This window comes from Phodopus roborovskii, unplaced genomic scaffold (genome assembly GCF_943737965.1).
Source record: "Phodopus roborovskii unplaced genomic scaffold, PHOROB, whole genome shotgun sequence".
Classification (NCBI taxonomy): Eukaryota; Metazoa; Chordata; class Mammalia; order Rodentia; family Cricetidae; genus Phodopus; species Phodopus roborovskii.
The window spans coordinates 4,198,442-4,486,799 of NW_026126409.1; the positions used below are offsets into that span (position 1 = coordinate 4,198,442).

General features: G+C 41.1%; 3 protein-coding genes across 3 annotated transcripts; all 3 read left to right on the forward strand.

Moving 5' to 3' along the window:
* Positions 1–25,607: 25,607 nt before the first annotated feature.
* On the forward strand, positions 25,608–136,195 carry Klhl2 (kelch like family member 2). Its single transcript, XM_051181951.1, has 15 exons — positions 25,608–25,757; positions 41,999–42,124; positions 53,518–53,624; positions 64,679–64,800; positions 92,893–93,055; positions 113,187–113,296; positions 116,579–116,695; positions 118,283–118,432; positions 123,146–123,263; positions 124,522–124,719; positions 125,426–125,527; positions 127,607–127,735; positions 128,310–128,450; positions 133,018–133,161; positions 135,045–136,195. The coding sequence occupies exons 1-15, from the start codon at positions 25,732–25,734 to the stop codon at positions 135,071–135,073; spliced, it is 1,782 nt and encodes a 593-aa protein (XP_051037908.1). The 5' UTR covers positions 25,608–25,731; the 3' UTR covers positions 135,074–136,195.
* A 7,303-nt stretch (positions 136,196–143,498) lies between these two features.
* On the forward strand, positions 143,499–156,370 carry Msmo1 (methylsterol monooxygenase 1). Its single transcript, XM_051181952.1, has 6 exons — positions 143,499–143,604; positions 145,605–145,889; positions 150,573–150,721; positions 151,554–151,680; positions 154,009–154,163; positions 155,325–156,370. The coding sequence occupies exons 2-6, from the start codon at positions 145,635–145,637 to the stop codon at positions 155,518–155,520; spliced, it is 882 nt and encodes a 293-aa protein (XP_051037909.1). The 5' UTR covers positions 143,499–143,604; positions 145,605–145,634; the 3' UTR covers positions 155,521–156,370.
* A 22,520-nt stretch (positions 156,371–178,890) lies between these two features.
* Positions 178,891–277,942, forward strand: Cpe (carboxypeptidase E). Its single transcript, XM_051181953.1, has 9 exons — positions 178,891–179,364; positions 254,518–254,714; positions 256,636–256,803; positions 264,092–264,209; positions 266,100–266,282; positions 267,787–267,926; positions 272,428–272,527; positions 275,162–275,280; positions 277,276–277,942. Exons 1-9 carry the CDS (start codon positions 179,058–179,060, stop codon positions 277,372–277,374), a joined length of 1,431 nt encoding a protein of 476 aa, XP_051037910.1. The 5' UTR covers positions 178,891–179,057; the 3' UTR covers positions 277,375–277,942.
* Positions 277,943–288,358: the final 10,416 nt, after the last annotated feature.

Below are 288,358 nucleotides of genomic sequence, written 5' to 3' on the forward strand. Positions count from 1 at the left end.
CTATCTTAGAAACAATCTTTTTATATATCAGTCCCAGTTTCCTCTCCTTCCCGTCCTCCTATCCTATCCTACATCCACTCCCCAGGGAGGGTGAAGCCTCTCATGAGAGATCATCAAAGTCTGTCATGTCATTTGGGACAGGACTAAGGCTCTCCCATGTGTATCTAGGCTAAGAGAATATTCCTCCTTGGAGAATTTTCTCTTGAAGTGCACTAATGATAAATACTGATCAACTGTCAGAGGCTCCATAGACTGCCCATGCCTCCTAGATGATACCCATGTTCAGGGGGCTTGGTTTGGTTCTATGTTAGTTCCCCAGGTGTCTGACTGGGATTCATGAGCTCGCACTTGCTCAGGTCAATTGTTTCTATGGGTTTCCCCAGCATGGTCTTGACCCCTTTGCTCATCACTTCTCTCTTCTTTTTAGACAATACGGTTGATTTGGGTCCTTTATTATCTGGGTTAGACTTTAAGGGTTGATTCCCACTTGCTACCTTCCAAAATGTTTTGTTAAAAGTCATCAATCATTCAACAATCTGAAGACTCTAATTCTGAATAATTACACTGAATTGCCTGAAGGACTCAAATGAATTAAAGTCTGGCTTATAAAATTCCTTTTGAGATCTGTTTAAGTTTGTACTTTAACACACTCCTGGAATAATACACAAATTCTCACAAATTTTCAAGGAGTACTAACAAATAGATAAAAATCATTTTAATTAGCTCATTATTCACATATGAATAGACATTGTTAGCGAATGACAAGTTTCCTTAACAAGGGCTTCCACAGCAAAGCTAGTAGCTGCTTGGTGTATTTTTTATTTCCACAAACAATTTATGTAGCAAATGTTTTCTTCAGTGGTTACAGTCATACCAGGATAGAATCATCCAGCTTCCTAGGTATCGTGTTTATTTAGAGATAGATCACTGTAGTCCAAAGCATTTCATCACTCAAGAATGGTAATTGTGTTCTATATTTAAACCTTGTGGAGAATAAAAGCCCAGACGGCTGTTCCTCATGGTTTCCTTTTAGCTGTTTCTATGACATTTATTTTAACACCAAACAAGATTCTGAAAAATGTGGGTTTTTTGTTGATTTACTGATGAATATTTATCTGTATCTTTCTTTGTCTTCATGAGCAGCATGCTGGGAGCTGGTGTAGACAATGGAAGAATCCAAAACCTCACTTGAAAATGATGATGAGAACAATGGCTCACTAAGGTGAGGGGTGTATGAACAGGCTACCCAGCCTAGTCCAGGCTGGACTGCTACTCAGAAAGTGTAGGACTATGAAGTCACTCAACCATCAGGTGTCTTGTTATCTCTCTCTCTCTCTCTCTCTCTCTCTCTCTCTCTCTCTCTCTCTCTCTCTCTCTCTCTCTCTCTTTCTGGTCTCATGCAGTCCAGAGTAGCCTCATACTTTCTAGATAGTCAAGGATGACTCTGAACTTCTGACTCTCCTGCCAGTTACTGGGATTACAAGTAGGTACCACATGATCACTTTTATGTGGTGCCAGAGTTCCCTGAACCCAGTACTTAACACATGTTAGACAAGCACTCTACCAGCTGAGCCACATCCCCAGCACTATAGACTGGTTCATTCTATGAAGGAGAATCATATCAATGGCTGGTAAAAGTGCTTCCAAAAATGTGCTATTTTCATTAACTTACAGACAATAAATGGAGAGAAACAGAGAAAGACAAAAAGGAGTTACTTAACGACAAAATGTGCGGGGAAGAGCTTGGCCAGACTCCAGGTGAATACTAGCCAAAGTTCAACAGAATTCTGCACTGTATGTAGAGGAGGGCTGAGTCACAGAAGGAGGCAAACTTTCCAGATAGATCCTCAAATCTACCTTTTGTAGTGCAAGACACTGGGTCTCAGAGAGCTGAAGCTATAGACCATGCCTTGAAAGAAAGAGGTCCCTACTTTCTCCTCCATTACCTCTGCCGTGAACATCTTCTTCATCCTTTAAAGCTCTCTGTTCAAAAGTCAGTTCTGTTGACCCTTCCCTGCCTTTCTTACCTAAAAGTGATCTTTCTCATTTAGGACTTTCTACAGTATCCACACAACACTTTCTATTTGCATTTTGTTAATATTTTTATCTTGAGATGTTGACTTGATACGTAACCCATGTTGGCCTGGAATTCTTTATGTATCCCAGGCTAGAATGGGACTCTAATCCTCCTGCCTCAGCTTCCCAAGTGCTAGGATTAGAGACACACATCATTTCAGCTGGTTGTTGATGTAAATGCTTAATAAATAACTCTTACAATCTCTTTTTAATGGATCTATTTCTTAACCCTGTCCAAACTTAAAAGAGAAACTGTTTGGCTTTGGTTTTTCTGGTTTGTTATCTCTTTTTAAGATCCAGGTGACCTGCTTGAGCTATAGAGAAACACTTTCTGGTGGGCACTGGTGATAAGTTTCCTGTAGACTAGAAAGGGTGATCTACAGAGTTTATTGTTGCTGGAGGGCAAACAAAATAAGGAAGGTATTCTGACTTCGTTATTCTTTCCTTCCTTTCAATACATGCCATACACAATCTCCATTTGTTCCTTTCTCCTTGTTCTCATGAGCCCAGGCAACAGAACATATAAAGTTTCCCCACAGAGCACCCATTAACTCTATGCTGTGACTCAAGTCACTCAACCAAGCAATCATCAATTATCTAGTGGCTGGGGTCATGGTGACCAGCTTTTCTCTTTTTCCCTTTAAATAACGGTCAACCAGTTATACACCTAATCCAACACTGATTAGTTTTATGTGGCTAGTTGTCAGAGGACCAAACAGTTCAGTCAGATGTGAAGTAGCTAACTGACCAACTCCAAGTCAGGAGGGTTTAAAATGTCTGCAGTTGTTATTAGGGTTCAAAGAGACCATTATACAACCATATTTAAAACTGTGAAGATGGTTTGCACCTAATAAAAAATTCATAGCTCAAAGACAGATGTCTTCTCATGTCCACAAACTCTTGGGAATCTACACACCCTGAGGAAAGTATGACAGATAATACCCCAATAAATAAAATACTGTTAATCTGTCATTTCAATTCCTGGGAAATAAGTGAGAGACTAAATGATGATGATGATGATGATGATAAAAGACCACCACCCATCAAATATAGTGATGAGACACTGAATGATAAATGAATGAATGAATAGATTAAATCAACTGATTTAATTCAAAGTAGCAGGAATGTGTGTTAGAGAGCCAAGCGTAGGGGACTTCTGGGGATGGGGTCTGCTCTCCCCTCTCCAAAACACTTTGTTCCACTCAGATAATGCTTGCTGCAGTCAACACTGAGGCGTCCTGTATTGAACTGATACCTGTGTATTTGTTTTGTCTCAGTGGAGTGTCTCTGCGCCACCAGTCACTTCTATGCTTTGTGCTTCACAAATTGGCTTCAGCAAAGCAGATGCCCTCTGACCCCTGTGCTGTCTTCTCTTCACCGGAACTTTTTCCCCTTTCTGTTGTTGAGTGAAGAAATGACGCACTCTCAGTAAATCACATATGTCCCTATTGCCTCTCAAGAGGATAAACCAGGGCTGGTGGGATGGCTCAGAGGGTAAAGGCACTTTCCATTAAGCCGAATGAGCTCAGTTCAATCACAAGGGCCCACACAGTGGCAGGAGAAGCTCTCAGAAATTGTCTCCCAACTCTCATGTGCACACCATAGTATATGCACCCCCCAAAATCCCAAAACACCCACATACATATCCCTCTCTTAGAACTAAATAAATTTAAGAACACAAAATAAGACAATAAATCAAAATGCATCCAGGATCTTTTCAGTTCTAAACTATTATGGGTAAGGATTTGGTCATCAGGAAATAGGGAGAAGAGGGTCCTTCTATTATGGAGAATCTGTCCTTACTCCTGCATCACCCTTCTGTTTCACACAGACAGACAGACATTTAGTCTAGAGAACCAATTAAATGTTTTGAACTAAAGTTTTCTTATCTGGGCATTGTGAGTAGTACCCTGGGAGGTGGTCCTGATAACCCTGAGCAAGTCATGGAAACAATTCAGTAAGCAGCACCCCTCCAGGTTCCTGCCTTGAGTTCCTGCCCCAATGTCTCTCCACGGTGAACTATAACCTGCAGTTGAAATAAACCATTTCCTCCCCCAAGTTGCTTTTGCTCATGGTCTTTATTACAGTACTAGAAAGTAAGTTAGTACACTAATACTTTAGAGGTGAAAGCAGGAGGTTTGTGAGGTGCAGGCTACACAGTAAGGCCTCCCATTCTATCAAGAAACTCCAGTAAAACAGTCTTATTTTAAAGTGTGTGTGTGTGTGTGTGTGTGTGTGTTGCATACATGTGGATATGTGCATCTGTGCATGCAGAGGTCAGTGCATAACATCAGACATCTTCCCCTATCTCCCTTGGCCTGATGGCCTGGTGACAGGGTCTGTCATTAACATTTAAGCTAGGCTGGCTGGCCAGCCTATCTGTCTCCACCCCAGTATTGACACTAGATATTAGAATTGCGTATGTATGTATATCTGACTCACTTGCATGCTTGGTGCCTGCAAACACCTTGACTAAACATTGCATTCTCTGGAAATGGAATTACAGAGGGTTGCTGGGAATCAAACCTGGGTCCTTCAGAAGAATGCTCTTAACCGTTGAGCCATCTCCGTAGCCTAATTGTGCTAGGCATTTGAACTCAGGCTCTCCTGCTCATGAAGCAGTGCCCTTACCCACTGAGTCATACTCCCAGCCCGATTTGCAAAAGTGAACATGTTTTTACTGTAAAAAGGGCTAGCAGAAAACTGTCTGGGGTGAAAATGATGGGGTCCTACCCACCACCATCCTAGGAAGCAGTGGGTAGAGGATTAGCAGACTGGGTCACAGTCCCACTCAGTTACTAGAGGTCCCGGCTAATAGGCATCTTGGCCTGAGAGATTTCTGACACATCTCCTCAGCTGCAATGTTTGAAAACAGAAAAATCTTACATTCAAAACAATTCTGTGTGTGTGGCTGCCAATCATTCAATTCACAGTTTCACTGTTAATGCTGGTCAGGTACTAAAAAGGAAATTTTAAAAATGATTATGCCCAGCCCATCCTGTGTGTGGTATAGACTGTTAACGGTACACCTTGTATTATTCTGCATACATCCTGGATTCCTGGGGAGAGGGTGTATGATGTGGGCGTATTTCGTGTGCTTGATATCTATAAATACACTCAGAGCCTTCTCAAAGCTGCTCACTGCTATCTCGGCACCTTCACTATTCCTGGTTTCCTCATACACCCTCACAGGAAAGGAAAAGTGAATTTCAAGTCTGCTGTTATGACCACATCCCAGAAAATTGCTCTAAAACCAGGTATTGATTTTCAGGTGCACCTTCACCCCAAAAAGGCAATATGAAAGTCCAGTCCTTCAGCAGCCTCGTGCAGCCCAGCAGCTTCTGCTCTGTTCTGTTGACCTCCTTCATGGCTCACTTTGGAGACACCACTTCTATTTACGGCACCATCTGCCTTCTGTAGTTTGATTCAGAGTTTTCTCCCAGCCCATGACTCTGATTCTATTTTTTGTTTGAAGCCTCTCTCTCTCTCTCTCTCTCTTTTCCAGGAACCCCAGCCCACAAATTCTCCACCTACTGCTGCCTAAGGCTTACCCCATCATTATAGCCTGCAGTCACCTAGAGGGTGGGGCTTGCTGGGGTTCAAAGTCCATTGAGACCTTCCCTTTTCACCCTCTGGTCACACCTTCTGTGGCTTTCCTCTCCATAACAAAGCCAGTCAGAATACAGTGAGTGTGTGGCACACATCTTGGCTTTGCCCTGCCCTAGTTATGGGTTATTTGATGCCTTACTATGCTCAACCAAAAAGGGAGAATCCCTGACCCCACCTCAACTGGATCTTCCTTTGTATCCCATGCTGGCTGCAAATTCTTAGACTCAAACAATCTTGCTACACCCGCCTCCCTAGTAGTTGAGACTATAGATACACACTACCCAATGTCTGCTACACTAGTAGTTGAGACGAGATATACACTACCCAACCTAGCTACCTTACCCAATGGGGATATAGATATTCACTACCAAACCTAGTAAAAATGGGGATATTAATAGTACCTGCATCACAGGGTGTGATGATTAATATTGATGGTTAAACTTGACAGGGCCTAGCCTCACTTAGGAGACAAACATCTGTAAGGAAGTTTCTCGACCTTCTTAAACACGAGCAGCACTGTTCTACAAGTTATGGTCCTGGAGAGAGTGAAAAGCAGAAGGAGAGCTGAATGCCAGGACTCATATGCATCTTCCTCTGCTTCCTGACTATGGGTACAATGTGACCAGCTGTGGCTGTGGTGCCCCCACTATGATAGACTGTAGCCTCAAACTCAGGACCAACTTAAACAAACATCCCTTAAGATGCCACCCTCAGGTATTTTGTCAGAGCAGTCAGACACATATCTAATACTGGGTTGCTTTATTAAAGATTGCAGTGGATTGATAGCAAACTTAGTGGACCATGCTTTTGCAAACCCAAGATCTTGTAAGAGCCTCTTCAATGTTGCTTTAGCTTTGGCCATGTGGCTGGATTTGGCCAACAGCACACAGAGATATTTGAAACTCACACATACTGTGCTTTGTAGTCACATGGTTGCTGCTTTGCAGAACCTGGCCATCACCTGAAGAGGGCGGGTTTAGCCTGCTGGATTCAGAGACCCCTGTCCAGTTGGCCCTCTCTCATCAGTTAACCACTAAGTCAATCAATAGGACATCCAGGGTCAGCCAGCCCCAGATGGCTTGCCAAGTGGCTGCAGACACATGAGTGATTCCAGCCACCACCATATGGAGCAGAGGTAAACCTTCCCAGTTTAAATGGCCAACGCAGCCATGGTTAAATCATTATATTGGGACTGGTCTGTTTTGTAGCAAGAACTGAATGATGCAAAAACAATACATTTGTATTCAGGAAAGTGTCCAGATTGTGGCAAGTCAGTGGCTACTTATTGCCACCTAGCAGTGGTTTGAGCCAACCAATTTCTCATTCTGGAAACTCCTGACTATCTCAGTGTTCTTGGGCCCTTATGCTTTTGCAGATGGCTAAAGCTTCCATGTGCACATCCCCCCCACTTCCTACCTGACAGGGAATATTCAGATTATTTCCTAATTGGTATGACAATGGACACAGAGTACCCCATGTAATCCACCCAAATGTCAGGCCTGTCTTCAAGACCTAGATTAAGCCTCAGTATCTTATATCATCCCGTGTATTGCAACACCTCATCAGATCTCTCTGCTCTTGCTGGCATGTCACTCACCCCAGACCGTATTTTGTTCTTAACACAGCATTTCTCTTAAATAGAATTAGTGTAAGTCTGAGGTTGAAACTGCATATAGCTCAGTTGGTAGAGTGCTTGCCTAGTCTATAGGATGTCATGAACTCTATCAAAAGCATGGCACAAACCAGGGGAAGTGGAGGCAGGAGGATTAGAATTTCAAGGTCATCTTTAGGTACACAGCAAGTTCAAGGCCAGCATGGGATACATGGGACTCTATCTGGAACTAATAAATAAACAAAACAAGAAGCATACAGAAGGCAGCGTCTCTGAGGCTAGTCTAAGCTGCAGATACAGATTCTGCCCAAAGTGAGATCATATTACCTGGAGACTCAGTAAGTCGTAAGTTTTTACAAAGGCCCAAAATTCTTACAAAGACTGGAATATGCTCTTTGTCCTCACCCTTCTGCTCAAATCTCACTTTTCTTGAACAGCTAAACTGGTTCTTCTACATAATCTTCCAACTCTCTAGCTCCTTCTCACTGCCCTGCACTCCCATGCCTTCCTTCGTCTTTTCACTTCAGGGTTAGATGAGGAGTCATCAGAGATGCAGAACCAGGAGATACACACATGGAGAGACAACCATGACATACACAGAGGGACAAATATGTTGTGTGCAGGGTTGGCAGGGTGGGCGTATAACACCCACACACATGCACACAGATGTGTCAATACACATACACAGACACAGATGTACATATACACACATACACAGAGACAGATGTGCACACACAGACACAGAGACAGATGTGTACACACACAGACAGATGTATATACACACAGAGAGAGACAGATGTACCCACACACATACACAGAGACAAATGTATAAACACATTCAGAGATAGATGCACAAAAATACACACACACACACATACACACACACACACACACACACACACACACACACAGACCGATGTATAATACATAGAAACAGACACATATACAGAGACAGATGTACAGACACATACACAGAGACAGATGTATACACACATATGCACAGGGACAGATAGACACACTTATGCCCACTTTACTGTGTTGTTCAGAGTGGCCTTGGAGTCTAGGGTTCAGTGATCTTTCTATTTCACTCTCCTGAATAGCTAGGTTGCAAATGTATGCCACCCTGCCCAGGTACATTCATGTTTGATCAAGTAAGGAATATATCCTAGTCAATTCATAAGCAGAATTGACCAGCATTTTTTCTAAGATGATACTGTATTTCCACAGGTCTAGGGGATATTTGTTTTGTTTGCTGGTATATTGCACAGTAAGTACTTTGTAGTACTTGGAGGATAGCTCAGTTAATAGAGTGCTTGCTTAGCATGTGTATTAGTTACTTTTCTATTGTGGCAAAACACAAGGCAACTTACAGAAGGAAGGGTTTGAGGAATGATGTGATGGTTTAGTGGTTAAGAGTACAGGCTGGTCTTTCAGACAACCTGGGTTCCATTTCCAGCACCCACAGGGTGGCTCACAACCACCTGTAATTCCAGTTTCAGGAGATCTGATGCCCTCTTCTGGCATCTGTGTGTGCCAGGCACACATGTGGTACACATCCAGTCATGTAGACAAAACACTCATACACATAAAAAAAAAAAAAAAGTAAATCTTTAGAAGGAAGAGTTTATTTGAGGCTGATGGTCCCAGGGGGATATGTCAATCACCAGCCATCATGGTGAGGTTATATGGCAGTTGGCAAGCATGGCTTCTGCAACAGCAGCTGAGAGCTCACCTCTCAGACTACAGACCAGACACAGAGTGCTAACACGAATGGCACAAGTTTCCAAACACTCAGACCCATCACCAGTGGGACACTTCTTCCAGCAAGGCCACACCCCTTAAACCCCAGAAAGACATCTACCAACTGGGGGCCAAGTGTTAAAAGTCCAGAGACTATGGGGGCGGCTCATTCAAACCACCACGGCACACAGGAAGTCAAGGATTCTATCCCCATCAACCGAATATTCTGGAGCATGTTAGCACTCAGTAAGTGGAGGCAGAAAAGTCAGGAATTCAAGATCATTTTAGGCTACATAGTAAGTTCAAAGTCAGCTTGGGCTCCATTAGACCCTGTCTCAAAACAGCGACATCCCACTGAGTAGACTTCTGTTGCATTACACAGGAGACTTACAACCTTGGGAAGTCTCTTCTGAAGACACACCTCCTTACAAGAGACATCCACTTCCTGAGTTAGTTGTCACTCATCCAGTCTTCATGAATTCTCTTCAGTTTCAGCAGCTCCAGTCTAACCTCATTGCTGCAGGGTAGCAGAGCACCCAAGGAGCTGAACCTCTCTTCTTGTTCTATGCACACAAGCCACCTATTTTATATCAAAACCACATGTCTGCATGGAAAGAACTCTTGAAGAAGTTTGACACATGCTGCTTGATATCTCTTCCCCAAGCAACCCCCTCTCAATCAAGCAGCACACATCCATTAATGAGTAAAGTACTGAGAGCAGGGCCACATGGCTCACTTCAGTCCCGGCAGTTAGGAGGCCGAGGCAGGCAGGTTTCTGTAAGTTCAAGGCCAGCTTGGTCTACATAGTGAGTTCTAGGTCACCCAGGGCTTTAAAGTGAAACCATGTTTCAAAAGACAAAAACAAAATACATTTTAAGTACCCAAAGTAAAGAGATATAGAAGTCAAGGTCACTGCCTTTAAGCATAGTGAAGATTTATAACATACTGCCCTGGGAAATGATATCTATATTAGTCAGGGTTCTCCAGAGTAGCAGAACTTATAGAATGAATCTCATATATATCCCATACAGGCTATGGTTCAACTAATCAAAGGTAGGCTGTGAATAGATAGTGCAATAATCCAGAAATTGCTCAGCCTACAATGCTGAACATCTCAGCTGTTTTTCAGGAGATGCTGGAATCCCAAAGAAGTAGGCCCTAATGCCAGCGAAGGAATGGACTAGCTAGCAAGGTGAGAGCAAGCAGACAAAGAGCAGAAGCTCCTTTCTCCATGTTCTTATAGGCTCCCAGGAGAAGGTGTGGCCCAGATTAAAGGTATGTTTTCCCACCTCAAAATCTAGTGTTCTCTTACTTAAAGGTCTGGATTAAAAATGGATTCTTCCACTTCAAACTGAACCAAAAAAAAAAAAAAATCTTCTCTCACAGGTGTGCCCTCCATTTCCTGATGTAGTTCATCCCAGATGTAGTTGACAACCAAGAGTAGCCATCATATTGCCCACATTTGTGATTAGTTCACTGTTTCATTTTGATTCATACAGTGTTGGTTTATGTGGGACTTAATATTTAAATCAGTAGTAAACATGAAAATCAGGATTTCAGGGGTCCCTTACAATATCAGAAGATCTAGCAGTATGGTCTAGTTTAGTGTGGGGCAGGCAGCTTAGACCCAAGGGGTAGCTCCTCCCTCTATCCATGGATGGACTCCCTACAGCAGTCCTAGTTACCATTCCAACTATCACTATGTTATGTTTCCCCAACTTTAGGATCAGATCACACTGGCCAGACCTAATTATCTACATCACCTGTATGGCCTCCTACAGGTATCTGGTTGCTGGGTTATTGTTCTAATGTGGGATATGCATATATAATATACATTGTAACATAATACATCATATTAGACACTATACATATTTTAAGATTAATTTATTTTCTCTGTGTGTGTTTTTTTCTAACACATCTCTCTATGCACCACTTGTATGTGCATTGCCTGAGGAAGACCAGAGAAGGTGTTAGATTCCCTGGAAGTGGATTTTCAAATAGTTGTGAGGTGCCATGTGGGTGCTGGGAACTAAACCCAGGTTCTCTGCAAAAGCAGTGAGTGTTCTTAAGCACTGAGCCATCTCTCCAGCTCCTAATGTGATATAAGTACATATATTGACAATGTACCATTAAAACATTTTCAATTCTGCAAACTAAACCCTGCTTCTATAACACAGTACAATGTTTCCAATAAGCCTGAGAGGTAGGTAGTTCAAGTATTATGAGGTACACATTTCACACAAGTTAATGAAAAATTGGAGTGTGTGGGGCGGTTTTACTGTTCCTTACGGTGGAGGAGGGGGAGAAGGTTCTAGATTGCCATTCTCCTGACTAGTAGTTCTATGTGTAAAGAGAATTGCAGGAGGATTCCCCAATGTAGCCATTCTCCCTGTTGTAAGACTCAGATGGGTGAAGGTCAGATATTAGGGAATGAGGTTGTTTTTTCCTCCCTTGGGACTCCTCCCGGTCTCAGGAGGTTTGTTCTTCTTTGTCTACCTTTCACTAATAAATCTGTGTTTGCTCTGCTTTGCTCCTTTCATTTTAGAAAGGAGGAAAAGACATTAGAGAAGGACAAAAATAACTCAAAGTTACAGTTGGAGTTTTGGGCATTAGTGAAGACTGGGTTATGGCATTATATATTTATATAATACTTAATATACAATAAATATATGCATACACATATCTATATATACAACATTTACTATACAATGTATGTATCCGTACACATACATTTCCGTTTTTTACTGAGTTTGAAGTGGCTGCAGCAGGCTCCCAGGATTTTCCTATTTCTGCCTCTGCTGCACCAGAAGTCCACACTGCTATGCCCAGCATGGCTACTATGGATGCAACTCAGACCCTCCTGCTTGTGAGGCAAGCACTTTACCAGGTGAGCCGTTGCACTAGCCCAGCTTTCTGCTTTGTTTTTGCTGTTGCTGCTCTTGTTGAGCATGTCTCCCTAGGTAGCCATGGCTAACTTTCTTATTCCTCAGCCTCCTGAGTGGTGGGAGTCCAGGCATGTGCCACCATGCCATAGGTAAAATTTTAATAGAATTTTAATTCATTTTAATTAAGTCATTTTAATGAGTCAGGGTCCTGTTCAATATTTTATATTAGGGTAGGATAGGATCATACCAATAAATACTTATAACTAAGGAATAGAAACAAAAAAATCACATTTTCTATATAATTAAAAGGCATCAGATTCTGTCAACTTACCATCTACATATACAGATGCATTTAAATTTTGGAAGCTGGGTCTGTAAAGATGGCCCAGTAGCTAAGAACACTGGCTGCTCTTCCAAAGGACCTGGGTTCAATTCCCAACACCCACATTGCAGCTCACACCCGCCTGTAACTCCATGGAGTTCCAGGAGATCTGACACACTCACACAGACATACATGCAGACAAAATACCAATGCACACAAAATAAGAATAAATCAGCAACATTAAAAAAAACTTTGAAGGCTGACTCAAGTGTATCTAAAATAATTCTCTACACTGAATTTCTAGAAGTAAAACTGATGTGTCACAAGGTCCATCTATTAAAAAAAAATGTCTGGTGTGCATGTGATGGTCACTTCATCAGTGCCTTTCCTTTTAAAATCTCCTGTTATTGGGGGGAGGTGGTGGGAAACTCAGTAGTAAGGCTCTTGCTGATCTTACTTGGTACCATTAGAACAGTATCTACAAAAACAAATATCTTGGGCTGGAGAAACAACTCAGTGGCTGAAAGCACTGATTGCTGTTTCAGAGGACCTGGATTAGATTTCCAGCACCCACCTAGTGGCTCACACATATCTTCCAATGACACTTTCTTTGGGCTACATGTATACCTGTGGTGTACACATATACATGCAGATAAAGACATTTTTGAATGAAAAAACTCAAAATATCTATTAAAAAGATAAGTCTCATTCCTAATTTGTCTACTGCAGCTACATCAGCTTACTTAAAATACCTCATGAATAAGTAATTCCCATATTTAAAACGCCTTGGCTGTTTCTAAATAGATCAGTATAAAGCCCTCCAGCTTTGAAGGACTCCTGAGAAAGTATATGGCCTTAGTTGTCCAATCTCATTACTTCCAACTTAAGGTAGGACAGACCCCTCTATTTCTGCCAGCTCCAATGTTTGTGTTTTCTCTTTCCTTCTCTCAATGAACATGATGCTTTTCTTTTGCATGAATCTGAGTCATCTATGTCACATATGTACATGTCTATTACAGATCAAAATATATCTCTTCCAGAAAGTGTTGCTGAAATAATCCCACACCCAAATATCTTTTTTTTTGCACATGAATCATATTCCTCTGTAATTTTAGATATATACCTAAAATTTCCTTGTAGTGGTATTAATGGAGTTCTTAATTGGTCTAAATAATAAAAACCCAGAGTTAGAAATAGAGGGAAATGCTAAGAGTTCAGGAAGAAGGAGCAAGCCAAAGCCAGCTTTATTTCATTGGCTTCCCAGCAGAAAACAGAATGAGTTCCTGTTTCTTCTCATTTATATCATGTCTCCACCCAGTCATCTCACTTCCTGTCTGTCTACACAGACCTCCAGACCTCTTTGGTTAGCTAGTGGCCTCTGATCTTCAGACAGGCTTTATTTGTACAAGCAAGATATCACCACAGGGTGGGTAAATGCTTCCTGGTAGATGTTTTTCTTTTTTTTAAATCTTCCTCCACAGCAAACAAGAGTGTTAAGTACTAAATCTTGAAAAGGACTGTGAAATTATGCAATGAATGACTAAAGAAAGTCCAGAATCCAGAATATTCTCTATATGTATTTCTTTTTTCTTTTTTTGAGACAGGGTCACATTTAGCCCAGCTGGGTTCAAACTTGGCTATGTAGCTAAAAGCATGATGTTGAACTCCTTCTCTTCCTGTCTCCATCCCTCAAATGCTCAGATTACAGGTTTGCATTACTGTGCTTGACTTTCTGATGCCTTTTTAGAATTTTTTAAAAGTTTATTATTGTGTGTGTCTGTGCACATGTGAGCATGCATCCATGCCACTAGGCATGTGTCTATGCAATGTGAGCATGCATCCATGCCACTAGGCATGTGTCTGTACATGTGTGAGCATGTACACATGCCACTAGCATGTGCAGGTCAGAAGATAGTTCATGGGAATCAGTTCTTTCCTTCCTCCTTGACCCTGGGGACAAACTCAAGTCGCCTGACTTAGTGTCAGCTGCATTTAATCACTGAACTACATTGCCTGCCCTCTGGATATCATTTCAAAAGGTCATCTTCCCACGTAAAATTAGGTGAATGAACTAGATAAGTCTGCAAAATGGTTTCAGAAAGTTTTCTCACAACATGATTTTAAATAGTTATGGTGAAACAAGTAATTTTTAAAAAGCACAATCCAAAATAATTCCATTTATTAAAAAAAATGTTTGCGGGTCAACAAGATGGGTCAGCAGGTAAAGGAGCTTGTGGCCAAGTCTGACATCTGGCATTCTGTCCTCACAAACCACAGCATATAAGGAGAGAATCAACTTCCATGAGTTGTCTTCTGGGTTTACATGTATATCTTGGCACATGTATGTGTAGACATACAAACAAATAAATGTGAAAGAAAAAACATGGCATGCAATTTAGAATAAAAGGAAAAAAAATCTCTCAAAGACAATTTAAGCACAACAATGACAAAAATAGTCAGTGGTGGTCACGAGACATGGATATTGCAAGTTAGTTTCATTGTATGAAGATATTTTTATTCATGGCTTATAATAAAAACAACCAATGAATTTTAAAATTATGCTAGACAATGAACATTAAAAAGCTTAGTTCATTTAAAAATACATAAATTATTTTCATTCCACCTCCCCACAAAGTGTGGTACTTCACTGTTCTAAAAATACTACATATTCAAATAAACTGTAATTATGAATACATATAGCTCCTCACAGTTAGAAGTGCAAAAATGGATTGTGCTAAATAAAGTGCATGTTGCTGTAATATTTAAGCATGCTTTAAAGTAAATCATTATGATAAGTAGGCATGTAATTACTACGGCTTTGGGAGGCTTAACCAGGAACTAAAACACAAAAAGAATGAAATTTCAGCATCTTTTGACCAATGAGCAGGTACCCATCACAGCTCAGGTCTCCTCCCCACTCATTTGAATGGAATGAGAAGCTCAGAAAAAGCACAGCCTAGAAGGAAAAGGAGAGAGAGAGAGAGAGAGAGAAAGAGAGAGAGAGAGAGAGAGAGAGAGAGAGAGAGAGAGAGAGAGAGACAGAGAGAGAGAGAGTCTAGAAGAATAAAAGATTTCTGGCAATGCAAACCCCAATAAACCATCATAGCTTTTACTGAGGAAACAGTGGCTTTCAGTGTCAGGTTAATAATAAATCAAGGGATTGAAGAAATGGCTCAGCAGTCAGGAGCCATTGCTGCTCTCCCAGAGGCCCTGAGTTTGGATCCTAGTGCCACACCTGATGGCTCACAGCCTCCTGTAACTCCAGTTCCAGGGGATTTGATGCCTCTGACCTCCAAGGGCACCTATACTCATGTGCACATACCCATACTCAGACATACACATAATTAAAAACAATAAAAATAAATCTATTCATTTATTGGGGGAAAAAGCAAACTGAAATTTTATTCCAAGGGAAAAGACATTACAATGAGCTGGGAGGGCCAAGGACAGCTTCATGGAAGTTATAGCAGAGTCTATCTAGAAAAGACACATTGGAAATACAAACTATACAGATGTCTACAAAGAAGGCCATTCTGAAGTGGAGGAACAGTGAGAAAACATGGGCAGTAGAATGATGTTATCCGTTAGAAATGACTGTCCAGAATTCTTTCCTTTTAGCTGAACCCCAGATTTCCTTAGGTCTCTACACCTTCCTTAAGAACCCCCATGCATCAGAGACATCTACTTCTCTCTCAGGTCTGAGCAACACCTGTACCTATGGTTCAAAGACAATAGTTTGATGTGGCAGTGGTCAGTTTGGAATTTGTATCTTGATTCTGGCCAATGAGATGTGGGGAGTTCTGTAGGAGAATTTCTTGGAAATTTTCCTTCTTTTTTTTTTTTCTTTTTATCATTTTAGTCTCTCATATATTTTATCCCCCAAATAATAAGAATCAATATTAAAAAATAATAAAAGTATTATTTCCCAGGTGGGCACAGGGTTATACATTTGTAATCCTAGCACTTGCGGAGCTGAGGCAGAAAGTTTTCCTTGACATTCAATGCCAGTGCGTGCTACAGAACAAGACCCTGTCCTCCAAAAAGTAAAAATAAATCAATAAAAAGAGTTCTGGGCCTGCTAAAATGGTTCAGTGGGGCAAGGTTTGATCCCTGGGACCTATGTGCTACCATTCTTGCCAAAGAAACATGAGAACCTGAGTTGGATCTCCAGAACCCACATAAAAACCATACATAGTAGCACACACGTGTATAATCCCAGCCTTTTATGCCAGTTGAGATAGAAGACAGAGACAGGAGATTCCCTGGATGCTTGTCAAGCACCTAGCTTGGCATATGCAGAAATGAACATCAAGAGATCTTATCTCAAACACGATGGAAGGCAGAGATTAGGATTGATACCTTCACATGTATACCATATGAGTGTACCCTCATTCACACATGTAAGAGCATACACATACCAATAAGGACAACTAAAAGATTTCTGATAGAATGTGCATGTTTGTGGGAGGGAATGGGATGCTGTCTATGGTACCCAGTTATCCAGGTAGGATGGAGCATTCTCAACTGGCAGCACCATATTCAACCTGATGCAGCAGTTTACCTTTTCATGGCCATCTTCTTTCCTAAGATTTGTGTTAGTTTAAATCCTGGATGTACTGGTAATTGGCAACTGAGCTCTCCCTGCCTGGGTTCCCTGCAGCTACAGCAAATTGGCAGTAAAGTTTCCCTAGCAGCTGCTAATGGCTGACAGTAGCGTACAGCATGATTCCATTTGCCAGAGATAAACAAATGCAAACCAAGATATATCTTTAGATCCCTCCTATGATGCAATGGCATAGAAAAACTCATGAAAAGATACAGGTAAGATTATTGATTCATGCCACATTTGGTGAAAGGTTAGGAGAGGGGCTTTGCATGCCATAGCCCGACTTTCTAATGGAAGAATATACCTCAACTTTTTAAAATGAGCAACTAAAGGGTGTCCCTTGGTCAGAGAAACATATAAAGCTACCTGGAGAAGCCAGGAACATAGTAGCAACAGAAAGTTGCACTGCCAGTTTCTTCAGGGCCTGATGACTTTAAGTGATTATTGCGTCTTTGTACCAGCACTCTTTATTCTGCCAGTTATTTCACTGGAACGTCTTGCTAGGATTGAAAACCCTTGGGTCTTGTCTTAGTCAGTGTTATATTGCTGTGAAGAGACACCATGATCATGGCAACTCTTATAAAGGAAAGCACTTAAGTGTGGTTTGCTTACAGTTTCAGAGATTTAGTCCATTTATTAGCATGGTGGGAAACATGGCAGCATGAAGCCAGACAGAGTGCTGGAGGAGCTGAGAATTCTACATCTGAATCCACAGCAACAGGGAGGAGAGAGAGCCCCTGGGTCTATCTCCCACAATGACACACTTCCTCCAACAAGGCCACACCCATTCCAACAGATAGTGCCACTCTCTAAACATTCAAATATATGATCCTATGGGGGGGCATTCTTATTCAAAACACCATAAACCTAACAAAACACACACTGGCACCATCATCCAGCTCATGGGATTTTCTTAGTTTTGTCAATCTGGTAATCAATTTTTCATGTTCAACATGTTAAGATTTTGAGCATTTTATCTTCCTTGTTCCATGTACCACATGATTGGTTGAGTCAGGTCTATGTCATCTTTTCTCATTTGGCTTTCCCTTTCCTGGAGATCATGTCCTTCAAGACTTCATTATATCATGAATTTGTGTAACTGTTTTTTTTTTTTAAAACAAATCTCACTCCCAATTTCTTCTATTTGTACAACTATACCAGGTTTCCAGTCTTATTCCAGTACCTGTACAAATACACTCCCAGATACTTAGATGCACACACACACACACACACACACACACACACACACACACACAGACAAAATCATTCAAGAATTATACTTGCTCTATAGAAAGTCTGAGATTCATCCAAGACACCTGAGATCTGACCTGAGCATGAACACTTCAGCCTTATGTCTCCAAGTTTCTTCCTAGGGGCCATGTGTTTAAAGTTCTTCTTTCTAGTCACTACACATATTTTCTTTTCCTATTTCATAGATAGTCAACATTTTCCAAAGATTATGTTATCTTGTTTTTTTTAAATCTGTCTTTTCATTTATGTTTATGTCTATGTAAGTGTGTGTATGCTGCTCATGTGTGTAGAGATCAGAGGACAATTCGCTTTCTACCTTGCTTGAAACAGGGTCTCCTGTTATTTGCACCTGCATCCACCAAGGTTAGCTGCTCTCTGGACTTCCAGTGGTTTTCCTGTCTCCACCTCCCACCTCCAAGTAGGCACACTTGGATTACAGATGCTCTGCTGTGTTCTGCCCTGCCTTACATGAGTCTAAGGATCTGAACTCAGATCTTCACATTTGCATAGCAACCACTTAACCAGCTGAGCACATCTCATAGTCTATTACCTATTTTTATTTAATATGTGGATGCATTGTTTGTTTCTGCTGTCATTATAATCTGTTAACGCAGAATCCTTGCCTTAACATTCATGTCACACCTAACCCCTTCTCCATTCTATTCATCATTCATAGTGTGACCATCCAAGAAGGCATCCTTAAATAGTGGGCTAATTGGCTGACTGAAGGACAAGAAAATCTCACCAAACTTTTATTATTTGTAGGAAGCATTGTCGCATTGTCTATGCACTTCCAAAAGTAAAAGGACAAACAAAAGTTAAAGTTACTATATGGATTCATTTAAAATGTACATTGCACGAATCTGAGTTGGAACATAAAAAAAAGGGGGTAGATGTTTTAGTTAGTGCCAGTTCATTTACTCAGTAACATCTGTTGAATACGTAATGTGTGCTGATAGACCCTAGGGATATGATAGTCATTACTTAGACTAAAATCTATGCCTTCATGTGCCTTGTATTCCAAAGGAAAGCTTAGACAGTAAATGAAATATTATACAATGTGTTATGCAAATAGTTTGTTGAATTTAATAAACTGGAATAGGCACGTAGGAAGTGTGGGAGGTATGTTGAGGGGGTGGTAGTTACAACTTAAAATAGAGTGTCCAGTATTTTCTCTTCTGGCATAGGAAGAAGTCAATATGTCTAAGCATAACAGAATTAAGATTGGCTTGAATAAATGTACATCAGAAAACATGGCTAGAAATATTGTTTTTTATGGTTTAATTTTAGTTAGTTTTTTTATTCAAGCCTTCAAAATGGCAGCTCAGGTTGGCTTTTATTCAGTGAAGCCTAGCTCTCTGCATTTTGGAGTCTGTTCTTCTCCAGCTGGATCCTTTCCAAGATCCTAACCAGACAAATGAAGAACTAGAGATGCTTCAGGGATTGAGTAACAACTTACCACCTGTATCTAGCATCCTTCTATAGACTTCATCAGTACCAGACTGAGAACTCAGGATTTCTTGGCAAATGGTCTTCACATGCAGAAAGAATTCCAAATGGGGCTGAACTCACATTTGGAGATTTTTGTGGAAACTCAACACACATCCTTTCCTGGGTGGTGGTGGCACATGCCTTTAGTCCCAGCACTTGGAAGGCAGAGGAAAGTGGATCTCTGTGAGTTCAAGGCCAGTTTGGTCTACAGAGTGAATTCCCAGACTACACAGAGAAGCCTTCTTTCTAAAAACAAGAGAAAATAAAAGAAAACAAGCAAATGACCCATCTTTTTACATTACCACACGAACAACTTGAACAAGCAATAGAAACTCCTGCAGGTTGACTCTCATAAGGTTTGTGGTTGAAAACGAGTATGTTTCACCCCTAAACACAACATGGCCACTTAGCAAGCATTCTTTTCATAGTATTGTGTAGCAAAACTACTGTTTTAATTGTATTTATTTATTATGTATACAGTTATCTGCATACATGCTTGTATACTAGAAGAGGGCGCTAGATCTCATTATAGATGGTTGTGAACCACCATGTTGTTGCTGGGAATTGAACTCAGGTCCTCTGGAAGAGCAGCCAGTGCTCTTAACCTCTGAGCCATCTCTCCAGCAAAACTACTGTTAATGAAACAACTTTTCAGTTTCACAATTTATTGTCTATAATGTGATTTAAGTAGCATAGAAATCATCAGAATGCATCCTAGTGCAAACAGAAGAGGAAATTGAGTCTTGTTTAGCTTCAATGATACCAATAAGGGGTTGGATATGTGGCTCAGTTGGTAGAGTGCTTGCCTAGAAAATTCAAAAATGCTGCATTGGACTAGCAGCACAAACTGGGTGTGGGGACACACACCTGTAATCCCAGCATCTGGGAGGCAGAAGTAGTAGCCTTGGAAATTCAACATCTTTCTTGGCTACATAATGAGGTTGAGGTCAATCTAGGCTACATAAGACCCTATTTTGGTGTGTGTTGATGTGTGTGTGCATTTATGAATATGAAGTTATATTCAACATAACTTAATATTAAGTTATATACTAGAGCATGACCCCATAATCACTCTGCTCACTGATACCAGATCAACACAATTTGTCACTGGAATAGGAGAAGAAAACACAGACGGTCTGTAATCAGTGAGGGCTACAGTAAGAGAAGGAAGAAAGAGAATGTGAAGAATGATGGCACATAAATGAACAGATTTCATAACCTGCTTAGGGTCTATATTCACACTCCCCTGTGAGGGGCAACCAGAGCTGTGGGTGATGTTCCTGTAAGTGCATGCATGTGCACATCTGAGACGAATGACAACAAGCTAATAGTACTTCCCAGAATTCATCAAGAATGCTGTCTCGCTTTCTCTTTCCTCCAGGACTGCTGACCATGTAGAAAGATGTTTAGTTCTAGATAATTCTATAATGAGGCATTACATCACCAGACCACACAAATAGATACTATATATACAAGTAAAAATAGATTAAGTCTATTTCTTTTCTTTAAAAGGCACAGAAAATGCTTACCTGATATACATTAGTGTGAAACCTATTTTGGGCTACTTCCTGGACCATTTCAAGCAGATTTTTCAATTAAACTTCACAGCAAACAATTTTCTTTCATTTCTCTGGGCACTTTAGATTCGGGCTAATGGGCAGGTGTGTCATGCTGGAGGTGCACTTGGTAACCTCAAAACATAAAAACAAAGAAGCAAGCATTTGTAGAGTAAACTGGAGTCACAGGCACAAAAGACATCTTGGATCAATTGTTTTTCTGTTAGTCTGAAGCAGAGAGTCCAACCAACCCACTTGACATGGTGATTTTTTTTTTTTTTTTTTTTTTTGTACTTTCCATCTTCCTAGTGGAAGGGATTTCCAATGGAGGATCTGTTGGATGTTTTATAGAGGTGTGGAGGTTTTTCCTCACAGTGGCATCCTCAGCCCTGACATTCTTGTCATAGCACAAATGTTTGTGCCCAACATGTCCTGCCATTAGCTCTAGTACAACATTCAATTTCAACTCTGTTTAAATAGTTCTCAGCACTGCTACTGCCAAGCCCTTGATCATCTGTGGGTTCCATCTTCTTTACAAGTGATCTATCTAGTCTGGCAATATTACATTAGTTTTAGATTCTAATGTTGTAGGGACTGTTCTATTTCACTAATGTAATAAATGGATGTATTTTTATGAGGTTTCATCCCTTTGTCAAGAGGGAAGGACTCATAAAGAAGTATCAGGGCTTTGGGAAGATGCTCAGATATTAAGAGTGCATACTATTATTACAGCAGGCTGGGTTTGGTTCTTGGCATCCATATTGTGGCTCACAAATACATGTATCTCTAGCTCCAGGTGACCAACCTACTCTTCTGGCCTCTTTGCGAAGCTGCATACATGTGTGAATACCTATACACAGACAACCTCCTGCAAAACACAGAAAGGATAAAAATAAAATTTTAAAAGGAAAAAGTAAGAGAAATCAAGGGCTGACATGGTGGCACATGCTGGAAAACTGTGTACCTGGGAAGCAGAGGCAGGAGGTCTAAGGATGAATATTAAGTTCAATGGCTGCCTGGACATACAGCAAAATCCTGTCTTCAATAAAATCAAGGGCAAGGAGTGTAAACCAGCAACGGAGAATGAAAGAATCCCTGGATAGTTCAATCCCTTGATCCCTAGCACCACAAAGAAACCAAATATTGCCGTTTAGGATTAATGATGTAACATTTGGTTTCCATGCTCATGGCCAGCCCTGGTCCATCTCTAGCATCACATTCTCCTCCCTCCCAGAGGAAGGTAAAATCCCAAGCAGAGAAAGGTTAAACAGCTGTGTGTCTTAAGCTGTGTCAGTTCTTGAGCCAATGCTAACAGGGAACCAGAAGTCTTTGGTGGCCTTGAGTAGCATTCCCAAGAAGATGGTGAATGGACAGTTCTCTCTGCCACCTTCCCTGTTGATGGATTTGTGTTCATCCCATTTAATGTTTTTATATACTTGTTCTTGTGAATGGGGACATAGGGTTAAGTGTTGTGGCTACATCTAACCCAAGACTAATTTTGAAGATACTTGGCCCACTTAAAAATGGAAATGGAACTAGCACTTGGGAGGTAGAGGCGGGCAGCTGGATCTCTGTGAGCTGGAGGCTTGGTCTATATAGTGAGTTCCAGGGCAGCCAGAACTTCACAGTGAGATGCTGTCTCAAAAAACAAAATAAACACACACACACACACACACACACACACACACACACACGGGGGGGGGGGAAGGAGTTGGCCTTATAAACTGCTATTGATCCCAGGCTTTATGACTGAAAGCCAGGGTTCTGACTGGTTTTTTTCCCCTTCCCCAGGAAAAAACAAAGGCTCAGTGTGAATTAACATCTTCAAACTGTTTCAAGATCTTTAAGTGAGACACATGATTAGCCCCTGCCTGATGCAGATACCAGCTCTTCTTCCAGTCTAGAGAAAAGGAGAGCTAGTTGGTACTGCCACTAGGATTCTAGGCTTTCAGACTGATGTTGAACCCTAAAACTGAACTTCATATGGAAAAAAAAAAAAGGCATCCCTTCTAGGTTTACTCCTGAAACCTACAAGTGAAGTGGTGATGAAAAACATGTTGGTTAGGTATTTAGAATGGATTAGACCCATTAAGTAGAAAATTGTGGTGGATAAAGCTGAACCAGGAGGAGAGATAAAGAGAGGGTTATCATTTGAAGTATACCCTTAGCAGATTGACACATCCTTTACATTATTTTTTTCTTATCAGTGCTGGGACTAGAAAGTAGAGCTTTGTATGTTTGAGGCACTATCACAGAGTTCCAGCCCCTATTTAATTTAACTCAATTTACCCCCTAAGTTGCTCAGGCAGGGTTTTGGAACTCGCAGGCTAACCCTGAACTAGTGAGCTCAGACACGCTTTACATCTGTCACTTCGTTCAGTTTTTACTTTATAAAGCAAGCTTTCTTAGACAAATCCATCACTAATATCAAAGAAAGACACCATCATGTAGGCCTGAGGTATGGCAACTCAGTACCGGCAGCAGGATGCGGATGTTAGCCCATGCCAAGCGGTATTTTCTGTTACTAAAATAGGCCATTAGTGAGCATCCTGGCTTGGCTTCCAGAGTGCTGGAATGACAGGCACACACCACCACTTGGAGCATCATCTCACTTATGTATTGCTTGGCAGTGCTAGGGATGAACTCTTGTGCCTCCCAGCCAAGCATTCTGTCCCGAGAAGCATCTTGGCCCCCATCTTATTTTACTAATGTTGGAGTGGCCCAGGGCTCATTTCTGGGTCTTTGTTTCTGTATCTACATTACAGAGCTGATTTCACTGGTCCCATGACTTTACTTGCCATCCATGTGGGACAACCTCCATCATTTACAACTATCATTTAAAGTGTTTATCAAAGATCTCAACTTACTCTATTTCAAAGTCTAAAATACAACCCCTCCCTGAAACTTGTTATTTCTCACTCTCTCCAGTCTAAGCAAATCAAAACCATCTCAGACATCACTTTCTCTTACACCTACCCCCATCAGCAATTCCTACTGTTTTATCATCTAGGATCTGAAGACTTCTTTCAATCACTTTGACTCCAGTCCAGGCCTTTTTTTTTTTTTGGTTTTTCGAGACAGGGTTTCTCTGTGTAGCTTTGGAGACTGTCCTGGAACTAGCTCTTGTAGACCAGGCTGGTATCGAACTCACAGAGATCTTCCTGCCTCTGTCTCCCAAGTGCTGGGATTAAAGGCTTATGGCACCGCATCAATGACTGGCTCAGGCCATTTTTCCTTTGCATTCAGGTTAGGCCAATCTTGTAGGCTCTTTTCTCTCTCTGAGTGTATCACTTGATACAACTAACCCGAAGCATTTGGCCAGTCATGGGGTCTCACTCAGCCTCAGCTACAGTAGAGAATCTCAGACCTTAGCAGGCACCAGCACCATCTGGAGGACTCCTTCAAGCAGAGAATCCTGGCTCTACCTGGAGGTTGCAGATACAGTAAGTTTGGTGTGGAACTGGAGAATTCCCATCTCTAAGTTCTCAGGTGCTCCTTCCTCTATCTAGCAGGCATTGGTGGAGAATCCCCACCCTAGCTTTTCCTCAATATTGACAGGCATCTTGCCGACAGGGATCTTCACTGGTTTTGCCTTAGCCCTGGGCATGCATCCTTTTCGTTACTCAAGGTTCATGTGGATTCATCTTTGTTTAACTGATACCTCAGGAAGGCCTTTTCCTGATCACCCATCATCTTACAGCACGCCCTAACCTCACTGCAATGTATTCTTCTTCACAGTGGGCATCCATCCTGTGCTCATTGTTTCTCTTACCACGTCCAAATGGTCAGCTTGCTAAACTCAGCGACCTGCGTTTGCTCAGTCACGTCCCCAAGCTCTGCCTCGCAGGTGCTCATCTCACTTGTCCAAGGACCGGATTAGGGACACCCAGGAAAAGAGCCCTGGCTTCAAGCCAACCTCTCTCTCTCCCTCTCTCTCTCGCCTCGGTTTCTTCCTTTGCAAAGGCAAGCCGATCTCTCTCTTTCGCTTGCCTCGGTTTCCCCCTTTGGAAAGGCAGTGCTTGGCCTGTCCGGGGTGGGGGGAAGACACACCGACGCAAAGAGGACGTGAACACGCCGGTGAATCAGAGCAAGCCGTGCACAGGCGAGCACCCTTCCGCACCAGCCCTCCCCGCCGCCCATCCTCCAGCCTTGGTCCCGGTCCCTCCGGGCGCCCGCCCGCCGCCTCCTCCTCCAGACGCCGCGGAGGAAGGGGCGGCGCCGAGGGAGGGGTCCCTCCGCCGCGGGAGGCCGCAGCGCCCGCCCGCCCGTCACGGCGTCGGCGCCGGCCGGGAGAACCCGGAAGTGGCCGAGCAGCGCGCTCGCCCGTCCCGCCGCCGCCGCCGCCGCCGCCGCCCCGCACACGGGGGAGCGCGGGAACCGTGCCAGGCACAGGAGCGCGCGGGGCCGACGGGCCATGGCCGCGGGGGCCGCCGCCGCAGGTGGTGGCGCGCGGTGAGCAGCGCTGCGCCCCCTCGGGGCGGATGGAACGCGGCTGGGCGGGCGGACAGTGCCGGCGTCCGCGGCTGGAATGGTGCTGGCGGCGGCGGTCGGTGCCTGCGTTCTGAAGCCCGCGAGGAGCCACAATGGAGACGCCGCCGCTGCCTCCCGCGTGAGTGAGCGGGCGCCCCGGGGCGCGCGGCGGAGGGCTGTGTGGCTGTGGAGGGCGCGCGGCGCTGCGGAGGACACGCTGCGATCGCGGGGGGCGGCGGGCGATGGGAGGCGCGGGGCGTGACGGGGCGCGGCGCCCGCAGTCCGGAGGGTGACCGCGGGACCGGACTCTGCCTGGCCAGGCTGGCATGGGTAGGGGCGTCCCGGTCTCGGGGCGAATGGAACGTTCAGGAAGGGGCTGTGCGTAGGGCATGGGGGGGGGGAATGCACGACTGCGATCGCCCCTGGGTACCCCCCTGTAATGCATGGGGTGCTGCTGCCCAGCTCGCCCACCCTTTCTAGTAGGGAGCGAAAGGATGCACAGGAAACTGGAAAGTACCAGACGCCTGGAGTCTAAAATGAATGCGATCTGAGGTTGCTTGCTTCTCAGAATTTCTAATAAAATTAATATCCAAGGAGCTTTTACATCGCTCCAAATGAGCTGCGGCCGTTTTAGGGCATGTGATCTCTTACCTGGCACTGCAGAAAATCTTTTATCCAGAAATCAGAGCATCTCTCGTTCCCTTGGTACCCTGGGCACGTTGTTAGTGTTACCGACCTGTTAGGCACAGGTGTCTTTTTTTTTTTTTTTTTTTCCCTTGGTGCCCGAGTACATGCAAGATCACCTGCAACAAAATTACTTTCTAGAAATAAGGGCTGAAAAAGGGTTTTTGTTTTTAAAACACCTTTATAAAAGTGGCCTGTAAATCTCCAGGAGTTTAAACATTCCGCCCCCCCCCCCTTCGTCAGTTTAACCTTTACGAAGGAGCAGAGAGTCCTTTGGATCTGACTTTTCAAACCGCAGACAAAGCTCACTGTAAAAAGACGAGTATGCACCTTTTTGTTCGATCAGATTCATGGAACCTTATCGGTTTTCAATGAGATTTGGCTAGCTTCACTCCATCACAGTTGTTCCTCGCGAGCCTCTTGTGGCTATTTGGCAGAATTCCAGCTAAAATAAGGCTATTTGGTTTTGGGCTGAACATTTTCTTTTTTTTTTTTTTCTTTTGTATTTTGAGTCCTTTTATAAGATCGACTAGGATTATAGAGCCACAGTTTCTGCAAGTATGTATGTGCCTTACAGGATTTTGAGCTTGAGTGGAACAGGTCACGGGGATCTGAAGAGTGGGTGACAGGAGTCTTGGCTTGCCTCTTCTGGGCTGGTAGGAGTGATAGAAAAAGCCAGGGATCAGATGCTTGCTGATGGTGGTGGCTTTCAGAGTGTGCGATGTGCTCCCCAGCAGGTTGGGAAAGCATCCTGAGCCCCCTGGGAAACATAGCTGTAGGAGCTTCAGCAGCTTGAGTGTAGTGTACCAGCCCATGAGGTTTTTTCAGACCAGGCTCAGTTGCTTTGGTGGTGGAATATACTCTCTGCATCTAGAAAACACACTGTGTGTGGTGTAGAATGTATAGGTAAGTTACTTATGGTGAACTTACCCTTTCCACTGTTCCCTTTATATCCATTAAGTGCTGTCCCTTTTTACTTTTGGAGCAGGGAGAACTGAAGGACAGAACAAGAGGACCTTAGGAAGAATGAAGGTTCAAAAAAAAAGTGTGTGGAGAAACAGGCCCTAGAGGGGGCCACACATAGAAAATGGTTTAAGTGGAAGAAATGAAATGGAAGTCCAGCTCCATTCTTTAGTACGAATCTTCATCTGTAGGTCTGGAACTAGGTAGAGGCTTGAGGTGGAGGAGAAAACCCGGAGTGCTGTGCTGGAGGAAAGAATCATAGAAGCATCTTTCATTTGATTAATATAAAAATAGATTTTATTTTCATTAGGTAGTTCCAGAGTCAACCCCTTTCTAGATGTTGCCTTGCTGCTTAGGTTTCGGTAGATTAGAAACAGATTTTGGCTTCCTACCCTCTGCCTTCTTTGCCTTTATTCCCATTCACTTCCTTTCCCTTTGGACCATGCTGTCTCACATAAAAGATTGCAGGTGAGGTCTTTGCAATTGGATTTGCTGGGTTTCCTGATAGAGCTAGGTGAAGATGGAGACACCTGGAAGTCACTGGGAGCACTCAGGTTTTTATAAGCACTGAGTGTTAGTCTGAGCTTCAAGGCAAAGAAGGGTATTTGACCTGGACTTAAAGGGCCTTGATAATATGGTTGGAAGCAGGGATTCAGAGTTCTTTTTGTGTGTCTGTTTAGTAATTCATTCAGTGTGTAAATTCTTGGATGCCATTGCCACGGTGCTAAGTCTACATTGTCCTATGTAGACTTATTCCCTTAGTCTATTGGGAGGGGTGGTAGGCACCTCTGCCTAGTTTCTTATTTCCTCATTTTGATCTCTTTTCTGCCTCTTCCACACTGCCTTCAACTTTTTCTCATACTTTGAGGAGTCTCATTGATTGCCACTGTACTTCATATTTCTTGTTGTCTTTTTGTGTACTTGAATATTCATGGCATTTAAGCTCTGTTTCATTAGAGGTCTAGGTGATTTAGTTCCGATCAAAAAATTAGTGCCTTAGGAAATTTGAGGTAGTAAATGGAGCTGTGCAAAAGGAATGAAAACTGAACAGCCTTGACCTCTGGGGTACTTTTCATGATTCAGCCTTTACAGTTATTTGCATAAAGGAGTTTCCTAATTATTAGGCTGATGGAAGACTGTGAGGTTTGGATTGTGTGAATCCCTTTGATATCCCTTCTTCCTAGCTCTGTCTCCCAAGCTGCCATACACTCCTTGGCCATGCAGTCTTGCTTTCTTTTCATTCAGCCGAGTAATGCTGCCTCAGGTGCAGCCTTATCAGTTTTCAGTGGGTGATTTTGCATCACTGGAAGTGCTTGTCATCAGAGGTGTTCCAATACACCAGACAACTGGTTAGCCATGCTCTAAGAGCTTTAGCCTGCCAAAGATGGGTTGCTTCAGAGCAGAGGTTTCAGGTGTTTGGATTTCATTGATCTGTTTAAAGAAAAAAGTGAAGTCCAGCATAGAGTTGCCAAGTTTTTTTTTTTTTTTTTTTTATGTTGCCAAATAGAAGTGTCTGTGGAGGAATAATTAGCAACTGTTATCACTTATCAATATCAATGGAGGAGTTGTTATAGGGGTCTCAAACAGAAGGAACATCTCAAAGGACTAGTACTTTAGTTGTATGAATTGAACTTTGTGAAAACTTCTTTTGTTGCCCTGTTTTGTCACAGAAACAAAGTAATTTGTTGAAGTCTGAGGTTTGTAGTGCATTGGGTATGCTGCGGGATAATAGCTCTTTCTAAGGTCTGGGCTTGGAACTGCCAGCCTTGCAGAGTATTGGCTCTCTGTATGCAAGTCTTTCATAAAGTGCACTGGAGTGCATTCTTGTTTCACTTAATTAGTCTCTCATTTCCTTAAACATTTTTGGTTACATTTTTATTTTGTGTGCTCTCTCTGTGTGTGCTCTTATATCCACATGCGATTGTATACATAGGGAAGTCATAGGACAACTTTCAGGAGTTGGTTCTCTCCCCACTATTTGGCCCCGGGATGGAATCCAGGCAAGGACTTTGACCTACTGAACTATTTCAGTGGCTCAGTTCAGGTTTATTTTAATTCACATTTATTGAAAGCCTACTGTGGTTAGGTTTTGGAGATTTCTCAGAAAACACAATCTTTTATCTCATGGTTGAAACTAATAGTAACCAAGCATATAATTGTTGGACATGACAGAAAACAGTTTTGGTGGGGGGATAGATAGAGAGATAGATAGATGCCATTATGATAGCCTCAGGGATGTCTTTGATGAGGTGACCCGAACAAAGGCCAAAGGGAGGACAGCATTGAAGGTGGAGGGAAAGAACAAGCAGGAAGGCATCCATCCTTGCACGCTTTTCCCACTGAGGTAACACCATCCCAGCTAGTGTCCTTGGCAAGCTGTACACTGCACCTTCCTACATCTTGGATTGTTGACATCTGCTCACATATTCTGACTAGTTCCTTTCACAGATTCTGTCTTAAGCAGCCTTTGCTTTTTATGACACCACTTGTTTTGCCCTCTTCCTTTAGTTTTTCAGTTGCTGAATTTGATTTACATAATTTCCTGCTTACTTAATCTTCTCAACAATCTTATCATGTACACCTATTATTATCCTTTTGGCCCAGGAAGTGCAAGTTAAATTGCTTTCCCTAGCTTATGAGTTCTAATCTCTGTGTTGATCACTTTTTTGGGGGGGGGGAGACAGGATGCTGCTATGTATCCTGGGTTGACCTGGAGCTCTGATCCTCCTGCCTCAGCTTCCTTAGTGTTGGGATTGCAGGACTGTGCCAGCAAGCCTTGCTTTACGGTTTCTGCAACGGCTCACAGACAGCACTTGCTCCTCTCACAAGTGTGTCTTGGCCAGTTCTTCTTAGTCTGCAGTTCATCTCATCTGTATTCCCATCTGTATCTTTTTGTTTATTGTTTTTGGAAGCAGGGTGTCTCACTCTGTAGCCCAGATTGGAATCAGTCTCCCAGTTAGCCCAGGTTGGCTGTGAACATGTAGGGATCCTTTTGTCTCTGCCTCCTGAGCACTGAGACATCTGTATCTTCTTTTTAAATGTTATTATTATTATATTACATCCTGACTGTAGTTTCTCCTCCTTCCTCTTCCCAGTACCTCTCTCCTCCCTCCATCCATTCATCCTCTGTTTCTGTTGAGAAAAGGGCAGGGCTCCTATGGATATCAACCAAACTTGGCATATCAAGTTACAGTAAGACTGGGTACCTCCTTTATATTAAGGCTGATCAAGGTGACCCAGTGTGAGGAGTAGGGTTACAAAGGCTTGTAAAAGAGTTGGAGGCAGCCCCTGTTCCCACTGTTAGAATCCCATCTCCCCATCTCTGTCAGCCCCTATGAGTCTTAGTTGATTCTGTGGTTTTTTTTTTTTTTTTTTTTTGGTGGCAGACATCTGTATCTTATATCAACACTTATATCTATGTTTAACAGTTCTGGAATCTCGGGTTTCTATTGGAGTTGCCCTCTCAACTCCAGTGTAAAACAGTGCTTCTAAGGGTGAGTTCCAGGCAGGAATGGACCAAGCCTCCTCTGGTCCCTAGCACTATACACTTACTTGCCTCTAGCTTCTTTCCTCATTGTCCTCCCTGTGTCTGTCTGCAGGAACTGGAGAGAGAGGCTTAGTGCTCATTGAGTTCATTACTGGAAAACTTGGTCATGTTTGCCTTAAAGTCACAGTGTCATCGCTCCTTATATTCTGTTTTCATCCTTCACCTTTTAGCCATGTGTCATTTTAAGTTTTAGCACTCCAGAGTCATGTAACATGGCTAATCAGAGCTACCTCCTCAGCCAGGAGGCCTTGGCCTGCCATCATTTTGACTTTCCGTCCAGGGTCATTATGTGCCTTAGGCTTTGCAGCATCATAGACCAGCTCTTCCTGTTGCTCCACACTCCTGACTGTGCTTGAAATGATTTTAGAGTTCCTGCAGAGCCCAGTTGAACCCCACTTCCTTTGCAGTTTTATTTATTTATTTATTTATTTTGACTTCAGCCCTTTCTGGATCATTGTTAGCTTCCTATGGAATTCACAGTCTTGCATATGTGTCCGGGCTTGTGCCATTTCTTGGCATTTAGCCTTGACATCCCTAATAGACAGGAAACTGGAGCAGGGTCTTGGGTCAGGCCCTCTTATCCTGTTTTATTACAGGCATGTAGACATTTAGACAGCAGTTATATGTTTGATCTATTAGCAGCTATGATTATTTGCACATTTGTAATGACTTCAAGTTGAGTGTTCCAATTAAAATTGAAGGCCAAAAAAAGTGAATAAAATCAAATGGCTATATTCAGTTTAGTCCCTGACTTCAACATTTTTCTTCTTTATGTTTTTATTCATAGGGGATTTTATGCTTAGACAGATCCATGAGACAGATAGATGAGGGATAATGATCTTCCATATTAATCCAGGGTCGCTTGTTCAGTGTTTGGCATAGTGGTGTGGACAGATCTGCCACTTGGTCCTCTTTCTGATTCCTGACTTTGAGAGTTCCTTTGCCACCCCCAAGGAGATGATAGAAAACTTAGCCCATCATCTCAATTGCCAGGTTAGATCTATGCTTTGAAGTGATGACCATACTAGAGAAGGTAGCAAAAGAGGAAAAAAAAAAAAAAAAAAAAAAAAGAGTGATGAAAGATGTGGAAAGGCTGGAAATGGCTCATCACCCTCTTCTCTGTTTTGTCATCCCACAAAAATTCTTCTCTAATTGTGCTTTGTTAATTGTTTATGAGATATTCTTTTAAAAGATTGATCTTGCATAAGACATGCTCCTACCCCATCCCTTTCCTGGTAATAGTCACGTCAGGGACAAAAAGTGCCTGATTGTGCTGTGTTTGTCATGTAGGTGGGAGGGGATGAGGAGAGCTGGGTTGAACTGAAGTGGAGCTTTTTACAGCACCATTGTTCTACTATCAGAGGGCAATTATGCTCCAACTTCCATCAACCTCTCAACCTCAGACATCATCCCATCCGCCTCCCCCTGCCAGCCTAACCCCACACTTATCAGAAGCCACACATCCAGGTCCCAGGCAGAGAAGAAAGGTCTTCTCTGCCACCCAGTAGGCTCAGGGCTCTGTTTTTTAACTATTGTTCCTTAGTAAAATTGAGCATGCCTGGCTTTTCTAGATGTTCCCTTTCCAGTTCTGGGAAATCAGAGCTATACCTTTAACAATACCAGCAGCAGCAGCAGCAGCAGCAGCAACAGCAACAACAGCAACAACAACAACAACAACAACAACAACAACCACACACACACACACACTCACACACACACACACACGTACACACGTATTCAAAGGTATGAATGAGTATGAGCTTGTGAAGCGTTATTTGATCTCACAAGCTGTGTCATATTCAATTTTAAGAACATATATACTGAAGATAACATCTTTCTTTTTGGGGGTCTGGGAATCTCACTTAGAGCCTAACACATCCTAAACAGTGTTCTACCACCCCTGAACTTCATCTCATCAACCTAGTCTAAGCTCTGTGTATTAAAGGGCAGACATTCTCAGTTTTTTTAAAGCCATATTTATTTGGTGAATACTACAAGTTACAGATTATAGTTTGTGCAGTTTAATGCATAAATTCCATAGATTTGAAGAAAAATTGCCTTTAGAACATTGCAAAGACTTCACAACCCTACCATCAAGTAAGTGTTGAATGGGGAAAACTTATTGCTTTCCCTGAATCTCAGTAATACAATGATTATTGGGAGGCCCCGGGGGGGGGGGGTGTACTCTGAGAGCATTTTGTTGGGAAGTTTTATTATAGAGTGGTGTGATAAGTATTTGTGAAGATAGTCATTAGATTCTAGCTTGTGTTTCGAATATCTGGTTTTGTTTTAAGTGGATCATGGCTAATAACTTAACCAAGCTTCTGAAAGTAAGTTTGGCAGGGAAGACAGAGAGAACACAGGAGAAATATTATAAAGTCTGGGGAAACTTGAGAGCAGTACAGCACGGATGGTGACTTTGAAAACAACAGCTGCTGACGTGAACTTGGCAGAAATTTGTGAGTAATGGTGGGTGACTCACTGCAAGCTGGGAGTCTTGCAGCCTTTGAGGTGAACAGGCAGGGGGACAGCAGACATGGTGGCCATCCAGGGCTGGCCAAGTATTTGCATCCTATATGTGATAGTGTCTTTGGTCCCCTGCGAAATTATACAGCCATAGCATACCCATGACTTGTGGTACCTTTCTCCCAGAAAACACTAAACTTATAAACAACCCAGATTTTCTAGGGCAGTGTTCTCAATCTGGGAAGATCGGTCTGGGGTGGGAGGCTAAGTGGGTGGTAGGGCGTATTGCATCACCTGTTGTTGTTTTTAAAAATCATGCAGAGCTGCTTTCACCCCTACCCCCCAGAGACACCACCATTCCCACATACTGATTTCTGAAAAGGGCTTGCCTGGCTCTTTATGTGAGGAGGGATGGCTTTGTGTAGTTTGAGATACCGATTGGGTGTTTCTTTGTGGGGTGTGTGTGTATGTGTATGTGCTTTCATGTGTGCATGTGTGTATGTGTGTGTGTGTATGTATGTGTGTGTGCCTGTGTTTGTGTGTGCTTGTGTGTGTGTCTGCATGTGTGTGGTGTGTGTGTTCATGTGCTTGTGTGTGTGCATGTGTGATGTGTGTGTGTGTGTGCGATCATGAGTGTGTGCCTTTGTGCATACATGTGTGTGTATGTCTGCATGTATATGTGTGTGTGCCTGTGTGTGTATGTCTTCATGTATGTGTGTGTATGTTTGTCTGCATGTATGTGGTGTGTATGTATGTCTGCATGTATGTGGTGTGTGTGTATGTCTGCATGTGTGTGGTGTGTATCTATTTCTGCATGTGTTTATATGTGTGTATGTCTGCATGTGTGTGGTGTGTGTATGTCTGCATGTGTATGGTATGTGTATATGTGCGTGGTGTGTGTAAATGTGTGGTGTGTGTAAAATGTGTGTGTGACTGTAGGTTACAGGCTGACTTGCATAGTTGGTTCTCTTTTTCCACCGTGTGGGTTCTGGGAATCAAAGAATTGAACGCAGGTCCTCAGAGTCAGGCGTGGTGGCCTTTATCTGCTGAGCCATCTTAATGGTTTTATTTTCTGAGACAGGGGTCTCTCTTGGGAAACTTGCTGGTTGAATTCTGCTAGGCTGGCTGGGCAGTAAGCTCTAGAAATTCTTTCCTTGCCTCCCTAGTGCTAGAATTACAGGTGTGTTTTCTATGCCTTGCTTTTCATGTGGGTGCTAAGGAATTAAATTTAGCTCTCCATGTGTGTGTGGCATGAACTTTACCCTTTGTTCCATTTCTCCAGACCTAGGTTTTTGTGTTAACCTTTGTGTATGTGAGTATAGTATATGTGTGTGTTCTGTGCACACATGCATATGAACATGTGTCAGAGGAGGCTGCTGGATGTCCTGCTTTGTCTTTGTTTGCTTTCTGATGCTGTCCTCTTCCTGATTCCTGTCTTTGAAAGTTCTTTTGCCACCCCCAAGAACATGATAGAAAATTTAGCTCATCATCTGAACTGCCAGGTTAGATTGGCTAAGAAAGATGGGGAGGAAGGGACTTATTCATCCTGTGGGCTACAGTTCATCCTTACAGGAAGTCAGTCCAGAAATTTGAAACAGAAATCATGGAGGCTGCTTGCTGAAAAGCTCTACCTCTCTCTGCTAATTTTCTAATTCTGCTCAGGCCTATCACCCCAGGGATGGTACCATCCATAGTGGACTGGACCCTTACATAATCAGCAAGCAAGACAATTCCCCACAGACACACCCACAAGCCAGTCTGATGGAAGCAATCCTTCAATTGAGGGTCCCGCTTCACAGGTGACTCTAGTTTATGTCAAGTTGACAAACACTTAACCATACATATCCAGTTACTGGAGAGCTATTCATTTTGAGGCAGCATCTCTCTGAGTTTGGAGCTGCGTTGGTCACCAACAAGCCCCAGTGATCCCACTGTCTGCTCCCCAAAGTGCTAGGATTAGAGGTGTATGAACAGCTGTGGCTGCCTTTTCATGTGGGTTCTGGGATCTACACTCTGCCCTCATGCTTGCAAAGGCTTTTAACCTCTGAGCATCACTCCAGTCCTTTTCTGATATTTCTACTTGCTGTCCTTGAAAACCTAAAACTACCACTCCAAATCAAACAATACAAAAGAGATTGATTATCAGACCTGTTTAAGTCATTGGCGTGCTTTTAACTCTTTACCTGGTTTTGAAATCTTGACTATCTGAGTATTCTCCAGATTAGAGTATTTTGCTGATGTCGGAGGATGTAGTGACTGATACAAGGTAGAATGACAAAGTCACCTCAGTTACAAAATCAGCCTGGGAGTCTGTAGTATCAGTCATTCAAGGAAGGCTTGAGGATTTCCTCCTATACAGCGTACCTGTACGCTGGAATTCAAAACCTCAGAAACGGCAACTCTTTTAGATTTTTTTTTTTTTTTTTTTTTTTGCAACAATAGGCAATTGAGTGACCGTTATCAAATAATAACAGCTGGGAGTGTAGACTTGGAAAGAAAGGTAAAGGGACTTTGAAAAAGTATCTTCTTTTGATATTTTCAAGAAGGCAGTTTTCTGGAGAAGGCTGCTCTTTGTTAGAAGGGAAGCAGGCAAGGGTACCTGGGCACATATGGTGTATTTCACCGCTGATGTTTTAACATGGTGTGCCATGTGTTGTTCCATTTGGCTAATAAATGGACACCATCTAACACAAAAGCCAACAGGAAATGAGGAATTAGGAGAAGGACATTAGTATTGGAAGTACCCAGTACCCAGTGCAGTAGGGCTGCTGGGTTTATAAGTGGCATACAGTACAAGGAACTCTTTAAGAAAAGAAAAGCCAGTGTTATCTTTTCCTTGTTCTTTTAAGTCTTTGAATGTAGTTTCTTCTTTACAGCTTCTGGAGTGCATCAAAACAAAATAAAACAGAAGCTGAAAATAGCTTTAAGGGAGTATCACTACCGAGTGCCTTGATTATGTGTGGCAGCCCAGCGTATCTTTCTTCTCTTTGCTTGGTCTTTTAACGTAGGGCCTTGCAGTATTACGTTAGTTGCTCAGGGTATCCTTGAACTTGTGACCCTCCTCAGCTTCCAGAATGCGGGGATTGCAGGTGTACACTACCATCCCCATCCTTAAATCCTCATTTTAAAAGGTTTATTTTTATTTTATGAGTGTTTTGCCTACATTTGTGTACCATGTGCATGCCTGCTCCTGCAGAGGCCAGTGGAGTAGAATTGCCTGGAACTGGAATAACAGGTCGTAGGGAGCCATAGTGTCCGTGCTGGGAACCAAGAGTAGCAGGTGTTCTTAATTGCTAAGTCATCTTTTGAGCCCCTCTTAATTACTAAAAAATTTCAAATCATTTTGCTATTTATTCACTTATGTTGGGGAAGGTATGTGCAAGCCACCTCCCTTATTTGGAGGTCAGAGGACGGTTAGTGGGAGTCAGTTCTCTTTCCACCATGTGGGTCCACTGTATTGAAGTCAGGTTGTTTAGCTTAGGGACCAGTGTCTTTCTTTACCCATGAAGACATCTCATGGGCTCCTGATTTCTTAGGTAGGGGTCAAGCTCTCAGTTCTTAAAATAACACTGTTCCTCTTAGGACGAGTCACATTTGCTTCCATTCTGAACACTGAAAACTCTCCTGTGATTATTTCACTAGTCACCAGTATATTTTCCCCTGCTAAACCCTGACTGAACTCTATCTGTATGTATGCTGTATATGTAGGAATTACATGGTATGTGTACTGTATTTGTAGGAATTTCATATTGCATGGGTAGACAGGGAGTTTGCCTGGGTTCCACAGTCTGTGGGAACCCTGTTGCTTCCTTATCTATGAGACTGGGAATGCCTGTCTTTTGTAGTCATGCATTTCCCCAGTCCTCATCCTTTCTGCCTTTTACCAGATATTTTCCTTTCTAAGATATTTTTTCTTTTTAAAATTTATGTGCATGTGTGTGGGGGTATGCACATGTGTGTGGGGGTGTGCACATGTGTGTATGGGTTGCTGGTCATATGTAGAGGCCGGACTGATGTTACATGCTTCCTTCTTTTGCTGTCCTCCTTAGCTTTTGAGGCTTGTGAGTGTCTTCTCACAGAACCAGGAGCTTGCTTTTTGGCTGGAAGACTGGTTATCCAGCTCCGGGAACCATCTGCCTGCACTCCCATTGCTGGGGTTACAGACATAGTCACCACTCTTGGCTTCTATGTGGGTGCTGGAAATCCCAACCTAGATCCTTCTGCTTGTGCAGCAGTCACTTCCCTCTCCACAGCCCTCTAACTTTAGATTAGTATTTCATCTGATGTGCTGATACTTTGCCTGCATATGTGTCTGTACACTATGCTTATGCTGGGTTCCCATAGAAGCCAGAAAAGGGTGGTGGATCCTCCAGAACTAGAGTTACAGAAAGAGTTATGAGCTGCCTTTGTGGGTGCTTGGAATTGAACTCAGGTCTTCTGGAAGAGTAGCCACTACTCTTTAACCACTGAACCATCTCTCCAGCCCCAGGACCCTTTCTTAAATCATTCTGTACTCTCTCTCCCAAAGGCCATAGTTAATGGAGTGTGCCTTCTCTTATCTCACCCCAGCAGTGGAATTTGCCTCTGGAGGTAGCGCCCTGTGCTCATTCGGCTGTGCAGCCTTTAACAAATTGACAGGGGAAGGCAGCATTTATGCCTGGCTTTGGTGGACAGCCTGTTAAGAAGTCATGTAGTGTACTCAGGGACCAGGGAAACTGAACAAATTATGCTGAATTTTCTAGGTTTCTTTAATGTTAAAAATCTGCTTCTTGGCTTCATATACTGTCAGTGAATCCAGCCTGCTTCTTGGCTTTGTTTATAGAACCAGTGATTCTCAGAATTCTGTCACCATCTAAATTAAAAAACAAACAAACGAACGAACGAAACAAATTACCATGAGTGCGTGTGTGTGTGTGTGTGTGTGTGTGTGTGTGTGTGTGTACTACACAACTTTTGGGAGTTGGTTCTCTCTTTCTACCATGTGGGTCCTGGGGATAAAATTTAGGTTGTCAGACTTGGCAGATGTCTCCATGTGTTAGCCATCTCACCAGTCCACCACTAGACTTTTGTTTTCCAACTCTAGGCGCTGATACTTTCCTGTTGATTTTGTGTCCCCACGTCTGTAATGTCCTGTCTGAAAATTTTCCTAGACCCTGAACTAATTCCACCTGTAGCCTTCCTCTTTCTAATAATGAAGATTTAGTCCTTCTCCCTTGCTCAGACTAAAGTATATTGGTGTAACTCTGGCTTGTTGACATACTCATTCATTCTGTAAACAAATTTTATTGCCTCTTCCTTGAACATACCAGAATCCAGCCACTTCTCTTATTGGGGCAACCTCCCCATAACCCTTTAAGAGGGTTACTGCTTTCCTAAATCTTTTTCCTCTTTTCATTCTTGACACCTCTGAACTGTTGCCCTAGTTTGCTTCCTTTGCTCTGATAAAGCACTCTGACTAAAAGCAGCCTGGGGGGGGGGGAAGGGGTTTATTTCAGCTGCATTTCCAGGTAACCATTTGTCATGGAGAAGCCAGAGTGAGGACTCAAGGCAGGAACATGAGGCAGAAACCACAGAGGAACAATACTACTAGCTTGCTGCTCTCTGGCTCATGCTGAGCTAACTTTCCTCTAGAGCCCTAGCTGCCTGCCTAGGGATGGTTCCACATCATCCATCCGTCAATTCAGTCTTTCACAGAGATGGCCACGGGCTAGTCTTGAGTGAGGCAGTTCTTCCTTGGAAGTTCCTTGGGTGACTCTAGGTTGTGTCTAGTTGACCATAAACCTAACCAGCACAACTGTCTTCATCTAGCAGTGAAAATGTAGGCTGAAGCCCTTGTTATACTTCTCAGCCCCTAGCTGTAGGGGTCAGAGGGCACATGCCTGCCCTCCTCTCATTCTCTGCTGGTGCCTTTCCTTCTGAACCTCCTCTCACCTCCCAGCCTTCGTTCAGATCTCAATTCCCAGTTATTTTCTTTGAGCACTCTTTTTTTAATACTGCAGATTCACCCCTTCTTGGCTGCTATGCTATGTTTCTTGCTTCCTCTTTTTTTCAGGTAAATTACCTTTTACCTGAGCACTTTGTGACATGCTACCTATCCTCTTTTCTGATTTGTCAGGCTTATTGTGTCCCCTCCCCACAGACTGCAAGTGCAGGACTCTGTAGTGAGACAGTCCTTCTGTGGCACTGACCATGCCCATTGGGGGGTGGAGCCATGGGCAGAAGTGACCTGTGGAAGGAGGTCGGAGGGGGCCAGAAAAGGCGCTCTCTTTCTGGCGTGACTCGGACAGGGGAGGATCGGGTTGAATTTCCTGGTTTTCATCTGTCTAGGTTGTAAGTTATTTCTCCCTGAATAAACATCTATTCGGCCTATTTGTTTATCCTGATCCTTATTACCGAGATAGGACTCTTTGCTTTATTCATTGATGTTTTACAAGTACACATAACAAAAAAAAAGTTGATTGCATGAATGAGTGCATAACACAGAGTTTTTACAAAGGAGCCTGCCCTTTAGGGGTAGGGCAGGAAGGGAAGAACACTGTCATGCCAATGGATGCTTCCTGCTATTCTTTGTGCAACACATACATGGTTTTCTGTAGATGGGAGTTTCTCGCCCAGTCTCGCAGCTCTTTAGTCCCAAATAAACACAGAGAGGCTTGTATTAATTACAAATTGTTTGGCCAATTGCTCAGGCTTCTTTTTTTTTAATTACTGATTTTTGTTTTATGTGCATTGGTATTTTGCCTGCATGAATGTCTGTGTGAGGGTGTCAGATCTTGGAATTAGACAGTTGTTAGCTGCCATGTGGGTGCTTAGAATTTAACCCTGGTCCTCTGGAAAATAAGTTAGTGCTCTTAATTGCTGAGCCATCTTACTGGACTCAGGCTTCTTATTAGCTAGCTCTCTCTTAATTATTAACCCATTTTTATAATCTGTGTATCTCCACGTGGTCTTGGCTTACCAGTGATGCCTGAGCCTCTTGCTTCCTTGGCAGCTACATGGCATCTCCCTGACTCTGCCTACTACCTTTCTTTATCCCTATTTGGATTTCCTGCCTGGCTAAATCCTGCCTGTCCATTAGCCGAAACAACTTTATTCATCAACCAATAAGAGAAATATATATTCACAGCATACAGTTTTCAGTAGGCTTACTGTGGTACTTTGATTTTTAAAAATGTATTTATTTTATCTTTGTGTGTATGAGTGTTCACTTGCATATGTGTATGTGAACCGTATGTATGCCTGGTGCCAGGAATGAGATTGGAAGAGGGTGTTAGATCCCCTGGAACTGAAGTTACAATGGTTGTGAACCACTCTGTGGGTACTGAGAAGTGAACCCAGGTCCTTTGCAAGAGCAACACGCACTCTTAAGCTTTGTGCTATCTCTCTAGCTCCAGTTTTTTGAAGTATAATTTAAATTCTATAAAATATATACAATTCAATTTTCATAGGAAATTTCCCAAGTTATGCATTTGTCACTTTAAAATTTTCCCTTTTGTCCATTTAATTTGCAGTTCTTAGTTCTCATCCCACATTCCAAATTTTGCCAGGTTTTATTTTTTTTTTTTTTTTTGCCTACACATCTTGAAGAAAGGACAATTAATATAACAACACTCATAATCTTGGCTTCTTAAATACTGTAAACATAGGGGCTGAGAGTTGGCTCAGCAGGTAAGTGCACTTGATGATCTTACAGAGGAGTTGGGTTTCTGATCCCCACATCTGGTGACTGACAACTGTGTGTAGCTCTAGCTACAGAAAAGCTAGTGCTTTCTTCTTGCTTCCATGGACAACCCCCACCTCCACCCCAGCACACAGATGCACATATGTATCCATAAAATAAAACAATACTTTTCTTAAAAGAGAATGATTGATTACACATTTAAACATGAACTTAAATATTTGGATGTAGGATGTGGTAGTGAGCGTGAGAGACAGCTCAGGTTGGCTGTGCTCAACTATTTACTCTGTCACTCATAGCCTTCTCCCCACCTCAGTCTCTTCATCTGTGAAATGGGCTAATAATGATAATTGGCATATAGAGTTGTTGTGGTGATTATAGTTAGTGAGATCATACCATTAGGCACACAAGGTGCCAGGTGTTGAGAACTCAGTAAACTTTAGTTAACATGATTAATCTTTCTAGTGTATGTCCAAAATACACGGGCTAAGGGTCTTTGCAGAGAGAGCAAATTTGAACCAGGTTTTGTGTCTGAAGTTTCCATGAAGTACAACCATATTCCTAAATTAGTTTGTAAACAAACAAACTGCACATACCATACACATACTAGTGTGTGTGTGTGTGTGTGTGCGCGAGAGAGAGAGAGAGAGAGAGAGAGAGAGAGAGAGACTATAAGTCACACTATAAGTTGGTTGTAAAAGCAAATTGATTTCCAACAGAGATTATTTTGCCTTGTTTTTGTTTGTGGTGATCTGTTAAGTTTTTTCCTCTGAATCTTCCTTGTTTCTATTTGACAGATCTTTGACACCAGGGAGATAATTACCCACTTTTTGTTGAAACCATAGTGACCGCTCTGAATTGTATATTACTCTCAGTTGAGGGCAGCTTTCTCTTTCTAACTGAGCAGGGGAGGGAGGAGGGAGGAGGGAGGGGGGCATTCAATTTGTCTCTTGTAGCTTGACAAGCCAGAACTAAATTATCCTTAATGAGATCTTTCTCTCTCTCTCTCTCTTTTTCTTTTTGTTCTCTTCTCTCTGTACAGATGCACGAAGCAGGGTCATCAGAAGCCTCTCGATTCAAAAGATGATAATACCGAAAAACACTGCCCGGTGACGGTGAACCCCTGGCACATGAAGAAAGCCTTTAAAGTCATGAATGAGCTGAGAAGGTAGCGGCACTCCAATGCATATGTAGCCACTAGTTTTTTTTTTTTCTTTCTTTTTCATCATCTATAGGGAATATACCCCCTCCCCCCATTGTTACAGGGACCATGCAAAGCTTTTCTGTAAGGTTTTTAAAGGAAGAAAGGAGATCAGATGTGCAGATGATGGAACCTCCTCTGTCCAATAGCATCTAGTTATATGTGGAAAATACTTAACTTTTTTTTCTCTCATTATTGTTTTTTTTTAATTTAATTTTTTTTTTAATTTTTAGTGTTTTTGAGATAAGGTCTTATATATTCCAGGGCGAGGGTGACCTTGAACCCCCCCCCCCATCCTCCATTTGCCACCCAAGTGCTGGATGACAGGCATGTGCCACCATCATGCCCTGCTTATAAAATATTTTTTAATATTTAAAACACTAATTGCATACTAAATGATAGAATATCAGATATTGTTTACTTATGTGTGTGTGTGTGTATGTTAAATGATAGAATACCAGATGTTGTGTGTGTGTGTGTGTGTGTTGTGCAAGGGTGTGGGTGGGAGGTTGGGGGGGGGTTGGCACACATGGGACAGTTAGAAGATAGCTTGTGGGAAACTTCTCTTCTACCATGTGGGTGACCTCAAGTTTTCAGCATTGCCGACAAGTGCCTTTATCCGCTGAACCTGGATGTAGGGAGTCTTTCTCTGTTCTACCAGACAGCTCCCAGATCACTTATTGTGAAAGCTTGGCCGATAGCTTAGGCTTGCTTCTGACTAGCTCTTATAACTTAAATCAGCCCATTTCTGCTATTTACTTTCTGCCTCATGGCTTTGTTACCTTTACTCTTTACTGTTTCCCACCTCTTCCATGTCTGACTGGAGACTACATCCTGCTTCTTCCCAGCATCCTCTGTGCCTAGAAATTCTGCCTAGCTTTTGGCCATTAAGCTTTTGACCATTAAGCTTTTGATTAAACCAATCAGAGTGACACATCTTCACTGTGTCCAAAGAGATTATTCCATAGCACCTGGACATGGGGCTTTAAGTGGACTTTTTTTTTTTTTAAAATCAAATCAATCTTGTTTCTTTTTAACTGTTTTTTTTTTTTTTTTTTTTTTTTTTTTTTGGTTTTTTGAGACAGGGTTTTTCTGTATTGTTTTGGATCCTGTACTGGCATTCTCTCTATAAACCAGGCTGGCCTCAAACTCACAGAGATCCTCCTGCTTCTGCCTCTCGACTGCTGGGATTAAAGGCATGCACCACCAACGCCTGGCTCTTTTTAATATGACTACTAGAAAATAGTCATTTGCATTACATTTCCATTAATTAATACTGGAGAAAGGCTTCTAATTCTAGCCATATAGAATGTGGAAGGATGCTTTTAGGCAGGGAATATGTAGCTTGTTTTGGTGGTGGTAGTTGTGGTTGTTTGATACAGCACCTGCTCGTTGCTAAGGTGATTCTCATAAGTGATAAGGGTCATTGCCATTCACTGGGCCATCTTGCTACACATCTGAAGTCCTAGCAAGCACTCAACAGTCTGAGGCTGGAGGATTTCATGTTTAAGCCAGTCTAACTTATATAGAGAGATCTGGTTAAAAAAAAAAAAAAATTAAATAAATAAAAAGCAAATGTTTGGTGATAAGGGTGTCATTAGAAGCTGATTAAATAGAGTTAAAAAAACTTGCTGCTCTAGGAGAAAACCCAGGGTGGGTTCCTAGCACTTACACTGTGGCTTTGAGTAATCCACAGCTTTAGTTTCATGGGATCCAGTGCTGTCTTTTGACCTCTTTGAGCATCAGACATGACGTAGTGCATACATGTATGCTCAGGAGAAACAATCACACATAAAATAAATAAACCTTAAACAACAACAACAACTAAAAAGACCAGCTTTTAGCAGGGCCAGTCTCCACCCCTTACCCTCACCTCCCACTCCTGAGGGAAACAGTAGTGGCTTCCTTCTCCATCTTGGTCTCTGGTTGACCTGAACATGATTCACTACACCACAGGAACGCAATACCTGCTGCTCCTTGCCCTGAGGCAATGACTGCATTCAGCGCAAACAGACTTTCTCAAAAGCCTTTGACTTGGAGTCTTTGCTTTATCCTAGGACTATTAAACTCTGGCCATCCCCGACCTGTTGTGGGTGTGGACAACTTGGCTGTGAAATAGTATCTCCTTCTTCATTGTGAGCTAATGTGACCAGACAGTAGTTGATGCTGATCTCCGAACAAAGGAGAGCTATGAGTAGTTGCAGTTGGCTGTTGGTCGGTAACTAGACTTGCTCTACTGATGTCATTAACCAATAGTGTTTTTAAGATGAATTGTATTGCTGGGGAGATGGCTTCGTGGGTAAAGTGCTTGGTGTGCAAGAATGAGGACCTACATTTGGAACCCCACATCAATAGCCTGGAGCATTAACACGACCTTTTATCCCAGTGCTTCAGAGGCAGAGACAAAAGGAATGAACTGCACAACTGGGAAATGGATAAACTGTGGATGAAGGAATGAAGGCTATTATTCTGAAGAGTTGTGTGTGAAAGGTTAAGAACAAGAGGGCAGACTTGGGTTTTGTGGGTGCATTAGAACTTTAAAAAAAAGTCATTCTTGAGCAGTGTGATACTGAAGGCCTTCATCTTTAAGCCCCATACTGGGGAGACAGAGGGAGGAGGATCTCTGTGAGCTAAAGGCCAGCTTGGTCTACATAGTATGAGTTCCAATGCTGCAAGGTGAGACTCAGTCCCTCATCACCAAAAGAAAAAGTTATCTTCATTTCTGTCTTTTGTGAAGAAGCTTTTTATTGTATAGCTGAATTACTTCCTATCCTTGCATCAGCTTCGTGTTGCCAGGAAAGGGTAGCCCAGGGTGGTTTCCTGACTTCTGGGAAGGGAGAACTTCCCTGTTCTCACTGCTCCCTGTGGCCTCCATTGGCCTCTACCCCCCGTGGCTCTAGCTTCACTGTGGGAGTGTGGGGGGGGGGTAGAGAAGGGAGGATGACAGATCTGTACTAGGGATAGCTTTTGTGAACTTTTGGCTAGTGAGGGCAAAGTCACTTTCACAAATCACTTGTGTAAGGTACGGATGAATGTGCACATATCTATTCTCACATAGAGGTAGGAGGACAGGAGCTCTGTGAGAGACATGTAACTGAAGACAGACCTTGAATGTGTGTGGTACCGGTCCATGGACTGGTTCTGGAAAAAGCCATCTGAATGCCAGTATCCCTTTTCTCTGCCTCCTGAACTGCCCAGATGTGAATGAGTCCCTGCCATCATGCCACAGGCAACATGATGAACTATACACTCAAAATGTTACCCAAGTAAATAATTTCCACCACTTAACCCCTCCCCCCCAAATCCCAGGATTCACACATAGGGCCAGAGACAAAAAAGATTTTGTGATTTAGCTAATTGCACAGCTGGGAAAGGGGTGGAGCTTCATTAATGTGAATTAAGGCTTTATGCTGGCACTGTGAAACAAGGGTGAAATGTCAGAGAAAGACAGAATCCTGGTAGGCCGGAAGAGTGGGGATCTGGACTGAATCAGGAATTTGGAATTTGGGAGGGACAAGTTGTCAGAGCTCGAGGAGACTGGTTCTGGTACAGCACTGATTCTCTGGTAGGAAATGTAGCCTTGAACTTCCCTTTTCCCAAGTGCAAGCCCAGGGATGTTAGTTTCAAACATGAGTGTGGTCAGAATCAAGCAGTGGATCCTTACTCATTGTTTGCTGTGCTGCATGTAGGTTAGGAAGAGACAAAGACATATCAGATGCTGCTGGTACCCTTTTTATTTTCAGGTAGGGTCTCACTTTGTAGCCTTGGCTGGTCTGGAACTTACTAAGGAGATCAGGCTGGCCTCTAACTCAACAGAGATGCCCTTGTGTCTCCCAAGTGTTTGGATCAAAGGCCTTTGTTGCCTGACCAGCTTTTTGTTTTTTCTTGAGACAGGTTTATGTATCCCTGATCTCCTCGAACTCACTGTGAAGCTAACGATGACTGAGCTCCTCCTCATCCTCCTGCCTGTGCCTTCCAAGTACTAGAGTTCCAGGCCTGCACCTCCATAACCAGTCTAGACCTTTTTTGAGAAATTTAGATTACCAGCTTTTTAGAGATTAAAGAACTGTAGCAAAAGGGCAGCATTTTATCTTTAACAGAAATTAAAGAAACAATTTGTTTCTAGGACATATGACTACCTGAGCTTACAAATTTGCAGTGGTTCTTACTGGGGTGTGGGTGGTGGGCTGGCGGTCTCTTAGCTTTATTTAGAAGGAATATAATTTTGGTCCTTTAAATCATATGTAGGGGCCAGATGTGTTCTGCGAGGATAAACTGATTCCCCTGTGTGTCTTACATAACCCCTGGATACTTAGTTACTCGCCAGTAGTAGTGGTTTTTATATTGTGTAATAAGAACAGAAAACTGGAATCTTTCTCTTAAAGGAATGATTGCCACTCCACTCCCCCCACTGTATCCCAGGATTGAGACAGCATGAACCCAGTTTCCTCCTAGGACCCTGCTATCTGTGTTGTACCTGCTAACAATCTAACTATAGCAATTCCTATGTGCTTGTTCATACTGTGTTTCTTAGAGGCCAAGTTAGGTGGGTTTAACAGTGAACTCAAGCAAGGCTGCTCTGGTTTTCATCACTTTCTGCCAGTATTTTTAATGAGATTTTTAGAAAAACGACATAGGCTATGACTGTTTCTGTTCTAGTATATACATATACATACATGCATATATACATATATACATACGATAGGATGGGTAGGATGTTCTGACTCTGACTCTGTGCACTTACAAATACAAGGTCTTTCTGGAGGGACAGCACAATCAGGAAGCCCTTCAGCTCTTTCAGATGTATTTATGTAATAAAGATTAAGAGGTAGCCTGGAGTATGGGCAGAATTAACCAGCAGTATTCTGTAGGGTCTCGTAAGCATTGGTGGTTGATTTCTTTTTAATGGGCTTTATTGAGCAGGGAGAGGATCATTAAACTCTTCTAGAATGTGAAGAATGGACACTTGAAAATGACTTCACTAAAACAACCTTCTTTATTTCCTCCTCCTCTCTGGGGTGCTGGAAACCCACAAGGCATGAATTGTCTACCACACCTCCTGAGTTTGCCCTTGGTAGTCTCAAAGCGAAAGCCAGAACTCTTACCTCCCTTCTTTCTGTTTAGATCAACCATTGCACCATCTCACCAGCCCACCAATTTATTTGTTTTATTTATATGTATGTATGTGTGCCTGTGTGAGTTTATGTGCACTACATGAATGTAGTTACCCGTGGAGGCCAGAAGAGGGCATTAGATCTCTGGAACTAAAGTTATAGGCAGCTGCGAATGCTTGATGTGGGCATTTGGGACAAAAGCCCATGTCTTCTAAAACAGTAGTAAATCACTAGGTGCTCTTAACAGCTGAGCCATCTCTCCAGCACCCCCCCCTCCCCACACCTCCCTTTAGAGACAGGGTTTTACTGTGGCCAGGCTGGTCTGGAAGTCTTGAGTTGTTGAAGTTGTGATCCTCCCGACTCAGTTTCCCAAGTTCTAGGTTTAAGGGGCTGCAGTGCCATCTGTATTTCACAATGTTTTAAAAAACAAACTTGTAAGGAGGTGTCCTGTGTGTGTGTTCTGCCGGCCCTACCCTGTAGCAGGTCTCACCCACATATTTCAAACTCCCCTCTCTCCTGGCTTTGCTGTTTTCCCTCAGAGAGGCAGCAGCCTCCTCTGCTTCTTGCCTTTCCCATGCTTTTCTTTTTTTCTTTTTTCTTTTTCTTTTTTTTTTTTTTTTTTTTTTTTTTTGCTTTTCTTTTTTTTTTTTTTTTGCTTTTCTTTTTTTCTAGTATTTCCTTTCACTTTACTCAGAAATAAATCATCTTCTACTTAAGAGTGGCCAAGTCTTCCTGAAGTCCTCGAAAGTGAAGATGTCCCTTCCCTACAGACACAGAGTTCTTGCTTTCCGCAGGGTATCTTTGTGGCTCTGCTAATTTTTCACTGTCTGAAGTCTAACCGAAAAGAAGGATAGATTCTCTATTCTGAGACCCATTACTAGTTTAAAGCAGTTTCTAAATTGTTGGCTGTGACCAGCTTTTCTCTAAGTTCCCTGGTAGACTGTTACCTCTTCCTGTGTGTTTGAAAGTCTCAGGAGGTGTAAATCTTCTGAGGGGTTGAGTGCTCCCAGAGCTTTTTAGCACACTGCTGAGTCTTGTCAAACCCAGGACCTATGTTTTTCTTAAGTTTAGCTGCAACAGGAAGAAAAGGGAAGATAATGGTGACATATGTTGTACATGCTCACCTGTTCTTTGAGGTCACTGACATTTTAGCCAGAGTGTGTCTGCCTTGTCTGGTAATGGACATTTTCAGTCTTGGATTTGGTTAAATCTGACTAATTAAAATCTTTGGGGACTCCAAACAGAGCACCTTTGTGGCTCTGCTAAATTTTCACTGCCTGGTCTATCTGAAAGGAACTATAGATTCTCTATTCTGGGACCCATTGCTAGTTTAAAGCACTTTCTAAATTGTTGCCTGTGACCAGCTGCTTCCAAGTTTCCTGGTGGACTGTTGCAGTGGTGGTAACTGGCTTTCCTCTAAGTTTCCTGGTGGAACTTGAGGCTGGGGAAGTAGTTCACTTGCTTAAGTGCCGAGGATGGGAGGCTGATCCCCATAGCCCATATAAAAAAAGCCAGCATAGTGGTGTGTGCCTGTGATCCCAGTGCTGAGGGGGGGGTGTAGACAGGTGTGTCTTTGGGGCTCACTGTCTAGCCGGCCTGATCTACTTAATGAGCTTCAGGCTAGGGAGAGGTTCTGTCTCCCAAAACAAATGTGGATGGCCCCAGAATGATACCTGAGGCTGCCCTCTGGCCAGTACACATACATACCAACACACAGATGGGGACACCAGCACACACACACACACACACACACACACACACACACACACACACACACACATCCTTGTGTACAGATGAACACAACTGCAACCACACATTCAGCCATACACCAAGAGCTCACCTCCCCACCTCACCCTAGTGCTTGACAGTGGATCACAGGGCCATAACCCTATCAGGACCCACCCTGGCCTGCTCTCTGCTTCCTTTCCTGACCTTGGTTTCTCCCTTGTGCCTCTTTCTTCTGACCTTGTGCTCTGTTTCTCTGATGCCTGGCACTGCTCTCGGGTGCTGAAGCAACCAGACTTTGGTGTGCATGGACTCTGAAAGCCTTCCTCACCAGCCTGGCATCGCCGGGTCATTCTGACTTGCCCCACATGGCAGGGAATGCCCCCAGAGACTTTCCTTGGCACCTGAGAGAGAAGGGACACACTCTTGTCCTTTTCCTGCTGCCCTCAATTCCAGTCACAAGTAATTTTTTTTCATATGACAGCTAATTATTTTTGATATCTCCCAGTTGGATGGCACAATAAGACATACTGCATTTTAAAAGCAGTGATATGTTTTCTGCTCTTAGGAACTCTTTCGTTTTATATTACAAAACCAAATGATGTCTTAATATATTCAGGCAGGTTTCATCCTTTTCAAAGTTTTTTTTTTTTCCTTTTTCCTAGGAAAGGCCACTTTTTATGATACTGTTTCATTTAGAACTGTGGTCCTTTAATGTAGTTCCTCATGGTGTCATTGGGACTTCCTAAGTGTAATTTTGCTCTTATGAACTGTAATGTAAATATCTGATACTCACCCCTGTGGGGTTGAGGCCCTCAGGTTGAGAATCACTGATGGTTGATTACATCCCTCCCCCAGTGTTGTTTTCATCTCACGTAAGATCGCTAATCTCTGTACTCTCTTTCTGGGTTTGACTTGTTTTCTGAAGGGTTTTCATAGTTGAGTCTGGCCTCTTCCTAGACACCACCACAGCTTTATTTCTGGTACAGTCTGGTACACGCAAGGTCTATCTGTACTGGACTTTCACTGACCTTGAAATCCTCCTGCCTCCACCTCTCAGGTACTGGTATTACAGGTGTGAGTCACCATGCAGGCACTCGTGGGTTCTTTTTTTTTTTTTAATCACGATCTATTTCCTTGTGTGCCTCCTCACTCACCCCTGAAGTCTTTGCTGTCATGACATTGTCTTTGTTGTGGTAAGCGGACAGCCTATGGCATCTAGTAGACACCCTTGGAATGGCTGAGGAACAGAGGAATGCAGTTTAGGGTAAACAACTTTATTTGGTCATTTTGAAGTCCTTTTCTATCTGCAGTCTATTTTCTTATTAGATTTCAGATACTAGGAACGTAAGTCTGGAAGTCTAAAAAGACATGGCATGAGCGCCAGACTTTCCATTCTCAGATCTCTACACATCCAAACCATTTGGCCTGTAAGAAAGCACCTTTAGGAAAGGTGAGGGGTGTTGGGCTGAAGAGCGGATGGCCCAGTATTAAGAGTATTTGCAGGTTTTACAGAAGAGCCTTTGGGGGCAGTTCACAGCTGCTCTAACTCCAGCTCCAGGGGAATCTTACTTCTTCTGGCCTCCGTGGGTTCCTGCACACCCTGGCATATATATACTCACACAGATATGTATACACACATACCGGAGGCATATATTCACACAGTCAGACAGAGAGACCACACACACACACGGCATACACTCAGACACTCAGACACATGTACACATGAGGTATATACCTACATGCACACACAAATAATGGAAATTGAAAAAAAAAAAAAAGAGAATGAGCCAATCAGCTATGATTATATATTTATTGCACACTCAACAATACTGGTCAAGCAGGTGGTCAGGTCTTCGTTTTAAAATGTAACTGCTCCACACAAAAGAACAAAAAAAAAAAAAAAAAAAAAAAAAAAAAAAAGATCTAAAAGCAAGTGTGTCCATTATTTCTAACGAGGCCCTCAGACTTCCCGCAACCTCACCCAGGGTGTGCCTGTATAATATTGTGTTAATGTTTTAGCCTTATTAGTTATCTGACATCAACTAATAAGCTAGTGAGGCCAAGCACATTATGCGGCAACCAGCAGGTGTTATGCTAGAAGGCTTGGATCAATGAGTGATTGTAATTGAAGCTGAGCATAATTAATTATGTGGGTTTTGAGGTATTCGAGTGTAATGCTACTTAAGATCCGTCTTTAAATGAGCACAGTAGGAGGGATTGCTGACACAAGGAAAACAAGATGCCCTTGGCCTGGCTTTGACTGGGGTTCACATTCCCTGCTCACTATAGAAGAGCCAGGTTGGCTCCATTATAATGAGACTCTGTCAGGCCCCCTAACCACCTCCCCCACTTCTGCTCATTCTTCTTGGGCCACAGTTCCCCACTGTCTTTTGCTGAGGGTAATCTTTCCACAACTCATACTGTTTTTATGTTAGGGTTGTCTTGCTCCTTTCTGATGGAGCTAGCTCTTGTTTGTTTACTTAGAGGCAGAGTCAGGATGTCTCCCAAGACGATGGTCTGGAACATGTCATCCTCCTGCCTCAGTTTCTGGAGTGTTGGGATTATAGGTGTAAGCTACTCTGCCCATTGTCTCCTGTTGTCTTTATGATGGTGTTTTTCCACTCTGTCTGGTAAAGCAAATCTCTTTGCTGGTTGCCTTAAGGGCAGAGATGTCCTTGAATTGATTTGCTGAGGGTATAAACTTTACTTGATGTCAGTTCCCCAGGGAATGGTGGTGGTGGTGGTGGTGGTGGTGGTGGGTGTGGGTGTGTGTGTGTTTGTGTGTGTGTGTGTTTGTGTTAGCCTATGTGTTCCTGGTACAGAGACTAGATCAAGCCCCTAGCTCTTACACATTTACGAAGTACTTTATTCCTAAGCTATACCCCTAGCTGGGGCTGTACACTTTTATCCTTGGTTTCCTCAGCAGTCCATTTGGGGGAATCTGAGTAATAACTACCTTGCTGACTGAAATGGGCAGTGCAGGAGAAGGTCTACCCTGTGCTTCTACTTTGTTCATGCTGGCTTACCTGTGAGCCCTAGCATTCAGAATGCAGAGTGCTTTTAATTCCCTGTGCTGGTGGTAGACTTTGTCATTGTCCTCCTGATCCAGAGGAATTCCAAATGAGTACCTTTAATGACTAATAGGAGACCTTCCGATGCCTCATGGTATCGTAAGCTCTTAAGTTTGGACCCTCCCACAAGCCACCCTTCAGTCTAAATGACAGCAGGCTTGTCAAGAATTAGGCGTGGAACACTCTCATATGTGGAGCCCGGTTGCTCCTTTTTCTCATAGTTCCTCCTAAACTAAAGAGTATAAATGACAGCAAACTTACCAAAAAGTTTTGGTGTGAGCCCCTGAGGAACTAGTTCATAAGCAAGTGAAACACTGCAAGAATTTGTTTAAGCTCCTAAGAACACTTGTGAGCTGAAGGAAGTTAACAGTAGGCTCCCCTTGAGCTGAAAGAAGTTAACAGTAGGCTCCCCTTGAGAGAAAGAGGCAGAGGCATTGAGAATGAGGTGTGAGAAGTGAGAGCTTTGTACTCCATGTAGACTCTCGTTCACTTGAGTATGGATAGGATGTGTGCCTATACCTCGCCTATTTTTGTCTTTCATAAGATGAATGCCAGCAAGGTGGGCTTTGGCTTGGAATACTTCCTCCTGGTTCTAGAAGGACTGTCAGTAACTTTTGTTTGTTTGTTTTGTTTCTTAGTCAGGCCTTTTCTGTGTGACAGTCCTGACTGTCCTGGAACTAGTTTTGTAGACCAGGTTGGCCTCAAACTCATAGAGTTCTGCCTGCCTCTTCCCCAGGTGCTGGGACTATAGGCATATGCCACCACCACCCATTTTAGTAACTTCTTTTAATTACCCAGTGAACATAGTGTCATGTAAGCACCTAAAACCCACTCACCACACATTCTCAAGGGAATCAAAGGGTCTCTTTTAGGAATATGAGTATGATAGCTGAAGAATGGTTTGTTTTAAGGTTACAAAAAGTTTTTCAGTTTTGCTACTGGTAGTATAATTTGGTAAAATGGTCCAGGTTAAGCTTTGCATGCCCAAATGACTATAAGCAGCCAGTGTAATTGAAAATAATTTTGTCTTTGGATGGGGACCCCGGGTCATGTGGAGTATCTGTTTTAGTTTGGCAGGAGGGGGTATTGGCTTAGGTCGCTAGTCCTCCTCTTCATGCTACATCATCACGTGCCTTTCTGCCAACACTGTTCTTACTGAGTTGTGTCTCCGTACAAGGTCTTCCTCCTTAACTCCCTGGAGGATGAGAAATTAGTCAGGTTTGGTCAGATTTCTGTGAGAAGTGCAGGCCCTGGCACACTGGGCCTTTATTTAGTATACTGTTTTCTGCGTCCTTATGTTTACAGATGCTGTTACAAAGGAAGGGACTTCTTTAATGTAAGAAGACTTCAAGAAACAAAACTTTTTTTACAGCAGTAGTTTTGCATGGAATAGTGAATGGTTTCATTATTGGAGGCATTTACATCATCTTTTTCTCCCTGGGAACAGTCAGAATTTGCTGTGTGATGTCACGATCGTGGCAGAAGACGTGGAGATTCCTGCACACAGAGTGGTGTTGGCGGCCTGCAGCCCTTATTTCCATGCCATGTTTACAGGTACGAGATCCTTTAGTTTCTGACATGTCATCAGACCTGTGGCTTGTCCATGTTATATGAAATAAGGCAGTGTTCAATTCATTGTGAGTTCACTGGTGTTTGCTTTGTATTGCTGCCAGTCAGTAAACATGTACATGCCGTGATTAGTCACGTGTGTTCGGCCTTGCCGCTACAAGTTTATATTTACATATATTCACTCAGTTTGGCTTCCTGCCCTTTACAGCAGCATTTGGGCCCTTACATTATTACTGGTTTATCTTTTGTGTATGCTAAAGGAAAGGCATTTCTACTACTTTATGTTTTTTACAAATGGTTTTCACATTTGCTTTATCCAGTATTTATAGTAAACTCAAGTGTTGTCTTAAGATCACGTATTTTGGAAATCTGAGAAAAAGACTGACGTATCCATAAGCTTGGGTTTCACTTTGGCATGTTTAAACATGTATAGAATGCTGTTAGCACTCTTGGAAAGGAACTTATGTGTGTTGAAGCCTCATTAAAAAACAAAACAAAAAGCAACATAGAGCTGGATTGGAGCTCAGTGCCTCAGCTCTTAGTCTAGTAGGCACAGAGCCTGGATTCGGTCCTTAGCACAGCTAGAGGTAGAGGAAGAGGAGGAGGGAGGGGAGGGAGAGAGGTGAGAGGTGAGGGGGAGCAGAGGGGAGGGAAAGAGAGGGGGGGGAGAAGAGGGCAGAAGAGGTAAAGGGAGGGGAAGGAACAGGAGGGGAGAAGAGGGAGGGAAGAGGAGGATATGGGAAGGGAAAAAAGGGGAGGGAAAGAGAGGGGAGGAAAGAGAAAGAGGATGGGAGGAGAGGGGAGAGAGGGAAAATATGGGTAGTTCTCTTACAAAGGACATCTACAATTGTGGATAGGTGCAAACACTGTGTAAACTGAATATTTTTGTACATACATATGTACATGTAAAGTTTAACTTATAAATTCAGTAAAGAGTAACAATGTTGATGAAGAGTAAATGGGATAATGAAAATGTGTTATAATAAAATAGCCAACATCACTATTTTTGTGCTTAAGAAGTTTTATTCAATAAAATAAGGGTCACATGGACCTAAGCCCCACAATACCTTGATAGTCCATTGATACTCCAGCTAGCTAAGAGCGACCTATAGGTAGCATATACTGTGTGGCTATGCTGAATAGAGAGATGATTCATGCCTTAGGTGTGACAAAACAGCATGCATCTAGTTTAAAACAGTATCTAGTTTAAAACTTAGGAACTTTATTTCTAGAACTTTCTGTTTAATATGCTTGGACTATGGTTGACCATGAGTAACTGGAACTACAAAAACTGTTAAGGGGAGACTAAGTGTAACATTGTACAAAGCAATGAACCATCTTGTCAGTGAGTTTAGTCTCAGTGTCTTGGTAAACTAAATACAAAGTACATGGTAGGTATGTCCAAAGATAAATGTATAAAGTGGTGCACACCTTTAATCCCATCAGGCAGAGGCAGGTGGATATCTGCACCTTTCAGGCCAGCCTGGTCTAGGATAGTCAGGGCTGTGTAAGACTCTGTCTGGGAAAAAAAAAAAAATGTTGTTCATAGCTTAGAGACTCTTGAGTATTTCATGTATCAAAACGACACGGATGGTATAATGGCTTCCTGCTGCAGTGGCTTTATCGTGCATCTGGGGAGATGAGAGGAGCCAGATTTTAGTGTAGAAACATGGTGCCTCCCGGTAATTCAAATGGTGAGGCAGCATTGAGACTTTCTTGTGGTTGCAGTGGGTTTACCCAGAAGAACATGGGCCAAGCAGAGGGAGTAGGCTCAGGGAAAAGTCTACTTGTCCCAGCAGTGGAGGAGAACAGAGTCTGGTTGCTTTGCTCTTTCTGAGCAGAGTTTAGTCATCAGGAATGGAGGAAGGGCAGCAGATGGCTTGTGAGCCAAGTCAGGGAAGTATTGGAGGGTGCTGTCTGTCAGCCAGGGCTGTGAAATGTCAGTACTAAGGAGGTAAGAGTGGGCACATTTCCATGTGCCGACTTTCACTTTGGTCTTTGGGCTTACATCATATTTATTATCCTGGATGCTGTTCTGGAGAGGGTCTTGGCTTATGCGAGCAAACATTCCTCTAGCAATGGTGCAGTAAAAAACCATGCCTTCTGTGTGGTCAGCCTTCAGGGGATACAACTTGGGGGGACCACTGAGTCCTTGGAGACTGTCTTGAATAATCGGGGCTTTACTTTTCCCATCTGGAAAATAGGGTGATAATATTGCTCACATTCCAGAGTTCTGTAAAGATTGGATAGGTCGTGTGTGAATTTCCTAGTGCTTCTCTTGGCCAGAATAAGATGCACACCTGTAATCCCAGCAGCTGGAAGGTAGAGGAGGCGGGAGAGACAGGCGTTCAAGGCCATTCACTGGCTGCTTAGTGAGTTTGAGTCAAGTCTGGGATACAGTAGATCGTGTTTTTGTTTTAAAAAAGAAAAACAAAACCTGTGTGTGTGTGTGTTTACACTAATTAAAGAGGTAGTCATGGATTTCAGGAGGAACAGAGGAGGACTTACAATATGGAGAGGGAGGGTGGAAATGATGCAAATATGCTATTCATGTATGAAATTCTCAAAAACAATTTTTTTTGAAAGTTAAAGTCAAACAAAAAGCCAAGAGAAACTGCACAGTTAATGCTGGCAGTAAGTATCACGGTCATAAGCGAAATTTTATTATAGTGTATAAGAATAGGCGATTGAACAAACCTTAATCTAGGCATCTACAATTTTTCTCTTTAAAAACTATTAGTGTCTATAAATTGTACAAAATAATGGGTCTCAATGTGACATTTCATACATGCACACAACACACCACAATCATCTTTACCCTCTAATGCCTTCTTATCTCCCTTCCCTCAGCTCCCCATGGCTTCTCTGTAATTATTTTCCCTCATAGCCTTTCTTTTCTCTTTTCCTTCCTTCTTTCCTCCTTCCTTTCTCCCTTCTTTCCTCCCTCCCTCCCTTCCTCCTTCCCTCTTTCCCTCTTTCCCTCCTTCCTTCCCTGCCTTCCTTTCTTCCTTTCAATATTATATGTCTAGCATAGCACAGTGTGGCTTTGAACTTATCATGTAGCTAAGGATTAACATTTCCTTCGATAATTTTTTATTCTCCATAGAGTAACAAAAATGTAGTTATTAACGTAGCCCTACCAGGAATGTACAGTACCATATGCCTATAGTCCTAACTACAAGGGAGCCTGTGCCTAGGAGTTTGAGACAGTATGGCCAACATAGCAAGGTTCTGTCTCCAGAGGAATTAATTATATTTACTTCGTTTTTATTTCTATGTATGTATGTGAACCTTTGTGAGTTTCCTTGTAGTTTCCAGTATTGAATAGAGAAAGAAGGTGATAAATAATTCCGTGGTGTAGTTGCAAGTTTTCCTCTTGTGAACTTTGGTACAGGTGGTTAACTATGACTTGAGAAAGAATGTGGCAAATTGGGTTCTTGTGTTTCTAGACTGTTAGAAATGTAGCAAACACATTTAGTTTCATTTTGTGATACAGTAGTTAAAATGCTCTTTAAAAGGGTTTATTTTTATTTTTAATTATTTGTGTGTGGGCACTTGAGTGCAGCTACCCTCAGAGATCAGAGGTCAGAGGCCAGGGTGCTGAAACCACCTAAAGCTAGAGCTACAGGCAATTGTGAATTTCCTGATGCTGCTGCTAGGACTTGAACTTCAGTCCTGGAACAATAGGAAATGTTCCTAATCATTGGGCCACCTCTCCAGCCCCATAGGTTAAAATTTTTAAGTTTTTTTTTTTTTTTTTTTCTTTCCTCTGAAACAGGGTTTCTTTGTATAGCCTTAGCTGTCCTGAAACTCACTCTGTGTGGACCAGGCTGCCCTTGAACTCGTAGAGATCTGCTTGTCTCTACCTTCTGAGTGTCCATTGGGAATATGTACTTTGTATAACCTCCTGTACCATACTAAATATAAATTAGTAAAAAATTTAAAAAGGTAGACAAAGATTATCAGTTGAGTGATTAAATAATGTAAATATTCAAAGTTACATGCATTGGCTCTATTTGTCTAAGATTCATACATTGATGAATTAGGAAATTGAGCATCTTCCATTTGCTAGATGTTGTCATAGGCTTTGAGAACCATGGAGATGAACAGAGTAAACGAGTTCCTGTTGGGAGAGGAGACTAGGTTAGGGAATGAATAAATTTGTTTAGGAAAGAGCTCGGCTGTTTGTGGCTGCTGGGAAGAAAATGAGATAGGATGCTGATGAGAGTCTAAGTTAGAATGCCTGTGACTTCGAGTGACAGAAAATGCCACTTGAGCTGGGCCCAATAGTAAGGAGATGCTGGGCACTGGGCACAGCTGACCCGTGGCCTGAGAACTTTATTAGTGACTTTATTAGTTTCCTGCTGTCTCTACCTGTTACCATTAAGGAATACCTCCAGGTTGGTCCTCCAGAATGCAGGATGGCTATAGGAGTGGACCCAGATTCTTAGAGAGATTGTTTCCTGTCCCTGCTTTTTTAGCAGCTAATAAATCTTTTCCACAAGTTATTCTATTGAGACTAAAGCTGTAAGTACATGCATTTGCCATATTTATTTGCCTTAGAGTCCTGAAGAACTAGGATGACATGTTGATCCTTGACCATAACAGTGACTGGCTGGGGTGTCCTCTGGAGTCACCTTTTCAGGCTGACACTGCCAGCAGCATCACTGGACCCAAACTGAGAGACCAGAAGTCAGTGATGGTTATTGTCAGTGGCAGGTGAACTTGAAGAGTGATGGAACTCTTCAATTAAATGTGATTTTTAAGCTTGCTCCTAATTTCTTTTCTGTCATTGATTTCTTAGGGTCTCAGTATAATCCATGTTTCAGTGTTATGTTTTTGTTTTCCAAGTACCCCTTAATTATAAATAAAATTGAAATCAGAATAATGGACTTATTGTTGTGTAGTAGATTATAGAATTTATCCTAAGCCTAGTCATTTTTTTCTTTTTAGACTTTCTTTTATTTTTAAAAATATATTCTTAATTGAAATAGAGTTCTATCACTTTTTTCCCCCCATTTTTCTCCCTCCAATACCTCCCAGGTACTCTGTTTCCAGTTCTTCCTATGTTTCAGGGCTGACATCTCTGCATTGTCCAGCCGATAAGGGGACTTACCCCTGGGGAGAGGCTAGTTTTCCTTCTTCACAGTCACTCATTGTCTTTTGTTCTTTTCTGGGACCCTACAGAAATTCTGCCTTCTGTATTATTCTGTCCATTGGTATTGACATTGTTTTGCCCTTGTTTATGTAGCCATTCCTAGGAGAGACATTTTCACAGCAGACTTCTGTGATGTTCAGTGAGCGATAGATGGAGAAGCTGTGATGTAGATGTGTCTTTTGGAGCCAGGCTCCTCATGATCCATTGATCTCATTGGGTCCAGTTGTGGTTTTCTGTGATGGTCTTCACTTGTTTTACAGAGAGGCTTCACTGATGAGGGATGGTAGGTGCACTTAACCATGAAAGGTGGTTCGACACATACAGGTTTTATTGTTGTTTTTAGTTATGTGTGCATTTGTGTCTATGTGGGTTTGTGCACGTGAGTTCAGTGCCCATGGAGGTCAGAATGGGGCATTGGATCCCCTGGACCTGAAGTTATAGACAGTTATAAGTTACCAGCATGGGTGCTGGTAGAACCAAGTGCTTTGTAGAACCAGTATGTATGTGCTCTAATCTATGGGCCGTCTCTCCAGCCCTCTGTTCACTTTTAATTTAGCTCATTCAGAACAGATAAGTGATGCTACCTATTAGTGCAGGGCTAGAGAGCTGCTGGAGGGCTCTTGGTGGCAACATTTTTAGTTTTTCAACTTGGATGACTTTATTAAAAAAAATCAAATAGATGATGTGTTATTTGCTGATGGACTTATGTAATATATACTTAATAAGTGTTTGTTGACTGAAGTCCTTCTCAGAACTTACAATCAAGATGAAGATAAACATTTTATACTAAATGTAAATATGCTTCATTTTTAGTTGGCATGCTTTTTTTTTCTCATTTAGTTATCAATTCATGCAACTAGTATTGTTTTTTTTTTTTTTTTTTTTTTTTTTTTTTTAATCAGGTATTGTAGAGTATTGGACTAACAGAGCCTTCTTCTGTGCCATTAGGAAACCCAAAAGAGCTAGGGAAAGAGTTGATGATGGCAGAATGGACATGCGTGTGGTACCCGACTGTATCTAGGGCGAGAGACCAACTCAGCTGTGGGCCACCAGCAGATAATGTGTCCTGGAGAGGTTCCACTGAAATCCTAAAGAATGTGTGGAGATTGGCCAGGGAAATAGGGGTGCATAGCCCAGGAATAGAGGTGTGGAGCCCAGTTTGGTCTGTGTGGAAAACTTCAAACAGTTCTGTACTATCATATTTTATGTCTGGAAATGAAGGAGAATATATGCAGTTGGGTAGTAAATTAGAGGCTGGCTATGGATGGGTTTGCATACTTGGCCAAGGAGCAATGGGCTGATTTTGAACACATGAGTCCTATGTGTCAAGTTAGCACTGGAAAAAGGAGAACCCTTGGACAGTTGTCCCCAGTATCTATGTTGAGTGATACATGACTGCTGTAGCTCCAGCTCTAGGGAATCCAAAATCCTCTACGACTCCTAGAATACCCATACTTATGTGCACACACCCACACATAGACCCACGTACATACAATTGAAAAAAATGGAGGTTGCTCCAGAGGTCTCCCAAAGATGGTAGGGCCCCTGTGGTCCAGTGATGAGAGGATACAGAGGTAGGAGGATGAATTGTAGGTCTAACTAAGGTTAGTTCATTCTGCGGGCTTTGGTGAAAGATGGATCAGTGGATAATGACAACAGTGAAAGGTGACTGTTATTTGGGTGTTTAGCACAAGAATCTATGTGGAGATTTTAATATAGTTCCTGAGTTAATTCTTACGGAACTTGGTCCATCAAGAGTGTGCAAAGTTATAAGTGATATAGGAAGAGCTGTATAGTAGTACCATTAGATAGCTCCCCTGGCCCTGAAGATTTGTTCTATGTGTAAGTGCTTGTCTGCATATATGTGTGTGTGTATAACATGCATGCCTGGGGCCCATGGAGGCCAGGAGAGGCTGCTGGATCATCTGGAGCTGGAGTTACAGATAGCTGTGAGCTACCATGTGGCAGCCAGGCACTGAGCCCAGGTCTCTGTAAGAGCAGGGCATGCACTTGCCTGTGAGTACATTACTATGGACTCATGTGTGCTGTGCCGTGGGTGTGGTCTCAGTTTTCCTTCTTCCATGGAGGTTCCAGCTCAGCTCACTGGCAAGCAGCTTACACATGGAGCCATCTTGCTGGCCTGTGATAGCTTATAAAACTCAGTACCAAACATAAATCTCAGAAAGCCACACTGTTTACACATGTGCCCTATAAATGTAGCAAAGGGCGGTAACTAAGATACCATGTAACACCTAGGATCCAGTCTGAATAGCTTTCCCTCTCCTTCCTGGTGCTTTGATTATTGGAATTTTTAATTTATTAATGCATTTGGTGGCAAGCTTTTCATTTTTGCTACTTCTTTATTGTGGATTAAGAATGAAAAATATAATAAAGATTAAGACATTTTAAAAGCAGTATATAATTGAGGTTGACTTTGTTGGAAGCAGAAGAATTTTCTGGGGAGATAATCTTTAAAAAAAAATGACACATAAGGAAAAGATGTGATTTAGCAAAGGGCCTCTGTAAAAACATAATAGTAAAAACTAGAGCTAATTTTTTTCAGTCATATACATAAATTAAGAGGTTTGGTTTTGTCTAAGGCTTTTATTAAGCTAACTCATGCTGAATTCTGGGAACTGGGTACATGGCTTCTGCTTACATTGCTACAAGCTCCATAGGGCTTTGCAAATTCAAGGGGCACTGTGGACGGAGCAAGGTATTTACTATTGAAGGCATTTATCTGAAATCTGATTTGGAGGGCAGTGGAGAGATTGCTTAGTTGGTAATGTGCTTGCTGACTGTAAGAGCCAGAAGTAGGGAGGACTGGAGGCACACAGTGTCTTCTGGGTACATCAGAAAGAATGCACTCATGAACTCATAGACACGGCAGTTGCTTGCACAAGATGAAGGCAGTGAACACTAACACGGTGGGAAGTGGATCATGTGCTCTTGCTGAGAAAGTGGGAAGCAGTGGACAGTCCATGAATTCCAAAGGAGGGAGAGTCAGTTTTCTTTATGGGCGCGCCCTTGTGTACACTCAGAAGTATATGGACAGCATAAATTGGAAAAAGAGAGGACAGGAAGTTGAGAGTAAGGAGGTCAGGGAGGATCTGGGAAGAATTAAGGGAAGAGTTGGAGATGGATGTCATCAGAATACACTGAGGCCTGGAGAGATGGCTCAGTGGCTGCTCTTCTAGAGGATCGTATTCAGCTCCCAGCACCTACATGACAGCTCATAACCAATAGGCTGTAACTATTTTGGGGCATCCAACACTCTCTTCTGGCCTCTGATATTATCAGCATGGTCTTCGTACAAAGATTTATTTACAGGTAAAACACCTGTATACATAAATAACCTAAATTAAATTTAAAAGGTACCATTGTATGAAATTCTCTAATCGTGTGTGTGTGTGTGTGTGTGTGTGTGTTTTAAAAAACAGACTTGGCAGTATATGCTTACAGTTCCAGTCCTGAAAAGGTAGAACAGGTAGCCAGCTAGCCAGCCAGCTCAGTCTAATTGGTGAACTGCAGGCCAGTGACAGGCCCTGTTTCAAAGGTCATTCCTAAGATACCCAGCAGGCTGTCCTCTCGTCTACACACACACACACACACACACACACACACACACACACACCCTCAGGCCAGTGACAGGCCCTGTTTCAAAGGTCATTCCTAAGATACCCAGCAGGCTGTCCTCTGGTCTACACACACACACACACACACACACACACACACACACACACACACCCCTCTAAGTAGGAATCAGTGTCTTAGCTTTTGGCACTTAAATGGCTTAAGATTATATAAACGCCAGAGATCCATGAGATAGGAAGAGGAGGGGTACATGAAGGAAGGCATTATATATGCAGTTGAATTGATTTTCCGTATTTCTCCATTCTTTTTAAAGGTAGGAGCACAGAAACAATCCCGTTCCCTCCCTTCTCTTCAAGTGCCCTCTTCGGTACTGCAGATGGATGTTTTCCCCTTGGGTTGTGATAGGGCACACTTTGTGATAGTTCAGCCCCGAGGACAGCTTCTGTCTGAGCTCTTGTCAGGCTATCTCCAGAGGAACATGCAGTGAGATGCCTATGGCTGTGATTATCCCACACCCCACACACATCCAGGGCTTCTGTTTGCAAAGGAATCTTGTAAAATTGCAGATTCCCATAGGCCTTCCTAATAGTTTACAGCACCAGCAGTACACTATGTCTGAAACAGAACCAAACTTTCAAGAGATCTTGAGTCCGCCTTTATTTTTATTAATGTGAGATGCAGCGTTCAAGTGAAGGTGATGGGTGGTGGCACAGCTGTCTAGAATTTAGCCCCAAACCCTAGTGAATCCTAGGACAGAATTCTTCTACTGAGGGTTGTTCCTTCTTGGGCTCACTTTTAGTTTATAACATTAGAATCTGTCTGTCTGTGTGTCTGTTTATGTGTGTGTGTGTGTGTGTGTGTGTGTGTGTGTGTGTGTGTGTGTGTATGAGAGAGAAAAAGAGAGAAAGGGAGAGAGAGGGAGAGAGGGAGAGATGGGAAGAGGGAGAGAGAGAGAGAGAAACTCTCAATACTGGAGATAGAGGCTAGAGTGTCACACTTGCCAGACAAGCCGAGCTATACCTCTAGCCCTTTTCTACTTTTTATTTTGACACAGGGTCTCACTACATTGTCTGGGCTGGCCTTGGACTTGTCACTCAGGCAGGCTGTGGACTTGTGATTTTGCCTCAGTCCTCTGAGTGGCTGATCACATGTCTGTGTCACCAGGCCTGGCTAGTTAATTGAGAGTTTCCTTCCTCACCATTTAACTGCTTGCCTCTCCTTATATCCTAGGTTGTTAGGTGTTGCCCCCTTGCTCACACAGAGGGCACCAGACTGTAGTAGCTTGTTCTGGTGTTGAAATGACTTGAGGATGAGGGGACTGCAGATGGCAAGTAGGAGCTGAATTTGGATGACCTCTGTAATAACCATTTGACTAACCTCAATAGTTTGTGTACTTTGCTTTTTTGTGCTCCTATATGAGGGTTGTGACTTCTTAAAAAAAGCCAGGGCCTTCATGCCTGGCCCATGCTTTGGGCCAGTGTCTCTGTGCAATTTGAAGAAAAGATGCTAAGTAATTCCTTTTCAGCGTGTGGTCTTTGCCATCAGCCAATGTTGATAGCATTGTTACTGTTACAGATGGGATTAAAAATCCATAAGGAGGGAGCTATCAAGATGGCTCAACATTTAAGGTTGTGTGTGGTTCTTCTAAAAGACCCAAGTTTACATCACAGTATCCAAATTGGATAACTCGAAATGGCTGCAAGTTCAACTCCAGGGGATCTGATGCTCTCTTCTGGCACCTGTACTCATGTGTACACACACACACACACACACACACACACACACACACGCACGCACGCACGCACGTGCGCCATAGAAAATTAAAAAAAATAAGATCCTAGCTGGGTGGTAGTGGCATGTGCCTTTAATCTCAGCACTCAGGACACAGAGGCAGCTGATCTCTGAGTTCCAGGAGGCCAGACTACACAGAGAAACCCTGTTCCAAGCCAAATCAAAACAACAGCAACAACAGCAACCCAAACAGAGGACTCCATCAAGGAACTTGCTCGGCAGCATGGGCAGCGTTCAGCGTTGGATGTGGTTCATGCAGCTGGGTACAGGGCTCCTTTGCTCTTCCAGGGTTATCTTCAGGCTCAGGGGCCAAGCTGCAGTAGGGTATGGTTTGCTCAGGACACCTTTTTGGGTTGTGACTGAGGCCTGCAACAGTGGCCGATCCTGTTGCCTGCCTCATTGAGTGAGTGGCAGGAAACTGAACCAGCCTGCCTCGATGTTGGTATTTCCACAGCAGCCTCCCATTGTAACTTCACTTCACTCCTTGGTGTTTTAGGTGAGATGAGCGAGAGCCGAGCAAAGAGAGTTCGAATAAAAGAGGTCGACGGCTGGACCCTGAGGATGTTAATTGATTATGTTTACACCGCAGAAATTCAGGTCACAGAAGAAAATGTACAGGTAAGAGCAGGCCCTGAACACCACTTAGCTCCTTATGTGGGCAGTTTTTCTAATCCAAAACCACATTCCCACACAGCACACATTTTGTGCCAACAGTAATAAGATGCATTGTTGAAATTTCATTTCTGAGGGACACTTGGGATGATTGCATCTTTTTAGTGGTGTTTCTGATTTCAGTACCTTTTATATCTTTGCAGATCTGAGACACATCTTTTCTCTCTCTGGGTAATGCTCCCTCTTTTGTGACAACACTGTCACATTCTTTATAACTCCTGCTTCATGCGGCCCACAGTTTTTCTTTATTCCTTTGAAGGATAAAGTCTACACAGGATGTTTTTGACTACCAACATTCATTAATTCTGTATTATTTGAGTATCCTCTTTAAGTAATTCTGGAATTTAGCCAAAATTTGATGAGGCATCTTATTTTCTGTGGAGAACAAATGTTTTTGTGTACATTAAATAAATGTTTAAATGTTTTAAGTGGCATAGGAGGATGTTACAGAAAGGGAAAGTTTCTTTTTAACACACCCTACGCTGGTTTGAATATGACTGGCCCCCACAGGCTCATATATGTGAAAGCCTAGTCTCCAGGGAGTGGAGCTGTTTGAAAGGATTAGAAGGAATAAGAGCTGAGACCTGATGGAGGAAGTGTGTCACTGGGAGCGAACTTTGAGGGTTCAGAAGCTCAAGCCAGGCCCAGTGGCTCTCTCTGGGCCTGAGGATCAGGATGTGGGTCTCAGCTGCTGATCCAGCGCCATGTCTGCCTTCATGTCCTCCCCATCATGCTGATAATGGACTAAGCCCCTGAAACGGTAAACGAGTCCTAGTTAAATGCTTTCTTTTATAAGTTGCTGTGGTCATGGTAACTCTTTACAGATGTAGAACAGTGACCAGGAGAGGGTCTTTTCTGTGAATAACCCCAGATAGCCATCTACCCTTCCCCTTCCTGAGAAGGCAAGCTGCTGTCCTCTGTATGTGACAGGGTCTGTTCAGCCATGCATTCAGTCAAGTATATTAGCACATGACAGGCGTGCACAGAATTTAAATCTTGAGTGTGTTTATCCTGTATTTGTTTGGCAACTTTGCCTTTTTTTTCCCCACTCAACAGAATGGCTTGTTCTTTTGTGTGCATGATAATGGTGGTGGGTATGTGTGATGCTCTCCTTTGTGGATCGCTTCAGTGAGTGGGCGTCTCAGTATTTGTGTGCAGGAGTTCCACAGGCCGGACTGCCGAGAGTGGGATGGGTTGAGCAAAGAATACACACATCTCTTAATTCTGGGTGGCTGGGTCCTATCAACATTTAAGTGTTTGTATTTATTTACTCCTTTCAGTAGGGATACTGTTTTAAGAACAACAAAGAGAACTTAGAACCACTTGTTTTTAAAGATTAGTTTTCATTTATATGTCTGTGTTTATGTGTGTGTGTGTGTGTATGGAAGGTGTGTGTTTGAGCTCTTGGGATCCCTCGAGCTGGACTTGCAGGCGCTTTTCAGCTACTCAGCATGAGTGCGTGTTGAGAACTAGACTTTGGTTTTCTGGAAGATTAAGCAAGTGCTCTTCACTGTGAGCCATCTCTCCAACCCCTAGAACTAAAACTCTTAAGGAGCAGTTTCTAATTTCTACTTGTACAAATAAGATACAGGTTTTGTATTTTGTGCCTCTGGCTAGCTGAAATGGTCTACTTTGTATTTGATTAGAGACTGAAGAACTGCTGTCGTGGCATGTCACATGCTGCCTGCTAACTGTAAAATGTTAGCAGGAGGAAGGTAAGCCTCCTGGAATTCCTTTTAATTATTCTCTTTCTAGACTCTGTACATGTTGCTTGGGCCTCTCACTTATGAGTAAAATGTTTGAAAATTCACCATCCATTTTGGAGTTGTTTCTAAGGGTGACTGGATCATGTGCTTAATGAACATTACTTTTTTATTTATCTGGGGGGGCATGCATGCTATGGTATACATGTAGAGATCAGAGGACAGCCTTAAGTGTCATTTCTTGCCTTCCACCTTGTTAGAGGCAGGGCCTCTTTGTTGTTCAACACTATGCCAGGTTAGCTAGATAGCAAGCTTCCAGGGATTCTCCTGTCTCTGTCTCCAATCCTGTTGTAGGAACTTAGATAGTACAGATGCATCCTACTGTGACTGGTTTTATGTGGGGATTTGAACTCAAGTCTTTATGCTTACATAACAAACACTTTACCCACTACTCCATCTTCAAAACCTTGAATGAACATTTGTTTTAGTGTGGAGGGATGTGTTGGCATTATGTCAGGAAATGAGAGTAGGTTGCAATATGTCATCTGCTTCTGGACTTTCCTGTACACTTGAACAGTTTCTGGGTTCTGGGGACATTGTTTTCAATAAGAGAGTACCTGGGCTTTATTTTGTTGTGCGTTTTATTTATTGATGTGCATGAGTGTCATTGTGCTCTGTACCTACCCAGCAAATGGACTCCAGGTTTCTCTGTCATATACTGGCCATGTGCATGGGATTTGCTCCAGATGTGCAGGCCTGAGCGTCTAAACAGTAAGTTCTGTCTTTCCTATAGTTTGTAGCAGTTTTTACGGTGGGAACATTGCCTGTTAGGAGTAAGAACACCTCTCAGGTTTCTTTTAATAACTGTCACACTCTAGTCTTAATATATTAGTCACAGCCTTTGAGAAAAACTCCTTGCCTTGATAATCTGCCTTGTGTGTATTGCTTAGCCCTTACAGAAGTACATTCTAGGCCTGAAAGACACTTAAGGAATTGCCCAACATCCTTAGCCATCAGGGAAATGCAAATCAAAACTCTGAGATACCATCTTACAACCTGTCAGATTGGCTAAGATCAAAAAACACTGATGGCTTATGCTGGTGGTAATGCAAACTTGTACAGTCATTTTGGAAGTCAGCATGGTAGTTTCTGAGAAAATTGGGAATCAATCTACCTCAAGACCCAGTCATACCACTTTTGAGCATATACCTAAAGGATGCACATTCATACCACAAGGTCATTTGTTCAGTTATGTTCATAGCAGCATTATTTGTAATAGCAAGAATATGGAGACAACCTAGATGGCCTTCAACCGAAAAATTGAAAAGAAAATGTGGCACATTTATACAATGGAGTACTACTTAACGCTAAAAAACAATGACATCCCGAAATTTTCAGGCAAATGGATGGAACTAGACAAAACATCCCAGACCCAAAAGACAAATAGTATGTCCTTACTCATAAGTGGATATTAGGCATAAAGCAAAGGACAACCAGCCTACAGCCCACAACCCCAGAGAAAGTAGGTAACAAGGGAGGTCCTAAGAGATACATACATGGATCCCCAGAAGGCGGAAGGGACAGGATCTCCTGAGTAAATTGGGGAGGGGGAGTAAAAGGGGATGAGGGAGAGGGAGGTGAACATGAGGGAATGTGATGCTCCAGTTGGGGGAAGGACAGAGATATCTTGATAGAGGGAGCCATTATGGGGTTAGTGAGAAAGCTGGCACTAGGGAAATTCCCAGGAACCCACAAGGTTGACCCCTGCTAAGACTCCCAGCAATAGTGGAGAGGATACATGAAGTGACCTTCATATGTAATCAGATTGATAGCTACCTTAATTGTCATCATAGAACCTTCATCTAGTAACTGATAGAAATGGATGCAGAGATCCATGGCTAAGCACTGAGCTACCAGAGAGGGAGGAGGGATTATATGAACAAAGGGGTCAAGACCATGATGGGAAACCCACAGAACCATCTGACACAAGCAGTGAGAGATCACTGACTCTGGGCTGACAGCTGGGGAACCTGTATAAGACTGAACCAGGCCCTCTAAATGTGGGTGACTGTTTACGGGGCCCTGGCAGTGGGATTGCTGTTTATCCCTTGTGCATGACCTGGCTTTTTGGAGCCCATTCCCTGTGGAGGGATACCTTGATCAGCCTAGATACAGAGTGGAGGGCCTTGATTCTACCTCAGTGTGATATGACAGACTTTGTTGACTCCGTATGGGAGGCCTCACCCTCTCTGAGGAGTGGATGGGGGGTGGGGCAGATGGAGGGCAGGGAGGGGGAGCTGGGATTGGTATGTAAAAAAAAAAAAGATTGTTTTAAAAAAATAAGAGAAAGAAGTACAATCTAAGAGTTGCATTGAGCCTCCTTGTTCTGTTCTGTAGCTTTCTTGTAGATGGGGAGGGTATCTCTTTAGCTTAGGGTACCCTGGTTTAATAAAATCCTTATTTTGTAGTCCACTGAAAATCCATGTTTTGAAAAGACATTTGGACCTTTCTGTAAGGAGTAAGACTTACTTGGTTTTGATTGTCTTTGTCGGTCTGTGCTGTGTTCCTGTCCAGTCCAGTCCATTTTAAGGAAAGGGGTAGTACAGTGTAGGTGTCTGGTGACCTCAGGAAGGTTATGCTGAATGAAGTGGTTACCTGGTGACCCCAGGCTGCCCTGAGTACTATGCTTATTCTAGTGGGGACAGTGTCCTCAGAACATTGTGGAATGCAAATATGTGCTGTTGTTGCTTGGTTTTCTCATTAGACCTAGAATCAAATCTTTTGCAAGATGAACTCATTTTTCTAGACTTCTGATTTGGAAGTGAAGCTGAGTGACACTGTGACAAGTGTCTCCAGGAGCATGTGTTTCCTTGAGACTGTCAGCTCTTGCTTTAGGGTACTTGGGGCCAGCTGTCTCCCAGTCAGCTGGTGACAGAACAAGACCTTTATCCTGTTTCTCAGGTCTTCTTATTTGAGTCCCCTTCCCCCTTCTTGCAGGCATTTAAAACACCTTGATAGCTATTTGAGGTAAAGGCTGTTAACGTTGAGTCAGAATGAGGGAATGAGTGATTTGAGGATTTCATTCCAAAGAAGGAAGAAGCTCTTCTGTATTATATAAGCAACAGGGCTATTTCAGGTTTCCTTGATTTTGATCCCCCCCACTTTGGTATTACTGTTGTGTTTTTTCTTTTTGTTTTAGGTATTTTTAAACTTTGAGTTTGGCTGTTTTGTTTCATATATTTCAAAGTTGAGGAATAATTTGCAAGTGGAATTTACAGTGACTTGGATTTTTAAAGGGGAGTAAAAGGAAACCCTGTATTTCATCACGACCTTGCTCTAGTTTGGCTTCTTTGTAGAACTATATTGTCTTTTGTGCCTTCCTTCTAACTGGCTGAAACCTGCTCCCACAGGTCTGAATTTGGCGACGGCTTCTTTAGCAGACTTTAATAAATGTTATAAATCTGGGGAATAAAGAAAACAAAGCTGCAGCCGGCTGTTAGGAGGGCTTTTAAAGGTCTGGCAGTCATGGACACCTCCGAGCTATTCCTAAGGGAAGGTGCCAAAGGATATGTGTGAACTTTTGCATACTTTCGGAAGAACCATGTATATTTTCCCCCCTTCTTGCTACTTTATGAAGCCTTAGCAATCTCAGCATTGTGGCACATGCCTGTGATACTTCTTGTGGCGCCTATGATAGTAGGACAGTGGTTGTCAACCTTCCTAATGCTGCAACCCTTTAATACAGTTCCTCATGCTGTGGTGACCCAACCATAAAATTATTTCATTGCTGCTTCCTAACTATAATTTTACTACTGTTATGACTCATAATGTAAATATCTGATATGCATGATGTATGATGTGTGGCCCACATGGTGAGACTTTCTGCATGAGGGAGGCTGAAGTGAGAGGGCCATGAGTTCAAGAATAGCCGAAGGATGAAGGGGAACTTGCAGGCAGTGATTCAGGAAGAGATGGGAATAAAAACCTGGTTCAGATTGTCTTCATCAGCATATTTTAAACATAGTACAATCTGGGGGAAAGTTTCCAGGCAACAACCATTCCCATTCCAGGTACCACTACGTAGAAACTCCTTTACAAAGTGCATGTGACCATGAGGGTGGGTTCTGTAGCTAACAGGCTAATTTAATGTGCTTTCTGATGAATATAGCATAGAGGCCAGCAGTTCATAAAATGCACGTGACATCTCCCCTGAAGATGGGTTTAAGTGGGAGCTAAAGATAAGGGTCTAGGGAGGGAGAGTCTGGGATAAGCATTCTGGGAGATTTGGGAGGTCTGCCTCCACAGATAACAAAAGGGTCAGCAGGTCCATTAACAGTATCCACTCCCCACCATCTGGGCAGGAAAACAGGTGTTTTAGCTCCTCCCTTGAGGAGAGGCCCCTGTGTGCTTAACAGTGCTGGTTTCCCTTCTGGCCTATGGGTGCAAAAACCTTTGTGATGCCAACAGAGGGAAACATAGTAAGACCTTCTCTCAGAAAATAAGTTGATACAAAAAATATAAAGATATGATTTTGTATATGAATGTTATTAAAGCAGAATTTTTAATCAGGTATGTCTCCATGTACTACACATTATATGTGTATGCTGGTTATCTCATTTGATGTTTCTGGTGTTATATAAGATACTTATCAATTTATTTTATGATTGAAAAAAACAGTTTCAGAAGGCTTAAATAATTTGTTCAACACCATTCAGCTTATAAAGAGATTTATTTTTTATTTGTATGTACACACATTCATGTGTGTGTGTCAGTGGTCAATATTGTTGTCTTTATTGCTCTTCATTTTGTGTGTGTGTGTGTGTGTGTGTTATATGCATGTGTGTCTTTATATGCTCACACAGGCAAGAGGCAAGCATTGACTATCTTCCTGTATCAATTACCTCCTTATTCTTTTGATGCATGGCCTGTCTCTGGACCTGGAATTTGCATTTTTATTTAGGCTGGGATCCAGCAATCCTCGTCTCCACCCCTCTTAGTGATGGAGTCATAGGAATATAGGGCCACACCTGCTTAATACATGGGTGTTGGGATTTGAACTCTAGTCCTCATGCTTGCATACCAAGACCTCTTAGCTGCTGACAGGGTTTCTCATTGAACCTGGTATCACTACTTTGACTAGTGGCCAGCTAGCCCCAGAGATCATTCTGCCTTGCTTCTCCTGTGCTGTAATTATACATGTATGGTGCCCTACCCCACACTGGCTGGCATGCTCTTTTTCCCCCTCCCCTCCCTTGCCCTCCCCTCCTCTCCCTCCTTCCTTCTCTCCTGCTTTGGACGTTGTAGATCAAACACAGATCCTCATGTTTGTACAGCAAATACTTTATCCTTTGAGTTACCTTCCCAGTCCTTATAAAGAGATTTTTATAAATTCAAAAATATTGATTGGGGATATATAGTTCCATTGTAGAGCACATGCCTAGAATGTGAAAGGCCCTGGGTTAGATCCCCGCACCACCAAAGAGAATAGAAAATATCAAGGTTTTTTAATAACAGAAAAGAAAATTTCCCATATCCCCAAGTTACTTAAGATAGGTGTTAGCATTTCTGGAGACTCTAAAACATTTCATTGCTTTCACCATTTTATTTCTTTGCTAAGTTTGTAGTTTTGTTCCATACATTTTGACTTTTCAGCTTTGGGGTATGTTTTGGCTTGCTAAAAGTAGGTGTTTTTCACTTGATGTAAGTGTGAGAAAACAAAGGTAATAATAAACAGTGCTGCTATAAACAAGTGCTCTCTCACATGCTGACTTTATGAACAATAATCTCTCAGCCCCATTTGCATTGGAGTTGCTATCATTTGAGGGGATCTGGTAGTTTTAAGTGGATGACTGTTAAGCAATTCATGAAAGTTCTATGCTGCTTCAGCAGTAATTGTTTGGGACAAGAATATCACATTTGTTTATAGATGGAACAAATTAAAAATGAGCGTTTTTTTGAAAGCTTTAAAATCGATTCTTGATAATAAGCTTAAATGGCAGTGGGGATGATTGTGGAGGTAGAGTAACGGTGCCAGGAGAAGAGGTGGTGTTGGGGATAATGATGGTAGAGGAGAAGATTGTGGTGATGGTGGTGGTGGAGGAGTGATGTTGATAATGGTGATGGTAGAGAAGGTGGTGTAGGTGATGATGGGGGAAGGTAATGTTGATAATGGTGTTATTGAGGAGGTGGTGTTGGTGATGATGGTGTTGGTGGAGAAGATTGTGGTATTGGTACTGATGGGGGAGGTGATGTTGATAATGGTGTATTGAGGAGGTGTTGGTGGTGATACTGCTCCTGTTGGTAATAGTAGACATGGAAGTGTTGAGGAGGTGAAAATGGAGGAAGTAAAGATGGAGGTGGTGGTAATGGTAGACATGATGGTATGGGGGGGGGGGTGCTTGTGGTGGTGTGATGATCTCTCTCAGGCACAGGGTGGTGTCTGATGCTTGAAGAGTGACTGTTATGTGGATATGGCTTTAATCTTATAGTGTCCATATTCTAGCTTATCTAAAAGAATTTGGTTAAAGGATAGGCGATTGGCATGACCAAAGTCACATATGATTGGGGTTTTGGAGTGTCTAAGGGCTAGTTAGCCAGCCCAAGATCTGGGATTTAACATGTGAGGTTCGGAGGTCCACATTGCGGCTTAGGGGATCACCCTCATTCATGTATAGGATAGCTGGGTTCTTCTTGGCAGACCAGACTGTAAACACTGGCTTGGGATTTAATTAACTTGACAATCTTGGATAGGAGTGGTTTTGGGATAAATAGTACTGAACTGGAAGATACAAGGTTTTAAGGATCTGAATGTGGACTGGGCAGGTTATCAGTTGGGGCAGGACTGGTAACTATCACTTATTTCTTCCTACACATGGCTTGTGCCTTTGCCTTTCTTTACCTCTGAGCCATTTGAGCTTGCACATTTCATTTTTTCCCACTGCCGATACTTATGTTGACAGATTCCAGTTTCCAATATTTGTTAAATATTATCGTGTGTTTGTTATATACCAGGCAGTGTTCTATCCATTGACAATCCAGTGTCAAACAGTGATGTTTGGTGTTTGCCTCAAAGGTGAATGTTTACTAAGGATGGTCTAAACAGTGGGGCAGATGGTTGTGTGTTGTTTCGGACAGAGAAGACTTGAGATGGGGGTACATTTTGGGGTAGTGAGGATTGGGGATTAGCAGTTCTTTTTCAGTAATGTTCACCGTGACTTTTGACTTGTATTTCTAAGTGATGTTGAGCAGGGTTTGGTTCTGTGGGGGGAAAGGATCACATACACAAACTTGGCATCAAGGTGCTAGGAAGTCACTGGACTAGGTGCCTTCACCTTGAGCATAGCATAGAAAATGGAAGGAAAAAGAGAATGAAAGATAACTAGTCTCGAGTATTCTGCATATTGGATGAGCAGCTAAGCAGCCTGTTTGGATGAGCAGCTGAACAGCCAGTTATGTAGAGGGAAGCTAGCTGGATGCTAGTTTTAGAGAAAGGAATATTGTGAGGAAAAATGCTGAGAGTTTGTGACAGGCCTAGAAAGTACTGAATTGACATTGGCTGCAGTAGCATCAGCAGGGAGGGTGCTGTACTCAGAAGTTGATCTTGCAGTCTCAGTTTATGCTGATTATCTGGTGTCTTGTCTGATTAGTGCTACTCTACACAGAATGTCTTAGAATGGATGGTAAATTGCAGGTCATACTAGTCGATAACGATCTGAACATTTGGATGCGATGGTAAGAATGAGAACTTGATTGGAGTGGACTGAGGAGGCTGCAGAGATCACAGGCTGCTCATCCAAAGTGTTTTGCTCTGAAATCCAAGAGAAACATGCTAGTTGAAGGGGGTGAGGAGGGTAATGGAAGGATTGTTTCTTCATGCTACTATCTTAAAGCAAGTTTCTACAACAGTCAGATTGACCCAAAGAGAAGCAGAGGTTGGTAAAAGTAGGAGAGAAAGCGAGAGAAGAGTATACTTGGTAAGGTTTTCCAAAATTGATACAGATTAAGATCTAAAACAAAGTAGATGGGCTGGGAACAAGAGAAGTTCCACTGTTGAATGCAGACATTTTTATAGGTTTGGATGGCAGGTAAAGTAGATGTCCTATCAGCCTGCCTATATTTACAGAGATGGGGGTGGTGGTAAGTTACCTGCCTAGATGAAGATGGGGGAAAGTGATGCTGAAGATTTAAGAGGAGACCAGCAATGCGAAGTCATCATCTCGGAGAGGACAAGCTAAATTTGCTCATTGAAGCACAGTAAGTAGCCTGTTGAGAGCGCTCTTAAGGTTTTAGTCAGAGTGATTAGCTAGAATGTGTGTTTCTTCAGTTCCATTCAGCTGTCTCAGTATGGAGATGATGCATATAGCTACTGCCATTAAATGCTGCAGAGGAAACAACCAACTCTGTGGCCTAATACCAAAATTGTTCATCTTTCAGGGTTTGTAGATTGACTGGCTTGCGTCACCTAAGCTGGGCTGAGTTACTGGTGTGTCCCACATTTCTGTCATTCTTCGAGGAGAACACATGGACAGATAATTGAGAGGAGTGGGGGAGCAGATGGAGAACTGTGGTCTAGGTTTTTAAAAGACCATTGGTAAATGAGCAGCAGTGACTGATGTCATTAGATAGTCCACTAAGGAGAGAGAGAGGATGTGAGCTTCAAGGAAGCTGGGCTTCGGGAGGAGGAAGTACCAGTGGGGATTGATATCTGTGTGTCATGAAGCGCTGCTGCTTCTCTGGGGTGGGGGGTGCCCAGTTAGTAGAATAATTTCAGTGAGTCATCATAAGAAATTAGAAAGTTCTATTCATGTCTAAAGTCTAGAGAGTAGAATAGGAAGTCGGTTCTAGAAAATTCCATGAAACTTTTGAGTTCTAGATTGTAATGCAAAAACATCTTACTGTGGAGTGCATTTACGTAGGACACGGGAGGGGAGTTTGATAAATAGTGGTATATGACTGAGTTTGTTATTAACTACATAAATACATTGTTATTTGGGTGTTTTTTGTTTCCTTTTTTAAAAAATCTCAGACTGCATTATTTATGTATTTATTTATTGCATGTATGCATACATATGTGCATGTCACAGTGTACAAGTGACCAGAGGACTATTTTTGAGAGTCAATTCCCTCTTTCCAGGGTGTGGAGCCCAGGTATTCAATCGCTAGGATTCATGGCAATGATTTATCTGACCTGTCTCTATGGTCTTCCATATTGCATTCTTCTTGGTACATTTCTAATATGGAAATGCCCAATATGTGACTGTATGACTGCAGTACTCAGCAGTAATCCAGAAAGTAGGTGAACACACATGCAGATGGACCTGCTTGAGATGGGAGCCATGTAGATGACTCCAGAGTGATCCTGGACCTTGAGTACTCATTCTGTTTCCTAGCTTTGTAGCTTTATAAGTTGTTTCATTAGGGTTGATTAAACTCTTGGGAAGTAGATTGGGCTAGTCAAAATTAAAAGAATAATACCTGAGCCTTAACAGTCTTATATTTTCAGTAGGTCACAGGTATTTCTATGGAATGTTATATGTGTATGGACTGTGTAATGTGCATGATTATAGAATCTAGTTAGTTATATGTAGGATTTGTAATCAGAACATCATGTAGGGAGCATGGACTCCCAGGGAAGAGAGATTTTGTAGAAATGAAGAGGTAGGGATGGTCCTATTGAACTCAGCCTGTTCTAGAATCCTTATTGCATACAGTATAGGTATTGACGACATACCATGAAACCTAGTGCCTCCCCCCTTTCATGGTCTGTACTTGAAAAGCCTTAACAATGAATCGCTCTTCACATAGCCTGTTTATTTAGTAAGCTGGTGGTTGTGCTTTCCTTCCCTGGCACTTGTGGATGTAGATAGCTAACTCTACTAGCTACAGTGTCACTAAGGTAGCAATTCTCAACCAGAGGTCCCTGGAATTTTGATTTCTTTTGAAATTGCTTGGGGATATTTAATAATGTGAACATCTACACTATGAAAAATACTTTCTATTGAAAGAGATTATAACCATACACTTGATTATGCGGCTGCAACCCCCCCCCCCCCGGTAATACCACTGTTCCGGGGATTGAACCCTTAACCTTACGAGCATATTAGGCAAGCACTGTACAGTTGAGCTGTGTCTCCCTCCAACACCTTGGTTATATTTTATGCTTACTGACAAGTGCCTTTCCAGGTCTGTTCCCCTATTAGTATCCTTTGGTCATCTTAATAGGCTGACCTTTCTTCCTTCACAGTGGTTCTGTGTTTAGAAGTTGCTCAAGTGCCACAGGAGTGGAAGTTCAGTAGGAGACTTAGCTTCTAGGTGAACAAGAGCATCTGAGCAGTCTTGTTAAGTGTCCTTACTGGCCTCTTAGGATACAATCACTTAAATGTATAATGCTGCATGTTTAAATGACAGCTGAATAATTCAGAAAATAATAATAAGCCCTTGGAGTGGTTCTCTGCTAGAAAACTCCATGGGCCAATGGACCCTGGCTAATTATCATATGATCATTTACAGCTCAAGTCCTGAATTACCATTAACTTCAAGAATAGATTTGAGTAGGGCATTAACCTTTCTGTCTTCTCAGCCATTAAGTGAAGCCAATATTGCCTTGCCACATCATGGAAATGCTGTAAAATGCACCAGTTAAAGCTTGCAAAAATATTAAAAAGGCTTCATGAATGCTGAACAGAAATGGCCAGCAATAAAAAGATAAGGCTGAGGATGATGAAGAACTTATTAAGATAGCCTGGCATCCCTGGGTAGAAAATGGCCATCTGACACCTTGCATGCTGCTGAATCTGGGCATTTATTGTTGTAGTTTGCTACATATAGTGTAGCAAAGTATGAACCTCGTATTGTGAGTTTTTTTGAGTTTGAATTAGTGTTGAGATAAAACTCAGGTAGAGTGGATGTTGTGGCATGATTCCTAACATGCCATTGGTTTGACACTCAGTGGCTGGAGAAAACAGATCATTTCTTCCCACACAACATGTGGAGGGCTATCGCCTTCTACTTATGCTCTGTTTTACTGTGTGACAGAAAGTTAATTCCTTTGTTAGATGATGTACCTAAAAAGCGTAAGTTTAAACTTGTTAAAAATCATACACAAGAATCCGTTGGATCAAAACCTCAGAAGTAATGGTTGCTTCTAGTCAACCATTATAGCTACTGACCAATGAGGTTGTGTCATTAGTGTGTGTTATCTGTTGTTCTAATATTTAGTTATCTTTTAACATATTTTATCGGCAGACATGTAGTTTAGTATTATCCAAAGACAGAAAATTTTCAGTTATCTACAATTGAGTGGGTTTTGTGGAAGTCTGATTTTAGTCGAATATTTGAGCAACTAGAACATGCTTTTTCTAGTCATTCCACTTAAGTTGTGTTTTATTTCATGTAAGCTAGGAGAACTGAGCATATAAAAACCTTATTTTGTTTGGTGTGGGACGGCTGTTACAGTGAGTAAGCTGGAGAAATTTGGAGCCTTACTCTGATAATGTCTTTTAGAACTTGATGGGTACCAACCTTGAAGGACTCTGGGACATAGCTGGGTGTTTCAGAAGGTTCAGTAATTAATTCACGTGTGGCTTTGTGTCATTAAAGTATGTAATCTTTCAAGATGTTCACATGGCTGATTCATCCGGAGGCTGATGTTTTCAATAGCTTTATGCAGCACATAAAAGGCATTTATCTAGATGGACAAAAAGTGACTTGACTCTGATTATAACATTGCAAATTATAGCACTGCTGTAATCATCTTCAACAATAGTGAAAAAAAAAAAAAAAGAGGTAAAAAGTGCAGCAGCCTGGCACTTTTATGGTCTTTGGTATTTGCTTCCTATTGTCTAGTTATGGAGGTTGTGTATGGTACATCTGAACCCACCTGGCTGCCAGTACCCGGAGTGTGTCTCTCCAAACAGGCTTGGCGGTTATAAGAGGGCCTGAAATTCAATTATCCATGGATCTGGCGTGTTAAGTTTTGAGATCAAACAAATATTTGTAAAGCCTAGCATTATTGCTATTTACATTTTAAAATTAGTCTACCTTTTGAACTTTGATTTCTTAGTTTCATTGGTAGGTTAAGAAATTCCTATGCTTTTGAAAATGTTTGATTCTGAAATTTCTATTGTGAAAAACCAAATACATCACTAATATATATATTCATAATAATATAATAATATAACATTCATGATGTTAATGGTCTTTGGTGTGCGTGCGTACGTGCATGCATGTGTGTTGCATTACTGTGTATGCAGAGGCCCAGGTGTTTTGCTTTATTGTGGTCCACCTTATTTTTTGAAGCAGGGTTCCTTATTGAACCTGGTGTTCAACAATTGGCTAGACTGGCTGGGTAGTGAACCTCTGAGGCCTTCCTGTCTCCACTTCCCAATGTTTGGATTATAGGTGCATACCCTGCTTTTTATTTTGGGTGCTGTGGATCTGAGCTTAGGTCTTCACATTTGTATAGCAGGCACTTTACCCAGTGAACCATCTTTCTAACTCCAATTACTATTTTAAAAGAAGTCTCCGAATGCTACTGTAGAAATTTTGCTACATAACTACATTTGATGTTTTTGTTTTGATTTATTTAAAGTTTTAGATCTTACTAGACAGGGCCATTATTTTCCATTAAAAAAAAAATCAGATGCATGGCTTATGAATGCTGCCTAGACTTCTGGTTAATCTCCAGAGTGTTTTCTGTATTGTATTTTGATGGTGATGAAGGGCCTATTGTATGTACCTCCATTGCTAAGCTACATCCTCAGCCCTTAGTGTAAGTTTTAAGGGCTCATTTTCATTTCCTTAGTGAAGTCTTATTTAGATCCTAACTGTGTGGTTTGCACAATTTTAATAAGTACAGCTACTTATGACCCATGGTGCAACAAGACATTGAACACTTAGAAACTTGGACATCTTTCCCGCAAATATTTCACCTCTCCCCAGGCCACCAATGTGATTTCTATGAGAATGGTTTTGGTTGTTTTGCACTTTGTCTAAACAGCATCCAGGATGTGATTTAGAGGCCTGCTATCCATCCCACACTGTAGTGTTTATGAGCTTCAGCTAGGTGGTTTTTCGGCCATTTGTTTCTTCCTTCTTGCTGAGTAATCCTTTATGTGTATTGACTATGTGATATAGTGTGTTGATAAGCACTCACTTTAACAGTTTGGGTGTTATGAAAAGGTCTAAAGAGCTTTGATGGGCAATGCTGAGCTTAACAGATATGCTGTAATTAACCTCTTGTTTGGGTCAGCCAAGCTTTCAGTAAGATGGGTGGACTTAATTTCCGATAAAGTAAAATCTAATTTGATTGTTTTGCTTAGGTGCTTTGCTGTGTGTCTTTCTTTCTATTTTTCTAGCAATAATTTAATATTTTCATCTATCTTTTTTATGTCTCACATTAGCTTTGAGACATAAAGTTGGGAGGTGATGTATGAATATTTAATGCAGACAGGGTTCAAAGGAGAGATGTTGTTTCTTATCAAAAACAATATGTAACTGACAGGTAGCTATTTCCCCCCCTCTCTCTCTCTCTCTCTCTCTCTCTCTCTCTCTCTCTCTCTCTCTCTCTCTCTCTCTCTCTCTCTGTGTGTGTGTGTGTACTTGAACACGAATGTGGAGGCCAGCAGACTTACCCTGAGGAACACCATCTGTTTACTGAGTGAAGCAAGCAAGTTCTCTCATTGGCCTAGAGTTCATCAGTTAGGATGATGGCTAGTGATTCCCAGGGATGCCTTTCCATCACCTCCTCAGCACCAGGATAATAAGAGCATGCACTGTGCTTAGCATTTTTGTTTGTTTTGCTTTTTGAGATAGGGTCTCCTTATGTAAGCCCGTCTATCCCAGAACTCACTATGTATTTGAGGCTGACTTCCAAATCACAGAGATCCACTTGCCTCTGCTTCCTGAGTTTGGAGATTAAAGACATGCACCACCATGCTGGGTTCTGACATTTTTATGTGGATTGTTGGGATTGAGCTTAGTCTTCATGTTTATAAGGCACTTTACCAACTGATTTATCTCACCATCCCTTCAAATAGTTCTTCAAGGGTTAAATTTTTATTGTTTTTATATACCTGTGTTTTCATTTAGTGCTGCTTCTAAAAAAATAACAATAAAGATTAGCCTACTTTAAAATTTTGAAGACTCCTATTGGAAAATACCACGTGTTACTTAAAAAGAAGATGAAGCTAAGGCATGCTGGTACATGTTTGCACCCATTGGCATTGGCAGGCAGAGCTCTGTGAGTATGAGGCCATACACCTGAGTTCCGGGCTATCCAGTGCTACATAGTGGAGCTCTTCTGTTAAAAGAAAAAGAAAAAAGAGGATGAGGAGGAAGGAAGGAATGGAAAGAGGAAGGAAGGAAGGATAGGAGGGAGGAAGAAAGAGAGGAAGGGAGGAAGGATGCAGGTATAGAGGAAAGGTCAAGGAGAAGGGGAAGGGAGGAAGGATTGGAAGGGAAGAGGGCAAATGTAATGAAGTAATCAGGGCTCTGAGGAACACCCTGAATTACTTCTCCCAGTCTAGGGAGTGATTACCACAAAATGAGGCAATGGAGATAAATTATTTTGATAATTGTATTTGCCACTGAATTTGTCATCACAGTTGTTAAGATGCCTGTGTCCACCTTTGAGAGACAATAGGTACCCTTAGTTCATCTCAAGACAGGTCTTACCACTGCCCTTTGACTAACTTCAACATCCCTTTTGATACTTTAATGTTTTAGTAATTTAAAGGCAAATTCTGAGGTCTACTGAGGGTGCTTACTGCCTTCTACTTTCTATTTTAGACATTGGAATTGGCTCTTCAACTTGCTGGTCTCAATTTACTGGTCTCATCTTGTTAGATCTTATTTATATAGCCCAGGCTAACTTTGAACTCTATATGTAGTTTAGGATAGCCTTTAACTTCTCATGCCCCTGCTTCATCTCCTAAGTGATTGTGTACCACCAAGCCCAGTTATATGCAGTACTGGGTATCAAACTCAGAGCCTCCTGCTTGCTAGGTGAGCCCTTCACCAACATTATGTTCTTGGAAGGTGGATATGAACTTAGTGGTAGTCTGTTCTTTAGTTATTGAAAATTCTAGAGATGTGGAAAGGAAGAATTTTGAAGAATCTAATGGAGATGCAGAAGGCAAATTTGATTGTGGTGGTACACAGCTATATTCCCAGTATGCTGGAGGAGAGTCCAGAGAACCTGGAGTTTGAGGCCAGCTTGGGCCAGCCTGTCTCAGAAACAAAAACACTACAAATAAAGACATCTAACTTGAAAGGTTCTTTCTAATATTGTTTTTATTTTGTTTTCAGGCAGGGTCTTGCACTATTATTCAGGCTGGCCTCAGATTTGCGTTCCTCCTGCTTCATAAGCTCCTGAATGCTAGATTTCTTGGTGTGCTTACATTTATTTCTTGTTTGTTGGGATACCCTAAGGAGAAAGTACTAATGTGGATGAGACAAGAGTACATTGTGTTTGAGAAGGGATAAAATACTTACCTGTTTTAAAGGAAAGGACTACCTATGATCCATATCTCAGCCTCTTGGTCAAACATGAACCCAGGTTAGTTTTTACAACACCCCGGACAGACATTGTTTTACAATTGGGAAATTTGTGGCACAGGAGTACTCAGTGGTTTTCCAGGATCATATATTAGATTCAAGGTCTGAGTTCTCTGAGTGCAGCCTGTGGCACGGTGTCCATTCTAGATTCTTCTCAGTCAATTCTAGATTCTTCTTAGTCAATTCATGCTCTTGAGACTTTCTAAGAATTTAGTGGCAGACTGGTATTAACATCTACAGCCCCTCACTTGCAACCTCAGTCTGCCCATGGCTTTGGGCTTTGGAATCCAAAGGTCTGGTGGAAGGCAGGATTATTAGGGTGAAGGCAGCTGCACATGTCCCCGATAAATAAATGGAAGCCATCCCCATTAGAATCTGAGCTGTTTGTTTTCTATATTCTATATTCTAGGGATATGTAATTTTATATCCCTATACTTACTAGTTAGCACAGAGGTGGGTGTTCAATACAGATTCATTAAATGACTAATATGTCATTTTCAAGTGAATAAATGCCCGCTGGTCCTTTAGCATGAATGGAAGTTGAGCCCCAAGGCATTCTGGCCAGATGAGACAGGAGAATGAAGCATGAAGGAAGGCCTGCCTCAGCCTAGGCTGGGCCTGGTAGCTGTCCTCTTGGAGGGGAAGGATTCTTGTTGGGCTGGAGCTGGGTCTGGGGAATAGTATGTCAGGATGCTAAGGCCACATTAGCAGTGGCATTAAGTCAGCTGGCTTTATTGGTTCAGAAACTCTCCTGTTAGAGACAAGATTGGGCTCCGATGCAGGGTGTAAGGGCAGGAGCCAAGCTGTCATTAGAAGACACCAATGAATTCCTGTCTTTACTCGTGTCTTCTATATGACAGGAGAAACAAAATATGTGCAAATGTCCAGTTGTTTTTGCCTTCTGTATGTAGCCTGCTGGTCATTAGTCTTTCCTAATGTAGCTGTATGTGGCTGTGTGTCCACTTAATTTTATAGTATGTTATACCTTTACTATAAGCTATTATAATAATAAATATTGGTAAACTTTATTATAAGTTATAACAAATATTTTTGAAGTTTTATTTTGCCGCATTTATTTTATGCATTTTGTGGTGCCAGAAACTGAGCGCAGGATCTGGTCTGTGGTAGACAAATACTGTATGTACTATTGAACTACATCCACAGCCCAGAGAAATGGTTGTTATTTTAAAGACCATATTATCTTGATGCATGATGTGTTAGCACATGCCTATAATACTGGTGCTGGGAGGTTAAGGCAGGTATGAGTTCAAGGCTTGCCTGGGTTACCTAGCAACTCATCAGTCTTCATTGGTACTGGCTATAAAACATTTTATCATGTTGCTTTACAATAATTGCGTCAAGCATTGCCACATTGTTGCATGTTTCTTCCTGGGCATATGAATAATAAGCACTATAGTAAAATATATGGATGTAATCTGTTTTGTGGGTCCCACCCCCAATTTTCTTAGAGTATATTCCCAAACATAAATACCTATAGGGTCAAAGCTTCCCTCCCCCCCCATCCCCTCTCTCTGTGTGTCCTTGCATGTGTGTGTGCTTTAAATAAAATATGGCTTATTTGCTTTCTAAGAGAGGCTATGGCCTAAGCTTACTGTTCTTCATTTGAATGTGTGTGTGTGTGTGTGTGTGTGTGTGTAGTTATGTTCCTTTCTCATTGTTTTAATTTATATGCTTTTGATAACTAATGGAACACTAGATGCTTTTCTCACCTTGTACATGTACTGTTTTCTTCTGTGAATGACCTCTGATCACATCTGATTTTCTTCTGAGGAAGTGTCTTGCTCTGTTTCACCTGCTGGCACTTAGGATAGCCCATGCTGGCCTAGAACTGGAAATATAGCCCAGACTAATCTGAAGCTTTTTAGTAATTTTGCCCTCCTGCCTCTGCCTCTCAGGTGCTGAGATTATAGGTAGGCACCTGGTTACATCATTTAAGAATATTTAAGATGTATTCATTAACATATTTTTAAAATTAAAATAGATCATTTCCATGCAATATACTCTAATCACAGTTTCCCTTCCCTCAAGTCTTCCCAGCTTCTCTCCTCCTCCCCACTACCCAAATCCACACCTTACTTCTCTCATTAGAAAATAGTCATATAAAAAATAATAAAATAAAGTAAAATAAAAACAAACCAGAATAGGAAAAACAAACCGACAAAAAGACTCAAAGAAAAAGCACAAGAAACATATATATTCTCTCATACAGAAAGCTCATAAAAACTCACAAGTGGAAACCATAATATGTAAGCAAAAGACCTGTGAGGTTTTTTTTTTTGTTTGTTTGTTTTGTTTTTTTAGGCCCAGACAAAGCATTATGAGACAAATAACCCCTCCAGAAATACCACTGAGTTTGTGTTAGCCATCTCCTGCTAGGCATGAGGCATGCACTTAAGTGTGGTTTGTATACCCAGTGATATCTGTTATAGAAAACTGATCTTTTCTTCTGTGAGTAATTGTTAATACCTTATGGTTTAGAGGGATAGAGGCTTGTTACTGACAATAATTATGGGCATTGATGGGTTTCATTTTAAGAACATTTGATGTGAGACAGAATATTATCTTGCAAATGAAGAGAACAGATCTTAGTGTTTCTTTGTCATGGGATTGAATCTTCCATTCAGTTCCAGAAAACAAAACAACAGTGTTAGCCATCATGGGCTAGCCCTGTGTTAAGTGGTTGATTGATTTTATTTGTTCAACAATGCTGTACACAAGGTAGGTGTTGTCTGCTTTGTATGTCTGGGCCACTGTCAGAGACACTTTGAGTTGCAAAGGATGTAAATAGGAGCTATATAAAAATAGACTGAAAACTGTGTTGCCCCCAGTTTTTCTTTCTATCCCTTGTTTGTATCCCTGGAAACACCACCATTACAGGAACATTTGGGGAGTCAGTGTCTCTTAAAACTTTAAATGCCTCTGGGGCAAAACTTATTCTGAAGTGTTTTAATATTAACTGCAACGTGACCTAATTGAACAAAGAGCTTTAGACCCTGCTATTGGTAGATATCTCAGGGTATGGAGCTTGGGCAGAGCAAGTCAAGGCAGGTGTGTTTAGAAGGTGGTAAGGTATGGTTGGAAGGTGAGAACAGAGGGCTGCTTCCTGGTTAAGGCTTGCAGTTCTGAGAGGTAGAACTATGACTAAGAAGATGTCAGGATGCCGGAGATAAATGTTTCCTGTTTCCAAACTATGTGGTGTAGCCCTGCATCCCTGAAAGAGGAAGTACAACCTTCCTGTTTCTTTCATGTACCTACTGAGGTCTCAGCAGCCAGGTGCTAGTGCTGATCAGTGGAGATTCAGCTCATAACCATCTTGTGTCTGTAAATGACAATGAATGGGGAAAACAGCCCCCTGGAGCATGACTTGCTTAGGGTCTTGGAGGCCGGTGTAGATTTTACAAGAGTCATGCATGGTGGTGAAAACCACTGATTTTATTTCATAGTGAGATTTTTGTATGTGCCCGTGTGTGTGTGTGTGTGTGTGTGTGTGTGTGTGTGTGTACACATTCATCTATGAGCATGTGTATGGGAGACAAAGATCAACATGTTGGATGTCTTTTTTCTCAAACTCTGCATCTTATTCATTCATCTATTCACCCATTCATTTATTCATTCAATCACTTAGTTACCTGAGACAGATTCTGTCACGGAATCTTGAGCTTTGCCAATTCAGCTAAACTAGCCAACAAGTGTTCTAGGAGCCTCATGTCTCTGCCTGCCCAGGGCTGGGGTTATAGGAGCATGCTGATTTTCTTGGGGATTAAACTGAGGTCCTTATGCTTACATAGAGAGTTTTTGCCCATTAAGTTATTTCGCTAACCCCCCAGAATGAGACTCTTCAAGTCCAACAACATTCAGCTTCTTCATGTGTGGAGATAATGTCATCCGTTGGACATCTTTTTCTTTGTTTGCTTTCAGGTCCTTGTTTCTGTGATACACATAAAAGACTTTGAGAGTTAATAAAGTCCACCCTTTAGCAGTGAGTTTGTGAGTTTGCAGTGACTGAGTTGTCAATTTCACTTCATGTTTTCTTAGACGTTGGAACATCTTATGTATGTAGTATTCAGAACCTTCATTGTCTCTTCTTAATAAACAGACTGCTAATGGCCAAGGATCTAAAAGACATACTATATAAATTATTTCCCCCATGGTGGAGTAAATACCCAAGCTGAAAATATGCTACAGATGCTAATAGCCAACCAGAAGAAATGTGCTTGTCTGAGCAAAGTAATGCATGTGTAATTTGGCTTGTCAGTGTGAGGTGGGATAAAAGCATCTTACTTTAAAATGTGCAGCTGGTACAAGTGTCCCAGGGACGCTAATGGTTTGGTTCAAGCTTCCTTGTCTAGCATTCTACTTGTCTTTGCTAATCAGTTGTGCCCCTACCCGCCTTCTATTCATTATGGGATGCTTCTCCTGAGTATAGTCTCTACAGCCTTTAATTTGTCTTTATGAAATTACCATTTCTAAGTGAAAAAAATTTATTTTCTCAAATGATAGCCTTTTAGATAACATTGAGTTAAGTTTATTTAATTAGCTGCACGCTCTTCTACTCGATCTTTCCCTAAACTTTTGAGATGGTACTATCTACAAGAAGAGTACTATGGAGCCCATTCTTACTCTTCTACAGAACACTGCCCTCCCATAGAAGACACCGTGGAGATCAGAGGTCAGGCCGAAGTCAGGCAGCCTGGTGAGGGGTGGCCAAAGTCTCACAGGGAGTGTATTTCATCAGCAGTGAGTACACTCACTGCTTGTTGGCCAGAGTTCTCAAAGTAGAGAAAGGTGTTCTTTCACTTGTGTCTTCCTTTTTAAAGACGTGATATGTGGCCATTCAAATGGTACCCAGTTATTAGAACAGTAAAAGCTTCTCTATTGCCACTAACTAGAGATAATCTCCAAAGTATTTCCTTCTAGACACACACACACACACACACACACACACACACACACACACACGCACGCACGCACGCACGCACGCACGTGGAGAAAGCAGATAGCGCCTAGGGCGATGTCTCAGTGGCTAAATATTTGCAGTTTCTCTAAAGGACCCGAGTTCAATTCCCCAGTACTGGAATAATTCTGCTCACAATCACCTGTAACCTTAGCTGGGATCTAACACCCCCTTCTGGTCTGCATGAGCACCTGCACTTATATGTGTACACCCACACGTGGCATGCCCATACACACAAATAATAAAGTTCCTGGGTATATTGGCTCACACAAAGCAGTGAGCCAATATGAGTTCAGTTTCTATGAGTTCAAGTCCAACCTGACCTAAATACTGAGCTCCAGGCAGCCAGAACTACAGAGTAAAACTGTCTCAAAAGAAAATATCTTTTTAGAAAAAGATACCATATTGTATATTCTGCTTGGAAATCAGGTGTGTTGTTGTTGTTGTTTTTGGTTTTTTGGGTTTTTTTTTTTTTTTGGAGATATGTCACATAGGAGTGTGACAGAGGATTCGGGGCAGGGTGTTCTGTGACATCTTCATGAAGTCAGCTCAGGAGCTGGTCACTATGGTAGTGGCTTGAGTAAGAGGTCAGTCAGAGAATTTTGAGGTAGAACCAAAGAAATATGCAGATATATTCCTAAAAAATCTAGTTCTTGGATCCTTTAGTAATGTTTGTATTTTGTTTATTTTAGATAGTGTATCCCTATGTAGCTCTGGCTGGCCTGTAATTTGGAGATCTGCTTGCTTCTGTCTCCTGAGTGCTAGGATTAAAGACATTTGCTACTGTGCTTGGCCCTGACAATTACAAGATATATTTATGACTAGTAGCATGTCTGAAAGTTACTTCTTAGTTGTCAAGGCAGCACATGCTTGTAATCTACCACAGAGGACACTGCAGCAGAAGGGTGGCAAATTTGAGGCTCATATGGACAGTGTAGTGAGAGCGTTTTCTGTCTTGTAACCAATAGTACAGTTTACCTGACTCAGAACAAAATAAGCCCTGGTGTAATGAGAGCCATCTATCCTTCTGTTGACATGCAAAAATCACAGCAAATATCGAAAGATTATATAGTAAATTCGATCTTACAAATCTGTATGTTCAAAATTACAACCTTTGCCATCTTCAGGATTCTGCCTTTGTGACAGAGTTCTATATTTTGATTCCTAATATGTTTGTAATTCATTTCTCTCTATTAGCTTAAATTTTGTTTAAATGCACTTATGTAAGAGTGTTTATATAATCAAAATAAAGAGAAGGTAGCCTTTAAAGTGCACTCCTGTTTTATATTTTTAGTGTAATACTTTATTAGTTCTTTGAGAATGTCATACAACATATCTTGACCATATTCACTCTATTGCCCCTAACTAATCCCAAATCCATCCCTATGTCCTATGTGCTCCAAACTTTGTGTCCTTCTCTTTCAGTTTGATGATATATTGAGCCACATTGTACAGAACATAAAAGATATTTTAATTTGTGTGTGTGCATATGCATGCGTATGGGTGTCCACGGAGGCCAGAAGACGGTGTTGGGTCCCCTGAAACCATTGTGAGCCACCTATCATGGCCGCCCATCTCCAGTGCTGGGAATTAAACTTCAGTCCTCTCAAAGAGCAGGCATTCTTAGCCACTGAGCCATTTCTCCAGTCCCTGGTTTACATTGTGAACCATGAACACGGAATGTCTATGTGCTGTCTGAAGTAGTTACCCCCATTTTGGTTAATATCACTCACATAACAGGCTTGGATTGTTGTCACTCACATAACAGGCTTGGATTGTTGCTGTATCAGATTTATGGCCTTAGGTGAGTTACAGTCTCCAAGGCTGTTTTAACTTCCATATAGTAACACCAACAATGAGGCATTACTGGCATCAACTGCTTAGCTCTCTGCTTTCCTTGGTACTCCATAAATGGAAGCTACTAGGAGAGTGATTTTATTGAAGTGATTGTGTTTACTACTGGGATGAAAGGATAATATGGGATATTTAGGAATTATGCAAATACTTCCATTTTTTACCTAGAGATGGAACTGGAGGTGTTGGAATGGTAGGCTAGAGAGTTGGTCAACTGTATCATATTCCCAGCTTTCCATGGCATGGCCATATGACTTAGACATTCTCTTCAACTTCACTTGAGTTTGGGTTCTTCATTAGAAAAAGTGGATCCTAAGATATACAATTACAGGCTGTGGGTCATTTTTATTTTGTTTTGTTTTAACCAGCTGTTTAACTGAATCAGATCTAGGTAGTTGTTGTGGTCCTGGCTACTTCCCTGTTGGTGTCATGAGTGACTGGTGCTCACCAGATGTCACATTAATGAACTGGGACAGCGATTACTTGTTTGTTTTGAGGCTATGTGTAATTAATTACATAACTATGAGTTCTTTCAGTTTGGTCCTAGTAAAATTACATCACAAAAGTAAGGCAGTTTTGAAAAATTTACTAGCAAGATAAAAATAGTAACGAGTGTTTTATACAGTTGACTCATGTGTTTAACGTATGTTTACCAAGCCTGAAAGCAACAAACTCATTGCTCATCCCCTAAAAAATAATCCAGGTAGTTCGTCCTCAGAACTTCTACCCCTGCTCTCAAGCACTATAATTTTAGTGAATTTCTTTCATCTGATAAGCCAGTTCTGTAATTCTTAGTGATTAAATTAAAACCAGCAAAGCGGAGTAAATAAAAATGTAAGGGACTGAAGAGAAGGCTTGGCAGTTAAGAAGGGCTTGTTGTGTGTTCATGAGGTTGGGAATGTAACAAGCCAGATAATCTAGTGACCGACTGTACCCTTGCCCCAAGGAGGGTGGCAGAGACAGAATTGCAGGCTTGATGGCATCATGACTAACCAAGAAAACGACCCCCAGATTTAGGAAAAGACCCTAACTCAAAAGTAATAGACTGAGAAAGATAGAGGAGGGCACAAGTGCACACACACACACATACTTACACACTCACACACACTACACACCACACACTCCAAATGCACCACACAACACACATACACTCAATGCACACACCACACAGGCATACATACCACACACAAACCACACATACCACACACACACATATACACTCACACACATATAACACACACACTACACCACACATACACACACACTTATACACACACTTATACACACACCACACAGACACACAACACACATACAAACTACATACACCACACATACATTCACACACACTCACACACGTACCACACACAATACACATTCACACACACAACACATATACACACAACACACACACAACACACACTCACACAGAATACACACACCACACACACTTATACACACGCAGACAACACACACACCACATACTCACACAACACACACAACACATATACACACAACACACACAACACATACAACACACAACACACAACATACAGGCAACACACACACCATAGACACATACACACACACCACACACTAGAACACACACATACTAGAACACACACACACACACACCTTTAAAAAGGTTTTAAAACCTGCACTTTTTTGGATAGTTATACACACGTGTGGATGGCTATAATGTGTGCTGTTTGCTGAAGTTATTTCACTTGAGAATATTGTAGACAATCTTATTTGTATAGTTTTTCCCCTTTTAATGACTCATGATCTTCCATTGAATGGATGGTGACAATTATTTAAGCAGTCTGCTTGTGTGATTCAGACCCCCACCTCCAACTTCCACTTTTGCCCACAATAACACTGAGGTAGGGAGACTGCACATGTTAGTGAGTCAGTAGCTTCAGTTGCTGAGTCAGAGGCGATATGCTGTGGCAGTTTGGGTTGCAATAAACAAAATGTTCTTCATGTAAGTTCACTCCATCTGTACCCCACCAGCAGTGTATAAGCAAGCCTATTTCTTCTCAGCCAGTGTTTCCTCTTGCCTGCTGTGTTATCACCACGGTGGAATCTACTAGAAAACATTGCTCCATCCTCGGGAAATGCCGATTAGATGGGTGATCATTACCGTTTATTTGTATAAATTCCAAAGAGTGAATATTACACCGAAGACCACTTTCTAGACTATGTATGTTTGCCAAATTAAATGGCTGTGTTGTTAAGTATCTTGGGTTGTATTTTACGCTGCTTCAGAGCACACTTATGCCAGCACAGAAAATCCTTCCAGTGTAAATGTGACCAACAAATTAAAGCCTTCCTTGGATAGTCATTTCCATAATGTAGGAGGCCACACTCTGCACATCATGCAAAAGGTTTGGCTCTTACCCCCTTAGTTATGTGTTGGTTTTCTTCTGTTGTCTCTAGGTGTTCTTGCTATGTTTTCAGAGAAAAACTGATGGTAGTTAATAGATGGGTTAAATCACAGTTAAGCCTCTTAGTCTTCAGTCCTGGTAGCTGCTACTTGCTTATGCACACAAATACACACACACAGCCTCCACATTTCACAGTGAAAGCCTTGATGCTTCATGTAGGAAAATAAGGGTAGATTGTGATTCCCCCACAAAAGAAACATGTTCTTCCACAAATTTAAGTCTTATTACCTAGACATGGGAAAATCATAAGAGATAACCATAAGCACCTTTTTTTTTGTTTTTGGGCTGCAATGTAGTGCATATTAAAGTAATATTTATTTATTTATTGTTGGTATGCATTCTACCATTGAGCTACATCCCATCATTTCCAAAATAACCCTGAAGGAACTTGGGTTATTTTTCATGCTAATGTAGTCTCTTTTAAAACGGATTGTTATTCCAACAGTTGATTTGAGGGGGCAGGGGAGGTAGATGGCCTTCATAAGAAAAGCAGGAATTTCACGACTTCTTAAATGAGTTTTTTCTCCTTAATTTGACTTTCAAATGTGGTCTTTAACATGGCAATGTCCTAATTCATTTTCAGAGAAAAATGCCTTCCATTATTGACCCATTTGAAAGGAGTTGAAGTGATGGTGGTAGTGTTTATGGTGAAGATTATAGCTAAGTTCCCCCAGGATAATCTGTGACTAATATCAAATTGCTTGGAGTTACTTAAACATGAATGCACACTGAAAAACTATTAGGTGATTATCTTTTATGCATTACTTCTTAGCATTTATATTGCATTCTAGAGAAATTGCCTCCTGTAGCTTGAGACTTATGTTGAATTTAAAATTGTTTGATGCATGTCCACCCCTACCTGTCACCCAGGGAAAGCATAGAACTTAGAGCCTTCTATGATAGTGTAGTCTTCTTGTGTAATGCATCTGTCTGGGCCACACCTGCACCAATCCGGAAAGTCAGTGACTGCTTGCATTAAGGGAACAAAATCATTTTTTTGTTGCACCATAGCGCCCCCTAGCATCCTAATAATTTGTGCTTTAAAATTGTAAAGGAGGACTGGAGAGATGGTTCAGCACATAAAGATGCCTGCCCAGCAAGCCCTGTGGCTTAAATTCAATCCCTGGAAACCTGGAAGGAGAGAATTGAGTCTACCAAAGTTAATCCTTCTCCCTCCACACAGAGACTGTAGTACACAGGACCCTAACACAATCACACATGCACACACTAACAACTGAAATTCAAAAGGTTCAAATGAATGTTTTATGTTTACCCAATAAACCATTAATAGAATCCTGTGTGGCATTTCCTGTGTGATGGAGACCTGAGAAAGATCCTGTGGAAATTATGGAGAGTGTGGAGAATCACCATCATTCTCACCATAGCTGTTGCATTTGCTTGTGTGGAATATGTGCATATAGTCTGTGGCTGGACCTACCTTATGTGGAAATGGCGAGGGGAGGGTGGCTGCTCACTGGTGCCTAAGTGTTTCGCTTGTGTGTTGCAGGTCCTCCTCCCAGCGGCTGGCCTGCTACAGTTACAGGATGTGAAGAAGACATGCTGTGAATTTTTAGAGTCCCAGCTTCACCCCGTCAACTGCTTAGGAATCCGGGCTTTTGCTGATATGCATGCCTGCACAGACCTCCTGAACAAGGCCAACACTTACGCAGGCAAGTGTGAAACAAGACTTAGCAGGGTTTGAGACTGGTGGGAAGCAAACCTCTGTGATCTTGGCTTGTGGATCTGGGCTTTACAAAATTGTGTTTAAAATTTTGGAATGATAGAACTGCAACATTGAAACATAGTCTTAAAATTATGAATTTAAAACAACTTCAGGGCTGGCGGTATACATGGTGGAATGCTTGCCCACTAGGCATGGAGCTGTGGGTTTGATTGTCTGGCACCACAGAGACTGGGAGTGGTGGTTAAATACATATAATCCAGGACGTGGGAGGCCAGGGATAGAGCCATCCTTGTATACATAATGAGTTTGAGGCCAGCTTGGAATACCTGAGACCCTGTCTTAAAAACTAGGGAAAAAAAAAAAAAAAGACATTGGGGCTGAATGATAGGATGTCTTGTTTATGGAAATATTGAATCCCTGAGTATTCTTTCAAATGCACAGGCACATGAGAAAATGCATGCATGTGTGATTTGATTATTTTGTCTCAGTGATGTTTTTTTTTTACCTGTTCCGCTGTATCCATGGAAACAATTTTGTGCCCTAAAAAACCTTGAGAGCGGTGAAATCTTGAATGTATGTAGGACCCAATTATGGCCTATATGTAGATGCGGTGCTTGGCTGCCCATGGCTGATCTGCAGCCTGCTCAGGCTCACCACCTGCATCTAGATTATTATCAGGCCCCTTGGATGGAGCTGAGGGTCACAAAGGGAGCTTGTCCTCTTCCCTTGAGTTTATAAACATCAAGAATGCATGTTAAGATGGTTACCAGGAAGCTTCGTGGTTTTTAAAACCATCTTTCTGGAAACAGCCTGACAGAACTGTGATCGCCTGTCATCTCATCAAAAGCAGTCCTCCAGAAGCTCCCAGAGTTCCTTCTTGTTTTGTTGTTTGACTTGGGTCTTACATGTCCTCTAGGCTGGCCTCAAACCACAGACATCCTAGCTCAGCTTCCAGTCAGAGTGCTGGGTTTATGAGTCTATGGCATCGCTCCTGGCACACAGATGCCTTGTTTATTTCTTTTGTTTGTTGATGAGTGGTGTTTTGCCTACACATGCCTGCATACCTACCACGTGTGTGTAGTGCCCACGGAGGCCAGAAGAGGGCATCAGAGCCTCCTGGAACTGAAGTTACAAGTGGTTGTGAGGGGCAGTATAAGTGCTAGGAATTGAATCTGGGTCCTCCAGAAGAGCAGCCAGTGCTTGTAACTGCTGAGCCATCTCTCCAGCTACCCCACCCCCTTTTTCCAATATTAGGAATTGAACCCAGAACTTGGTGCTAGGGTAGCTTACTTCCAAAGCCACATCCCTTCCTTTATTTTTTGCTGAGACAGAGTTGCACTAAGTTGGATAAATGCACCTTGTACTCATGTATCCCTAACAGGCCTCAAACCTGGCCTGACATTCTTCTGCTTGGTTCGATCCTGACTCAGCTTCATCGGTACCTGAGGTTGCAGATGTGAAATTTTGCATATGTGCTTGGCCACCTTCTTCCTCTTTTTTTTTTTTTTTTTTTTTTTTTTTTTTTAAATTTAGCATAGCCCAAGACTGACCTTGAGCTACTCTGGTCTTCCCCGAGTGCTAGCATTTCAGACGAGACTCACCACACCCTGCTACCACTGCCATCTGGATTTCTTTGCACCTGCCAGCCTAAATTGTTTTGGGGGAAAATGCAATCTGAGTATCAGGAAGCTGATTGGGAGAGGAGTTTTCAGAACTGGTGCTTAAGTCAGTCCAGGACTGTCAGTCACAGACTGACAGACAGCCAGTAAAACCTTTTCCATAATGCACAGCTTCAAATTCACCCATGTGTTCCTCTTGTCTACAGTTCCGTTCTGCAGCCAAATAGAAAATATTCCTTATAAATGCAATTTCCATTAACTGCTAGATGTGGTGTATATGTTTTAAGCGGCGGAGGAGACTTGTGCATGCTGGGGTAGGAGTTTTGTTTTGTTTTGGGTTTGTTTTATGTGTATAAAGTGATCATTGTTTAACATGATTCCCCCAGAGTAGCTGCTTGTCAATACCGTGCTTGGTAAATGTTGGTTCTTAATGTGTGGGAGGGGCACCTGGGGAGAGAGTAAAGCAAGATGGATGCGGAAGATGAAGTAGAGACGGTCTCTGTGCTCAGCTGGGATGTGTGTGCTGCTTCTTCCAGTGAGAACCAACTCACCACTTAGCTGTGCGAGTCTCAGGAGACATATGGGTTTTACTTGCTGATCTTCTGTTACTTAAAATCCCAGATTCTAATGGCATACTACAGAGCCTGTAGAAAAATTGTATCAGTTGGAACATCTTCATCTTACTTTGTAGATTCTTTCATGATTGTCTAGGTTTGTTTGTTTTTGAGAAAAGAATGACAGTTTCTGTAAAATTACACAGAAACATGAATTCTTCCTTTTTAGCATGCTACATTTTAATTCAGAGTCTAGTCTTAAAGATTATATTGCTTTTCTATCATGCTTCTGGCTTTTATGTTTGCTTGAGTTGCTTAGGTTTGTAGGTTACATTTGAAAATCTCTTTTACCATGAAAAGTTCTAAGTATATACAGAAACAGGATAGTGCTTGTAGTCCAGTCTTAAGAGCTGTCAGCTCCTAGGTAATGTCCCAGCTGTAACCCTCTTTCCCTCTCTGTCCTCTCTTATTTTTCATATGCACACTCTGTAAAGGGCATACCCATAGAATGTCATGTTATTTTGAAGGAGTTGTCATAGTTCACACTCAACTACATAGTGAGTTCAGGGCCACTCTTAACTGCATGAGAGCCTGACTCAAAAGAAAGGTGAAGCTGCTGAGATCGCTCAGCAGATCAGGACACTCACCACTGTAAGATAAGATCTAAGGAGCTAAGGTAGGATATAAGCTACATGATAGAAGTAGTGAACTGATACCCACCTGTGTTCTGTGGCACCCCATACAATAAATAAATAAACAAATAGAACGTCTTTAAAAGAAGCCACAGTAAAAATCCACTCCCTGATATAATTAGTGTGGACTAATGATAATAGTAAAAATTTTTAAGTGAAGAATTTGCCATGGCCTCAGCTGCTGCATACTGGGATTGTGTCTTTTGGGGCAGTCTTTTCATGTTTTTAGGTGACAGGCATATTTTAAACATTTCCCAAATCAAGGAGACATTTGTTTTAGAGCTCTTTTTGGAAAACCAGAGAGACAAAAGAGCTGCAATTAGAGCTCATCAGTTTAGATTCATTTTAATAATTCTAGTGACAAGACACTTGGGAGATTGGATCGGAATTATTAGTTGAAATGTGAGCCTTTTTAGCCTGTCTTCCTGGTAGTTGAATTTCAGTGAGTTCAAGCAAATGCAAGGAGAGAAAAGTCTCTGAGTCCTAATCATATCCATATGTCACCTGACTCGCCACTCTGAAGATGAGAAACTGCTTGGTCCCAGTTGTAACTGAGCTTCAGGGGAAGCTGGAAGGATCGTTTTAGAGCTGGTGCATGCACTGACATAACGGGGTTTGGAGAACACTAAGCATTCCTAGTGTTGTCCTGACACACAGCCTCACACCCTGGGGCAGTACTGGCCCTTCCTCGGCATGGCAGCATCTCCTCCCCATGTTTCCTCTAGACCTGTCAAGTGCCTACCTTTTTTTTTTTTTTTTTTTTTTGAGATGTCTCTGTATGTTTGTATGTGCTTCCTTTATCCTAATGTGACATTGCTATACAGCTGCACACTAGAGGCAAAGATCCTTGAGGCCACTGTCTCCAAGTCCCTGGGAAGTTATTCAGGCTCTTGACCATGGCTCAGTCTTGTTACCAGCTTTGGTTCTACACTCTCTGGCCAGTGTCACATTGTCTCTGCAGCCCATCTTCCCTCCTGGTCTCTAGGCAGCCTTCTGTCTTTGCCACCTGGGTTATCTTTTCCCTCCATAGTTTGTGCTTCCTGTCATCTAATATCCCATGACACAATTGAGGCCTCTCTTCATAGTTCCCGCAGCTACCACCTTTCCTGCATGAATTGATTAGTCACCTCAGACTACAATTCCAGCACATTCCAGACCTTGTTGATATTCAGAACCTTTGTGCCAGCCATCATTCTCCCTTTTTATTGTTTGCTATTTGTTCATAAATCTGCAATCTCTGATCCCATTTCTCCTGTAAAACTCATGAATGTTCAGCTTACACCCACTGATGATTCATTTCAAAACCAGCCTCTGATCTGGATCTGGCACTTCCCGAGCTGCTGTGGGTGGTAGGTAAGCAATAGGTTTCATGTGTTTTGCCCAGCTCAGAAGCTAGCTTGTATTTGGATTACACCTTACTCTATAGAAGTGGCTCTGCATGTTGGCTTCCTGTTTTCTTCCTTCAAGACAAGGTCTCTGTAGAGGAGGCTGCCCTCAAACTTGCACCTGTCTTCTTACCTCAGCCTCCTGAGTGCTGGAATTACAGGTATGTACCACCATACCTGGCTAAAAGCAGTTGCACAAGATTTTATTCTGCCAAAAAATTGAATTTAATTAAATTTCTGTGTGTACCATCCTATAATTTAGGGAAGCAATCACTGCTTGTTGTAAACATCTGTCAAAATAAACTGATTTGGATGGTGCTCTCTTGAAAGAAACACTATGTTGAGTGAGTGATTTAAATAATGGTATTACCAGGCTTGGCTGATTATTTGTGGGTCTGCTCAGTGTTAGTTTATTAACAATGTCTTTAACAAAAGTCTTCTGGAGACTGTCAAAGCACTCAGTCTGCAACACCCCTTAACCGAGTTCAAGCCAACGTTGAATGCTGCGTCTCAGGAGAATTCATCACTTTCAGATTTCTTGCACCCATTGTGGCCCTCGCTTACATCTTACTAACCTACACACAAGCTCTGCTCTGTTTTGCTGGCATTTTTTCTAGAGGAGTTGGCTTAGCTGTTTTCAGCCTGCACCGAATCCCTCTGTGTTAATGGAACTTGTGGCAGTCAATGTGTGAAGGGCTTCTTCTCCTTTAGATTGAGAGTCAAATACTAAGTGTTACCACTTGTAGGAACTGTGGCAGCTGTGCACTTATGTTATTAATTAGGAATATGAAGACAAAGTAGGCATTTATTTTCCCTAGAATGTTCTGCCTACTGGGACAAGCTGTGTGTAGATCCAGGTGACGTCATCACTCACGCACTTGCTGTGTTTTGCCTGGCTTTCATTCACTCATTGATCAGCTTATTTCCTTTGCTGGAGAGACACAAGAGAAAAGCTCACTGCTTTAGTGAGGGCAAGCCCTTGCACATGCATTCACTCAGGAAGACTGCATATGTATGTTCTGTATTATATATTGTAGTTTATAAGTCCAATATGTATTATATAATGACATAGTTTATATGCTTGGAGAGTATGCACTGTTGGCTCCAAGAAGGAATACTTATTAAATGTACATAAGCTTTATTCAGTGGCCAATGGTAAACTACTCTAGGCAGAGTAACTACTGGTGTCACAATGAAGCTGTGTGGTATAAATGGTGATTTGGTAATATGTGAATGAAAGGAATTAATGTGAAGAGGTGATAGCTGATATAGGTAAAGATTAATAAAGGGTTTAAAGGGTTAAACACACACACACACACACACACACACACACACACACACAGAGCTTCAAAGAAACATAGCACTTTAAAAAACAATTTATTATTTCTTAAAATTGTGTATAGGTGCATATCTTCATGTGGTTATGTGCACATGAGTGCAGGTGTCTCAGGAGGCTGAGGTGTCAGATCCCCAGGATCTGCAGTTATTGATAGGTGTGAACCACCCGAAACAGCTGTTAGGAACCAAACTTGGGTCCCTAGAAGAGCAGCAAGTGTTCCTAACTCCCGAGCTTTCTCTCCAGCTCCAAAGTAAGTAGTAGCTGAGTAAAGCAAGATTGTTAAGTGTGAGTAGAGGAGACAGATCCAACTCTAATGATTTACTTTTTAGTCCGGTGGTGACTGCTGTGAGTGTTCACAGCAAAAGACTCATACATATCAAATAAATAATAATAATTTTAAAAGAAAGATTTTTCCCTTCAGAGATAGACACCTTCCTTGGGTTGGAATTTTCCTTCCAAAACTTTCTGTAGGGCTGAATTTGTAGATATGTATTGTGAAAATCTGGCTTTGTCATTAGATATCTTGTTTTCTCCATTTATAGTGGTTGAGAGTTTTGCTGGGTATAGTAACTTGGGCTGGCATCCGTGGACTCTTAGTACTACTTGTAGAACATCTATCCAGGGCCTTCTGGCCTTGAGGGTTTCCATGGAGAAGTCATGTGTAATTTTGATAGGTCTGCCTTTATATGTTACCTGTCCTTTTTCCTTTGCTGCTCTTAATATTCTTTCTTTATTCTGTATGCTAGGTATTTTGATTAATATATGTCGAGGGATCTTTTTTCTTTCTTCCAGTCTATTTGGTGTTTGGTATGTTTCTTATACTATCATGGGCATGTCCTTCTTCAGATTGGGAAAGTTTTCCTCGATGATTTTGTTGAATATGTTTTGGCACCTTTGAGCTGGGCTTCCTCACCTTCTTCTATGCCTATTATTCTTAGGTTTGGCCTTTTCATGGTGTCCCACATTTCCTGGATGTTTTGTGTTAAGGATTTGTTGTATTTACGATTTTCTTTGGTCGATGAATCTATTTCCTCTAGTTTATCTTCAGCACCTGAGGTCTGTCTTCCATCTCTTGAATTCTGATGGTTATACTTGCATCTGTAGTTCCCAATCGTTTGCCCAGTTTTTCTATTCCAGCATTCCTTTGGTTTTTGTTGACTTTATTTTCTCTATTTCAATTTTCAAGTCTTGAACTGTTTCCTTCACCTGCTTAATTGTTTTTTCTTTGCTTTCTGTACTTTACTTTCTTTAAGAAATTTGTTCATTTTTTCCAATTTTTTGTTTGTTTTTTTCTTCCATTTCTTTAAGGGATTTTCTCACATCTTCTTTGAGGCCCTCTATCATTTTTATGACGATAATGTTTACATCGTTCTCTTCTGCTTCATCTGCTATGTTGTGTTCCATTCTAGTTGGTGTAAATTCCCTAGAGTCTGGTGGTGTCTTGTCTTTCTGTTGTTAGGTGTTGTCTTGTATTGCCATCTTCCCATGGCTTTTTCCAGTAGGTGTTGGTGGGGTCTCTCCCTCCCTCTATGGTACTTCCCCAGTAGCTTAGGTGGGTCAGAGGTTCGATGTCTGTAGGTCTGTGTGGTCCAGGCTCTCTAGAAGGTCTCCTCACATGCAGGGGCCCGGCGATGGGGGTCAACAATCAGGCTCTAGCATAAAATTGGTGATGGGGTTCAAAGATCCCGAAGGCTGGGACTTAGGATGTTCCTTGTGCCTATAGGCAGATCTAGCCTGTGCCTGGCACTCTCCAGTTAAGACTTCTTTAGCACAGGCCCTGCCATGGGTGTCAAGGATCCAGCCCACAGGAAATCAGAGTGGTCCCTCAGAGATAGGCAGATCTCTGGGGGGGGCAGGAACTCCAGTAGAGGACAGGTGGTGGGGGTCGGAGACCAGGCAGGTAGAAATTACAGGTGGTCCCGTGTGGATAGGGAGGTCTCCTGTGTTCAGAGCTGCTCCAGGAGGTTCCCAGAAGGTGTCTGGATTGTTGGCTCCACTCTCTGTCCCGGTGCTCAACCAGAATGGTGGGACAGTGGGCAGGGTGGGGTACAGGGTAAGGGGAGGGCAGGCTCTTGGTGGGGGTGGGTGGGTGTGTATCAAAGCTCCAAGAGCACTCTTGATGGGGACAAGACACAGGGGCAGGGAGATCCGGGGCCAACCCTGGGAATTTCTGGGAAAGGGTATAGGGGGAGTCCACCCGAATTGGTCCCAGACTCACTTGTAGCCAAGGCCTGGCAATGGGGGACAAAGGCTGGGCTCAGAGTTGCTGCCAGATGTTCCCCCTCTTTGAATTCTTATTAGACATTTGTGTATTGTCTTTGGAGAAACATCTGTTAGCCATTATTCATTTATTAATGGTGTTTAGGTTATTTTCTTAGATTCATCACATATGTGATTTCCACATGCTTTTTCTTACTTCATGAAAGATTTTATTAGATACTTTTATATCTTTTTGTGTATATTGCCATAGACATGTATCTCCCTTCTTTATGATATGTGTAATATTGTATACCTAGCATGTTATATATACTGGCCTGCCTGTGCCTTGTTGTCTTCTATTTAGTTGTATTTCCTACAGCTGTTTTTATGTTGTGGTTTCCCTTTTAACATGTGCAGAGTATTCCATTGCATGACTACACTACATTTTAAATATCACTTACTGATGAAGTTTTGAATAATTAAAATAAGTGCTTGTAGTATGTTCAAGACTACAGATTTGAGCCCAGTACTGTCATCTCTTAGTCCCCTTCTCAATAGTGTGGCAGTAATTTGGAATATGTCATTCCCAAGTGTCCAAGTTTGCATGTGTGAGGAGATTTGAGAACGGCAGAACGTCTGTGGAGCTGTACCCATGTACCCTCCGACCCTCAGTCTCTCTCTCTCTCTCTCTCTCTCTCTCTCTCTCTCTCTCTCTCTCTCACACACACACACACACACACACACACACACTCTCTCTCTCTCTCTCTCTCTCATATTCATGGTAGAGGTATTTAAGACACTTTGGTCCCCGTAGTTTTGTGGATTGAGAATGGACAGAAAGTATTCCATCATATCTTTTTTATTTTATTATTAGTAGTTGTAATATGAGAGCATTTCATACCATGAGTTAAGCATCAGAGATAAATCATTTGGATCAACAGCATGTAAGCATATAAAATCACAGATGGTCAGTTATCTTCCTGTGTGTCCATGGCTTCTGTCCAGATATGTTTTCTCATTTGATTTTCCATATCTATATATTTGCATATGCATGCATTAAGAATTGCCATTATTAGTTACAAACGATTCATTGTAGGTGTGTGTGTGTGTGTGTGTGTGTGTGTGTGTGTGTGTGTGTGTGTGTGTTTTAGGGAAGTAGCTTGCCCTATGAATTTCACATAAATGTTAAGTATAGCCTCATCTCAATCAAAGCTTTGAAGGCCACGAAGTTCCCTTTAAGGATGTATTTTGGAACCTTTGCCTCTAAAATAGTAAGATTTGCTTTACTTGAAATTCTTTATTATTATTTGTATGTGTGATGCATGTTTGACCCTTGGGAATAATTTCTCCCCTTCACTTTTATGTGCATTCTGGAAGTTAGATGCAGGCTTTTGGATTCGTACAAAAAACACTTTTGCCCACTGAGCCATCCTGTTGGACCCTACAGTTTTAGTTTACTTATTTGTGTGTGCGTGCCTGAGTGTATGTGCCTTGTATATAGACGCATGTGTGCACACATGGAGGCAGATGGGGGCATCGAGTACCCTCCTTTATTGCTTTCTACCTGTGCGTTTGAAGCAGAATCTCTTTCCAAACCTTGAACTTATATTTTCTTGGCTAGGCTAGAAGCCAGCTGACCTCAGCAGTCCTCCTGTCTCCATAGCTACCCTCAGACCTGGGATTATAGGCATTCTCACTATGCCTGGCTTGTTACATGGGTGACGGGACCTCAAGACTGCTTCAATTTGAAGAGATTTTGTATGGATGTTTGCACACAAATAGTCTTTTCTTCTTAACCCCAAGATGTATCCAGCCTGTCTGCAGGCTTTATGCACACAAAGATAACTATGAATATATGAGTTGTTTTGTTTCGTTTTTTGGTGCATGTAGGCTTTGTTAGCAGTTTGTATTGTACTCCAGTGTGAACTTTGTGGATGACAACATCACATGACAATGTCAGAAGGTTGGACACACCTCCAAAGCGTGCTGGGGTCTAAACTTCAGTGGATAATGTGGCTGACCGATCCATGTAGCTGCCTGTGTGTGTACATGATGTGCAATGACACTTAACAATGGATCTTATCATTGTGGAATACTGGCATATGGAACTCTCACAGGAGTTCCATTTCAGCTCATAATTAATAATAATAATAATAATAAGTGGGGTTGTTTTGTTTCTGGTTTACAGCAGTGCTTAGCAGAGGTCACACCAAGAAACTGTTTTTCACCAAACCATTTTTTATTTATTGTGCAGGCTTGTAAAAGAAGAGAAGAGGTAGAGCTTGTGTCTGAAGAGCAAGTACCAAGGAGGCTGAGGCAGGAGGGTGCTGTGAGTTCAAGGACAACCTGGGCTACAGAGTGAGACAGTTTCAAAAACTAAAAATAGAAAAATAGAAGGAAGGAAAGACCACAAAAGGAAACAACAACAAATGGGAGAGAGGATAAGGAGACCCAGACATCAGGAGCACACAGTTGGCAAAGCAGAATGCCATTGTGGTCTGGCTAAAGGATCGTGGCCCTAGGATACGCATGAGCCGTGCTGTTTTGTGTGCTAGTCAGCTCATATAAACTGGTGGTAGGACAAAGAGTAGAACCATGTTGAAGTGATGACCATCAGTAAACACTGTGGTTGGATAGCACTGTTAAGATTACTTACAAGATTATTCAGCTGTAGCAAAGGTCTAGGGACCAGCGTGTTTATTCCCGTGTATGCCTTCCAGGGACTGAACCAGTCACTTGGTCCCACTTGCCTGACTGGGGTACTTGGTCTTGGGAAATGCATCGTCGGTAACAGTTAGTACAGTTGCCAGTTAATGAACAGCAAGACATGTCAGGAATCTGAAATAAGAAAAGCAGGCTTTAAACAAGCCATCAGTGCCCCTTGTATTTAGAGACACACATTTACTGCTTGCATTCTAAAGGAAGGTCGACATAGGGAATATCAATGATTCTACTGAGGAATGATGGTGGGAAGGATGTACCAGTTAGAAATAATTTTAAAGCATGTGTATGTCTACAATTGGATGCTTTAAACTTGATTTTTTTCTTTTCCCCTTCACTTTTCCTTTAGACTGAATTGTTTTTGAGACAGGGTCTTAAGCAGCCCAGGTTGCCCTCAAACTTGTTGTGGTAGCCAAGGATGACTTTGAACTCATAATCCCCCTGTCCCTATTTCTCAACTGCTGGGATACACTGCCACACCCAGTTACTAACTTTGTTAACACTTGGCTGGCTGTGATGTTTTGTCAGTGCATTTGTAATAGCTGGCTGTTTTCTGTGCCTTCTTGACCTCTTTATACACTAGTAAAGGGTTTGGGATGGAGTTTACTAATGCTCCAAGTTCTAATTTATGTAATTCTGATCATGAAGCAGAGACTAGGGTAATGTATATAGTGGTAGCACAGAAAGATCTTATTCCCTCCATTAGCCTTGTCACTGCTGGAGTACATTTGAGAAGAACAAGGAGTGTAGTGGTCTCTTGTTTTGATTCTGATTTTAAGTTTGCAGAAGAAACATAGCAAAAAATGTTATAGACCTTCTTGTAGAGCTGTACTACCACTATGACTGAAAGCATGGATTTTATGTTAGCTTGTCCTAGGTCTCGTAGCTGCTATTTTTCTATTTGAATTTCCAAATTGCTGCACATAAATATTTTTAAAGGTATATGTCAGTTTGCCATATTTTCTGCAGAGTGAATTTGTTCCTATGTTTCAGGACTTTTGGTATAAAGATTCTCATTATGCGGCCTGAGATATGATTCAGTCTCGAGGCATTTGCCCAGTGTGCAGGAAGCCCTGCACCTCCACCACTATAGAAAAGGGCTGTGGGGGTGTGTGTGCCTGTAATCTGAAGTAGAAGAGGTCGAGGCGAGTGGTTTAAAAGTTGAAGGTCATCTTTTGAATACATATCAGGTTCTAGACCAGCTTAGGTTATATGTGAACTTGTTTCAAAATTAAAATGAAAAAGGAAACTGTCATTAGGCTTTTAAAAAAAATTCTTTTTTATGTGTGTTTTGCCTACATACATGTATTTGTTCCATATCCATGCAGCAACCATGGAGGCCAGAAGCAGGAATGAGGTTCCTTTGAACTGGAGTAAAAAGCAGTGATGAGCCACCATGGGGTACTGGGACCCAAACCTCTGCCAGAGCAGCCAGTGATCTGAACCACCACGCTCTCTTCTCAGCCACCATTAGTTAGTGCTTTTTTGACACAGGATCTTGCTATGTTGCCTGGGTTATGTAGCACTCACTCTGTCCTTGAGTTCTTCATCCACCTGTTTCAGCCCCTTAAGTGCGGGCCACCATGCCATGTTGTCACACACACATAACACACACACACACACGCATGCACACACACACACTCATTCTTTCCCTTTTCCACATTTACTTACTTGTTTTGCATGGGGGTGGAAACATGCCACAGCAAGAGTGTGGGGGACAGAGTACACTTTGTGGTCAGTCAGTCTCTGCTACTATGTGGGACCTAAGGATGGGACTGAGCTCCTCAGACTGGATGGCAAATGCCTTTACCCACTGCGCCACTTCCCTGACCTGTAATTTACTCTTCATCAAATCCAACTATTCAGCATTGTTTCTGCTTTTCTTGATATTCAGGAAAGTGTTTATGCTGCTGTTGCTGGTGTGTGTGTGTGTGTGTGTGTTGTTTTCCCCATTCCTTTATGCAAGAGTCTTTGCAACTCAGACTGGCCTGGGACTCACAGAAATTCTCCTGCCTCAGTCTTTTACATGCTGGGATCAAAGGCACTAGCCGCGCTATACCTGGCTATGGAAAGGCTGGTGGCTGGTGAGATGGCTTAACAGGCAAGGGTTCTTGTCACCAAGCCTGGTGACATGAATTTCATTCCTTATACCCACAAGGTGAATGGAGAGAACAGAGTCAAGCAAGTTCAAGTAGTCTCTAGCTTGAATGCATGCACACACAGACATTTAGCATTTTATAGACTGAATAGATACTGGTTAGGAGTGTGTGTGTGTATACAAATATATATGCATGCAATAACAACTAATGAAAGCAGAAGCCACAAATTTGAAGGAGAGTGGGTAGGGGGTTTATGGAAACGTTTGGAAGGAGGAAGGGGAAGAAGAAAAATTTTTTTTTCCGAGACAGGAGTTTCTCTGTGTAACAGCTCTGGTGTCCTGGAACTAGCTCTGTATACCAGGCTGGCTTCAAACTTACAGAGATCCACCTGTTTCTGACTTCAAAGTACTGGGATTAAAGGAGTGTGCCACCAGTACCTGGCAGGAAGGGGAAAATTAATCTCGAAAAGTTGTCTATAGTTTAAGCTAGAGTTCATTCTTTGTGTTGTATATTCTGTAGGTCCCGTCAGGTATGTAATGACAGATATGTGATGACACATACCCACCATTCCAGAAAGGTTGCCCTGTCCTGGAATCCTCCTCCACCCACACCCTTCCTATGCAGGCGTGAGCACCACTGATCTTTAGCTTTGTAGTTTTGCCATTTCTAGGATATCTTCTTGTAGTTGTACAGTTTAATAGCTGTTCAGATTGTCTTCCTTTGCTTGGTAATGCAGACTTAGAGTCTGGTTTTTGTTTTTGTTTTTCAATGGTTCCTTAGCTCAGTAATATTCCTTTGAATGAGCCAGACCTGTTGATGCAGGCCTGTGAATGCAGCAACTTTGGAAGCTGAGGCAGGAGAATTGCAGTTTCCAGGCCAGCCTGTGTAGCTCAGTGAGACTTGTCTCAAAATAAAAAGTGGGGAGTAGAGTGCTTACCTGGCATGAACCAGGCCCCAAGTCTGTTACATAATGTGACTGTAGTTTGCGTATTCAAGATGTCCCTGGTTACTTCAGAGCTTTTGTGAAGTTGTGCATAAGTGTTTCCACATGAAATATGTAAAGGTGAAACTCCTGGTGAGTTTATTTGGAATATACAAAAACTAACAATCTGGGACATAGGGTATGGACCAGGGGGCCTGATATGACTGTGGAAGAAAGGAAAAGGTTGGAAGGGTGTGTGTGTGTGTGTGTGTGTGTGTGTGTGTATACATGTGAATGCATGTGCATGAATGTGTGTGTGTGTGTGTGTGTGTGTGTGTTCATATGTGTCCACATCCACTCTGTGTGTGGGGCCTCAGCTGTTAGTCTTCAGAAGCCCTGGAGATTTTCTTGTCTCCATTTTGCTACTGGTGGGAATCAATCCACACAACTACCATCTCTCTCTCTCTCTCTCTCTCTCTCTCTCTCTCTCTCTCTCTCTCTCTCTCACACACACACACACACACACACACACACACACACACACACACACAAATCTGGCTCCTGGGGATTGAACTCAGGTCTAAGCACTTTTCTCACAGTTCTGTCTCCAACTCCCATAAGTTGTTTTGGCAGGAAGGCAGCATCTTGCAATATCTATCCTATTCTGATTGGTAGGTTGCCATGTTTTCTAGGTAAAACTTAGGATCTTGGAGTTCAGTTCCTGTCTTGTAGTTTGAACTGGGCTTGAGTTTGGAGAAGACATAAGTACCTTGGGTGGTTTCACCCTGGGCCACTTTGACTTTATTTGGTTAAATATGATGTAAGTTACTATATGTTGTGGGATAGACCTTATAACTGCTGTAAATTTTTTTTGGGGGGGGGGTTAAAAATGTTCAATTAGTATAGAGTGTAGCCTTTTTCTGTCTTTTTCATACATCTTAGTTTGGCTGATTCCTTCTAATACTGGCTACCATCTCTCTTTCCCCATCCATGCTTTTATCCTTCTATCTCAAGTATACCCACCCATCCTTTCTACTTTCATCTCACATGTGTTTAATTCCTCTCTCTTTCTGCCATTTCCCCCATCTCCTGGGTCCTTTTCTAGTTTCTTGGTCTTTACTCCTGCACAAATATACATCTGTAAAAATTGAAGCATGAATCTGCATATAAGAGAGACCACATTTCATTTGTCTTTCCATCCTGGCTTATTGCACTTAATATTGTTATTTTCCTTCAACGTTCATAATTTCATTTTTTTTTTAATGGCTAAACACAAAGAAGTAGGGAAAGGGGATGTTAATTAACTGTTGGTGGGAGTATATACTGGTGCAGTCGATATGCAAATCAATGTCAAGGTTTCTCTAAAAGCTAAAAATAGACCTGACACGTGACCCATCTATACCACTCCTGGGCATATTCTCAAAGGACTCTTTATCTTACAGAGATACTGCTCATCTGTGTTCATAGCTGCTCTGTTCACAACAGCCAGGAAACAGAATCAGCCTGGATGTCCACCTGCAGATGAAAAGTAGTGAAAATGTTGTTCGTAGACACAGTGGACGCATACTCAGCTGCTGTAAATCATTGTGTGCAGGGTTTTTAAAGTTTTTAATATTATTGTATTACTATGGGGGTGTGCATACCATGGCCTTACATGGGGAGCTTAGAGGACAGTTTGGGGAGTCAGTTTTCTCCATTTACCCAGTTTTTTTTTTTTTTTTTTTTTTTTTGAGGCAGGCAAGGTGTCTTGTTTCTTCTCTAACTCCAGGCTAGCTGGCCCAGGAGCTTTTGGGTGACTCTCCCATCTCCACGTCCCATCTTGACTTGGGTGTCCTCCTGTCACAGATGTGGGATCTGGAGATCAAGGCCACATGTCAGACTTCTGTGGCCATGGCTTTTCACTGCTGTCCCTAAGTTAGCTTTTGTTTTTCACTTTTCCTTTCCCTTTTTTTGGAGGCTGGGCAAGGAGAGTTTCTGTCACCCTGTGTCTTTGCCAGTATTTGTTGTTGTCAGTGTTTGGGGTGTTTGGTTTTTTGGAGATGGGGGGTCTCACTTTGTAGCCCCTGGGTGTCCTGAGGCTGCTGTATGTGGTGATGGTACAAGATGATGGTGTTTTTTGACATGTCTGTTTTTCACCTTTCTATAGTCTTTGGTGAAGTATCTATTCAGATCTGTTGTCCATTTGAAAAGTAGGGCTATTTTCTTGTTGATTTTTGAGAGTTCTGTGTTTTACATAATGATCTTTTGTAAAATAGATGTTTTATAGAAATTTTTCTTAAAGGTTGTGACTTACCCATTTATTTTGTAACACTGTCCTTTGGGGCAAAAGTTTTAGTTTTGATGAAGTCCAACTTTCTAATTCTTCCTTTCATCATCTTGCTTACTGTGCTGCTTAAGTAAAGCCATCAGTGCTGGGATCTGCTAGGGTTTCTCCTGTGTTATTTTCTAGGACTTTTATATTTCGTGCTTTTAATACAGCTGTGTAGTCCATTGGGAGTTAATTTTTTGTGAAAAACACAAGGTCCTTATCTAGTTTGTTTTTCATGTGTGGATGGCCACTTGTCCTAGTTTCTTGTGAAAAGAACACCCTTGTCTATTTGCCAGAATCAGTTTGTGTGGGGCAATTTCTGGGCCATTTTTTTTTTCCATTTGCAAAAGAAGTCCAATCTTCATTTTCATATTTATTTCAGTGCAGTATTTTGCTTGCCTGACCCAGACATGGAGTTTGAAAAGAGCTGTGTCTTGGATTTTTGTAAATCCGATTGTTTTGTAATTATCCTGGGCGTTGCCTATTGTGTATGAAGTCATCTTTTGAGAAGACTTTTATAAATTCAATAGGTATTCAGGAGGTTTGTTGAAATGCACATTGTATTTTTAAATATTCTAAAGAGGAAGGCAATGATTTTTAGTGTATTTTCAAATGCATACTGAAATGAAATGTTACATGCAGTTTTCCCACCAACCTGGTCCCACAGCTGTGTCAGCCCCAAATAACACACAGAAACACTGTATTATATATGATGCTGTTGGCCTGTTACTAGCATTTCTTATTGGCTAGCTCTGTCTTAAATATTAACCCATTTCTATTAATCTAAGTGTTTCCACATGGCCTTTTCTTATTGGACCTCTTCTCTCAAATATCTACATATTGAATCTCTTACTACATCTCCCAGAATCCTCCTTGTCTCCTAGTCCCACCTATCTTGCTTTCCTATTTGCCAACAGTGCTTTATTCATTAACCGATGAGAGAAACGTATTTACACAATATCTCCTATCATCTCTTTTCTGTCTAAATAAAAAGAAGGGTTTTAACTTTAACATAATAACATATATAACAAAACAGTTATCAAATAAAAACTATAGTCCATTAACATTTAGCAAGATTTAAAGAAAATATTCCATCATCTATCCTATCTTTATGAGTCTAAAGTCTTTTATGTAACTTATCTTTAATCCTAACTAAGGAAAACTATAACTATAACTGTCTGTCTTCAACTCCATCAAAGGATAATATATAAACTCTAGAAGTGACAGAGACATCTCGCTACCTGGACAGTCACCCAAAATTCTTCTGTAATGTTTTATCTGGCAGACTCTTCAGCAAAGCAGGAAACTTTAAACTGTCTTTTTGTATTGGCAGTTTGTCAGTCACTTTTCTCTGTGTCCCGCAGACTGTCTGGCAGACTCTTTTATGAAACAGGAACTCAGTAGCACTATCCATCTTGTTTTAGCAGTCACTTTTTTGTGGGTCCTGAATGTCCAATTTATACAGCATAAAGCCAAACAGTCCAGACAAGAGCAGTATCTTGCCCAAATGGCTAGTCTTGCCATGTTGGAAGTAAACTCCATAACAAGTTTCTTCAATGTCCATCTTCCTTTCTGACGCAGGTGGTGCTGCCAGGAGCAGTTGTGCCTCACTGTTTAAAAACCACCCTAAACCATTTTAGATGCCATATTCTATAGTCTTTGAAAGGTTTGAAGAATGCCTATCCATTGGAAATACATCTTTATATCTAGAAAACCTAACTAACTAAAGTTTTGACTATTATAGGTAAAACCTAAATAACTTAAGTTTTGACTATTATAGGTGACTATCTATAATCTGTACTAAATTATACATTACATTTTTAAATGAGCTATATCAATACAATACATAAATAAGAAGAGAAATATACATATCACAAAATTGACCTTAAATCTGTATTAATAAGTGAAAATTCATTTCAAAACAAAGTATTTATTTCTATACCATAATCCCCTTTTTACCTTTAAAAAGAGATTGGTTGCGATCATTAACTATTTATAACCAACTCCATATAAATGAAAACAAACATTTATAAACAGTATTTGGGAATTTGGGCATTGTTCTTTCCAAACTGTTTCCTGCTGGTAAGGGGCACTGTCTTGGGGATCCTAAGAAGATGCAGAAATCCTGGCTGTAGTGGTCTGAAAGGCTGCCTTATCCCAGCTGTTTTGAATGTTGGATCACTTGGGACACTGCTTTAGGGGCTCTTGCTTGATCAAACCATATTAATCGGAGAAAGGGTCCTGGCCTCTTCTCTCTCAAGTCTCTACATCTTGAATCTCCCTACTACATCTCCCAGAATCCTCCTTGTCTCCTAGTCCTGCCAATCTTGCTTTCCTATTTGCCAACAGTGCTTTATTCATTAACCAAAAAGAGAAACATATTTACAGAATGACATCTCCTACCCACCAGTGAACCTCGTATTTCACTGTAGAAAATGTCTGTACCATTGGAGTATAGATAACTGTGAATGTCTAGTAGGAGATGGTGTGGATTTTCTAGCACACATTTTGGACTTCGAGTTCACGGTACTAACAGGCACTGTTACAGAGTTATCTGCATCCTCCACATATAGTTCTTGCTTTATAAGTCAAGAGTGTATTCACACTCACAGTCCTTATTATGTAAGATGTGTTAGCAGAAGTTCCGTCCCCCCCCCTCCCCCCCCGTCGCCGGCCCCATTGCCAGCCTGGTCACATTGCCGCATCAGCCCCAATTAACACAGAGAGACTCTGTATTTGATACAACGCTGTTGGCCAGTTACTTGTTGCTTATCGGCTAGCTCTGTCTTAAGTATTAACCCATTTCTGTTAATCTAAGTATTTCCACATGGTCTCATCTAACAGAGAGTGGGGCTGGCACCTGCTCTCTCCAGTCTCTACATGCTGACTCCTCCCTACCACTTCCTCAAATCATCCTTGTCTCCTAGTCCCGCCTGTCTTGCTTTCCTATTGGCCAACAGTGCTTTATTCGTAAACCAGTATGAGAAACATATTTACAGAATGACATCTCCATCATCTCCTCTTTTCTGTCTAAATAAAAAGAAGGGTTTTAACCTTAACATAGCAAAATATATCACACAACAGTTATCAAATAAGAATCACAGTTAACAATATTTAGTCCATTAACATTTAGTAAGATTTAAGAAAATATTCCATCATCTATTTTATCTTTGTGAGTCTAAAGTCCTATATGTAACTTATCTTTAAGCCTAACTAAGGAAAACTATAACCATTACTGTCTGTCTTCAACTCCTTTAAAGACCACAGAAGGATAGTATATAAACTCTAGAAATGACAGAGACAACTCACTGCCTGGTCAATCACCCGAAGTTCTTCTGCAATCTTCCATCTTCCGTTCAAAGGCCATAGTGTGTCTGGCAGACTCTTCAGCAAAGCAGGAAACTTTAAACTGTCTTCTTGTATTGGCAGTTTGTTAGTCACTTTTCTCTATGTCCTGCAGACTGTCTGGCAGAGTCTTCCATGAAGCAGGAACTCTGTAGCAATGTTTTGTACAGGATATGTTCTTTATAAGCTTTTAAATCATTAATTATTTTAATAGAGTTATATCACTATGTTGTTCCTCCATCACAAATAGGCATATTTAGAAAATCAAGGTGAGAGGTTGAGTATTTTAAGAATCAATAGTTTTACCACTTTTCTGGGAAGGACTTGAGGTATAAAATTAATCATTTTGTTCCCAAATAAATTATTTATATAGAAGTTAGGCTTATATTGGAAACCTTGTTTTTGTTTTATTTTAATACACTAATTGTTTTAATGCTGCCCATATATTCACATTGAGAAGCATTTAAACCTTTTTGTTTAATTGTCAAACAATCTGTTTTCTCCTTGTGTAATGTTCTAGAGCCCTGCAATGTGTTCAGGAAAGCCATTTTCTCCTTTTGTAGAGTTATAGAGCCCTCTAATGTGTTCAGGCAAGCAGTTTTCTCCTTTTGTAACTTTCTAGAGCCCTCTAATGTGGTGTGGACTCCATTCAAAGATGTGAATTTATACTCATATGCTTTTTGTGAGAACAAGGCTTTACAGACTTAAACATTGGGGGTGCCAGGCAATGTGAGACATAGCTGTTTAACATGTACCATGCTAAGTCCCAACACAGTTCTGCCCAGTGAGTGAGTGTCCACTAAGGCAGCCTTGCTACCTCTTCCTCTCACTCAGAAGAAATAAATGCTGTGGGGTTTCCTCCTCTGGGATTAGTTAAGATATGTGGCCTCTTTGCTTGTGTGATGCTGATGGTCTCTTTCCGTCCTTCCAACAGAGCAACATTTTGCAGATGTCGTACTTAGTGAAGAGTTTCTCAACCTTGGCATCGAGCAAGTGTGCAGCTTAATCTCAAGTGACAAACTTACCATTTCCTCAGAAGAGAAGGCAAGTGACACTCTTTCTTCCCCTTTGCCTCTCCTCCTTTCCCCCTTCCTCCTCTGTCTGCTACCATCTTTCTTCCCCTGCCCTCCCCTCCCCTTCCTTTCCCTTTTTTCTGCCCTGCTGGCTAGCTTCCTGTCTTTCCTTTTCTTGTGTGGGGGGTGTCAGGAAGTTTGTATAAAACAGAATACAACCTCAGGTGTTGTCCATCCATTTTTTCATTATTTATTTTTATTTTTGTTGAGATAGGGTCTCTCACAGTTCTCCAGTGGGTTGGGCTGGCCGGCCAGTGAGCCCCAGGGATTCCCTGGCTTGCTGAGATTACAAGGAAGTGCCACCATGTACAACTGTTTTCAGTTGGTTTCCAAGGACCCAAATCAGGTCCTGATGCTTGTGAAGATACAACTGAGATATTTCCCCAGCCCAGTATTTCCTTTTTTATTTCAGTTGTTTCATAAATTGTGGTCCTGCGGGAAGAGAAGCATCAGTGGCCTGCAAGAAGGGTACTTGACTGCCACAGCAAGATTGGAATCGAGTACCTTGGGTACCAATTGTATTCTTGGGACATTCATCCTATGTGGGGATGGAGATATACATTCTCTCTAGGACTTACAATGTGAAAAAAATATGCAGAGCTGTGGCATACACAGACTAGAGAAGGGTGACACTATTGCTAACATAATAGCTGAGGACGGAGTGCCTGCTGTACCCCAGTCACTGTGTCAGGGCCCTGGGTATGAGACTGACAGAGTGGACTTCTCTAGTCATAGACAAGTGGGAAAACCAGTGGAGCAACTTCATATGTGATTACGGGGCTTTGTGTGGACACTGGAGGGACGGTGCTGGTACTTCCTTCTGGTTCAGATGTAGGATGCAGGCCTTTAAAACCTAGCTGGAATACATTAGTGAAATGGAAATGGATTGGTGTGGGGAAAGCATGTCAGGGTGAGGGAACAGACAATATAGATGCAAAGGCTCTGAGGGAATGATTGCTCAAGGATCGCTGGGATTAGAACAAGCCTGTGAGAGGGGTAAGAAATGAAGTGGGAAGGGACCATCATGAATGCCCTCAGCTGTGTTAACAGTAAGATTTTTCTTGTGTTGATGAAGAGCTACTTGCAGGCTTTAATTAGGAGATGGGTGCCACGGTGAGCCCTGCATTAGAGAAAGATCATGAGGGCTGCTTTGGTTTTATACTGATACCTAATGTAGTGGCACACTCAGTACCCATTTCATCACGCTGCCAATTCAGTGGAGGATGTAGCAGGGCAGCCTGTTTCTGCTCTGTATCATGCAGGGCTTCAGCCAGAGTGGTCCAGATAACAGAGTGTCTGGCCTGATTCTCCTGGAGCAGAAGTCTGGGGCTTCCTTTCTTTTCCACATGCTATCTTGTGAGTCTTGAATGTCCAAAGTTACTCCTTCATAGGCATGTCAGGCTAGAGAGGTGGGCAGTAGTTACGGTGTCTGTCTGTCTGTCTGTCTCCAAATCCATATGTTTCCTCTCTTCCACTTTTGTCACTTGCTGGGGGGTTTTCATGCTGTGGTAATTGCTGAAGGGAGCCATTCGTTTTATGTGGCATATATGGCTGTCTCATAAGCTCTCAGAGATGAGACGAGGAGCAGCTTCGGATACTAGCTTTCATGCGATAGTGAGCAGAAGCCCTGCTGTGGCCTGAGGGCCAAGCAGGAGAGGGTTGAGGTCTGACCCAGGATAGTAGGAGCAGGAACATGGAGCTGACAAGACTGAACAGCAGTGGTAGAGCTAACAGAGTGTACACTCTCTTCACTTCTTCATCTTTGGCACCTGGCACACAGAAGTATTCAGTAAGTCCTTGTTGACAGGATAAATTAAAGAAAAATGATAATTGGCCTGTACGCTATTTTTAGTTTCATGCTGTATCAAAATAACCTGCTTATGTTTCCAGTAAGCCATTTGCATATTGCCATATATTTCCTACAACCTTTTCAAGATTGTCAGGAAATGTATCCATCAGTCTGGGAGGAAGTTCTGTAGAAGGCACTGCTCTTCATTAGCTTCTTAGTTTTCTCAGAGGAATATGTTGTATAGTGATGCTCTCCCTGTTGTTTGTAAAAGTATCTAAGATACTACATTTCAGTGCCTTCTGTTCTGGCAAAGGAGGCTTAACCCATGGCATAGACCCTGACCTGGAAGTGTATTGAGCAAAATTCGTTTGTAAATCTAAAGAGAATTTCAAGCAAGTGTTGTTTATAAGGGTGCATTTCTTTGTTACTTTCCTGTTGCTGCTATGACTACATGACGGCAGAAACAAGATAAAGGGAAAAATTGTTTGGGCTCCTGGTTTCAGAGTGTCCATGACCTTGATGGCATAGTGGAGTGGAGCAGCGGTCCCCTGACATGGGTGGGGCTGGGAAGCAGAGAAAGGGTGACACTAGCACCCTGCTGAATCTTCCTCTCCCACTTAGTCCTTCGGGGTCCCTGGTCTGTGCAAAGGCGCCTCTTGTGTTTAAGATGGGTGGTTCCCCTGCCCCTCCGGTTTTTTCTCTCTGGAAACACTTTCACAGACACATGGAGGAGTGATTCTACAAGTGACGACATTAAAGGTGAAGATGAGTCAGTACATGGTAGGGTGGTTTGAATGAGAATGGCCCCCATAGGTCCATAAATCTGCGTGATTGAGGTTTCAGAAGACATTCCCGCTTAGTCCTTTCCTTACTTCTCCTTGTGGATTAGGATGTAAGCTATCACTCAGTATTGCTCCAGAGCAGTGCCTGCTGCTGCCATGCTCCCTGCGTGACAGCTGTGGACTCTAACCTTCTGGATCCATGAACCCCTAATTAAATGTTTTCTTTTATAACTTGCCTTGGTCGTGGTGTTTTGTCCCAGCAGAAGAAAAGAAACGGAGACATTTTGTTTTCATTTTAGGCTGTCTCAGTGCTTCATCATCCTGGGTGCTTTATTCTAAAGGCGCCTAAGTCTGTAATTGGAGCTACAGAGAAGAAAGTTGTGTATTTTCATTTTCTTACGGCTCCCACTCAGGTTCAGTAAAATTTATGATGACCTTGGTGAAATGTCCGGTAAATACGAAATGAAAAGTGCATATTGGGTATACAAAGGTACTTAATGAAGCATTTACTAAACTGTATGTCAAAAGAAAGAGAAGCTAATGTCTGTGTGTGTTGCAAGACAAGATTTCAAAAATACTGATCCATAGATTTTTTTAGTGCTAGCAACACATAAGATGTGCTTTGTTATATTTAAATGCTTTGGCATGTAACTCATTGTTTTTCTTTCTCCATATTTTTAAGGTATTTGAAGCGGTAATAGCCTGGGTAAACCACGATAAAGATGTAAGGCAGGAATTCATGGCTCGGCTCATGGAACACGTCCGGCTACCCTTACTACCACGGGAGTACTTAGTACAGGTGAGTGCACATGTGGGCGCACCAGTCATCAGGCTGCACATATTATCTGCAGGCCTGGCAGCATGTGGAACTCCTTCGCACCGTGGGGAGGGCTTCAGACTACAATCTCTGCAGTGTAGGAAGGAGGACAGTTAAGGCGCCTGGCAGCTTGGCAGCTCCCTCTGAGCCCATCCCTGTTCCTAGAACTTAGATTCCACACTCTTCCTGATTCAGGGGAGTACCAGAGGAGGGTTCTGAGGCGGCATCTGTGACCCTCTGAGTACATGTAGATAAATATGTTCAAGTTCTACCCTGCACTAACATCTGATGGGGGAAGAACTTCTGTATATGTTTTTCTTATTGGTTGAATAAAACACTGTTTGGCCAATGAGGCAGGAAGATAGGCGGGTCTAGGAGACATGGAGAATTCTGGGAAAGGCAGGCAGAGTGAGCCCGCCACATAGAGTTGAGATGCTGCCGAAGGAGTAACAGCAAGCTGAATTATGGGTAAGCCACAGCCTCGTGACAATACATAGTCAATACATAGACAATAATAATTAAGACAAAGCCAAACAAAAAGAAGCCATAGCCACCGGCCAATAGTTTAACAATTAATATGGCATCTGTGTGTTCATTTGGGGCAAGACAGCTGAGGAACTGGGTGGGAAATCCAGCAATAAACATTTCCTTACATTTTTCCCTTTATAGACTCTGTCCAACAGGAATGAATGGACTTTTGAGATTGGAACCAATTGCTGTTTGATAATACTTTATAATTTCACAGGAACATGTCTGTAGCTTATTTCTAAGCTGAAGAAAAAGCAGGCTGTTTGAAGTAGACAGAAATGAATTATTTAAGTATTTTAAATTTGCTCTTTGTTGCCTACTAGACTTTCAGGAACATCTTAGCATTCCTTCCTGTAATTGAAACCATTTATAAAGAGACATTTTTGATCAGTGATCAGATTCAGCATCTTAAGATTTATTGAAACACCGTTATTTAACATGGTCTGCATGGTATATGGATACTGTGATATTTTAAACAGGGGGAAAAAAATTAACAGAAATCCCAATACTGAGGTGGAGTGTTGCCAGAGCAAAAACAAATAAATGAATAAAAACTGGCATAGGTATGATGTTTTTAAGGATGTTGGGCCTCTTTTCATTTGCCCTCCTGTATTGGAAGAGAGAATCATCATGAATTGATATCATTGCGTAGCCCAAATGAAGAACCAGCTATCTATATTTCCTAAAAGCCCAGATCACAGTCTTGCATCTTCATGTTCATTTATGTTGGGGCATCATGGAGGGTGAATTCCAAGGTGAAGTCCTCAAGTCCCTATGCCCCACCTTTCCACCAAGATTTCCTCTTTTTCTTCTCTTGTCAACTCTTCAGAGAATGGGTAGATGTGACTGTTACCCACAGAGTTCGTTTTCTCTAGTTAAGATTGAAGTTCATCACCTTCGTTGCAGTTTCTCTCAGTGTGCCAGATTCCTGAGCAGAATTTGGTGCTGTGTCTGCTTTAGTTCTTTTCCCTGTCTGTTTGTGGGGCTGTTTTCTCCTGCACTAGCTGGTCCCCTCACAGGGCTCATCTCTCTTCCCAACAGAGGGTTGAAGAGGAAGCATTGGTGAAGAATAGCAGTGCGTGTAAAGATTACCTCATTGAAGCCATGAAGTACCATTTGCTGCCAACAGAGCAGCGCATGTTAATGAAGAGTGTGCGGACCCGGCTGAGGACACCCATGAACCTTCCCAAAGTAGGACCTATTGTTCACAGTTGTGCTTGCTCCGTCCACAGGCCCACAGTGAGCTGTTAATGGTTTTGAGCATCTGAATATCTGTGCCTCGTTGTCTCAGCTTTTGTGCATGGGAAATGTGCCCAAGAATGCATCATAGAATTTATGATTTAGTCCCTCTTGACTACATGCTAAGGGTAGGGAGTATTTAATTCATTTAATCATTTTTAAAAACATTTTCCTTTATTTTATTTGTGTGTGTGTGTGTGTGTGTGTGTGTGTGTGTGTATGTGTGTATGTGATATATGTGCACACATGAAAACCCAAAGGAGACATCAGAATCCTTGGATCTAGGAGTTAAAGGCAATTGTGAGCCACTCCATATGGTTGCTGGGTGATCTAAACTAATGAGCCATCTTTTCAGCTCAATTTATTTAATCGTGTGTGAGTATGTGTATATGTGTGTGTAGGAACACATGCATGCAAGTACCCACAGAGCTCAGAGCAGGCATTAGATCCCCTGGAGCTGGAGTTACAAGTGGTTGTGAATTATTAACCATAGATGCTAGGAGTTGAACACACACATTCTCTGCAAGAGCAGCAAGCATTCTAACGTACTCTAAACCAGAGAGCCATCTCTGGAGCCCCATTATTTTGTCTATAAATCCTATGACATCACACTCCAAGAAGGGAAGACAATTGGTTTTGTCCCTTCTCAGTTCCTCCACTTTAAGTAGCAAGTGGGAAAAAAGAGGGGAGTTAGACTAAACAGCAAGATTTCTCTGTGAGCAAGGGAGTTTATAACGGATCCTGGTGTTTTCATAGATGTACATGATAGGATGAAATATGATCAATAGATCAGTCAGTTCCAGCTCCTAGTCCTTGTTGTATACAGTTTGACAGTTCCCTATACTTTTTAAAAGTATATTTTTAGATTTCTATTTTACTTTATATGTATGAATGTTTTACTTGTATATATGTCTGCATACCACATACATGCTTGGTTCCCACAGAGACCAGAACTTTGTATTTCCTGGAACTGGAATTAAAGATGGTTATGAACTGCCTTGTGAATGCTGGGAATGAAACCCAGGGTTTCTAGAAGAGCAGCAAGTGCTCTTATACACTGAGCCATCTCTCCAGTCTCTTCAGCCCCAAGTTACCATTTCATTGATGCTTGTTAGTTTCTCTACATAGTGTGTGTGTGTGTGTGTGTGTGTGTGTGTCCGTCCGTCCGTCCGTCCGTCCATCTGTCCATCCGTGTGCATGCAGGTGCACACGTGGATGTCAGGGGACAACTTGGGAGTCCATTCTTTCTTTCCCCCATATGGGTCCTGGAGGTTGAACTCCCATCATCATGCTTGGTGGCAAGCACGGCTCTATCTCAACACCCCCTCTCAACTTTAGTACTTCATAAATCTTTCATATATGTGAGGGGAAGAATAAAAGCCTTCTTAGTTCACACTCAATCCCCCTGGCATCTTCAACTGTACTGCAGAGAGGCCTTTAGAATAAAGATGAATTCTGCCTAATTTCCAGGCTAAATATGGCACTTTTGCAGAGCTAAGGAGCCGTTGGTAAAATCCTATCAATTGTTTTATTTTCTCTTTGTAAGACTTAAGTTCAGTTAAGTATTCTCCTGAGCCTCTTTGGTGTGACCTCCCTTTCCCACTGTTAGGTACTTCCAGATTTTCCATGTGTTAGCTGCTGTTTCTGGTGTGCATATGGATTCATGGAGCATCTCTGGTATTTCACTTCCTTGGGGTTTCCCCGCCTTCCTATGGGAGGGGCAGCAGACATGGTGACAGTTCAAGTAGCATCACAACTTTGAGTGTATACCTTCTGCATGCACTGTCCTTTCTCCAATGTTTGTTTCTGCACATAGCTTTTGGAAAAGGTGCCTGTGTGCTGTGTGGGAAGTTTTTCTGTGGGACCAAGTATTCGAAATTTTTTCTAAGTAAGTAAGTGGGAGTGAAGCAGGATTAATATATGCATGCATATCTTGTAGTAATGATATCTTTATTGTAGTCTTGAAGGGTCAAATAGAATAAAACACAGTAGCAATGCTGAGGAAATTACTCTAAAATCTGAGATAGTGCCACACTAATGTTTTGTCTTATGTTACTTTCTGGCTAGCACTCACTAATTGCACGTAGGACTTTTCAGTCCCGCATATTAGTTTTGCATTCTAAGTAAACTATAGGAGGATTGCATGAAGCGTCCTTATATTTGGATATCATAATGAGAAGCTCTGTGCTTTTTAGACTTATTTTTAATTTTTACTTCTGTGTCTATGCGTACAAATATCCATGTGCATGCTGGTCCACGTGAAATCCAGAAGAGGGCATTGGACTCCCTGGAGAGGGAGTCACAGGCAGTTGAGAGCCATCCAGCCTGGGCATGGGAACTGAACTCTACTAGAGCAATACACACGCGTAGTCACTGAGCCATCTCCAACCCCACTATAGATGTCTTAGTGCTGCATACTTTTTCAGTTAGCCCCTGTTCCCGCCCCGCCCCGCCCCCCCCCACACTTTTTGGTAAAGAGTATTGATGTATTTCTGGATGAAGAAAGTCTAAGTGACCTGTATTCAGGACAACCCCTGCTATTCACTTGTCTCCCCACCTCTTACCCTTCTCTGGTGTTACCTTTAATTACTCCCTACAGAAGCTCTTCCTGTCCTGTTGATGCTTGTGTGCTATATCAAACAGTGTGGCTCTCGGGGTTAAGTGTCTTTTATAAATAAGTAATGACCTATGATATAAGCGGCCCCTTTGCTGATCTCAACACCCACATTTCCCAGTTCACCGCTGTGCCTGCTGTCCTGAGCTCGCATGCATTCCTCCTGGTTTCTTTCTTCTGGTCCTTGGGTACAAGGACCTTCTATCCCACTCTGTTTTTCATGGAGAAGTAAGATGAAGATGTTGTCCCTGTTCACTGCAGTAATGCACTTTCTCTTCTGTTCTCCTTTCCATGTGGGAATAATGAATCCAGTTTGAGAACTGTGGAATCTACCAACCACTATGCTGACTGAGGATTTTAAACTATTCCGGGGGCTGGGGAGATGGCTCACTGGTTAAGAGTGCAAACTGTACTTTTGGAGGACCTGAGTTTGGTTCCAGCATTCTCATCCGCTGGCCTCTCTCTGTAGGCACTGTACTGGATGTGCACAAACCACACCCAAGCGCACACATATACACACATACACAAAGTAAAAATTGGAAACAAAATCTTTAAAATACCTTTACTTTATTCTGAGGTTTGACATTTGAATTGGGCTTTATTAGATTGCGGTTTGAAGACAGATCTATGTACAGGCTTGATTTGATGCGCCATGCAAGAATAGCTTTACAGTCTTGCCCCTACCCTTTTATTGTTTCTTTGGCCTCTTGGTAATAGGGCGCAATGATTTTCTCTAATGCTCCTTAGCTCCTTATTTATTTGAGTTCAGAACTAGAAGAATAAACTGAAATAATTGCACCATTGGTTCATGCTAAGCTTTAGCACCTTAAGAGTTTTTCTGCTTTACTCCGTAACTAATAACAGGCTACTTTTTTTTTTTTTTTTTAACTTGTGATTTACTGGGAATCTGGAATCATGCTTTCTGTGTACACATCTCTCTGTAGTTTTAGGTACAGGTAGGTGATGATGTAGTTTTAGGCACAGGTAGGTGATGATGCAGTCACTGTCACAACCCCCCTCCCCAATTTTGTGAGCTTCTTTATGTTGGTTTTGTTATTGTTGGTTTATTTTTAGTATTCTTCTCTTACCATGATCACATCTTTCTCCCAGAGCCCTGCCCATTCTCCCTAGCTTTCCATACTAACTGTGACATTGTCCTGACATGATAGCTTTTATTCCCCATTGCCAGAAAGGTGCCCGTGTGTGGTGAAAGACAAAAGTCTTGTCCATCTTCCAAAGTCTTTGCTCCAGCTCCCTAGGAAACTTTCACTGACTCATGGTCACTCTCCTTTTTGTGGTTCCCAATAGCAGCTAGTGTCTGTAGGTTTGGACTGTGTACAGTTGCACATTGGCATTGAATTCCATCCTGGGTGTTAGTTAGATCCTCAGTGTGATCTGTAAGCTCGTGGCATGTAGTGAGTGACCATGCCCTATGTGACCCCTATCATAGTTCTAGGCAGATAGTAGTGTGGTTAATCGGCTGTCCCATTGACCTGAGGAAACTCTGCAGCCCTCTCATGATGTTATGATGATGGTTTATTTATGGAGCGTTGAGAGGCCTCTTTCCTTAAGATCTCATCTACTCCAGCTACCCTCTTTCAAATAGTTTCTCCATCTGTGAATCCTCTACTGTCCTTTCACTCACTGCCTAGTAACACACTTTACTTCCGTTTCTTCTGGGCTGAAGTAGTCTTACCTCTGATCACTGCAGAACCAGAGTCTGGTTTACAGCAAGCCCCATGATAACCTGCAGCCTTGTCTGTGTTGGCTGCCTACTGTTTTTGCCTTAAATACTACGTTTGTTTGAGTGGCTAGAAGCCTCTTTAGGTTTCGGAAAGCCTAGTTTTAAACCAAATGCGCTAGATGATAGAATTGCAGTTCTAACACGTGCCCCTTGCTGATGGTGTGTGTGTTGGTTAGGCAGCCATTTTCCTCCAGCATGCTGTGCCCTTTTCATCCCATTGCTCTTCTTGTCAGTGTCTGTAGGATATTGTCAGTCTCTTGAGGAGGTGATAGCAGCGGTTCAAGCACTTACATTTCTTCCCTTTTAGTTGATGGTGGTAGTCGGGGGCCAAGCACCGAAGGCCATCCGAAGTGTGGAGTGCTATGACTTCAAAGAGGAGCGATGGCACCAAGTAGCAGAGCTGCCTTCCAGGAGGTGCAGAGCAGGTGAGCCCGGGGTGTGATGATCACCTCTGCTTCTGGGTCTGTGGGAGCACTGAGGTCTTATTGCAGTTGTTAGGGGAAAATGTTTATAAGACACCAAGCATGGTAGTCTGTGTCTTTAACCCCAGCTCTCCAGAGGTGGAAGCAGGAAGATTAGTAATGCAAGGTCATCCTTAACTACATAGCGAGTTCAAGGCCAGCCTGCACTACATGAGACTCTGTTTAAATTAAAAAAGAAGAAGGCCGTGTAAAAGCCTGGCTGAACCTCTTCTGTGGAAAGGATAACAGCTCTTTTATTTTTTTGGAGACAGGGTCTATGGGTCTGTAGCCCAGGCTGGCCTTGAACTTCCTGTTCTTCCTGCCTCAGCCTCCCAAGTGCTAGGATTGCAGATGTCTTCCATTGTGCCTGGTTGTTGTGCTGTCTTCTTCATCTTTAGGCATTGTTCTGGTTTTCCAGAACAAAAGGAAGATCTGGAGATTTGCTGACTGTTTTCCTAGTTACCGTAATGAAATATGGATAGAGAAAACTCTTCTTGGAAATGTCCAGCCAAGCTATATGCAATGGTTGTTTCCATCCTAGCGTTTGTTCTACAGATGGATTGAAGCAGATGTTATTTGGCCCAAACTACTCAAAGGAAGCACTTACAAATCTTGAGAATCTCTACTGGGCCTGAAATACAGACCCATTGTTCTTAGTATAGTGTCTTCCCATGACGGTTATTTCCCAGAAGCATGTTCTGTGAGATTGTTACATTCCAGCGTATTCAGTTCTCTCATTCTGTAAGAGTCAAGGACCAGGGCTGTAATCCACTAGTAGAGGTCCTGCTTAGAACATATGGGGACCAGGATATATATTCTCATTCTCTCTCTCTCTCCTTTCTTCCTTCCATCCCTCCTTCCCCCTATTGGCTACTCTTTAGTTTTAGTTTTATTTGTTTATGGGGTGCAAGACCAGGCAACCACTCTACTACCAGATCACCCATACTCCTAGCCCACAAGTTTTCAATGGGACATTGAAACTTTTTAATCTTATCCTCCATCAAACTGCAATAGTGGATTTCTAGTACACACCTCATGGTGCACTTTGATTTTATGTCTCTTACAAATGAAGAAGAAATTTTCAAGACTGACTCAGTATTTAAAGCTGTCAAGACTTTTGTGTTCTGACAAACACTGGTAGACTTTCTTAATCATAGCCTGCCTTCAAAACGGGTAACCATTGAATGGCATATTCATCCTGGATTGATGTCTTCCTTTACAGGGATGGTATATATGGCTGGGCTTGTCTTTGCTGTTGGTGGTTTTAATGGTTCCCTAAGAGTCCGCACTGTTGATTCCTATGACCCGGTGAAAGACCAGTGGACCAGTGTTGCAAACATGCGAGATCGAAGAAGCACGCTGGGGGCAGCTGTGCTAAATGGATTGTTATATGCAGTGGGGGGCTTTGATGGCAGCACAGGTAATTTCTTCTCTCCTGCATCACTGTTAGAATTAGCATAATAACCACATGTTAAAATTAGCATATAACTGAATGTTCCTAGCAGGCATTATACACTGAGAATTTCTTTAAAGGCTAGTATGGGGAAATTTGTGGACAAGAGAAACATAAGTTTGAAGATAGCCATGGTGAGAGCTTGTCTCAAAACCTTAAATTAAATTTTTTCTTTAAAAGGTATGATTGAAGGCTGGAGAGATGGCTAAGTAGCTAAGAGTGCTTGCTGCTCTCTTAGAGGACTAGAGTTTGGTTCCCAGCACCCAGTTAGAGCTGCTCACAGCCAACTGTAACTCCAGCTCTAATGATGTTTAGCACCCTCTTCTGGTCTAAATGGGCACTGCAGTCATGTGTGTGCACACGAGCTCCCCCCCCCCCCACAGGAACACATAACCATTTTAAAAAGATGTAACAGTACAGATAATATAAATTTTGTTTCTTATGCATTAATAACCGTCACTCTTTCACATTTCAAAGCATATGAATGGCAACAGCTTGAGTAGAAGCTTCCAGTAGTCATTCCTATCATATAATTAGTATGCTTTTCCATTTCTTCTTTTAATATTAGCCCAATGTAAAATACCTGACATTACTTCCCCTAGTGGTGTTTACACAAAAAAAGCAACTGTGTCTTTTTGGAAGCGGAAATGAAGGGTATTATGCTTTATCCCAGGTTTATCGTCTGTGGAAGCCTACAACATAAAGTCTAACGAATGGTTTCACGTGGCTCCGATGAACACGAGGAGGAGCAGTGTGGGTGTGGGTGTTGTTGGAGGTAGGTCTGGCAGTTCCCCCAGGTGAGCATTTGCAGATACTCTGGGCCATTGGGTTCTGGGGAGGGGTGCATCTGGAGACCTGAGCACTATTATAAGTGGACGAAGGAGAAGCAGTGGTTATATATTTTAATTGCTCTTTTAAAATTAGCCCATTTGTATAAATTAAACTATGTAAGCCCTTTCTGCCTTCCCCTCCCTCTTCTTCCTCCGCCCCTCCCTCCCTCCCTCCCTCCCTCCTTCCCTCTATCCTTCTCTCCCTCTTTGTGACGTATATAAGACTGCCAACTAATTTTTTTTTTTACCTTACTGGGACTTGAACCCAGACATTAGATAAGTACTTTCTTCCCTAATTAGCACCCAGCTCTTACACCTGTTCTTATTATAGTTGTTGTGGGGGCAGTTCAGGTCATTATACATCCAATAGGCTGTATCTAGACAAGGGCCATTTAATATTCAAGGGGCAGTTGCTGTGGTTTAGTTTATATCCTACTTACTTTCCAGTTGGGGGAAACCTCTGTGTGTTATTTCTCTGGTATGATTTCCCTCCCCCCAAATTCTAGCTTAGGCAAATTTATGTTTTTCCATTTCCTCTGATGGTAAGTAAAATTGTTTTTTAGGCAGAGTCTCACTATATATCTGTGGCTGCTCTAGAACTCACTATGTGGACCAGCCTGGGCTAACCTCATTAGAACAACCTGCCTCTACCTCCAACCGATAATATTAAAGGTGTGCGCCACCAGTCCCAGCTTTCTCTTTACTTTTAAAACTAGTTTTCATGGGGCTGGAGTGATATCTTAGCAGTTAGGACCATCTACTGCTCTTCCAGAGGACCTGAGTTAGATTCCCGGCACCCACATTAGGCACCTCACAACTGCCTGTAACTCCAGCTCCGGGGGCATCCAATGCCTCTGGCCTCTGTCGGCACCTGCATTCACATGCAAGTGTATGTGTGTGTAAGTAATAATAATAAATATTTTTTTAAAATGATTTTCTTAAAATACAATTGAAATATCATAGAAACTTCCATTTGACTTAAATAATTCCATCTATCACCACAAAATCCCCACTTTCCTTAGTAATCACTTGTCCCTTGTACTCAGTAATCACTACTTCCTGTCACTGTACATTTCTCCCTTCTAGATGTTTACATAAATGAAATCATATGACTGCTTTTCTCATTTAGCATGTTTTTAATGTCACTCATGATGTATATTAATACTTTATCCATGATGTGGTATTAGAACCTCATAGCTTTTTCTTTCCAGATATTTCATTGCATTCTGGCACTGACTTCCCTTTTTCTTTTTCTTCTTAAATATATATGGATCTTTTGCTTACATGTATACATGTATGTCTGTGAACCATGTGCACAGTGTCCATGGAGACCAGAAGAGGGTGTCAGATTCCCAGGAACTGAAGTTGGAGATGGTTGTGAGCTCCCATGTAGATGCTAGGACTTAAACATGGGTCCTTTAGAAGAGCAGCCATTGCTTTTTACTGTTGAGACATCTGTCTGGTCCCTCTGCTACTCACTCATGATTTAAGGCCCTGCCCCAACTTATTAAGATAACTGATATTTCTGTTTTCCAAGATCTTGTTCATGCACCAGCTAGTGTTATCTAAAGTCATGAGTGTACTACTCTCTGCTATCAGTCAGACTTTGGTGGTGCACGCCTTTAGTCCCAGCACTTGGGAGGCAGGGGCAGGTGAATCTCTGTGAGTTCGAGTCCAGCTAGGTCTACAGAGCTAGTTCTAGGACAGGCTCCAAAGCAATACAGAGAAACCTTATCTCAAAAAACCAAAAAAGAAAAAAGGAAAGAAGGAAGGGAGGGAGGAAGGGAGGGAGGAAGAAAATGCAAGAGAAATGTAAGAAAAAGTGCATTGTCTATTCCATGCACTCTTTGTAAATATGATTTGATCATTCTACATGTTACTTATTTAGCAAGATTGTGTTTTAAAAAGCAGGGATACTTCAAGCAGAAGCTCTGTTGCCACAGAGCAAGAAATGTTCACATTTTGTGATAAGGAAATAGATTGCTTGATTGCTTATTTGGGTTTCTCTGTGGTTCCATGTCTAGGTTTGCTCTATGCTGTGGGGGGTTATGATGGAGCCTCACGACAGTGTCTTAGCACAGTAGAATGCTATAATGCTACTGCAAACGAATGGACCTACATAGCAGAGATGAGCACCAGACGGAGTGGAGCAGGTAAGTAGAAACCCTAGTCAGCAACCGAGGGGAAATGACGGATGGGCATCAGAGTATGGGGTTTGGAAATGTATGGTGTTTTTCTTGGCTCTGCTAAGTGCTTTTAAGTGGCAGTGATAAGTACCATGTGCATTTTATAAAGAGTAAAAGCTTCCAAGCCTGAAAAGAGTCTCTGCTTTAGTTACATAATGTCGTTTTGTCATTCCTTTTAGGTGTTTGTTTTTAGCTTATTTGGGAAGTTGTTCAGAAAGCAGATCTCTTCAAGGCCATATCTTTCAAATTGTATGCTTTTACAGACTGAACGCCTGGAGAAAGTCCTTTGTGGGAGGATTTTTTTAAAGGTTGTTGAATCTGTTCCTTCTGTTTGACTTTCTTATTAGAATAGCAGCTCTTACGAAGGTCCTTGCCAGTCCGTTCCCTTCCATTTCCACAGTGTTGAGCTTTTCCATCAGTGTCTTTCCAGTGGGAGGTATGACTTCCCAGTTTCATCCAGAGGCATGTGTGTCTGCTGCCCCGTACTGCAGGTTTCTTTCCTCCTTTGCTTTACTGTGATTTGCTTGGTTGTGTTTTATAGGTGTTGGCGTCCTAAACAACTTATTATATGCTGTAGGAGGTCATGATGGTCCTTTAGTACGGAAAAGTGTTGAAGTATATGATCCCACCACCAATGCCTGGAGACAGGTTGCAGATATGAACATGTGCAGAAGAAATGCAGGTATCTGTTGAATCCAAGATCATGCCATCCATACTGCATTTTTTAGGGATGGTTTCCCAGTTTTCCCTGTGCATTTCCATTGCTAATCTCATTCCCTGATAGACTTGAAAGGTTTCCAGTGCAAATGCTTATTTAAGAAGCCCTTAAAGTGAATATTCACACACGGCTCAGTAGCAGTGTTACGGCCCTCGCATCACATGTGTAAGACCCAGCCTTTGATCCATAGCACCATCAAAGTAACTTTTTTAACAGTTTAAGAAACCAGATATGGTAGATCATGTCCTAACATTTGGGGTGCTGAAGAAGGAGGAGTGCTGTGAGTTTGAGAATATATAGAGGGCTCCATGTCAGCTTGGACTGGCTGCAGAGTAAGACCCTGTATCAAAATAGATAAACACATATAAGGCCTATTTGGTAGAATGCTTGCCTAGCATTTGTGATGCCCAGGGTTCAATCACTAGAGCCATGTAAATCAGGTGTAGTGGTGAGTGCTTTTAACCTAAATGTTCCATTGATGTTTGCAGAAGCAGGAGAGTTGAAAGTTCAAGGTCATCTTTAGATATTTTGTGTGTGTGTGTGTGTGTGTGTGTGTGTGTGTGTGTGTTGTCATGCTATATTCTAGATATATCTAGATATAGCATGTTGTCTTGATACTGTAGAGACCTTATATTTTATGCCAGCTTTTGGAGATCTTTGTAGACTGATGAGATTGCTGGTAGAACCCTCTTTACTTGATACTTGAGCTCATTTGTTTTTAATGTAAACACCTTTGAGTTCGTACCTTGTATCACGTACTAGTGAGCTCAGTTCTTAGTGGATATGTGCAATTGGGTAATATCAACAGGGTGTTAAAAACTACTTGAGCCAAGTGTAATTACGCACATTTGGGAGGTAAAGGGAAGGGGATCTTGGGTTCCAGCCAGTCTGGACTATATAACAAGACTTTTTTAAACAAAGTAAATTATTATTCATATCTGGAGGGGAAGTCTCAAGAGCTTGCTCTGATGTAATATAATTCAGGATTCATTGAGAAACCAGTAGCCACAACAAAAACTAGTTTTAAGAATACAGAGGTCTTTGGGGGTCAGAGTGCTGCAGTCTCCTGTTTCCCACAGACCTTTTGAGACATGGGTTAGCTGGAAGTGCGTTTCACATTGTGTGAAAATCACACTTACGTAACCCAAGATGTTATAAGCCAATTACCCCATGTGGCCTCCTGATGTAATAAAAAAACACAGGAGACATAAACTGTATGGGACTTGAGCAACAGTACACTGATTTACAGTACATGTTTCTTTGATAAGTAGAAGGATGTTCTTCAGAATAATTACATGACCTGTTATGTGTTGTTTGTAACCACCAATACAGTGTATTTACACAGTGGGCAAGGCTATAGGTGTGTTTATACCATCATTACCAGAAATACATGCTACAGTTTCAGGCTAGCCGCCCCAGGCAACAGCATCACTAGGTCGTAGGAATTCCCATCTCTGTTATACTCTTAGGGGATCAGCATTTTTATCCAGCCCATGACTGCCCTAAATTTATATGACACATAACTATACTTAAAGGATTCCTAGGAGGGAAATGCTAGTCTTCTCCTGCCCTCCCCATCACCTAAGTTCCTGGTGATTCTCAAGGTTACCGTGCACCACTAAATTCAGTTGCTAGATGTACTCCCTAAAAATGCTATTTGTTTTTGTTTGTTTGTTTTGGTTTCTTTGTGGCCAGAGGGGAACACCAAGTACAGGACAGTAAGGACTGTGAGTAGCAGAGCAGAATTTATAATTAACTATTCAGCCATGGACTTTACCCAGTCAGTTGTATTTGGTAAGATATTGAAAGTCTTTCAGCAAGAGATTATCTAAAAGGATTGCAGCACTCACAGGTCTGGGCCTTGGGTAGAGTGAGTACTTGATTTAGGGTATAAGGATATGGGATTAGGTAACCTTCATTTGGTGTTTCTGGCCATCTGAAACAAGCATCTGATGAGCTCTCTAGACCCTGTTTACTTAATCTAGTCTAAAGGCCTTATCCAGGCACCCCCTTTGGAAAGAAGGGCTCATCTGGCAAGGAGGGAGCAGGGCATGGGGAAAGGTGAGGGCGTCACAGAAGTTTGAGTTAGCAAGCAATTTACAAGTCATATTTTAAAAGTTTTCATAAGCATGGTAAACTATATCAAAGTGGAACAAAAAAAAAAAAAAAATCCAGGCATGATAGCACATCCCTATACTTTTAGAACTGGGGAGATGAAGGCAGAAAAGTCTTGCATTCCAGGCTTCTCTGCATGATGTAACTACTTCAGGGTAGCCTGGACAGCATATGGAGATATTGTTTAAACATCACCACCCCCAAAGACAGAATGGAGGAAAGGGAAAATTGTGATGTGGAGAATGGAGGGGGGCGGCTGGCTAGGGTTACAAGTCTTATAATGTTTAAGACATCTGTAATAGGTTCTCAGTAGGTGTTTGGTTGAGATAAAGTAAACCAAACAGATGGGAACTGCCAAGTACGTGAGGAAAGTTTGTCCTTTTGGTGAAGGGGTTTGTTTTCCAAAGCTCTACAGGACTGGGACATTAGTAAACTTACAATTCGGAAGGGATAGCGGTGCTGCTGGAGTGGGTGCAGTAACTGACCTCCTCTGCAATGGGGTGCTCTTTCAGTTGAGAGCCCGACATGAATTAGCTCAGGAAGCTTAGCCTTGAACTCATCAGGCCATCTGGGCCTGTTGGATTTCCTCACCATCCGTGTGTACACGTGTGAACCTCAAGGAGCTTGTATGCAGCGGCATCAGCTTCTAAGTATTTTGAATTGTTTGGAAACAGTTGAGTCTGAGGAAAAGAGAGAGAGAGAGGATTCACTCCCTTTCAGTGTAGCTTTGAATATGTATTTTTGAATACTTATTTTGGAAATTTCTCACTGCAGACCAGGTCAGGCCCAAACTTTTTATTCTCCTGCCACCGGAGTGCTGGGAGCTCGGATATGTGTATGATACCATGCCCAGCTTAGGTTCTTTACTTAAAAAATAATTCAGCTGTGTGTGGTTGTTTTGCCTGTGTGTATATCTATGTTTGCTAACGGTGGAGGCTAGAAGAGGGCATAGGATCCCATGGAATTGTTTCAGATGGTTGTTATCACAGTTGCCATGCAGGTGCTGGGAATTAAACTCCAGGTCCTCTGAAAGAGCAGCTAGTGCTGTCAACTGCTGAGCCATCTTTCTAGCCCTAGACATAATTAAGTTGAAATATAGTGTTTACCTCTGAATTCTTTTTTAAAAAAACTATAGTAAATAATTTTATGAATATGCAAACATATAGGTGCTTTTTGTTCCTCCTTTTAAATATCTACCAGTATGAAAGAACTAGATAAGCATGGTTTTATACACATGAAAATGTGTGCAGCCATTAAGATTATGTAGATTACTATTATTTTGGAGAAATATTCTAAGTATGGTGTTTGTCAGACTAATTGGGTTACATAAGCCAAGCATGATGGCTCACCCGGGCAGCCCCAGCACTCAGGATGACTCTGAGCTGCAGAGGGAATTTTAGGCCATCCTGGGCTACAGAATGAGACCTTATCTCAAAAAGAAAAGGAAAGAAAAGAAAAAGAAATTTGGGTGTGATGGCTCAGGTCTGTAATCTTACCACTTACAGGTAGAGACAGAATCAGGAGTTAAGATCATTTGATTACACAATGAGGTCAAGGCAAAGTGAGATGCTGTCATCTGCAGAAAAAGAAAGTACAATTAGTATTACCTGTTTGGGGTTAAGAAGAAAGAGAGCAAGAGAGAGTGTGTGTTGTTTATAGTAGAGATCAGTATTTTAAAAGTTGTTCTAGAAGCTTTGGAACTTTTTCCAAGCCAAAAATAATTATTCTAGTAACCAGATAAAGAATACTGTTTTCCCCGCCACCTCGTCTTAAAGACGGATTCAGTACGTGCCCAGGTTGCCCCTGAACTCACCATCTTCTTGCCTCAGCCTCCAGCCACCATTGTCTTATCTCTTTGGCAATGCCAGACATTAAACCCAGCACCTCATACATACTCTGAAGGTGTTCTGCTACTGAACTACAACCCGGCTGGCTCCCTTTAGAAAGAAAACAAAATAGCTTAACCATCCCATGTAAAACTTGAAATTACAATTTTTTTTTCCTTCTAGGCTACTGCTCTACCACTGAGCTCTACCACTAGCACTCATGTCAACCTTCTGTTAATATTTTCTTAGAATCTCCTAAAAGCTGACATTGAGAATCTTTTACCACTTTGACCTTTCTCCCTCCCTCCCTCCCTCCCTGCATATTGAAATATAAGTAAAGCTGTTGTGCTTAAGTGATTTAGTTATAGCTATATCAGCTGCTGCAGTAATGGTGTACACAGTAATAGTGCACACAGTAAATGGTGCACAGTAGGAGCTTTGCTCAAGTAGGTCTCACATGTCATCACCCCCCCCACACACACACCCTCATTTTATAGCCCATCACTTGTATTATCCAAGAAAGCATGTAGGGGTTGTTGTGCTCCCTTGAAGGTTGAAATAATTGTTTTCTCTCTGTATAACTTCTTAAGGTGTTTGTGCAGTTAACGGTCTGTTATATGTTGTTGGAGGAGATGATGGTTCCTGTAACTTGGCATCGGTAGAGTATTATAACCCCACAACAGATAAATGGACAGTTGTATCCTCTTGTATGAGCACGGGGAGAAGTTATGCAGGTACGGTGACTTCATTCTTTGTCTCTTGGCATGCAGGTGACATCCTCATATTGTAACTCATTTTCCTGTAAGAAAATCTTTTATATGCTTAAACAGTGTATTGACAGTGAGGCACAAGCATTCTCATAATGTAATACTTAAAATACTTCACCTACAGCTCAGAAATATTTAATGTATTTTAGTGACTAAAAGCCTTATATGATGGAGAGTGGTTCATTAAGCAGCAAAGCTTTAATTCCTTAACCAAGAAGTGTGACAAAGGGGCTAGCAAGAGTGTTGAGTGGGCAAAGGCTTTCGCCAAGCCTGGTGACATGAATTCAGTCCCTGGGTCCTACATAATGGAATGAGCAAAATGACTCCCAAAATTGTCTTTTTATCTTTATACATGTGCTGTGACACATATGCCTTCTTTACCTCATAAGAAGTAAAATAGTTAATTAAAAACAAGTACGACTATCTCAGCGCATTGCCCGTGAGGCATGGTAGAATGCCTTACGTTGGTTGAATTTTGTAATTTCTGGCCCATTATCTCAAATAAAAGAAATTATAATAACCTTTAATGTAACAATGTCTTTAAAACTACATATTACATATTTAGTAAGTCTGATGATGTTTTAAGTAACAGAGTGTAACACAGTTAATATAATACTGGAGAGGGTATTGATTTTCATTAAGTAATCATCACTGCTGTTTATCCATCTTCCAAATGACACTTCACAGGAAACTATATAGCAGGATCCCAGAATAAAATAATGCAATATTAGGGGAAAATTTTTTCAGCTACTTCATTGAGTCATGACTGACATAGAACAGCTACTGTGCATTTTAGTACATATTTAGTAAATATATTTAGTATAAATCTCACACATACCCACAAGATTGACTATCACCACGATCAAGATGATGGACATATCCACTCTCCAGCATGTTTTCTGACTCTTTAAAGTATTAGGTAACATTTGTTATTTTCTGACAGATTCTCCCCAATAATAACTTCAAAGTTAAAAAAAAAAAGGTTCTAGGCCCAGAAGTCTGATATATGTAGAATTTATTCAGACCTAACAGAGCTTTCACAGCCATATATGTTAAAATGGTAGTGCAGGGGGCTGGAGAGATGGCTCAGGTCAAGAATGTTAACTACTTTTACTGAGGACCCAGCTCCAGGACACTCTCTTCTAGACTGTTTGGGCACCCATACTCACGCGTGCATAAACCCATACTCATGCATGCATAACCCCATACTCAAGCACACACATATATAATTAAGTAATGGTAATAAGTACTTTTTGTTTTAAAGAAAAAGCTGTATTAAAAAGAAAGAAAAAAAAATGATGAAAGCTGGAGAGATGGTATAGACATTGAGAGCACTTGTTGCTTTTGCATGGGACCCAGGTTCAGTTCCCTGCACCTTTATGATGTGTTAACAACCACGTCTGATCCAGTAAGTACCAGGTCATCCATGCCCTTCTCTGACTTCTGAGTTCACTGTGCTATGCACAGACATACATGCAAGCAAAACATTCATACACATAAAATAAACAAATGTAATTTTAATTATTTTATTATATACATGTGGATGTTTGCCTACATGCTCACTGCATGCCTGCCTGGTGTCCACATAGAACCAGGAGAAGATGCCAGATCTTCTGGAACTGGAGTTACAGAGTGCTCTGACCCACTGTGTGGGCGCTGGGAATTGAACCCAGATCTTGTAGAAGAGTAGTCAATGCCCTTAACCACTAAGCCATTTCTTCAGCCTGAACAAATCTGGTGCTTGTCACTTGGAGGAAAGTCACAGAAGCTGCCTGTGGCTTTAGCAGTGGAGAATTCTGGATTTTCTCCAAGGCCTGTGACATGTTTTATTTCTTCGTTCCTTCGTGCAGGGGTCACAGTTATTGATAAACCGTTATGAGCCTGCAGGATGATTTCAGCGTGTCTATACATGAGAAATTGCCACTGACAGGTCTTTCTGAAGTGACTGAGAGCCTAGCGCTTCTCCAATTGTAGCTGCACTTTACGTCTCAGAGAAGACGAGACCATCTGCCTTTAGAGGCCTCCGACACTGAAGATTATTTTTGGTAGAAGCACCGTGTAGGCTTTCTCCGAACTGAGCAGCAGCTGACTGACTTAACAAGAGACCTAGACTACAGTCCCTACTCTGTGGTGTTTAGGCAGCCGTTGCTTTCATAAAAAAAAACAAAAACAAAAACAAAAAACAAAACAGTTCTTATCAGCCTCAAATAACTATGGATTATTTTGTGAAAGAGAATAAAGTTAATGTGTGTTCTTGTAAAATTAAGTTTTATCTTTATTCTTCCTCCTTAAAAAATCTCTACTGGGAACAGAAAAATCTTTGGACAGATTAAAATCTATGTAAGTATACAACATAGTTGGGGGATGAAACTGTCTGCTTTTATAAATATCTTTGATTACATGAATATAATAAATTGTGTGCATATAAATGTGTGTCTATATGCTTTCCTTTAAATATGTTTGAAAAGATGTTTGAAACTTGATTATCTATTTATAATTGGCACAGTACTTTGAATTATGCCAGTACTACATTGTAAAACAGAGTTGTATTTTTTGATATTTAACAATGCTTAACACTTTAAAACGCCACTTCTGAGGAATGAACACGGTCTAACACACTTTAATATGTGTGATGCCAAACTTTTTTAAATAAAATATAAATTATGCTTATTTATTATTTTCTTTAATTTCATCTTGGTCATGTTTTGGTGTGTTTTTAATTTTTTTCTTAAAGTAATACTTTGGCATGAACATACCTGCAGGTTTTTGATGAATATAATGAATGTATGGAATTCAACTGAATATGCATGGTCTTAAGAATTTTTTCTGTGTGTATAAATTTAGCTGCTATTAATGGAAGAGAAAGCTTTCTGTGAGTAACCATGTGTATTGAGCAGATAGTTTTTCTGAGATCTTCGATTAATCTCTTTACAGATGACCAACATGTGTCTTTCTTGAATTATCTTTGAATAAAAGTTTGTATATTATTTGTTTCACAATGTCCTTGATTTTTATCTGTGTGACTCATTTGCCTGGTTTTTTGTTTTGTTTTGTTTTTCTTTCTTGTTTGTTTTGTTTTTGCAAAACTTGGGTTCTCCAACTTCATAAATCAACATAGTTTTTTCATGTTCCTAACCAATCTGTATTTATAGTTTTTACCCAAGTAACTTGTACTCTAAATCTATTAAAGCAATAACTGAGAAATTGTTCTCGAAGAAAAACTGACCTCAGCCATCAAAGTTAAATGATTGGTTAAATTTAAACTTTTTATATTTTCTTGCTTTTTATGACCAATAGCATACAGATTAAAACAAAACAAAACAACCAAGTAGCATTGATGGAAGGGTGAACCCTGCTGGGAAGCCACTGAGAACCTCTTGCTTTGATAATAAAATACAAAGAACTGGAGGATGGGAGTGGGGTGAAGTGCTGGACATAGCAGGAAGGGTAGAATTGAAAGGAAGTAATCAGATCCTGTGGTTGTTGGTCAGGAGAGGAATCTAAAGAGTTAACTTAGACTGTTGGCAAGTTATAATCAGGAAAGAAACATGGTAACATTTCTCTGTAGTTGATACAAATTGTTCAAATGTAAACAGAACCACATTACACAGTTGAAGTCTCTATTATAAAAGAAGATAGAATTTCATCAGCAAAGGTTTGTGTTTACTGGAGGGAACACAAATTTCCACATTAGTGCAGCCTCCCAGCATAGCCATTATTAGCAAACGTGTCATGGGTCTAGTGAAACTCAGTGGTTTCTCACAGAAGCAGCAAGAGCAGGCAGGATACAGACCTCTCTCTCCCACTCAGCTCCCATAGCAGTATGGGAGAAATGGTTCTCTCCCTTCTCACAACACAGAATGTTCCTGTGACTACATGTGTGTGGAGTGCCTTCCCACATCAGTAGTTTTCCCCAATGCTATTCCTGCGTAGCCTGTAGTTCAGTTCTACCCTGTCATATCCCACAAGGCCAAAGGCTCTGCCCCACCAGCCTCCCCACCCTCACCCCAGTTGACAGTCACTGGTACTTCTTCCCTACTGACTTGAAAAAGACATCAGTGACTCTCCCTTGTATGCCATCTTTTTGCTAGGCTAGCTCACAACTTGGGCAGACATGTTCTGGGTTGCATGACTTTATTTATTTATGAGACAGGGTCTCAAAAACAGCCCTGGTTGCTCTGGAATTTGCTATGTAGACCAAAGTGGCCTTAAACTCCACCTCCTTTGTCTCCTGAGTGCTAGGATTAAAGGTGTGTAACACCACACAGGGCTTGTATTCTGATTTGGTTCTGGAGATAGTACACAGCATGCAGATTAAGAGACATGTTGAGGTAAGGGGTGGAGGTTTCTCTTCTCAGAGCCACAAGGCTCTTAACACTTTCTCAACCACTCTAACAGGTCTTGCCTCAATCTCCTTCCCCTTACAGGTGGGGCTGGAAAGAACCATCCAGTCACTGATGACTAGTGCCTTCCTAAGTCATCTCATTAGCATAAATTGAGTGAGCAAACCAACCATTGGGTAATCAGCCTTGTGAAGTAGGAGCAGAGGACACAGAGACAGGGACTGGACCAAAACCAAGTAACATTTCATTTGATACTTATAAACTCTCAGTCAATCAAAGTTTTAACTACAGTTTTTTAACTGTTTCCTAAAAGGTAATTTCAGTCTGTTAGGATAGCGAGATTAACAATTTGGCTTGTCAGACAGCTTTGTCTTGGCTTTCTCGTTCTTTCTTGCTTGTCAAGGTTTGTCAGTTGCTGGATTCCTAACTGAAAATAGAAGACTTTGAACATGCCTCCTTCCCCTATTCCAGCCTTCATCTTCCCAGGTCAATCAAGCCACAGGTCAAAAAAGTACTCAGTAAACATTGGGTATGAATTCAGATTTAGGGTTATAACCATAAGATATGTGATCAATTGAACCATATGTATCCCTGTGAATTGGTTCAACTCTTACCTTAAACCTTGGAGATTTACAGCTGGACAGAAGTGGAGATTTGGCAACTCAATTGGCTTATTCCCCTACAGCTAAGGCTTAGGCACAGTGAAATGCAACCTGTCAAGGGACTCGGGCACAAAAAGAGCACTTTTTTTCCCCAAATTTTATGCAATCCTGTGACATAACACTACTTATTTTCTTAATTTTTTTTTCAATAATAAGAGTCAAAGAAATGTCTTTTATTTTTATTTTTTCCCTTTTCTATAGAGCTATACATTTTTCTCTACTCCCCTTCCCTCCTCCCCTCTCCCCTTCCACGCTCCCCACTATAGCCATTTTTTCTTTAATATTGTTAGATATATGTTCTTAAATATAAGAATATAACCTGTCTGTATAATGTTACTTGTATGTATGTTTTCAGGTTACCCCTTGATACTGGATAACCAATTGGGGGAGGTGGCCTTCTTTAAGGAAGACTTTCTCTGTGGTCCCCACGTCCCTTAGTTGCTATAGTTCTGTGTTTAAGGTTGAGGCTGCCTGAGCTTTCCTTGTCTCATGTTAGCATGTCTGTTGTCATGATTGGGGAGCTGGTTGGTGGCCCAAAAGAAAGCCATCACAGTGGATATGGCTTTCCTATTGTCATATCATCTCAACACAGCTGTACAAAAGTGAAGACGTGGTTCAAAATGTGCCCAGAGCTGTAGGCTTAGCTCTCCTGTTTTTGAGGACTCACTGTTCCATAAAGCAACTGCCATATACAAGCTTAGGCATTCTTAGCTCACTTCCTGGCTCAGGTTCAAGTCTTGACACCCCAGAGCAAGACCACTTCCTCAGCTTGGAATGGATTTTCACATGTGGAACACTGGGCCCCTAGAATGCTAAGGGCCAACTCTACCACAGAGCTACCCCACCAAGGCCTCAGCAGAATCACCCCTAAATGTCTCCAACTTCTGTTCTCTCATCTCCAACATGGCAATGGTGGCAACTATCTGGGTTATTGCAGGAGCTACATTGCACCATGTTCCACTCACAGAGATTTATTATAAAGGTATTTTCTGGGCTCAGTGAACACAAACCTGGCCATCTGAGGTCAGTCCCCAGAACCACATGGTGGAAGGGAGAACTGATTCCCCAAGTTGTCCTTTGAACACACAGAGAGACACTAAATGTACAAAAAAAAATAAAAAAAAAAACTGTAAAAAGCTTCACTTATCATAGGATATTGGAAACAAAATAGATGCTCTAAGGCAGAAACAGGAGGATTAGAGTTCAAAGTCATCCTTAAGCCATATGTCCAGTTCAAAGGCCAGGCTGCATGAGTGCTGTCTCGAGAAAAGTCGAAATCCAGAATAAACCCAGGAAGGCAAGACTAAAAACTCAAATGGATATTTAAAACAAACAAACAAACAAAACATCCGTACTACATTTTTCTCCGGGTTCTGCTAGAAACCAGCCAACGGAAATGACAAGATGTTACCCAGCGCGCCCCCGGCACCGGGCACCTTAGGAAGCCGCAGCTTGTTGCCACGGCGACACCGGGTGCAGGGCTGCCCCGCCTCGTCACGCCGTCACGCGCTCCCGCGGCGCCCCGCCTCCAGCTGCGCTGCGACGCCGACCACTGGCTGTCCGCACGGGTCTCACTATCCTCACTCCATCCGTGCAGCCAATGGCCGGCGCCGCCAGAATTCGTCGACTCGAGTCACACGCTGCCGGGTCTCGGGACGGACCAATCGCTGCATCGTGAGGGCGGGGCGGAATCAGGGCGGACCAATTATGGTAGGAGGCACTGGCCGCGCCCTCGGGGCCCCGCCCCTGAACCGGGAGAAGTAGTGAGGAGGCCGCTGCACCACCGGCCGGTACATCGCCGAGACCAGTCAGTCGGGGGGTCGCCAGGTAAGGAGCATTTCGAGCCGGGGCTGGGGTCGCGTGGAGGGCGGCTGAGATCGGGACCCTCGGGACTGGAGCGGCGGGGCCGGTAAGGATGCGGTGGGAAGGAACCTGGCTGTGCAAGACTCCAGGAAGGAGGCGAGGTCCTCAAGCGATGGAACTGGAATGCCAACACTTATACTGCCTTCTAAAGAGTTTGCAGTCATTCGGAGTCTGGATCATTGAGACTTTACTAAAACGCAGTTCCCACGGTGGCGGCGGGGGGGGGGGGCGGGAGTAAGGTGCATTCTGAGTTCGTGGTCTGGGAAGGTGTCTCAGAAGCACCTAGCGGATGAGTAGGAGTTGGTTAGGAGGCCACATTCAGCACCGAGGGATGGAATGCAGGAACCGCGTGTGGTTCCATGTTAGACAGGGATGTATAGATGACGGGTCCAGTCTTCACCTGTAAGGTTGCTGCCCACTCGAACCGTGAAAGTTTCACTCTTGTTTAGGTGGGGCCTGACACTGGCCTTAGGCCTTCTCTAAGCTGCAGTGCCAAAAGAGGGGACTCAGGGTGTCAGCCAGGCTTTGAGTTAATCAAGGAACCTTACGAATACGTTTCTTTGTTTCTTGTTTTGCCCCCCACTCTCCTCCCGAAGATCCAGTCTACCTGATTCAGATCGGGTTTCCAGGCGAGCATGTTGTTCAAAGATAAGGAGGCAGGATATTCACTTCAGTTCAATTACTTTCTCTGATGCTTTGTTCAGTTGACAATTACATGCCCATTTTCCTTCCTTCATTACAGAGTGTAAACTCGGGATTACTGAACTCTGCCTCAACATTATGCGGGACTTGAAGACTTAATCGAGGGGGTTGAGTTGGGAGAGACTGGAACACTTAAGTTGGAGATGATGAAGTTCCTCCAGTTAGGCATTAAAGCAAGCTTGGGCAGAAGCACTGATAAACTTTAGGATGCCTGGAGTTTTGACCTAGAGCCAAACTATCTTTGAATGGAGATGGCCTTTTGGATAATCAGAACTTAGATCAGGAGAGGAGTTATAGATAATGGATATTTTTAAACCATGCAATAGAATTATCCAAGACAGTGTTGGTTAGGAGGAACATCGGGCTGCCTGGCTCAAGAGGCTAAATCATCTTCTACTTGTAGCACCTTTATCCCCACCACAGCTCTTTTGTAATCGGGCCCCTTCTACATCATGTCCAATGTCAATGTAGAAAGTGCTTTTGCCCAGCAACTCTGTTCTCCTCTGTCCTCTTAGCTCTCTGTAGTTTCCCTGGTATCCTACTTGTCAAATCATTTTGTTATGCTTTGGGATGGCCAGGAAGTCAGGGGTAGTACAGTGACTGCAATCATAGACACAAATATTTGTCACAGGGAGTCTGTGAAATTTCTTGAGCCAAGTAAATATGTCAAGTAGAGAAATGTCAAATCTTTGAGATTGTTGTTAGTTGTATAGGCAAACACCTGTAATCCCAGTCCTCAGTGGTGGCAGAAGGATCAGGAGTTCAAAGGCCATCCTTATTTCATATTTGAAGGCCAACTTGAACTAAAACCCTCGTGTGGAAGGAAGGGAAGAAAGGAGGAAGGAAGGGAGGAAATTTCCAAAGGTATTGGATTTGACAGCAGGGAGGCTTAGTGATTTTTTTTTTTTTTTTTTTTTAAAGAATAAGTTGAATGCAGTGACGAGAATAGAAAGTAATGGGAAGTGAGAAAAAACGAAGTCAGTGTGAGTTGAGCCTCTTCAGGAGGCCTGAGTAAGTTATAGGCTTACCGTTATGGTGACCATTGTTTAAAAGTATGTGGGCTCCTCAACTCAAGAGTCTGTATGACTTTGGACAGGTTACTTATTGATTCTAAACCTCAGCTTATTATTTGAAAACCAACAATAATAAACGTACCTCTACATCATGATAGTGTGGCAGCGTTCAGCTTGAAATGATGGCACATACCTGACATGCAGAAGTGCCCAATATTATCAGCTTATTTTAGGTGCTGTGTGCCAGGTCTTATGTCCAGCATTGAACGTTGGGTTTACTAGAAGAGTTATTGTTGTGTGTTTTTTTCAGATGATAAAATTGTGGTTCAGAGTTTTATCATTTATCAAGTTTAGGACATAAGTAGTGTTCATTGGTTTTGGCAAATTTGGTAATGACCTCAGGAAAAATGGAGATTAGAATGATGATCTAGTGTTTTTGCAACTCTGTAATAGATGGTTGGCAATATGGAGACCAGTGTGGGTGGGGAGCTCAGTGCTAAGAGACCAGTGTGGGTGGGTGAGGGTGGTACGTTTGTCTGGAAATTGTCTTTTGAGAAGAGTGCATAGCAATGGCCTGGAACAGATGATAGAGACTGGGAATTCTTTTCTGCCTCCTCCCCTCTTTTCTCCTTACCCCTTCTATCATGTCCTGCTCCCCTCCCCTTCTCTCTTCTCTTCTCTTCTCTTCTCTTTCTAGACAGTATCTCACTGGAACCAGGCTGGCCTAGAACTCATCATCCTTGTGAGTAGGGAAATTTTCTTTAGAAAGGGAGATGTGAATATGTTTTTATTTTATTATTATTAATTAAAATTATTTATGTATGTTGAGTGTTTTGCCTGCATCTGTGTCTGTGGGTTCATGGTACCCTTGGTGTCAAATTCCCTATAACTGGAGTTACAGATGGTTGTGAGCTACCATGCTGGAAACTGAACCTGGGTCCTTTGAAAGAGCGGTAAGTGCTCTTAACTGCTGACCCCAGTCTCCAGTCCCATGTATATATAAGGATGAGGAAAGTGGGTTTCATGTCCATGAAAGATTTGAGATGAGAAAAGATAAAGAGGAGATATGTCCTTGGTGAGATAAGAACACAGAAAGACTTGAAAGAATGAGGTACATGATGGGTAAGCCATTGGCTAAGGGGTGGGGCAGAAAGGACTGACTGAGTTTGAAGGCCTGAAAGAATGTGGTATACTCTCTTATACAGAATAGTATAAGAGGCCAATTTTAGAAGTCATGGTGCCTTTTGTGAACTCTAAGGCTACAAAAATACTTTTTGGTTTTTTTTTTTTTTTTTTTTTTTAGATTATGTCTCAAAAATTATGGCATTGAACATGTTATATGTTGATGTTGTAGCCAAGAATCAGCTTGAACTTCTGAACCTCCTGTCTCTGCCTCCAAAGTGCTGGGATACATGTCACTACCCAGTTTACGGGATGCTACAAATGGAAGGCTCTGTGCATGCTAGGCCAGCATTTTACCAACTGAGCCCTAAAATAGGTTTTCTGTTTTGGTTTGGTTTTTATGGAATGGTCTATCAATTTATAAATTAAGAACAGCAGGGATTTCTTTTTTTCCTCACAAAAGTCAGATTCACAATGAAGTTCATTATGCTTGGTTGGTGACCAATTAGGCTAACATTAATTAAATAGGTACATTATATTCTCAGTTAAGAAATTAAAATTATTAAAGTTGAATTGGGTGTGATATCTTTAATCCTAGTACTCAGAAGATAGGGGCAGGTGGATCTCTGTGAGTTCAAGGCCAGCTTGTTCTACAAAGCAAGTTTCAGGACAGCCAGAGATACCCTGTCTGGAAAAGAAGAAAAAGTAAGAAAAGAATTTAAAATTGTATAGAAAGTATAATAGGGAAACGGTATTCCTCCTTGCTTTTTCTCTTAAGTTTCTTTTCACAGACCACCACTGTATAAATGGTTTTGTCCTGTACATTGTGTGTGTGTGTGTGTGTGTGTGTGTACTATGAAAACATGCATGAAATGAAAGTGAATAAAAGTGTATACAGGAAATAGGTGATTTCTCTCTCACACAATCACACCAACTACTGGGGCTTTAGTTTTACATAGCTATATTTGGCTCTTGCTATACATGTTATCCTATAAATGTGTCTTTGGTGTTAAGACTAGATTTTATATATGATCCTACACAAAATGGGATTGCTTAATATAAATTTTTATCATCCTACGCAAAATAGGATTGCTTAATACAAGTTTTTAGTAACTTTTATTACCTGTATATGGGGGACAGTTGGGGAGAATAATATCACACATGTAACTACAGGTGCCTGAAGGTCCAAAAGAGGGACTCTGATACTGGGAGCCATTTATCAGGTAGTTGTTTACATTATCATTGTTATTTTATTTTATTGGAGAAATCTTGAGGATGTCTTTTGTGTAGTTCAGACTCACCTTAAACTCTCAGCTGTGTTTCTGCCTCGGGTTCCCAAGCACTGAGATTGTGTGAACCACCATGCCTGGCTTCCTCATCTTATGAACAGCTGTATTATTGCCTGTGGAAGGAATTAATAGAATTTATTTAACTCATCTCTTGCTTGGGGACTTGAATATATATATATATGTATATGTATATACATATATATATATATAAAATCTGTGGCTAGTTAGAAGCTGTGCTTCTTTCTAGCTTAGCATGTTTGTCTTCTCATGAGTTAAATGATAAGAGTTATTTTTGGATTATATCAATACTGCTGACTTTTTTTTTTTCCTTTTTCTTCAAATGATAAGCTGATTTTTCCCAAGCCTACAGTGTGGATAATGCCTCTTTGGGTATTGTTGAACTTGAAAAGCTTTGTCACTTGGATAAAAGTGTTTCTTTGGGGTACAGTTCCTCCTTGAAAGAAGGCAGTTTCTTGCTTTGTGTTTGGTATGTGTTTGTGTGGGTATGCCTGCCTGAGTATGAACATGTGAAGGCTGTTTCCCTCCATTGTTATCCACCTTATTTCAGATACTGAACCTGGAGTGCCTCTATTTGAGTGCCAGGTTACAGATACCACCACTGTACCTAGCTTTTATGGGGGTGCTGGGAATATGAACCCAGTACTTGTGCTCATACAGCAGGCACTGCACTGATTGAGTCATCTCCCCGGCCCTAATTAAACCATGTGGTTTGGGGGTACCATTTGGCTTTATTGTTCTGTGAACTACCTATGAATGGCCTTTTTTTTTTAACCTCCCCCCACCAGGTTTTTTCTAAAGCATGCTGTGTCCCTGTTTGTCATGTGTTCTGATGCTTTTTTGTAGTTTTGACAGTTGATCCCTGGCTGTGTTTACAAGCACCATTTTGTTCTTGTCAGAACTTAACTCTTACTTAGTCACTTTTGGCAAGCGTTTTTGGTTTCTTTTTGATTTTAACTTTTGTGTGTGTGTGTGTGTGTGTGTGTGTGTGTGTGTGTGTGTGTGTGTGTCTGTCTGTCTGTCTGTCTGTCTGTCTGAGTAAATCAGAAGCTAGTTTTGTGTAGAAGTGGGGAGTCACTTCTCTCTTTCCATCTTTACTTAGGTTACAGGGTTTGACATGGTATGACAAATGGGCACTGAACCATCCTGACAGCCAAAAGTTAGCTTAGAGTTCCTTTTGCACTGTTCTTTCAGGTATCACTGTAGAAAGGAGCATAGAGTTTTTAAATCAGGGTCTACAAATGGAGATGATGATAGCATTCAGTGGGTTATTTTTAATCCTGTTTATAACCTAAGAAATTAGTCCTTGTTTAGTAATTATCACTGAGAAGTATCAGAAGATATTTCATGCTCTTTTTCAGGATTTCATTGTTTTGCTTCTTTGCTTACTTACTACAGAAATCAAAGGCACCTCACAGAGATTTGAAAATGGCCACAAACGAAAGCTCGGACATCTTCAGCTCAGCATCACTTGCTGTAGAGTATGTGGATTCTCTGCTGCCTGAGAACCCTCTGCAGGAACCCTTTAAGAATGCCTGGGGCTACATGTTGGATAACTATACAAAGTTCCAGATCGCAACCTGGGGGTCCCTCATAGTTCATGAAGCCATCTATTTCTTGTTCTCTTTACCTGGCTTTTTATTCCAATTTATACCTTACATGAGAAAGTACAAAATTCAGAAGGTGAGTGTGCAATGTTTGTGATCAAATACTGTAATTGACATTGTTGGATATTTTTCAAGAACATTGAGCTTTGAGAGCCTCTCATCAGTGCCGTCCAGCAGAAATATAATAAAGTTACTTACATGGTTTTAATGGCCAGTGGAATACCTTGAGAAGTCAGTAAGGGAATAGGGAATTTTTTTTTTTTTTTTATGTTCACAATCATGTTTATTATGGTTTGGGGAAAATTCATGAATGGGAAATTATTCCATTATATCTGAGTTACAAAAAAATGGAAATTCTAAAATACTGTTAATTGTGGAGTAATCACACATAGTAATTGTGTACTGTATGTCTCAGAAAGCTAGAAGAAATGATTTTGAACATTTTTAGCAGAGATTAATGCTTGAAGAGCTTATACAATGTATATATCACATACATGCTTTCCTATTACTAAGTATAACTTTTATTTTTAATGTACTAAAACAAAACTTGTTAGTTTCATACCTAAAATACTCAGACAGCTCTTTAGAATTTTGATCTTATTAGGCACATTCTTATGAATATCAGTTATTTTTCAAAAATGAGAATAGGGAAGTTAATTTCCATAATAATTTAATTCAACCCAATAAAGCTAGGCTATTATTTTACCAACTTTCCCAAACTAAACTGCTTCGAAAGACAAGCTGGTGTTTTTATTTTCGTAGTTGTGTGTTTCACTGTGTATTTATGCTACTTTTGAAAGTGTTCAGTAATCTCAGACTGCTAGTTGATGGTCTGTTAGACAAAATAAATGTAGATCATTATTGATGGTGTTTTAAAGAGTTGTCTGTAAAAGTGAGTCGTGTGACAGTTATCTAATTGGGGTTATAAATTTTAACTTTTAAATTATCTGAAAGGTGTAGCCTGTGTATTTCAACATGCTCAAGGCCCTGAGTCTAATCCTCCGTACACATATTCTTTTCAAACTCCATCCATACTCCTCCCACCCCATCCTGAAAAACATAGAAACTATCTGGGGGGGGGAGGGGTAGAACAGGTGTATGATATTTGTGGCCACTTTGCTGTTCTTCCCACTCCTATAGCCTCAGCAAATCTAGTTGAATGTTAATATGGAAAGATCCCATACATACATGATAGGTAGGTCAGCTTTCTTATGGTCCCAAACACAGAGGTGATGTGCCTTATATAGGTATTTGTTTCAGTGTATTAGATGCGTCTTGCAAGCCCACTGTGTACATAGCAAGATGCGACTGTACTTTGTCTTGGTTTTAAACAAAGGTGGCAGAATGAACTCTTATTAATATGTAGGCTATTTTCTTAGTGTGTTTTTTGAGAGAATTTGGAAAAGTGTAGAGACAGAAAGGACTTGTCAACATTTAATACACCAAAATTAATTCTTTTTATTTTGAGGTAATATCATGTGTTTACCCAGGCTGACCTTGAACTTGGGATCTTTTTACTTTCATTTCCCGAGTGCAGATAGGCATGGATCATCTCTACCTCCAAAGGATTTTTTGTTTGTTTGTTTTGTCTTGTCTTTATGCCACCATTGGCAAATCTTAAACCAACTAAACTCAAGGGCACACATTAGTGACAAAAAATAGATGCTTAATGTTCATCTGGTTTGTTGGGTGTGCCGGTTACATCTCCTCAATCTCTTGAGTCACTGTAAGGAAGGACTCATAGGTTCCTTGGCAGCTAACATAGGCATCAGGTACCTATGGACTCTAGGCCAAGAAGAGAGAAGAGAACAGGGGAAGGGAACAAAGAAGGAGGTAATCTAGAGAATGCCCTGTCGGCCTCAGTTAGTTGAAACACATCCCAGGTGCTTCTGATGAAAGGGCCTGAGCTGGAAAATAGCTCTGTGTAAATGTCTTAAATTCTGAGTCACTGAGGTGACTCTGGCCACTGTGTGTCATCCACTGATTCATTTGTAAGTGAAGCTGATTCATCCGGTGGCCAGCAAGCTGAAGCATGCTTTCTTCCTCCACTGCCCTCTACTGCTGACTGCTTGTTATAGGTGGTGGTGTCCTGCCCAGAGGAGAGCTTCTCTACCCAGAGTGTATGGGCTGCCGTAGAAGGAAATGTGGGAGGAAAAAGCCTAAGTAGGGCTGAGGATGTAGTCAGTGTTGGAGGGCTTTCCTTGAGTGCACAAAAGTGTGGCTTGAAGTCAGTGCAAACTCACACAGGAGGAACAAAACCCACAATCTAATTAGGTACAACTAATGAAAGGCTGGATAGAATGGCTGCAAGTCGTCACAGCATAAAGGGGCTGAGAAGAAAACAAAACCTGGAGTTGAAGCTCAGTAGAAGAGTGTTTGTCTATCCTGGGCAAGACCCTGGAGCCTGATAGAGAGGCAAGTGGATCTCTATGAATTTGAGGGCAGCCTGGCCTATGTAGTACATTTTGGCCAGTCAGGGCTACTGAGTAAGATCTCGTATAAATAACAACAACAGTATAAAATAGAGCAAAACAAAAAGAAGAAAGGCAGCAAGGCTCTACCCTCCCACCCCCACAGCACAATTAATCAAATGAAAAATAAAATCATGGAGGTTGGTTCTAGTTATGAATTCTGAAAGCACATACTGTGTTTGAAACGAATGCAGACCAATTCATGTCTTTTGATCAGTGCCTTAGAAAGTCACCGTAAAATATTCAAGAATTGTATTATTTAACACATTGAACATTTTTGGACTACCCCCACTTTCTTCATTCTTCTGACCTATACTCACTGTACCCCCCCCCGAAAGCCACCCCCCCAACCTCTTTTTTTTTCCATACACCACCGATCCTCCTTTTCCCTTCAGAAAAGAGCAGGCCTCCCAGGGATGTTCTCAACAGATGTAATCTAAGTGCTTGGGTGGAGGCAGGAGGATCAGGTTCAAGTTTATTCTTTGCTACTTAGGATGTTTGAGGCCACCGTAAGATATGTGAGACCTTGACTCAAAAGAATATTGCACACCTCCCTGCTTACCAAAAATAGGGGAGGAGGCTAGGGGCTGGGAACATGGATCAGTGGTTAAGAACACTGGCTGCTTTTCCAGAAGGCCTAAATTTGGTTCTCAGCACACATGTGCTGCTCACAAACGTCTGTAACTCCAGTTCCAGGAGTTCAGTGCCCTCTTCTGCCCTCCAGGGGCACAGGTGCACATATGGTACAAAGATGTATGTATATGCCGGTAAAACTCTCATACACAAAAAACCTAGGAGTGCTGTGATGATTACACAGTACTGAGAACTTTCAACTTTCAAGAGACTACCTGGTAATCTGTGTGCTTGCTAGTTAGAGGAAGCTTTACATGCATGACAAGTAAAGCAGGCTGCAGGGATTGTTTCTTTTTTAAAAAAAAAAAAAACACATTTTGATAAGTTCTCAAAGAGAGATCTAACTAAAGCATCAGCTAAGTTCATGGCCCCAGTGTCGGTACCCTTTTGTACAGGGGTACAGATAAGCATATTAAGTAAAAAGTGGTAAGCTTTGGTATTGTACTAGACATACATTTAAATGTCTTCTTAGCCAGCTTGTACATACCATATGAACAACACAGCCTATGGTTTTATTCCTTATAATAGTAGTTGATTATTTTGTTTCTCTCACACACACACCCAGGGCAGGTGTCCACACTAAGGAAGCCCAGGGCCTCACACATGATAGGTGACATTTTCTACTATTCTTATTCCACCCACTAAGCTTTGTGTTTTTATTTTTATTTTATTTATTTATTTATTTATTTATTTATTTATTTATTTATTTTTTTGGGTGGAGTTTCTGTGTGTAGCCTTGGCTGTCCTAGAACTCAATCTGTAGACTTGGCTGACCTCAAATCTCAAATTCACAGAGATCCTTCTGCCTCCTGAGTGCTGGGATTCTAAGCTCAAGAATCAGAGTCTAGCCAGGAGCTAGAAGCACCTTCTCAAATAAGACTGACAGTTCAGGCTTTGGTCATAGTGTTTGGTCGTAGATAAGAGGTTTGAGGGGGGGTGGAAGAATCCTTAGCGTAGAAACACAAAGGCAGTCTTAATTACTCTGTTTAGCCTACTTGTTATTGGTGAGGAGACTGATTTCACTGTGAGCGCATAGCTGATTAGCTGGTTAGTAGTTAGTTCAGCATTCTAGTCCAAGGCTATAGGTTGAGTCTTTGAATAGGATTAATTTTTGTCATTTTCATATATATTTTATTTTTGTATTTTGTGTGTGTACATATACTCACCAGAGCACACATGTCAGGAGGTCCTGGGATTGTAAGAATAACTCATAGCTCTCTCATCATGTCCATGCAGAAGGGGCTTATTTCTGTATGAACACCACTGAATACCTGAATGCAGTCAGTTGCCATTGTACTGCTGCTTGTGCAGGCTTTGGGTGGAGCACATAATATAAACTTTACATAATTCACTTCTTTGAAAAGTGTCCTGTAGACAGCAAAGCCTGGATAGTTAGTTATTCATCTCTTGGTGCTTCTTAGGTTAGTTTTAGACCATTGTCATCATATTTGTCTATTAACGTTTTTAAAAACTTGTTGAAAGTAATTATAGTAGTTGTCAGGATTCCTTGCCACTGTAACATATACTGAACATAGCCTAGGACTGAGGGATTAACACGTTCGAGAAAATTTTAAGAGCTTATCTCTGCTTGTTCAGCTGAACTGACAATAGACTTGTTTTAAATATTGTGATTTTTTTTTTCTCTCTCTTCTTAGGATAAACCAGAAACCTTGGAAGGCCAGTGGAAGTGTTTGAAAGGACTTCTCTTTAATCATTTTTTTATCCAGCTGCCTATGATTTGTGGAACTTACTATTTTACAGAATATTTCAGTATTCCTTATGATTGGGAAAGAATGCCGAGATGGTATGTCAGTGACATTGATGTTTATATTCATTCATGGTTTATTTTTCAATTAAATTTTGCTATGCTTATCCTCTTTAGGTTGGTTAATACTCTGAAACTTACTATGTTAAGTAACTGGACATACATGTACCAGAACCTAGGCCCATAGTCACTCCTTGTCTGTGGGTTCTATGTCCCTGTAGCCAACCAACTACAGATTCAAAGTCCACTTTGTGAATGGAACCCTTTAAACAGTATGCAGTGGCACACACCTGTGGTCCCAACTCCGGAGGTGAGGGAGGTGGCCTGAAGTGAAGCTCCAGCACCTTCCTGGGCTACATAGCTAGTCTATACCCTGCTTAAGAGGCCAGAGCACACTTGTATAAAAATTATTTTTCATCATTTTATTTAAATTAAGTATATCTAAGGTAGAAAAAAGATTGCTTTACCATTAACTTTAGACTTTGGTTTCTTAACACCTGATCTTGGGCAACATAAAATATTAAGGAAATAGGGTCAAATTCTTTACATACACACACACACACCCCTTGTTCAGACTGTAGCATGTAGGTTACCTACCAGTATTTTGTTTCTACATAAGTCTCTCTGTGTATCCATGGCTTGCTTGGAGCTCACTCTGTAGACCAGATTGGCCTCAAACTCAGAAATCTCCCTGTCTCCGCCTCCTGAGTGCTGGAATTAAAAGTGTAGACCACCACACCCAGCTCAGCTATCTTGCAGCTTGGAGAATGTTGTGAGGTCCAGCTGATGTCTAGGTATTTGGTTATCTAATGTCTGATCGGTCTTCCTAAGTCATGGTTACTCTGCATTCATTACTGTTTGCCTATCACAGGTTTATGATTTTGGCAAGGTGCTTGGGCTGTGCAGTCATTGAGGACACCTGGCACTATTTCCTGCACAGACTCCTTCACCACAAGAGGATCTATAAATACATTCATAAAATCCATCATGAGTTTCAGGTATGTTAGAATCATACTTTAGCTTTTCCTATTGAAGTAAGTGGAAAAGACTGGTTTGTTGTTTGGGCATTTTAGAAGCAATCAGTGATATTTTAACTCCTGTCCTTTTATAATAATGAAAATGAATGTGTGTGTGTGTACATGATATGGCAGGTAGGACACATGTAGGCTCAGAAGACAACTTTGTAGAGTCAACTCTCTCCTACCTTGAATTTTTTTTTAATCTGTGACTGTGTGTACCTGAGTGTATGAGTGTTCACCCCATGCATGCAGATGCCCTCAGAGCCAGAACAAGGTGTTGGACTCTTGGAAATGGTACTACAGGTAGTTGAAACTAACTAGTATGGGTGCAGGGAATGGAATCTGTGTCCTCTTGTAGGAGCAGCAAATGCTTTTAGGCACCAACCCATCTCCCCAGCCTTCTCCCCTTGTACCTTTTGATGTGGGCTCTAGAAATCAGAATCGACTCAGCAGGCTTGTAAAGTGAGCAGCTTTACCCTCCAAACTTGGGCCCTTTATTTCCCTTTCTACTGGCATGATCATAAAGAATACAATATACACATATTATGCAGAACCTGGCCTAAAAATTTTCTTCAGTGTCAGATCTTCATGATGGGAACTGGAGAGATGGCTCAGTGGTTAAGAGCACATCTGCTCTTATAAACACAAGCACCTGCACTCATGTCCACAGGCACACTACATGTAATTAAAGATAAATAAATACATACGCATTTTTAAATTTATGGCTCACTGTAATTGAGACTTTAAAGATTATTACACATAATAGTTCATATTCTTACCCTACTGGTGGACATCCTGACACAGCTGCCAGAGTGGTACTGGCCATAGTAATCCAAGGATTATTTAAATGAGATACATAAATGATAATTTAAACTAAAGACATTAATCAATTGAATTATATTTCCAGAGCAAATTATTTATTTTTAACTCAGACCTGCTTTTATATAGGTCTCAGTAGATACCTGAGAACATGGATAAGATACCACACTGATATCTAAGACAGCTAAAATAACTACTGGACAGAGAATGTATTCAGGATATAAACACTGGACAAAAGAGTGATTCCCATTGGAAGGTCTGAGACAGATGTTACATTACTCAGAATAATACACAATTTAAAACATTATTTCTTGAGGTTTTCCACTCAATACTTTAGTTAATATACGTAAATGTAGGGTAAATGTGACATCAGAAAACAAAACCATGAGTAAGCATTTCTTTATTGGTAGAGTAACTACAAAGTCATAAATTAAAAATTAAGAGTTAAAGGCCTAGTTTGGTCACTGGATGCTGCAAGTTTAGGCGAGAACTTACTCCTTAGGGTTGTCCTCCGAACTCTGTGCTCAGAACTCACAAACAGGAAAATAAATGTTCAGTTGAAGGTGAAGTTACATAAAAGATGACTACTAAGAAATTCATATCCCTAGACCTTTTGATTGAGAAGAAATTTACTGAGAACTGTTATTTATATATGTATGGCTGGATCACCATCACTACTTATATAAACAATATAATTTTATAAAACTATGTATAAATTGAACACATTAGGTTTTCTGTAGTTAGATTTTTCTTTAAGTCTCCAGCTCACAAATAATGACATGAGAGCTTGGCCTTAGCTTAGGCTTTTAACAGCTTTTGTAACTTATAACTTGCTTCTGTTAATCTACTTTTTACCATGTGGCTTTTTGCCTTTCTTTCATTCTCTATGTCTGACATCCTCCATTTATTGTTGACTTCTCACGGTATAATTTGTGAGTCTATATTCCTCCTCCTCTTCTTCTCTCTCTAGAAATTCTCCCTATGTCTCCTGCATATCTATTGGCAATTCACTTCTTTATTAAACCAATTGCTGAGACACATCTTCACATAATGTAAACAAATACTCTGCAACAATTCTGTAGAGAAAGAGTCAACACAAAGCTACTGTGCACATAGGTTTATTTAAAATCTGGTGGTATATACCTGTAGTCTCAATACTTAGGCAGAAACAGGGGTTCTATGAGTTCAAGGCCAACTTCAGCTACATAGATCCTGCCTCAAAAAAGAAAAAAACGATTTTGCTGTCAGAGGCCCAAATTTTCAGAGCAACAAGCCCGAAAGTGAGGAGGTATGGTGTCTGTAGTTGTCATGTGAATGCCTTCTTCCTTGGGAAGCCCCGTCCTTGCTTGGAAGGCCTCTCATTGTCGAGATGGGACCCACTTTCATGAAGAATAAAATTGGCTGGTTCAGACATTAACCATATCACAGCAAGTTGACCAAAATTAACCACCACAATATATTAAGGAATTCTTACTATTTTTGATTTAGGCTCCATTCGGAATCGAAGCAGAATATGCACATCCTTTAGAGACCATAATTCTCGGGACTGGATTTTTCATTGGAATTGTGCTTTTGTGTGATCATGTAATTCTTCTTTGGGCATGGGTGACTATACGTTTGCTAGAAACCATCGATGTCCATAGGTAAGTAATGCTTTCTGTTCAAGTAGAAGACAATATTTCTCATGTGTGTTGGTGTGTAGGGTGTGTGTTTTTGTATGTGTGGAGGTGTATGTAAATGTCATTGCTTTTGTGTGTTTCTTTTATGTGTGTGGGGGTATGTGTGATCATCCTTACGAGGCAGTTTTTCTCTGTCAATCCTAGAACTCTCAAATCTTGTCATCAAGCTTTCTTCTGTGAATATATCCCACCCCTGCCTCTTGAGACTTAAATTATAGGCAGGCCACCAAGCTTTTATGTGAGTTTCTGGAGATTTGAACTCCTGACAAGCTTGCCTGACATGCACCTGAACCACAAGCCATCTCTCATGCTATTTTTAAAGAGAGAATCATATCATTGAATAAAAGTTCAAATAATAGATGTTTTTGTATAGACTGATTTGTTACCATTTATTAAATGATAACATGTGTCTTGTCAAGGAAAGTGCTCAAGGCCAGCACTTAATACTGCTATAGTGGGCCACTATCTTCAGAGGATGTTGGAACCTGTAGCATCTGCTGTGTAAGGTCACTGCTGGTCTCTGGGTAGCTCTGAGGAAAGCACTTATACGGGTTTCAGATGCTACCTTTCCAGACTGGAGATGTGACATGGAGTTATGTCTAATCTCAGATACCAAATTAAAGAGAATAGACCAGACAAGACTCTTTGAAGTCATTTGATCCCCAACTAAAACAGCACAATGGTGTTTTAACTTTTTAAATACTTGATGCTAATTTCACACAACTTTTCCTTAAAAACATAAGTAATGTTACGAACTTGGTTTTTACCTTTTCTAGATTGTGGTGGGCAGGCTCCTCTAAAGATAAAGTAGTGTTTTTTGAAAATGTGTGTCTGCTCTATTACTGTAGTCCCTTTCTTTCATTTCTTGCTGCCAGGTTGCCATGTATCTTTAAAAGTTTTCGAAATTTCCTAACGTACCTTTTCCTGTAAGGTTGTATTGTTGTTTTCCACTCTGTAGCCCAGGGTGGCCATGTCCTGCAAGTAGTCCTGCTCAGCCTCCCAAGAACTGGGTCTTTGGTGTCATGTGAGCAGTGAAGGTTTTGGGCAAAGTGGAATGTTACCTGCTATCGAGCTGTGACTGTTAATGCCGTGTCTTTTGAATAACCTGCATCGTTTTCATTTCAGTGGTTATTACATTCCTATCAACCCACTCAACTTCATCCCCTTTTATACGGGTTCTCGGCACCACGATTTCCACCACATGAACTTCATTGGGAATTACGCATCCACCTTCACATGGTGGGATAGAATCTTTGGGACGGATGCCCAGTATCATGCATACAATGAAAAGATGAAGAGGCTTGGGAAAAAGACCGAATGAATGTCCCTCATTCACCTCGTGAAGATATGTTTCCTCACCTGGAGATAGTAACTAACATTGCTTCCGGGGAGCAGAAATAAGCACGGACTTAGCTGCTAAGTGACAAGAAGTACATTAATGACCTTTAATTATCTCCCAGATGGGAACTTTTCTACTTTACATTCAAATTCTGTATATGTGGAAATGAATAAATATATATATTTAAGTACAGTTTTCATGAGGAGGCTTTACAGGCCATATTGCTAACCTCGCCAAAAGGTTCCAGGTATTGGAAGAAATATTAATGTACAATTTATCACTTCACGCCACCTGAAGCTGAAGTTGACATTGCCTTTTAAACCTTTTGCATACACTGGTCAGTTCAAAACTTTCTCAACAATAATGTTTGCCTTCTAGTTGACTTTAGACATAGTGTTTTTTAGAAGTGAAAATATAGTGAATTGAATATATTTGCTGACAGAGTGAGTGACTTAACCCCACTCTGGTCTGGGGCTGACCAGTTTAGGACTATTCTTTCTGTGAAGGACTGTAGTAACTTTATTGGCATCTTGTAAATTATCTTATTTCTTACATAATGTATATAGAATATTATAGTCTAAAGATTTTCAAATTCTTGGTGTTTTTAAACTAAAGAGCTCATTTCTGCTGTCAACCCCGAGTTTTTGTGTGTCAAAGCGTTCATTGAAATTGTGTCTTGAGTTTTGTGAACTGGCTTCTATCTGTACCCAGAGCTGTTGAAATAAATATGATTTTTGTTCAGTTCTCTGGTTTTTAGTTGTAACGATTAACTGTCATGTTTTATTCTTATAAGGAAAAGCACAGAAATCATTAAAGGAAATTTTACAATAAAGGAATGATTCCTTTTTTTTTTTTTTTTTTTACTTGCTCAACTTTGCTGGTGTTTGCAGTGTGCCCTTGGTGGCTATTCCATAGTGGGAAGTTCATTGAACTGGGAGGGTGCTGAGGCAGCTTGCTGGGCTTAGACGGCTTTCCATACACACGTAAGGATATACCTTCTAGGCAAAGACTACTGACTGCATCCCTGTCCTTAGTTTTTGTTTCTGTTCTTTTCATACAGGCTCTGTCTATCTTAGGCTGACCTTGAATTTTTAATCCTGCTTCAGCTTTCCAAGTGCTGGGATTAAAGGGATAACTGACCATGACTGACTAGCCATGTCTTTGGAGGATTTTACTATGTGGCCCAGGTTGATCTCACTAGCAATACTCTTGCCTCAGCCTTCCAACTGCTGAAACACAGATATGAACCACCACACTATGCTTGGCCAGGTTCATTTCAGACTTTTGTTTCATATCTGCCTCCCGTGTGTTCCCATGTGTGCTTGTGTGTATGTGTGTGAATTTGTCTTTTACTTCTTTGCAGTCCCTTGGGATAGGACATAAAATGGTGCTGTGCTGTTTGGCTATGATGCTACCTGTAAATTCTCTTTTTCATCTCCACCTTTCACTTTCATGCCTGTGGAATGTATAAAACTTTGGGAGGGAAGCAACTCCTACTGCTTGAGATGGTTGTAAAGATGCTTGAATAACTTGGTGCATTCCCATCAGCATCCCATTCTTTCTCTTCTCAGTATTGGGGAATCAAACCTAGAAACTTGTGCATGCTGGACCAACATTCTACAACAGATATGACAGCAATCTGCTCAATCTATTCACAGAGCATTCCCATCCTGAATTGTGGTGTGGCCTTTCTTTGGCCTCCAGGGAGCCCATATGCTTAAACACAAACACTGTTCCAGTTGGCTTCTGTTCTCAGCCTGATGCAGCCTTCTGAGGGATTACCCAGATCAGAATGGCCTGCAGCTTTGTTCATGATGACTATCTTGATTGATGTGGGAGGGTCCAGTCTTCTATGGTCAGCACCATCCCTAGGAAGGTGGGCCTGGCCTATAGAGAGCTAGCTGATCATGAGCTGCTAAAGTAGCTACAGAGAGGCAGAAAGCAACGTGTCTTCAAGGTCCTTAAGTTCCTGCCCTGATTCTAATCTGGAAGCATAAGACAAATAAGGCCTTTCCTCCCTAGGATACTTTTGGCTGGAGTGTTCTTACAACACCAACAGAAAGAAAACTAGAACACATGAAAATAAAAACACATCTTCAAAGGTTTCATATTCCCAAGTAAGTCAGTACAGAATAGACATTTCATAGCCAAATTTTTCAATAGTTGAAATCTGAATTAATAGATATGAAGGCTAAAATATAAAACTATAATGTATAGCTTTGATTCTAACCTGGGAAATAGTTGGTAAAAGCTGAGTATGACAATGCATACCAATAGTCCCAGCTCTCAGGATGTTGAGAGTTACAAATTCTAGTCCAAATTATAATATATAGCAATACCATGGTTTTTATTTCCTCTCAAGAACAGGATTTCTTTTTCCTTTTTAAATATTTATTATTCCTTTTATATGTTTAGGAGTTTTGCTTGCATGTATGTTTGTGAACCATGTGCTTGTGTGGTTTCCTTATTCCTGCTAGTCCCCAGTTTATGAAAAGGTGCCAACCATATTCAGGAATAGCATCACTCCCTTAGTTAACCAATCTCTGGAAACTCCCTCACAGACACACCAGAGTGCACTGTGTCACCCCAGGTACTTCCTAGTCTAACCAAGACAACAGTCAACATTCATAGTTATTTCTATGTAGGATTTTATTTACTTATTATTTGGAGAGAGTCTTACCATGTAGTCTGTGCTGATTTTGTAGTCTATTTAAGATTTTGAGCCTGTGAGATGGCTCAGAGAAAAAGCCTTAGCCGCCCAGCCTGATGACCTGAGTTTGGTAGAAGAGGAGAATTAATCCCTGCAGGCTATCCTCTGTCTTCACAGGCATGCACACACACACACACACACACACACACACACACACACACACACACACACACACAGAGGTGGGTTGAATGAAAGTGGCTTCCCTAGGTTCCTATGTTTGAAAGTCTGGTCCTGTAGGTGGAACTGTTTGGGAAACATGAGTCGTGGCCTTTCTGGAAGAGGTCAGTCTTCCAGACTGGGCGGTGGGCTTTAAGGCTTTAAAAATATCTCTCCCTCTGCGTGCAGACCAGGCTATAAAGCTCTCAGCTTGTGCTCAAGTGCCATGTCTTTCTGTTTCCTGCCATAATGATCAATGATCACAGACTACCTTCTAAAACTGTGATCAAGCCCCAATTAGATAATGCTTTCTTTATAGCAGCTGCCTTTGTCATGGTGTCTCTTCACAGCAATAGAGCAGTATATAACACACACACACACACACACACAAATAAATGCTTTTTGTTTTTATTTTAGGAATTCCAGGCCAATTTGTTCTACACAGTGAGATCTCCTATCTCCAAAGTTACATAATGGTTTAATATAATTACCAAATACACATTTAGATTTAATATATATACATATGTATACGTATGTATACATGTATATACATATATATGTAATATATATATTAATTCACAGTTTTTTTAGAACAAATCTTGTCAGTTTTGCTTTTAATTTCATTGGAAACTTTACATTAAAATATTTATATATTATCCTTTGGGGTGGGGGATAAGAGAGGACTTAACTGTGTAGCACTGGTTGTCCTGTAACTAGTTCTATAAACAGGACTAATCTCACAAGTAGATATCAGTTTGCCTTTATGCCCGAGTGCTGAGATTAAAGGCATGTGCCATCACCTCCCTGTGGCCTTTCTTATTCTAGTCCACAATAATCTTGTCCTATCTTTCTTCCCACTCCTCTTTCCTCTTCTACTCTTTTCTTATAACACTTCCAAAATTAAAAGTGACTTTCTGTTGGATGGAATCCGGGATTGAAAAAGTGAAATAACTATGGAATTAGACAGTCTTGATGACAATCCGCCAGAGAATTCACTTTACCAGCTGGTGATCTTTCCATCTTAATTTTTTTTCCTATTTATTTATTTTTCTTATTCAGATAGCTGATCCCTCCCCATGCTGGATTGCTCCACTAAACGCACAGGTCAGAAAGTCCTGTAGAGATGGAGACTTGTTCTGCAAATCATTAATTCAGCGCACAGGATCATGGGAACATGTAACAAGATGGCGACAGTGTTGAGACCACACCTTTTCCATGCGGATTTTGAGACAGGGTTTCTCTGTGTAGCTTTGGAGCCTGTCCTGGGACTTGCTTTGTAGACCAGGCTGACCTTGAACTCACTGACGTAGACCTGCCTCTGCTTCCTGAGTGCAGGGATCAAAGCTTGACCACCACCGCCAGGCTGAGACCACACTCTCAAGATACATGTGGGTCACCCACATGGGATTTCATTGCCGTGGACTTGCAGGTTCCCCTTGGTTACAACATGTGTCTTCATGTGAAGGGATAGGAAAAGTAGGTAGTGGAACACTCCTCTAGATCTGCCTATGCCCAGGCACCAGCTGTTCCTAGTAATTAAAGAAATGATTTCAGCCTCAAGGACCCGGACAAGCATTTCACTGAGAAGCCTCTCACCGCAACCCCACACCTGATGCTCCCAAATCCTCCCTCAACTGTTGAGGGTCAATTTGAAGAGCAGAGAATTAGATTTCAGCTGAGGGGTGTGGTTTGAGCTCTTTAAGAATTTAGATATTTATTTACTCCAGAAACATCCAATGTGTCAGTGATCAAACTTTACTGATGTCGAAGATAAGTAGACAGTCTCACACAGGTGAAGATGGCGAGAGAGACTATCGCTAATTAAGTAGATAGAGAGTAACCCGAGAGAGACTCGGAGCCCCTGGCATCCCCTGTTAGGGACAGTTTCTATAATGAGTAACTTGTGAGAAGAAGGACAGCCAAGACTTACCCAGAAGTGAGTGGGCTGGCTGGGAAGAGCGATGCAGGAACAGGGAACAATGTGTGCTGAGATTTGGCAGTAAGAAAGAATGAGGAATGTGTGAGATACCGAAAGAAGCTCGCCACCGGGACAGGGAGATGGTTGAGCAGGGAGTGGAAATGAACCAAGCTAAGTCAAGATGTTCTTGGGCATTTGTTTGGGAAGCCTGCTCTGTTCCGAGGTTCTGTGACAAAGGCAAGCTGAGGTGCAGTGATGTATGACTCTGGGACTCTGTGGCCTGGTTTCCATCAGAGCGCTTGTCGTTTGGGCTTTCTATTTCCTGTCTTGCCTGATGCAGGCTGTACGAAGCACCATTTGAGCCTTTCTGTGGTGCTGTTATCTTGTTGGCTATGTAGTTGCACACCAGCGACATGGAAAGGAGAGGCAGTGGGATGGGTATCAGATAGTGGAGGTGCTACAGGCAGTCTGCAAACTAATAGAAACCAGTTCCTAGGAAACAGAAAACCGATCCAGAAAACTGATTAAAACTGACTAAAGAAGAGACAGTGGTAGGTTTTCAGGGTTTCTGCAACCATTAAGTAAAACATAGTTGAGTCAAATAAGCAATATATCAATTTGTGGTGGAAAGAATTTGAACTTGGAAAACTCTTCCATAAATTTAAAAAAATATGTACTCATTTTAATACATACATTGTAATTATTTGTTCACAGGGTACAGCATGATATATCAATACACAAATATAATGTGTAAAATAGAGTTAATTGGAATATGTGTCACCTCAATAGATGTTTCTGGGATGGGAACATTAAATTTTAGCAGCTGTTTTGAAATATTAAATTCATTGCTGTCAACCATAGTTATTCTATTGTGCTAGAAACATTACAAGATATTTTTTCCTATGTAGTAAAACCCTGTGCAGTTAACCATTCTTTGTTTCTTTCCCAGGATTTGCTGACCACTATTTAATTCTGTATTTAAATGATTTCAACACCCCCTTCCCTTTGGTTTTTCTAGACAGAATTTCTTTGTGTAGCCTTGGCTGTAGAACTAGCTCTGTAGACCAAGTTGGCCTCAAACTCACAAAGAGCTCCCTGCTCCTGCCTCCCTAGTGCTGGGATTGAAGGTATGCAACACCACTGCTCTCTGTGATTTCAACTTGTGACATTTATTTTTTAATTTTTATTTGTGAGCAAGCATGCATACATACAGTGTGTGTGTGTGTGTGTGTGTGTGTGTGTGTGTGTGTGTGTGTCTGGAGAAGTTTTTCCAGTTCAGATTTTCTGAACTGGAGTTAAAGGCAGTTGTGAGCTGCCTGACATGGGTGCTGGGAACTGAACTTAAGTCTTCTACAAGAACAGTTTCACTTTTGATCATAGGGTCATCTCCCCAGCTCCGATACCAACTTTTAAACTTCTACACACAAGTGGGAACATGTGGTCCTCCATACCTGACCTGACTGACTTAAGACAGTGTCTTCCCGTCCCATCTCTGTTGCTGCACCTTATTTTATGAATGGGTAATACTCTGCTATTTATACATCACAGTTGTTCTAGCCAGTTAGTCATCTTTGCATACCTATCTGGGGCAAATTTTATGGTTGTTTGTTTGTTTTGTTATTATTGTTACCATCATTGTCAGCTTGATACAAGCCAGGGTCATCTGGGAAGAGGGAACCTCAGTTGAGAAAATGCCTCCATAAGATTGGCCTGAAGTAGGTTTATCGGTCATTTTCTTGATTAAGATTGATATGGCAAGGCCCAGCCCACTGTAGGTAGTGCCATATCTAAGCTGGCCCTGAGTTTCATTAAAAAGCCACCAGAGCAAGCCATGAAGGACACGCCATTAAGTAGCATCCATCTATAGCCTTTGTTTCAGTTCTTGGCTCCAGGTTCCTGCCCTGACTTACTCCAGTGCTGGATCGTGACCTGGAAATCTGGGCTGAAATAAACTGTTTGCCCCCTTACTTTTAGTCATGGTGGCTGATCATGGCAATAGAAAACAAAGTAATAGGGCACCTGGCTTGAGCTGGTGTCTTGGCTGCTAAGAGACATTCTACAAGAAGCACACTGGTGACTTCAAGCTGCCATTTGGGGAACACCAAGTCTAACCGAGTGTGTGCTGTCTCTTCATGACTCTGCCTTGGTCATCCAGGTGGCTAGCAATATACAATGTAGCTTTGTGTGCACTTGGACATTTGTGTGTTCTATTTTAAGAAATGTCTATTCAGATCATTTCCCTATTTAAAAGTGAGGTTATTTGAGTTTTGCTACTGTTTGAGTTCCTTACACATTTGGAAAATGTTTCCAACATTTTCTCTGATTTTGTACTTTTTTTCTCCATTCTGTTGACTGTTTGCTTATATGTTGTTTGTCCATTCTTTCTTGTCTTTCTTGTAGGTTGTTTCTCTGGTCTGTTAACTGTTTTCTTTGCTCTGCAGAGACATTTCCTTTGATTCAGTCTCAGGTGGCTGATATTTTCCTTTCTTGTTTGTACTTTTGGGGTCATAGCTAAGAAACTACCTCCTCTGATGTCATGAAGGTTTTTGTCTGGCTCATTCTAAGCATTTACAGTTCCAGGTGCTACAACTAAATCTTTATTCCACTTTGAATTAATTTGGGGGTACATTATAAAACAAGATCCAACTGCTTCTCCAGCACTGACTACTGATGAGAATGTACTTTCACCTTTCCTAAACAAGACCATTTGGAGGATTGGATGGTGGTATGTGTGGGTTCATTCTGGGATTTTTATTTGGTTCCATTGATCTGTATGTTGGGGGGTTGCTGTTTTGTTGTTTGTCTTGTTTTGCTGGTGCTAGGGCATTAACTCACGGCTTTATGCATGTTAGGCAAACACTCTACCCTTGAAACACAACCGCAGTGTTTTTTTGTTGTTCTTATTTTAGTGCTTTGGTGCTTTTAAATTTTAATTTAATTTATTATTATTATAAATGATGCCCTTCTTCTGCTCTCCCCTCTCCCCTCTTGTGGGCATCTGTCCTGACACAGAGGGCATCCTTGTATAGTCTGTTCTCACCTCCCAACTTCACTTGGGTTCTGAGGATTTAACTGGCTTTATCAGGCTGACATAGTCAAGTAACAGGTTCCTTTGCCCTCTGAGTCATCTCACTGAGCCTTGAATGCTTCTGTTGTTCACTTTTTACTGCATAATGAAGCTGAGAACTGATGTTTTTAGAACAGATTCTTGCTCAAAAGGCTTGCATTGACTCTACAGGTCTCTCGTGGTTCCTCGTGAGTGCTAGGATTTGTTTCTATTTCTATAGAGTGTGATGGCTCTTGCATTTAATATGTAGATTGCTTCAGGTAGTATGGGCATTTAAGCCATATTGTTTTATAAAGAACCAGCATGCAAAGCCTATTTGATTTATGTCTTCTTCGGTTCCTTCCATCACTGACTTCTGATTCTCAGTGTTTGAGCCTTTTATTTATCAGATTAAGTTTACTTCTGAGTATTTTATTCCATTTGGAGCTATTATGAGTAGGATTATGTTCCATACATTTCTTTTAGTAGCTTTTATATTCAGAAACACAACTGATTTCTGTAGGTTGGTTTTGTTTCCTGTAGCTTGAATGCATTCATTCTGTCTTTTAGATTTTTTATGTATAAAAGCATGTCTTCTTCATAAAGGAGCTATTTTACTTCTTTTTCTATGTAGATGGTACTGGCTTCCTTCTCTTCATGGTACATTTTTTTTTTTTTTTTTTTTAAGATTTATTATTACATAGTGTTCTGCATGCATGTATGCCTGCAGGCCAGAAGAGGGCACCAGATCTCAATACTGATACTTGTGAGCCACCATGTGATTGCTGAGAATTGAACTTAGGACCTCAGGAAGAGCAGGCAATGCTCTTAACCCCTGAGACATATCTCCAGCCCATGTTATGTGCTCTGGCTTTCAGCTTCAGCACCACATCAAGTAGAAGTTACGAGTGTGCATTCTAGTCTTTTTAGATAGACTTAGAGATAGACTTTCATTTTTTTACCTGTTGAGTATAATATATGAACTTTTCATATAGAACATTATTGTACTCTGGTAAATTTTTCTCTATTTAGTTTGACAAAAGTTCTTTTTTCTTTTAAATTGTAAAATAATGCTGAATTTTGTCAATTTTTTTTTTCTGGGATTGTACCTCAGATAGCAGAATGCTTTGTACATATGAAGTCCTGGGATTCATCCCCAGACCATGTCAATCAGGCATGGTTGTCTTTGTTGTCCATTGTTTATTAGTGTTGTATAGCTTTTACACATTGTGAGATTCCCAAGTTTCCTTCCATCTATTTTTAGGAAGATAAGTTACATGTCATGATTTTAACCTTCCTAAATTTACAAGACGGCTTTAGGGAGCTAACATGCAATCAGTCCTTAAACATGCTCCATATTCACTTGCAAATATGTGTGTTCTTTAACTGCTGGGTGTCCAGTTTCTCTCCCTCTCCCTCCCCCTCTGTGTGTGTATGTTTGTGGTGTGTGTGTGTGTGTGTGTGTGTGTGTGTGTGTGTGTGTGTGTATGTGGTGTGTATGGTGTGTTACTGGGGAACAGGAGTTTGCTTTTGTGAGTCTTTAGTCTTGTAGATAAGATAATTTTTTTAATTTCTTTATTTACTCTTTGGGGGTTTTACATCATATACCCCAATTCTGTTCACCTGATGGTCTCCCATATTACCCCCTCATCCCTGCTGTCCCCCCATGAAAGAAAACAAAACAAGGTTAAGCAACCACACAAACAAAAGCAAGAACTAAAACTCCCCTGGGAAGAGAAAAATCTCTGCCTCTCCTTCTCTCCTGCCTCTCCATCCATCCTGGTGGCATTGGAGGCTCTGGTGTGTCATATAGTACACCCCTTTGTCCCATCAGCTTGACTGGCAACTGTTCATTGCAATGAGTCATTGGTCTGGTTCAAGGCCTCTGAGTACCTCACTGGGTACTCACCAGAGTTCCTCTAGGAGATCTTGTAGGTACCATTCCATAGGACCAGTCCCTTCATGAGCTCCATCAGCTCCCAGATGGGGTAGATGCTAATGTGGATCAACCCAAGGCCCACTTGTGGGCCTGGGTGTTAGCCAGTCAGATCAGATCAAGCCACTGGGGTTAAGATGGGGCAGAGAGGATGAACCTCAGGGTAGGAATCCTCACCTGTGGTAAGGGATGGGGGAGGGCTCTCTCCTGAGTGCAGGGGCCAACTTTCTTGCTATAGTGACCAGAGAGAGGCAAGGCCAGCTTTCCCAGAGAAGTGAATGGCAGGGCCAGCTCAGCATAGCCTTCTGATTTCAACACTCACAGTTCGTAAGGCCTCAGACATTATGTCTGGTTCCCACAGACCTGGTCCTTGGCAGGAGTCTGGGTCTGGATGACATCCATTGCTGTCAATGCAGGACCCAGCCTTCAACTCGGACCCCAGCTGCAGTAGGACTATGGACCCCAACATGGTACTTGGCAGCTGCTGAGTCTGGACTGCCCCACCACTGCCCCCAGCAGCAGTATGACCTAGAGACACTAACTTGATCCTTGCTCTTGGGTGTCTGCACGGTCTGGTCTTCATTGGCAACAGGAGAGTGGGGACATTAACACAGACCCTGGCTGCAGTGGGGCCATGGACCCTGGAATGGCCCTCAGCTGCAGTTCTGGCCCAGAGGTCGCCACATCACTGGGTGCATTACAGGACACTCAGTAGATAAAAGAATTTAAACACAGACGCAGAAAGGACAAGTTCACTGAAGTTTGAAAGAGAAGCAATGGGGCAGGCAAGCTTGATGGCTTCTGAGAGAAGAGAGATGGATTTGAGGAAAAGAGATAGCCGTGCTTTGAGTTAGCATCTAAGAAAACAGGCACATCCATCAATGGAGGTTGGTCAGCAGCTGCATGGGTTGGGGTCTGCAGAGAAGCAGGGAGAATATCCTGTGTCAGTTCACACATACATAGGACTTTGGTCAGTATGCAAATAATGGACAGAAAGTGGAGGAAAGGGAACATTCTACTTTTTAAGAGACAGCTCAGAGAAGCAGGCAAGATTAGCTGTGGATCTACCTGTAATTGTACGGGAGGAGGGGCTCGGGTGTGTGTGGGGGAGGGCATTAAGTCCCTTATTTCATTAAGGGGTTAATTGTTTCTCCAATCCCTCTATTATGTTTTCAGGTGGTTCAGCTTCCCTGAGGGGCTGGATCCTAGCCAAGTGATTGACAGATTGAGCTAGATTACCTCTCAAGGGAGCTCCTATATTCTTTCTACTCACTTTTGCATGATATTCTCTGAGCTTTGGAGGGGAAGACATCAATATTCCATTTAGGGCTGAGTACAGATAGGGTACTTATAGTAACTTATTCTTGGTAGTTTGACCAGTTATGAACCTCGATATTATCCTCTGTCTACTACCGAAAAATAAAATAAAATAAAAGTTTCTTTTATTAGATAGCTAGAAAAGGACCAATAGCCTTAAAAGCCATCAAGGATGGACTTCTCCCTACACTGGCTTTGAACCCTATATCCCTCTTTGCTAACTCTAGGAAGGAAAATAAGTGCCCCCTCTATAGACTCCCTGGTTAACAGAATCAAATACTTCTGGCCTTGGGTAGAGATACATCTTGCTCTGTTTCAAAGATTATAACATTACATATGATTGTTTATTCCTTTACTAGTCACTTCAGCTGGGCCTGCTAGCTATGTAGCCAGGAGCTCACTCCACCCTAAAAGAAAGATGACTTACTTGAAGGCATGCTAAAAAGATGAAAAGAATAATTATCCTGTTAAGTAGACAATACATTGATATTTCCTAGCAGCCCCTTCTTCATGCAGCAGCTTACAAAGCTTCTGGTGGCTTGCATGAGCTCTTCCTCAGAAAAGTATAACCCCTGTCTAGTTAGGATACCATGATCACAGCTACTCTTACAAAGGAAAACACTTAATTGAGGAGGCTGACTTACAGTTCAGAGGTTTAGTCCATTACCATCATGGCAGGGCATGGTAGCATGCAGGCAGACATGGTGCTGGAGAAGGAGCTGAGAGGTTTACATCTTGATCCACTGGCATAGCTTGGGCGCAGAAGTCTGCCCCACATTAACACACTTCCTCCAACAAGGCCACATCTCCTAATAATGCCATTCTCAGTGAGCTTATGGGAAATCAAATTACATTCAAACTACCCCCCCCGCCCCCACACACACCCATTTAGATACTGGCCAAAAGCTTGAGCATGTTTTTCCTGATGTTCCAGATTCTCTCTCACTATTTCCCTGAAGACCCCTATCCTTTTACCATGCATCTTCTTGCTAGCCTCCATTCAAGGATGCTGGCTTTCTTGGATCCTAACTAAAACACTGTTTCTCTCTCTCTCTCTCTCTCTCTCTCTCTCTCTCTCTCTCTCTTGTTCATCTCCCTCTTTCCAGCAGCTTTCAAGCTTGTTGGCCTTCTTGTTTTCCTCTCAAACTATAGTAACACTGTTCATGAGCCTTTTTCTGAGTCCATTTTCATTATTTTGTTGGGAGCTAGATAGATAGATCAGCAGCTAAGAGCACTAGATGCTCTTCCAGAGGATCTGGTTTCAATTCTCACCATCTAGGTAGAACTCACAGCCATCTATAACTCTAGTCCCAGGGTATCTGATGCCTTTGCTGGCCTCCCTGAGTACAAAACACATATGTAGTGCACAGCCATACATGCAGACAAAACACTTATACACATAAAACAAAAATAATAAAAATATTTTATTAATGTGACTAAAACCCCACAGGTGAAACCCTGACTTCATTGGTTACAATCTGATGAAGGCTGAGAGCAGAACTAACCTATTCTATAAATAGAAGTGTGTAAGGAGTAAGGTTTTTCCGCCAACCTGGCCAGTCTTGTCTTGCCGCCTCACCAGCCCCAAATAACACACTGAGACTCTGATATAATGCTGTTGGCCAAGTACTAGTTTCTTATCGGCTAGCTCAGTCTTAAGTATTAACCCATTTCTGTTAATCTATGTATTTCCACGTGCTTTCATCTTACCAGGGAATGGGCTGGCGTTATGCTCTCCCCGATCTCTCTATCTTGATTCCTCCTTACTACATCCTCTTTCCTCCTTGTCTCCTAGGCCCACCTATCTTGCTTTCCTATTGGCCAACAATGCTTTATTCATTAACCAGTATGAGAAACATATTTACAGAATGACATCTCCCATCGGAAGTATTTCAATGGTATTTTTATAACACACCCATTTAACAAAATAGGAGTAGTGGTTCTAAAGCATGTCTCTCAGCAGGGGGTGGTAAAGCAGGCCTATTGCATAAAAATATATATCTTTTATAGATATCACATAGTTGGATTTAAGTCCATTTAGTTACTTTTTTTTTTTTTTTGAACTGTCTTAGGGCTTCTGTTGTAACAAAACACCATGACCAACAGCAAGTTGGGGAATAAAAGGTTTGTTTGGTTTATATATCCAAATCATAGTTATTCATTGGAGGAAGTCAGGACAGGAACTCAAGTAAGGATGGAACCCAGAAGCAAGAGCTAATGCAGAGGTCATGGAGGGATACTGCTTACTGGCTTGCTTTCCCTGGCTTGTTCAGCCTGTTTACTTATAGAACCCAGAACCACTAGCCCAGGATGGCATCATGGTCTGGGCTCTCCCTAATTGATTGATAATTGAGAACATGCCTTACAGCTGGATCTCCTGGAGGCATTTCCTCAACTGAGGCTCCTTTCTGTCTGGTGACTCTCGCTTGTATCAAGTTGACACAAAATCAGCCACTACAGAGAGTCTAATCCTTTTACAATTGTTTTCATCACTGTTCTATTGCTGAGAAGAGACACCGTGATCAAGGCAACTATTAAGAGAAAGCATTTAATTGGGAGAGTCCTTATAGTCTCAGAAGTTTAGTACATTATCATTATGGTGGGAAGCATTGGGGCATGCTGGCAGGCACTGGAGCAGTAGCTGAAATTAATATCCTGATCTGTAGGAAGATAGACAGATAGACAGCCAGAAAAACAGACAGACAGCCAGAATCTGGACTTGGCATGCTTTTGAAAGCTCGAAGCCTATGCTCCAACAGGGCCACACCTTTTAATATTTGTAGGCAGTTTTCCTGTCCCAACAGCTGCTCCCAAATAACCACTCAGAAACTTAATATTAATTACAAATGCTCAGCTGTAGCTCAGGCTTATTACTAAGTAGCTGTTAGAACTTAAATTAATCCATTTATATCAACGTATATTCTGTCATGTGGCATTATCTCTCTTTCATTTTGTACCCCCTGTTTCCTCTCCCTGTTTTGCTGGTGACTCCTCTGACTCCACATTCCTTTTTCCCAGCATGCTCTCTGCCCAGAAATTCCTCCCTAGCCATTGGGCAATCATCTTTTTATTAACAAGGAGAGAAATACATATTTAGAGTGTGCAATGATTGTTCTATGGCAATCCTTCTAATCCTTTTAAATAGTTCTACTTCCTGGTCAGTAAGTATTTAAATGTGTGAGCCTATGGGGGGCATTCTTATTCAAACAACCAACCACATTTCATTTGAGTGGTTGATGGGTTTTTATTTTTTGCTTTCTGTAGTTCATCTGTTCCTGTTCCTCTAGTCCCACTATCCTTTGTTGATTTTCATAATGATATGCATTATTTTCCTTTTGCTTTTAGTTTATCTACTATGTGTCTTTGTCTTTTTATGGTTCCTATGAGACATACAGCATCATAGAAATATGATAGATTATTTTAAGCTTATGGAAATGTAATTTCAGCTTCACAGGAAGGTCTTAAATTTTCTCTTCCCTTTCCTCATCTTGTACTATTTGACTCCTTGTGTTTTGATGTCCACCTTGGCCTCTTTTCATGTCAACTTTGAAAAAGTCACTTTCCCATTTCCCCTAAGGAAGTATGAACAATGATGTGTTACCATAATTTCCATTTATTTGGAAAAGTCTTTCTTATCTCTGGCTCATCTAGGGGACCCAATGCCCTCTTCAGGTCTCTGCATGTACCTGCATACATATAACATATACTTACAGGCATTTACAGGTATACATATGTACATAAAAATAAAAATGAATCTTGCCAGACAAGGTGGTACATGTCTTTAATTCCAGAACTCAGGGGGCAGAGGCAGGCAGAACTCTGTGAATTCAAGGTCAGTCTGGTCTATACAGTAAACTCTAGGATAGACAGGACTAAACAGAGAGATCCTGTCTTTTAAAAACAAAAGAAAACAACAATAACAAAAGAAAAAAAAACAAAAAAGAAAACCACCAAACAAAAAACAAACAAAAACAAAACAAAACCCACCCCCAAACCAAAAAACACTTTTCATCCTTTGTTTTTCTATTTTTATTCTGGATACCCACAGCTATTATATTGGTTTGCAAAATGATGTCTAATAATTTCCTTAGACTATATGTATTTTTTCATTCTTTTTACCTTCAAATAAACATTCTTTGAGCTCATTAATCTTTTTCTGCTTGATCAAGTTTATTGTTGAACCCTTCTGGTAAGTGTTTTGGTTGTTACTGTATTATTTAGTTTTCAAATTTGTTTGGTTCTATTTAATTATTTGTCTTTACAATATTCTTATTCATTTTTTTTCTAATTTTGTTTGCTTGTTTTGTAACTTATCGAAAGTCATTTACATCATCATTTAGACTTCTTTGCCAGAGAGCATATAGTTCTCCATTTGGGTAGGGTTAAGAAGTGAACATTTATCTTATTCTTTTAATTGTGTTTTGTTTCCTTGGCTCTTCAAATGGGTGCATATCTGAAGAAAAGGGCTTGGCTATAGCTGGGGTGGTAGACTGCTTATCTAGCATGCATGAAGCTCTGGATTCAATCCCTGCATTATGTGGGTGGGGGAACCCTGAAAGCTCTACTGCCTACAGGGAAATGAAAACAGGAGGCAAGAAGGAAACCAGTTCTACACAGCTTAGATAGTGCTGGCTCAAGCTCCTAGAGTCTGATCCTAAACAGTTTATTTTTGAAATATTTAAGCACAGTACAACTTCCCATAAAGATTTCCTGTGACACTTATCACAACAAAGCTTAAGGAATGACCACATTAAAACTCCTTTGCAAAGTGCATGTCTTTTGCAAAGCACTTGTGACCTCTTCCATAAGAATGGGTTCTATTGATGGAGAAACAGTGCTCAAGATTCTGGGGGAATTCAAGTGAGGCCTGGCTCTATAGAATAGCAAAGATCACCAGACTATTTGCAAGATATTGCACTCCAACCTTCTGGGTGAAAAACAGGTGTAAATCCTTTCCATTGAAGAGAATGCAAGACACTGATGACAGGTGAATCTCAGATAGACAAGGCCCCAAAGGCTTTGGCTGCAGAATGTCTCTTGCTACATGCTGCCATTTTAACCTGCTATCTGGCATGGTGCGAATGGGTGTGGAGTGATCCCCACTTTCTTTAATTGTAGTATGATCAGCTCATGGAAATACCTGTTCTACTGGGCATTTTTACCTGTGGGCTATTATGAAGATGATGGTCTCTTAAGCTGTACTGTTTAAAATACTGCCCCCTACTCCTGTTAAAGCAGGGGCTGCAGAGGATGGAAAATAGGAACAAGGAAGTGTCGCACAGCTAGGATATACACAAGCTTCACTTGAGGAGCTGTATAGACTGATTTCTGCTAATGATTAAGGAGAACAATTGAGCCTAAGGAATTAGCGCACGTTCTTTCTGATATTGGGAAATGTGTTCATGGGTTTCAGTGTGCATCATAGCTTGAAACAATTGACTTCGTGCAACTAGAAAACAAAGAATTGGATGGTTAGTTAAGATAATTGTACAGTGAAAAGTGAAACAAGTAGCTTGTTTTTCTGGCAATTATAAAAACTACTGCCCATGTAAACAGTTATAGCTGAAAGACTCCTGACCCTTGGGAAGTCTAAAGGAAAAAAGTTTAATTTTGTGGGTTCTTGGGGATAATTTGTTTTTCATCTGTAATACATAAAATGTTTAATAATGTAAGGGATATGGAAAACATGTTTCTTTTTTTAAACTTGTATTTATTGTAATCATTCACTTAAAAATAGAATTTAACTACATTGAAATTTTTATATTGTTGAAAGATTCTACTAGGGTATATAAATTATAAGGGAGAAAATAAAGAAAGTAGAAGGAAAATTCCAAAAACAAAAACAAAAACAAACAAACAAACAAAAAAGATGTAGACAGAAAGAGGAGAAGAAAGACATCAGAAGTAGTTAGTAGGAAGTTACTGCAGAAGGGAAACAACAGGCTAGAAGAACAGAACAGAACAAGCAAAAGAAAGAATAATAAAATGGAAGAAAAACTTTAATCCTTTAGAAACAGAGTCTACATATTTTTCTCGATGACCCTGCATCTCATTCCCAGTCTCTCTGACCTGCGGAAGGCTGAACCGGCTGCATTATAGAGACTTTCAAGACACAGTAAGGTAGGTACTCACTGTAAGTGTTACAGCTCTGAAGGGAAAGGTATCCTGGCAGTCAGAAGCCAAGGAATACCCACACTAACTTCCTCTAGTTTTCCTGGTCATCTTTCTTCCAGTTTTTATAGGTATACCTCTTCCTGTACCTTTTCTTTCACCTTTTTTTTTTTTTTTTTTTTTTTTTTTTTTTTTTGTGAGGCAAAACAGAAGCTGCCTCTCTGCTCCTGCTCCCCATCCCAGGGAAAAGTTTTGATCTCTCTGGATTCTAAACTGTGTGGGTTTGGGAGTAGGGGTTAAAATAGGTAAAAGCTGTTCTTGCCTGTTTCTATGTGGCTGACCTTTGACTTTATGCTTACCTGGGGGTACTTTAACCTCTTATCTAACTCTTATCTCAATTCTGGGCTTGTAATGTGGCTAAATCTGTTTCTGTGGCAAAGTAAGAGATAGGACATCTCGTCTGCCTTCTAACTGACAATGCTATTACAGATGTCATAGACAGAATCCTTGGATATGGACAGAGAACACAGTATCAAAGCTTAATTACATGATTATGTGTTGGCTGTCCTCAGTTCTTCACTGACTGGGACAGCAGATGCCAGGTCCTTTCAGGGCGTCCTCAGAGGCCTCATGTCATGGTTTGATTATCAAGTTTCCTACAAAGGCTCATGTTGAAGGCTTGACCTCTGGCATATTCATGGTTCATAGATGAGGTCTTGGGAGTGTTAAAGTATAAGAGTACTCATCTCATGAATATGCTAATGCACAGGTTTTTTAATAGGTGAGTGGGATGTGAAAAGGAATTAAGTTGGAAGAAGTAGGGTGTCAGTCCTTGGTCAATTCCTTATCTTTTTCTGTTTCTTAGTGGCTTTAGATGAGCATCTTCCCTCCATTACACTGTACCACGATCGTGTCACTGCCTTGCCGCAAAGCACTGGGTCCAGATGACCTAGTACTACATTCCTGAAATGACAAGTCAAGTGAATATGTTTTTCTTTCAAATTGTTAATCTCAGGGATTTTTTTACAGTGAGAAACAGGTTTTTCCCCCCAATATGGAACTCTCTACAACACTGCTGCCAAGAACCCTAGAATAAATAATATATAGGAGAGAGACAAAGACAGACACACAGAGAGACACACACTGAGACAGAGAACAAATAAGATGGAATGCTCTGTGTGTATGCATGCTGATAGAAAGAAATTAAACTTCATCTCTTTGAATGGAGGAATATACAGAATCTGTGCCCACCACTACACTGTATAGTAGTTTGCTATTGCACATTTTTTAATAGCATTTTTGATAATTTCATGTTGGTTATTTGAGACTCTGCCATGGTGGGAATATTTACATCATATAACCCAGCAAAAACTCTGAAAGTAATCCAGTGCCCACCAGAGAACTATTAACAATATATTAACTGTTTCCCACTGAGGACTATTAACCGTTTTCCAGCACACAGTAGGACCAATGTAGAGCTCCATGACCACAGAATTTCTGTGAGGTAGGTAGATTGTAGACAGCACTCTGGAAGATGAGAATAAAAGTTACACACATAGAAACAGTTCCTGAACTTGATGAGAATAGAGGTGAAGCTGGAGTAAGGGTTGTAAGAGTTTAAATATTCAACAATGGATGTGTAGGCTGGCATTAAAAATAAAAGCCAGCACTATCTCTCTCAATGCCTTTTTCATGTTTGTACATATATTTCAAATAGGGTCTGCATGTTAAATTTAGCTGTCAGTATTTAGACACATTAAAGACTTAGCATTCAAGATATTTTAAAATTCACAATTAAGATGAATAAGAACATACATGACTATGAAACAACAAAGGAGTAACATATGCTCCAGAAAAACTGGTACAGCTGGCTCACATGTAAAATAGCTCACAAGTGCAAAGACCAAGTGTTAATTTCATTGAACCAATGCCTTAGAGTATGTGTTATGTCCTCCACCAGGTTTGTGGGAAACCATTTCAAAAAGCAAACTTCCAGAACCATAGCATCTTAGATTTGCAATAGACCTTAGCAAAAAATTAATACATGCATCGTTATTTCTTAGAACATGTGTTGTGGTTTAAATCAGAAATGTCCCCATAGGCTCAAGCATATGAACACTTGGTCCCCGGAAGCTTGTGGAACCTTTCGGAGGTGGAATCTTACCAGAGGAAGTATATCACTGGGCAGGGGCAGGCTTTGAAAGTTCATAGCTTTGCCTACTTCTGGTTTTTTCTTTCTGCTTCTTGCAGGCAGATGGCGATATGAACTCTGAGCTCTGGCCACCTTAGCTACCTACTCCTCTGCTACTGTGATTTTTCCCTTGGGAAGTGTAAGCCAGAATAAACTTGCTTCTATAAGCCTCTTCTGGACATGCTATTTCATCACGTAACAGAAAATTAACCAATACAACACATTTGTCAATCAAATATTAAAATTAGAAACCCCTCCCATCATTTTGGTTGTTTTTGGCAGGGTCTCACATAATCCAGGTTGCTTTCCAGCTCATTGTAGTGGGAACTAGGTTGATGCACTTGACTCTGTTGCCTTCACACCCAAAGGCTGGCGTTATAGGCATATGCCACCATACTTGGTTCATCCCCTGTTTACAATCAAGAACATTAAAAAATATTTCTTTAAAAAAAGAGATTTTAATGTATTTTTAAAATTTTAATTTATATGCATTGGTGTGAGGGTGTCAGATTCCTTGGAACTAGAGTTATAGACAGTTGTGAGCTGCCATGTAGGTGCTGGAAATTAAACCCAGGGACCTTTGGGACTGAGCCATCTCTCTAGCTCCTGGTTTTATTACTTTTTATGTGTGTGCCTGCCATGTGTGTGCAAGTGCCCAAGGAAGTCAGAAGAGGATGTCACACCCCCTGGAGCCAGAGTGATAAGTGATTATAGGCCACCCGACTTGGGTGCTGGAAATCAAACTCAGGTCCTCTGAAGGGACAGAATGCACCCTTAATCACTGAATCAACTCTCCAGACCCTAATTCAAGGATGAATATCATTAATGCTTGAGTCATGAAAGCTTTAAAACACATGTACTTAAATATATACATATACTCACATATACATACAAATATTTGAGAATTTAAAACAATGCCTTTCACATTATTATTATTATTGTTGTTGTCATTGTTTTAAGTGTATATATGTTTTGCCTACATGGACGTTTGTGCACCATGTGCCTGCCTGCTGGTGGCAGAGATCAGGAGAGGGCATCGGATCCCTTTGAACTATAGTTACAGATAGTTGTGAGCTATCGTGTGGATGTTGGGAATTGAACCTGGGTCCTCTGGAAGAACAGCCAGTGCTTTTATTACTGGGCCATTGTTCCAGCCCCAACACATACATACATTCTGTAAATTATCTAGGTGCTTCTCTTATACTTAAACACTAGAGAATGGATAATCTAGCCAACTTTTCAAAGACATATTAGGGCCACAGGCATCTAAGATGTATGAGAATTCTTCAGGTAGTATCATATAACTAGTGTAATCCCAAAAGTAAAAACAAAACAAAAAGTACCTCATGACCCATAAAGGGGGCAACAAAAAAAAAAAAAAAAAAAAAAAAAAAAAAAAAAGACGTCAGTCAAGGAACAAAATAGGACTCCAGTAAGAGAGTCTTGTTTGTGTGTAGTCACTTGTCAATAGGCCCCCACCCAGCCACAAATTAGTGAGGTTGCTGTAAATTACTAACATGGAAACCTTAACTCTATAATTTTGAAGTCAATGGTTTTAGCTCTCTGTTTTCTTTTCTCTGGTTTTCCAAGGTTGCCCTTTGGGGAATGATTTTTAGAAATGTAATTATAACTCTGGTTTCAAACTTCTGAACCAAGTAATCAAACACAGGCTGGTCATAGTGGAAAGCATGGAGGCTTTTTGTTGTTGTTTTTCCCAAAGCTCTGTCAACTTGAAGTAGGGACTCTGGATGGCAGTTTCCTCCCCAAACATTCCCCTCCCAGATATGTGGTAGCTGGTTAAGGAGGCACCTAACTGGACTACATGCCAGCACTTGGGAGCTTGGAGACAAGAAACTAGGAAGGAGTTCAAGGCTAGACTCAGATGATACATACTAAGTCTGAGGTCAGCCTGAGCTACATGAGAGCCTGTCTGAGAAGGAAAAACAAACAAACAAACAAATTGCTGCTGTGGGGAGATTTGACAGTGTTTTGAAGTTAGCTTCTCTGTAGCTGTCTTCCTGGTGAACCTGTAACCCTTTGGGCGTGGCTTCAGGTGGACGGAAGTGGGAAGAGGGAAGCTTGAGGCATGGCTTCTTTTAGCACAGTCTTTTCTCTTGGGTCAACCGATCCAATACGAAGGTTCTTCATATTTTTCTGTGTAAGCTGATCACCAACAAACACCCATGTATCATTTCATTTATCTTGGGTCTAGTGAAAACATTACACCCATGCCTTCACTTCTCTGCTAGTATCTCGGCAAGTATGCCTGTCTTTCTTTATTTCTTTACTTTTTCATTCTTAATTACTTACTTGAGGCAGAATCTCACTATTTAGTTCAGGCTAGCCTTGAGTTCTCTGTTCTCCTGCTTCTGGCTCTCGAGTGCTGGGATGATGGGTGTGCACTATCATGACTTGATTTTTGCTTCCTGTTAAATTCTTATTTGTATGTATGCATGGCCCTATTTACTTATCCTCAAGGGGGCCAGAAGTGGTATCCAATTCCCTGGAGCTGGAGATGCAGACAGTTGTGGTTTTTTGGGAATGAACTTGGGTCCTCTGAAAGAGTATTATGTGCTCTTTACTGTGAAGCTGTATCTCTAGCCCCTGAAACAGTTATATTGATTTGATGACTGGTTGTGGAAATTCTCAAGGAGAGGCCGATGCTTACAATGACTGCCTTCTTTAGTTTAGGGTTGGTCCCTGAATGGGTGACAGACAAATTTAGGTACCTCACTCACTAGTACCACTAATATTTGGTGCCTTAGCTCTGGCATTCCGGTTATGATGTGGAGGGTGGGATGGGATGTGGGCAGGGCAGCCATATGTGCCACAGCTCAACTTTTGAAGGCAGTGGGCCTTCTTAGAGCCACAGAGGCCACACAACCTGTCAGCCTTATTGGTGTCACTTTCCAAGCAACCGAATTCCCTTTGTTCTCTAGCGGCTTGAGACCTGAGTTTGGAAGAGAAGGGACATCCAGTCAGTGTTTCATGCTCCACAGAGGGAAAAAAAAAAGTCTAATGAAGTTATTTATAGATCTGGATTCCTTTCCAGGTGACAGGTTTTATTCAGGACAGTGTATTATTAGATGGTGGAGAAAGAGAAAAAAAAATGTCCAATATGAAACACACCCAGCTGGTGTACAGCCTTTCTTCTTGGTGGCCATGCCCAATGGATTATTTACTCAGATCCATGCTGTTGTTAAATCCAAATGGCAACCTTTGCAGAACAACATCTGCTGCAGATGTTGCAACAATCCAAGTCCTGCCCAAGGGTGGTTATTTAATTCTCCGCTTTTATGTTTCTGCAGCCACTTTGTGAATGGGTGCCATTTGTCTGTATTTCCTGCATTACAGGATTTAATCATAACGCCAAACCAAATCCTTTGTCAATTCATGAGTAGAGTCTTATTTTGTAATTTTCAGGGTGTCACAGAAGATGCCTGGTATAGGTCCCGCTTGCAAAGGATATTGTTCTGCCTCGTTCTTTGTTGTTGTTTTTTCCTAGAAGGACACAGAAATATGTCTAAATTAAAGACAGTATCTGTAAATTGGTAGAAATTGAGCTTTAAATAAAAATGCAGTGTTCTGATTTCTAGTCATAGCCAGCCCCTGCTGTGATGAAATCACAACCCTTAAATTTGCACTATTGAAGCAATGATCATCAAGGAGAGAAGACAGCAGCTGGTTGCATCTCAACCCCACTCTGCATTCTGATGCCTCCAGGTAGAAATCCTAGAGATGCTACTTAAAAGGCTCTACTAACAACCCAAGATGTGTTTTCCACAAACATGGTTCTGGGTCATGGTTCTCTCTCATTGATAACTGCCTTTAGCTGTCATTCCACCTGCGTGGTCCCTGTCGCCATTTGGTTTTTGACGTGGGTCTGAGCCAAGGATTAATGCAAGCATCCCTGGCTGCCAGCCCTGTGCTGGGCCTCCTGGCTCCCACTCCCCGGGGCGGGTAGTGCAGCGCGCAGAGCCGCCGCGTCGCCGCTGTCCTCTGGGTGGCCCCAGCGCGCACCACCGCTCATTGAGCCCTGGAAGGTGAGGCGAGAGGAGGCTGGTGCTGAGCTCGCCAACTCCACCCGGGCCTGGGCAGACAAAAGAGGCCTGCAGTGCAGCTCGCTGGGACGCGATGGCCCGGCGCGGAGGACGGGTGCTGCTGGCGCTGTGCGCTGCCCTGGTGGCCGGCGAGTGGCTGCTGGCGGCGGAAGCCCAGGAGCCCGGGGCGCCGGCGGCTGGCATGAGGCGGCGCCGGCGGCTGCAGCAGGAGGACGGCATCTCCTTCGAGTACCACCGTTACCCCGAGCTGCGCGAGGCGCTGGTGTCTGTGTGGCTGCAGTGCACCGCCATCAGCAGGATCTACACGGTGGGGCGCAGCTTCGAGGGCCGGGAGCTCCTGGTCATCGAGCTGTCCGACAATCCCGGTATCCATGAGCCCGGTAAATAAGCTGCTTGCTGTTAGGACCCCAGGGACGGGAAGGGGGAGAGGTGGGCCCGGTGCTGATTCCCGGGGGAGTATGCCTGGATGGAAGGTGGGAAGTGGGAAAGAAACCTAGTGTCCAGCCTCTTCCCCATCGTTCATATCTCCGACCCTTTTGGTGAACACAGACAAGAGAGGGCAGGAATAACAGGCAAGCAGATCCCAGAGCTCATTCCCCTGGTGTTCTCCCTCACAGATGGTCAAACTCTCAACAGAATGAAATTGTGAGTTCTCAGGAATGCAAACACCTTCCCCGCAAACAGGAGTAGAAAATAAGGTGCAGAAGGCGGTGTCTCAGAGGAGACTGGGAGAGTCGTTTATCATTTGTTTGAGAATTTCCAAAGGACCAGCTTATTGGGCGCTGCAGGCTCTAGGCACCCACCTCTACCTATGTGTGAGCATTAAGTACATTCCGGCTATAGATACTGGCAAATTTTAAAAGGTTATTGACGATCTAGGTGTGGTGTGCATCTATGTAATTCTTCCTACCAAGGTGGAAAGGGGGTCTCTAACAGGCACACAAATTCTGAAACTGCAGATGGCCTTACTAAGGGAAAATAGAACATTGCATTTTGCCCGCTCTGCTTTAGCCTTTCTGAGACAGACAGTTCATAACCGGATTTTTATCTCCAGTAACCATCGTGTTAGGCACTTTTTTTTTTTTCCGAATTGTATTAAAGTACGTTTTAATTTATGTTAAAGGCTGTTGGCTTAGTATTACAAGGGTATTTTAAACAATGTTTTGGGACCTTTTGGGTTATGGTTATGCTGGTTCGAAAAGATTTAGGCCTGAGATTTCTGTTGATAACAGAAGCGCACTAAAGCAATCTGAGCATTAAAATCAGTATGGAATACATTTTATTTTTATTTTTTTTAATGGCAAAGGAAACACAAAAGCTAGGCTAAAAATTCTCATGTAGGCCATGAAAAGTCTCCCTTCCTCCATCTGCTCTTGAGTTTTCTTTCATCCCTGGGTCTCTTGGTCGATTAGCTTGGCCTTGAAAGTGGTCGAGGGTGGCCTTTAACTCCTCCTGATCCTCAAGCTTCCAAATCTTAATAGGATTATGGGTGTTTCCCACCACTCCTGATTTTTTCCTCCTCCCCCTCCCCCCTTCTTTTTGGTCATTGTAGGATGCAATTTATGAAGGCTGAGTAAGCCTCTTCACCAAGGCATGCATTCAGCTGCCTGCATAGTTTTCCTAGTTTCCTCATGGCATATAAGGACCAGCTGAGAAGGGGTTGCAATAGGCGATGACAGAGATACCTTGGTCTTTAAAATGTGCAGTGTGTGGATTGACCAATAGTAACCCTTTAGAAAACATTCCTTGCCTATGAATAAGGGAGAAGAAAGGGTGTGAATGAATCTGCTGTGAAACCCCTGAAATCAGGTCCTAGCAAATGTTCACAAAGGATTGCGTCTCTGTTCATCGTGTAAATCAGAATCTTGACGACTAGTGTTTGCATAGCTATTGGAAAAATGAAGAAAAATATGCTTACATGAAGATTCATTTTCAACCAAGTCTCACAGCCAAAACTGGCCCCTCATGACAGTTAGGGGATTGTGCTGCTTACCCACAACTGCTCCTTAAATGATTGTTCCAGTGGGTCTCTTCAATTATTTAGAGGGATTTTTATGAAAGCTACAGTTTAACACTATGTTGCCTTGCTTCAAAAGTAGAGACAAAATGATTGAATGATATTATTGCAAGAATATGATAGATACTGCAAGTGAAAACAATTTTTTTGTTTGAATATTTGAAATTGATTATACATTAGGAACTGCAAATCAGGCTGAAAAAAGTGACTTTTTTTTTTTTTTTTTAAATGTCCTTCAAATTCTTTCAGAAAAAAAAAAATCCACAAATGTCTGCATGTCTTCTGAGGTAGAAATAGGTTCATTCAGTGTTTTTTATTTTGTTTTTAAAATCTTGCACCTAAGAGCTAAGTTCGATGAATTATATACAAGGTGGTTCCTGCTCTGAGGAGGATGTTGAATTGGATGTTTGGCACAAAATTATGGGGCAATAAGTCACTGGTGAAATACAGAGAAGAATACTAGGATATTTTGGGTAAATGACCTAGAGCCTAGAGAGTTCGTGACAGAAAGCAGAAAGTGAACAAATTATTGAAATTTATAAATTTTAATATTGCTCAAGCCTCTATTGTTTCCCCCCCCCCTTTTTGTTTTGTTTTCGAGACAGGGTTCCTCTTTATAGTTCTGGCTGTCCTGGAACTTGCTCTGTAGACCAGGCTGGCCTCGAACTCACAGAGATCCACCTATCTCTGCCTCCAGAGTCCAGGGGTTAAAGGCGTGTGCCCCACCATCATTTGATGCTCAGACCTATTTTGGAGGAAACTACATGCCATAACTAACGTCATCTCAAAAGTTCATTTGAGATTTGTTTGCAATATCAGTCATTTAAGACACTATGTGCTGGGGTGAATGCACGTCTCTGTGTATGGGTGGAGGTCAGAGGACAACTTTCAGAAGTTGCTTCTCACCTCTACCATGTGTGTCTTGGGAATACACGCAGACTGTCAGGCTTGGTAACCGGTGCCGTTACTTCATGCCGGCTCTGAAGTAACACTTTTGATTCTGTCTTACGTTCATTGACTTGATTGAAAATTTCCATGTCTTTTAAAAATATTCATTTAATTTTCAACAATGAAAGAAGAGTCAAGTTTGTTTTATTGTTGTTGTTTTTTCTTGATCTAAACAGTTTTGGAGGTAGCTGAGTAGCAGAACACCTGCTTAGGGTCTTGTGTTGGATCCCCAGTACAGAAAACAAGATGTAATTATTTCTATGGATTTAATCCCTAAATCCTAACAGCCCTAACAGAACAGTATATCCCTCAAACAACAGCAATGACAACAACTGGAGGTCTCCTTTGGTTAGAACAGCACTTTATGGGCAGATACTTGTTGAAACACACAGCTTTTCTCTTTGGCAGAAGGGAGTGATCTTTGTTTAGCACAGTCTGTGAGCTCAATTTATTTCCCCCACATGATGCCCTTAATTATTCACCCTTTGAACTCATCAAAAGGGAAAGGAGTCCAGGGAGATGGGTTCCATCAGTGAAGTGCTTGTCACCCAACATGAAGGCAGGAATGGGATTCCCCAGAGGTCATGGAAGAGCTGAGCAGAGAGCCTTTGTCATCTCAGGTCTGGTGATACAGTCAGGGGACCCTAGGAGTTTGCTGGCCAGCCAATCCAATTGAAGCACCGAGCTCTAAGATCAGCAAGAGACCTTGTTTCAAAGAGTAAGGTGGAGCGTGACCGAGGAAGGTATCAGTGTTCTCTCTGTACCCTCCCACTTACGTGCAAGCAAGAAAGCACACATACACACATTCATGCATGCATGCACACTCAAATCCCTTTTTGAAATCCTCAGTGAAAAATATCTATGCATATTCTGTGATGATTCCTTGGGAATCAGTTGATTTATGACTCACTAAAATATACATAAAACCTTTATTAATTTATATATAATTAGTAGGATCCAAATGCTCAGACCATTCTTTCCAGGGGTAAAAACCCATTTGTTTGCAGCAGTAATTGTTTACATGCAGTTTGAGCTTGCTTTTGGGAAGCCCACCTGATTGACAGCTGAAATGCCTGCCATTTTAAACCATTCCTGAGAACATGAATTTTTCCTCTCACAGGCTGGAATGATGATTTTGGATTTATTCCCCTCAAATCTGTAAAAATTTAAAGTTCATGAGTGCCAGTATGTATTTGCCAAATATCGTGATGAAACATGTTATGCTGAAAAAAATACCCACAGAGCCTGAAAAAAACAAAACAAACAAACCCATAGAGATTTTGATGAAGTGTGTGGGTTTTTTTCTGTTTGTTTGTTTGTTTTGGTTTTGGTTTAGCAATTTTGGTTTGAAATAGTGTGAACTGATTGCAACCAAACAGGAACTGTCAGTGAAGATAGATGTTAGATTCTGGAGAAAAATCTGAAGCAAACCACACAAGGTCAAAAGTTATTTTTAGACTGGATGAGTCAACAGGGCTTTTGCCAGAAGTTACATTCTTGATTGACTTGTGATTGGTCAGTGGAAGGAAGGAGAGATTGATCTGGCCTATGACCTTATATTCTGTCCTCAGACTGTCCAGGTTTGGGATAGAATCTAAGGCTGGTGTATGCTTGGCCAGGACATCCATCACCCTAAAGAGGCAGCTTTTCTAAAGATATATTTTATTATAAATCATCTTATTTCACATGTCAATTCCCTCTCCCTCCCATCCTCCCATGACCCCGCCCCCATCCAATCACCCATCCACTCTCCAGGGAGGTTGAGGTCTTCTATGAGGGATCATCAAAATCAGTCAAGTTATTTGGGTTAGGGCCTAAGTCCTCATCTGTGTATCTAGGCTGAAAGAGGGGAATGGGCTCCTAAGGCCTGTTCATGCACTAGGGACACAACCTGGTTCCACTGCCAGACATAGACTGCCCCATTCTCCTAGCTGATACCCACGTTCATGGGATCTGGTTTGGTCCTATGTTGGTTCCTCAGCTGTCAGGAATTCCCGCTTGCTCAGGTCTGCTGTTTCTGTGGGTTTTCTCAGCATGTCTTGATCCCTTTGCTCATCACTCCTCCCTCTCTGAAACTGGATTCCAGGAGTTCATCTCAGTGTTTAGCTGTGTGTGTCTGCTTCTGCTTCCATAAGCTACTAGATGAAGGCTCTAGGGAGTCATTTAAGGTAGTCATCATTCTTATTATAGGGGAAGGGCATTTAAGGTAGCCTCTCCACTATGGCTTAGATTGTTAGTTGGGGTCAACCTTGTAGATCTCTGGACATTTCCCTAGTACCAGATTTATCTTAAAACCTATAGTGGCTCCCTCTATTGATGTGTCTCTTTTCTTGCTCTCCTCTATTCATCTCCCCACTCAATCTTCCTGATCCCTTATGTTCTCCTCTCCCTCCTCTTTCTCTTACTTCCCTTCCCCTCCCCCTATGATCCTAATTTGTTCAGGGGCTTTTATTCCTTTCCCCTTCACTGGGTGCCTATGTATGTCTCTTTTATTGTCCTCCTTGTTTCCTAGCGTCTCTGGATTTGTAATCTGGTAAACCTTTGCTCTATGTCTAATATCCGTACATGAGTGAATACATACCTTGTTTGCCTTTTTGTGTCTGGGTTACCACACTCAGGATAGTTTCTACAATTACCATTCATTTGCCTGCAATTTTCAAGATTCCATTGTTATTTTTCCCTCTGAGTAGTAATCCACTGTGTAAATGTACCACATTTTCTTTATCCATTCTTCAGTTGAAGGGCATATAGGTTGCTTCTAGGTTCTGTCTATTAGAAATAATGTTGCTACTCTTTCTCCTAACTCCCTCTCCCCTCCATACTCCCAATTTGCTCAGGAGATCTTGTCCTTTTCCCTTCTGTGGGGGACCATATATGTCTCACTTTCTCTCTTAGGGTCTTCCTTGTTTTCTAGCTTCTCTGGCAGTGTAGATTGTAGGCTGGTGAGTCTTTGCTTTATGTCTAAAATGCATATATGAGTGAGTACATTATATGCTTCTTTCTGTGACTGGGTTACCTCACTCAGGATGGTTTCTTCCAGTTCCTTCTTCCATTTGCCTTCGAATATCAAGATTCCATTGTTTTTTCCACTGAGAAGTATTCCATTGTGTAAATGTAACACATTTTCTGTATCCATTCTTTGGTTAAAGGGCATCTAGACTGTTTCCAGATTCTGGCTATTACAAATAATGCTATGAAAATAGTTGAAGAGATGTCCTTGTTACATGAAATGTGCATCTAAGAGTGGAATTGCTAGATCTTGTGGTAGACTGATTCCCATTTTCTTGAGGAACCACCATACCGATTTCCAAAGTGGCTGTATGAGTTTGCACTCCTGCCAGGAGTGGAGGAGTGTCCCCTTTCTCCACATTCTCTCCAGCGTAAGGTGTCATGGTGTTTTTGATTTTAGCCATTCTGATAGGAGTAAGATAGTATATAAGAGTTGTTTTGATTTGCATTTCCCTGATGACTAAGGATGTTGAGCACTTTCTTATGTGTCCTTCAGCCATTTTAGATTCCTCTATTGAGAATTCTCTTTTAGTTCTATATTCCACTTTTTAATTGGATTATTTGGTGTTTTGGTGATGAGTTTCTTGAGGTTTTTTTTTTTTTTTTTTTTTTTTTTGTATATTTTGGAGATCAGCCCTCTGTCAGATGTGGGGTTGGTGAATATCTTTTCCCATTCCGTGGGCTGCCATTTTGTCTTATTGACTGTGTCCTTTGCCTTACAGAAGCATCTCAGTTTCAGGAGTTCCTATTTATTTATTTATTTATTTATCCCAACAAATATACTTTATTTTTTATATATATATATTTATTTTATATAACCAAGTCCATTTAAATGAAAACAAATATTTATAGACAATATTTGGGAATTTGGGCGTTGTTCTTTCCAAACTACTTCCTGCTGGTAAGGGGTGCTGTTATGGGAGATTCTAAGAAGATGCAGAAATCCTGGCTGTAGTCTGTAAGGCTGCTTGGTCCAGCTGTTTTGAATGTAGAATCACCTGGTACTCTGTTTCAGGCGGTCTGGCGTGATCAAACCACATTAGTCTGGAAGGAATCCACAGCTTTTCATTTTCTGTGGAAACAAAAATAGAAATCCTTTTCCCCAGTAACTTGTCCTTGAACTTAAATTTTGGAGTCAAAGCATTTTTTTTTAATTTAATTTATTATTTTACATGTCGATCCCAATTCCCTTTCCCTCCCTCCCTTTCTCTCTTCTTCCCTCCCTTTTACCCTCTCTGCCCTCTAACCTGTACTCTAACCACCCTCCCCTCCCACCCCCCACCCCAATTCCATATGTAGGGGAATGCCATCCAGTTGGGGTTACGTAGATCTGACAGGTCATGTGAAGTAGGGACTAGGGCTTCTCTCCTGTCTCTAGGTTAAGGCAGTTATCCCTTCATGGGAGGATGTGTATGCAAGGAGGAGGTCCTATTTATTAATTGTAGATCTCAGTGTTGTGATACTGGTGTTATGTTCAGGAAAAGGTCTCCTGTACCAATTCATTCAAGGGTACTTCCTACTTTCTCTTCTAAGAGGTTCAGTGTGGCTGGATTTATGTTGAGGTCTGTGATCCATTTGGACTTAAGTTTTGTGCATGGTCATAGCTATAGATCTATCTGCAGTCTTCTACACAGCAGCATCCAGTTATGCTAGCACCATTTGTTGAAGATGCTTTCTTTTTTCCATTGTATAGTTTTAGCTTCTTTGATGACACAACTTTTTATGGAAACTGACATGGGAAGTAGCAAAGAATCATCTCTACTTTGTACCACATTGGTTGACCTAAGGAATAAAGTCCCTTGTGCTTCACACTCAAGTTCTTTGGAAATATATTAAGGAATACAGAAGAGTCTTAGGAAGGGTAGCATGTCACCCCAGAATTTCCTAAGTTCATTCAATGCAGCATCGGTGCATGGTTTGACAAGCGTTAGACAAATAAGAACAGGCTTGTTCATTTTGAAATTACTCAGCATAATTTATATGTGAATCTCTAGATTAGCTGTATGCAATATAAGAAGACTATCCCTCCCCCAAACTTCAGCAGTACTGGAGAATGAATCTAGAGCCTCCAACATGGTATAAACTTTCTTTCACTGAATTTCATCTCCCCATCCCTGTTGGGTTTATAAATACCATATTGGCATTCATTATCTTATTATGAAGAATTCATTTTTTTATTAATTTATTTTATTTTATATAACAAAGTCCAATTAAATGAAAACAAATATTTATACACAATATTTGGGAATGTGGGCGTTGTTCTTTCCAAACTACTTCCTGCTGGTAAGGGGCGTTGTCATGGGGGATTCGAAGAAGATTCAGAAATCCTGGCTGTAGTCTGTAAGGCTGCTTTGTCCAGCTGTTTTGAATGTAGGATCACCTTGTACTCTGTTTCCGGCGGTCTGGCGTGATCAAACCACATTAGTCTGGAAGGAATCCACATCTTTTCATTTGAAGAATTCATTTTATAAGTCTTCAGCAGAGCACCTCATAAGGAAAGTTCTTTATGACATGAGCATTCTTTGTTGTTCATAAGTGACTGGTATAATGGTTTATTTAATCACTTTTTACTTACTACATGTGCTTACAAGAACATGAGCAAGATTCCAAGACCATGAAGCATAAGATAATTTTGATAAGAAAGGTCAGTTAGACTGAGTCATTGAAATTTGTGTTTCCTTATTGGCTGCTTTGTGCTTTCATATTTAATTTATTATTATTATTATTATTATTATTATTATTATTATTATGATGATGATGTGTCTATTTGTGGCATTGTGTCCATGAGAGCAATACCCAAGGAGGCCAGAAAATGGAGACAGATTCTCTGAAGCATGAGTTAGCTTGCATCCATCATGGGTGCTGGGAAATGAACTCAAGACCTCATCAAATACTCTCTTAACTGCTAAGCCATCTCTCTACTTCCCTGCTTTCTTTTGTTATAAACTCACATCTCACAAGAATGCCACCAGGCCTGAGGAGCATAGTCTATACAAATGAATATCCCGAAGTTAGGAGATGGTCTAACTAAAGAATTTCCCATTACTCAGTGGCTCTGGGAACTGTTGGTTGAGTCTTCTCAGAAGGGCTGCCAACCTCTTGAGTGTTATATTGACCTGGTTGACTTCTCCCCTGTTCTTCACAGATGTTTGACTTTTACTTATTTTAAAGTGAGGGACTTTGCTTTTGTTTCAATCTGACAGACCATTTTACTCGGTAAGGACAAAGTGCTCATTGTTGTAGAGTATTTTCATGGTTGTTCCTTGAGGTGAACAAATACATCTAGGACAAATCTGGTATTTTCATTGGCAATCTAAATTGTTTCCCCAGAGCCGGGAGGTGGTGGCACACACGTTAAACCGAGCACTCAGGAGGCAGAGGCAGGCAGATCTTTGTGAGTTTGAAACCAGCCTGATCTACAGAGCTAGTTCCAGGGCAGGCTCCAAAAACAAAGAATACCCTGTATGGAAAAAAGCTAAAAATTAATAAATAAATAAAAAATAAATAGTTTCCCCAAAGAATTTATGATGACCTGTATGTCCATCTCAGCACCAGTGAAAGCTATTTGGAACTGGCTTTTTCATGCCTTCCCAAGTTTTTTCTGCACTGGGGTTCTTTCTTTGTATTTCTACGATTCTTTGGAAAACAGGACGAAGACTAACTACATGATAATTTTGATGTTAAAAGGACTTGACTTCAAATCCCATGTTTTGTTTTCAGCTAAGTGCTCATGAGAAAGCCAATTTAATTACCTTCTCACAGTTCACATATCATCCATGAAACTATAAAAGCATGATAAATAAGATAAAAAATGTAAAGTTCTTAATTCAATATGTCATAACAGTTAATTCACCTCTGCTATGGCATTTTTTGTTGTTGTTGGCCTGTGTGTTCTTCTAGCACTTTTGTGCTTAGGGGTTTTACTCTGTTTGTTTTCTCCTTAAATGTCTAGGACAGCTGTTGTGATTTGGCTATGAACTGTGCCCTGCAGGCTCATGTGTTTGAACACCAGTACACCAGTAGCAATGCTAGGGAGCTGTGAAACCTTTAGGAGGTGGAACACTTTTAGAGGAAGATCATGGGGGCATGCCTGTGGGTTTATACTTCAGCCCTATTCCTTGCCTGCTCTCTGGTTCTTGACTGCCAAAGAAATGTGACCAGCTGGCTTCTTCCATTGTGCCTTCACCACCACAGCAGAATAGATCTCCAACTGTAAGCTGTAGGAAACCCTTCTTTCCTTAACTTGTTTTGGTGGCCAAAGCAGCAAAGAAACCAATGAAACAACACTTCAGGCATGGTGGCCACTGCACGGGTATCTGTTGAATAAATACACACTTTCTCAAACAGGCAAAAATGCTCATTACCAAACAAGGCTGTGATGAAGGTCATGACGGAATGCAAGTGAGTGTGCCAGGAGTATGATAACAAAGAGTGATGAGAATGTGTATAACTATATTTTATTACATGCAGCTTCTCATGATGGAGAAACTCACTGTTTTCTCGAGGAGCAAGGGTGTCCTTGCTGTGTCGTTGAATGGGAAATTCTTTGTCTGTGGATTCCTTTATTTCATAAGGTTAAATTGCCTTTTATAAAGAAAGTTAAATAAAAGTTCAAAGTAAAATCAGAATTTCTTTAGTGACTTTTGACTTCAAAAAAATATCTATATGAGTGGCTGGTGAGATGGCTTAGTGTGTAAAACACAGTCGACCTGAAGATATGAATTCAGGCTCCAGGGTACCCATGGTACAGACAGAGACTTGACTCTCTCAGGCTGACCTCTGACCTCTACACTCCCAGTGGTAGCACACATGCTTACCCTCATATGTTCTCACACAAATGAACATAAGTGCAGTGTGATCCTAATTGGTCTTATCAATAAAAACCCAGAGTCAAGTATCGAGGTAAATGCTGAAAGATCAGAGAAGCAAAGGAACAGCCATAATCGTTTCTTTCTTCTCCAAATCCTCAGATCAAAAGGCCCAAATCCTATCTCTGCCCCCTCCTTACCACTTCCTGTCTTCCATCTGTATAGACCTCCAGACCTCTATGGTTAACTAATGGCTACCTCTACCCTCTGATCTCCAGGCAAGCTTTATTTGTCAGAAGACAAACAAACAATCACAACACATAAGAAATAAATAAAAAGTGTACCAGTGATTGGTGGTGCATAGAAAGAAATGAATGCTTGTTATAAACACAGAAGCTATGCATCTCCAGGTTTTAATTTTATTTTTCCTCAGGAAATGATAGTTTGACATGCACTTTACAGTGTCATCAGAAGACCTTTTGGAAACTGGCTAGTAGAGCAAATGCACTCACATGTGAAGATGTCTAAGTGTGTCCTTCCCTTCCCAGTAATTATTGGAACTGCATGAACCCATCAGTTTGTGAATGTGTCTATTGCTTTAAAACTTCATAATATGGCTCTTTCCAATAAAACCCACTCAAAGAGAAGAACTGTTTATTTAGCTAGAACTTTTAATTATTTTCAGATGATCAACCTACATTTTAAACTGTCCCCAAATGAGTTATCCTGAAGGAAGAAGATTTGGTATGTAGAATATTACAGGGCAAATGTTTAAACAAAACCCAGAGAGCTGACTAGTACAGTACACTCAGGGATAGCTTTCTGAGGCTAGTAAATATTTTGCTCTTTATAGAAACCTGTTTACTGTGAAAAGCATCCTGTCTCTACATCAATCATTTAAAAATCTTCACTTAAGGATATTTCATTTCAAGAAAAGGCTTTTTTTTTTCTTAAGTGATGTGGATCATGCATTTTTTTTTAAATGAACCTAAATAAAACTTTCAAGTTAAATTTAGGTTGCTAAAAAAATGCCTTGCTGTGGTTTTGCTTGCTAGGGTAATTGGGATAAACCCATAATTTATATGATCTGCTTGCTCATGGCAGACAGCTCCATCATGTTCAGATCCAGAAGGGATGCTGTCTTAATGAACATTCCTAGTTCCTCTTCCTACATCATACCAACCATGCAAATCCAGAAAGTTTCACTTTTGCCAGTTTGCTTTTACTGCAATTCCACTCCCCTAGAATCCCCCTAGATCCCCCCCCAGATCCACCCCCTTTGGATCTAAAACTAAACTCAGATCAAGTATTTAAACATGTTTAGGGCAGTCAAAAATTCTGACCAGTATTTTTTAAACAATTAAATAAATAAGTGTTTTTATTTTATGTATTTGAATGGTTTGCCTGAATGAATGTTATGTGCACTTATATGTGCCTGTTCTTTTTGGAGGACAGAAGAGGGTGCTGAGATTTCTAGAACCGAGATTTCAGGTGGTTGTAAACTCCATGTAGGTGCTGGGAACTTTGGTCCTTAGGAACTTTGGTCCTCTACAAGAGCAACCGAGCTATAACTTTTATTTCTTTGCTACTAATTACTTTTTAAACTTTTGACTGAAACTGCCATTTCATACCAAAATGTATTTCTAATAATAAAGTGGAAGTAATACTTCCACTTTAATTTAGGGATTACTTAATAAATGCTCTTCATATGTATAGTGTTTTATTGTGTTTATCAGATCCTTTGAGATAAACCCTTTGCACATTTTTCTGTAAAGTTTTCTTCATGTATTCTCTCTCTCTCTCTCTCTCTCTCTCTCTCTCTCTCTGTGTGTGTGTGTGTGTGTGTGTGTGTGTGTGTGTGTGCCTACCTGCTAGAGCATCATGTGGAGGTCAGAGGACAGCCTGCTCATTTCTCCTTCCTTGTGGATCTCTGGGATCTAACACTGGTTTTCAAACTTTATAGCAAGTGCCTTAGCATATTAAGCCAGCTAGCAGGTCTCTTCCTTTAGTTTTTCCTTCTCTCTTTCTCTCTCCCTCTCTCCATCCCTCCTTTCCTCCCCCTCCCTTCTCCCCCTCTCTTCCTCTTTCCCTCCCTCCTCCTCTCACTCCCTTCCTCTCCCCTTCCTCCCTCCCTCATTCCCCCTTCCTTCCTCTCTCCTTTCTCTCTCCCATCCCCTCCCTCCCTCCCCACTTTCTCCTCCCTCCCTCTTGCTTCCCTCCCTCCCTCCTTCTTTTCCCAGTGCAGGGGTATGTGTTTCAATCACTGTAGTATAACCTTTAACCTACTACATCTAGCTCATGCTGACCTCAAAATAGCAATGGTCATCCTGTCTTAGTCTCCCAAGTGCTGCGAATATAGACATGAGACCTGCATCTGGCCCTTTACTTCTTCTGCCTTGCTTGGGTTTACCCTTTCACAAAAGATGAAATTCATTGTCACACTCTGATAACACCTTCAATTCTGGAAAATGTCTGTTGCATACAGATCCCAAGGTCAATGGCCTTACCATTTTATCCTGGACACTGCAAACATAAAGATAATGGACACAGGAGAAGCTGCTAGACATGCTACAGGCATTTTCAGAATGAAATGGTTTGTTTTCTAGGAAGCAGGGTCTAATTTCTGGTTTTTAAAGTGCATGGTCCTAACAATAATTTTCTTTGTGATGTTAGCACAGATGTTTTTTGTTTACATTTACTAGAGGGAATTAGTCTTATTATTGTGGGAACTTAGTAAATATTAATCCAGACTTTGGATTTCTCCAGCATCAGGGGATTAGATGCTACAATTTTGGAAATAGCTTTAAATTGGCACAATCCACTGACCATCCCACACTCCCACAAAGAGAAATCATCTTAAACGGATTCCCTCAATGCTGAAATCCACTGATGAAAGCTAATAAAACAGCAGCAAAATATTTCTGTATTTACTATATAGACAAATAGTTATTAGTACTGTGCAGAAACACATTCTAAAATATGACAGACACATCGACTTTTGTGTAAGTTTTGATGGTGGCAAGATAGTTCTTAGAGCAGATATCATCTTAAAATGCTTAAGATTTCAGATTGATATTTAACATTTATAGATGTCTCATAAAGTTAAAAAATAATCATTTATAAACTTTATAAACTGTTTTTCATTTCAGGAATTTTCTTTGGCTATTGTCCCCTTAAAATGTGATCACATATTCTCCCAAGGTTTTTAAGTACTTGATCCAAATTTGCCTCTTCTTTTGTGTGAGTATTCACTGGGCTCCTCTGGGGTCATCTTGGAGAGGCCAGTGAATATGAACGCTCCATCTTTCTCTCTTCTCTTCCTCCCTTTTAGCTGTGACTATCAAAAGAAGACAGAAGAGTAACCTATCTTTAAAATTTATTTAAAGATTATTTTATTATTTTATGTATTCACATTTTTTTCCTGCATGTATGTATGTGCATGTTTGGTTCCTTTGGAGATCAGATGAGAGCATTGGAGGCCCTGACACCAGAGTTACAAATGGTCATGCACTGCCATTGGGTGCAGGGAATAGACCTTGGGTCCGATGTAAGACAACAAGTGCTCTTAACTGCTGAGTCAAACTCTCCAGACCCTAATTTGTGGCTTTTGCCACAAACATGCCTGAGTCACAAACACCCAGGTGTGTATCACCATGCCTGGCCACATATGAGTCTGTGGACCCATATACCATCAGTCGTAAGTCCACAGCTGTCTCTCTTTTGGGATGCCTATAGGATGGGGTCTGTTGTTTCTATGGCACATAAAGAATTAGTGCTTACTTTCATATGACTTGGAGTGTGTAGGGTCCTTCTTCTGTTGAAAGTGGTGGGGTTCTCATTTATGGCGCCTGCATCCAGTCCCAGACACTGGAGGAAAAGAAAGGAAACCCTGAGTTTTCTTTCTTTTTAAAGATATTGTCACATGATCTTATTCCCTACAAAATGCATGTACCCTGCTATCACTTCATAGCTAAATGCACATATACACATGCAGGCAAAACACTCTCTCATACAAAATAAGTAAATCTTCAAAAATTATGAATAGTTTTATTTTAGGAAAGACAGGTAACTCAAGGTGTTTATTTTTCTGGCAGGTTATTTTTAAGAGAATTTATGGAGACCCGTGTCTTAAAATAGTCATATTTTGGTTAAATCTCTGCTGCCTCTTTTTCATTAGACAGGGATAGTCTGTGACAGGCTACATAAAGGAGCCTTATTCTCTCCCTTCCACATCCTTGCACTCCCCCATTCCTTTATGACAGATATCAGAGCTGGGAAAAAGGGCTTCAAGAATGTATCTGTAAAATCCTCTGAGAGTTCATGGCTTGAGTATTGCTTGTGTTGGAATTTTCTTCTCTCTGGAGGGCCATCCTTCCCTTTAATTTCTTAGTCAAACATACTAAAGCTGCCAGAAGATTGCAGTAACTTGTGGCCATTTATAAATTAAATTTTCTGAAGTTGTCTGGAAAATAAACATGATTAATTATACATGAGCAAGTGCAAGCACCTAATGAACATCCTACTTTCAAAGTCTAAGACACATTTTTACGTGAGTAGTAAGCTTTCATGTTACCAAGTTATGTATTGGTATGTCCTCCTGTTTTTTTTCTTCTAACATTTTTTTTTTACTTATTTGTTTGTGTCCCTCTGAGCATGTATGAGCATGTGCATGTCATGGCACATGTTGTGGAGGTCAGAGGAAGACTTGCTCTCATTGGTTCTCTCCTACTATATGGGTTCTGGAGATTGAACTCAGGTCATACAGCCTGTTGGCAAACTTTTTATCTTCAGAGCCAGCTTGCTGGCCCTTTCCCATTTCTTAAACATAGGTTTTCTAACTCACCTATTATTTTCTGGGCCCAGGATAATGACTATTGGGAGTGGGCTAGTTAAGATGTCTGTTGGATCTGTAGTAAATTCTCAGTGTATTAATGAAAGAATAAATACTTCAAAATAAGTGATAAAACATGTTAGATGTACCTACCAGCTTTTGCTAGCCATTGCCCATGAGTGTGCAAGCTAATGGTATGTCCGGGCAGTCTTGTCTTCCTTCCCATACTCTTGAGGAGAACTGAGCCATCTCTCTAAGCTTTATTGTTATATTTGTAGTGTCTGGCACGTGTCATATTATCACTAGTAGGGTCCTGTGTTAATGCCATAAGTTGGTCCTCTTTCTTATTCTGATCCTTTGTACATAAAGCCCTCACTGTACATGGACCTTCAGATTTGATTCTTCTTTAGACGTGGTTCTGGGCTGGTGAGATGACTTAGCAGATAAAGATGTCCACCACTAAGCCTGAGGCTGGTCCCTGGAACCTATACCATGCAAGAAGAGAACCAGCTCCTGCTGGATGTTCTCTGCCCTACACACATGCACGCACACATGCATGCACCCCACGCATACACTCTACAACACAGCCATACTCACACATCTACCCACTCCTGCACACAAAGCAAGCAAACAGATGTTAAAACAACAACAAAACAAAACCCAGCTCCTCTTTCTACATCGTGGTGCCTCACACTGGCTGTTTTCTTGAATTAGAACCAAAGTACAAAACGGGCTTTTGGTCCTCTGGTGAACAATCCTGGAAACTGTGAGGGAAGGGCTACACACAGCTACATGTGACACTTATTTTCAATGAAACATCATTTCAATATTGGCTAGGAGTATGTGGGGTGCTAGAGAGATAACTCAGAGGTTAAGAGCATAGGTAGCTCTTGCAAAGGACCTTGGTTCAATTCCTAGCACCTATACATTTGCTCAGCTGCCTATAACTCCTGTTACAGGGGCTCTGATGCCCTCTTCTGACTTCCACAGGGACCAGGCAAACACATGGTGAACAGACTTACATGTAGGGAAAATATTCATACAGTAAAAATAAAGATATGAAATAATAATAATAATACTAAAAGAATAATGTGGCCCCATTAGACAGAGTGATGATGAGGAGAAAGTCTTTGCAACAAAGTGGACAATCCTTAGTATCCAAGGAGATACAATATCAAATACTGTCACCTGGGAGGAATTGGCAATTCTAATTTGTGTTGAAAATTAAGTCATAATAGGATATAAACCTGTGGATGTGGACTAAGTTACTAGCATGCTCCCTTGTAGGTTTTGAAGTATGTGAAATAGAAACTATAAAGGGGGTTCAAATGTGTGTAAGGAGTAAGGTTTTTCCTCCTGCCGCTGGTCTTATAACGCTGTTGGCCAGGTACTAGTTTCTTATCGGCTAGGTCTCTCTTAATTATTAACCCATGTCTATTAATCTAAGTTCCACGTGGTCTTATCTTACTGGAGAAAGAGGCCGGCGTTCTGCTCTCTCCATCTTCCATCTTGACTCCTCCTTACTACTTCCTCTTTCCTCCTTGTCTCCTAGTCCTGCCTATCTTGCTTTCCTATTGGCCAACAGTGCTTTATTCATTAACCAGTATGAGAAACATATTTACAGAATAACATCTCCCATCAAATGTGCCCGTCCAGCTGGGAGAAAATCTGCCCTGCCTGTGGTTTCAGGTGAGAACTTCAGTCATTTGACATGGTTTCTTCCTAACTTTTCCCAGCCTGCCATGCATGTGTAAATGTCTCTAACACTTTGTGTCTTGACTGCCTTCCATGTATGTATAAATGCCTCTAACACAGTGGACCCTGCCATACTGTGTGCCTTTGAAGGAAGAACCTTTATTTAGCTTCAAGGACTTTTAGAAAAAAAGTGTCTGCTTATTATTTTAAGTGCATTTAAACGTTATGATAATTGATGGAATTTGGTACATCACAGTGTCTAAAAGTTAACCTAATCAGATTAAAAAGGGGAAAACCAAAAGGAACAAGCAAACATGTAATTGATTACTTTGTGTGGCTATGGTAAGATTTCATCTATCCCAGATTGGTTTCTAGCTGTCTGTAAAGCTAAGGATGGCCTTGTCTCAACCTTCCAAGTGTTGGATTTGCAAGCCTGGATCAGGACCCTGCAAATGCTAAGTGGACACTCTACTAACTGAGTTGCATCTCCAGCATGACTTTTTTCTTTCTTTCTGAGACTATAGGAATTATTTAGCCAGTTTTCTGATTTTTAGAGACACAATTTCTCTATGATTGTAGACCTGGCTGTTCTGAAACTTGCAGTATAAACCAGACTGCCTCCAACTCACATATCTGCCTCCCAAGTCCAAGAGCTGAGATCAAGGGCACCACTACACTGACTTCAGTTTTGTGATGCTTTTAACTTGAAAAATTTTAACAGTATTGCAAGTGATAAGGCTTGCTCTAGGTTCTACTGTTGCAATAAAAATCCATGAACTATGATAATTATTTAAAAGTTTTTAAAAGGCCTCTTACTATTTCTAGCCTTCCAAGTGTTCTGCTAATAGTTACTTCAGGGAATTGGTGAGACAATTCAGTGGATAAAGGTGCCTGCCACTGAGCCTGAGGACCTGGGCTCAGTCTTTGGAAACTACTTGGTAGAAGAAGAGAACCAAGTCCTGAAAACTGTCCTCTGACCTACTCTGTCTCTGTCTCTGTTTCTCTGAAACATACATATGCCCCTATTTTGTGAATGCACACATGCACACATATGCACATGCCCACACACAATAAGATTAATAACGAAAACATGAAAAAGTCATTGATTTAGGTCCCTGGAGAGGAGTTTGGCCCCTAATGATTTTTAATTTTTGAAATATTTTCCATTCTTCTTTAACTCTTTCAGTCTGTACACACTGTATTTTAAAATCTCATGCAGCTGACAGAAGTGTGAGTCAATGTGAGTTTGGAGCTACTTTTCCTAAGCATGGAAAGTTCTTATTTTACTGCTGTTATTCCTTTAGTGTTGAAGTTGACCTCAGTGGTTGCTGTAATTCCACGAGCTCTGCATATGGGGGTGGGGGATGGGAGAAGGGAATGAATGAGCATGTGTTTCTTGAGTGAGTGTGCAGATGAGTGAGGTTTGCTGGTATTTTCTCAAAAATTTATTGGATAAAGTTAATGTGTTTGTGGACTCTATAAAGACAGTAGCATAAGGAAAACATTCATACTTGGACCAACATTTGCAAAAGGCTAAGACAGCTCTTCTTTGAACCATGTAATATTTTCCATGATGTTCTCAGACCCTGGTCATATGCTATGGTATCAAAGGGCCCTGTTAACAACATTCAGGTATAAGCACCCTACTAGGATAGATCACCAAGAGGAAAATAATGACTTTCTCTCATGAGGTAATTGGAAATGCTACATAGAAACACATTCAAACCTGTTCTCATTTGGAAATCAAACTCTGCATCTAGAGTCTCTGTGTTACTATAGCCACCTCAGGGTCAATGTAGTAATAACAATGAAATTCCCATATGAATGGTAGTCAGAAAATCAAAGAGATGTTTCAAGAGACATGAATGGCACCTGGTGGCATAGTGGCTTGTGCTGGGTATTTGGCACTCAAGAGGCTGAGCTGGAGGATTGCCATAAGTTTGAGGCTAACCTGAGCTATCTAGCAAGACCTTGTCTCAATAAACAAATAAAAACAAAAGAGGGGAAAAATAAAACAAACAATAGCATATACTAAGTAATTAATAATAGAGGGTTAAAGGGAGAAAGGGAAGTATGGAGTGAAAGAAAGGATTTAGTGGATATTTATATCTAATTTTATCTACTATTTATTATATATTGATATATATTTATGAGTATTGAAGAAAGGGTCAAAGGGGATGAGGGAGGAGTCAGACAGGATAATAGGTGGGTGAGAAAAACAGCTATCATGTGTTTTCTCTTTAGGCAGAATCTAACTATACATCAAACATTAAAGTAGAAGGACAATTGTTTGTTGAAGAAGGAAAGGAAGGAAGTGAGGGAGATTCAATGATACATATATGTAAAATGTCATAATGAATCCATTATTTTATATTATGTATGTGTGAAATGTCTTAATGAAACTTACTATCTTACATGCTAACTAAAGCAATTAAGAAGTGGACACAACACTTTTTAAAAGAAGAGGATCATATTAGATGAAGGTGAGGATTTGAGTAGGGTTAAAAGATGAATTAACATTTTTTTTGAGACCAATTTTTTTTCATTGTGTAGCTCTGGCTGTTCTGGAACTCTCTTGTAGACCAGGCTGACCTCAAATTAAGAGAGATCCATTTGCCTCTGCCTCCTGAGTGCTGGGATTAAAGGCACACTACACATGGCCTAATAATTCTTGAAAATGGAAGAAATGGATAATTCTCAACCTTTAAAAATCATTCCTTTTTCTTTTTAAGATTATTCCTATTTTATGTGTGGGTGGTTTGCCTATGTGTATGTGTGTGCACCATGTGTGTGCTGTTGTCCAATGAAGCCAGAAGAAGGCATTGGATTCTCGGGGACTAGAGTTATGAATAGTTTTGAGCTGTCATGTAGGTGCTGGGAATCAAATGTGGGTCCTTTGGAAAAGAGACCACTGCTCTTAACCACTGAGCCATTTCTCCAGCCCCATTTATTACACTTATTAAAAATTGTCCTTGTTCCTAGTGTGTGACATTACTGGCATATTTCCATTGTGTCAGTGGATGCAGTCTGGGAGCTGTTATCTTTGGAGTCTGTTTCTTCCATGAAGGAAGTAAAACAATCTTGAGTGGAGAGTGTTCTAAATCTTATTCAGTAAATTTAACTTAGCAAAATCTAGGCAATAATGTAGTTGTATGATTATATAGATTATTCTGTATTATACAATTATAAGCATAATAGTTAGGTAATAATACACTGTAATAAGCAGAGATTGCTCATTATATCCTCAGTAACTACTGAATACTTTTTCTTTTTGAGACAGGGTATGATTATGTAGGCTTTCCTCTTGCTTGTAGAGCAGGCTATCCTTGAACTCACAGGCATCTCTTGATGTCTGCCTCCTGAGTGCTGGGATTAAAGTCAGGTCTACCACATCTGGATTGTTAGATACTTTCTAGTAATTCATAGAATAAAAACATGTTAGATAGTTTTGATTTTGCTAAGCCAATTTCCACCAGTTAAATATAGCTCAATCAACATTCTGCTTTCACCCTAAAAAAATAAGTATTTAGTGTTGGGCACAGTGGCTTTGCTCTCAGGGCATGGAGGGGCAAAATGTCTTAAGGGTCAGTGTGGATGGATAACGTATCTATACCCGGTCTCAAAAATAACACACTGAACATGCTTAAAAACAAAGCATCAAAAATAGAAACAAGTAAATCAATGATGTAGTTGTGAAGCTGAGAGAGAACCCAGTCTGCAGTGTTGCTTTCCAAATCGGCAGCTGCTACAGAACATTCACGCAGCTGCATCTAACCCTTGAATAATGATCATGTAGTCTGTCAGATGACTTGGAGCCAGAGATCCACTACTCAGAAATATTTAGCATTTGGCTAATTTTTCCAATTATAGGTTTTTGATTAGGGCAAATTTATTTTGAATTACTGGTAATGTTGAGCCCAATCTTCATTAGTGTTCCTTAGAACTGTGAAACATTAGAAATATAGTTTTTTTTTTATCCTGGCTGGAAGGAACATTCTCTTTTATATAGATGATTGTTTTGAGCTTCAGAAAGAAATGAAGCAACATGTGCTATGTTTGAAGCCTAGAGTGCCTGGAATTCATTTTCTGATATAGTTGGGGAATGTATGAAGCTATTTCTTATGACTGTGAATTGGTGGTGTGGCTTTGTTTGCAGAATTTACTGGATCATGACTTAACTGGTGTACTTTCAGTTTGGTAGAGTGGTGCTTCCTGACTTGTGTGATGTGAATGTTTATGGGTATGCCAAAGGTGGATGGGCATGGCTTGGTAGAAGAAAGTCAGGAAAAGACTGAAATACATCATTCTAGCACAGTGTAAGCAAATGCAGAGGATGTTATTTTTCTTGGCAGTAAGATTCACTCTCTGGGAAGAAACAAGCTTTTGTTGGAAGGCTTCTCTGAACTTGTTGGAGGGTTGGGCTTCCAGGACAGAGAAATGAGCTAAAAATAAGCAAAAAGCAGAAACACACATGTGGAGTCTGTGAGGAGATAGATAGATAGAGATAGAAAATATATATATATATATATATATATATATATATATATATATAGAGAGAGAGAGAGAGAGAGAGAGAGAGAGAGAGAATGAGTTGATGACCAGGATCTAGGAAATTACTGAGATGAGGATTAGCAGATTTACTTTATTCACAATATCATGCTTTATGAATGTATGACTTTGGCAGATAGGAGGAAGTATTTCATCTTGCTTCAAGATACATATTGGCAGTTACTGAGGATGTATCTTAGTAGTAGAACATGTGCTTAAGAGAATATACTAGTGCTTGGGTTCAGTGACAAGTGTCTTAGCACTATAAGAAGCACCAATCTTATAGAAGAGAAAGTGGGGACTAGCTTTGAATGTACTGACATTGAAGGCAATTTTCTGAACATAATAGCAATAGCATACACATTAAAGTCCACAGTTAATAAATGTGACTTCATGAGACTGAAAAGGACACAGTCAATAGGGCAAAACATCAGTTTACAGAATGGGAAAAGATCTTCACCAATAGAGGACTAATATCCAAAATATGTAAAGAACCCAAGAAACTATACATCAACAAACCAAATACTCCAATTTAAAAAGAGAATACACATCTAAATAGAGGGTCCTGAATAGAGAAATCTCAAATGTCTGAGAAACACTTAAATGTTCAACATCCTTAGTTATCAGGAAATTGTAAGTCAAAACTACTTTGAGATATCATTTTACACCTATCCATAATGGCTAAAATCAATAACACAAGTGACAGCTCATTCTGGAGAGGATATGGAGTAAGGGGAACACCACTCCATTGCTGGTGGAAGTGGAAACTTGTACAGCCACCATGGAAATCAATATGGTATCTCCTCAGAAAAATGGCAATCGACCTACCTCAAGATCCATTTATACCACTCTTGGGCCTACACTCAAAGGACACTCCATCTTACCACAATGACATTTGCTCAGCTATATTCATAACAGCTTTATTCATACTAGTTAGAAACTAGAAACAACTGAAATGTCCCTCAACTGAAGAATTGATTTAAAAAAATGTGATACACTTAGACAATGGAGTATTACTCATCTGTTAAAAACAATGATGTCATGAAATTTGAAGGCAAGTGGATGGAACTAGAAAAAAAATCATCCTGAGCAAGGCAATCTTGGCTCAGAAAGAGTAAGTATATACTTACTCATAAGTGGATATTAGCCAATAAGTAAATGATAGCCATTCTACAACTTACAGACCGAGAATGGCCAAGTAAGATGGAAGGCTCTAAGTGGGGCATATGGATCTTACTGAGAACTGGATATATAATATATTTCTGGGATAGATTATGGGTGGGTAAGGATGGAAATAACAGGAATCAGGTCAGGAGAGGAATGGATGGTGAGAGTGTGGGGAGAAGAGACTGGATTTCTGGGCAATTGGGGGATGATGTGGAAATCCAGTGCAGTGGAAAGTCCCTGGAATCTATGATGGGGACCCTAGTGAGGACTCCTAGTAATGGACAATTCCTATCTTGAACTGTCCATCTTCTGTAACAAGGTAGGGCTTTCAGTGTAAGACTCGGACACCAACCCATCCATAAAACCCTCAGCCCACAATCTGCCCTGCCTGCAAGTTAGATTAGGTCAATGAAGGCTCAGAGCATGGGGGAGTGGCCAACTTATGGTTGGTCTAATTTAAGGCCATGCTACAAGAAGAAACCCATGATGGACACTTCCTGTGTGACCAGGAACCAGAAACTGTATACTCCACAGACATAGGGTAGAACCAAGTAAGACTGAACAAAAATGAAACAAAAACAATGAAATTCCTAATGACATTCTGCTATATTCATAGATCTCTGTGTAGTCCAGTTGTCATCAGAGAAGCTGCCTACAGCAGCTGATGGTATCAGATGCAGAGACCCACAGCCAAACATTAGGCAGAGAAAGAGGGGGCCCAAGTTGGAGGTCTTCATCTGATCTCTCCCCTCAGAGTTGGGAGAACCCCAAGGAAGGGGGGTGGTGGATTGTGGCAACCAGAGGGCTCCAGGACACCTGAACACAGCCCACAGAATCAATCAGGGCTCATGGGGCTCACAGTGACTGAAGCAACAACCACAGAGCCTGCACAGGTCTGAGCTAGGTCCTCTGCATGTATCTTATGATTATTGTCTTGCTGTTTTGGGTGAATTCCTGACAAGGGCAGTGGGGATGTCTATGATCGTTTGCCTGCTCTTGGGACATTTTCCTCCTATTAGGTTGCTTTACCCAACTTTATGTGAGGGGTTTGTGCCTGATATGTTTCTTTTTCCTTTTTCCTTTTTTTTTTCTTTCAAGACAGCATTTGTCTGTGTAGTCCTGACTAGGCTGGTCTGGAACCCACAAAGATCTGCATATCTCTGCCTCCTGAGTGCTAGGATTAGAGGTGTGCACCACCACTGCCCAGCTTTGTGCCTGGTCCTGTTGTTGTGTTTGATTGATCCCTGAGAAAAGCCTGCTCTTTTCTGAGTGGGGAGGGGGGTAAGGAGGAACTGGGCCTGGGGGAGAGGGGAAGTGTGTGTATGTGTATGTGTGTGTGTATGGAACTGGGAAGACTGTAGGGAGGGGAATCTGTGGTCAATATGTATTGTATGAGAGAGAATAAAAAAACAAAACTGTTAAAATCTAATTTTGCCCAATTCTGATGCTTTATGCTGATTGTCATCGTAAAGATCTAGAATCACCAGGTAGATAGCCTCTATGCATGCTTATGAGGGATAATCTAGATTTAGTTAGCCTTTGGGCATGCTGTGAGAGATTATTTAAATCAGGCTAACCGTGGCCCTGTCCTTCACCAGCTGCAGCACTGGGAGAGTGGCCCCAATACCTTGCCTGGGCAACACAGTAGAGCTTGTCTTGGCCTTGGTGGTGTGGGTGCAGGTGAGTCAGCTGGATCACACCTCTTGATGCTTACTGCACAAGGTGAGCTAGCTGGTGTGATGCTGGAGGGCTCACCCTGGTGGTGAGGATAAGGGGAAGCTGGTGGGCTGACCATCTCAGTTACCACCCAAGCACAGATCCAGGGCTATGGAGTTGCTTCACCCCCAATATCCACTCCATCTATGAACTGCTAGAACATGTGAAGGGGTGGGCCCTGCAGACCCAAAGCTGCAGGTTCTTCATGACACAAGACAATAACAAGATATCTAACAGGAGCCCCCACAAGGGTCCAGTACTGATAGTGTGGCAGAAACCAGAGGCCTCGAACCAGAACCAGACTCATTGCAATAAACATTTTCAAGTAAAGACGTATGATGAGTACACTGTGTGACTCACTATGTCACAGTACAGCTTCCACGATGAGATTTTTCTTTCTTTTAAATTTTATTTTATCTTGCAGGGTGGGGGGAGGTTGCAAGGGCTGAGGGTGGATGCAAATGGATGGGGAGATGAATGGGATCGAGATGCATGATGGGAAATCCACAAAGAACTAATTTAAAAAAGTTAAATTAGAAAAAAATAGGCTAGCAAGTAGGAAAACCCACCCTGATTTCACTGCTTCATGGACTGGGGTTCTAGACTTCATAAAAGGAGAAAACTAGCTGAACACAAGTGTTCATGTTTCTCTGCTTCCACACTGTGAATGCATTGTGACAAGGAGCTTCAGATTCTGGCTGCCCTCCCTTCCCCACTACCGCGATTGACCATATCCTCAAACTGTGAGCCAAAATAAACCATTTTTTGCCTTAAGTAGCTTTTGTGAGATGTTTTGTCATAGCAATGAGACAAAAACAAAACAAAACAAAAACCCCAACACAAGTTATAACATAGCTCTGATCAGATCCATACCAGACCTTAGTACTTGTTAGAATGAATATATAAAATTAATTAGGGGGAAGAAATTCAAAGAATTGAAGCTGGCTATCTTCTATCAGGATAATTCTTAGGTTCCTGACTTGTGTTTTCCAAAGTAGAGTGCTTGCCCCAGGGGAAAGTGAAATTGGGAGAGGCCCTTTGGGAAGGATACTGTGGGGATAGGTCAGATGAGTGCAGAATGAGGCAAGTGCTATGCTGTTACAGGTTAGAGATGAGAATAAATAACTCAAATTTAGTGTGGTTTCCACCAAGAAAACAGTTCTTTGTTGACCTGTTCATATGTCTGTTGGAAGCAGCAGTGCAGGAGGTTACTTGTGCTAAAGGGGATCACTTAATGATTGGGGATATTTTCCAAACTAACAATTAGCAACAATTTCTTAAAGGATGTTGTTTCCATATTTGTGACTGTTATCTTTATTGAAGTGACAGTGTATCATACATAGCTTGAGTGGTCTGAAATTTTTAGATGGGCAGTTTGTCTTGAAAACCTGACATTCTTGCTGAAGTAGTGTTGTCATAGTGAGAGAGGAGCTTAGCAACCGGAGACTGATCTCATTAGTTGAGTGTTGGCTCATAGCATCAGTATATTTCCTCCTGATATTATAATTTTTTAATTGAGGAGACCATCTGGCATTAGTTGTATTTAAATATATAATTCTGTTGTCAAAGAATCCTAGGTGAGTTGTTAGGCATAGATTTGGCACGCATTTGGTGTTTTAACCAATCAGTAATTCCATCATTGTTACAGTTAACTAATTCATGGACCTACGCTTTGGCACTAAGAATTAAAGAGCCCTACTTTTGCACTCATTTATGTTATAAAAATTGGACTGCCTAAATACACTTCATTACATGGTCATGTTAATCTTGATGTACCTAGAAAGAGATCCATTTGGTGCACCATTTTCCTATATTATATATCTATAAGTCAAATGATTAAACATGTTCCTCCTTCTTTTTTTTTTTTTTTTTTTTGATAGGGTCTTATGTTTGGTTGATGGCTGTAGGAGGTCTGCTCTTTCATATGGGAATATGGGGGAGGGGAAGCAGCAATTGGAATATATCATATTCGAGAAGAATAAATAAAAGTGACAGGGTCTCATTCGCTGTCCTGGAACTCACTTTGTGGACTAGGCTGGCCTCAAACTCACAGAGATTCATCTGCCTGTCTCTGCCTTCCTGTGATTAAAGGCATGTGACACTATGCCTGGCTATTCATGTACTTTGAAATTAAATTTATTTTTGCTTTGCTCTGAGACATGGCCACAGTATGTATCCAGGCTAGCCTTCTTGATCTTCCTGGCTCAATCTCCTAAGTGCTAGGATTATAAACATGTATTATATTTGGCACCAAGCATTGTTAAAACTGATATGAAAAATATCTGTACATATTAATGAGGGAAACATGAGATATTTTTACACATGTATACATTGTATTATGTTTACATGTGTATATTTAAGATAAATGATTACTGGCGGTGCTTAATGTATCAGAATATGAATTGTTTTCAGTGTTTCCAATTTAATGATTAAAAATGGATTTTAAGTAAAATTTGTAAAGGTAGTAACTATCGATTATAAATGATAAATATATGTTATGCATTTATTTTAAAATATGCAATCTTCCACAATTTTTAAAAGAAGCTTCTGTTACATTGTTGGGAGGATAGATACATGTGTATGTTATGATAATCAAGATCCAACAAGGCAGGTACACTAAGAGTAGTTGAAAGTTCCAGGCTACAGAATGGAGCAGGTTCCTGGTCCCAAGGATGTGCCTGGATGCTCTTCTGTCCCAATAGGGGCAATGAGGAAGAAGTGAGTGGAAGAAATGATGTCTATTCAGCTGAACTGTGGCCAGTGTTGATGGAAAGTTCTAGAAGAAGAGCTCTCATTGGGATCGTAACTCCATCCTCTGTAGGCATGGTAACAAGGTCTTCTTCAGGGGAGAGCCACACAGGGTTTTGTTGCACACAGTCCACAGTACAGGCAGGGGGTGGGCAACCTCAAAAGATGGGCTTTGTTCATATTAGGAATTTCCCTGAATGCCACGCTGATTATTTAACCTAGTTGGTTTGTGCAGAAGGTAACGCAAGCTTCTGGCAGATTTAGGGAGAGACTGGGACCAACCACCTGGAAGAAGATGTATGATCATCACTTTGAAATGAAGATCTTCATTTGAGTCAAGAAACTATTTAGAAATCCTTTGCATGGCTGGTGAAGGTAAAGTGGTAATCATTGATTGACCACTAAAGGAGATAAGCTAGAGAGAAGCATGGGTGTTTCAGGACAAAATGTTAGCCTCATCAGCACCTTGAAGACTTCATTAGTCAGAAGAGAGTGGAGAAGAACAGGCAGAGAAAGACAAATGAGAATACATCAGCAACACAGAAATCATGGAGACTCAGGAAAGGGTTGAGGGAATGTGATGACCATGGCAGGTTGAGCCAGTCTATTTGCAATACAAAGGGGAAATCTGCTAATGCTAATGGTGGCAAAGATTTTCTGCCCAATGCACTCAAAGTGTACTTAGCTCCTTTACCTCTTTAACCTTTGGGTGGATTGTGAAAATGACTGGTCTCACTGTTCTGGAAAATCCTCATGATGTACAGTTCACTCTTGAGGGATGATTTTGTCTCTGTGGACTCTGGTCCAATAAAATGAAAAACATATTACAAAAAGATCCATTCTCTACTGAAGGAGACACAGCAAATAAGAAAAACCAAAGAAAATGTGCATGTTGGAAACAGAAAGGAGAAAACTATTTAAGTTTTAAAAAATGTTCCAAAGATTTTTTTTTTGGAATAAACTTTTGTTTTAGAGAGAATATATGTGTATACATGTGTGTTCTTGTGTGCAGCCGAAGGGGTGGGTGTACATGTAAGACATAGATACCAGACTCTTTGGATGTTGTCCTAGGAACCAATCAATCATCTTGATTTTGGAGGTAGATTTTTTTTTAACTGGGATCTGGGACATAATGATTAGGCTAGGCTGGTTGGAAAATGAGCCCTAGGGCTCATTCTGTCTCTGCTTTCCAGCACTTGAGTTACTCACCCCAGTATGCCCATAAAGGTCTGTTTTTTTGGATAGAACTCTGCTCTAAGCTGCATAGGAAAGCATGTTATGGACTGGCCTATCTCCCCAAGATAGATTGTTGAAAAATGGAATGCTGGAGTCTTGTTCCCTTTTTAGGGATTTAAGGTATGCAACACTGGGCCAAATTTGGTCCTGAACAGGCACTCCAAATTGAGATCAGTTTTTTTTTTAATTATTATTAATTTATTTTTTACATTCCAATTCCAGTTTCTCCTCCCTCCTCTCATCCCATTCCCCCACCTCTCATCTACTCCCTGAAGAGGGTAAGACCTCCCCTAGGAAGTCTACTAAGTCTATTCTATCATCTCATTGAGGCAGGACCAATACATCTCCCCAGCCCCCCACACCTCTGTGTCTAGGCTGCACATGGTATCTCTCCATATAGAATGGGCTCCACTAAGTCAGTTTGTGCATTAGAGTTAGATCTTGGACCCACTAACAGTGGCCTCATATATTGTCCCAGTTACATCATTGTCACCTACATTAAGGATGTCTAGTTTGGTCTTATGTCAGACCCAAGTCAGTGATCTCTCACTAGTTTGGGCCAGCTGATTCTATGGGTTTCCTTATCATGGTCTTGACTCCTTTGTTCATATTTTTGCTCCTCCCTCACTTCGATTGTACTCCAGGAACTTAGCCCACTGTTTAGTTGTAGATTTCTGCATCTGCTTCCATCTGTTTCTGGAAGAGGGTTCTAGCTTCTCTGGGGTTGTGGGTTGTAGGCTGGGTATCTTTTGCTTTATATCTGGTATCCACTTAGAGTGAGTACATACTATATTTGTCTTTCTGGGTCTAGATTACCTCACTTAAGATGTCTTTTCTAGTTCTGTCCATTTGCCTGCTATTTTTAGAATGTCATTATTTCTTACCACTGAGTAGTACTCCATTATTTAAATATACCACATTTTCTTTATTCATTCTTCAGTTGAGGGGAATCTAGGCTGTTTCCAAGATCTGGCTATTACAAATAATGTTGTTATGAACATAGTTGAGAATGTCCTTGTGGTGCCTCCTTTGGGTATATGCCCAAAAGTGGTATTGAGGGTCTTGAGGTAGGTTGATCCCTAATTTTCTGAGAAATCACCATACTGATTTTTGCAGGGGCTGTACAAATTTGCACTCCCACCAGCAATGGAAGAGTGTTCCCCTTTTCCCATATCCTCTCCAGCATCCTGATCAATGTAAGATGGAATCTCAGAGTGGTTTTGATTTGCATTTCCATGATGACTAAGGATGTCATACTTAAATGTCTTTCCTTAAGTGTCTTTCTGCCATTTGAGATTGTTCTGTTGAGAATTCTCTTTTTAGGTCTGTACTCCATTTGGTCCTGAACAAGCACTCCAAATTGAGATAATTTTTTTGTTTGTTTTGTTTTTTGTTGTTTTGTTTGTTTTTGTTTTTGTTTGTTTTACAGGCTTTCTCTGTCCTGGAACTCTCTGTTGATCAGGCTGCCTCTGCCTCCCGAGTGCTGGGGTCAGGTTTATAAGTCAACTCTAGAAATCTAAGGCTAGTAACAGTAATTATGAAAATTATTTTGATTGCTACTCTTTTCTTGTTCTATACAACTAATTGAGCAAATCATGAAAAGGAGAAAGCTGGGGCTGGAGGGATATCTCAGTGGTTAGGAATGTGTACTGTACTGTTCTTGCAAAGGATTCAGTTCTGTGCATGAAGGTTTGATTCCAAATGGTTGTGGTGTGTGTTCTTCTTCTTCTAGTCAGTTCTGTTGGGTTAACAGTATTTTATGCATGTTGACTGGCTATCAAGGATGGAGGCTAAAAATGTAAAAGCAATAATATTTATTGAAGAGTTCTGTTCTTTCCCTTCATAGATGAGGAGAGACAAGTTAGATTGACTTGTTCAATGCTAAGAAGTATCATATGAACTCAAAGCCTGTCCATGTTCTGTTTTAAAGGCCCACATTTGTTTCAGTGTATGTTTCTCTCAGTCTGGAGCCCATGTCATTATCTTGGTTAGAAAATATTGATGGAAACTCACTTTGAGTTTCTGATTAAGTAGATCTGATGTGGGCTATGAAGTTTTATATTTCTAAGTTCCCAGCCATGCTGATACTGTAGACTTAGGGATCATTGCAGGCCCCTGAATCAACAGGTACACTGTATTCATTTCCCTATGCATCATTTCCAGTACTCAGAAAACACTCCGATTAAAAGAAAAGGAGGAGGAGGAACACTAGCCTTCAGGACACATCGTGGGAATAGAATGATGGAATCACCTCAAGTGTTTTCCTCTTACTTGTGAAATCATGGAACAGCTACTAGCCCTTCTTACATTGGACATGTCACAAATATGTCTGTTGTAAGGTGAGTTTTTGCACATGTATGAAAGCTTGTTCTGAGTGGTTAGTACAAGGAATGCAGAGAGATCACAGATGGTTATACCAAATACAAGAATACAACACAAGGGAAAATTGTTACTTTTCTAGTTACACTTAGATACTATGGTCAGGAAAGTTGATGTCCCTTAGAAGAGAGAGTACAACTAAGTAATAGGTTTAAACTCTTGATTGTTTTTGAGACAGGTCCTCATGTACCCAAGGCTGGCTTCAAACTCTTTATGTAGCCAAGGACATCTTTGAACCTCTGATCCTCTTGCCTTTACATTCAGAATGATGGGATTATACATGTTTGCCACCATGCTCAAATTGTTCCCTGAAAGTGCTAGAACTAAGAATTTTGTTTGTGCTAAACAAGCACCATGTCAACTGAGCAACAACTTTGGCTCCATACAATTTTTTTTTTCATTGTGGGTCTTTCACTATGAAATCATGGTTTAAAAATATCAGTAATAGTACATGCCAATGAATTTCTATGAGTTTATGAAATACTGTGTAGCTCTTATCTGGGAAGAAATGTGATGAGCCACTTGTTAATTTGGTTGATTGGTGCTTTATGACCACCCAGAACTCTTATCAATGGACCAGTGTCCATGAGATTGGCAGACTCTCAGGATTGCTTCTCTTCTTTCTCAAGTTTTTTTTTTTGTCTGTCAGTCACAGAGGATTCCTCCCCTACACTCCTAATAGAGATTGACAGATCAATATTTCCAAAAATGTAATTTAATTAAAAATTTAAACATTTATTTATCTGTTGTATGTGTGCATGTGTATGTGTGTGAGTACACATGTGAGGTCAGAGGCTATGTGGTCATGTGGGTTCTAGGGCTCAAACTTAGGTTCACAACTGCCTTTATCTTTGAGTCAGTTCACTGATCCTAATTTAATTTAAATAAAAAAATCAGCATGTAAAATATTAGGTATCATTATGGTTTCCTCTTCTTCCTCCTCCTCCTTTTTTTTTTTTTTTTTTTTTTTTTTTTTTTTTGACAGGATTCCTCTGTGTAGCCCTGGCTGTCCTGGTATTCACTCTGTAGACCAGGCTGGCCTCAAACTCACAGAGATACATCTGCTTCTGTCTCCTGAATGCTGGGATTAAAGGTGTAAGCCACCACTGCCAATCTCATAATGATATTTTCAAAGTGTGATTTAGTAAATTCTCCTCCTCCTAGTCTCTCCCCCTCATGTCCTTCCTTACAATGACCCTCCTTTCCTCCCTCACATCTCATGTCTTTTTGTCATATGCATCCTCAAAATCTCTCTTTAGCATATCTTGATATTCTTTCTAATTTTCTCACTGAACTACACTTATACCAATGTGTATAAATCTATACACTGCAAACTAGGATACACATATGAGAAAGTGGTTTTTGTCTTCCTGAGTTGGCTCACTTCATCCAACCCAAATCTTTTCAGATTCATCCATTTTCCCTGAAAATTTTGCTTTTTGACAGGCCATGTTACATGCATGGGTAACTTCAGTTTGTAGAAGGGCATGTTGCAGCTCAAAGAGTCCCAGAGTTCAGAACTGCCTCTTTATGCAGCTTTGTTATCCGTATTATTCATAGCTGTGCCCAAAGGAGAAAGTCACACCAAGGCTGGGTGAGTAAGCACCAGAGGCCAGAGTTCTCTCTAGGCTGCCAAACACGCAGCTATTAATGGCAACTTTTTTTAAAAAAAAAAAATTACAATTTACAGTCATCTCATCCTTGAAAATGCTGAAATAGAAACTCATTAATACTAAAGAGGCAAAAGGTTTCTGATTTTGTGTTTTTTTTTTTTTTTTAGAAAGACGATGAAAGATGATGTTTGTCTTTAGGTTTGCTCTGTTTATCATATGGATGTAGAATAATACTTTCAAAGGCATTGTAAAGGTCTCACAGACATGTTGAGTTTGACTTAGTGGACAAGAGCATCTGCCTCCTGATTAACTTCTCTCCATTTATGGTGTTACTTTACATCCTAGGATCAGGGAAGGAGGTGTGTGAGCATATGTTTGTGTGAGCCTGGGGGCACATGTACCTGGGGGCTTCCATTCTATGTATGATTCAGAGCCATATAGCAGGGAACACAGTCCCAGGTACTGTCACATACATGTGCACAACACAGGGTTTCTATGTGTGTTATGAAGAATAAAAACTGAAGTGTCCATGGATAAAAACAAGAGAGAAGCTGTATTATCTTGAGTTCTATCTTCATTCAACAGCGAATTTGAAGGGGAGGAAGCATCCATTGACCAGAGCTTTTCTCATTGATCATTTGGTACTGATTAATCAACTGTGTACAATGTCAGTTGTACCTGCCAGATGGTGGGTTGTGAGTGAGATCTCCTGCATTAGATAAACTAAGTAGAACAGGAATCAGGGAAGCAGGGGATGTCTGTCATTTCCTGGATTGCTTGGCTGACAAACTCAGGCTGGAGAGCAAGTGTATGTAGGAAGTGGGAGCTTATCTCTCCAGTCCCTAATGAAACAGGGGTGATCATGCCAGTGTTAACCTAGGGATGTTAACCACAGTATCATCCTGGGCTAAGTTAAGATAAAAGTCTGGCTCACTGTTTCTGAGAGTCTGCCTCTTTCACCTCACCACCCTCTTGTCCCTCCGTTTGCCCAATTTCCTTTCATTTCCTGCCCTAGGGAGCCTTCATTATTACATCCACATTGGTTTGGGCTGGGTGGAACAATTGCCCTTAATATGCTTCTGTTTGTGGATGGGGGTATAATATGGTTTTAAATATCTGAAAGCATAGCTCATGGCAAGATGAAGCCCTTATGCAAGGGGGCTGGAGGCTCTGTGGTAACAAGAGAAACTATCGAAAGGAGCTAATGAAGCAGACACATTGGGCTATTTGGTGTAATTTCCTTGATCTACAAACCACTGGTCCTGCCCTATTCCAGGCTCTCCACATGTTGTTTCCTCTGCCTTCTCCAGGGAGACGTTTGGGCATCATTGCCTGGCTATCTTTCCCTTAGTCCTTAGATTGCACCATGTTATGCCTCGCTGCATTCCAAGGCCTGGATTAGCTGTCCCGGTACAGTCTCGGGTTCTCAACTGTGCCTCCTCATCACTCTTGTTTGCAGCTGTTTATGTTTTTGTCACTGTAGTGAGGGAGGGAGGCATTTGTGTTTTTCAGTACCATTACCAGCACCATGGACAGCGCCAAACACACAGTAGGTTCTCAACAAACACTTCTTGGGTGAGAGAATGTGTTAGTGAGTGAATGGAATCCCAGAAAGATGAGTCAGATTTCTGACATTACCATAGGGCTCATCTCTCATAACCATGGAGTATAGGGATTGGGTTTTTAATACAAAAACAACCACCTGAAAAATTTCCTTCAGAGACACAAATTAACCAGTGGCCCAGCCCAGGAAACAGAAGTGGCACTTCTCAGTATAGAGAGTAATTTGGACTGGATTAGTGATGTAGGATGGGATATGAGAAGGGCATGTGGAAGCGATAAGTAGCAGGTATGCTGCTGTTTGTTACCAAAATTTGTGAACTGCCCATTTTTTCTTAGTTTGTCTCCCCCACCCCACGAACTGTTTAGATGTCAAATGTGCTACATGAAATTATTTGAGTAAAGTTAAATGTGACTTCCTTGATATTCTAAAGTAACATTGACTTAGAGAAAGGGTTACTTATCATTAAGCTATTTCTGTGCATGTTTGTAGAGATTACACCCTTAAAAAACAAAGAATTATGCTTCCATTATGGATAAGAAAAACTTCTCAGAAGGACTAATTAATTTCAGGATTGTAAAATTAACAAATTGAACTGAAAGAGATTCATTTGTCCCATTCTCAAATATGTATTGGCATGCTTTTTACCATGCCATTTTTCCTTTTGTGGCAACACAGAAAAATCTGTTTAGGCAAGAATATTGAATCCTTTCAGTGTAATTGGGAAACTTTACCATTTTGCTCATTCAAAGCTTCATTGGCTTTGTTAGGGAGGTGGCTCAGTCACTACAGTGTTTTCCATGTAAATTTGGATCTCCAACATCAATGGAAAAACTAGGCATAGCGGTTTGCATTAGTACCAGGGAAATAGAGAGCTCTGTCCCAGAGCTGCCAGCCAGCTGGTCTACCTGAATCAGCAAGCTCCACTTTGAGTGAGAGGGAGCAACTATGGAAGACATCAGATGTTGATCTCTGGACTCTACATATGCACATATACGTGCAAACACATAGACTTATATACCACACACACACACACACACACACACGTAGACTTTAAGTCCAGCTCTTTTTTATTAGATTTTAATATCTTGTCTGTATTTTGAAAAATGTTTTTAGATTTATGCATTTTATCTTAGGTGAATGAATTTTGCTTGCATGTGCATATGTGCACCACATTCATGCCTGTTGCCTGTGGAGGTCAGAAGGGGGCAGCAAGACTTTTTGGAACTGGAGTGATGGGTGGTTATAAGCCACGATATGGATCATGCAAACCAGACCTGGTAGGAGGACCTTTCCGTCTAGACAACTGTTCCACCAGCCACTCCCCAAATAATCGTACCAAGACTTAATATTAATTATAAATGTTTGGCTGATATCTTAGGTTTATTTTTCTCTTGCTCTTTATAACTTTAATCAACCTATTTCTATTATCTATGTGCTGTCCCAAGGCTTGTTTACCTCATGTATGTACTTCCCATCCTACTTCCTGTGCATGGTGTCTCCTCTGACTTCACCCTTCTTCTTCCCAGCATTTCCTCTGCCCCCCTAAATCCTGCTTAGCCATCAGCCAATCAGCTTTTTATTAACAATGGGGGCAGCATGTCTTCGCAGTATTCAGAAGGATTATTCCACAGCAAAATCCCAGTCCTTGACAAGAGCAACTAGAATGATTAACCCATGAGCCATCTCTCCAGCCCCTGCTCTTTATTTATTTATTTATTTATTTATTTATTTTTATTTAATTTTATATAACAAAGTCCAATTAAATGAAAACAAACATTTATACACAATATTTGGGAATTTGGGCGTCGTTCTTTCCAAACTACTTCCTGCTGGTAAGGGGCGCTGTCTTGGGGGATTCTAAGAAGATTCAGATATCCTAGCTGTAGTCTGTAGGGCTGTTTTGTCCAGCTGTTTGGAATGTAGGATCAGCTTGTACTCTGTTTCAGGCGGTCTGGCATGTTCAAACCACATTAGTCTGGAAGGAATCCACAGCTTTTCATTTTCTGTGGAAACAAAAATAGAAATACTTTTCCCCAGTAACTTGTTCTTCAACTTAAATTTTGGAGTCAAAGCGTTTTTTTTTTTTTTTTAATTTATTATTTTACATGTCGATCCCAGTCCCCTCTCCCTCCCTCCCTCCCTCCCCTCCAGCCCTCCCTCCCTCCTTCCCTCCCTTTTGCCCTCTCTGCCCTCTCCCATGCCCTCTAAACACCCTCCCCTCCCAACCCCCCACCACAATACCATATGTAGGGGAATGCCATCCAGTTGCAGCCCCTGCTCTTTTGTTCTACTAAATCACTGAACTCCCAGATCCTGGATGGAGCCATGCTTAGGCCATGATGACCACTGTCTTAGTTAAGGTTTTTATTGCTGTGAAGAAACAACATGACCATGGTAACTCTTACTAAGACATTTAATTAGGTGGCTTGCCCATAGTTTCAGAGGTTCAGTTCATCATCGTCATGGTGTTGTGCAGGCAGACATTGTGATGGAGTAGCTGAGAATCCTATATCTTGCAGGAAACAGGAAATTAACTGACATGAGTGGTATCCTCAGCATAGGAAACCTCAACAAGGCTATACCAACTCCAAACAAAGCCATACTTCCCAATAGTGCCAGTCCCTATGATATATTGGGAGGGGGCAATTATACTCAAACTAACACAACCATCTAAGAAATAATTTATAGTAAGTGAGAAATTTGAGGACTACGGATCATTTACTGTTCAGTTTTAACAGAGCCTGCAGTTTGGGTTGTTTTTATATGTAAGGAGTATTTTTCACTAACTAAAAATTATGGGATACTTCAAGGATCAAATCAGCATTGGAGGGGGATCTGAGTTTCTTACCCTCTAAACTTTTCCCAAAACCAATGGTCAATTCAAGCAGTCACTAGAAACCATAGTGAGGAGTAATGTAAGGATGCTGTTTTCAAAACACAAGTAGGTTTCATAGATAGCTCAGTATGTAAAGTAGTTGTTGCACAAATATAAGGACTTCAGTCTGGGCCTCCAACACCCAAAGAAATGTAGTTCCAGAGAGATAGAGACAGGATTATCTCTGCTCATTGGCCAGCTAGTGTAACCAATTGGTGAGCTCCAGATTCAGTGAGAGGCCATTTCAAAAAGAGAAGATAGAGAGTGATAGAATAAATTGCCTCACATCAATATCTGGCCTCCACATACACACACACACACACACACACACACACACACACACACACACACACAGAGAGAGAGAGAGAGAGAGAGAGAGAGAGAGAGAGAGAGAGAGATAGAGAGAGAGAGAGAGAGAGAGAGAGAGAATCAGCTAATGATGTTGCAAACTTTGTGTGAATGAGAACTCACCCTGCTGGTTGGCATTTCAGGCCAATTGGAAAAATTAGGAGACACACGAGTGGGAAGAGCTTAGGTAAAGCAGACAGGAGCAGCTATCCAGAATCCCAGAACGACAGAAGGTGGTGAGAGAAAATGCCAGACAACAGACTGGTGGAAAAAAAAAAACAAGGAAAGTGACAGATGGTAGCAGGAAGTGTTCAGTGAGGGCTGGTTGTGATAAAAATCACAGGCTATGAAATCACCTATTTGTAGTTTGAAGTTTTGTGAAGAAACTAAAACCGTTTGCTAGTACAGCGAGGAATGGTGGTAACACAGCAGCAGGATATTAGGTACTGGTGTATTTGGGTCTGAAGAAAGAAATATGGCCTGGATCATTCCATTAGGTTGAAAGTTTTGCTTCTTGCATGTTTTCATGCAATAATGCTTCTTCCTTGGCATCCAAGGCAGAAATGGTATGTTTCTAACTGTAGGAAAACATGCTTTACACAGTGTTTGCTTTCTACCTCACCCCATTCCTCCTTAGAAAGGCATTTTAGAATAGGATATAGGGAATGCCAGTCATGATTGCTTATGCCTTTAATCATGAGACAGTTTTTTCTCTATCATTTTGAGTGAAAATATACCAAGGTTGTGTTCGGAAAATGAAAATATTTTGTTTTTCTCTTTTGGGAGATTATAGCAGGTTTGCATAGTGGTAATGCATCTCAGTCATTCCTATGCAAATAATATTTTTATTGCTCCTGTGGGTGGATCTTTTTACTTGCCCTTCCCACACAGTTGCTTTTGAAACACGGTCTTGCTATGTGTCTTAGACTGAACCTGAGATCATTATATAGCCCAGGCTTGCTTCACATTTGTATCCTTCCCACTTGGGTTGCTCAAGGACTGAGGTCTCCAGTCTCACGACTCCTGAGATATTTTTAACATGCAAAAGATCAAAAGCAGTTTCTCCAGATGGAATGCTGTGGTTTTCTGTTGCTTCATGCAGCCATCTACAGGCAGCCATCTACACTGACTTCGCTGGGGCTCACTGCTTGATTTTTGCAAAGAACAATGTGACGTTCTGTCAGCCTCTGTACCCATGGCTCCATCAGGCTTTCCTCCACCAGTGACCTGCAGAAAACCAGAGCTTTTACTGCTGTAGCTCAGAATGCTGTTTGAGGGCCAGCCATCTGCTGCTTCTTTGGGCTTTGCACTTTCTGAGATTCCCACACATTCGCAGGTTATTCCAAGGGCATTCATTTCTCCTATTAACTTGTCTGTGGTTGGTTTGTTTTAAGGACTGAATGATGGCACTTTAAGGGTCTGGGAAGAAGTTTCTCTTGCTGGATTCCCAGGCTAGGATCTGGAGACTTCATGTGCTTACCTTCTGAACAGTCTTGCCACCCCACTTAATATTCTGTCTGAAGTGGGACACACTCTTTAAATGGGGGAGCTGGTGTGGACAGGCACTGTGTGCTTGGATTGGTCTCCCACGTCAAGCTGTCTGCACTTCTGCATGGCATTGCATTTTATACTATTTCTCTCTATTCCTGATTTCCTTTTTATTGTTTCTAACCCAATTCATTCATTATTCCAGTTTTTCCCCCCCTTTTGTAGTCTTGTAAGAGGTTTGTTTTATCTAGTTCAGCATTTTTCAAGCCTTTCTCTAAAGAATACTAAAAAAGTGGGGCAGGTTAGCTTGGGAAATTGTACTAAATACCCTACTTGAGGATTCAAAGTACACATTAGCATAAGAAAAGATCAGAGAAGGCTTTAAGTGAAAGGGGAAGAACTTTTGAAGTTGATTTAATGATTCCGAGAACTTCAAAAGAAAGAAAGTAAGGACTTACTGTGTAGAGAAAGACTTTTCTCCAGCTACTGAAATCACCAACTGACTTCGTTTTTTTTTTTTTTTTTTTTTTTTGTTTTGTTTTGTTTTGTTTTTTTTCTTTAACATCAGTTTGAGGAATGCTGGTCTTTTCTTTATTATTTAAAGTAAGGAGTTTTCCAATTTATTTATTCTAGTCACTGTTTTTTCTTCCAATTGTTTACCATATATATTTTAACTATAATGTACCTTTGAAAGGGAACTTTTTCATCTATTTATAGCATAAAAGTTGTTTGGTTCATTTATTTTTATATTTAAACTGGAGGAACAATTAAAGCTATGTCATTTTCTTTGAGTATAAAGTGTTAATACTGCTGTTTTATAACATATTTTAATTGCCTTCTTTGACTTTATTTTGAGACAGGATCTTACTATATAGCCGTGGCTAGCTTGGAACTTGTAATGTAGACCACATTGGTCTCAAGCTCATGGAAAACTGCCTGCTTCTGAGACAAGCATCTGATTTTGTGTGTGTGTTGGGGAGGGGAGCCGGTGAGATGACTCATTGATAAAAGTATTTGTTGCCAAGACTGATAACTTGAGTTCAGTCCCTGGAACCCACAGAGTGGAAGCCAAAAACTGAGTACTGAAAGTTGTCTTCTGGCTTCCACATGTACTGGGTACATAAGGTCAGCACAAATAAATAGATAATTACGAATAAATTTATAATATTAAGATATCTAACTCTAAATTTCCTTTTAGGATATAATTCTGTTTTTTTCCTTTCTTTTTCTTTTTTATTTCTCTCTCTCTCTCTCTCTCTGTCTCTCTCTCTCTCTCTTTTGAGACAGGTTTCTCTGTAGCTTTGGATTAGAGCCTGTCTTGGAACTCACTCTGTAGACCAGGCTGGACTCGGACTCACAGAGATCTTCCTGCCTTTGCCTCCTGAGTGCTGGGACTAAAGGCATGCGCCACAACTGCCCAGTCAGTATATAATTTTTGCTTTTCTTTCCTTCTTTGCTTTTCCTTGGTTTCTTTTCTCTTTGAAGCAGGGTCTTACTTTGTAGCTATGGCTGCCTGGACCTCCATGTGCGCATACTTATGTAGTATGCCTGACTCATTTCACTTCTATGGAGGTCAGAGGACAACTCTTAGGAGTAGGTTTTCTCCTGCTACCTTGGGGGGGGGTCCAGGGATCAGACTCAGGTCATCAGGCACGTGTACAAATGCCCTTACCTATGGAGCCACCTCACTGTTTCTCTTTTCCTTTTGGTTTCTGTAATTGCTTTTAAAAATATACAAACCAAAAAACCCCAAGCCCAAACCCAAACTTTTTAATTCCACTTTGTTTATTATAAAAATAATGAAAATTTATGACTTTGCTATTATGAGCACATACTTTTCAATATTTAATGGTTCTTTGAATTTGATATTTTAATTTTAAGCTTCTTTATATTTATTTTGTTAAAAAAAGTATCAGTTGTTCTTTTATATATCCTATGGTTCTTGAGTTACTCCCTTGAGTCTAAGGACTATTTTGCTATTTATATTATATATTGTGCTTGTTGTATTGTCTCTCGCAGTCCATTTCTCACACAGCTCAGCGTGGCCTTCAACTACCTGTGTCACTAAGAATGAACTTGATCCCTGATCCTCTGGCTTCCACTTCCCAAGTGCTGAGATTACAGCACCACACTCCGCTATACTTAAGAACTATAGAGATCATTGTCAGATGTCTTTTTCAAGGTGTTTGCATAGAGAAGGCATGATAAAATCAGCTTTGCCTCTTTCTTGTTTTGGAAAACAGCACATTTTAGTTGTATGAGAAAGAGGAGCTGGAATGAAACTCTCTACCAGTTATCAGATGCTGACAACAAATCATCAAGACGGATTAAAGTCAGCTCCATATGCAAGAAAAATGTTTCCTCAAAGACCCACTTAAATTTCTAGACAGTCAAAGATGTTTCCAGAAGGGGGTTCTCAGCTGCAGGAGTTTTCCCACTCAGGACACTGACTGTGGCTGAAGAGGGTTTTGATTGTTACACTAAGGTCAGGGTAGGTGCAGATAGTGGTTAGTGAAGAAGCCTCTAGTAGGTAGAGGTAGAAGACACCACTCAACACCATGGGGTAGCTTCCCAGCAACACAGAATGACCTGATCCCAAAAGCCAGCAGAGCAAGGTGATGCCTGTCTGAGCTTGGGAGAAACCTATAGATGCCTGCTGTGGAATAATCCTTTTGTACACCGTGTTGTACAATGTGTTGCTCTCATTGTTAATAAAAAGATGATTGGTTGATAGCGAGGCAGAATTTTCAGAACAGAAAGAATGCTGGGAGGAAAAAGGGCAGAGTCTGAGGAGTTGCCAGGAGATTCAGAGGGGGCAAGGCAGAACGAAAGGCAGGCAGGTAAAGCCCCATGGCAATATTATAGATTAGTAGAATTGGGTTAACTTAAGTAGTAAGGGCTAGTTATAAGCCTGAGCTATTGGCTGAGCATTTGTAACTAATATTAAGTCTGTGAGCATGTATTTGGGAGCTGGCAGTCCAGACAAAAACTCTGCCAACAGTTGCCTTTGTGAACAACTTTAAGATGGAGGCTATAAGCTTTTACAGAAAAGCTTCTTTGTATTTGGAGTTCAGGGCTCATGCTCAGACAAAACTCATTGTGTAGATCAGGCCAGTCTCAAACTCAAAGACATCTTCCTGCTTCTGTCCCCTGAGTGGTGGGATTAACGGTGGGCCCCCTATGCCTGGCCAAGTGTTTCAGCACTTTGATTAGAAGCTGGCTGGCTATTCCCAGAATGTCTCCTTCTTCTGCATGTTGTGCCGATTGATAGATGAACTCAGCAAGACTCGGCAAGCTGTCCTCTTTGGAGATTGTTAATGCAGCATTTTCCTGCCTCTTCCATTTTCAGTACTTTTTGCCAGTCCAAGTTACATGAAAGTATCTCCACAATAAGCATAACACAGAGATCCTTTACTCTTTTCAACAAAGTTTGAAAATTATGACACTTAAATAAACAGCACACAGGTAAAAACAATAACCAGTGAAGACAAAGAGTTACTTTAAGCCTTTGCTAATCCTGTATTTGTGATTCAAGGGTTGCTTTGTATATTGTGTGCATGACTAATAGGTAAGAAACATCGGATCCTTAGGGAAATCATGATGTTGTTTGGAAAGTTGTGGCTGGGTTCAGAGCTTGTTTGTAAATAATTCTCATGAACCTAGGATGTTTCTTTTTTGATTATTTGAAAACTGAATGTAAATAGGGGGGGGGAAGAAAACATATTGTATTGTAATTGTTATTTGGTGGTTCTTTAAAATGGATTGTTTGGCAACCCTCCCCTCCAACACACATACACTCTTTGGTGTTGAGGACCATAACCTAGGACTTTGAGTTCACTAAGCAATTGTATCACCAAGTTAAATCTCTTGTCCCACAGTCTTTGTATTTAAAATCACTTTTTCATAGCTGTAGGAATCACATATTCTAAAGACAGCTTTCATCCTAAAAGAATTACTGTTTATAAGTAATAAGTTACCATCTGTGACTAAATTGCTTGCATGTGTTGACTCAATTTTTGGAAGAAATAATCTTAGTCATACTTGTTACAAAGGCGTCTTGTTCTCCAAGGAAAATGTCACTTTGGGAATTTTGCACAAAGTTTCTTGAAGTAGCACAAAATAAACTGTGCAGCAAAATAATATAAAAGTTTTTTGGGAGGGGCTTGACTTTCTCAATAAAAGGACTTGTGTAGGGCTTCTAAGGGCTTGTGTAGGGTTTCAGAGTGATGCTTATTTCAACACCCTCAAGAGTCTATTTCAGGGACACTTTGAAGTTAATATATTAAACTTGTGTTAATTAATGTGCAAGTTACATCATTTCTGGTGTACATCCCCACAAGAAGAAAGCAAGGAATTTCTGGAGTTTACTGATGGTGGACAAGTCTTAGGGATTAACATATAGTCCTTATTTCATATTGTGTTGGAAAAATATAAATCTAGGGGCTAGGGATGTGGCTAAGTTGCTAGGGTGCTTACCTAGCATGTACAAAACTCTGGTTTGATTCCCAATATTCCATAAAACTGGGATAAGTGGCTGCACTTGGGAAGGGGGGTTAGATATTCACAGCCATCTGTGGCAAGTTCAAGGCTAGCTGGGATACATGAGACCCCATCTAAAAAGTTATATGTATGTATTTATATATATACACATACTAGCATGTATATGGAAGTGCTTTTTATATTGATAAATTTCATTTAAATGAACATTTTCTATCAAAATCTGAAAATGTTGCTAAATAATACATACTTTCCAAGCCTATAAAGAGAGAGTGAAATTTAGGGTGGGATTGTGTTTAAGTAAAAAAGAGCCACTAGGAAATATTTGGATTGTGTGAAAACACTAAAGTTGACAAACAGTGGCGCAGTTCAGAGGTAACTAGTAAGACACTGTACATAAGGCCTGGCAGCTATAGCATTACTGTTGGTGGTCCAGCATTTTTGTTTTATTTTTTCTTTTCTCCTTTGATTCTTTTATTTTCAAGATTATGATAAGTCACATCATTTTTCCTTCTCTTTCCTCTCTCCAATATACCCCTCTTTGCTTTCTTTCAGTCATGCCCTCTTTTTTCATTAATTGTTGTTATATGCATATGAACACAGGTAGACACACACACACACACACACACACACACACACACACACTCCTAAATACAACCAGTTCAATGTGAATAACGTTACTGGCATGTATGTGTTCAGGGCTGACCGCTCAGGATTAAATAGCCAAATGGTGTGCTCTTCCCTGGGGAAGATTATTTCTCCATCTCTCAGCATCCCTTAGTTGCTTGTAGTTCTTTCTGTTGGGTTAAGCTTCCAAGTCTTGCTCCCTGTTTTTCCTTGCCCGTGGGTCCATGTTAATATGTCTATTGTTGTACTGTTGAGCTCATGTTTAGACAGTCATGATAGTGAGACTTTAAAGGGTAGGTTTTGACAATCCTAGGAGACAATCTCATAACAACTCCTGATTTCTGACTTTTACAATCTCTCTACCCCCTTCTGAAATGTTTCCTGAGCCTTAGGTATAGGAGTTGCTTTGTAAATGTGTCCATTGGGACTGGACTCCACAACCCTGTAATTTGGTTGGTTTTAGTTTTTTGAAATGGTGTTTACTGCAAAGAGACAATTTTTTGATGAGTTGTGAGGACTGCATTTACTTGTGGTCTAGCACATTCTTTTTCCAGAAAAACTGTCTTGACAGTGCTCACAAGCAGCCCTGTTTTCTGGCCTTTTCCAGGATCTTAGTTCTCTTGCATGGAGAACTGATAATCACTGCAAAGACTGCTTTGGCACCTACCCCAACTTTCTTTGAGGCAGCAGGCTCTGGAATGAAGTCTGAGCTGCAGTCTTGTAGTTTCCACCATGTCCTTACCTCTTCCCAAACTCCTAACTTGCTTGTTTCAGTTGTCTTTTGTCTATTACACAATGTTTCAGGAGTAATTTATCTCCATGCCTGTCAATCCCTGCTCTACTCAAACTTCTCTATCCTAATATGGTCCCCTGCTTCTACCGTCCAGATCTCTGGACCAGGGATTAGCAATAGCACTTGGTTTTCTATCTTTCATATCAGTCTGGCTATGGCTTAGTATTATTATTAAAACTGTTGTATAAAAAGGTTGTCATGACTAGCTATCTTGCTGAGTAACAGAGGGGGAGAAGGAAGAAAACATGTTCAGGCCCCAGAGCAGATGCCATTCATATAGAAGCCCATTCCAGAAATACAACTGTCAGTGAAGCATTTGGTACCATCTAAGTAGGGCCTCTGTGGAGGAGGGTTTATAACAAGTCCACGATTTCTCCATTGTAACACGTTACTCCCTCAACATTTTTTAATATGTGAAGGGTACATACCTGTCCTTTTTTATCATGATACAATGGTGGTATTTGAAATTAAGTCCCAAAGGGACTGAACATTTTGGCAATGATGTGGGAAAGCCAGCAAGATTTTTGCTTGAATATGAAGACATTTAAAACTTGGTAAGTAGGAAAGCTGCCAAATAATAATGAGAAAGCCATTTCTCTAGCCCAACAATTCTACAATTATAATTTTTTTTTTGAGATAGGAACAGCCCTGGCTGTTGTGGAACTCACTCTGTAGACAAGGCTGTCTAGGAACTAACAGAAATTCACCAGCCTGAGAGCTGGGATTCAAAGTATGTACCACCAGACCGTCTCAATTCTATTTAAATTTTAGTTGTGCTAGTTGCTCTTCACAATCCACATTTCCATCCTGGCAAAGGGTCTCCGGTAAGAACTTTTCTAGTACCCATGACTTATTGTCCCTGTTACTGTCTTAGCCATGCAGAGGGATTCCTCAAATCAGAAGTCATAGAATGTTTTTCTATACAAGGCCAGATAAAGATTTCTACTTTCTTTGTCCATAAGATCTCAGAGGCCCTCTCTGCTAGCAGTAAGAGAAAGCACCCATAGATGACAACAAACAGGCAAGGTTGTAGTCTAATAAAACTTCATTTTTAAAAGACTGTAGTGGCATTTGGTACTCTAGCTGGGGTTTGCTAGAGACCTCTGCTCCCAGTTGGAGCTATGGTCCCTCTGACTGACAAATGGCTCTTGTCAGATTATTGCTTAATGCTAATTAGTCCTTGTTCCTGCTCCTGCAGATCCCTTTCTTTTTTTTCTCTTTTTGCACAATTCCTGTTGCTTTATTTCCTACATAGTTCATTGTCCTTATTTCCTGCATAGCCCGCTGGCCTTATTTCCTTCAGATTCTTGAAAGTTCTGCCTCTATGTTTGAAGTGGGATGTTTTTCCTCTCCCTGAAAAACTGTTCTCAGTTGAAATGCCATTGTCTCAGGGAAACTTCCACTGTCCTTTCATGTTGACTTAGGTGCTTTCAGTTTTGTAACTTTTACTTCCATGATGTTCTAGATAGTTTTATGTCAACTTGACACATGACAGGGTCATCTGAGAGGAGGGAGCCTCTGTTGAGAAAATAACTCCATAATATTAGGCTGCTGTCAAGCCTGTAGGGCATTTTCTTAATTGGTGATTGATGCAGAAGGGCCCAGCCCATTGTGGATGGTGACATACCTGGGCTGGTACTGCTGAGTTCAATAAGAAAGCAGGCAGAACAGGCCATAGAGATCAAGCAGAAAAGCAGCACCCCATTCATTGCCTCTGCATCAGCTCCTTCTTCCAGGTACCTGCACTATTTGAGTCCCTGTCCTGATTTCCTTTGATGATGAATTGTGATGTGGAGCGATATGCCAAATAAACCCTTTTTTCCTCCCCAGTTTGCTTTTTGGTCTCTCCAAGGTGTTTCATCCCAGCAATACAAACCCTAGCTAAGACAAGTTGGTATCAGGAGTGGGTTATTTATCTGACAGATCTGACTAAGTGTTTTGGAGAGGATTGTGGAAGGACTTTGGAACTTTTCAAAAGAAAATTCATTGAGTATTCAGTGTTTTGTGAGATGTTCTTATTTTTAAATTTATTTATTTTATATAACCAAGTCCATTTAAATGAAAAACAAACATTTATAGACAATATTTGGGAATTTGGGCATCGTTCTTTCCAAACTACTTCCTGCTGGTAAGGGGCGCTGTCATGGGGGATTAAAAGAAGATGCAGAAATCCTGACTGTAGTCTGTAAGGCTGTTTTGTCCAGCTGTTTTGAATGTAGGATCACCTGGTACTCTGTTTCAGGGGGTCTGGCTTGATCAAACCACATTAGTCTGGAAGGAATCCACAGCTTTTCATTTTCTGTAGAAACAAAAATAGAAATCCTTTTCCCCAGTAACTTGTCCTTGAACTTAATTTTGGAGTCAAAACATTTTTTTTTATTTAATTTATTATTTTACATGTTGATCCCAGTTCCTTCTCCCTCCCTCCCTCCCTTCCTCCCTTTTACCCTCTCCGCCCTCTCACATGCACTCTAACCACCCTCCCCTCCCATCCCCCCACCCCAATTCCATATGTAGGGGAATGCCATCCAGTTGGGGTCATGTAGATCTGACAGGTCATGTGAAGTAGGGACTAGGCCTTCTCTCCTGTCTCTAGAATAAGGCAGTTATCCCTCCATGGAGGATGTGTTTGCAAGGTCCTTTTGTGCACCAGGGATACATCCTGGCTCCACTGTCTGAGGTTCCTTAGACTGCTCAGTCCTTCTGGCTGAGACCCATATTCAGGGGGGGCCTGAGTCAGTCCCATGCTGGCTTCCCAGCTATCAGGCTGGTGGCCCTTTAGCTCCTCCTTGTTCAGGTAAGCTGTCTCTATGTTTTTTTGCCACCTGGTCTTGTCCTCTCCATCTGCATATGAGTTCTACTTCAACTCAGTGTTTATGTATGGGTGTTTGTTCCTGTTTTCAACACACATTAGTTGAGGGCTCCATGGATAAGTTAGTTGTTGATCTCACTCTCTGGGAAGGGCATTTATGGTAGCCTTTCCACGGAAGCTCAAATTGTTAGTTGGCAGCAGTCTTGTAGTTCTCTAGACCTTTCGGTGTGTTCACTTTTATCTTCAAACCAATATTGGCTCCCTCTTTTATGTTCTCTCTCTGTGTCTCTCTCTCTCTCTCTCTCTCTCTCTCTCTCTCTCTCTCTCTCTCTCTCTCTCTCTTTCCTATCTTCTATTCCTAACCAGGCTCAATCTTCCTGGTCGCACATGTTTTCCTTTCCTCCCCCTCATTTTCTCCTACTTCTCTCTTCACTGCCCCCCCCACTTCCCCTGTGCTCTGGGGGACTTGTCCCTTTCCCCTTCTGTGAGGGACTTTATATGAATCTCTTAGAATACACCTTGTATCCTAGTTCCTCTGGTGGTATGAATTATAGGCTGGTGATCCTTTGCTCTATATCTAAAATCCATATATGAGTGAGTACATACTGTGTTCCTCTTTTTGTGACTGGGTTACCTCATTCAGGATGGTTTCTTCAAGTGCCATCCACTTGCCTGCGAATTTCAAGATACCATTATGTTTTTCTGCCGAGTAGTATTCCATTGTGTAGATGTGCCACATCTTCATTAACCATTCTTCAATTGAAGGGCATCTAGGTTGCTTCCAGGTTCTGTAGGAGCTTAGGAGATAATGATGTTGAAGGAAACGCAGGAGGTTAAGGCCTGACATGTGAATTCTCTAGTTCTGGTTTGCTGGGACTGAAGAATCAGCTGTGTTTAACAATATACCAAAACTACTAAAGTGAAAACTTTGATTTGCTGGGATACTTGGCTGGACCTGAGAAATTAGTGGTGATTAAGAGGAGACTGGCATCATCGAGGTGAAATCTTATCTGAGTCTTATCTGAGAGTCTAGCGCACAGAACCTGTGTTCCAGAGGCAGCCAGCCAAAGTTGTAAGTGTAAGAGTCACCCAGGTGGCATTGTTTTGAAGGCATGAAGAGGTAATGGATAACAGCCAAGGCTTGACACTGTGAGCAACCAGGAGAGGCCATTGGTAAAGGTGCAGCCCACTTGCAGTTGAAGGCCCAGGATTAAAGGGGTCATGAAGAGAAACTAAGAGCTCACACCACGAAGAGAGCCTATGAGAAGCTATTGATCAAAGTCCAGCAAAGTTGCTGTAGATGATTCCAGCATTTTGGAGATGCCAGTACCATGGGATGGCAACCAAGAAAAGCAGCAGTACTGAAGTGGAGCTGGTCTGAACATAGAAGACAAGCTGTGTGTGTTGCAGAGGGCAGGGCTGGAGAAGTGATACAAGTCCTTTGGAGGAGCCCAGAAGATCATGAATGGATCCCAGATATTGGAAGTTGAGTTATTTACACCTTTGGAGTTTGCTTTCATTGTGACTATGCCCTGAGTCTTCCTCTTGAAGTAAAATAACACTTTTAAAAAATTATTTTATAGAATCTTACAGTTGAGAGACTTTGGATTTTAATAGATTAGCTATTTTAAAGAGACTTGACTTTAAATGTGTTTGAATTTGTAAAGATAGTAGAATTGTTAAAGTTTTTCTATTTTTAATGTGAGACCTTAGGGATGAATGAGAAGGGAAAGGTTGTGGCTTACCAGTGATTCACAACAGGTCAATTGTGCTGCAACAAACAAAAAATGACAGGGAGAAATAGTTTCAAATTGGAGCAACAAGGTGAAAAGAGAGATGCAGTGTTCAACTGGAAGCTGTAATGGACACAGAGGTCTCCAAGAAAAGCCAGGCTGAAACCTACACTGTTGTCTACATTTAACTATTTGTGACCTACATGCTGTACCACATCATTTGCTTCAACTTTAGATATTGAGGATTCTATTATTTTAGCACTTTATTTCCAGTACCTGCAGAGCTTGATGGGATGAGGAGCACAATGCCCATCCAGCACATGTTGCACTGAATTCAGAATTTAAATCTTATTCATTATTATTGTGGGTGAGTAGCTGTGCTTGATGTTTGTGTATGGGGGGGACATGCATGTGATTTATGCTATGTGTGGGAGCATACATGTAATGTGTGCTGTGTAGAGCTCAGAGAACAACTCTGGGGAGTCAGTTCTCTTTTTCTACCTTTATGTGTGTTCTGGGGAGAGAACTCAGGCTGGCAGGCTTGTACATTGAGTGCTTTAGCCTGCTTACTCATCTTGATAGTCCTGAATCCTGAATTTAATAACCTTCATAGCTATGAGCTACTGGAAATAAGAGAGACACTACCAGTGAAGACGTTATGCATAGGAAGAGTAGCTGCAGGCATAATTGATATCTGAGTGTGTGTTAGCTAGATCCTTGGGTCTGGTTGGCCACGATTGTTGGGAGAGCTATAGCTACACATTCATGATTGAGTCAGTGAGATGAAAGGAGTATGGCTTTGCACATAACAAATAGTAGTCTGAGAGAATAGAAATGTCAGGATCTTTCAGGCTACCAAAAACAAAAACAAAAAAACAAAACAACAACAACAAAAAACCAAAACCAAAACAATAAACCCCTAAAACCCAAAACAAAACAAAAAACAAAACAGCAAAACAAGTGGGGTAAAACAAAGGCAAGAAAAATGCATTGGAACAGATCAGAGGAGGAAGAGTTCTTTGAGCAAATCTTGGAATTCTTGTGTTAAAGCACAAAGGACCACTGCACACATTGGTAGAACCTCTTTGCATTACATCATTAAAACTGACTAAATAAGAAACAGCTGGGTTCTGAAAAATCTCTGGCCCAATCACACATGGTTATGTTCTCCTCAAAATGTAATTTTACAGTTAAATTGACCATATGTCTAGGGACATTTCAACAGACTAAAGGCACTTGAGTGACCTGAAGAAAACCTACTACATGGCTGAACTTTAAAGATGAAGATACATATTGATATAAAACTTTCAAATATTAAGTTCAGTCATGATGCTTGCAATTATAGGCACCTGTGTTCACAGGGTCTGTGGAGGGTCTGGCTTAGCATCCTTCCTCTGTGGCTTCCAAGAAACCATGGATGAAGGCTTGGACTGGGAACAAAGCAGGGTTTCTCTTCCTTAGCTTAGGAAGGCCAACTCTTTTGAGTTTCATCTGTAGCCAGTTGGGTAAATCCCAACTGGAGAACAGACAAACTGAAGATCATGCCAAGTACCAAGAAAGCAGGTAGGAGAGTGATGGGAGATGTCATTCTGTAATTTTTCTCTTATTGGTTAATGAATAAAGCACTGTTGGCCAATAGGAAAGGAAGATAGGAGGAACTAGGAGACAAGGAGGAAAGAGGAAGCAGTAAGGAGGAGTCAGCATGTAGAGACTGAAGAAAGCAGACATTGGCCCCACTCTCTGGTAAGATGAGACCACGTGGAAATACTTAGATTAATAGAAATGAGTTAATACTTAAGACAGAGCTAGCCAGTAAGAAACAAGTAACTGGCCAACAGCGTTATATCTAATACAGAGTCGCAACAATAGGAGAGAGGACCCTGCTGCCTGGTAAAGTCACAACTCAGATACATATCTCCACATATATCCTCACATGACAACATCAGGCACACCCTGGCCAACATGTTCTCATTGAACAAAATATTTCAGTTGGCTTTACTCAATGCAAGTGGATGATTCTTAGTATATGAGTAAATTGAAGAGAAATATAGATGTAGTTATTGCATTGAGCATGTAGCACACACAGATTAAAGGAAACAAATAGAAGAAACAGTCTATTCATCTGACATTTTTCAGTTTATGGTTGTTTTCAAGCCATTGCTCTGGTATTTGACCATCATCTTACCTTGTCACAACCTCCTATTGTGCTGTTAATGACCTCATCTGATAGATTGTAGAACTAAGAACAAGAAACCTTTTCAGGATTACTTTGCTAGCAAAATGCTGGGATCCTGATGTTGATTTTCCTAAATCTTGTCTAGATGCACATCCATATACCAAGGTAATGCTTTGAAAAATAAATGTCACGTGTCCACACAACAACAAAATCACTTACTAGGACCCTATACCAAGGCATTCCTTTTATTTCTAACATGCATCAACCAATTATTATCACTTGTTCTGGCATATAATCAGAACAAGCAAAGCACCCTATGGAAACTTAGAGGGAATAAGGAAATAGTCACAAAGGTTATTTTAGGCCAGGGGAACGAATATTATTATAAAGGAATGCAGTTGTTTTTCTTCCAGGAGAAAAGCCAGGAAAATGACTTAATAACATTTGCTATAAGGCAGAGGTGCATTAAACAGAGGTTGAGAACTAGATTTATTCTGGATCTTCTAAAGGGATAGGAAAAGCATGGCTTCTGTTGTGTATGGCTGCATTAGCAATGCTGGTAACTGTGGCCCTTCAGCAGTCAAGGCAAGGTGGGAGCTGTTCGTCATCCCTGTGACAATATACTTGACTGAAGGTGCTTAAGAGAGGAAGAATTTATTTCAGCTCACAGTGTCACAGGGAATTCAATATTTTAGTGTGGGAAAGACAGCAGGACCCATGAAAATGGGACTGTGTAGTAGGATACTTTACATGGTGATGGGACCTGGAAGCAGAGAAAGATCAGGATATAACCCTCAAAGGGCCACTCCAATGACCAAGTGCTGCTGGGAAGGCTACATCTCCCAAACATTCTCTGTTATCTCCCATCATTGCCACCCAACTAATACTAAGTGTTAAGACATAGACCGTGCATTTCATTTTAAATTGAAACCATGACTTTCAAGTTATAATTTAAGCAGCTGGCAGATTCTAGATCTAATAAATATAAAAGGGAAAGTGACAGTGATAGATCTTGAAGTGACAGTCTAATATTGGACAAATGTTGTTACACTTAGAATCAAAGCAATACTATCATGAAGACATCCATGCTCAATGTCCTGGCATCAAAACTTACTGGTCTCAGAAGTAAGCACTTGCATGTAACCAGCAAAAGCCTGGGAGCCAGTAGCCCACACCAATCAGAAACAGAATGAGATAAATCGTTGGAGGACTCTAAGAACCCTTGCTCCAGGCAGCTCTGCAGATGTTGGTCCAATGCACTTCAACAAGGGACCCTTCAGTGATGGTGCCTCCTGCCAGGATCTTCTGCCTCTGGCCTGGCTCTGACCTTGGTGCCTGTTGAGTGTCCAGCAACCGGGATGAACCAGCTAAGCACAGATGAGACTGTGACCCCCCTATCCTCCATCCATCTCAAGGAACACTGCTCTCAGGAGCATCTACTACTCACTGCTTTTTCATTAGCATGGCGGCCAGTTGTGCACTGGGCATTTCTACCTGCCCTTTGTGAGTGAACTCTGGCTCCCGATATTGATGGCATTTAGAACTAGGCTGTTAGGCTGTCAGATCTCTTTGTTGTGAGTTGCTTCCCTCCCCCTGATGTGTGAACAATAAACTGTGCTCTCAAATGTCTACCTCTCTGTAACTTGTAAGTCATGTTCCAGACAACATGTGGACATGTCAATTCCACATGGTGCCATGCTAGCTTTGTTATCTTCATTCATTGGATATTGTAGGAAGAAAGCCTGACAACTTGGGGACAGGAAGAGGAAAAGGGGTGACAATTCAGAGAAGTTTTTTGTTTTGTTTTGTTTTGTTTTTCCTGAAGGAGCTGACACTTGAGCAAGATGAGTAAGAGAGTCTGCAGGAGGTGGGGGAATAAGGCGTCTAGGCAGAGGCAACAGTGAGCACATATTTGGAAGTGAGCAGAGTTCTAAATATTTTTCTGTGGCATGAGGGTGAAGAGTGAATCAGGGAGAGGTGGTAGATGAATGCCAGATGTAATAAATCAGCATGGGCTACCTACATATTAGTGGATGGGGTCAAGAAAAAGGATTCAGACTTCTGAGAAAGAAACTCTGTGAGGAGTATTACTTAGGAGAAGGACATAGTCTGCTTCATGTTTGAAAAAAATATCACTCTGACGCCTGCAGGGGAGAGGAGTTGGCTGGTTGCTTCTGGAGGCAGATGCCCAAAAGAATGTCTTATAAGCTAGTGAGAGATAATGAGGTAGTGGGAGGAAAAAAGAACAGATCTGAGAAACACTGGCAAAGTTTGACAATGAGATTTACCCTGTTTTGTAACCCAGCACTTCTTCCAGATGTAAGTTTATAGTATCAGACGGGTGCTTTGGTCTTGGCAAAACAACAGGTATATGTGAAAGTACACAGAAGTCCCAGAAGAAAGAGTTGGGAGACAAGTGGGCATCATCTGACCTTTATCATCTGACCTTTATCTGAAGCACATTCATTCATTTCATCAACACATATCTTTCAAACATCTGTTTGACTGTCCTTAGATTGAGATACTAAAGATGAACAGAATAAAGCAACCCCTGTTCCCATGCCTACAGTGTCTGGAGGGAGACAAATGATGAGTTTGAAGGTGTAATATCAAACATGATGGGTGTTATAAGTGACGAAAGTAAAAATGGTTGAGAAAGAGAAGATTATTATAATGGGGTATAAGGTTCACCCTGGCTCCAGGGCAAACAAGTGCTGAAGACTGTAAAGGTTAATGCCAACTGCTGTGCTGGGGTCACTTATGCTTCCCATAGGTGGACAAATTCACAGAATTGGAAGTCACATGTTGAGCACCAGTGATCAAAAGGAAGGGTAAAGAGCCCTAGCTCTCCTCTAGCACACAGCTGGTCCCTTTAACACTGAGTAGCCGGATGCAAAGGTGGGTTTGATGCCAGGGTTTTCCAACTAGAACGTGTGCTGGCATGTTATGAGTGTTGTTTACAGCAGTGTCTGATTTGTAGTCAGCAGGAGGCTTAAAGCCTCAGAGACTGGCTCCTGTGATTCTGCATTAGAAAAGAAATAATGAGAAACTCTTCATGCGCCAAGCTCTCCGAAGATGATCTTGGATAAGAAGCCTTGCTTCATGTTGGAAAGCAACAAGCCCTACTGGTGATGTCAACACCAGCACCAACATAAAGATAACAACATAAAATCCAGTTGCCAGGCAATTCCCTAAAACTGGCTTGCATTTGGGCCAACCTGAAAACCTGGTAAGGCAACATGGAGATCTTATGAAAGAAAAATGGATTAGGGAGAAGAGATGGGGAGAAGTTAAATTAGTTGAGAGGAGAGACAGCCAGCCTATTGTTGTTTATTGTTTGGATTTATAAGTCAACAGAAGTTTCATCTCCTTGTGAAATTATAAGAAATACATTATTCATGGCAGAGCCATCTGGGCTCTCTGGTGCCTGATCTCCACATCAAAGGAACAGTATGTTGTAGCAGGAGAACGGTGGAACAACTTTTTAAATGTGACTCATGTCACTTTAAAGATTTGCTTCAGCTTCAAACATGTCACATGTCTCATTGTCATTGGAGGATCATCTGAACTTTTGACTCTCAGGAAAAAAACCCAGGGAAACAGATAAACCAAGAGGGTCATATTCACTGGTGATATATGAGCTATAGTTGCACGGTGCATTTCTCTATGTGAAGACATTTGGGCTGCAGTCAAACTAGAAATCCATTTGAGATGGTGCCAGCATTCTAGATAAAAGATCAGTGGTGAGTCAGACGTCTGAAAGCATTTCTTCTTTGAGGGATTACACCAATGAATGTGTTGGGAACAAATATTTAAATGACCCAGCCTTAATAACAGTCATATAAAGTGTTACCTCTGATGAAGGTAGAGAATATACCAGCTTCAAGGCACTTCCCGAGAAGGACAAAAACAGAAGACTCAAGTATTGGTATTTTCCCTAGCTTTGATGGACCTATGAAGGCTTAGAGGTCTCCTTGGTTTGCCTCATTATCCAGATGAAAGAACACCGGCCATTTACTTGTTTGTGACTTCACTGCTGTCTAGAATGTTTAAATTTTATACCCCTCCCCCTTAAAGATTGCCTTTATACAATGCAACTGTTCAGTCACAGAGTTTCACATAAGACTCTCCCTTCAGCTTCCCTGACTTGTAGGTTTTTATCCTCTGAAAACAGGCATGTGCATTTTCTGCTTTTCCTGTGTGCACCCTTTCCAAGGTCTCACCATGTTGGTTGTGCTGTGATGCCTTAAGCCAAAAAGGCTTGTGGCATTCCTTAGCCAGTGATAAGTCATGGAGCTGTAGAAAGAATAGTGGCTTTGACCCTAACCTTCATCATCACATAAAGTCACTCCATCTATTGTTTGTTTGGTTTACTGTTTCCATTTTAAATTTAGAAACAGGGTCATACCATGTAACCCAGGTTGGCCTTGAACTGGTCTTGAATTGTTGCGTCTTCTATCTGCTGGGATTAGCAAGTCTAGCAACTCCATCTCTTAATTATCTAAAAATCTAGCCAGTCTGGGCTGAGCTCCCTTTACGTACAGATGATGCTCTACTGGGCAAAGTAGATGGGTTACCCAGGTCCATCTGCAACAGAAATAAACCAGATAGCAATTCAGAATCTCCACAACTGCTGGAGCCTTTTCAGGTGATAGTTTCTGGGTCAGTGGCCTGATTTGCCGGATTCTGGGAAAGGACACTGATTTTATGATTCAGAGGAGCATCATGGGGTATAGACAAGAGAAAACATCTAACAATTTAATTGCTTTGGGCCTACTCTGCCTTATGGAATTTATTTCTTTTCTTTTGAGAGAATTATTTATTATTTTATGTATATGAGTACTTTATCTGCATGTATGTCAGAAGAGGGTATCAGATCCCGCTAGAGTGGTTGTGAGCTACCATTTGGTTTCTGGCAATTGAACTCAGGACTTCTGGAAGAGTAGCTAGTACTCTAAACTGCTGAACCATTTCTCCATCCCTGGGATTTCTTTCTTGTACCCTCTCAACAGTTCTCAGCCTCTGACTATCATCAGCATCAGCGCTGGGAGAATTCCAAGAAGTGGCCTGGAAAATGTTGCCTCTGCCTTATTTCTTAAAGTTGGGAACATTTGCCTTGAAGGGTCCTCCTCTGTAGTTTGTATATTCTTCATAGGCACTGGCTCATTAGTGCTGGAAAATTCCTTAGAGATTTGGAGATGGTGAAGTGTTTCTTTTTCCATGTATCAATCATATCAACAAATGATAACAGGATGAAAATTGTTTAACATCCTACTCTTAATAACAATAATATGAACTGTTGCTTTATATTACCCAGAGTGTTCAGGTATAGAAAACATTCCAAGGGCCAAACACATCCTGAGGGGAGGAAAGGTGGGAAGGCTTGGGCACTAAAATGTCTCCTGGCCTCCACCTATACTGTTGTATAGTGAGTTCCAGGCCAGTCTAGACTCCATAAGAGACTGTATCAACTGATCCCTCACTCTGAAAAAAAAATCAGGGAAAATTATGTTGGCATAATAGACTTGTAGTTTCTTCTGATCCTGTCCCAACGCCCCTCCACATACTGCACAAAGCTGTGAATTTTAAAATTAAAATACAATAAAATTTTACTTTTTGTTTTTCTTTTAAGGAGAGGAAGCACCAGATGCCGTTTAAAAAAATGAGTTGGATAGTTTTTATTAGCAAATTATGAGCTTCTATATGGAAAAATGCCTGACAAAAGAAAAATAAGTTTGGAGAAAACATTTGAAGACTGCATGACACATAGAAGTATAATGTACTTACTGCAAAATAAGATTTTGTGAAACATTAACAATATAGGCAGCTAACACTTGGGTGACTTAGGCAGCTGGCTTTGAAGTTGAGGCCTAGCTGGGCTCTAAAGTGAATTGCTGCCAATCAAGTTTCTGGGATAAGACTTTGTCTCATGAAAATAAAAAACATAAAACAATAATATTTCCCAGGAATTGTGGGTTTAAGGTCCACTTGAGCTAGCCACACAGTGAGTTTGAGCCGTAACTACAGAGCAAGAAATGTTTCAAGATACCAAACCTATCAAACCAAAGAGTTAAATTCTTTTTCTGTGGATCCAGATCTCCTGTGATCCTGTTACTACCACAAGAAACCTCTCTGATACAGGGGAAATTGATCTCCTGGAATCTCCCAGGGTCCTTGAGTTCCTGGCTTGTAAAATGTAGAAGAAATATTTTCTAACCATGAGTTATGTATGTGAGCATGTGTGTGTGTGTGTGTGTGTGTGTGTGTGTGTGTGTGTGCATGTGTGCATGTGTGTGCTTGTGTGAGTCAGCACATAGGAGATCCTTGGAATTGTCCCTGACACAGTGTGTTTTTCGTACACTTTACCATTATGATTATGACACCAAATCCTAGACTCTAGGTTCTAGATGGTTGTCTGCTTAGAACATGATCAGCCTGTTTGCAAGGGCATAACCGCACTGTCTAACTTCTGCCATCAGTTTAAAGAAGGGGAAGTTGAGGCAGATAATAAGGGCCACTTGGATACCGATGTGACTGTGAGTGTGCATTAGTATGGCCATCTTATTTCAGACATAGAAATGTCCATTAGGAAAGGTATAGAATCAATAATTTCTGTGACTCTGCTGTGGTCTTTCCACTGGCCTGTTGGAGACAGGAGAGACATGTGTGAAGCTACTGAGTGGAAGATAAAATTGGAATGGCTGTGATCAGTAAAAATCTTGAATGTCCATCAGTGAGAGAAGAATGAAGATAGTAGTCCATCCCCTGTAAGAGGCCATGATTACTCATAACTTATTCACAAACACATTAAAAATGTAATGCCAAGCATAATTTTTTAATGTATGTTTAATATTTAAACATTGAATTGAAAACAGAGGAGAGCTGCAAGCTCTCTTAACTGAAAGTTCAGGGGCACAGAACTGTCGGGTGTTTCAGTAATGCCTTTGGCTCAGTGGATGGTCGAGTTGATTGGAGTAGCCAAGAATAAGAACAAATGCTTGACTTTGGGTTTTGTGTTTTTCTCTTTCTCTGTCTGCCCTCTTCCCACCTCCTTCCTTTTCCTTTCTGTTTTAAAAGACTCTCATGTTCTTTGTTCTGTTCTATTCTGTCCTGGATTGGAGAGGCTCTAGATAGCCTTTCTATACTCAGTACTAACAACCTCTGAGAGCTCAGTTTTTGGTTTGGTTTTGAGTACGGGGTCTTATGCAGCACTGCCTGGCCTTGAACTTAGTGTGTAGAAGATGGTGGCCTTGTGCTCCCCATCTTCCTGCCTCCATCTCTAGGGTGCTGGGATTTAGATTTTTGCCACCACACACTGGGCCCCTGGGAGCTCACTGGAGCTGCAGTTTGCAGGCAGTAATATATTGCTCTCCCAATATCATGTTCATCTTCATGGTAAGAGAAGGCATGGAATAGTTTACTGTCTGCTTGGGATCAGAAAGCAAGCATGCATAATCCAAGCTTGTGGATATTTATCAGCCACCATGATGGCTTTTTCTTCATTCTGCCTTGTAGACATCTAGAATAGATTCCTTAAAAATGTAAAACCTTCATATAATATCACTGTGGGAGTAAATACAAGGGAAGGGAATTCATAATTTTATTCAAAATCAAACTTCCTGAATAGTGAACATCATCTTCTTCAGCCTTCAATCCAGTGGTTCTCAGATGCTTAAATTCCCACTTGCCAGCTGCCACCTTGGGACACCTCATCCCTACACATTTCAAAAGACAGTTCCCAAACCATTCCTTCTCAACCCTGGCAGCCATCTTGATCACCTCTAGACACTTTATAGAGTGTCATTGCTCAGGCCCCTTCTCAGACTTCTCAAGAATGGTCTTTGGGTATGGAGCTGAATACTGTCAGCACAATTTTAACTTTAAAATTTGAACAAGTTTGAAAGGGGATGTTTTGTGCCCTGATGGGGAATGATCACCTCAGGAGAGGTGGCAGGTAGACCAAGCATTCCCAAGGGAGTACTCATTACCAACCATCGTGACCCAGAGAACGCCATTTGACCTTTCCTATCCTTTAAGTCACAGTCTCTCTATGAAATCCAGGCAGTCCTTGCTTGTGATCCTGTTGGCTCAACCTCCCACATGCTGTCGTCACAGGTGTGTAGCCTCATACCCAGTGGCCCTTGATTGGCTTAAACAAATCTATTGCATTGCCTATTGTTTCTCGGACTATTGTGACATTTAACAAAGAGTTTTTAGTTATATTGTTGAAAAAGTAATGTCCTGAAAATATTTTGACAACTCAGTTTGACTTCTTTGTTTTCTTCTTCCTGAGAGAAAAGCAAAACTAAAAAGAAATGTTCTGAGGAATCATTTGGGAAGTAGTTCAGACAAGCTTTTACATGTTCATTTCAGAGGTTAATCCTACTTCCTCTTCATCAGGTTATCAGCAAATGGAACAATTTGTTCTGGCTTATCCCTGCCAGGACTGTTTTCCACCCACACAGGTGCTGATGACATCAGTTTTACTCATCCTTCTGTCTGTACTCTTTCAGTGGATGAGCTGTTCATTCATGGGTATAAAGAGAGGCAGTGAGTGGAAATGGACTAGTGTTTTTCCATTGCATTTTAGAACCATGTCTTAATTTACTGTACTGACCTATAGCTTTCTCATTGTTCTGGAAAACGATCAGATTTACCAACAATGTTTATGGACAGCGATCAGATTTATCAACAATGTTTATGGACAGCCATAGTTTGTAAAGGACAATATTAGAAGCTTGACTACCAATCATTAATAGGACAAAGGATTTAGAACCCACTTTTATAGACTCTAAAAGGCCATTTAATCCAAACTCCAAAGGATGTTTCCTAGAGATCTTTCTGTCTCTGTGGGAATTAATCACTTCCCAGCATCCCCTCTGCCTTGCAGTTACTCTAACTGAAAGGAGGTTTGTTCCTTAGCTGTGCTAACTGCTGTCTCTGAACCTAGTTACGGCTTCTAGCTTTGTCTCTGGGGTTCTTTGTCCCTTCAGAATGAACTGAATCCTTTGCCACATTACAACTTTCAAAAACACAAATTACATTCAATCTTTAGAGGCTTGATAGTGCCATCCAAGATTCTCACCTCAAGCCATAAAGTAAATCCTCATGAAATAATTTTCCAAAGTAGATGTATAAAATCACACACACACACACACACACACACACACACACACACACACACACACACCATGTCAGTGAGAAGATCAATTAAAATTCAAATAATTTCCATAGACATGGTCCACTCACATGTTACCTGGAGATTTAAAAAAATATTTTATCTTTAATTGTGTTTGTGTGAGTATGAGTCTCTACATAGTCAAGAAGAAGGAATTGTATTCCCTGGAGATGGAGTTATAGTCCATTGTGAGCCATCTTTCTGACTTGGGTGCTAGGAACTGAATTTGACCTCTGTAGCACTTTACCATTCCCTCAGCCCTGTGCTTCTTCTTTGTCTGTTTACTTTAAAATCATACTTCATATAAGAAGAGGAAGAGAAAGAATGAAGGAGAGGGGAGTAGGGAGAGAGAGAGAGAGAGAGAGAGAGAGAGAGAGAGAGAGAGAGAGAGATCCAGACTTAATAGGAGCAGAGCCAGCCTAGTGTGAGGTGGTGTCCCAATAAATGGGAATGACATCTTCCTTGCCTCTTAGGGTGGTTGCTGAGTTTTGTATGAGATACTAATGAAAAAAACCTGGTATATACCTGATGAATGTTAAACCTGTATTTGTTTTCACTGGTGCTTAATAAATATCTGTTAAAATAAGCAAGGGAAGAAAATGTTTAGAGACAGTGACTCCTACTCTTTTAAAAATGTTTAAGTTGTTATTTGATCATTTCACACATGTATGCTTTGACCATATCCATCTCTGGCTCCCCACTCCCGTTCTCCTTAGATACCCCCAAGGACTTCCAACCTTTATGCCTTCTTCACTTTTTTTTAAATCCACTGAGTCCAGTTAATGCTGCCTACTGGAATACCGACTGATTGATCTCATTGGCTTGATCTTGTGTAGGCAGCCATAGCTGCAATGAGTTCATGAGTAAAGTGACAATGCGCCATGCTGTGTCTAGAAGACAGTATTTTACAGCATTCCTCCCATCCTCTTGCTCCTATGTTCTTTCATAAGCTTTGGAGATGGGGGTTAATACAGATATCTCATTTAGGGAGAAGCCCCCAAGAGACACTTATTATCAGGGCTTAACTTGTTAGGATTCTGTGGCTTAATGGGGACAGGAGTGGGTAGGGGGACAAGGTAGAGGAAGGGCTAACCAAACCAAGAATTCTTGTAAACACCTCATTACTTAGTTAGCTAATAAAACTTAAAAGGGAAATTTATCTTTCCATTTTATCTATTTGCTTTGTTAAGAATGTTACCAATAGCTAGCAGAATCTCCCAAGAGTTACCTGAAATAGCTAGGAACTGAGAGTTTTAAAAGATTCGTCAAGATCCAGAAGGCTTCTTAGCAAATCAATTTACATGGGCATTCTGGTAACTGCTTGTGGTAGTCAATAACTGTCATTGCCTTTCTGTGGGACTGGTATGTGCAGAGAAGTTTCCAATCATCAGGCTTTGTCATTAAAAAAAAATCCACATAGTACCTGACTTGTTCAAGAAAGTTTCTCCCCAAGACACTCTTGGACAAGTCTAAGTATATGGCTTCTGAAGGTTCTCAGGGGCCGCTTCTCCTTGACACCAACAATAGGGTGTTTTATGTTAATAACTTAGGCACTTATTTCTAAGGGATGAGATGTAACTGCATTTTCCATTATGCAAACAGTCTTGTTGGTAGAGACTGTAAGGAGAGTACAAGGTGTTTTGGACACCTGATGTTACTGCAAATACATATTTAAAAATATCTTCACAGATTAGATTAAAAATGTTTCCTGGGATTTCTTATGGCTAATTTCTGGGTAAAAGGGAGTAGAATTGGGGAAGCAGTAGCTGTTGGAATCATTAACTCAGTCAAAACCAAAAATCTATTCCCTAGGCTTGTACTCCTCCCTATGTTGAATTGATGATGCCACAAAATCAGTACTCTGAAATTTTCCTGCATAATTTAAGTTGTTAAAGAGATGGAGATCAAATCTAGGGTTGCATGTACATTAGGCAAGTACTCTTCCATTCAACCACAGCCCCTGCCCTTGCCTGTATGAAGGCATCTGTATGGCCTGTCCTTGGTGTTCTGACAAGATACACCCTCAGCTGCAGCCACTAAGAGCACCACCTGTGGACATTCACTACCTTGCTTTTTAAAGGGACCCTGCCCACCTCCAATCTCTCTCTCCCTCTCTCTCCTTCTCTGCCTGCCTCTCTTTTCTCTTCTGTTACTCCTCAAGAGGCTGGTCTCCCCCATCCCTTCCCTTTTCCCCAATCACTTAATAAAGAACCCCTCCATGTGAGCTCTGTTAGCATGGCATCTTTCTCTCTCAAGCCACATTTTAAATTACAACAGAATAAAACATAAAAGACTAAGGGAAGAGGCTAGTCTGTTTATATTTCTCATAGTATGTTTGACATTTCTAAGATTTCTTAGGCTTCTATTTTCTTTGGTGAAGAACCAATATAGAAAACTTGGAAGCTATTTATCCCAAATTATTATTCTGTGTATGCAGTGGTGTAATAGAGTTTACTTGTACTGGTCTGTGAGAGTCTAGTTTACTTTTCTTTCTTGCTTTTAGTTTTTTTCAGTGTAAGGACCTCATGTTGGCAGTTACAAGTTGGCTGGGATGGAAACACATAATACAACCAGGCAATGTTACAAATTAGGGTTGATTGTTAAACATGTACTAGCACACTACTGTGTATGGATGTGCAGTGAGTCTCCATCATCTTTTCTGAAGATGCCAAATGGTTTCCTTTGAGAAGACTGAGGTAATTTCTCATAGTATTGGAAATGTTGAGCTCATTTTATGAGTTTTTGAAGAGGAGGGGATTATCTGTTGTTTTTATCAGCCCCCTTTGATCAATGAGGATGCAACCAGAGCATCCTAGATTCTAGATGTCATATATAAGAGAGTTAGAAAGTAATATTAATATCTAATACATAAATAACATTTCCCATTTCCTTCTTTTCTTCCTTCCTTCCTTTTTTTTTTTCAAGACATGGTTTGACTGTGTAGCCCTAGCTGTCCTGGAACTTATTCAGTAGACCAGGCTGGTCTCAAACTCACAAAGATCTGCTTGCCTCTGCCTTCCAAGTGCTGGGACTAAGGGTGTGTGCCCCGATCTCTGTTCATAATTAATGTTTTCAAAAACCATCCTGGGGCTGGTGAGATGGCTCAGTGGTTAGTAGGAAATACTGCATTTTCAGAGAATTTGGATTCCTTTCTCTTGCACCCTCGTTGGGTAGTTCAGAAACGCAATTATCTCCAGGTTCAGTAGGTCAGATCCAGTGTCCTCTTCTGGATTTTAAGGGCACTTGCAGTCCCATGGGCCCACCCACCCTGACAAGGCACAAAAGCCCTCATGTACACTTAATTGGAAATATCAACTAAATTTTAAAAGAAACAATCCATATCTGATAAAAAAATAATTGTGCAATGTATCCTAGTTTCACCAGCCATTAAAAAAAAATCAGACTAAAAATCTCACTTTAAGATTTTGAATGAATTGAGTTGTTCTTTTCAATATGGTTTTAAAGGATGTAAGGAACAAAGGGGCAGCCTATAATGCTTTCTAGGTCTGTAACTTCTTGTATTTTTTTTTTTTTAGCATTTTAAAAATTCCATTTCCTTGTTTATTTTTCCATCATTTATTGCATAGAAGATGGATCTATTTTTGTGAGTTAATTCACTTCTTTTATTGTTTATCTGACTCTTGGGATTTTGAATTTCCTTCAGAATTATGCTCAGTTTTTTTTTTTAAAGCCTATGAACACTGTACTAAACCACAAGCCGATTAATGACGTCTTTATTGACGTTCTAGTAAACTAACTCTCAGGGTTTCGCTCCTGCTAGGATGATTTATAACTGTAAGTATATAGATGGTCTAATAAATGGAAGCAATTTGTGGCACTAATGTGCTTACTCCAGACTTACCTCCGGGGAGAAGCTCATTGATTAAAGGGTCCATCTGTTCCACAGGTGTTCCAGCACCTGCAAGCAGTTGGTGATTCAGATTGACTTGATAATTGCGTGGCTTTCACAGCCTTTGCCCATTTCTCAAAGCTATTGTTTTATTGTAGTGTCCTTGAGAAATGACATTTTATTTATGGACTGGTGCTGTTTAGCAGTATATTTAGTGAAATACGTGTACTGTGTATTGGGGATATCTACTTTGAAATTATCACCAGTTCTAAGAGTAACCTAGTAGTGGCTTAAATACACACATGTATGCACATACACACAGTCACCATACATGGTCATGTGTTCTACATTTGCATGTCCAGTCAACGATGTATTATAATCTTATATTTAAATTGTATTCATTATTGTTGGTTTTTTGAGACAGCTTTGTTATGAGCAGTTTTTTTCTGCCGGCTTGGTTCCACCACCGTGGCAGTCCAAAATAACACACAGAGAGGCTATATTTGATATAATGCTGTTGGCCACTTATTAGTGTTTCTTATTGGCTAGCTCTGTCTTAAATACTAACCCATTTCTATTAATTTAAGTATTTCCACGTGGTCTTATCTTACCAGAGAGAGAGGCCGGCATTCTGCTATGTTCGTCCTCCATCTTGAACTCCTCCCTACTACTTCCTGAATTCTCCTTGTCTCCTAGTCCCGCCTATCTTGCTTTCCTATTGGCCAACAGTGCTTTATTCATTAACCAATAAGAGAAACATATTTACAGAATGACATCTCCCATCATCTCTTTTCTATCTAAAGTAGAAAGAAGGGTTTTAATTATAACATAGTAAAATAGATAACAAAAACAGTTATCAAATAAGAACCACAGTTAACAATATTTAGTTGATTAACATTTAAAGAAAATATTTTGTCATCTATCCTATCTTTGTGAGTCTAAAATCCTATATGTAATTTATCTTTAATCCTAACTAAGGAAAACTATAACCATAACTATCTGTCTTCAACTGCTTCAAAGACCACAGAAGGACTCTAGAAATGATAAGAGACAACTTGCCTGGTCATTCATCTGAAGCTCTTCTGTAATGTTCCATCTTCAGCCCATAGGCCATAGTGTGTCTGGCAGACTTCTCAGAAAAGCAGGAAATTACAAACTGTCACCTGTGTTGGCAGTTTGTCAGTTACTTTTATCTGTGTCCTGAAGAATGTCTGGCAGACTCTTCCATGAAGCAGGAACCCTGTAGCAATATCCATATTGTATCAGCAGTCACTTTCCTGTGGGTTCTGCATGTCCATTTTATACAGCATAAAGTCAAACAGTCCAGACAAGAGCAGTATCTTGCCCAAATAGCTAGTCTTGCCATATTGAAAGCAAGCTTCATAACGTGTTTCTTCTATGTCTATCCTCCTTTCTGAGGCAGGTGGTGCTGCCAGGAGCAGTTATGTCTCACTGTTAAGAGAAACCCTAAACAATTTTAAATGCCATATTCTGTAGGTCTTTGAAAGGTTTGAAGAATATTTATTCATCTCATATATATATATATATATATATATATATATATCTGTATATCTAGAAATCCTAACTTAACTATAAGTTTTGACTATCATATATAACTAAAATCTACTAAATTATACATTAAATTTCTTTTTTTCTATTTTATTTAATTTTATATAACAGTCCAATTAAATGAAAACAAACATTTATACACAATATTTGGGAATTTGGGTGTCGTTCTTTCCAAACTACTTCCTGCTGGTAAGGGGCGCTGTCTTGGGGGATTCGAAGAAGATTCAGATATCCTGGCTGTAGTCTGTAGGGCTGTTTTGTCCAGCTGTTTTGAATGTAGGATCAGCTTATACATTTCTAAATAAGCTACATAAACACAATACCTAAACAAGAGAAGAAATATACTTATTAGAAAATTGACCTTAAATTTACATCAATAAATGAAAATCCATTTCAAAACATAGCATTCATATCTATACCATTATCCCCTTTTTACCTTTAAAGAGATTGGTTGTGGTCATTACCATTTAAACCAACCCCATTTAAATGAAAACAAACATTTATAGACAATATTTTGGAATTTTGGTGTTGTTCTTTCCAAACTGCTTCCTGCTGGTAGAGGGGCATTGTCATGGGGATCCTAAGAAGATGAAGATATCCTGGCCTAAGTGGTCTGCAAGCCTGTCTTGTCCCAGCTGTTTTGAATGTAGGATCATCTGGAACACTGTTTCAGGCGGTCTTGCTTGATCAAACCTTGTTAGTCTGGAAGGAATCCACAGCTTTTCATTTTTCTGTGAAAACAAAAATAGAAATCTTTTTCCCCAGTAACCTGTCCTTGGACTTAAATTGTGGAGTCAAAGCATTTTTAAAATATATAAATTGGAATAATCTAGTAGCATTTGTTTTAACAGTTGTTGCTATTTCCTCATCAGTCAAACAATTTAAAGACAATATAATAGCATACAGTATCCAGATTATTTTTGTGCTTTCCATCTTTATGTGGCTTTTTTATTACTCTATTTCTTCTACTTCTATTTTTTTCATTTTTTGAGACAGGGTTTATTTGTGTAACTTTTATCTGTCCTGGAATTAGCTCTGTATGCCAGGTTTACTTTGAAATCACAGAGATCTGCTTGCCTCTGTCTCCCGAGTGCTGGAATTAAAGGTGTGTGCCAATAATGCCTCAGCTACTCTCTGTCTTTTTATTATTCCTTTTTAAACCATTGTATCCTCTTTCTTTTTCTCTCCCAAGCCTATGTATATTTTAGAACACATTGTAAACCTTTAGAGGTTTTCTTAATCGGAATCTGTCTTTACTGTAAATCTTTATTTTTTTCTGGCCATGAGTCTTTTATCTGGTAAACAACATTGCTAAAATGAAAGCCATAGCTGTATTAGCCACAGTCTATCAAAGATGGTGGTAGATACATTTACCACCAGAACTGAGAGCTGTGTTCACTACCTTGGTCTATGTTGCAGCATGTTGCTGGCTTAGAGATGTGGTCATTGACATTGCCAGCTCTAATGTACACCATTATGTCGTTAGCAGCATTCTTTAAAAACTGTGCGGTTTTTTGCTGTTATGCTGAGTCAAGGCACCTCCCTTAAAGGAGCTGCACAAATTTATGCTTGTATCTAGCAAAACAGAGTCCAACCGAGAAAAATGCTGTTCCTAAGAAGTCTCTGCTCTTTTGTTTCCAAATCCCTCTTTTAAGCTTTTGTTAAGTTTTAAGTGGAAGTTCTTATTAACCCGTTGCCAATGCCATTTTGTTATGACTATGTTTTCTGCTGCCCTGGTCCACTGCTGCACCAGCCCCAAGTAACATACAGAGGCGCTATATTTGGTATAATGCTGTTGGCCAGTTACTAGTATTTCTTATTGGCTAGCTCGGTCTTAAATATTAGCCCATTTCTATTAATTTTGTTATTTCCACACGGTCTTATCTTACCAGGGAGAGGGGCCAGTTCTAAGAGTAACCTAGTAGTGGCTTAAATGCACACATGTACATGCACATACACACAATCAGCATGCTGTGGTTATGTGTTCTGCATTTGCATATCCAGTCAACTCTGTATTATAATCTTATGTTTAAATTGTATTCATTATTGTTGTTGGTTTTTTGAGATAGCTCCTCTGTATAGCTCTGTTTGTTCCAGAATTCACTCTGTAGACCAGCCTGTTTTCAAATCCACAAAGATCTGCCTGCCATGCCTACTAAGTGCTGGGATTAAAGGCATGTAACAACACCACCCCAAGTTTTTTTAAAGATTTATTTATTATCTTTAATTATGTGTATGTGTCTCTCTGTGTGTATGTCAGGTGTTTACCAATGTCCAGGGAGCCATCTCTCTACTCCTCTCAAAAATATTTTAAAAATTCACATGTACTGAATACGTACAGACATTTTTTTTCTGGTCATTGTCTCTTAAGCAGCACTCCACAAGTAGTTATTTGCATATTCATGGTGTTTGCTCTGCGGTACATATTATATGTAGTCCAGGCAATGATATGAAGTATGGAGGAGAAAGTGGGCAGGTTAACATTTAAATACTATGAATTATGCCTGAGGGCCTTGAGCTTTGGAGTGTTCTAGAGCCAGCCTCCCTCTGTGACTAAGTGGGGAGTGTATAGCCCATACAAACAGGGATATGTTTTTAATAAATGTTGGTGGATGAATAGATTCATCTTGGTGAGTGTTTCATCTATTTTCAGGGTGAATCATGGGATAATTCAACTACTATAACTCAAACTTGTCTTCCCTTTAGCCTCTATTTTTTCTAAACAAAGATAGTGCATTGGTGTAGAATTTCACAATTTACTTTCTACTTTCACATTAATTTTCCCTGTGCTGTGGTTCTTCAAGCTCTCTATTTGGCACTGTGCACAATGGCTAGTTAATCTGCGTGACATTTCTAAGAGAAGGGCTGAATTAACCTTTCTTTCTTCTTCCTTCCTTCCCTTTCCCTTTTTTTTTTTTTTTTTTTTTTGTGAAAACTATAGTAGGTAATAATATCTTTTTAGTTGTCCATTTCTTTAAAACAGTTTTATATAAAATTTTATTTATTTCCAGGAAGGACCTTGTTTAAAAAAAAAAAAAAGTAATAATGCAGATTCCAGGCTTCTAGCTCCAGCTGTTATGATCAGACTGAATGGGCCCAAATAACCTGCATTTCTAAATAATTCTTTTCCTAGGATACACATTGAGGAAAAATCATTTTGAGAGAAAACATGTCCTTTTGATACATCAAACCATTTTACCTAAGAATCGTTGGTGGATGGTTGTTATCATCTTGAAACAAATTTGATTGTTAATTATGTCCAGCTCTGGAAATTTATATTAAAAAGTTTGCCTTGTGAAATTGTTTCTTTTTTTTTTTTAAAGTAACTTCACACGTTTTGGCATTAAGTCCAAATCAAATTGATCACATCAGTAATTTATTTGGAGCTGCGGGTGTAGCTCTGTGACAGAGCACTTGCTTAGGCTGCACACAACCTTATGCTGCAAATAAATTAAAATTCAGTCACTCACCAAAAAAAAAAATTATTTATTGTGTGTGTGTAGATCCTGATGCTTGGCTGCAAGCACCTTTACCAGATGAGTTGTCTTGATGGTTCCCATTTGACTATTTCTTTTAGACTGGCCCCTGGGCTTCCCAGCTTCTGCTTTAAAGTCTCAGAGATCATTTTACAGTATGTCTTCTATACCTGACAACATTGTTAGCTTGCCTCCTGCTTCAAACAGTATCTACAGGTTAAGGCTAGTGGGTGTGTTTGTTAGGTGTAAAATATTAACATTTTACTCTGTGGCAATAAAACTCTATTTATTGTGGTTTTTGAAATATTTCAAGTAATACTAATATATACCTCAGCAAATTAAGAATAATAAGGATAGGCTTAACATCATTTGCTGCTCTGGTTTGGGATTTAGGAAATCATTCTGCCTTTATTAAAACTGTGGCTCTTGCCAGGTGTGATAACATCTGTCTGTTAAAATTCAAGTGCTGAGGCAGGAGCATCTGAGTGTGGGGACAGCTTGGGGTACTTAGCAAGACTCTATCTAAAAACAAACAAGCAAACAACAACAATGACAACAACAACAACAAAAAAAAACCCCAACCAAACAAAACCCCAAAACTTTATTTTTAAAATTAAGAAAATGCTGTTGTCTTGTGTTAATGAGAATGCAAATCCAGTCAGGCAGTTTAGCTATTCCATACTACAGATGACAAAAAAAAAAAAAAAAAAAAAAAAAAAAAACTTGATCCAACCATATATTAATTACATAGGTTTCTGTCGATGACTGCCTTTTAACAACCAACCTCTTGATTGAGGACATTTGTGAAGTAACTCCAATACTGACAACTTAAAAACCAAACCAAACCAAACCAAACCAAACAAACTGTCCCCCCAAAAACTGTGTGGAAAATGAAGGAGCAGGGGAGGAGTGATTTCTGATAACTCCCTGTGCAATGCATCTGCACTTGTGTTAATCTTCAATCGTCAAAGGTGGAGCTTGGGATTGGTTATGTAAAGATGAAAATGAATTTGATAGTGTTTGAGGAAAAGCAGGTGAATATAAGGTGTTTGGAGAATTGTGCTTCATGATGCCATTTGCTTTCTTGTTGCTAGGAGAGAGATAAGTGAGCCTCTATGGCTGTGTGTGCAACACCAATTACATCCATACACAGTGACGCACCTGGTAGCTTCAGCCCTGGAGAACCAGGAGTTCTTCTTTGTATACACTGTGGACAGGAAGACAAATGCGACCACCTGTCCTCACAGCAGAAAAGAAAATTAAGCACTGGTGAAAGCTGTACTTTCCTCACTCCTAGATAAGCTGAAGACATACTGGCACTGAGATGACCATTCATCCCCACTCCAAAGCTGTCAACTGAATATCTATCTCAGGATTAAGGGTTCTGAGGGCAGTTTCTTCAGAATCCTTTGCTTAGCTTCTCCAACAGAAATAAAGATTAAGGAGCTCCTGCCTGGCAAGGTTCTGTGGTGACCATGGAGATTAATCTCTTTCTTAGGAAACCAGCTGCCTCCACTCTCACCAAGTGCAATTTCCATTCCTGTTTGGGGATGTTGGATAGGACAACAAACCTGGGTATTTGGCATGGGGTATTCTAGAATTCCAGTCTTCCTTGATGATGCTCAAGTTCCCTTCAGTTTTTCACTTACTCTCTTCTGTGTGGGAAGATGGGGCTTTAAAGCAAGGCATTTAACTTACACTTATTCAAAATTTCCCTGGACTGCCATTCATCATGCTCTGGACTCAGTATGGCTGACAGGGTAATGAGCTAAAGTAGATATACCATTTCACCTCTAATAGAACTCAAAGACTTAATGTGTGTTTGTATGTGGGGGGGGGGGAATCAAATCCCAGTGATTTATGAATAATTTTAAATTGAGATATTACAATGCCAAGGCATTGCTATTTGTATCAGTTGATAGTTATTTGTGGTTAGAAGGCTGTGAAGACAAAAAAGGATACTTATGTGTTAAATTGAACATTCCAGGCAACAGCACTTTGGCAACAGAAGGTATGGCTGAAAGAGAAAGGATAATGCCTCAGGGACTGATGAGGTAGTCAATGCTAGGCTATATAGAGAAATTCTCTGTGTGTACACTAGGAGAAAATGGGTAGTTATTGATTTTTTAAAAAGAGTTGTAATTTTAAAAGATAATCTGAGTCCAGCAAGATGACCCACTTGCTACCCGAACTTGGTGAGCTGAGTTCGGTCCTTGAAACCAAGTAAAGCTGAAAGGAGAGAGCTGACTCCAAATAGTTGTCCTTTGACCTCCACACATTTGTTGTGGCCCCTGGACATTACACACACACACACACACACACACACACACACACACACACACACACACACACAAATAATAACATAAAGTTATTTCTTAACAAAAAGATTCATTCTGGCTTTAGGTGGGACCTGAGCTGGGAGGCAGCCACAGAGTTGGGAGGAAGTGTGTGGTTTAGAATCTTGAAGCAGGGCCATGGTGTATGCAACATTCCTTTATCATTGCTTTGCCTCTGACATAGTTCATGCGTACAGCTGTGTCCTCAACACCTACAATCCTTGAATGTAGAAACTTTTTATTTGCCATTTTATTTGCTTGTGGGTCCCCTGTAGTCTCTTCAATGAGGAAATTTATAGGCTATATGGTGAATGTTATATTTAAGCATTGTGGCTCATCGCCATCTTATAAGTTGTGTCAGCATGCTGGAAAGAATTCAGCTTTTCATATTCTGGTGCAGTTCATTGTGTAATGGTCCAGTTTGTCTCTGGGTCAGGGGTAACTTTCCTTTTCTTGTGCAGTATCTTCATCTCCATGGCATACATTGCCTCATGTTCACCCAAAGCTTGGTTTTTATCTACTCACAAGTACAATAGGCACCTAGAGGAAGAATGGCTCTGACAGGAATCTCCTGCAGAGGTGAAAACCAGAAACCATAGTGCAATTCTTTTTGACCAAGAAGTCAGGAGTTGCAAGCAAGTATGGAACAGGGAATAGCGACACCCACAGCAGAACTAAAGAGGATGTGCACTATACTAAAACATTTGTGTTCAAATGCAAAATAAACTGCCCAGCTGGAGCAGATGGGGCCATTTTGGCTAAGTGATGTGAATCTAATATTTCTCCTTTAAGTGATTAAGAACTAAAACCCATGGAATTAATTTAAAACTTTAAGTATAGCCATAGCCCACCCTCTTTGCTCACACTTCCCAGTGAAGTGAAGCTTCAGACTGTGCTAGGGTGAGGACCGGGTTCCGCCCACTGTCTTCTCACACAGCTGTGTGAGATGGCTTCTCTTCCTTTCCTCTTTCTCCATCCTCTCCCTACCCTCTCACTTCTCCCCATTTTCACATGGTGCTCAATTCCATTTCTCATCTCTCTCCACCCTCTCTCCTCTCTAAACCATCCTGGTCTCTATTATGTCATCTCTCCATCTCTTCTCCATCTTCTTTCTCCCTCTCTTCCTACTTTCTGATCTCCATTCTTTCGCCTCTCCTTTCATTTTGCTTTCTCCTCCCCTCTCACCTCTCTGCATTCTCTTATCTCTGTTCTTTTTGTTTTCCCTTCTCCCTTCAGCAGTTTCTTCTGTGCCCCAACCATGTGTTACATACAGTAAAGGAACGAACGTGCCAAGTGCAGATGCTTCACCCAGCAAGGTAGCAAGTATATACTTTTCACAGAAAGGAAAACAGCTGGCTGTGATTTAAGGGAAGAAGCAAAGGGAACATCTCAGATCCTTCTTATCTCTCCTCTGGGCTAGGCCCTAGCAGGTAGTTAATTTATGGACTCTTTCTCAAAAGAAAACAAAATTATTTGGATATAAATAGCACTGACCCATTTCCTACATGATCCTTAGATTAAGATTAGCATAAATCCAGGAGGAGAATACATAAGGACACACAGGAGCAGGCTTGCATGGTGAGGAGTCACTGCCATAAGATGGAGTGAAACCTTAGTCAAAGAATTTTTTAGTAATGGGGGGGGGGGTTGTGAGGTCTCTTTGAATATCCAGAGGAGCAGCCCTCATGGTTTTATAAGCAGGGACATCCCTCCCACTGCAGTTATTGAGGCAGATGATGGGCAGGATTAGGGAAGAATACTTGGCTGTCATGTTCCGCAACATCATGACTCCTGCCAGAATGCAATCGGTAAGAGTGGAAATGGGCAATTGCATTTCCATTTCACAGGCTTTTAACAATACTTTCCTTCTTTTGGCTTCATTTGTGCTATCATGATAATAGAAATACCTGTTTCCCATATTATGCTGGGAAATTACTTATAAAGAATGTATTGGGTTATGTAAAGCATCTCACTGTGACAAGATAATATAACAGTAATGTGGGTAGGAATGAATGCGGCAAACTCACAGCAGTTGCTATTTCCAGATAAGGTCTAAGAATTTGCAGCCATTATCTCTCCTCTCCTCTCCTCTTCTCTCCTCTCTGTTCTCTCCTCTCTGAGGTACAATCCTCTGTTCCTTCTATTATTAAGACGGGGGTGCAGAGAAAGAAAGGGCTGAAATGACTTACAGAAGGTCAGCCAGAACAAACTGGTATCTGGGTTTGACCCCACACATTGTGTCCTTTTAATCTTTATGACTCAGGGAAAGAAAGAGTATAGACTTTTAGCTAGTGCAGAAGGCCAGGATTTGAATTCTGGTCTCATGGGTTCTATAGGTATGGTCAGGTGTCTTGAGTAGTGTGGATTTCAGTTCGTCCACATGTATATAGGAGATGAGTAACAATATTTATCTTTAAGATATTTGGTGAGGGTTATGCAAGAAAACAAAGAATGGTGCATAGCCTACTATGGCACAGAATATCTTATCAGTAGTAGTATTTGGGCCTGGTTGACCTGCCATCACAAAGATTTCACCTGTGGCTTGTGCAGTAGAGATCACTCCCTCCCCAGGTTTTGGAGGCTAGAAACCTAAGATCAAGGTGTGGCAGAATTGGTTTGTGGTTGGGACTCTCTTCCTGGCATACAGGCAGATAGATACCTCCTTACTGTGCCCTCACAGGGTCTCTCCTTGGTGAGAAGAGAAAGTCCTAGAATTGTATGTCCTGTAATGACAACAGGTCTAATTCAGCAAGAATCTCGGGACTCCATTGAACCTTAATTACATCCTGGATGATCTTGTTTCCTAATGCAGTCACACTGGATGTCAGGATTTCACATGGGAACTATGTATGAACACAATTTTTTAGAAGGTGGTCAGCAGAGAGAGGGGACTAGAAGGATGGAGCCATAGGATGTTTGGCTAGCTCTAACACCCCAGGCAGATTCCTGAGATGTCCTTTCTAGAGGGTTATTCATGACAAATTAATAGATACATGATATATGTTTTATGCTATCATCTTACTTTCTTTTCTATTGGTGTGATAAAAATCATGGCCAAAAGAAGTGTGTGTGTGTGTGTGTGTGTGTGTGTGTGCATTATTTGGCTGATACTTTATCATTACGGTTCATTGTCAAAGGAAGTCAAGGCAAGAACTCAAGGCAGTACTATGGAGGCAGGAACTAAGGCAGAGGCCCTGGAGATGTACTACTTACTGGCTTGGGCTCCATGGCTTTTTTCTTGTACCATTGAATACCAAGTTCCCAGGTGGCACATCAGTGAGCTGGGACCTCCTACATCCATCCTTAATCAAGAAAATGTCCTACAGATTTGCTGATCGTTCAATCTTACAGAAGCAGTTTCCCCATTGAGATTCCCTCCTCCCAGATGTGACTAGGTTTGTGTCAAGTTGATAAAGGTCAACCGACACAGCATGTGTGTTGTCTGCCTTCCTTTTGTTGAGATTGGAAATATCTCTTACTTTCTATTTTTTTTAAGGTGAACCTGAATTTAAATACATTGGGAACATGCATGGTAATGAGGCAGTAGGACGAGAACTGCTCATTTTCTTGGCCCAGTACCTGTGTAATGAGTACCAGAAAGGGAATGAAACCATTGTCAACCTGATCCACAGTACCCGAATTCATATCATGCCCTCCTTGAACCCTGATGGCTTTGAGAAGGCAGCATCTCAGGTGAGTGCCCGTCGGGTGGATGCGACCTGCCTTCTTCATCTTTCTGATGAAGTACATGTGTACTTGTCTATTCACAACTCCATCATAAAGCATAGAAACAGCAGAGAGTATGAGCGAGACATAATCCAACTTGTTGCTAAGAAAAGTTAGCCCTGTAAAGGACACCTTTCTTCAGCAAAAGCTTTGTTGAGGCATTTTGTAAATAAGTTAATGTAATAATAATAATAATAATAATAATAATAATAATAATAATGTTTTGCTGGACTGTTAAATAAATGACACTGATTCATTCATAGTTGTGAGTAGGCAAATTTGCTTCTAAAACAGCTGTTCTCAATCTGTGGGTCGTAACCCCTTTGAGGTTGACTGAACGTTTCATGGCGGTCGCCTACGACCATTTGAAAACACAGATATTTACATTATGATTCATGGTAGTAGAAAAACTATAGTTATGAAGTAGTACTAAATATACTTCTATGGTTGGGGGCACACTGCAGCACGAGAACTGTGCTAAAGCCTCACAGCATTAGGAAGGCTGAGAACCACAGTAAGCAATGTCTAAGGCTGTGCCTGTAGCTGGGTGAATTGGTGTCATAGCGCTCTCTGGTGGAATGAAGGAAGAATGACTTGCGATTAGATCAATGTTTTCAGAGGTTTTATTGATAGTTTTATGAAAGATCAGTAAAGGAAACCAAACAAAGCAGGTTACCTGTGTTTACAATAAAAATAATTTTATACATTTTAAGTGTCGGGATAAAAAATAATGGCTTTCTTTTTGAGACAGGGTCTCACTATGTAGCCCAGGTAGCCTGGAACTTGCTATGTAGATCAGGCTGTTCTTGAACTCACAGAGATTCTCCTGTGTCTGCCTCCTGAATGCTGGGATTAAAGGCATAAACCACTATACCTGGCACTACTGGCTTTGTAAGAGAGTATATGTGTGCTTCCATTTTGATTGGAGAAGATTGGGGACATTGTAGTTGTATATTCTGTTTATGGTATAAAATTTTGAGACTGATTGTATAACAATTAAGCATTATAAACATATCTATCTCCTCTCACGATGATCATTTATTTTATGGTAAAGACATTTAGAATCTTTTGGTTTTGTTCTAGATCTTGAAACAGATTGCATATTGTTAAAAAAAAAAATAAAACCTGTAAGAGGCATACATGTTATCAACACCCAAGAGACTCATGTCCAAATCATCTTACATTCTTAGTATTATTTAGTATTTAGTATATTTAAAAAAGTCAGTCTGCTGTGACTTCTGAGGAATTTTACTTAATTCTAAGTGTTGGTGGTGTGGTTTTAAAAAGGTTACCTATGATCAACGAGTTTGTACCAACTTTTAGTATTCATGAATCTGTACTGGCCTCCTTGGGGTTCTTACAGCATATGCCCGTAGCTGCAACCATTAAGAGCACCATCTGTGCACATTCACTCTTTCCCTTTCAATGAGGCCCGGCTCACTTCCCCCCTCCCTTGTCCCCCTCTCCCCCTTCTCAGTCTCTTCCCCTTCTCTCTCTTCTCTTCTGCTCCTGTCCCCAGAGTCTTCCGTCTCCCCTCCCCATTTCCCCTTCACTTTCCCCCGGTAAAGCACCTCTCCACCTAAGCTCTGTCATATGGCATCTTTCTCTGGTATGCCACTTTTTAAAATTACACCACCAACATTTATTGAAATCCAGTAAACATCTCATATGCATAATTATTATTAATTTTTTAAAAGCATTCATTGAAATACTTCTTTTCAAAATGCTTATAACAAATATTTTAAGTTGGGTACCTTCATGTGTACAGTGTGGGAGGCTCCTGTAGTAGATGATCCCAGTGAATTACTTTTGAGGGCAATGATGGGGACCGTAAGTGGGTATTGAGAGTAGTAATAAGCAACGATGGCTTTTCTGTTGTCTTTCGTAGCCAGGTGAGCTGAAGGATTGGTTTGTAGGCCGCAGCAACGCCCAGGGAATAGATCTGAACCGGAATTTCCCAGACCTGGATAGGATTGTGTATGTTAATGAGAAAGAAGGTGGCCCCAACAACCATCTGCTGAAGAATCTGAAGAAAATTGTGGATCAAAATGCAAAGGTAGCACGTGCGCGGCTTTTTCGGGTCTCACACGCACGTCTTTCCTGGGACTCACACATTGCTTTCCTGGGGTGTCACACGCATGTCTTTCCTGGGGTCTCACACATGGCTTTCCTGGGGTCTCACACACTGTTTTCCTGGGGTCTCACATGTAGGATTTTCCTGGGGTCTCCCATGCTCAGCTTTCCCCAGGGTCTGCCCCATAACCTGGGGAAGTATGTTCCAGTATCTTCATTGCAGTGAGTAACATAGAAGTGGCTTAAATCTTGAACGGAACAGTTACATATGACTCTGAAGGCGAAGGCTAGAGGGGCTGGAGGCTGGGGGTTATCTTGCTCCTGAGGACTGAGGATGAAGTGTGGAAAGGGAAGGGGATGGGGGAGCAGCTGGAAACAACTCAGTTGAAAGTCTTGGTTCCAGGAAGCCCTTCTCCTCATCTGACCAAGTCTTGCAGCACTCCACACTCTTCATCTTTGTCCTTTTTCCTAAACCGGTGAAATTCCACATCACCTACCTGTTCTGTTGCTCCTCAAACCCACCGAGTTTCTTTCGCTACTCTGTCTATCTTGGATGGGACACTTCCCCTGAGTTCCAAATTATGTTCACCTACTTCCCAGCATGTATGTCCTTCCCTGAATTGTTCCAGGTAGCTGCTATGTAGGATTCCCCAGGTCTACACCTCCAATCTCGACCAATTCCTTGCAGACCTCCAGGAAATGCTTCTTCTTCTTCTTCTTCTTCTTCTTCTTCTTCTTCTTCTTCTTCTTCTTCTTCTTCTTCTTCTTCTTCTCCTTCTCCTTCTCCTTCTCCTTCTCCTTCTCCTTCTCCTTCTCCTTCTCCTTCTCCTTCTCCTTCTCCTTCTCCTTCTTCTTCTTCTTCTTCTTCTTCTTCTTTTCCTTCTCCTTCTCCCTTTTCTTTTCTTTTCTTTTTTCTTTTTTTTGTTCCACTGGGTCCCCAGTGAACAAGCAAGTAGCCTAGAACTCTAAGCTAGGGTCCAGAAACAAGTATTTTCCCTAAGAATAGCATTTGTTTCCTTTGTCCCTATCATCAAAGTTTTGACTTTCCATCACATCACCACTCACCAGCAATTAGCTCTAATACTCCAGTGACTAGATATTATAGCAAATCATTGACCCCATCCATTCCCATCTCCTTCCCTAGCTTAGTTCAACCTTATAGTAACCATGTTTTTATTTATACTTATTTTGGTTTTTGAAGATAAGGTCTTGCTATATAGCCCAGGTTGGCCTTGCCTTTAAAATCCTCCTACTTCTATCCCCAAGTGGTGCTGTGTCAGCCCTGTTGCCTCAGTTACCTCTAGGACTTTCTTTGAGATTTTGGAAAGTGGGATCTCACAATCTCATTATAGCTCCAGGACCCTTCAAATGCCCTGTGGACCCTGAGGCTGCTGACTGACTTATTCTTTTGTTTGTTTGTTTGTTTATTATTTATGTATTTATCTTATTGATCCCGGTTCCCTCTCCCTCCCTCTATCTCACCCTCCTATTCCCCCACCCTCCTATCCCACCCCCCCCACTCCACAGCTGACTTATTCTTTAATCTAGCTCTGATGGTCCATCTACTCCAACATACCCTCAGAATGTACCATTTGCTTCATATTGGCTGCAGTTCCAACCATCCCTTTCACTTGGAGTCATTTCTGCTCCACGAGACAGCTCCTGTGAGATGTTCCTTGTGTTTTGTGACTATGGTGCAGTGGGGGTGCTGTTTTTACATGGTGCTGTATGGATGACACCACGGTTGTTTATTTCTACTGTTGTTTGCCCTTTGACTTCAGACTGCAGTCCATTCCCTGCAATGATTCATGACTGAATTGCCCATTGCCATATCTGAAAAAAAATTAGCTAATAGAAACCCCTGGAGTTGAGACAGACATTCATCATGTGCAGAGACACTGCAGGAGACCCCAGGAGGGAGTTCTAGACTTTTTGCTCAAAGTTCTATACTAGGATTCTGTATTTAGGATACTGGCTGAGCTCACCAGGGGGAGCCAGTCTGAGAAAAGGGCTATGCATGGAGGAGGATGCTGGCAGCATCTAGTGTTAAGAGGCAAACTTCCCTCCTTCTGAATCTCAGATGTCTCTGTAGTTTCTCCCCCCTGAAAACTGCTTTCAGGAGAAGGAAGAACTGGGAGGCAGTGATGTTGGGTGGAAAGAAACAGCCCAATGTAAAGCTGTAAGGAATAAGACCAAAAGGAAACCGGAGGCTGGGCGCTGATATTGTCCACACACTTTTGCTAGTACATGTGTGGAGGTGTCGCTGTTAACTCAGAAAGGAGGAAAACAGTTCCTGTTACTCATCACAGGAGAACTCTGAGACTCCCTTGTTCACAGGGGGTCTAATTGGTAATTTGGTGCAGGTGAGACAGTTTCCAGCCAGTATAGCTGCCTCTTTCTCTAGTTGACCTGTGTCATGCTTGCATGGATGGCATGATGTTTGTGTATTCTTGCTTCAGGCATTCTTATGAAGAAATGCCATTGGGGCTTGGAAAATGTCTCAGTGGTCAGTGCTGCTCTTACAGAGGACCTGAGTTTGGTACCCAGTGCCATGTTGGGCAGCTCACAACTGTTTGTAAAACCAGCTTGATGGGATCTGATGTCCTCTTCTGGCCTCCCACAGGAATCTGTACTCATGTGCACATACCCACAGGCACACATAATTACAAATAAAAATAAACCTTAAAAAAGACATGCCTATGTGCTTTTAAAATGAGGGCTTGCACTTAAAAAAAAAGTAACAAAACCAATGCCACTTCTACATTAAAGAGAACGGTGCAAAAAATCAGCTTTAATTCATTACCCAAGATATAAGCAAGATTTATTTGTAATGGCAAATCTTTAGTGGCTTGAATGAGAATGGGCCCAATGAGCTCATGTATTTAAATACATGGTCCTCAGCTGGTGGAACCCTTTGGGGATTAGGGGGTGTAGCCTTGTAGGAGAAGAGTGTCACTGGGTGCCATGCCTACCTGTTGCTGTGTTCTGCATCATGTTGATCATGGACTCTAACCATCTAGACCTAAGTAAACTCATTCTTTTATAAGTTGCCTTGGTCACAGTGTCTCATCACAGCACGGTAAAGTAACTAACAAGTATACGGCATTACGAATGATACAGCATTTAGACCCAAACAAGTACTTGATTAATGGTCTTATTCAGTCCTCCTTTCCAAGTTCTCATTTTCAACATAGTATCTTATCTTTACCACTTAAAAAAGACTTGAATTTCCAGGGGTTATTTTGTTTGGTATGTCAGAAATCATGGCTTAAGGATGCAGAGTTCTCTGACTACAGATTCGGGGTCTTTGGGCTGTGTGCATGACAGTCAGATGTCAGGAAAAAACCCCTCCTATTCCCCTAGGAAGCCCTACAGATGCTGCCAAATGTTTTTGTGAGACACACCACTAGATACAAATACTTCTCATTCTTCTCAGACTCTGGGAATGAAAATCTCCACCTGCTTCTCAGAGTTCATTTTCTAAGTCATTTCTCAGTCAGCCCCAAGCTTCTCCACCTGGCTGCCTCTGTGATTACTTGAGTTCAGCATGTGAACCGTGGCCTGAATCACTTGAAAACAGCAGGGCTTAAAATACATCTGATAATTTATTGCTGTTATGCTTTTCTTTAATGGCTGAAACTGTGAAGGAATCTGGACAAATACAGCTTTAACATAGTTTAAATGCCAAAGTCATCTAATTATAGAACATGTCCTTGGGTCCTACTTAAAGTCTTTAAAGTGGAAAGGCTCAGAAGTTTTAAAAAATATACTTACTTACTTACTTACGTGTGTGTGTATGTGTGTGTGTGAGTTCTTTGGATATATTGAAATCTCATGCTTAGCATCAAGCTCCCTCCCCTTTGCTGACAGATCCATCTTGCTCACACATGTACAGGAGTTTTGAAGGTAAGTCACATACAGTTCTATACTTTTTCAGGCTCTTGCTTTTGTGGGTGCTCCACAGAGTAGATTAGTTAGACAGATAATGGCAGTACCCAAGGACTCTCAGCATTTAGTCAGGCTGAAAGACCCTGTTAAAGTCAAAGAGAAGACCTCTTCAATTTGACCAATCATGAGATTTACTCCATTGCTGCTGAAAACAGTAACATGCATATCATTTATCATACATATATAATAAGAGAGCTAATGGAAAAATCTAACAGCTGCTTGAAAGTTGGTTTGTTCTGGACTATGTTTGATCTCGTTAAGAAACAGATTCTTTCAAGTTTGAAATTTTAAAATGAATATGTTGTTACAAACAAAGAATAAGGCAGATGTAAATAAGAAAAATAGCCCAAGCACTGTGTTCTTTAATGATCCCCATCACATGTTGCTATGTGTTCTTTAATTGTATTTCTTTACACAATACTCTACAAATTCATGTAGGTTCCATGTGTGAAGGAGAATGTGAGTCCCTTCTTGTTCATGCTCCAGTTAATAGCCCCACTCATACTCATCCTTTAACTCTACTATTCTACTATTCATTGACAAAACGTTGTTACCTGTATGCAAGTAAGACAAACCCACACATTTAAGTGGTCATATTTAAAAATATCACTTAGGTGTAGTATAGTTGATAGACTACTTGGCAAGTGTGTGCAAGCCTTGGGTTTGATCCCCAGCACAAACCTGGCATGCTTGTAATCTCAGCACTTGAGAGTAGAGGCAGGAGGATTAGAGGTTCAAAGTCATTATCAGAAACAAAGTGAGTTCTTGGCCTGAGTGAAATCTGTCTCAAAAATAAAATAATAAATGGATTGTCAAAAAAAAAAAAAAAAAACCTCAAAGGAGTTATATGAAGTATATCCTTATTAGGGCGACTGTTGCTATGATGAAACACCATGACCAAAGCAGCTTTGAGAGAAAAGGGTCTGTTTGGCTTACACTTCCTTATCATCAAAGGAAGTCAGGACAGGGGAGGAACCTGGAGTCAGGAGCTGATACAGAGATCATGGAGAAGTGCTGCTCACTGGTTTGTTCCTTATGGCTTACTCAGCCTGCTTTCTTATAGAACCCAGAACCTTCAGCCTAGGGGTGGCACCACTTGCAATGTGCTGGACCCCCATCCATCATTAATTAAGAAAACATTCTACAGGCTTGCCTACAATTGGGTCTTATGGAGGCATTGTCTTATATTAAGGTTCCTTTCTCTCAAATGAACTTTAGCTTTTGTCAAGTTGACATTCCGAGCACACAATGTTAGCAATCCATGTGTTTAGGAGGCAAAATTATGAAGTCACTTAAATTTTCTCCTTTGAGTTTGTATGTCTTTACTATACTTTCTACATGACACATTTATTAGTAGAGACAATAAAATCAACCAGCCAAATAATAAAAATAGTACACAATTCTTTTTGGTTTTGATTGACAAATAATTTTGCATTTGGGTTAAAATGATTCATCCATACATAGGCAAAGGTGTAAGGATCAATGAGGGTGATCAGCATTTCTACCTCCTTAGATCTTTGCTATTTCTTTGTATTGAGAATCCTTAAACATTTTTCTAATTCTTCTATTGTTTTAGAATTTTATTATTATGTTATTTTGTGTATGTCACATGCGTGTAGTGTCTGCAGAAGCTAGAGTGTTAGATTCCCTGAAGCTAGAGTTACAGGAGGTTGTAAACTGCCCAAGATGGGTGCTGAGCGCTAAACAAAAGTTCTCCAGAAGAGCAGTAAGTGCTCCTGATTTCTGAGCCAGCTCTCTATCTCTCTTCTAAGTGTTTATGAACAGAATAAATTGTAGGATAGAATTATCCCACTGTGTTGTGGAGCATCTAATTGTATTAGTCTTCTATAAACGTCTTTTGACACCAGCTAACTGCACTTTTTCACAAGTATGAATGGCCTATGTGGAACCCAGAGTATGTTTAATACTGAACAACTGATAATCTAAAGTCACTCTGTCCCTAAACTTTGTAGCCTGGGTTGGAATCTTGGCTATATGAACTTGGATGTACATGTTACTTAGCTTACTTAGCCTTTGCATTCTGCTCTATAAAATGGTGAAGAGTTTTTACATATCCAGTAAGGATGCTGCAGTGCTCAACAAAAATGCTGTGTGCAAGATCTGGTCATGGACAGCACAGAAATAAAAAGAAATAACACAGGACACTGTAAGGTGTACGGTTTTTCCTCCCACCGCTGGTCTTGTCCGGCTGCCATGCCAGCCCCAATTAACACACCGAGACTCTGTATTAGATATAATTCTGTTGGCCCTTTACTAGTTTCTTACCGGCTAGCTCTGTCTTAATTATTAACCCATTTCTATGTATTTCCATGTGGTCTTACCAGCGAGAGATGGCTGGTGGTTCTATTCTCTCCAGATTCTCCATCTTGACTCCTCCTTACTACTTCCTATTTCCTCCTTGTCTCCTAGTCCCTCCTATCTTCCTTTCCTGTTGGCCAACAGTGCTTTATTATTAACCAGTATGAGAAACATATATACATAATCGCATCTCCTATCAGGACACAGCCAGATTTTTCTGTCCAGAAAAAGCAGGACAGAACACATCTCAGAAAAAACGGTTCCTTTTTATCAGAATGCTCAGAGGCTGGAGGATGTCTACTTGCTATTAAGGGCTCAGCACACAAAAGTATCAAGTGGCTTTTGTTTTTCTCCAGATTCTTTTGTTATGAACTTCTTTTTATTTACTTCCAAGAAAGGCCATGAATCATTGAAAAGACAGCATGAATTCTTGAAACTTGCTTCTGTTTAAAGTTTAAGGTTCCCCTTCCAAAGTAAACTGTTGTTTTGTGGTCAGCTTTCAATGAGACTTGATCTCTTTTCCTTCATAAAAACAATGTCTGAAATGGTTGAAGGGAATTGGGAAAAAGTAAGAAATAAAGGGAAATAACAGTTGCCATGTGTTTGAGCCACCAAGCAGGGAAAGCACAGTTTTGTGGTTCAGCAGGCTTTTCTTGATTTGCTAAGGATTATTATAAGGCTGTGTGGGCCATGGCAGACAGAGGAAGGAGTACCAATGTGATTTATATGTTGTTTTCAAATCTAAAGAGAGAGGGGAAGAAAAAAAAAACATTTCCCCAAAGTAGAACTTTTAAGGAAATTTACACACAATTTATATTTTTCATATGTCTGGGAGTATTGAGTGTTGTTCCCACATAAACTTTGACCCACTCCGAAACCAACTCAAACATGTTTGACCTATGAGCAGTTTCTGGTACTTTGGCTTTCCTGTGTCTTTTCTGTGATGTCACCAATGACAGTAATTATCATATTTTGATTCATGCACTCCTTACGCTTTGACACAGCTTGCCCCAGAGACCAAGGCTGTCATTCACTGGATTATGGACATTCCTTTTGTGCTCTCTGCCAATCTGCACGGAGGAGACCTGGTGGCCAATTACCCATATGACGAGACAAGAAGTGGTATGTAGTTCCTTCTCTTCTCTAAGAGGCTTAAGGTTTGCAGGTTCTGGGTAAGAGTTAGTGTGACATTTCTATACTATTCTTTTTATTGCTGTTGTTTTGTTCTTTAAAACAAAATCCTACTCTACAGTCTGAGATGGCTTTGGACTTGCAATGCCTCTACTTCAGCCTCCCTGGCATTATAACAGGTGTGTGTCACTATGTCCCATACTGTAGTAGAGAACCAGCCAATATAAATACTTCCATTTATAAATGTCCCCGGATTTTTAATATGGTCCTTGCATAGAGAAGTAAGAGGCCAAATTGGCTTATAATACTTGGTTTTTTAGGTGAAGAAAAACAGGAGCTTAACTAACTCTTAGAGAAGAGAAGGGAGAAAATGGAAGTCCTTTTGACAGTCCTGTATCAGATCCTACATACCAGATATTCATATTACAACTCACCACAGTAGCAAAATCACAGTTATGAAGTAGCAAACAAATAATTTGATTTTGTTGGGGGTCAAACACAGCTTGAGGAACTGTATTAAAGAGTCACAGCATGGGAAGGTTGAGAACCATTGCAGAGTCAGTCCTGCCTCCAGTAAAGATTACATGTAGACATTGTATAGATTCATGTTGAACATGGCTTATAAGCAGAGCAGCCTCTATTGCTTCATTTGCCGTGGGAATCCTGACGTATATCATGCTCTCACTGTCAGCCCCTGAGTCCTCTTCTGCTAGTGTCAGGGAGGTGAAGTGGTGCTGTGACTTTTCTCTAGCGTGTCTCAGTTAAGCCTTAGCCAAAGCAAGTGAGAGAAAGTCCTGCTTTGACCCCTTCTTGGAGAACTCCGAAGAGTAAGATCTTTGTACAGGATGGAGCTTTAGGGGCTGAAAAACGAAGATCTGAAGAAAGTCAGAATAGAAAGCACTGTGAGATGTACTTTGATATACTGTGGTTGTCATTAGCTGGGCAATTTGTCAGCCAGGTATGTGTTATAACATATGAGTGAGAGTACAGGATATCAAAAGAAATTTCCTTTATTGTATAATACAAACAGAGAAAGTTTAGAAACACCTGAAGTTAGATGCTGGATTTCTGTATGCCAATACTTTATAATACTTGTAAAATTACTGCTGAGGAATTTTTTTAAATTACTTTTTTTTTTAAAGACAGGGTCTCAGATAGCCCAAGCTGGCCCAGAACTCCCTGTGTTGCCAAGAATGGCCTTGAACTACTGACTCTTTTGCCACTATTTCCTAAGTCCTAGTATCACAGGGACTGTGTCCTACCAGCAGACATCTTATTAAAATAAAATAAAAAAATTTAATAATGGAAATATTTCTGTCTTCTCAGGTCCAATCAACTATGGGTATGCACTCTATTAACTCTCTCATCCAAGTACTAACCAGGTCCCCAATCCACACCCTGAGCTCCACCCCTTAGCCTCTGAGGCAGGGGCATTTAGGGCCATTCTGCCTAATCTCTATCTTTTCTTGTTAGGGGTGAAAGTCATACAACCTAAAAGTTCAGTGTATTTGATACTTTAACTTTCATTTTTCCTGAAAACTTTCACCTTCTTTGTGGGGTGGGTGGGTTTTGAGACAGGGTTTCTCTGTGTAGCTATGGAGCCTGTCCTGGAACTAGCTCTTGTAGACCAGGCTAGTCTCCAACTCACAGAGATCCACTTGCCTCAGCCGCCTCAAGTGCTAGGATTAAAGGCGTGCCACCCCATTCCTGGCTGAAAACTTTGACTTTCCTAAGAGCTCCATCAGCAGGAGCTCAGCATTGGAGGCCTCTTTAAAAAAAAAAAAAACAAAAACAAAAAAAAAAAAAAAAAAAAAAAAAAAACAAGCAGTGCTCTCGGTCGCTGTCTGTTTGTTTCTCCCATCTTGTGAATTCGTTTTCTAGGTACTGCTCACGAGTACAGTTCCTGCCCCGATGACGCAATTTTCCAAAGCTTGGCTCGAGCATACTCTTCTTTCAACCCAGTCATGTCGAACCCTAATAGAACTCCCTGTCGAAAGAACGATGATGATAGTAGTTTTGTAGATGGAACGACCAATGGTGGTGCGTGGTACAGTGTACCGGGTGGTGAGTTTCCCCTTTCCTCTCTGATTTCGTGAACTTGGCTTCCTTTAACTACCATGTAGACTCAGAAAGCCGTTTCCATCTATAGAATTGTCATTAAAAGAAAAAAAAAAAAAAGATGGAACTTAACAGCTGTCTCAACAAAGTGATTTTTACATATTAGTTTGTTTTTAATTGATTTAAAAATCGAGGTGCTGATGTCTGAAGGAGTACACTGGGAGAACAGAAACTGAACGTTGGTACCGGCCCCTTTTCAAGTTGAGCCTTCTGCAGTGAGAGGGAGCCCTTATAGTAGGCGAGCCACACCTTTCATTGTAAACAAATGTGCATAGAGACTATGCAACAGTCTTTAGCAGAGGTTGTGCAGTGGTTTGACTGAGAATGGCTTCCATAAGCTCATACACTTGAATGATCACTCTCTAGTTGATGGGACTGTTGGGACACATCTTCCCCCATAGTTCAGGCAGCACCTGGGGTCTCCCCTGGACTGCTGCAGACTCTGCAGAACTTATATTTGCCTACAGCCCATCAATGTTGTGAGAACAGAAGGGAGCTTGAAGCATCATTTTCCCAGTCAGGAGCAGAAAGATGCTTCTAGCTTTGACCAGATGCACTCTGTAAAGGACCCACATTATAATGGACATGAAGTCATCTCCATTAGAGAAGAGGGTCATCTTGGGCTGTCCCATTGTTTCTGGGCTGTCAGAAAGGATTGGGGGTTTGACCTCCCAAACCATGTAGCTCTTGTCAGCCATTCTCCAGGAAGTAGGGGTGGAGTCAATTATCCACTTTTAGCAGTCAACACAATAATTTGTTGGTCAGTACTCTGGCTGCAGGAAAGCAATATAGTAGGCAACAGCTCCCCCAGTAAATCTGAATGATAATCTAATTAAAATTATTCTGAGTGTCAAATCTTCTCTGTGGTTCATATTGCAGTATACTTCATATTATGTCTAATACAAAGTAGATATGCCATGTTTATTGAATTAATATGTTATATTTCATATACTATATATGTGTATATATGTATATATATATGTAGATCATATATATGTATATATATATACATATATATATATCTTATATCACATACTAGGAGCCCTAATCCCTCAGTAATACACTTTGATGTTGGTTGGGTTTAGGAAGGAATAGCACAGCATGTCATGTCACCTCATTAGAATCACCCATACATAGAAAGGCAGCTTAGAGGGGTGCACATTTCTTTACTAGGTCAAGGGATGTAGTCTTTAAGCTTGTCTCTCCTGAAGTCTATTGAGCACTGTGCAATGTGGATAGCATCTGCTTTTGTTCCCACCCTACAGCATGGATGCATTAAGAAAACTGATCATTTAAGACACAAGAGTTTGTGCTTTTAAATCAGGAATTGCCTAAGTGTGTTTTGGTTCATCCATGAGAGGATATTTCTGTGCAGATTCTTGTAGGGTTAGCTTTTGACTTAAGCTGTCACTGTGTGCACATATTGACTCTCCATTTGTCGCTTGCACAGGAATGCAAGACTTCAATTACCTGAGCAGCAACTGCTTTGAGATCACTGTTGAGCTCAGCTGTGAGAAGTTCCCACCTGAAGAGACTCTCACAAGCTATTGGGAAGACAACAAAAACTCCCTCATCAGTTACATGGAGCAGGTAAACCCAGTGTCTGGCATTGGCTGATAGAGCAGTCTTTAATGGTGCAGTATGTTAGACCCATAAAATGGGTTGTGTTCAGGGGGTTCATTTGAATGCAGATGCTAGTATGGGAAACAGGTATCTGTAGTGTCTCAATTAGAAGTTAATTTGCCATAGGTTTTATGGTTCAAGACTGCTCACTGAGAACTGACTACACTGGAGAACTGTCAAATGAGACATCTTCATTTCCTACATTCATACTGTGCCAATCAAGGACAATCTTAAGAGACTCACTTAGCTGATCATCTTGGGCCTTTTGAAGTGACCTAGGCAAGGCTAGGCTATGAGCAAGGTGAATGAATCATGCAGGTGTAGGAGTGCCTGTGTGAGCCTCCTGGGTTTTGTGCCCCAAATGCGTCACTCATCTCTCACTAGCTCAACTGGATCTCAGGTGAAAATTTACTGAGCCCTGAGTACTTTTCAGCCATTGTTATGAATGCCTTACATGCAATCATTGTGTAATTAGTCCTTGCAGCAATTCTGTGAATCACATGAGGTCACAGCCACCACTCTCATCTGTGAATTAGATGAAGAATTTGAGACCAAAGAGGGGGATCAGTTTGCTAAAGACTTGAATCCAGGAAGTCTTGTTCTAGAATTGTCCTGCTGAAACTGTCTTTCAAGACAAAAACCTGATACACACAACTTAGGAGAGAAAGAGTTTATTTTGTGTCAGAATTTCAGGTATTGGCACATTGTTGTGAGGAAGTCAGGTGGCAGGAATGTGGACCAGCTCCTCATGCCCACAGTCAGGAGCAGAGGGGACACATGCATGCATCTGCAGGTTGCTTAGTTTCTTTACTCTTACAGAGTACCTACAGGATGGTATTTCCTACTTTCAGGCTGGGACTTTTTACATCAATATAATTAATTAATATAATCTAGAAAATCCATAGGAGTCTTGCCCATAAGCCAACCTCTCCAGGCAATTTCTTACTAATACTCTCCCCAGGTGATACTACATTGTATCAAGTTGACAAATGCAATTAACAATCACAGTGATTTATGAATATAAATACATATGGAAATATACACATAAAACCAATGCTTGATTTTGTTTGTTTGAAACAGGTTCTTACTGTGTAGCTCTGGCTAGCCTGAAATTCACTGTGCAGACCAGGCTGGCCTCAAATTCAGAGATCTGTCTGCTTCTGCCTCCCAAGTGCTAGGATAAAAGTGTGTGTCACCATGCTCTAAAACCAATGATTTCTTAAAAAGAAAAATTTTAGGGATTATTTGACACATGTCAGGTAATCATATAATACCTTGTCAAAGGGGATCTATAAAATAGATCTACCAATGATGGATTTGAGTAAAGAACACCTATTCTATAAGATTTTTTTAAGAGATCAAAATAGTAGTTTTCTGCTGCAAGCAAACATTACAGTTTTCGGATAAGTAATATTTGAGAATGGTGATCCATATTGATTTTAGAATAACTTAGTAGGAATGCCTGCAGGGTACTATGAGGGAGCTGTTTCTCTGAGGTCAAAAGTTAACTGTTTTATTTTATTATGTATTTATTTTGGTAGAAGAAGTCATGTGGGCTCATTGGGTTCTCCACTTAGATATCAAAGGATGCTTTCCTGATAAGACATTTAGATCTCATTTGTCCATTTTTTCCCCCAACACAAATATATGCAGCTACTTTTATATTCCAGGAACCCTGGGGATGTGGTTGCAGAGAGCTCCTTACTGAAGGGTCTGAGGTAGTGCTGTCATAAACATAAGTACCAATTTCAAAAAGCTGCAAATGCTGAAGTAAAGCTTAATTAACTACAAGGGTAACTGCAATGGTTGGGCACAGAAGCCTCAGTCATAGCAGTTTAGGAAAACTCCTCTTGGAGCTGGATGTAAGATTCCCCTATGGTTACTACCAATAAGGTTGTCATCTTGAACACCAGTTAAAAAAACAGGTTCTGCTGATGCTTAACTCATCCCTTCCGAAGTATAATACAAACCTAAACAAAACATAAATCCATTCTACTGGGAAAGAGAATTTTTGCCCTTTCAATGTTGTGGCTTCATCTGATGGCAGAATCGTGTTGAGAACAGAAGGATGGAGTCGTGTGGTGCTGTTTCAGGTCATTTGGAAGAAGAATTTGCTCTGATCTGGCATCAGATTAGATGGCCGTGTTGCAAGCTGTGCAGAAACAGGAAGAGGTCTTTATGATGAAAGCACCCAGCCTAAGCCCAGGAATTCTCCAGTTTAGGAACTGAGGGTGGATGAACGCTCAGGAAGACTGCCAGCAGTTCTCTGTTGTAATCATTTTCTTGACAGCGGTGCGGATTAGGCACTGAACACCTGGGCCTGAGATCTAAGTAAGACCTATGTTCCCACCTCCTGCCAAGTAGGTGATTAGGTCTAGTTTTGTTGTTGGTGCAGAGAACATATCCTGCAGAGTTTTAACTGGGATGTTTTCTGGAACTCAAATTGTAAAGCTGATTAGAGCCAATAGCTAGTTAAGAAAAGCTCCCCCTTCAACAACTTTGGAAGATCCCAATTCTCAAAAATTCTCAAGGAATTTCTCAGACTGCTTCATCAAGCACTCAAGTCAAAGGAGTCCAAGGATCCTGTTACATCAGGTGTGACTGTCCTGTCTTGCAGGGAATGACTCCAGTGTGCAAGCAATTTGGGTGACTGACACTATGGAGGTGTTAAAATGTGACCAGTACAAAGAGAACCCAGAGTATCTGCCTCTGTATCCAGGGGAGTGGAAATGTCCTAAAGTCTGGGGAGAGATTAGCACAGGAGGGGAAAGGAGTAGGAAAGCAGCTTCTCCAAGCTGCAGTGAAATCTGAGCTCTGTGGTTTCTTTGCAAAAAACCATAAAATGGTATCGGTTTCTAGTCTGAATTCCCATCAATGCAGTTCCAATCACGTGTGACATTTCTTCTGGTTATGTATTGCTACAGTAGGAGTTTTCAAACAGAAAGTTTTCTCCATTGGGGGGAAAAATAAAGTTGAAAGAGTTGTAAAAACATTGACTTATCAGGCAAATTACTCGTAATTGATGTATAAGAAGATGTTCAGAGACAGGAGGACATCTGTTTGTTTGCATAGAGACTAAGTCAGCATAGAGAGTTCCAGGACAGACAGGATACAAAGTGAGACCCTGTCTAGAGAAAAACAAGAGAGTTCAATGTTATCTTCCTCTTTTTTTGAGGCTAGAGAGAGCTAGGCAGTTGAGAGCACTTGCTGCTCTTAAAGAGCACCCAGGGTCAGTATCCATATGGCAGCTCACAACTGCAAAAATTTACACACACACACACACACACACACACACACACACACACACACAGAGAGAGAGAGAGAGAGAGAGAGAGAGAGAGAGAGAGAGAGAGAGAGAGAGAGAGAATCTAACAGGGGGAAAGGCATTTGTTATTTAAACGTGTGTTTCACTGCGTATTCTAAGTCCTAAGTGGTTGGTACAAACAGAAAAAGTCATGAACATATTTGTGCCTAATAGGAACTCATCACATGTTTTTTGTGTGATTCCATGACTTACTTTTCAATGATGAGGGATTTTAAAGTTTCATTTTTTTTTTTTTTTTTTTTTTGTGAAGCTTCACAAAAAATCCGTGATGTCAAAATTACAATATCTCAAGATGGAAAAAGTGCTTCTGGGCAAGCAATCCTTACAAACTAGGGTCATTTCCAATTTTGTTTATCAGTTCTCAAAAATCCCTCGGCCTGGTTAGGAAGTTTCCAATTTGTGCTATGTCTGGTTTCCTGGGATCTCTGGATATATTCCTGCACCCTTTCTACCATCTGTCTGATGAGGAATAACTCTCTCACCTTTCCATTCAGCAACCTAACCTTCAAGCTTCTTAGCTCCAAGTGAATGGTTTCCACTATTTCAGTTTTGGTTGGCCAGTTGAGAAACAAAAAACAAAAAAGAAAGTAATCAGAAACAAACAAACAAACAAACAAAAAGTAAGAGCTTCTCTAGGCCCCAAACAAAAATGTAGGATGATTTCTTCTCCTCCCACTAAACTAGTTCCCATCAAAATTTTCCTTCCCATCCTTAATTGGTATCCAATTTTCAGTTGTTCCGTTCATTTATCTATCACTCCCTTACTTTCAGTCAAAACCATATGGTTAATGAGCTTAATGCAAAGGTAGGCACAGTTCACAATGCTATAACAGGTATGTATAGACGACCCTGTTTGGGAGAGACGGTGCTAGAATATTCGGAGGCTAAAACATCACGAATACAACAGGCTTTTTTTGTTATCCAGAATGTCCTTCAAATCTGAAACAGAACACGACACTCATTCTCAGAAGGTGACTTCTCATTTGTTTGAGAAAAATCCCGGGAAAGAATGCACATAAACATTCACTGGCAGTTTGTGCCTGTTCTGTCCTGGAAAATAAGGGGATGCTTGACATGAAACATTTTAAAGCCATTTTTATTATGATTTTTTTTTTTTTTTTGGCTGTGTTTTGACCTTCACAGATACACCGAGGAGTTAAAGGATTTGTCCGTGACCTTCAAGGTAACCCGATTGCCAATGCAACCATCTCCGTGGATGGGATAGACCACGATGTCACTTCCGGTGGGTTTTTCCTTTTTTCCTTATTTTATTTATTTATTTATTTATTGCTTTGATCTGGAGGCAAGCACTATAAAAATGAACACAACTACTAATTATTACAATTTTAATTATACATCAAGCCTTAGTATAGCAGTTAATTAGCTTCATCTGCCTTTTCACCCACTAGGCCCCTCTTGTTGTCTGTGAGAGTAAAGAAGCACAGTAAGTGTGCAGCGTGTAGAAATCTTGAGCCAGCAGGTGGAGCCCTTTTCCCAGAGTGGGAGGTCATATGTCTGCTGCCTTGCCTAATTGGGAGCTGTGGAGGTTAAACACCCAGCATTTGCGAGTATCCCGAATGCGTTTCTATCAAGCTCACTTTATTTTAACCATCACCCACTGGAATCCTTCAGCCAGATGACAGAGACAGAAACAAGAACATTCTTCTTGGTCCTTAGAGCTGTTTAACCTTTATTTTCCAAAGCCTCATTGTCATGTAAAATTCATTAATACATTTATTCCACAATATTCATCCCTACCCCACCAAGTCTGGAGATGCTTTTCAGTCAGCATTCTAGAAGCCATGCCAGGATCCCACTCCCCTGCTCACCTGGCAAGGGTAGGTTCTAAGCCTGATGCCCTCTGGCCACAGGATATTTGTTCTCCAGAAATATTATTTTCTCTGCACTCCATGATGCAAAGTAGAGGGGAGGGGGACTCTAATCTAGGGAATAATTCCTGGAAAGGAATGAAACAGAGGATTTGTAAGTGTTACAGCTTTGATGGGAAAGCTTCCCCCAATAAAATGTTGCAGCTCTGAAGGGAGATCCCTAACCCATGAGGAAAGGGTTCCCCACTGCAAGTTTTAGCTCTCTGAGGAGAACAGGCTGTCTCTAGCAAGTGTTGCAGCTCTGAAAACAAAAGGTATCCTGGAAGTCTGGAGCCAAGGAATAACACAAAGTCTCACAGTACGACACAATTCACACAAGGAGAGATTTATTGGGAGTGACATAAGAGGGTGGCTGCCCCTGCTCCATGGGAAGCAGAAGGGAATTGAACAGAGGACAGGCTTATCTAGGATTTTTTTTTGGGGGGGGAGAGTTTTCCAGGGTGGAGATTTCCAGGGTAGGGAATGGTGAGATATCAAGTCCTGAGCTTGAGGTAAACCCAGGTATTGGTGGATTTTGGTGGGTTTTGAAACGTGGATGTGTGCTTGGATCTTTTATACTACAGTTTTTTTTTTTTTTTTTTTTTTTTTTGCGATTAAGAGCATACAAAGGAATGAGAAATGAACCCTAACATAGAAAGTGAAGTGTGTCCTCCTGGAAGCCCAGAGGTGCTTCAAGAGGAAGAGAGAATGGTCAGTGATATCCAGTAAGATTGGCCTTGTGAGTGAATCATTGGATTTGGCAGCATGGAGACTGTTGACCAAATCTCTATCAACAAAGTGGGTGTCATGAGGAGAGCTGGTCCAGGCAAGTCTAGGGAGAGAAGCTTGAGTGGCAGAAAATAGTCTCATTTCAGTGAAATGTTTCTGTAAAGCACAATTATAAATGCATTACTGACAAAAGGGAAAAACTGGGCATTCAGGAAGATAGGGAATTAGGGGACTTTTAGGGATTGAAAAATTTTTGGGGGGATTTTTTTAAATGATAAAATAACTTGTAGAGCACCAATTAAGAGTGAGGATGAGGGGCATGATTTAGAGGCACAGTCAAAATTGAGAGCGTAAACTGCCCGGTAGGCACATGTTACTCAAAGTGTGGGCCCCTTGGAGGCTTCAGCATCACCCTGGGGGTGAGGGACGAAGAATCCAAGGTCTTATCTCTGAGGTAGTCAATCAGACCTTGTATTTACCAACTTCCCTGTTTGAGTGACATGCTCCTGAGTAAGAGAAGAACTGATGAAGAAAACGGGAGATTGCTTGGTCAGGGAGGCGTGGAAGAAAGCTACCACCATGTACCCGAGCAAGGATGGTGTTTAAAGACTGCAAACTGGTCACCATCAGTGTTTGCCCAAGCTTCTTACAGTCATATTGGTGTAAACAGAGTATAGAGTGGAAAATTTCCAAGGCTGGTGGTTTGCCATGGGTGTTAGATCAAGGGAGAAAGACAGATGAGCTCAATGTTAGGAGCTATGGGACCCAGTCTAGGTTTAGAAGAAGAAACCTAGGAAACTGAAAGCTATTGGATCATAGTTCTGCTTTAGAATTCCAAACATAGCTCCGGGATGGCACTGCAGACCAATGTCTTGCAAATCTCTAGAACTCAAAATTACTGACAAGGACCCAGGGGATTCTAATGCGGTTATCTTGGGGCTATGCTGTGTAAAACATTGGTCTAGAAGATTCTTGGGACCTGAGCTCTTTGCCTGGTAAGAGTGAAAATACCATGCCCAGGTGGTACTTACCATTTCTCCAAATTCTTACCCATGGTACTCCTGATGTGACCAGAAGACTCAAATATGATAAGGCTTATTAAATATTTAGTATGGGTATCTCTGATCTAGTTCTAAGACATGAGGCTTGTGGGAAGATGCTTGTCCTCTTTTCCCTAGAATTTCTTCAGAGTAAGGACTCTCTGGAAGTCAACTGAGCTAACAATGTTGGTGTGACTACCCTTTCACATGTGCCTGGCTTTGATGTTCTCTTTCCTGCAGCTAAGGATGGGGATTACTGGCGGTTGCTTGCACCTGGAAACTACAAACTTACAGCCTCAGCTCCTGGGTACCTGGCAATAACAAAGAAAGTGGCAGTTCCTTTCAAGCCTGCTGTTGCAGTGAGTAGTCATGGAAATAGCTGAGAATATTATCCTAATTAATCTAATGATAACTCAACACTTGCCACTGTCAAACATACCCTACAAGGTAGACACCATTATTATCCCCATTTAACAGATGAGAAAACAGAGGTCTAATAAGGTTAGATGGCTTGATCATGGTCTTTGGCTTTTTGAAGAGTCTCATAAGAACACAAAACTATACATAAAATATTGCTTTTATCTTTCTAACTTTGATTTCAATATAAATGGGGTTCTGTTCCAATTACCTTTCTATTCGTAGAGTCCAGCACAGTGCATTACTCAATATGTATTAGAGAAAATGCCAGTATGATAATCTTAGGCATTAACTAACATCTCTTAGGAATACAGAATGAGGGGTAGGGAGATGACTCAGCAGGGAAACATTTGCTCCCTAAGTGTGAATACCAGAGTCAGGCCCACAAACCCCAAAGAGTATCCCACAAATATGTCAACCCCCTGGGATTCATGCCCAGCAGACATGGCAACCCACCTGGAATCCAGTGCTTGGTAGGAAGTAATGGGGGACTCTCAGCAAGCTGCCAGCTAGCACAAAAAATAAAAACCGAGAGATAGATATTGGGGTTCAAGTTTCAAGCGGAAAATCAGAAAAGCAAAGTAGCCAAGCCACTAGCTTCTTAATTCTACCTCAGGCTGAATGGGCTGATCCTGTTTCCATGAGCTCTCACCAAGCCTAATTCTGCTGCCTCTCCTCAGCATGGTTGGAGAATCAATGTCTTCTTATCCTCAATGTGGCTGGAGATTGAATGCCAGCTCTGAGACCCTGTTCCTATCTTAAATACCTTTTATGAGTCCTGGAATTAAAGATGTGAGCTTTGTTTCTCTTTCAGACTTATTCAACCCTGTGTAGCCCTGGGTGGCCTTGAACTCAGAGAGATCCATCTGCCTCAGTCTATGAGTCCTGGGATTAAAGGTGTGTGCCACCACGGTCTGGCTTCTGTGGCTAACTAGTGTGGCTGCTTTGATATTTTAATCTCTAGTGGCTTTAATACATTATAAATAAAGTATCACTATGGCACACCAGTTAACTCTGTATCCTGCCCCAGTGAATAAGGTGGGAAGCAACAGGAGACTGCTGATGTCAACCCCAGGACCATATGGTAGCCTGAAGAATTTCCAGTAAAAAGACTTGCTTGAGAATAACTACACTGTAATTTTGTTTATATATCAGGGTTTTATGCATGTGAGCACATATGCCCTTGCATACATATATATATATGAGGCTTTGAGACCTGGAAACAGGGTAGCTCTAGGAACAGGCTGGGAAAGGGTCAACTCTTTTCCTCCCTAGTTTTTCAAATAGTCTGAGGATGTAGTGAGCGAAATCTTACACCCAAATATGCAGGTATTGAAGTAGGCATATATGTAAGATACATAAGTAGGAACACTTAGTTCCATGTAGAACAGGAGATGCAGGTGGACTGGGTGGGGACTGTGACTGGATCCTCATTCCATATGTAGATTCTCTATAAACTGGAAGGTGACTCCCCGCAAAACCCCCTACCCAACCCCCTTTCCCCATTCACCAGGGCAGCAGCTTCGATTTGTGATTTTGAGGGTCTCTAATAAATTCATGATCTCAAAAACAGCACTTTGTGGACAAGTCACCAGCATACTGAGCTGTATTCTATTAGGTCAAAACCCAAGCAGGACAAAATTCAAGGCTGATGGGCAGAGCTCCTGAGATAAAGTGTTACCCTAAATGTGGAGAGAGTGGCTATGGGTTTTCTGAAGCTATAGTTGTTTTAAAGCTATTACATTTCAGCACATTCCAAGAAGAACTGACTTCTGAATTTTGTTCCTATAAAAGTATGTTTTGTTTATTACAGATTTTAAAAAGTCCTCCTTTAATTTGGATGGCTAGATTGAATTTATTCTACCATATATGCTAGAAACTGCCTTCTTTCTTATATAAGCAATTTGATAGCCATCTGTATGGTTTCTCTTCTTCAGGTTGACTTTGAGCTGGAGTCTTTCTCTGAAAGGAAAGAGGAAGAGAAGGAAGAGTTGATGGAGTGGTGGAAAATGATGTCAGAAACTTTAAACTTTTAAAAAAGGCTTCGAGCTAATTGCTTTAATATATCTATATAATGTAGTAAGATGAAATGTTTGGCTCTTTTATTTTAGACTGTGTGCAGTTAATATTTAACACTCATTTATTTTAATCATGTAAGTAGCGACTGATATTACTTAAATATACTCAGACAAAAACATAAAGTCTCCATCTACTTCATTCTCATTAGCATTAGCTTCCCCACATGGCTTTAAAATATGACCCTTTTAATGTCCCACAATGGTTGCCATGAAAAAGCCACCAGATGCAGGCTGGAGTTGTGAGCACTGTACTGCAAGAATTACATAGTTCTGTATCAGTTGTCATTTGTCTCTTGTGCTGATTTGCTGTATAAGCATGATCCTGTTAATGCGCTTCTGCTGGGAAGAAAATGTATGTGTTTCAAAGTGGCTTTGAGCAGAATGAAAACCTACTTCTGGCCTGTACTTTAAAGAGTGCTCTTGTTTTATTAGTCGGCCTGTTAATGCCACTCCAGAGTTTGGGCTTTTTGTCCTGATTGCAGATTGGCCCAGAATTGCATTGTGAATGAATAAAGGTTAAATAAAATTCCATGGTGTTCTTGTTCTCTATGATTTTTTTTCTTGTCTAATATTGTGGTTTCGTGGTGAAAAAACATTTCCTTCACTGTAGCTTCTTGCTTCACTTTTACATTGAAAAAAAAAAAAAAAATCATGCCAAGCAGCGTGCAGGCTTTGAGTGCATTATCATGTTGAGTATTTCCATGGAGTTTAGTGAAAACAATTGCATTTTTGTATTTAATTATGTCTGTATGTATGTGGCTGTGTGTGGGTTTGTGCACCTGAGTGGCTTACAAAGCTGAGAGAGGGCTTCAGATTTCCTGGTGTTAGAGTTACAGCTGGTTATTGGACTCCCAGCAATAACTGGGTGTTGTGAAGCAAGCCACTCTGCATCTCTGGATAACAACAGCACTCTTCACTGCTGTGACACCATCAATGGAACCCCTTGAGTCTATGGATCTTAATGGATCTGTTGAAGACAAAGACTTTAAATAAATATACACACAGTTATTGTGTAAGTGTGTGTGGTTATAAGGAAAATGAAAGAATGTGGAGAGAAGGAATGGCAGAGCATCCTAGATGAGATTGGATGAAAGGAGTTAGCGGTGGTCTCTTACTGTACACAAACCCAGACTTACAATATATAAGATCAGTGTAGAGACTAAGTATCAGAATGTGTGCTTGTACATGTGTGAGGCTGCTGGCAGTTGTGGTCTGGTTGTCTAATGTTCCAGGTAGAAGGATTGTGTTAAAGTAACAGCAACTGTTATGGTACTGGGATCCCGATACTTAGTGGCTTAAACAAACTAAATGTGTGTTTAATGCTCATTAAACAGTTCTAAGCTGAGCAGAAGACAAAATTGAGGTAGCTTCTCTCCACACTGTCTGAGACCATGATGACATGCCATCACCTTGGGGTGTATATCCAAGTTTCATTGGCAGTCTTCTTCAGCATAGCCAATGGGAAAGGGGGAAACAGGCCTGGAGGTGCTATACACTGACTAAATAACAACACTGACTAAATAACATGGCCTAGAATTGCATTCCTAACTGCAAGAGAATCTGGGAAATAAAGTCCAGCAGTACAACTAGAGACGTGAGAAAGCACATGCTACTACACATTGCTTAGAATTATATTCATAATATGGGAATGTCCATCTAGCAGTATTCCTACAGAGGTGAGGAGAATGCAGACTGGGTGATCATCTAACAGTCTGTCAGTTGGATGGGCTGCAGATAAAAGAGAATTATAATAGGAAAGAACACCATTTTTGAGGGACTTACCAAAAAAAAAAAAAAAATGCCCATAGGAGAGAGATGTGGGTGGTGGGAAGTAGAGCCTGGGAGACAGGCGATCTTTTAAAGAAGAACTGAAGATTTGGGATTTTGATCTGAACTGCATATTCTTTAACTGGGAAGGAAGATACTTTAAAAACCATTCTGGCTACTGGGTTGCAAATAGAAGAAAGAACAGAGACCAGGAGTCTACTGCAGTGGTCAAAAAGAAGTGACTTGGGTAGGGTTACAAGAATAAAGATAAGACATGGGTGGGGCTGTAATGTGTTTCATAAGGAGAGATGGCAGATTTTAATGAAGAATTTGTATGAATGGTGAGGGATGGTGGTTGTTAGAGATGACTTGGTTGGTGCTTGAGCAACTGGGTAGCCTCATGAAAAGAAACAGATTGGGAAGTGTGAGAGGCAAACAACTTCAGTGTAGGGGATGTCAAATTTGTGATGACAGACAAATGGAGGTGCTGCATTTTCCATGCTCAAAGTTTCCAAAAAAAGATTTAAAATTGGAGATGAGATATGGACATGACTGGCGAGAGCTCATAACTTAATCATCCAGATTGGGACACTTTGAGAATGAAAAGAGCATACTAATTATGTTCAGACAGTTGTAGTAGTTCAGAGCTCTCTGGGTAATCTGTGGTACTATTGTGGAACTAATGTCAAGTCTCTGCAGATGATTTTAAAAACCATTCAGGTATACACAATCTCCCAGGATGGAACCCTTAGAGTTAGAAAATAATAGGGCTGAACCCTGAGGAAAATCAGGGTTCTACTGCTCATGATTTTTCTATAACCCAAGACAGTTTGGCACCTGTGTAGCTGAACCAAATGCAGGACACCACACATCCATCTCTGCTCCTGTAGACCAGGCGAACAGTTACTCATATACCAGGAGCTGAGAGTGACTCTGAGTGATCTTCAGTTATCTGGGATGCCCAAGAGTATCACTTGGAAACAAATTATTGAGCTTAGGGCATACACACACACACACACACACACACACACACACACCACACACACCACATACATACATACACGCACACACACACGCACACACACATAAATACATACATATATATATATATATATATATATACATATATATATATATATATTCTCTAGACTGGCCTTCAACTTACTATGTAATCCAAACTGTCCTTTCTCTCAAAGCAATTCTCCTGCCACAACCTCCTGAGTGCTGGGGTTATAGATGAGAGCCACCATGCCTGGCTTTATGGTTGAGGTTTTAATTTCTTTAAATTTTACCTAATGTGAGGTAGATTGTGCATGGTTGGGAGCAACCTCCTTTCCATGGCTTCATGACACTTTGGTGAAGTAGCTACACTGGAATAAGACTTCAGTGCAAAGAAATATCATAATAGAGGAAGTCATTATAGATTTGAAGAGAAATCTCACACTAGGGAAATGTCCAGAGATCTAAAGGATAACCTCAAATAACAATCTAAGCAATAGTAGAGGGGCTACTGTAAATGACTTTCCCTGATAATGAGGTAGATGACTACCTTTATGCCATACTAGAGCCCGATGGAAGCTGATGGAAGTAGCTGATGGAAGCAGAAACAGACACCCATAGCTAAACACTGAGCAGAACTCCTGGAATACAGTTGCAGAGAGGGAGAAGTGACGAGCAAAGGGGTCAAGACCAGGCAACAGAGACCCACAGAGATAGCTGACCTGAACAAGCAGGAGCTCATGGACCCCAGATTAATTGCTGGGAAACCAGCATTGGACTGACCCAGATCCCCTGAATGTGAGTGTCAGTTAGGAGGACTGGGCAGTCTATGGGGCCTCTGGTGGTGGGTCAGTATTTATCCTTAGTATATGAATGGACTTTGGGAGCCCATTCCACATAGAGAGATACTTACTTCCTCAGCCTAGACACATGGAGGAGGGCCTAAGCCCTGCTCCAAATGATATGACAGACTTTGAAGATTCCCCATGGAAGGCCTCACCCTTCCTGGAGGAGAGAAGGGAGAGGGAACTGGGATTGATATATAAAATAAGCTTGTTACAAAAAAAAAAAAAAAAAAAAAAAAAAAAAGACTTCAGTCCTAACCCTCACTCATTCCTTGAGAAGTTGCTTATCCAATTGCTAGGAAACACTAGGTATGCTAATGAAGCAGAACAAGTTTATCAAAGGCCTGAAGCACTTCTGTTCCCCTTTCCTTCTAGGAAAGCTAGTGTACCTGTGCTGTTAAGGTGAAGGAGGCCGATGAGCACTGAGAATTACTAGAGTCATTGGTAGAGCTAATAATTTCTTTAAATGATTTATCAGTAAGGAAGTTGTGTTGCTATCAATCTAGTCTACTTTCCAGCTGCTTCTAAATAAAGGAATAGGAGAGACAGGTCTTATGTGTTGAACCCCTAAATTCCTCAGGGACATAACACATCGCTCCTTTTTTCTAAAGATATTTGGTGTGGTTTTTAATGAAAGGTTGAGGCAGGCAAGGGCATTGGAGATGTAAGTGAAGGGTTACACACATGTGGGTTAAAAGTAGACAAGTCAAGCTGCTCTAAGTAACACAAATCAGAAAGGGAGGGGCATGGGAAGTCAATTTTAATTCAATAACACATTTTGAACTTCCTTTTCTCATGGACAATGAAAACCAGACACATCACTGTGCAGGGAATAGTTACAGAGACTGAATTCAAGTTCCTGACATAAACAAAGAGAAACATTATTTGCAGAGACAGAACTCTGAACTTTGGTATTCATATTTTATTTATACAGACAGTCTCTGAAATCTTCCCATGATTTCATGTGGGAAGCTAAAAAAGAAAAGAGAGAGAGAAAATAAAACAGCATTATTTAATCCAGCATGTTGCTCAGCTTGTCTTTTCAAGGTTCTCAGGAGGATCATCTTCTGTGGTCACATTTGGATGGCATTTGGTATTTCTGCCTCAAAAATGTCAAGATAGAAGGTTCCCTGACTTTCATGTCTCACCTTGAAAATATATGACATCCTAGTTTAGATATTTTAAAATAAATGGCATCTAGATTTTTATAAATACCCCAATTTCTTCCTGCATCCTCTCTCCCCGCTCTTTCCACTTACCCATTCTCCCTTCCTTCCTTCCTTCCTTCCTTCTAGATGATTGCTGTGTGTATGAATTGACTCAATTCTGACTTGAGTTTCCAGGGTAGTGTTAAATGTTTTTAATGTGCTTACTTTATATCACTGCAAAAGTCCCCAGAAATCTGTGTCTATAAAACAGGGCAAATATCTGGCTTATCTGGGGTAAAAGGCACAAGAGTGATACATAATCTGTAATAGTGACTCTGGTGAGAAAAATCACATTGGTGAAATTTGTTGAAAGTTTTCCCGATGTCAGGTGCTACAAGACTCTAAAATTTTGGAAGGATCCTGTAGTTTTTTCTTTTTTTATGATTTTAAGCTACTTTGGCTCTTTTTGTGTTTTCTTCATTTCCTTTCTACTGTCCCCTCACCCCACCCCCCTGCTTTTGAAGATTCATTCAGATGAATGAATTACTAGATGTTGAGTTCTCTTCTTGGAACTGGAAAATCATTTTTTCTTGTTCTGAGGTATTATAACCATAACTATGAATGTCATCATCACCTTTACCTTCATCACCGTGAACATGCTCACCATCTCAGTCATCCTCACCTCCATCCCTGCCATCTGCATCTCTGTTATCACCACCACCATCCTCACCATCGTTGTCATCTTTATAACTGGGAACATCCTCAGGAGCATCCAGCTCTGTCTGTCACTGTCCTCACCATTTCTGATCAGGTATCTTGTGCTACATTCTACATTGAGCACTGAAGCACACTCTTTTCAGACTGCCTTTTATGGTAAGGACTCTTCCAGTAGTCATATGTAACCAATGAAGAGAATAATCTAGGGCTTTGAGTGAAATACCTCATCTTATTCAGCTGGTAAGTAGCAGTACCAGATTAAAGGTCCCATCAGCCTGTCTGTGAGCCCACTCTAGCTTGCTTACTTGGCATGATCTAGAGATTTTGTTTTTCTGTTTAATGTATCCAGCTGACATTTTCATGGATGCCAATGGGTATATATACTCTGGTTTCAGGCAACCCCTTATTACCTATTTTGAAAGAATATGTTTTAAGAACACCATTTAAGTAGGCGCAATGTCTTGTATTATAGCTTCTTGCCAAGAGGATTTCTGTGAGCCTAATTAGTTCAACTAATTTCCAGTAGAAATGGTCATGTTTGGCACAGATGCTACCCTTAATGAAGACAGACATGTTTCAGGGTTTACCAGGACAGGTCAGGCATTTACATCTTCTCAAGAGAGGAAGACCCAGCATCATACCCTCCCACTGTCTCCCAGCTTCCCAGTGAGGGAAGGGATTTCCTTGGAGGCCATTCCAACGATGGTTCTGGTTGAAGTCTTGTCTTATAGTTATAGTCAGGGGAAACCCACAGAGGTTGGCTACACAAAATGAAGTATAGGAGTTCTTAGATCAGGTGGGAACTGATGCCAAAAGGATCTGAAGACAAAGCCAGTCACTCACAACCCTGCATGGTGAATCTCTGCTTAGGGAATAGTCTAGAAAGAAGACTGGCAGGAAACTGATGCCAAAAGACCTGAAGGCAAAGTCAGATACTCACAGCCATGCATGGTGATGCCCTGCTCAGGGAACAATCTAGAAAGAAAGCTGTCTGGGAGGGAGGGTCCTGTGCAGCACCTGTTAAATAAATCAGTATGTTCTAAACATTTAGGAAACTGACTGCATAGAACATGTGCTCAAAATGCAGTGTATCTATCAGGATGCACACTTAAAGATATTGTCTATCATGTGTGCACATGATTGTGTGTGCATGTGTACGTGCCAGTGTGCATGCATCTGTGTGTGAATGGTTGACTTTAATGTCTTTCTCAATCACTCCCCACCTCATTGAATGTGGAGCTCCCTGGTTAAGTTAGGCAGCAGTCTGTCTGTGCCCTTAGCCCTGGGGTTGCAGACCTCCCTTCCTCCTTTCCTCCCCCCTCCCTCCCTCCATTTCTTCATTACTTCCTTCCTCATGAGTGCTGGGGAACTAAACCCAGGTCATAATGCTTGTGGGCCAAGAACACTGGTGACTGAACCATTTCATTATCCCCTGAAACACTATCATTTTTATAATTACAAAACAAATGAAATGCCTTGATACTAAGAAACTGGTGCATGATCTAGGAAGCTAAAGGCTCACAGCTGGGAGTTCTTGCATATGAGGCAAAATCTTTGTTACTGGAAAAGTGATGTGGTATAATATTGGGCTAAAAAGAGTCCTTGGTTCCATTTAAATATTCCTGTTTCAGATCAATTGAGTTCGGGTGTCTGCACTTGACAAGCCTGGCAGAAGTCTTGAAGGAACAGCAGTGAGGACAATGCAAGGAAACTGGTGGGATTCCATGGAGAATAATAGTGAGAACCACTCACAGCAGTCCTTGAATGCATCTGAAAAATGAGATGTATATTTTCTATTTTAATTGTCCATTATTTAATATTAAGACAGAAAAAATGAGAGAGGGAGAGAGAAAGAGAGAGAGAGAGAGAGAGAGAGAGAGAGAGAGAGAGAGAGAGAGAGAAAGTGAATTGTTAAAAGTTGTTGACTAAAGTTGATGTTTCTGAAGAACAGTCACCAGGCATCCACTGGAGATGAAATGGTGTAAGACAAGGAAGTTTGCCCAGATGTTCTGGTTCCTGGAATGTGAGTGTCTACCTGCAGGTGCTTGCTGAGAGGGAGAATGCTGGAGGAGTGTAGCAGGCGAGGAGGAGCACACATCTAAACAAAGATGGTCCAATGTGAACTTTAAACGAAACCAGAGCTGCATCACCAACAAATGATCAGCACCAACAAATGATCAGCACTGACACAGCCACATTGCTCCTTGTTTTACTTCATAAACTCCTGTGGAACCTAATATTTGCCTGTCGTAATTGCTATAAAACTAAGACAAATTTAGTCTTTTCCGTGTGCTTTTTTTTTTCAAAGTTAAACATGGCAGAGTCCTGCTCTTCAAATTATTCATGGACCAACTGACAGATTAACAGTGTATTTAGAGAATTCCTAAGAAGCCACTAGTTTATTAGTCTAAAACAACACACATCAGGGAAAATGATAGGCCCTTTTATGGGTAGCCAAATCATTGGTTTGAGGATCAAGTTTCCTGAGTTTGAATAATAATACATTCCTTAGAATTTTCTAGTGGATTCTCTGATTACAGTTGCTCTTTCTTCTTACATCAGCTTATGGCTATTCCAGAAATTTCTGAAAAGTCAGACTCACCCTGTCAAGCCCACTTCTTGTCCCTGCTCTAGCAATGGGGCCATGGAAGTCAGGGACTCAGTAGCCACCCCCCATCAGTTACCCAGGGCTGTCTTTTGCTGTAGAAACATCATTCAAGCTTTTACCTTGGTTGGTTTTAAAACTAAAATTCCAAGAGTAAGATGGTAAGACAAAAGCAATCTTATCAGGGCCCCCTGTCTCTGTTGCAATGGCTTCTGGGGTTTCCTGAATTACTGCTGTGAGATTTGGGGTCTGATTAAAGCTGCAGGTGGTACAGCACTCTTTGCTTAACCCAAGATGCCCTGCTGTGTGTATTAAACACGCAGATCTACTGTGAAGCCAATGCTGTCTGACATTAAGGTAAGGAGGGACCTCCAGTGTGACCACTGGAGTTCAGTGGACTGAGCTGACAGGCAGATAGAAGGAGAGGGATTACATGCGGGAGCTTTTCTTTCAGTCATCCTTAATTAGGTCCTGCAGGATTGTGCTCACACTGACAACTGACCCCCATCCTCCCCTCCTTCCTTCTCCTTTTCTTGCCATGCTGGGATTGAACACAGGGCTTCATGCGCAAGCACTGAATTCCATCCCGGCACCACGAATGTGGTTTTCATGTTTCTTTTCTTTCAACAATATAGAAGGGAGGATGGAGTTCTGGTAATCACAGCACAGCAGTCTGAACCCACAACTTCGTTCCAGAGGTGACAGAGCTGACTTGTGAGGGGCCTTCGTGTGGGATATTTAAGGTGATAGGTCGCATGACCTCTATTGACATCCCAGATTCCCTGAGTTTGTACACTGTCACGGGGAGGGGAGTGCATTCGATAGGAACAGCAAGCAGCTTTGGAACTCAATAGGGCTGGGCGGTCAGCAAAATCCCCCCTAGAGAGCCTTGGAGAGGCAGAGCCGGGAGGACTATGTGTCCTCATGCTGTTATTGAGCATAACTCTGCTTCTTGTCCTTGAGGTCACCAAGTCTCATATCTATGCGTTGTATGAAAACTCTAAGGGGTCTCTAGCCCCTCACTGGGCACTGTCACTGTACTCACAATGATAGTGATTGAGTTTTTCCAAGCTTTGCTGCTGGAGCAGATTAAATGGTTCAACACACCACCCTAAGGAAGAATTTAGACAGATAGATTAGTAAAGTTAGGATAAAGTTTTTGTTAATGCTTTTGATGTAGAAAATCTTGGGGAGTAATTTAAAGTTTGGAAAGACACACTTTTAATAGTTGAGCAAGGGACTCATTGAGGTCAAGGGACAAGAACAAAGGCAGCCTGCTTGTCACCAGCTGTTGTGCCTTTCTTGCTAAAGATGGCTTGGTGATCAAAGGCAATGATTAATTCCTTGTACCCATTTCTGCCCTCAACTTCCTCATATGATTTAATCAAAATGTGGATGAGTGGGTACGCACCCTGAGGACTTAAAGTAGAAATGACTGATTGTTTTTCACATATAAAAGCTTAGATTTGTGATTCTTTTAAGACTTTTTATAAGATTACCTTTTGAAATAAATATTAAAATGATTGATCCTATTTATTTATTTATTTATTTATTTATTTATTTTTTGTGACCACAAAATGCAGCCTGCCAGTTAAAGAGCTGACTGAGAAATGTGCCTTGCTTGTTTACACTGTTTTAATCTATGACAAGTTGCTTAGGCAAGAATGTGTATGGGTCCTTGGGAATAATTTGTTTTCACCTGTAATATGCAAAATATTTAATCACTTTTTTTTTTAACTTGTATTCATTGTAACTATTCACTTGGAGAAAAGCAGAATGTAACCACATTGTAAGTTTTATATTGCTTGAAAGATTTTGCTGGGGTATATAAGCTGTTAGGAAAACAAAAGTTAGAAGGAAGACATCAGGGATGAAGTAAGGGGCAAAAATAGAAACCCTATCATGTTCAAGGTGTGTGTGTGTGTGTGTGTGTGTGTGTGTGCGCGCGCGCGTGCGTGTGTGCACGAGTGCACATACGACGTTTTTTCCCCTTTTGTTTTGCTTGCCCCAGGAAATTAAGTTTTGACCTGCTTGCTGGCCCCAGAGAATTAAGTTTTACTGCCTCAGATAAAAAAGTTGCTCACTCTATAGTTCCTAGCTGGCCTTACAGCAGCAGTTCACAAATGAACAAACAGATAACAAAAGGAAAAAAAAGTGTGTGGGGGGAATCATTATTTCCCCATCTAGGAGTTACTTTTAAACCCAGTCGTTTTGTCCATTGCTATGACAAAGTTCCTGATGCTAGGTACTTTATTTAAAAAAAAAATCAGATTATTTATAAACCAGCCTGTGAGAATCTCTTGAGATTTGGTGGGGACCTTGTAGCAAATGGCACCTTGGCAGCAGTGCTTCTGTGTGTGGGGTTGGCCTGCTGGTCACAGACAACAGGAAGTCAGGGAGTGGGGCAGGCATCATGATCTTCTATAACAAACACCCTGTCAGGAAATGACTGAGATCCCAGAAGAGGGTCATTGTTAATTACTCCTGTGGTACACTACTGATGGTCTAATTACACTGCATCATTTCCCACTTCCTCAAGGTCCTAGGACTAAGCATCTATCATGAGACTCTGTGATTTCCTCAATGCACATCCAAATTTAAGCACATTATTTGTGAGTTTTTACAACATGTGTGATGGTAGTGATTTTGTTCGTGTTTCTGTTTCCTACTCACTTGGTCCTTGGGTTTATATTTTTCTGTCAGAAACTTTCATGCCTTCCCTTCTTCATCTTTCCTTTCTTCTCTTCTGTCTTCTTTTCTCCTTGGCATCTTCTCCCTCTGTTTCTCTTACTTAGTCTATGTCAAAATTAAATTTTGCTTGGAAAAAGGTGAAGTCAACCCCCACCCCTTCTCTGGAAGGG

Excerpts from the sequence above, each read along its gene's own strand:
- Msmo1 (XM_051181952.1), top strand. The coding sequence starts at position 145,635 with ATGGCCACAAACGAAAGCTCGGACATCTTCAGCTCAGCATCACTTGCT. Across the intron at positions 145,890-150,572 it reads GAAAGTACAAAATTCAGAAG|GATAAACCAGAAACCTTGGA; the intron begins GTGAGTGTGCAA and ends CTCTCTTCTTAG. Across the intron at positions 154,164-155,324 it reads GAAACCATCGATGTCCATAG|TGGTTATTACATTCCTATCA; the intron begins GTAAGTAATGCT and ends TTTTCATTTCAG.
- Klhl2 (XM_051181951.1), top strand. The coding sequence starts at position 25,732 with ATGGAGACGCCGCCGCTGCCTCCCGC. Across the intron at positions 123,264-124,521 it reads TTCCAGGAGGTGCAGAGCAG|GGATGGTATATATGGCTGGG; the intron begins GTGAGCCCGGGG and ends CTTCCTTTACAG. Across the intron at positions 125,528-127,606 it reads GGGTGTGGGTGTTGTTGGAG|GTTTGCTCTATGCTGTGGGG; the intron begins GTAGGTCTGGCA and ends TTCCATGTCTAG.
- Cpe (XM_051181953.1), top strand. The coding sequence starts at position 179,058 with ATGGCCCGGCGCGGAGGACGGGTGCTGCTGGCGCTGTGCGCTGCCCTG. Across the intron at positions 179,365-254,517 it reads TCCCGGTATCCATGAGCCCG|GTGAACCTGAATTTAAATAC; the intron begins GTAAATAAGCTG and ends ATTTTTTTTAAG. Across the intron at positions 254,715-256,635 it reads TTGAGAAGGCAGCATCTCAG|CCAGGTGAGCTGAAGGATTG; the intron begins GTGAGTGCCCGT and ends TGTCTTTCGTAG.